Source organism: Trichosurus vulpecula, chromosome 4 (genome assembly GCF_011100635.1).
Source record: "Trichosurus vulpecula isolate mTriVul1 chromosome 4, mTriVul1.pri, whole genome shotgun sequence".
In the NCBI taxonomy this organism is placed as follows: domain Eukaryota; kingdom Metazoa; phylum Chordata; class Mammalia; order Diprotodontia; family Phalangeridae; genus Trichosurus; species Trichosurus vulpecula.
The window spans coordinates 71,361,066-71,649,423 of record NC_050576.1 but is presented as its reverse complement, the minus strand read 5'-3'; the positions used below and the strand labels follow the sequence as shown (position 1 = coordinate 71,649,423).

At 40.1% G+C, this 288,358-nt stretch overlaps 1 protein-coding gene across 1 annotated transcript; it reads right to left on the bottom strand.

The window, feature by feature from the left end:
• Positions 1–64,480: 64,480 nt before the first annotated feature.
• BRINP2 (BMP/retinoic acid inducible neural specific 2) lies at positions 64,481–211,523 on the bottom strand. The gene is made up of 8 exons (XM_036753322.1): positions 210,738–211,523; positions 135,808–136,157; positions 99,773–99,963; positions 96,239–96,444; positions 73,317–73,422; positions 68,418–68,654; positions 67,549–67,771; positions 64,481–65,881 (listed from the first exon to the last, which is right to left on the bottom strand). The coding sequence occupies exons 2-8, from the start codon at positions 136,083–136,085 to the stop codon at positions 64,765–64,767; spliced, it is 2,358 nt and encodes a 785-aa protein (XP_036609217.1). The 5' UTR covers positions 136,086–136,157; positions 210,738–211,523; the 3' UTR covers positions 64,481–64,764.
• Positions 211,524–288,358: the final 76,835 nt, after the last annotated feature.

Here is a 288,358-nt window from a genome sequence, read left to right as displayed (position 1 = left end):
TCTTTAGCATAGCAAAATCAGTTTACACATCTTTATGGAATCATCAGATTTAGAGCTTTGTAGTCCAACCTCCTCATTTTACAGAGGAAGAGATTTCGACCCAAGGGACAGAAGTGATTCACCCAAACTCACATAGATAGTAACTGAATGTGCATTTGGTCATATGGCATTGTGTGCCATATTAAAGTATAATATAATATGGACTCTGTCACATAATATACAAAGAATTTAACAAATGAGACATTTTAACAACACAGTTTGTGTGTTGTGGGTGGACAGTTTGCATCTTAAACATGCACAGTATTCTTTATGAAGCACACATTTTGGCTAAGCAAAATGTATGCATCAGTACTCCTCCCCCTTGGATTTTTTTTCCACACTGTTAGCACCTACAGAATAGCTATTTGACAGGAAACTAACAGTACACAGTTTGAAACTTTCTTTAATTTCCACTGCTTTCCACCAATTGGATCTACCTTTAATTGGATTCTGATGAAAACTAGCCATTATCATTATTATCTTTTTTAAAAAATTTTGGCAGTTTGCTCTATTTCCAAGTAACTAGCTGAATCCCTGTATGTTCCCCTAAGGAACTTGTTACATAATCCAAGCAAAGCCAGGCTTTTTAGCTCAGAGGACTCTAGTTTCATTGGAAGGAAGGACATAAGAGCTTATTAAAAGAGAGAGTGAGTGGTAAGACAGCAATAGGAATGTCACATGTTAAAGCATCATTTTTTTTGTCTGTATGAGGAAGAGAGGGGAAAAAAAACTCTCTTTGCCTGAAAACATTAGATGAAAGACTGATTGCCTGTGTGAGGGGGGAAGAAAGGAGTATGGACACAGTGGAGATGATAAGAGCCATGGAATCATTTCAGGGAAGAGCATCTATAGAGGGAAGAGAAGAAAGTGGGTGGGTGGATCACTCTGAGCGGGAGTATCAGTGAAGGGGTGTGTGAATGTGTTGTCTCAGAGGATTTGTAAATCTGAGAGCAGCTGTATTAGTTAGTGTTGCAAGGAGGTGGGTAGCTGTCAGGGAGTGAGCTCCTAAGAGAGACTGCAACTGAAGAAGGGAGGGTGGCATGTGGGTTTCACAGGTAGGTGCTGGAAGGGAAAGAAAGTGGAGGGACAGGGGCAATGGGAAGGGATTAATAGCTTTTTGTCTGTTTCTGTAACCTGACCATAAACACAGTTTCCCCATTAGGCTTTTTAATGGGCCATTGAGGTTGAAGTATGTGGCTCTGTGCCCTGTCAGGAGTGATGATATTGAGGCAGACAGCCCTGGGGCTCTGCTTCCCCCCTGCAGTTCATCATGTCTGAATTAAAAACGGAATTGTTTGGACAAGCCTGTTAAGTGAATGTTTTTTCAGCATTAGGGCAAGATCTTAAGGAGCTCCCATTAGACTGAAGCAGCATCTAAGCACCTCAGGCAGCGCTGGGGAAAGGAAATTCATATACCAAAATGCATATAGCATCTTCCTCTGTTTCTTTTCTTTCCTGCATCCAGAAATGGACTGAGGCATTTGGCCAAACTCCTCTCCCCATGGCCATCTCTTAAGTCGCCTTGCTTACAGAAAGCTTTTGCAGTCTTCCAGATACTATGATAGGGTCTTCTTCCAGCCTGGTTGGGGTGTAACTGGATCTCACATTACATCACTAGGTTAAGGACCTATGATTTTGATTTAATGTCTGTAATTTACCAGCTGCCACAAGAGGCAGCATAAGTTATAGGTCATAGAGAGCTAGCCTTAGATTCAGGAAATCCTGGGTTCAAATATTGTCTCAAAGCTCTATGAACCTGTGCTTTACCATGCAGCAATTCCACATCCTTTCTAGCCTAGAAACTAAGGGGCAGGTGATGATAGTATCAGGGAAGTGAGTCTCCCTACTGAGATTTCCTTGCATCAATGAAATCTTGTCTGTTCTAAAATTTTAAAAATAAAACTATAATTATAGTGGCTTAGTTTTGACCACAGAGCCAGTAAGTGTAACGGCCATTTAACCTTGGGTCTCTCTGATTTCAAGTCCAGCATTCTATCCACCAAGCAATACTATAGGAATTTTTATAATCTAGTAAAGGTAAAATATATATAAAGACAGAGAGAGGTACGACATATACACATATGTATGTATTTATACAGGGGAAGCTAAGAGATACAGTGGATAGCACCCCAGGCCTGTAGTCTGGAAGATCTGAGCTCAAATTTGGCCTTAGACACTTTCTAGCTGTGTGACGATGGGCAAGTCACTAAACCTTATTTGCCTCAGTTTCCTCATCTGTAAAATGAGCTGGAGAAGGAAATGGCAAACTACTCCAGTATCTTTGCCAAGAAAACTCCAAAATGGGATTATGAAGAATTGACACAACTGAAACAACTGAACAGCAATGAATACATACATTATGGATTATTTTGCGAAGCACTTCCATAAAGACAAGTATTATAAACCCCATTTTACAGAGGAGAAAACTGAACCTCAGAGAAGTTAATTAAATTGTTTGTAATGGCAATCACTCACATTTATACAGTGCTTTTACTATGCAGATAACGTACAAAAGATTGAATGACTTGCTAGTGTCAGAGGTGAGAATTGTACCCAGGTCTTCTGACAACCAAACCTTTTATTCAGACTACACCAGGTTTCCCTAGTCTCTGTAAAGAAAATATTATGTCTTAAATGTTGTACAAATCTATGGATGTTTTGAGGGTGAAGGAAGAAAGATATTTAATGAAAAGTTATAGAGAAAGAATAGGAGTCACCACACATTTACTAATCACATCCCGTAAGTCATGTGTCTTTTCTGTTGTCATATACCCTAGCGCAGGTGTTCATAATTTTTTGTCATGGATGCCTTTAGAAGACTGGTGAAGTTTATATATCTCTTCTCAAAATAGTGTTTAAATGCATAAAATAAAATAAATAGGATTTTAAAGGAAACCAATTGTATTGTTTTTTTTTTTCCAATCCAAATTCACAGACCACCCCCCTGAAATCTATGATCGTGGATCCCAAGTTAAGAACCTGTGACCCAGAGGTACACTTTCCCCCTTAGTGAATGAGGGTTGGGAGGAAGCTAAGGAGAAACAGATGAATGTATATGGAACACTTAAGAACAAACTGCTCTGTCTGAGAAAAAGGCGGGGTCCCTGATAGAGGGAAATTATTTCTGTGGCCAAAAGCATTCTTGGGCCCTACCCGCTCCATTAACTCTGCAAAGGGAGGGCTTCAGTTGCTGCCAGTGCAGGTGTGAACACTCAAGTCATCACTTTGGAAAGTGGGCCCTGGAGGGCAGAGCTGCCAGCTGCCCAGTGATGGGCCCTGACTCTTTCCAAGTCCAGCCGTGCCCAACCCAGCCTTCCCCGACCCATTCCCCTTTCCTGGCAGTGATCACTGCCTTTCTCCCCTCTTACCCTCCCCCTTTCTGCATCTCCTTTTTAGTTTCCCATGTAAATTGCTTGTAACAAGCCTCATAAAGTTTCATCGTGCTTGCTGGGAGTGTGGACAGACTTGAATGAAATGAGCTCATGTTTCTGGCAAAGGTACATGGGGGTTAATGCGAGTCAGGGAGGGAGCTGTCCGGACAGTTTCAGGAATGGAACATATTTAACAACCTTCATGCTTAGAAAGTGTCAGGAAAGTGAAGACTGACCTAGATGGGTGTATATTAACCTCAGCTCCCAGCCCCCACCATCTGTGATTTCTTCTGATCCTTTAATTTTCAGAAATCCAAACCTTTCTCTCTTATCCTCTCCCTAGTCAAGTATTTGACACTTGGATCATCACCAAGTGAACATTTATCCATTTTCTCTTATCCCTTCCTCTTATGATCAACCTGAAGTTTCATTATTTCACCCTGTTCTGTCATTCTCCCTTACAATCATTCAGTAAATTCCTTTAATCTGTCACCCATACAATAACAGCTTTTTATATAGGTGGCGCATTTAGGTCTGAACCTATGATTTCATCAGTGTAGTGAACTATCTGAACTCAGACAGATTGGCAACATCTGTAACTCTCCCATGACGTAGCTTCCTGAAGATTTGCTTACACCATTGAAAGGCAGACTTGCCCAGAATCCCACAGCTCATATGTATCAAAGGCCAGACATGAACCTGGGTCTTCCCGACTTCAAGCTCAGTCCTTTCTCCATTACATCATGCTACCCTTCCATTTAGCAATAGTAATAACTCAGAAAGGCAACATGAAATAGAAAACTGACCTCGAAGACAGAAAGATGTGGAGTCAAGTCCTTCTTCTAAAACATGTTGTTTGTCCTTCTTTTTGAAGAAGACCAATGGCATCATGGAGTCTTAACTCTAGTGTAAATTGGATTTAAGTGAGGGAGATCTGCACAAAATTGTCAGCCTCACTTTCTCTTCCAGAGTCATTGGAGTCCAGTGGCAAGATAAAAGTCAGTATTATTGGTGATGGCCCAGGATGAAGTGAGTGAATGACCTTGGCATCTTTGATGTCTGACCAAGCACTAAGCATTCCTCAGAGCCTGCTTCAGCCACCTTCATGGCCATTCTTCTAGGGGAAGTCTTCATATGCTTGGGGTGGACTTCCTTTTACCTCACCACTAGGTTTGAGGCCTGTTGCTTACCCTCAAGCTGATTTAGCTTGTCTGCCAAAATGGTTTTATCTAAGTAGAGTTGCTGTGCATGCTACAGCTTCTTGGAAACACAGGTGAGAGTTGGGTGACAGGTGGACACCAAAGGTGGATGAGTAGCCCTGAAAAGGGCATAGTAAGCCCTCACACCAGAGGTGCTCATTTTCTCTGAATACCCCATACACCATTCTGACTGTGTGACCATGGGTACTGGGTGTGTCACTTCGTCTCTTAGTGCCACAGGCAACTCACTAAAAATAGAAATTATTGAGAAGGTATGCCTTTGCATTGGTAATATGTTTCCTTATTCAGAGTAATACATACCAATGAAATCGTAGAACTCATATTTATATCAGACTTTAAGGTTTTCAAAACACTTTCCTTCCACCAATCCTGTGAAGTCAAAAGCCTACAAATATTAGCATCATCCCTATTTTTGAGATAAGAAAACCATCTCAATAGGATTAAGTGATTTGCTCAAGGTCTCTTCCTGCTACAGTATCCAAAGGAGCATATATCGCTTGTAGTGTGTATGTATGTGTGTATGTATACAAACACACATATGTATGTACATACATCATATATAAATACACACATATTTTCTCTTAATTTGCATTCTTTTATTTGAACCTATCTTCAACCAGTTCACAAGATAAAGCTCCTCACCCCTCTCCCAAATAAGTTCTGGCACTAATCTTGCTGAATTCCCAGGGAAACTCTAAGAGTCTCCTTGACCTCTATTTTTTGAGGGGCAGGGAGAGATGGAAGGGGAGCTTTATAGCTCTGACAATTTCTAACCAAAGAAAAAGCATTAAAGTAGAAGACAAAAATACTTTTCAGATTATATAATTCGCATATTAACCCTTCCTAATGTGAATATTTTGTTTATTAAAAGGCAGAAAAAGAATATTTGTGAGAGAAAGATAGAGAAAATCAGTCAGAAGAAAAACAACATTCTGAGAACCTAAAAAGCATGGTCTTCAGGGGGGAAAAATTAAGGTGGTTGCAGTGAATTGTTTCCTAGTAGCTAATTTAAATATACTTCTTCTCAGGTCTTTGGAGTTTATTTTTGGGAAGCTCTAAATGAAAGAATTTGGGACTATGGGGAAATTGGATATTAACTATTCATGTTATGTCTGTCAGAAATGTGGATTTTTTGTATCTTAACCTAAGCTAGAGGTGGGTTACTACATAATAAATGGTCCCAATTTTAGGCAGGAGAAATAATGAGAAGCCATGGCTTGAAAAGCCAGAAGTAAAGCCACCAACAACAACAACAACGAAAGCCAAGACATCAGAAGTCAGAATATAGAACACCAAGGTCAGTACAGCTAAGGAACTGGCAGAAGCAGAATCCAGCTGACTAGAAACACATTGGCTCTGTAGTTGATGAGGGGAGCTGATCTGCTTAGAAGAGAGTCCTGATGCTGGAAGCTGAATGGAAAAAAAACAAATAAACAAAAATACAAACCAAAAAAAATGGGAACCCTTTGCTCTGTAGAGAACTAGCTGGAGAAAAACTGGCATGGGCTCAGAATCTACTGATGTGAATAGTATGTCCCTTCCCCCATCTCAGAGCAGTCCTTGGGAATCATTGAGTGAGAGGTGGCGATATAGCTTCTCCCTCTTGGAAACCACTCTGGTTAAGGTGACCAAGCCAGCCCTAGCCCAGAGAAAGAGGGAGAGTAAGGGTTGGTGCCATGATAGATACACATGTAAATAAGATGATTACTTATTTTACCCTACCCACATCACTTTTCCATATTTGCCTAACAGTTTTCTTTTGCAAAACAAATGGCCTTCACAGAAGTGAGCAACTTGGAATACATCATAAAATATTTGGAGTGACTATTTAAAAAAAAAAAAAGTTTCAGGGAGAGAAATACCAGAACCAGAAAAATCTGGGTTTAGTTTCTAACTTTGACACATACTTGTTGTGCAACTGTACTAGTAACTTAACTTAGTGCCAACAACTTGATGAGGTTCAAAAGTTGTAAGTGTAGACTTAACACTACTCAATGCTAGTGCCTTCCCTCTGTTGATTATCTCCAATTGATCCTGCACATATCTCATTTTTGCATCGTTTCCATGTTTTCTCCCCCATTAGACTGTGAGCTCCTTGAAAGCAGAGGCTGTCTTTTGCCTTCAGATCTCCAGCACTTAGCATAAAATCTGGCCTTATAGTAAGTGCTTCATAAATGTTTGCTGACTGACTGTCCACTTGAATTAGTAGGAGTTCTCTCACTAGAAATTCCCTGCTTAGATGAAATTACAGGTCCATTAAAAATTTTTTTTAAATAAAACAAATCAATGAGAGGCTTAAAGATATTACAGAACTTTGAGGATATTTATAGCTAGCATATTTAGACTGCTCATTATTGCCATCACTACTGTTTTTAATTCTTGAGTCAACGCACAAAAATGAAATGAAATGAAATGAAATAAACCTAGACAACAAAACAAAGTGAATAAAGCCATGCTGATCTGATCTTGATTTGGCAACAGTTATTCCATTGTACCTTTTGAAAAAGAAAGAAACAAACAAAAAATTCACTTAAAAACATTTTTCAGTGGTCACTGGAGGGCCTAGTTGCATCACACTCTGGCTTTATGACTCACATTTTCTAAAAGGTAGACAGGAAAACCAAGATAGAATCATGCATCCCATTGTGGCAGTAATAATGATGTTCACTGTATTGGAGGCTATAATGTACTTTAGTGACCTGGAAGTCATGCCTGGGCACATAATAATACCCATCAGATGATGAGATGTTGGTATGCAGATCCTTAAGAATGTCAATGTTACAATTAATGAATGAGTTGGAGGTAGTTGTAGTGCTACCCGTGGAGTCCATAGCTTAAAAAGGTGATTGGAAGAGCTTTTGTACACCTGAACCTCTTACTACAAATGAGGATAATTTGACCACTAGGGAGTTCTGGAAAAAATGGACACAGTACATAGCTTTTTGCAGGCAACATGGTACAGGGGAAAGCATTCAGCATTTGGAGTCCGAGGACTGAATTTGAATCTTTGTTCTACCACTTACTGACTTAGTGACGTTGGAGAAGTCATTTTACCTGCCTGGGATTCAGTAACCTCATCCGTAAAATGAGAGGGTTGAATTCACAGACCTCCAGATACCCTAACAGCTCCAAAAGGTTTGTCCAATGCTCCTTGATCTTACTGCACAATTTCCTTCTCATTTGTGGTAGTGAATTTGTAGTCTCTGTTAGTGAGGAACTTCATGAGGCAGTCTGTAACATCATGACTAGTTTGATCCAGATGGAGGATGGCAAGAGAAAAGAACTGCATCTTCTATTTCTTCTGTGGTAGGTGCATAGTAGGTGATCAAAATATAGCTGTTGAGCTTAAGTGAATTGGTTTTCTTCTTGGTTGAAGGCTAGGATGCTATCCTGCTAAGTCAGCTCAAATGTAGATTGCAATATCCATCAGTCAACAAGTACATTTTAATGTGTCCAGCACTACACTAGACACTGAGGATACAAGGGAAAAGAATGAAACAATCCCTACTAGCAAGAGACTTGCATTGTAATAGAGAAGGATAGCATGGCTGCCCATTCACCAACTATCTCACAGTTAAGACTGAGGCTAGAATGTACATTTATCCCTTTTTATTCTTCTTCATCCCTACCCTTCCTGTATCATTTCTCATAAAACTACAGTGAAGTTCCTTTCCTTTTATCCTCTTCTTTTGTCATCTACTTTCTTTTCCATTCTTTTCCACTCCTTTCCACAGCCTACCCATTGTTTGCTAGAAACATTATGAATTTTCAATTTTTCAAACTTCTTCGCACTTCTGTGATGACATACTTCCCAAAGCCCTTTCTCTTCCTTTAATAAATGGGACAAGTCAATGTTGGTTGACTCAGGAATTAAAAACTGTAATGATGGCAATGATAAGCTGTCTAAATATGCTAGCTATAAATATCCTCAAAGTTCTGTAATACGTCTTTAAACCACTCATTATTGAACCTTTACTTTCCTTGATCTTCCCAATATTTTCCAGTCTTTTGAAGAGGGATAGATCCAATTTGATCCCTCCTCTGCTCAAGAAACTCTGATAGTTCCCCCTTGAGCCTAGGAGAAAATACAAATTCCTGTTTGTCATTCAAAGCCCTTAACAACCTGCTTCCAGCCTACCTTTCCAAGTTCATGGTGTAACATTGTGCTTTGTTTGTTTTTCTGGAAGTGGGTCTCCCTATCTCACCCAGTCTGGAAGTGCAGTAGCCATTCAGGGGCCTGATCCAATTGATAACTGGCATGGCAGTTTTTTTTTTCCATGCTCCTTTTCCTACCTGATTTCTTTCATGCTTCCTTAGGTAGCTTGGTATCCACCCCACCCCCACCCCCCCACTCCTGGGGACTCATATTGATGCCAGACATAGGATAACAGATTGGCTTTACCACTACAGCTTGGAACAGCAATCCACCAGCCTCAGTCTCCCCTGCAGGAGAGATGACAGACTTTGGCCACTAGCCCCAGCCAACATTCTCCTTCCATCCAAACTGACCTACCTGCTGATGTTCATATGTGTCATTCTATCTCTTGCCTCTGTCCGTTCATACAGACTGCCTGCCCCTCATGCCTGAGTTGCATTCTCTCCTTACTTCTGCCTCATAGAATACCTAGCTTCTTTCAAAGATCGACTCAGGGGATACTTCCTAGGGAGCCTATGACTGAATACATAAATTAAAAAACATTTAAAAAGGACTAATTATGTTCTGGGGATTATACCAAATACTAGAGACGTAAATATCAAAGAGAAAGACTCCTTGCCCTCAAGGAGCGTGGCAGTATCGACAACAACAGCAACGTTAGCTAGCATTTCTATAGCTCTGCAAAGAATTTGCAAATATTGTTTTACTCTCACAACAACCCTGGGTGGAAATCACTATTATTATGCCCATTTTACAGAAGAAAAAACTGGGGCAGACAGAACTTAGGTGACTTGTTCAGGGTTACAAAGCACCAGAGGCTAGATTTGAACTCAATTCTTCCTTACTCCATGTCTGGATTCTATCCATTGTGCTACCTAACTGACTATAGCTTACATTTAATAGTGGGAGACAATACACTTAGAGAAGTGGTGACCTTGCAGCAGCAGGGGAGCATGGCAAGAAAGTGAAACATGTCCTCATCTCCCTAGGTCCTAGTGCCCTCTGCCCTGGATATTACCTTGTATCTACTTTTCATATATTTTATGTCTAATTTTTTGTGTGTATTTCACCCCAAATAGAATGGAAACTGCTTGAGGACAAGGGCTGTTTCATTTCTATATTTGTATCCCCACTCCTTAGCCCAGTCTTTGGCACACTTAATGAATGCTTGTTGAATGAAAGGATGAATCTGTAGGTAGTTTTTTTTTGTTTGTTTTGTTTTGTTTTTACTCTTCTAGTAGAGGTTCAAACCAATTACTTTCCTCATGATGCCAATTCTAATGTTTGTTGGAATTCCTATTAGGAAGGGACCTCAGTAACCCAATTTCTCTCTCTCTCTCTCTCTCTCTCTCTCTCTGTCTTTCTGTCTGTCTCTGTTTGTCTCTCTGTTTGCCTCTTTGTCCGTCTGTGTGTGTGTGTGTGTGTGTGTGTGTGTGTGCATGTGCATGTAAATCTAGGGCTTGGGATGGGAAGAGTAGTCTTGCTAATGGCCAAGTCAGGTCCTTACAAAAACTGCGGGGGATCCTTGCTTTAGTGACCCAATCAGCAACCAGGGACTGATGCATTCCTGGACTTTATAAAAGGTAATAGCTATCTGGTACTGAAGACTTTAAAAGTAAGATGCAGATTGAAGAAAAGTTTAGCCTTCTCTTGCTATTTAACATTTAGGGTAAAAGTGTGGGTGGCTTCAAAAACAACTCCCACAGCCCCAGTTCCTTTTTTAGGACGATACCACCATATCTTTTGCCATCATTCACTATGGATTTGGGTTTAGGGAGCTCCTTTTCCCACCTAGCTGTGCTTTCCTGAAATAAAAAAGAATAATTAATGGTTTCCAGTTGGGTGCTGTGTGGTCTCAGAGAGCTACTGCTATGTCTGCACCAGCCTAACGATGCCACTGACATCCATTAATCATTAGGACTTCCTCAAGAATTCAAGGAAACCTGCTATCCCAAAGGCACCAATTATGTCTGCTTAATATTGATGCAATGTATATTGAAGAGCAGTTGAGATTAGATCATGTCCCCTTCTTTTGACACCCTAACCAAGCTATTGCTCAGTGGCTCCACTTAACCCCAACATACACACACACACACACACACACACACACACACACACACACTCTCACAGTGAATCCCCTTGTTAGTAGGATGCATACAGGCATAACCCTGTGACCATGTTCAGAGAGATCTCATTGGCCATTAAAAAAAGAAAGAAAACCATCAAAATGGCCAGGGTAATTCTGTGGGTCTCATTTGCTGAAGTACTTGACTTTTCTGATCTAAATGAATTCTCTTCAAAATTCCTGCTGGGAAGTCTAGGTCACCTTCTCAAATCTTACTGTTCTTACTTCTGCTTCTCATTTTTTTTATGAGAGAACTATTGAAGAACTTGTCAATCTGGTAGCATGCATGCTATGCTAATTGGTACTAAGCAGAGTTGTGAGACTGATTGAGGTGGTAGGCTTTAATTGCAAAGGAAAGAATATAGTGGAAATTTAATCATACTAATGTAGTCTGTACTATAGAACCTAGCACATATAGACATATATTATGTATGTATACGTCTATACTCACTTGTAATGTATTTCAATACACATACACATAAATGTGCATATATGTACAAATATGTACTTATAGCATACATAAAAGTACATGTGTATGCATGCATATATAAGTATATACACACAGATAGATTTGTCTGTGCATATGTGCATAAAATCACAGGCTTTAGCAAATGAGAATTGTACTGAAGAGAAATATAGACCCAAGAATACAGTTGAGAGACTTAATTTGGAGAAAAGCTGTTCCCAGAGAAGAGATGAATGAGGATTCCATAAGGAGAAAAAGGACATTCTGGCCCAACAGTTTTAGAGTTACCTTGGCCACATGTGTTCCCCGCATGTGTGGCTCACTACTGTGGTAGTCTAATTCTCTGTCCACACGAGATTCCCAGGGATATTGTGTATCATGGACAATGAGGGGGAACATAGAAGATTTCTTGTGCCCCAGGTTTGGGGGATAAGGAATGTTTTGTAAACTACTTTTTTAAATATCCCATTTTAGTAAATGTTTTTGCTTTGTGCACATGGTGCCTTTTTTTTGACTAACAACAAATTCATGAGTGAGAGTTTGTGAAGTTTTAGACATGTGGCCCCATGGGTTACCCTAAAACCTGAAAATAATTCTTCTGAGTACTCAAACTGCAAAACTACAAATGCCAATTTGGGGAGATAGCTGATGGTGTGTTCTTTGTATACATAGCTCTGTGTGTATGTGTATATGTATATGTGTGCATAGATATGTATACAGATGGACATTACACATATATGTAAATGTGCATGCATTTGTATGTATACACATCCACACATAGATACAACTATGTATACATACATGTGAATACACATACTTCCACCATTTTTTTGTCCTCTAGTTGATTCATGTAATTCCCTCATCAGCTGCATGGTAAACTTGGGTTTTCTGTTTCTCTTTACAATGCCAAACATTTCATAAATGGTGATTTATGAAACCTGCTGCAGATGTTGGTCTTACCCTCACTAAAGCTCTTCAGGAACAGACTATATGAGTACATGCTAGGGATGTTGTAGAGGGCAATCTTTTCTAGGTACGGGTTGGACTAGATGGACACTGAAGTCTATTCTAACTCTGAGATCCTTTGACTCTGAGCTATGATCAGTGCTCAAACAAGAAGAAAGTGAGGAATAGCAGGTTCTTCACTCATCAATGTGGGAAGCGGTATTTAATTATGCCTTAATGCTTATTTAGTGCTTTTACATTTTTTTCAAAGCATTTTCACATAGATTATCTCTTTTTACTGCCACAACAACCCACCCACAGTTAGGTAGGATAGGTATTATTGTTAAAAATAGGGCATTTAACTGATAGGAAAGAGAAAACCTAGGGAGCATAAGTCACAAAATGAGTTAGAGACTGATCCCAGGCTAAAACAGAAGCCCTTAATTACTAGTCCAGGGTTCTTTCTACTACATCATTATTTAAATGAATCAGTTGACATTTGAGGTCATAAAGGGTCATTCTTTATCAGTTCCTCCCACTCTTCTATGCTTAGGAAGGATTCAACCCAAACTATTCCAGATTAAATTGTAAAACCTCCAAGAAAGAATCCTCCATTACCTCCCCAGCCCATTTTCTTTAACAGATCAAGTTTTCAGCAAGTTCTTCCTTGCACTTTATTCAAATCCCTCATTATTCTATTCAGTTAGACTGTTTCTTATTCTACCTTAACCCAAAAAAATCCCACAACAATACCTCATCCCCATCAGTCCATGGTATAAACCTTTCTGTAATTAAAAACCCACATTATAGATATGCTTAAGTTGAGCTAGTTCCATGGAATAGGGCCCAAAGCAGAACAGAGAAAGAAGTCTATATGCACATTTTTCCAGCATGACTAACTTTGAATGAAAATGACTAAAGTCTCAAGTTTATTTGATGTAAGAGTAGGAGCATGCATACATCTTCAATTTCTTGATGTTGTCCTACATTTTTCAGAAGCTAACATTAAAGTTATGAATCACATAAACAGCACTGTAATAATTTTCAAAATCAGCAATCATAAAGAAAGCCAATTTACAGAAATCAGTGGAAATGAGCTTGACTTATTTTATTCATCAGTCAAGATTTACAGTTGTCCGTTACCATGAGAGAGATATTGGTTAGACACGCTCGCATTTCTTCAGTGTCCTATAATCTTTCTCACATCTTACAGTCAAGAAAGGGAAGTACCCTTTTGAATTGTTTTGGGAACCCCCAAAACAAGCAACTTGTGCCCGGTACCTGAAAGGTAGCTTTAGTTGTGGTTTACATAGAAGGGGATTCTTATGAATGCTGGAGTATCCAGTGAACATTGAAGTGACCTTGGCTAAGTTCCTTCTTTTCTCTAGGCCTCAATTTTCTTCTCTGTAAAAGGAGGGGTATTGGACTCTGGTCTAAGGTTCCTTCCAGCTCTGACTCTATGATATTGTGATACCCTAAAAGAGCTCTCAGGAGTTCTGATGAAATAAGGTGAAGGATGTAAACACCTGTCCACATGATAGAGACGTAAAGACAAGAAGATTCTTCCCTAGTTCAATTGTTTATCTTCATTTTCTCCTTAACATTTCTCTAACATTTTAGGGTAATTTGATACCCACCTTCTTTGTGAATCTATGCTACTAACATGTTCTACCAGAATTGGTCAATGTTTGCCAATTCAATACAATTTAATTCAAAACATTCACTGATCACCTTGTAGGTACAAATCACTGAGCTAGGCACTGGGGGAGGAACCAGCTTAATGCAGGGAAAGAGCATTAGATTTGGACTCCAAAGATATGAGTTTGAACCCCAACTCTTCCACTTACTGCCTGTGTAAAATAGGGCAAGTCCCTTCAGTTTTCTGGGCCTCAATTTCTTCACATCTCCAAAATAATCAACTTGTACTAGATGACCATCTTACTCCATTCCAGGTCTAAAACTATGAAACTATGATCCTGAGTGCATTAGTGACACCAACAAAATTTTATGTGAGGATTCTCTTGATATTTCTACCCCACCAGATCATTTGAGTTGTAAAACTTTAGCCCGGGATGGGACTTTCAAAGTCCTATAGATGAACCCTTTCATTCTATAAATGAGTCTCAGAGAGGTGACATAATAGGACACAGTTAGTGGCAAAGCTGGAACTAAAATCCAGATCTCCTGCTTCGAGGTACAACGGTTACTTTTTTGGGGTTTTTTGTTTCTTTTGGGGATTTTTTGTTTTTTTTTACTAAAACTGCTGAGGAAAATCTAGGTATGGCCTAGAACTCAGAGACGTCCAAGTCCACACTATGCAGCATGAGGCTTGCAAAAATCTCCAGCAAACCAGATTAAAATGTAATTGGGAAATGTTTGATAAAAAATACAATAAACCAGAGGTAATATTAATTTGTGGTTTTCTAAGTCACTGTGTCACCAACAAGGATGTATTTCTATTTGAGTTTGGCACTGCTGATGTAGGTGATTTCAAAGATCCCTTCTAGCTCTAAATCAGGGGTTCTTAACCATTTTTGTGACCTCTTTGGCCATCAGATGAAGCCTGTGAGCCCCATCCATGAATAATATTTTTAAGTACATTAAATAAAATGCATAGGATTACAAAGGAAAACAATTATATTAAAATATAAGTACCTATTTATTTATCTATATAGAGCTACATCTACATTTTTATCTATTTCTGAATCTATTTCTATCTATAGCTATATCTGCACACACACACACATACACACACAGCATTAAGAACCTGTGCTCTAAGTCCTATAATATTGCATCATTTTTAACCCAGTCGATTGGTAAGTTCTAAGTTCTGCTTTCAGTTAAAGTAGTACTATGTTGCATTTAGTTTTTTCTTCTTTCTTGTTTTGTGTTATATGAAAGGGCAAGGTTGTTCAAGGAGTACTAGCACCTCTGATATGAGGGTTTGCTGAGCCCTCTTTAGGGCTGCTCACCCATCTTTGGCTTCTACTTGGCATTCAATTCTGTAGCATGTACAGCAGCCATACCCAGGTAAAACTGACTGGCTAAAAAAGCAGACAGGCTTAACCTTTGGGGAGAGATAGAAAAGGAAAGGGAAAAGGAGAGAGAGAGGGAGAGGGAGAGGGAGAGGGAGAGGGAGAGAGGGATGGGGTTTTAGGGTAACCAACAAGTTTCCAACCCATCAGTGAGTTAGGGGGATGTCTACCGCAAGCCTATGACAACTTTCCCAGGTAGAATGGGCAGCTGAGAAAAATTTGTTCTGAAACAGGTGCTGTGGAGCACTTAGAGTTTGGTCAGAAATCAAAGACACCAAGGATCATCCACTGCATTCCAGGCCATCACCAGTTGTCCAGACTTAGATCTTGCCCCTGGACTTCAATGACTCAGGGAGAAAGAGTGAGGCTGACAATTGTGCTGTTCTGCCTCACTTAAATCCAATTCACACGTGGTTGAAGACATTACCCTGTGATGTCAATGGTTATCTTTGAAAACAAAAGACAAACAACAATAATATGTGAAAAGGAAATGTGGCAAAAAAAAAGTGGCTATGGAGTCAGAGAACCTGTGTTCAAGCCCCAATCTTTTTGATTACTACCTATACAGACTTGGGTAATTCATTTAAATTCACAGGGGCTTAGCATCCTCATCTCTAAAATGAGGGGGTTAGACTATATGGCCTCTGAGATTCTTTTCAACGTGAGATCTATGGTCCTATGATTTTAATGCAAAAATAAATCACGCACACACACACACACACACACACACACACACACACAGAGCATGCCAGAAGAAAGGGCCTAGTTGGCAGACTCCTCTATCCCTTTGTCACCAGACACTTCCATGAACCAGGTGTGTGCTGCAAACAGAAATGCAGAAAGAGTAGAGCTATAGGTGTTGACATTAACACAATGGATTGGCACAAAGGGTAAGGGCCCATCAGCAGGAAATATGTCCAGGCGTGGTGTTTTATGACCCATGCACTTCACTATTCCCATCATTGGCCAAATTGAACTGGAAAGACCTCTCTGAATTACATCCTAAATGTCACACATAAAGAGCTTCTCTGTTCCTGAAATATTATTTCCTTGTTCAAGGCTATGAGCTGCCAATAAAGAGAATCTGCAAAGAAAACAATAGCAACCCATGACTGGGAAAGGCTTCAATACAACTCCTTCCTTTGGCCCACTGGATGAGGGGAGTGGGAACAGATGAGCTGGACATCACCAGGCACTCTCCCTGACAGCCAAATCAGCAAACGCAGCTTTCAGATGCCTGGGCCCACCATGGAATTTTGGCCCAGGACTGCATGTATCTATTACCGTCACAGAGTCAGGCAGACAAAGACCCTCAGGGAAATGATGAAAGACAGAGGTCTGTGAACAGCTCCACTGTGTGGAGGCTCAGGCAGAGGATCTTTGCACAGGCCAGGAGCAGCCTGAGAGTCCCCAGCCCAGAACTGCTATGTCCAACTGGCCTCCCAGAGGCACTCAGCCTGCAGCGATGACGCATAGATTTCTATCTAGCTGGCTGAAGTCTTCTGTTGTTTCTTTGACCTAGCTGTTATGTCTCTACTGTGGTAAAAGCTTGGGGTCAGCGAAAACACACCAGACTTGGAGCTGGAAAGCCGGATTGGAATCCTTGTCCTGCTGCCTCCAAGTTTGTGTGATCTTAAGCAAATCACTTCATTTTTCTTAGCTTCAATTTCTTTATCAGTCAAGAAGGAGAGTGGGTGGAGAGGGTAGATTGGATGTGCCTTCCAGATCAAACACGCTGTGATAATTGAGTATTGGTTTTGATTTACTTAGAACAAAGTATTAATTTCAACAAACACCAATTATGTACAGAACACTGTGCTAGAAGCTAAGGGAGACACAACGCCTTTAAGACAGAGGTTTTGTCCCCACAGAGCTCACAGTTGGCCTGGGCAAGAGCTGCTATTCCATCCTCAGCAAGAGAATTTATTCAAAGCAGATTAATCTAAAGTCATTTTCCCTAGTTCCTTGCATTGTTAATTTATGAAGTTTCATTTTTTATCAAAGTATTCCCAGAGGCAGTGTGGAAGAAAAGATACTAGGCTAGGAATTAGGACACCTGTGGTCCTATTCCCAATTCTTCTTCTTGATAACTGCCTGGAGCCATGTCAGTCAATTCACTTCTCTGGGCCTCAATTTGTCCATCTATACAATGTGGAAAGCTTGGCTGGATCACCACAAAGTTACCTTCTAGCTCCAAAATGCTGGGTTTCATAATACTTCAAAGATCTGTAATGTTATTAAAGCAGATATTTCTATTCAAGGAATATAATTCTTCTTTGAGAGTTGCTATAGCTAAAAAAATTTTAAAACCTTATGGCCAGCTTGGATGATATATTTTTTTCTGAATTTATGTAAATTGTTTCTTCATTAATAGCTACACGTCTACCACTTAGCCTCCTAAGGGGATGCTGTCTAACTTAGAAGGACCTATTGGATCTTATACTTCAATTCCACAGACTTTGAAAACCCAGGGTCATTTCTATGCCGTGGTTAAAGAGTTAGACGTTATTAAGTTAGGTATATAACTATAATTAGGTATAAACACGGAGAAACCACTATTGGATCAAGTCGCAGAATAAATAGACAAGGGGTAGAAGGGCTATCCCAAACAATAACTTTACAAAATGTAGAAGAGCTTGTTTGGCTTTGCTATTCCACTTTTTTTCAATTTCTGGTCTGCCCTTCTCCCTTTGTAGCCTACTCATCCCTCCTATCCTTTGCCCATTACCTCACTGCTGTCATTCAGGTGCCTGGGACTCCCATCAAATATTACCCATTGTATAGACTTGCTCCTCCTATGATGTTTCTGAACTTTACTTCTTCCCACTACCTTGCATTTCTGACACTGAGATTCCCATCCACCTTCTTCAGAAAAGGAAGAGACCAAATAGAGATTCAGGTTGGAAAAGTCAAAATAGCTTCTATGGAAGCAGTGGGACTTCAGCTAACTCTCACAGAATAGTAGCCTTTAAATGTTTAGACAATCTAGGGGAAGAAATTTACCATCAGAGAAAACACCAGAGCAAGGTCAAAAATGTGGGCTTTGATGCCATGCATTGTACACCATGAAATAAGAACGGACGGTCAAACATAATCTACTCTTTCAAAGAACTTATATTGCAGAAGTTGAGCAAGATTGTTTATGTAAATTTACAAGTATTTAACAGAGGGATACAAGAATACTTAGAATATTTGATATGATAATAGCTGTCCATAGGCAGAGTACTTTAACTTCAATCCAGGAAAAGTATGAGAATACATATGTACATATCAATCTATATATCTGTATATGTGTATATCCCATGTCTTCTCTTCTCCAAGCTAAACATCTCCAGTTCCTTCCACCATTCCTGATGTAGCATGTTCTTAAGCATCCTCACCCACCCTCCATGTCCTATTCTGAATATCCTGTCCTTAACAATGTTCTTCCTCAGTCAATCTTATAGAGGCTGTGAGGGAAAAAAAACATATTAAAACACTATTGGTAGCACTGTGATTTGGCCCATCCATTCTAGAAAGCAATTGATAGTTGAAAAAGAATGTGATTAAAATGTTCATATCCTCTGACATAGAGATCTGACTTGTAGGCAAACTTCCCAAAGAAATCAAAGACAGAAAGGTCTTATGACACCAAAGTATATATTGTAATTTTTGTGGAATTAAACAAAGCAGATACCCACTGGATCATAGCCACAAGACAATTCCAGTCTTAATTCTAGAATGCAGATTTTTTTACTTGAAAAGCAATGCTCTTTCTATCATACCCTGCTGTTTTCCCAAACACTTCTCAGTTCTCTACCCATGTGGACTTTTTACCATAGGTAATAGTTCTCAGAGCCTACTCCGAAAAACTTATGCTAGATGATATGAAAGCTGATCCCAGTAGGCTGTTGCAAAGTGAAGCCCCAACATTAATTTGGTGCTATGTTAAATTAACCATTTTTATGAACATTAGAGAAAAAGCCTTTAGGGGAGCTGTATCGTATTCCATGAGCCCAGTTCTGTATCATCAGGCTGTCAAGATAGTGGCTTTTTTCCCTTCCCCAGTTAATTATTTTATGATTCTGTTCTACTGAATGAATTAGGTAGGGATGATCTCAATAACATGACTGTTCATTGCATTTTCCCTTTCTAGAGGAATTCAACCTAAATTTGGTTCAGAGTGGCGATACATTAGAAGAGAAAGCTTGGTTCTCTTTTGGGATTTAAAGTTTGTCTCTCATTACTTGGGAATCCCCTTCACTTGCTTCTTCAACCAAGAAATGCAGTATGGGGGTGCCAAAATCCATAGGATTGTAGGATTATAGGTTTAGGGCTGGACCTTGGAGATTACCTCATCTGCTCCCTTCATTTTACAAAGAAAAGAGAATTTCCAGCCTGAAGCCAGTTCTTCTTTTTTTCTTTCATTTTTAATCTGTCTTATGGTAGCTAGTTAGAACAATGGATAAAATGCTAAATCTAAAATCAGAAAGATCTGAATTCAAATTTGGCCTCAGACACGAAATAGTTATGTTAACCTGAGCAAGTCACTTAACCCTGTTTGCCTCAGTTTCCTCATCTGTAAAATGAGCTTGGAAAAGAAATGGAAAACCACTCCAGTATTTTGCTAAAAAAAAATCCCAAATGGGGTCATGAAGAGTCAGACACAATTGAAATGACTAAACAACAGTGATTGTGTTCTATAGTCAATAACTAATACTTGTATTTTCTAATTCATGGCTTACTTTCTAACAACAATTCTATGAGGTAGCTAGAGTTAGTACTATTATCTTCAGTGAAAAGTGAATTAGATTTATAGTCATAAAAATGAAAGTCAAATGCCACTTCTGTCATTTACTACCTGTGGGCAAGTCACATCTTTTCTGGGGTTTAGTTTTCTCACCTGTAAAATGAGGGGTGATGTCTAAGTTCAGTAAATCTGTCATCCATTTTACAAATGAGATAACCAAGGTTAACCGAAATTAAGCAAATTACCCATAAACATAAAACTAGTAAGTGAAAGTCCCAGGAGCATACGTACTCTCTATGAACAGAGATTGTTTTATTTTTTTATTTTAGATCCCAGTGCCAAATACATCGTAGATACCACAACAGACCTTTGTTGTTTTTGAATTGAATTTGCTGAAGTTCTAGAATTTGAACTCAGGTCTTCTTACTCAGAGTTCTCTTCTCTTTCACTTATACAATGATGCTATAAAATCAGATGCCTTAATTAAGCCCATTTCCTATTTACTACCCTATTTGTTTGTCAGCTAACCCCATTTATCAGCCAACTTCAAAAGGAGTGGTGCTGTCTCCTATATCATGCTTCATCTTGATGAAATATTCCTTTCTTATTCCAGAAACAGAATCCTAGTTCCCATTACCCATATATGTTCCAGCCAGTCTTCAACTGTCCCACACTCTACGTATTTTCCCTAACTTTGGTTTCTCTGTCTACAGAGGAATGGGGTGTTATAGTCTCTCATTCTTCCCCCACCCAACCATTCACTCTAACATACCTCTTAAAGATGAAAGAATGTTGTAACAAATAGTGCCAATCTTTTCTTTAAGCAATCAATCACCTTTGCACACCTTCCTTGGCAGGGAAAAGGGAAATGCTTTTTAAATGAACAAAAGGGACAACTTTTTCTTGTGGTTCAGTGGTGTACTCATTTTCTATTTCACTCTCATGTGTGGATAAAGCATGAAATCTTCTGTGACAAATTGGGTTTTATCCAAATCTTGGGAGTTGAACGCATAAATTGCCTGTTTATCAAATTTTTGTATGGTGAAAAACTTGAAGGAATTTTAATATGCTAGATGATTAAATCAAAATCTCCAAAGAAAGCCAAAGGGTAAGTGATAGGCTGAATGTAAAACCAAACATGGTAAGGGCAAAAGCAAAATCGTAGTTGTGGGTTTGAAAAGTCAACACACCAGTACAGACTGTGGGACACATAATTGGTAAAAGTACATGGGCAAATGACCTAGGGACCACAGTAGATGCAAACTCAGTGGTCCACAACAGTGTAACATAGCATCTCCAGTTTACCTGAACAGAAGTAAAGTGGCCAGAACAAGAGTGGTCAGAGTCCTGCTGTATTCTGACCTAATACAACCAAAATGGAGAATCATTCAGTTCTTGGAGCCACATTTTGGAAAATGTATTATCTGGCTGGAGTGCAGCTGAGGAAAGGATAGTGAGAGGGTCATGGAACTATAAACCCTGTGATGCGGCCAAGGCATACACTGCTCGGACAAGAGGAGACTTATGTGGGATGTGATGACTATCTTCAAGTATCTTAAGGGTACTCATTAGAAAGAGAAATAAGATTTGTACTCAATACCATAAGAAATCACTTGGATGGATGAATGGAAGTAATGGAGAGGTAGATTTGGGTTTAAAGTAGTGAAGAACTCACTAACATTTAGTCAGTCAATCATGAGTTAATAGATACTTATTAAGCACCTACAACATGACAAGTACCATGCGAAGAGCTATGCTTGGAGCTATCCAAAGGTAGAATTTGTTACTTTGGGAAGAAATAAGCTCCTCATTCCTGGAGGTCTTGAAGCAAAGGCTGAATGAAAACTTGTCAGGAAATTTATAGAGGAGATTCCTGTTCAGCTATTTGTTGATTACTAAATGAATTCTGAGATCCCTTCCAACTCAGAGATTTTTATAATTCTTTCCTGAATATGGAGATCTAGGATTTGTTCACAAATTTTCCATTCCTAGAATATACCAAAGGGTCTACTAACATTGGAAAGATCTCTTCCAAAAGGAAAAAAAAGAAAAGCTTAGCTTTTATCTCTTTTAAATCTCTTTTTATCTTTTCTTTGTTGTTCTTTTCCCCTCCCAATTTCAGATTTCATTCGATCTTACTCCCTCAGCAGGCTCTTTCTGCCAGTCTGTCCATTTTTCTCTACTCCTTTTTCATTCTCTTATTTTTTTGGTTTGAGGCAGCTTCTCTCTTTTCAATTTCTGCTGATTCTTCTTGCTTCTCAAATGCTATCCAAGAGTCCTCATAAGCTAAGAACATTTCTAGACTGGACACTGTACACAATCACAGGTCTTGAAAATTATAAGTTAAGTGACCCTCCCCAACATGTCCAGAACATTTCTTTACAAATGAGCTCCTTTTCCATCTTCTAGTCCTTGCAGCACATTGCATTCAAGCAAGCATGGCTTTGGTTGATAAGAACCTTCATTACCCTCTTAGAGACAATAATAATAATGAAAAATCCAAACAACCACAAGAATGCTCTAACGTATCTAACATGAACAGCAGGGGAATGTGCCTGACTGCCAATTAACAAGGAATCAAGTCTAATTTCCCACCTGCATGGTACTTCTGAACCTGTCAGAGAAAGAGAAACCAGTCAGCCATTGTCCCGACATTTGTCTTCTTGGGAACAGCCTTCTTAAAGTAACTCAAAATAGCATTCATTAAAGTAAAAAATACAATCCTATCTCAGCCTCCAATGCTCTCAGCTTTGGTGCAAAAGAATCCCATTCCTTTCAAAAGGTCAGAGTCTCTGACAATCTGAAACCAAGCACTTGGGTTTGAGATAAGGGCATAATTTCAGAAGAAAAAAAAAACCAGATGGATCAAGGTATTCAGCTCCTAACAAGGCAGGGAGAGTGGTAAGGACTTGACCTGGGGTTTTACTGGCATAGGGAACTTCCATATGGAAACCTCCTTCCACCTGTGCAGATTGACGTCTTCTCTGCAAGTTACAGTCTTAGAAAGTTGGCTAGAACACTGAAGATATAGTGACTTGGCTAGGGTTATCTAGCTCGTGTCACAAGCAGGACTTGAGCTCAGATCGTCCTGACTCCAAGACTAGCTTTCTATCCAAAATGTCACACTGCCTCTTGCTAACAATATCTAGCAACATAACAGCATAAATAATGTTTTATCCAAAACTTTGGGAATGGAAGAATGACTCTCTGATCTTAGTGAAGTCTATGAATATAAACCCAATATTCTTGCTTGCCCTTTTATCATCACGGTCTCCAGATTCATCATTGATATGAAAGAAGCTCCCTTCCCTTACAAGGTTTCTGGAATAGTATCCAAACCCATATCTGCTATTAGCAGAGAGGGCCAGGTTAAAACTTCACTCTCCTTTCATAATATGTGGCATCTGCTATCATGTCCTAGAAAATAATTTGGATGTTGAGTGCTTGAGAAAATATTCTTTTCCTTGGATATTTGCCTGCAATTAGAAGATGTTGCCACCAGGTAGTGATGTTGCATTATTTATGGATATGCTTTAGCTAATGTAGGTCTGTTTTGCTTAAGATTCTTTGATGTAATTTTATCAGTATGAATATTCCTGGTAGAAGATCTATATAAGCCTTTTTTAAACTTCATTTAGGATAGAAAACATTATATCCATTTATTATAAGGCATCAAGATCAAGATTTTAAGGGATACAAAATCTAAGGTGTAATCAAGTGCATTTCCCCTGAATCCTAAACTGAACCAGCACAACTTAAACCAACTCTGACTTTATTCATTATAGCACATATATATTTGGCACAATTAGAATTACCCTTTATAACTCACTTTGAATGCTATGTTGGAAATTAATGCCTTTGGGGGAATGGCATATGGCTCCATAACTTTGAAGTAGTTTGGCATCAAGAACTCCCCTCAGAATTTTTCTTCAGCTGCCAGTGGATTCTCTCTTTTCCTGTCCACAAGGGGTCTATCCATCCTGTTTGTTGCAGACTTCCATGTGTTCTTTGCCTCCCACACTACCAAAACAAGTAATAGGGAGAAGCTGTCATACAACAATGTGGACCTACTGGGAGGGAGTTGAGAATGGAGTTAGTGATCTCCTTGGCTAAGAAGCTTCCAAATAACAGAAGCTTTTTCTTTCCCTACAAGACTGCCTCTATATCTTTACTTGCATTGCCTCTTTCTTAAGAAATGTTTCAAGGTTACCTCCCCACTTCTTCCTGATCAATACTTTATTTGCAAACAATGATTTTCTTCTGCTTAGGTTGCCCCTAGCAACGGCTTTAGCTCACACATAATCAGACACACCTTCTTTCCCTTAAGAGTTGTTTTCTAAAAGGGTCTGTGCCTCTTCCCACAGAACGTTTTAAAACAACATTTATAAACTGGAAACTTAACATGGTTTTTGAACAGAGATCTTTCTTAAGTGGTTTCATCACAAAGAGCCAAAGATGCATGGATGGAAGGAAAGTAATTCACCACGGGCACTCAATAATGTTTGTTGCTTTGATTTGATTTTAGTACTCTGGCTACCTTAATTTACCCACCTACCCATCTGTGACACAGGCAGGGTAACATTTTGACACCCACAAGAGGTTAGGGGTAAAGTGATGAGAAGAATTAAGGAATTTCAAGAAAAGGACAAGGTAAATAGAAGTGTTTTTCTTGTTAGGAATTTTCCTTAGCAATATTGACCCACTGAACTTAGTGGTTTCAGAATTTCAGAGGTGATTAGGGTATAATTATTACCATATCAGCAGTTTCAGATAGATTTATCAGAAGATATCTCACAAGTACATGACTCTGTGATTAGGACAAAACATTTGAAAACCCAACACAAAGTTTAGAAATTGTGGCCAGACATGTAATTGTGGAAAACGTTGAGCCTTCACCATAACCTATGCCACTCAATTATAGGTTGATGCTTGGGTATAGGTATGGTTTCATCAGTGTGGTTAGTTTTTCCACCAATACATATATTCAACTCCTTCATTCCTTCTCCATTTCAATAAGCATATCACTTTTTCTTTCCTTCCTTGCGCCCTGGCTTGTTTCCTTCCTTCCTTCCTTCCTTCCTTCCTTCCTTCCTTCCTTCCTTCCTTCCTTCCTTCTTTTCCTCCTAGTACAGATACCCAAGGTATAGCTCACTGCAGCTTAAACTCCACAACTAACATCATCAACCTTGACTGCAGTGGGGATTACAGGCATGTGCCACCACTTCCAGTTTAGATACATCTTTTTATAAATTGGAGGACTTACTCTATGGGCTGGAGGGTTTCCTCTGTTTTTCTTTTAATATCTTAGTAATAAAAGTATGGTACTCAGGGTGACAGTCTCCATCAAAATAAGACCATTCCTCTTACTTTTGCAGCTAGTCTTCAATCACTTAATAAGCATTTATTAAGTACCTACTAAGTGCAAAGAACTGCTTTGGACACTGGAGAGACATAGATATAAAAAAATAGCATCTGCCTTCAAGGAGCTTATCTTATGGGAGGAATGGGAGAAAGAAAAACATGTATATAGAAAGGAAGAAAATAATCATTTATCAAGTGTCTATTATGTGCTAGGAACCATGCTAAGCACTTTACAAATGTTACCTCATTTGATCCTCACAACAACCTTGGGAGGAAGGTGTTGTTATTAGGACATTTTACAGTTGAGAAAACTGAGGCAAACAGAGGTTGTGACTTGCCCAAGGTCAAAGAACTAGTAAGTATATGAGGTGGAATTGAACTCAGGTTTTCCTGACTTCAGGATCAACACTCAATCCACTGTGTCACCTGATTGCACAGATTAATCTGTAAAAAGATAGCTTTATATCACCTTTGCCCCAACATTCCCAAAACCTAGGCTCATGAAATTGAGGTTCAAACTTTTAAAATATCTTTAGTTTGGATGGTTTTACCTCTACTCTAAGTATACTTCATAAAATCTCTGAATATAGCTCATGGCTAGGTCTTCACTCTCATCTTCATCTCAGCTCCCTTACAAGCACTAAAGGTAATAAGTATAGCTACTTGGTACAGGACATCCTTTAATATTTTCCACAGAAATGTTATGGTCTCAAAGTAAAGCATAAATATAGACAATACAAAAATGTTCATAATAGCCCACAAACAATCAGCATAATTCTTCTTTTCTGATGAATCACATTTTTTCCATATTGTCCTTTCAGGGATTAAACCATGTGATTTGAACTCACCTTGGAAGGTTACTGAACTTAAGGCAGTCAGTAGGGTGCCACTCTAACATCCTGTTCATTCCATTTCCTACAAGGTCTTATGTAGTCCTCTGTGATATATTTTACAACACTCTCCAAATACTACCCAGCAGCTGACTGTGCTATGAAAAGTTAAGCTTTGTTAAAAAGTAAAGAATATCAGATCTGGAGTCAAGACTCTGAGTTCAAATCGTAACTCTACTACTTAAAACCTCTATGATTTTAGATGGTTGACTTCCTCTCTCTTTTTCTAACTTCATCTGAAAAAAAATTATGTAGTTGGACTAAATGACCTTTAAGGTCCTTTCTCAATAGAACTTAGCCAAGTATGGAAAAGTTTACCACCAGGCAACCATCAGATAATTACTTTTTTCAGTAATAATGCATGAAATGGAATACAATATGAAATGGTCCTCTTTGCCTCTTCTACTTCCATGCCAATGGTAACAGTGAAAACTGAATAGAATTTGCTGAAAAGCAAAAGTTTTGAGATAATTGCAAATATTAATTTAACTGCTAGTACTCATCAAAGCACTTAACTTATAAAATAAATACATTACAGAGTGAGTATAATTTCTGGCATTTTAAATGTATATTTATAGAAAATAGTATTTAATATAATCCCTTGTGCTCCCCTGACTTTTGCATTGTAGACAGCTTTTCACCTGCTTATCTCTAGCTTTAGCTCTATGAGCTCAGCTAGAGAATAAGTTTACATTAAAAAAATTGTGAACCCCCCACTGTAGTTATAGAAGCAATCTGGTCCTATATAAAGCCAGTACCCTGTGTTGGTGGTACAAACTCCTTGAGCCTCAAAAAAGGCACAAGAAAATTCATCAGGGAACCCCGTTTTGTTCCCTGGGCAATAGAAAATGCTGAGTTCACTGAATTGGTAGGTGGGAAGAAAATAGAAAACTATTTCCATAAGATATGTTCACATCATAGTTCAATATACTAGGATCACCACTGATAAATAAATGTTCTATATTTACTACTTGAAATACAAAACAAAACACAATAGCCCTGTTCAGTTCCATTTGGTCTTCACATAGGTAGAAGGAGGAATGCTGATAGAGGAAGCATTCATTCATTCACAAAAGGAAGGCCTTATATTTCATATTAGTTAGAGAATTACCGAGATGCACCACTGGATTATCTTTCAATTAACAGATGACCTCTTGGGTGATACTCAGCTGGGTTGGATGGAAAATTCCACATAAAGTTATCCCCTGAAGTAGCTACTTCTGGTTATGAAATGGAGAGAGTAGAATTCCCTAAGGCATTTATTGTAGGTCTTCTCATTCTAGAGGATTACTCTTACTTTTCTTAACTCTTCTCTCCCCAATTTCACCAAAGAAATCCATTTATTTAAATTAGTAATGATGATGATTGTTTTGGAACTAAAAAGCCATTCCCTATTTCCCTCCTCCCAATTCCTTGCCCATCTACCCAGACTCTTCCCCTTGCCTCCTTCCTGGCCTTCTCAAGTAGTACCATTCTTTGCCCATTTTGTTCCAGTAACATGAGATTTAGGCATATATGGAAATTTTAACAAAGTGTGAGAGAATCAAATCAAAGAGAGTATGAATTTGGAGGAAGATGGGGGAGCACAATGGTCCCTGCTAAAAACAAAATGTAGAGTCATTTAAATTAGCAAGTATTTATTAAACCTATATGTCATGTACCATACTAAATGTACCTGAATTCTATAGGCATTGCCTTTAAATATAAATATTTTCAATGAAGCCATAAAGGAAAATGCCCAGGCTATGGAAAGAGCTACAGATGGCCAGATGGGCAGAGGTGTGAGCAGATGACTCTTAGGGATCAGAGTGATTTACTACTTGGCACAGAACAAAGTAAAGGGAGTCTAGAAACAGGTGAAAATGTGGAAGAAGTCCATCCTGGACATTTGGCAATGCCCGTGAAAATCTAAGGAAGTGGCCCAGGGAAGGATGAGCTCAGAGGATGGTTCGTAGTTCAGTTTGGCTAGACTAGAAACAAGGAAGAAAGAGAGTGGTTTGAACAAAAGAAGTGGCATGGCTTAAAACATTAAATAGGATTCTGACCAAAAGCCAAAGAAATTGAGTTCAAATGGCCTCAGAACTAACCTGAACCATTTGCTATAACCTAAGCTGATCTCACAATTTGAAACACTAATTTGTGAGAAACTCTTAAAGGTGCAAAACATGTACTCTGAATTCTTTCACACTTTGATAAAATTTCAATGTGTGCCTAAATCTTATATTACTGGACCAAAGTGGGCAAAGGGTGATAACTGCTAGAGAATTCTAGGAAGGAGACAGGGCCAAAAGCTTGAAGTGAGAGTGGGATGATGAAGAAGAGGATGGAGGGAGGAAATGGCTTTTGAGTTCCAAAAGATGTCAATGACTTGTCCAAGATCACACGGATAGCAAGTGTTTGAGGGGGAAGATACTAAGTGTCTGAGGTAAACTCCAAGCCCAGTGTTCTCTTCACTGGATCATGTTCTCTCTCTAGATGAGACGACCTGTTCTTTTCTCATTACTCCTAATACTTCCATTCTTTCCCTGTAGCTCTTTTTCTAGGAGTTGGCCAGAGAGGAATCCTAGAAAGATTAAAGTGAAGAGTTTTTCCCCCAAAAATAGGCTGTTTGGTGTTATTTATAAGGTAGAATGTCCTGTTTATTTTAATATTTATTGTTGATTCCTCTAGGGTCTATTACAAGCCAACTCACCAACCCCAGCATTTATGGCTTGAGAAGCCACAGATTAGCTCTCTGAGTACCAACAAGCTCAAAGACTGGCTGAAGTTGCATTTTCAGTTTGGGCAAGGAAGGGCTATTTCTACTCTAACTAAATCATGAACTGCCTATATTAGTACAGTTAAAAGTGATCATTTGGATCAATATAAGGAAAAGACTTTCTAAGAATTAGTGTCCCCAAAATAAAATTATTTGCCTGAGGACATTGGTCTTTCATCACTAGAGAAGATGGATGAATATTTGCTATTAATTTATTCAGAGGATTCATGTATTGGATAGAGGGTTAGGCTAGATGCAGGCTAAGGTCCCTTCCATCTCTGATTCTGTGATACAGTATTAATCCCTGGTCACTGCCACTTGCATAGGACAATTTTAGTTCTATTCATGCTTATATGAGACATTAGATATCTTTGCGAATCAAGCACCCAATCATGAGGATCATAGTTAATACTGATGCTATATTATTTAAATATGAATATATAACTACCAACCTTCTGAGTCGAATCTATTTGCTTTAAGGTGAGTTTAAATAGTGAAGATGGATTTGCCCCGATCCACCCACACTCTCTCCTCTAGTTCTCAAACTCATGAAATATCTGGCCCCATGCCAAATTCACCTTAGGAAGAAGCTAAGTTTGAACTTAAACTTAAGCTCATTCACACCACTTTCCTACCAGCTAAAGTGTCATCTAGGGAGATAAAAATTCCACAATTAAAGTTAGAATCAATAAGAATTTATTATGTGACTACTATGTGATAAATACTGGCAGCTTCTGGTGATACAGATACAAAAACCAGCCCTGTCCTCAAGGAGCTGTCATGCTAGTGAAGGAGATATAAAATACAGAAGGAAGTTTAAAAAATAGTAATACAAATTTCAAGAGCAAGAGAATATTAATGACTAGAAGGATTAGGAAAATTCCTATGTATGAGATAACCCTTGAGCTCTACTTTGAAGGAAGCTAAGGATTTTATGAGTCAAAGGGAAGGGGAGCTTTCCCAATATAGGGAGCCAGTTATGCAAAGGCATGGAGGCATTAGACATAATAGCATGTAATGAAACATCAACTTGTCTAGTTTGCAACAGGTATCAAGTGAAAAAGAGTGAAATTGAAGCAATATAGAATGTGAACCATTACTTTCACCTTTGGCTCCATACCCAAGGACAGACCTAATAGTATTGACCCAGATATTTTAGATTTGATAGTTTATTCCTTGAGTTGTATATTTAGCTTCTTAGACATAATAAATACAGTAGCATCAGATTAAAGTGAACCTAGTGATCATTAAACTCTCTTGCCAGGGAAATAGAATTAGCATCCTGAATTGTTTTTATGAATTGCAATGGGCAATTGTAATCCCTGCTCCATATGGCTACAGATACATCTGTGTATCGAAAAGTTCATTCCCTATCAGATGGTCCCATTTTGGGTCAGTGATGATTGCCAGAGACAATGTGAAGAGGTGGGTAAACCCCAAAAGATTCCACGAGATTGGGGTTGTCTTCCTACAAATTGTGTGCCCATATGAACTGTCCAACTTCAACACATTTGGCCTTACATCTGAGCAAGCACAGATTTTCTTAATTGGTATTTTGGTATTTATGCTTCTTGCCTTGGCGAGAGCCCCAGGAAGACAGAAACAATGGTGGGGTGGGAATAAATGTTTCACAAAAAGGTTAGCTGGATTGTTTTCCCCTTTCCAAATGCTGAAGTGAATTCTTTTATTTGCACTGGTTTATCTGTTCCCAGCTGTCCCAAGTCTGAGGAGCTGTCCACAAAGCTGCTGGGTGCCTGAGCCAGAGCAGTGGAGGGGGCTACTTTCCTCAAGTTTACCAACTGACACCCCTTCATCTCTGCTTCCCTGTCAACTCCCTGAATACTTTTACTCTTCTTTAGCAATCTGTGGGCATATGCCTATGAGGTTGCCAAAGGTGGAGCTGCCAGCTAATTGCTTCTTATTCTTCCTTTTCAGACTTAAGCACTCCGACCTTCTTCTTTTTATTCAATAAGAGAAAAGCCATAACAACAGTGCAAATGCCCTACCAAAGTCTATTGGCCTCATAGATTCACCTGCTAATCTTCTCTAGAAAGCAGACCCATGGATTCCAGATGAAGAACTGCTTGGTTTTTAGCACGAGGTCCCCCCTTGGAAAAAGGAGTCTATTTACAAGCAAATAAGGTGCATACCATTTTTTCTGTCTTTTAATGAGACTTTTGTGGAAGACTTTGGAGATAAAAATCTGGCTTTACCACACTTTAAATTCATAGTCCTATTCTTCTTTTAAAAAAAGTATTTAGATAATATGGGACAACTAGGTGGCTTAGTGAATAAGGCACCTGGCTGGAGTCAGAAAAAAACTATGTTCCAATCCAGCCTCAGACACTTTCTAGCTATGTGACCCTAGGCAAGTCACTTAACCACTGTTTGCTCAGCTTCCTTATGTGCAAAGTGGAGATAATAATAGCACCTACCTCCCAGGGTTGTGGTGAGAAGCAAATGATATCATAATTAGAAAATGCTTAGCATAATACCTGTCACATAGTAAGTTCTATATGAATATTAAGCATAATAAGTATTATTTCCATGTTCAGTAAAGACAGTAAGTCTGCTTCCCTCAGTTTATCCACCCTTTGATTCCTCAACAAGAGGAAATAATTTCAGTGATAGACACGGAAAGTCTTTGTCCCACCTTTGTCCCATGCCTAATTCCTGGATGACCTTGAGCCAGTAACTTAATCTTATCAGTTCTCAGTTTTCTCCTTTGTATAATATGGAAATTGAACTACGTGGTCTCTGAGATAAATTGTAGTCCTACAACTATGATTCTATAATCTTCATGAAATGATAATAAAATCTAGCCACTTGGATGTACCTTTTGCTATACCTGTCAATCCTTCCCAACAAGAGTATACAGTACCGTATTTCCCCATGTATAAGACACACCCTTTTTCAAAAAATTTGGTGTCTAAAAACTGGGTGTGTCTTATACAGGGGTCATAGATTTTTTTACTTTCATTTCACGCTTTTTCACACTTGTCTTTGTGCTCATTGTTTCACATTTGTTACTGGTATATATTAGGTTACGTTTCACCATGTTCTGCCCAGAAATGGCTCAGAAAAGATTTTCGTACAGTGCTGAATTCAAGTTAAAAGTGATCCAGTTTGCAAAAGTGAATGGAAATCATGCTGCTGAATGTAAGTTTGGTCCTCCTTCAACTGAGAAAACAATCCAAGACAGGCTATGGGAAGAAGAAACCCTACTGGAAATGCCACGGCAGAAGAAGGCCATGAGAGGCAAGTCAGCAAAGTGGCCTGATTTAGGGAATTGAAGATATGGATTGAAGAGCAAAGGGCAATTGGAATTCCTGTGTCCACAAAGATGGTTCGGTATGAAGCAAGAAGAATTGCTGATGAAAAAGAAGTTACTGATTTCAAAGGAGGACACAACTGGTGCTTCAGGTTCATGAAATGGAATGGACTAAGCATGTGTACATGCACCAGACTTTCCCAAAAGACACCTGAAAACTATGAGCAGAAGGTCCTTGAATTCATCATATTATTGTATGAATTTTATGATGAATAAAACTTGAGTTCAATAACTTTACATACTACATTTTTTTTCCAAATTTCGGGCCCCAAAATTAAGGTGTATCTTATACATGGAGAAATATGGTATTTCCCAGATCTTCTGACTTTTTTTTACCATGCCATCTCTGTTTTTCATTTTTTTCTTTTTTAATACATTTTTCCCAATTACTTGCAAAACCTATCTTGAACAATCATTTTAAAAAAAAGTTCCAAATTCTCTCCTTCCCTTCCCTCTCTCCACCTTAAGAAGGCAAGCAATTTGATACAAGTTATACATGTGCAGTCATGCAAAACATATCTTCATGTTAGCCATGTTGCAAAAAAGAACACAGACAAAAATCCTAGAAAAATAAAGTTAAAAAAAAGTATGCTCCACTCTGCATTCATACCCTATCATTTCATTCTCTGCAAATAGATAGCACTTTTCATCGTAAGTCCTTTGGAATTGTCTTAGATCATCATATTGCTGAGAATAACTAAAGCATTCACAGTTGATCATCATACTATATTGCTGTTATTGTGTACAATGTTCTCTTGGTTATGCTCACTTTACTTTGCATCAATTCATGTAAGTCTGTTGCTGTTTTTCCAAAGGCATCCTGTTTGTCATATCTTATGGTACAACAGTATCCTATTATGATCATATGTCATAACTTTTTATCCATTTCCCATTGGATGGGTGTCCACTTAATTTCCAATTCTTTGCTACTACAAAGAGACCTAGTAGTGATATTGCTGGCTCCAAGAGTATGCACAATTTTATAGGCCTTTGGATATAGTTCCAAATTACTCTCTAGAACAGTTGGATCTGTTCAAACTCCACCAACAGTACCTTAGTGTCCCAATTTTCTAACATCTCCTCCAACATTTGTCATTTTCCTTTTCTGTCATATTAGCCAATCTGATAGATGTGATGTGGTAGTTCAGAGTCATTTTAATTTGCATTTCTCTAATCAATAGTGATTAAGAGCATTTTCCCACATAACTATAGATAATTTTGATTTCATCTGAAAACTGCCTGCTCATATCCTTTGACCATTTATCAATTGGGGAATGACTTGTATTCTTACAAATTTGACTCAATTCTCTATATATTTGAGAAATACGGTTTTTATCAGAGTAAGGTAAGACAGATTTTGATACACATCTGAATTGGTATGCTCTGGTCTTTGAGTGACCACAAACCCTCTTTTCTGTCTTGGAACTGTGCCTAGGTCCCTGCTTTCCTATGACTGCATGCTTTATTATGCTATTGCTCCTCTTTGTACTAGGGGGTGCAACTGGGAACCACATATGAGCAATGCAACAGAATCTTTCTCCCAGTGCCAGTAAAGGACGATTTGTAGCCTTTTTCTGATCAGTTGTCTGACCCCTGTATAGTCTGTGAGGTGAGAGCTCTGGAAGCCATCGAAAATTCAGTCACCCCTAATGCCTACTGCTGACTTGTTCTCTACTCTCACTCCAGTGAGACAGGTCTTTCCTGCCAACCTTCTAAGTTGTGTTGGGCTGGAAAATTGTTTCACCTTGACCTTTTTTTGGTTACCCACTCCAGAATTCATTTTGAGGAATTATTTTAATATTGTTTGGAGGGGAATTTCAGAAAGCTCAGACAAGTCCCTGCATTACTATGCCATCTTGGCTCTGCCAGCAATGTACCTTATTTCTAATTGTCCATTCTTAATTTTTTTAAAGAGAAGGCAAGAAAGGAGGAAAGAAAGAAGGAAAACATTTTATATACATTTCAGAAATTAGGTGACTCCTTTCCCTCTCCCCATCTCTCCCCATTTCTCTCACTCTCTCCCTGCTGGACCATCTCTAGTTGTCCTGATCTATGTCTGGCCGCTGGACCCAGATGGCTGTGGAGGAGAAAGTGAGGCTGGTGACTTTACATGTCCCTCATTCGCTCAAATCCAATTCAATTGCAAGTCATATCATCATCTCCCTGATGTCATAGTCTTGTTCGAGAATGAAGGACAAACCACACACAACCATCAAGGATTGTCTGGATATCATTACATTATGTGGTAACAAACTGGCTGATATCCACATCGTGGTCTGTAGGCCAATGCTGGAGAGGGAGGCTTGAGAGATTACTTGCAGGATTTGACAATTGTTACAACAAGGTCTTTCCATTCTGATGGAGGTGGGGGGAGCAGGGACCCTCATGTCTGTCAATGTATTATGCACTAAAACAACTCAAGAAGACTGAAGGGGACTGGACATTTTATATAAAAGGGAGAGTCTTACTCAGGTGCTTCTCCTTGGATTTCCACCTCTGAGATCACAGGTAGGGAGATGCCAATCATGAAGGTTGCATGGGAAAAGGAATTCCTAGCGTTGAAGCTTCCTAGCATATTCAAGAAAAGGAAAGGGACATCTAGTTTCCAATCCCCTCATTTTAAAGATAAGGAAACTGAGACCCTAGAGGTGAAGGGACTTGCCCAAGGTCACATTGGGAGTAAGGAGCAAAAATGGGGCTTGAACACATTTATTCTTATTGTGAGTCAGATCTTTCCACTAAAAATAATTTCACCTATTTCTATTTCAAAATACCAGCTCACGTCTAAAGTGTCCCAGGTGAAAAAATTAACATTTTAAAAATATTTCCACAGAAGTAAATTTCAAAACCTTTCTTGCTCTGTATTTCCAGGGTGTGGTTCAGAGAATCAGTAATTTGGGAAATATGAAGTATACTAATTAAAATTAGAGATTGACTATGGGCTCAGTTCACACAGATATATTAACCCTTTTGAGGTTTCATCATCATGATCCAAAAGTTGGAAAAGAGTCTTTTTCATGAAATAAAAAAGAAAGAGACAGTGTGGCTTGAATGGTGGTAGAGTTAGTTTCGTTCAATGTAGGTTGAATGGCTACCAAAAAAAAAATTTGTTAACAGATTAATATCAAAGTGGAAAGAGATCACTGGTGTACTCTCCCAGGAATCTGTCCTCAATCCTGTGTTGTTCAACATTCATATTGAATGGTTCAATTGGTTTAAAGTCAACTGGGAAGAAGGCCTCTAATAGAATCCCCCAGGTCCTTAGTTCTGTGTTGTTTAGCATTATTTTAATCAATGCCTTAGATAAAGATAAAGCTGTCATTGTTCTTCAATATTACCAATGACAAAGATAGAGAGAATAACAAATTAGATAGGAGAATTAAGGTCCAAAAGGATCACATACACTAGCATGATGGCCCTAATCAAATAAGATGAAATTTATTAGAAATAAGATTAAAGTCTAATGCTTGGATTCAACGTATAGGATGGTGAAGAGGTGACTAGACAATAGTTTATATGCAAAAGAATTGGAGGTTTTACAGAACTGCAAACTCAATATGAATATGGAATAACAGCTAAAGGGAAAAAATAGCATGACTATAGATTCCTTTAATAGAGGTATGATGTCCTAAATAAACTTGGTGATGGTTCCAGTGTATTCTGCTCTTCTCAGATCACATCTGGAACATTATGTTCAGTTCAAATCAATATATTTCAGGAGGGATAGTTACTTTACATCCAGAGGTGGATCACCAGGATGATCTGAGGACTAAGACGATATACATATATCAAGCAATGAATTATTGCCTTCCTTTCCCTCCATTCTTTTTCCATTTGAGGAAGTAGGATAAATTAAGTGTCACCTTCAAGAGGCATACAAGCTAGGACTGGATAGGTGGGACTGGAATCTGTGGAGACACAGATGAAAGCCAGAGTTGAGGGAAAGAGCAGGACGCAGAAGAAACTAGTAGATATTTTTGCCCTCATCTTTCACAGGGGAGATGGTATCCAAAGATTCAAGGTCTCTATAGAAACCCAAGAGAAAGAAAGAGTAAGAGAGAGAGAGAGAGAGAGAGAGAGAGAGAGAGACAGAGAGACAGAGAAATATATATGTATATATATATATATATAGAGAGAGAGAGAGAGAGAGACAGACAGACAGACAGACAGAGACAGAGACAGAGAGAGACAGAGAAATATATATGTATATATATATATATATATATAGAGAGAGAGAGAGAGAGAGAGAGAGAGAGAGAGAGAGAGAACAAGAGAGAGAGAGAGAGAGAGAGAGACAGACAGACAGACAGAGACAGAGACAGAGAAATATATGTATATATATGTATATATATATATATATATATATATATATATATATATATATATATATAGAGAGAGAGAGAGAGAGAGAGAGAGAGAGAGAGAGAGAAATCAAAACTGGACACTATCCCCTTGTGTTGTAAGAAGGAGCCAAGGCAAGATTATTGGGAAGTCACTCCACCAGAAGTGACACTATTTACTTACTGTATCTTTTTTTGGAACTAATATTTGTTCCAACTTGGCTATTTTGTTTGACTCCTTTTAATAAATCTTTCCTCTATGATATAGTAAACTACATACCTGAAAATGGTGAGTCAATCTGTGTGTACTAGGAGTTACTATGCATACAATTTTCCGGGTCTCCAGGGTGGGGGCTATGAGCCACAAAAGTGAAAAAAGCCCACAAAGTCATGAGAGACTCCCTGATAAATGGATTACACAAGGATAAGTTGAAGGTTCTAGAAATATTTGGCTTGGACAAGAAGATACCTGAGGGTAGCAGGATCACTGCCTTCAAATATTTGAAGAATTGTCATGTGGAAGAGAAACAGGAATTGTTCAACCTGGTCCTCCCAAAGACAAATAAGGTAGAAATTTGAAAGGCAAATTTTCTATCCCTCAGCACCAAATTACTCTTCATTAAGTGAAAATATCTTGAATGTACAGAACTTATGTCTACAACAATTTTTTCTAACAATCAGAGCTGTACAAAAGTGTAATGGACTGCCTTGTGAGATTGTGGGTTCTCCATCACTGGAGGCTTTAAAGCCTTGTCCTGTTGCTTGTTGGGGATGTTTTAGAGAGAATTGCTCTTCAGGTATGGGTTATTCAAGATGACCTTTGATGTTCCTTCTAGATCTGACATTCTATGATTCTTGTTCCCTCTGGTTTATACATGCACTCAGCAATTACTTCTAAGGGAGAGATGACAGTTATTCTTTCCTGAACTAGTGACTCCCTATGTGCCACAGAATCATAGATATAAAATAATGGAAAGGACTTCAAAAGTTCATCTGATCTAGTCCCCTGATCTTTGGTAGGGAAAATATTATCCTGTGCCTGAGGCAATGAGACACAGAGAGGTCATGTAACTTCCCCAACATCACACAGCTAGGAAATGTTAATGACAGGATGAGAACCCCAGGTCTTCCTGTCTCCCAGTCTCAGTGCTCTTCTCCTCAGACAAAAATACAGGATTCTATTCTTACTGGGATTTGAGGTGATAGGTAATGGTGAAGAGACAAAGATTTTTTCTGCAGTGTTCTTGATTCCTAGGCAATTTGGAATTTGGAGGACAGTCTTATAGATAAGCAATACAAACAAAAAATAAAAATATAAAAAAGAACGGAGCTGAAAAATACTGAGATGGTGGATGGATAAAGGTTTCACTAATTCTGATTTACCTGTGTTGGGTAGAATTTGGGCTAATTCTCCCCTCTCAAGATAGAACAGAAAAACAGTGGGTTCTACACAATGACAGCCCTCCTTTCCCAAACAAGCCTTTGCAGGCTCTGTCTTCTATCTGGCTTTTGAACACAGAAACTGTTCAGCACGAGGCAGCAGCCTCTGTGGTTCACTGGCTAATGCCGTCTCTTTAAGCACCTCTAAAAGCTGGTTACAAAGCTGAAATCACAACAGCTTTGCAGCAGCTTTGTTTCCTACCTCCCCATCCCCCCATGCTGGACTTCATGGTAGAATGGCATGTTACCTTTCTTCACTGTGCTCACCCTCGTTTGGGAATTTTCACAAATCAATGACCACTTAAAAAAACTATTTCCTAGGCAACAGCATGAGAGATGTATATGGGTCAGAGATGGGCCTTAAAACCCAGGTCATGGGACAAAGATTCTGGAGCCTGCCTTCTATAGAATAATAATGCCATGGAAACTGAGAGTTCGAAAGGACATTAAAGATATTTAATCCAAGAATTCTTAACTTGGGGTTCGTGAACTTGTGTATGTATGTGTGTATACATATAGATATAGAAGTCATACACACATACATACGCTCACCTTCCCTCCCCCATATATGTCTGGGTATATAACTAATATATTTGTGCATTTATATATATATATATATATATATAATTGGTTTATTTATAAACTCATGGATTTTATTTTAGGCATAAAAACATTATCCTGAAAAAGGATAGGCTTCGTCAGACTGCCAAAAGTATCCATGACACCAAAAAGGTTAAGAACTCTTGACCTAGTCCTAGTCCATCCTTCACTATACAAACACTTGTTTTACAAATGAAGAAAAAAACTGAGGAACAGAAAAAAGTGATAAAGACCAAGATTCCACATGCAGTAAATAGTATAGATGTGGATGGGTGGAACTCAATTTTTCTGAATCTTAGTCTTTCTTTCCCACAGAACCTTAGATTTTCCTGAAGCATCTGGGTCATTGTTCTGTGTCTCAATATGAAATGGGTGTCTGCTTAGGCCCACTAGTGAGCAGGTTTGGATTTTTCTTGGTTAGAGAGCACAGAACTAAGAACAATAGGCTGAAGGCTGAAAAATTAGATTTCAGGTTTTTTAATACAAGGGAAAACTCATTAACAATTAAATGTATCCAAGAACCTGGAAAGCAATATCCCTATATGACTACAACTATGTAAACAGAAAGAAGAATAAAATAATGAAAACTCAATGTGCTAAGTTTATAATGTCCAAGCTTGGTCTCAATGAAGAGGGATGAGAATGAACGTCCCTTCTTTGTAGGACTGGGGAAATATGGATGTAAAACATTACATACCAATTAAGCAAATAAGCATTTATTAAGTACCTATTTGGTGCCAGCTACTTCACCAGGTACTGAATATAATGTATTGATTAATTTTCCTGAACTGTTTTCCCCCTGCATGCATATACCTGCATGCATGCATACATACATACACATACATGCATATGTGTGTGTGTGTATTTTAAAATAAGAGACACCTTTATGGAATGGGAGGAGAAAAGTTCTACTGGGAAAAGTAGGTCATGCAAAAATAATATGAATACAATTTTTTAAAAAAAATTGTTACCCCTCCCAAAGGAGAAAACAAACATTAAAACAACTGAAGTCATATAAGTGGCGAACGGAACTGCCTTGGGAAATAGTGGATTACTCCTCTCTGGAGTTCATCAAAGGCTGATAGGCCTCCAAACTTGTGAATTTACAACACAAATTGAACTGGGTATTGTTGTGACTTGGTAGTATCTGAAGTCCTTTCAACTCTAATTCTGTGAACCATATTTGTGGCTGTTGATTTTTTAAATATTTTAACTAAATATTATGAAATTGAGCTCTGTTAGAGAATTTGTGATAATTCAAGGTGAACAATATCTGATGTTTACCTTTATGGTTCTGAAGAATTTGCTAAGGAAATTAATACTATAACAAGTTTACTCAGGAGGGGTATGGTGTAGAAGTAAAAGATGGTTTAGGAGTCAAGAATTCCTGGCTTCATCAGTAACTTCCTGGGTGATGCTGGGCTCATCACTTCTCCTAGGCTTCCATTTCCTCATCTGGAAAATTAAATGTTGCACTGGGTGATTTCTTTTGTTCTAACTCCTGTGTGCTAACTCTCTAAGATTCTATAAATCTATCTATTTATGAAACTGGAAACTAGCAGCATAAATGAATTAAGAGAATAAGCTAGTTTTAAACAGTTAAGTACATTAATTGTTCAAATGCAAATAGATCTTGCTAATTACAAATGAAACTTTTCTAGTTATTAAAGCAGACACATTCTCTCCCTCTCTCTCCTCCCTTCCTCAATTAATTATCATGTACATGAAAAGCAATAAAATAAAATAAAAATTATTCAGTACTTACAACTGAGTAAAAATAAGAGTCCAAACCAGGAAATCTGGATTAGATTAAGTGCAGGGGCATGATGGAGGGATCTCAAACTTGTACTAGAGAGCCTATTGTTAAATTTTCAATCTGAACATTGACACCTTAGAAATTGGCAAATGTCATAAATCAAGGCTTGATTTATTGTTTTTTTAATTATCTAGGTTTAAGAATGAAGAAAATTTTAATAATTCAGAATAAACATAAAAGTGCTTCCTGAATATATTTTTCCCTCTGAAAGTCAGTGGTTAAACATTTATGAGCACGTAATAATTGTGTATGACCTTGGTTAAATTACTGAACTTCTCCAAGACTCTGTTTATTCATCTATGAAATGGTGATAACAATACCAGTACCATTCACCCATTTCACAGAAGTGTTAGGAAGTGTTAGAAGTGTTAGGAAGCACTCCAAAATCTGTAAAGAGTTATATAAAATTAAGGTTTTTGTTGTTGTTGTTATTCTGACTTTAAACTCTAAAGTGTCTAACTCTGACTCTTCTTCCCTTCCCCTGATTCTTAGTCTGAATTAAAAAGATTTTTTTTACTCTATCTGCCAAACTTTCAACAAGATGCCAGACCTACAGATCTGACACTTATAAGTATGAGTGATAAAAGACATTGACATATTTCCTAGAAAAGAGGATAGAGCAAAGTCACTAGACCTCTTCAGTAAGTTCAGTGTCAGCTGCCAGGGCCACCCTTCCATAGTAACTGGAGTGGAAGGATATGCCTTATTGTGTCTGCAGTTCTGATTTATTTTAAGCCTAGAAAATGGGGTGGGGTGAAGACACGGGGAAGAAGGAGACAGATGAATGGTTAATGGAGGCTGAAGTGGCAGATTGAGAGAAAATGAAAACACAACAGACAGGCAGATAGATTGATAGATTAGACCACAGGATGTAAATTGGCTAGTTTATCTATCCTGTTTAAAGTCTCTCTTTCTTAACTAGCCATCTATTTATCTATCTGCCTAAAGCACAGCCTGATAAGGGAGCAGACAGATAATATGAACAGGATGGATTAGCAGCAAGTTTCAGTGGTTTCGTGGCATCTTTCCTCCTCGAGAAAAGCTATTGGGGATTGGTGGGTGCCTTGGGAGATCTGGACAATGGACAACATTAATAACCCAGGGGGCTTCTTCTACTCCTTCTTCATCAGTGATGATACTTATAATTAATGAAAGCAAGCAGAGGATCAGAGCATCTCTGAACTGGTCGCACTCCCTTCTTCTGAGTCCATCCTCTAAACAATAAGCAGGTGTTTCTATGTGTGCTTCGGCACTCAGGCAGTGGACAGCTGCCAATCTGGAGAGTGAACTAAGAGAGCAAGGCTTTGCACTCGTATATATTTTGATCCCAACGACTTGCTTTAAATTCTGGTCATGCTGCCAGACCTGCAACAACAATGGAGAAAAAGAAAGGGGAAGAAGGAAAGGGAAAAAATCACAAAAAACCCCAAAATACAAAAACAAGCCTAACTAGCCCTCTGACTGCTCCTGAAAGCTGTCAGCTGTCAGGTCTCCTTAACTGACAGCAGTGTCTCCAGAGCCCCTGGAGCCTCTCAGGAGGGGTATGGGGGCAGGGCAGGACAGGCTAACTCAGTCATTCCTCCCTCCTCCCCAACTCCCTGGCCTGTCAGTGAGATGACTGAGCTAATCATCCAGCCTGATGCCTCAGAAGGAGGAGGTGGGAGAAGTGTTTATTCTTTAATTCTTCTTCATCCAGAGTAAGAGAAAGCCACAGAGTGGAATGCCAGCAAACCTCTGGCACTGTTTGATGGAGAACAGATTGGAGCTATCTTCTTCCCAGAAGATCAGAACTCCCTGTGGATTGGGGTGGAGTAGGATACATGGAGAATAAGAGGTTGGAAGAGGTGTAAATGGATGCTATTTCAGAGCAAACCATTGGGCTGGACAAAGTGATCTTGTTATACAGCACCCCTTCACCCACTCACCCTTGCACATTGGGTCATGAGAGGCTACTTATCCCCTCAGAGTTCCAGAGGTAACCATGAAGGTCATAGATTTCAAGAACTATCACTCATGGGCCCCCATCTGGTGTACTTCCCTCAGTATCAATTAACAAGTTGACATCAATTAGCTTTTAAAAAATAATATTTATCAAGAAGATATAGGAAGGAGAGAAGTACTCTCCCCAAGATCCCCATCAATGTGGGAAGTACAGTATCCTCTAGTGGAGAGCGGGTTCAAGCTTAAAGTAGCTACTACAAAACATTATCCTTCAACTTGATATATACTCTCTTTCTTGCAAACATACAAAGTTCCTGGGGAAAAATGGATTCAAATTTAAAGCACAAATGTAATAAGGTATAAATTTAGGGAACACATGAGAATGAGGGACACCTTAGACTCCTTGCTCTGGGAGTCTTTTTCATACTTCTTGGCGTCCCCACCAAATTTGCTTTAGGTCATGGCATGGATGAAGAACAAATCATTCTTTTGCCCAGTTGGACTTGCATTGTACTTTATCTTATCTGAAAAACCTAACCATTGCTAGTCTGTGCCAATCAATTTATTCTTCAGTCCTGGCCCTTTCCTGGATTTAGCTTCTTTTGCTACCACCTCTGCTAATCTTTGCTATTGATTATATTTGCTGAGAGGTCTTTTGATGTCTCTTCCAAGCACTTGACATTCATAAGTTTCATTGCATCTCTGGACACTTATTCACCTAAGACCAGGAAAGAATAAGCACAAAAGAGATAGTAGAAACAGAGACGCCATGCGTTCGCAAAAATATGGCAACTGAATATGAAATAAATCTCGTTGTTCCTTTCCTACTGGGAAGTTCACAGCAGTTTTCAAAAGCCACCAGAGAAAAGAGTGAGAAATTATCTGATTCAGCCTTTTCAATGTATACTCAGTTCTGACTCAACAGCCAATTAAAAGACTGACAATAGCATGACAAAAGCATGACAATGGGAAGTAGAGGATATTTGTGCAAGTGGAGTTTGGGGTCCTCCATTATATATACCCAGAAGTAGGCTTATCAAGTCTCTACCTCTAGGACTGGAATCAGACAGGGGCCATTTTGACTACTCCAAGGAAGGGACCCTCCACCATTAAAGTGATTAATTTAGTACTCTTGGATCCAGCTTTCATTAACCCCTTATACTTTATCTCTGTTTATTTCAGTATTTTAATTTTGGACTCCTATGCCTTGATAGCCAGCATACACCTCCTAGTTTTGGAGATTTTATTTCTGTTCTCTTCCTCAATTCAATACTTACTAAACACTTATTGTAAGAAAGTCACTTATTGTTGGGAACATAAAGATCAAAAAAATCAACTCAAGCATTTATTAAGCACTTAGTCCACACCAGAACCTATGTGAAGTGCTAAGAATAGAAAGTAAAAACAAACTAAACCAATAACAACAACAAAAATGGTCTTTGCCCCAAAGGAGATCAAAGTCTGATGCGGGCTTGGGGGGGGGGGGTAACATTAGAACATCTAAGTACAAACAACCCACCTACAGGTTAAACAGGAGATAATCTCAGAGGGAAGGCACTACTCTCAATTAGAGCTAGAATATTACTCCAACATGGCTTCCCTCCACATCTTGTTCTGAGTCTAGAGATTGCCTCTCTCACCATCCCTACAGCTATCTCCTATTTATCTCCATTTTAACAGTTAGCCTTTGGCTGGTTGATGTTGATTGATGAAATAAAAGTTTCAAGACTTCTTATCATTTTTCTTGCCCTACTATGGATGAACTCCATTTTGTTAATATAAAAAAGTGGCCAGAAGTGAACACAACCCTTCAGACATCACCTGACAGCACAGAATACAACACAAATATTGCCTCTGTCTTCTTGGACAGGTATTTGATTCTAATACTGTGAAGATCTGTAATTTCATAGATGGGTTCTCCATCCCTTGACACGGATGCTCTTTACAATTTAGTAGATGGTCTTTAAAAGTTGCTATGGATTAAAAAATATCATCACTAGCCAATCATGTGATATGGCCTCTGTCCTTGGATGACTCCATCACTAGGCTTGTACTGAAAGTTTTTCCAGCATGATATGAACTGCTTAACTTGTCATTTATATTTCTGTTAATGCATCTCAAAATTAGATGAGCATTTTTGGTAGCCAAGTCATATGAGTGACTCATATTGCATGCATAACTGGACATTTATCCCCATTAAATTTCATCTAATCAGATTCAGGTCTTCATCCCAGGCTGTCAAGATATTTTTGGATCCCAGTTCTGTCATCTAACATCTTATATTTTGTCAATGTCATATCCTACCTATACAGGTCAATTCAATACTTACTAAACATTTACTATAAGAAAGCCACTAGGTGTTGGGAATAGGAGATGAAAAAAATCCACTCAAGCACTTATTAAGCACTTAGTCCACACCAGGTCCTGTGTGAAGTGCTGAGGATAGAAAGTAAAACCAAACCAAACCTATAACAACAACAAAAATGGTCTTTGCCCCAAAGGAGATCAAAGTCTGTTTGGGGAGGGGGGTAACATTAGAACAACTAAGTACAAACAACCCACCTACAGGTTAGATAGGAGATAATCTCAGAGGGGAGGCACAAAGATTGATGAAGATTGTACAAGGTAGGATTTAACTGAAACTTGAAGGAAGCTAACAAAACCATAAGGTAGAGATGAGGAGGAGAGAATTCCACGCATGGGAGACAGACAGTAAAAACTGCCTAGAGTCAGGAGATGGAGCAGGGGTGGAGAACCTGCAGCCTCAAGGCCACATGTGGCTGTCTAGGTCCTCAAGTGTGACCTTTGACTTAATCTAAACTGATTTGTTCTATGAAATTTGGATTCAGTCAAAGAGGCACACATGAGGTCCTAGAGGGCCACATGTTGCCTTGAAGCTTCAGGTTCCCCACCCTTGAGATGGAGCACCACATGCAAGAAACCAGTGTCACTGTATTCTAGCAGATATGGTTGGGAGTTCAGAGTAGGAAGACTGCAAAGGTAGCAAGGGGCCAGGTTATGAGGGGCTTTCAGTGCCAAACAGAAAAAATTATATTGGATCCTAGAAAAAACAGGAAGTCACTGAGATGGCTTGAATTGGAGGAATGACATGGTCAGACCTGTGCTTTAGGAAGATCATGTTAATGAATGAATAGAGGATGAACTGAGGTGGGGAGACTTGAGGTAGGCACACTCAGCAGCAGCTATTACAGTAGTTCAGGTATGAGGTAATGAGGGCTGGCACCAGAGTTGTGTCAATGTCCAAAAAAAGCAGGGAGTGTCTACAAGAGACATTGTAAAGGTAGACACATTAACTGGCAACTGATCCCTTATGGAGTGTAAGAGGGAGTGAGGAGTCAAGGATAACAATGGGGTTGTGAACCCAGGAGACCGGGATGGTTGTGGTACCCTGAAAAGGCCTAAGAAAAGTATGTAGTCATGAAGAAATCATTGGCACCCTTAGAAGGAACATTTTTATTAGACATGTGTGTAGCTTGACCGTAATATGTTGTAGAGTAAGTGTGAAGAAATTCTAGACGGTGAGAACAGGTGACTTTTCAAGGATATTGGTGGTAAAAATGAAAGGAGATTTGTGACAATAACTTGATAAGTCAAGTGAAGTTTTCTAAGTATCAGGGAATTTGTAGGCAGCAAGGAAGGAATCAGTAGAATAGAAGAGATCAAGGAGGAGAGAGAGAAGGGAATGAACAATGGGGGCAACCTAATAGAGGAGACAAAAGGGGATGATATGAAAGCTCAAGTGTGAGAACTGACCTCATCAAGCAAGGACACCTTTTCCTTAGAGTTCAGAGTAAAGAAGGAGAGTGTAGATGAAAGTGCACAGAGGTTTTCCTGGAACAAGGAAAATAAGGCAATTTATAATGAATGGCCTCAATTTTCTCAGTATACTTTCAAGTGAGGTCATCCGTTCTGAGTAGAAAAGGGGTCTTCCAGGACCTATAGAAATACTCTTCCCCTGTCCCTCACAAGCAGGTGTCTCTTCTCCAAAGTCCTGTAGGCTCAGAGGCTCATTTATATCTCCTCTCCAATCAGGACAATACCCCCTGACTACCTCTTCCCGGCCTGGAATCTTTGGGTGATCATCCTACTCCCTCAGATGTCCTTCTCATCTCCTGCCTTCCACTGCAACAAGTGAAACAGGTTATTCCAATTATTCAGTTCTCCTTCAAATATCCAGAAAAGAAAGGGCAGCAGTAGATTCTGCTCTCCCTAGTGCTACCTTGTGTCTGATTCAGAGTCATATAGGCCCCATCTCTCCATTGTTTTCCTAAGAATATCATTTGGGACTTTATCCAATGCCTTGTTGTATACTCTGTTGGTGACGTTCACTTAATTGGCCAACCCAATAACTCTGTAAAAATTAATTGAGTTTGCTTTGGCATGCTTTGTTACCCATGGTCCAGGTAGATCCCTTTCAGAGTGGGGGGTGAAGCAAAATTTCTCCTGTGAGAGGCTTGACTCCAATGGGAGCAGATAGGCTCTTACTTTGGCACTTTATACCCCTACTTTGGAATGGAATTCTAGGTAAAAGTTTCAAATACAATTTAGGTATGACTCATGTCTAGTATTTCATCAAAAAGGATTAACAGGGTTCCTTTAGAAAAAAATGCTCAATGTACAAAAGAGCTGACAAGCATAGGGACAACTTCTGACTTCTCCCACTATAAAAGCATTGCTTAAACCATGAGAGGCCCATTGTTTTTGTTCTTTAGTCAATTAGTCATGTCTGACTCTTCATGACCCCATTTGGGGTTTTCTTGGCAAAGATACAGGAGTGCTTTGCCATTCCCTTCTTCTGCTCACTTTATAGATAAGGAAACTGAAGAAACAGAGTTAAGTGACTTGCCCAATATCACATAGCTAGTAAATGTCTGAGGCTGAATTTGGTCTTCTTGACTCCAGGCTCGGCCCTCTATCCACTGTGCCTCCTAGTTGCCCCTAAATATACATTAATTAATACTAAAACAGAGTTAAGTGACTTGCTCAGAGTCACACAGCTAGTAAATGTCTGAGGTCAGATTTGAACTCAGGCCTTCCTTAGGCTGTCCTCTCTGCCATCTAGCTGCCCCTTGGCATATAACAGGTGCTTAATAAATGCTTGTTCTCTTTCTAATCTTCTGTGACATAATACCCAGTCACCCCACATAGAAGGACCAATCAGGGCTTATTGTATAATCTCAGCAAAGTAAGGAGCTTATCCCTCAACAAAAGGCCAAAATATGGATTGGTCCCCATAGAGCAGGATATGTACTCCACAGGTTGTCCACTAGTTCATAGCAATTGAACTTTCCTTTTTTTTAAAGTGCTCTGAATTCTTCTGTTTAAGTAATTTCCTAAAATAGCCCCAGAAATTGATGGAAATCTACTTTCCTTCTCTTTTTGAAACTTCAGATAACATTTCTCTGTTCCAAGACCTAAGATTCCTCTTTAACTCTCCATAAGCCCTGCTGTCTCTGCAGCCACATAGGTGAGCTCTTTCATTACCCTGGGCTGGAACTGGATGCCTTTGGGACATTGAGATGCTCCTTTAGCCATCTGACTACAGAAACACAGGTTCACATTGCAATAGTAAGCAAGTACCCTACCTCATTCTCTCTTCACTTTAATTTTACATATCTAGAGTGGTAATATTCACACCTGCCTCCTATCATCCTGACTTCAGAGACTAATGATCTAATGCTTGTAGAACACATTGGAAGGAAGACCACTGATTAAACACTAGAATGGATATCACTGTCACTGCTGGGACTGACTTTGCCTTTTTCCCTGGGTGGAGGCTCCAATATGTAGGATGTGAGTATTTTGAGATACCTAGGTATTTGGTGCCCTCATTAGTCATAGCTTCCCTCCCATGCATGTGTCATTTTATAAATAAAACGTATTATATCCACAATGTCAGCTTGATTTCCTGGAACTACATTTTTGGGAACATTTTTGTGAATTGAAATAGCATCATGTCCTGTCCCCAAACCCCCAAAAATACACACACATACACACACACACTTTACTACTCAAAAATATAAATGCAATTACTTGAAATATTGTCTACCTGATATTTCAGCTCATAACCAATACTTTCCCAAAGGCTCACTCTTCTAGGAAGCTGTTGGGAACTGAAGATTGGTGGGAATACTTGGGATGGATTGTTTCCTATTCTTAACATAATCCCGGAGCAGCTAGGTGTCACAGTGAGTAGAGCACCGGCCCTGGAGTCAGGAGGACCTGAGTTCAAAATCTGACCTCATGTACTTGACACACTTACTAGCTGTGTGACCTTGGGCAAGTCACTTAATCCCAGTTGCCCTGCCTTCCCCCCTCCAAAAAAAAAAGATAATCCCACTAGATCATAGAACGATAGTTCTAAAGGACTCTCTGAAGCCACCTAATTTGATTCTTTCATGTTAGAGAAGAGAACCCTTAATGGGACTGTTGAATAGGCATTCCACCTTCACTCTGCACTGCGCTGTCCAAACAAATCCCTCAGAATTCATTTCTTTCGGAAAGTCAGACCTGGGCTTGTGGTCATCCTCCTGTCAGTGGTCACCATCACCACCAAGAAGTACTGTGGTAGCTGTCAGGACCTCTTTCCACAGTGCATCTTGTACCAACTGGAGGACTCAGAAATTCCCAAACCCTCAAGCTCAAAAAGCTATTTAAAAAGATACAAATATCTATCCCATGAACATTGTTTGGTTACCTATACTCAGGCAAAGAAAAAGCTACCTGGGCCTTGGGACTCTGACCCAGGCCTACCCAGAGTAGCATCTGATCTAGTGGCTTTGAGTGAACTGTTGCTATTTATGCCAGCATCAAGGAGGGTGTCCCACTTTCACCCTTCATTGGTCATTCCCGAAAGAGACTCTGAAGCCACAAATTCAGCAAAGTGGAAAGAGAGAGACAGAGATAGAAAGACAGGAAGGCAGAGACAGAGACAAAGAAAGACAGAGATAGAGAGGAAGCATGTTTCTACTGAAACAGCACTTCCTATCCATTCCACCCTCATGGGGTGTGAGTGGGGAATCAAGAGACCATCCAGCCTTTTCTTCAGTTTTCTGTTTTCTGTGTCATCACGAAGTGCCATGTCCTTCAACTCTAAGACTAAACATATGTAGCCCCCTGGAAGCAGCCCAAATTCTTACAGATCAGGGTTGGAGGAAGGAAACTCAATTGTTTGCCCCCTCCTCCTTTTATTACAGTTGGTGGAAGCCTCCTTAGTAGAAGCCAAATTAACATTCCACTTAGAAGAGATTAGGCTTAATTCAACACTACCCAGTGCTTCACACACAGACCCTGTTGGCATTAAAATTTCATTGGATAACAACATCTCTGCCAGTGCCATGGAACCTACTTCATTGTCATCTCTCTCTTACTATTGCCACTGCAAACATGGAGCCGGCTGGTTGATGGGGGTAGGGAGTGAGAGAGTGGGGGAGGGGGAGAGAAGACTGTGAAGTTAGCTCAGAAGAGGCAGCAAAGGCACTCTGGGCAGCGGCTACTGTATCAGCTGCTGAGAATTGGCAACTGCTCCAGATGATTGAGAACTGAACAGCTTAATTGGGGAAGCCAGGAAATCATGAAGTACCAGCCTGGCATGGTAAAGTACAAGAATGCTTTCTCAGAGCCCTGGGTTCTCTGCTTTAGGCTCCCCTGCCTGTTCTCTCCTTGGGAGCCCCAGGAATGTCCTTAGCCAGCTCCCCTGTTTGCTGACGAGCTTTTTTTTCCTTCTATGGTGTCTATGAATATCAGCACAGAAGGAAGATCTAGTTAGGCAGATAATATAACCCTATGCTAAGACAGGAGGATTAGAGGGCAGAGATGTATATCTTTACTCCATGTAAATTTAATGCAAAGTGTCCCAAGAACCCTGGGCCCACACCGCATCTTTCATGATGTTTAAATTATTTCTAGTTTTAAAGGTAGCTAGGTGGTGTAATGGGTAAAGGGCTGGCCTCAGTAGTTAGGAAGACTTGAGTTCTAATCCTGCATCCAACTCTTACTAGCTGTGTGGTCTTGGGAAAAGAACAATTTTTCTGTACCTCAGTTTCTCTATATGTAAAGTGGATATAATAATAACGCTTACCTATCAGGGTTGTTGGAAGGATAAATTGAGATAACATTATTATAGCAATATTAATAGCTACATGTGTTAACTATTATTATTTTGAGGTATTATTTTGAATGCTCTAGCTTCTCAAGGGGGTCCTGTGGCAACAGGAAGTCTTATCTCTAACTCCTCAAGCAACCAGCTGCAGGCAGTGTAAAGATTCAAGCCCTAGGAACTTCTCTGATTGACACCTCATTGCCATTGGCACAAACAGCAGCTCCTAATAGCTAATGGGGCCATGTTGCTCCTGGCCTCTGGAGACCAAAGCAAGTAGCCACTAGCCACCTTACTTCTAAAAAGGCCTTTGATGGCCTGAAACAAAAAGTTACTGAGTCTGTCTTGACCTGGAGGTGAGAGAGCAAGAGACCTTCAAGAGAAACCTTTAAAGAGCGATGTCCTAGGTTGAGTTTTTTCCCCCTAATCTGGAACTTCATTGGTCCAAACAAATACAGATCTCATCAACTGTTCCAGAGTTTAGTCCAATAGCATTTTCTGGGGCCCCTGAGAGAATAAATGATTTGCTTATTGTCACATGGCCAATGTGAGCCAGAAGTAGGATGTGAACTCGGGTCTTCTAGATTCCAGGGCCAAGTCTGTATCCATTGCTTTACCTCTCATCCTGGGGTCAAGGAGTGTTTATTCATCAGAGCAGTGATGAGATCAAAGAGAAGATAATGTCATCTCAATTTATTCCCTGGTTCTCTCTTTCAGAGGCCATTCTTTCAGTTTCCAGAGTAGAAGTACGATTATTCCATGTGCTAATCTTTCCAGCTTTAACTGAGACCTGCCTCCAATCAAGACTGCTTTGTAAGTTCCTACTGTACACAAAGTAATGGACTAAGTAGTGGGAGTACAAAGAGACAAAAGTCCTGGTCTTCTAGGAGCTTATGTTCTACTAAGGGTATATGGCATGTAAATAGAGGGTCAATCATCTAGAATTTATTAAGTGCTTACTATATGTTAGGGCTAGGTACTGCACTAAGCTCGGGGGATATAAAGAAAGGCATAATAATATAAAAAAAGAGAGTACGACCAATTAAGGGGATGGGGGATATCTTCCTGTAGGAAGTGGCACATGAATTAGGCCTTCGAATGAAGGAAGGAAAGAAAACATATTTGCCAAGTACGTACTATGTGAAGTTGCCATCAAATATCCTCCACCTGATTGAACACTACTCATTCTTTCAGATCCAGCTTAAGGCCCATTTTTTCCATGAATTTCCTGCCAATCCACAGAGACCTCCTTCTCTGTATTTCTATGGCACTTGAGGCTTGGACCCATAATTTGGTCTTTATTATAAGCTGCCTGGTATAGCTAGTAATCTTCTTTATGCTTATATGCCTTACTTTCTCATCTTGATTGTAAATTCCTGAAGGGCAGGGGTCATTTTTACATGTCTTTTGTATACAGAATGGCAATCTTGGCTCACACAAATCTACTATCTAAAGGCCACAAGGATTCTACTTCAATCAGTGATGGAGAATTTCTGAAATCCACATCCTTATCAGAGACACAACTATGAAGTGGCTGGTATCCATAATGTGTAAAAGACTTGTTTGAGACAAGTGATATTTAAGAGAGTCAGTCTAATGGACTTTTTATTTACCTATTTCTCTAAATTCTCATCTATTCTTGCATTCAGTTTTGGTCTTTGGTAAGTAGTTTCTTGGACCATGTTATCTCAGCCCTCCTACAGAAAATGCATTCAGTAACTTATGTTCTAATATTATTTAGTCCATTTTTATAGAGTCAGTCATTCAAAACACAGCTTAGGGGGTACATCCTGCATGAAGACTTCCCTGATTCCCCAACCCATCACCACTCTTTTCCTAGTGAAATTGCTTTGTATTTATTTCGTACCTACAACAATCAGATCATAGACTTCAAATCTGAAGGCATGTTGGAGTCCATCTAGTCCAAGATTTCATTTTACCTTTGGGGAAACTGAGGCCCAGGAAGGTTAAATGTCTTGCTCCAATTCACACAGATATTAAGCATTGGAGACAGGATTTGAACCCAGGTTTTCTGATTTGAGCCAGTGATATTTTTTCATCATACCATACTACACCCACCCAGTAGGTTTATAAGATCTTTGAGGAGAGGAAATATTTTATTTTTGTCTTTCTATCCCAAGTGTCTAGTATAGTGTTTTGTACATAGCAGGTGCTTAATATATGTTCATGGGATTGAATTGAATATAAGAAACAAGATCTGATTTCCATGTAAATAGTTGAAGTCTGTGTCAAGTTATGCGATACCCCTAATGCTAGAACCCATGAAATCAGTTCTTCTTTTAATTCAGTGCAGAAAAATATTTATCTCTACAGGAAAAAAGGAATAAGCTTTCTTTTTGACAGACAATGAAAACAAGATAACCCTATATTATTCCTTGCCTCCTTCTCTTTGCCTTAGCTTTTAGGAAATGCAGACATAAATTCAGTATCTAAGGGCTTTTGTGAACTTATCTCAGGTGCCTGGTAACATCTATTAATCTGCTCCTCTCAATAGATCTTTCTAAGGGTTTTATTTTTCATTGCCCTATTTTACAGTTCATTTGATTTTAAAAGTGGCCTCAAAGCCTTTTTGGAAGCGGGATCCTAAATCCATACAATATTTCTTTTGTAGCCCACAGTTCCAAACATAGGACTCAATAAATAGCTTTTGACTGACTGAGTAAGCTCTCTGTTCCTTGGAAGAACCGCTATACATAAATTCATGGTGTTCTTTTTATGAATGATGCAAAGGTGATAATAAAACAGGATAAAGACCTGCAAAAGAGATGAAAGAAGTCAAAAAGAAGGAGAAAAAAAATCAAAGAGATTAGGTGAGATAGATGGGGGGTGGGAGGGGTGTGAGCCATTCACCTACAAATAGGTTATTTTGGCAGAGCCTTAGCAGTTTGTTAGGCCAAGACTTCTGGGTGCTTTGAAATAACTGATGTGGATTTAATCATTTTGTTTGATGGATGTTGGCTGCTGTAGAGTGACAGTTTGCTGTCCTGCTTCTGAACAGATTTATTCTGATAGACTTGGAGGGAAGACCTTTTTCAGCCAGTGTGATTCAGCTAATGTCTGAGCATGCTTAACTGGAATTGTGCATTTATAAACAAATTGACTCAAGACACTGAGAATTTTCATTTAGTTAAGTGTGGTTTTTTTCTTTTTTAATTCTCTGTGTCTGTTTCTCTCTCTCTCTCTCTCTCTCTCTCTCTCTCTGTCTCTCTCTCTCTCTCTCTCCCTCTGTCTCTCTCTCTCTCTTCCTGTGTGTGTGTGTGTGTGTGTGTGTGTGTGTGTGTGTGTGTGTTTCTGTTTCAGGGTCTGAATTTCCTTTTTTTTTCTTCCTGTCATTGCTTTCTCTCTATCTCTTTCTTTCTTTTTTTGTTTTTTCCTTCCTTCCTCTTTATTCTCTTTCTTCCTTTCTTTTTTCTTACTCTTTCTCTCCATTCTTTCTTTCCTTCTTTTCTTTCTCTCCCTGTCATTCATTTCTCTCCTTCTTTCAATTCATCTTTTCCTTCTTTGTCTTTCTTTTTCTTCCTTCCTCTCCTCTCTCCTTTCCTCCCTCCTTCCCTCCCTTCTTTCCTTTCTTTCCTTTCAAGTACCTTAGGGAGTTACTTGCCATGCAAGCAATAACTGCCTTGGGGTGACTTGTGCTTCTTGAAAGGGTATTCAGATTTTGCTTCCTCACTCTAGATGAAATCCTCTCCAGGCTTTCCTTGTCCCTGGTGGCAACCTGCTTAACATCAGCCACCCAAAGTCTTTCCTATACCCTTCAAATTTAGTGTCATTTTTTCCCAAGTATATAAATGAATTGTTACATATCTTGCTACCATGAGAAGTTCTGGTAATTAAAGAGAAGCTATTCCTCTGCAGGTATAGGCTGAATCCCCAAGAAGGTCAGTTAACCATTTTATATGTAAACTTTGTCTATCTAATGACATCACAAACTCCTTGAATTAGTCCATCCCTGACTATAACAGTTCAGTGAGGTATTGTATAAATGAAGGGCGTCTAGGCAGAAGATGATATAGCAAGTTCAGGAACCAGTTAGTAGTCCACCATTGCTTAAATGAAAAGGAATGAAAGGAAATAAGGAGAAAGGTATCTGAAAAGACAAGCCAAGGACAGTTTGTGGAGAACCTTAAATAGTGAGTGGAAGAGTTCATTTTCCTTTGCAGAGGCAAGAGGAAGTCACTGCAGGTTTTTGAGGTAGAAAATACCATAGCCAAATCCATGTCTTGAAAAGATTATTTTGTCCATTATGTGAAGGCTAGACAGGAAGATGAAAGACTGGAGGTTGGGATTCCTACTAGGAGACTTTTACAATCATTCAGTCAAGTGGTGATGAATGCCTGAAATGAAGTAGGGTAGCAATCCTGTGAATGGAAAGGAAAGAGAGCGAAAAGATGTTGTGGAAAGAGAATTGGTCACCTATTTGTATCTGTAGATAATATGTTAGAGATGATAGATAGATAGACAGATGACATTTAATAAGTTTGTACTATGTGCCAGGCACTTTGCAAAGCAATAGGGTTTTAAAAAAGGAGGGATGACTCTAAAGTTTTTTAACTTGTGCAACTGGAAAGATGGTGGGCTCTAAAAAGAAATAGAAAAATTTAAACAAAGAACATGTTTAGGTAAGGAAGATGATGGGTTCCATTTTGGGGATATTGAGATGAAGAAATCAATAGGACATCAAAGCAAAGACTTTCAGCAAGTAGTTGGCAATGTAGGATTGTAGTTCGGGAAAGAAATCACGGCTGTGTAAGCTAGAAAAATGAATATATAGGAACTGATGAGTTCACCAAGACAGAAAATGAGTAGTAGGAATCCACTAAGACTCTGTCCTGGGACCTTATTTCATCTTTCTCTATATTATCTCATGTGGTGAGCATTAACTCCCATGAATCTGATTAAAATTGCAATGCAGATAATTCTCAGACTTATTTATTTATTCCTAATCACTATCTAGACCTCCAGTATCACATCACCAACTAACTACTGGGTGTCTCAACCTGGGTCCCATAAACATCTCAAAGTCAACGTATCTGACACAGAATTCATTATTTTGCTTCTCCCCTCTTCTGAATTTTGTTGAACTTACCAGTGGTGGTAGATGGGCACTACCACCCTCCTAGTCACTCAAAGTCACAATCTAGATGTCAACCTCAACTCCTTATTCACACTCACCCCCACATATCTAGTGTGTTGCCAACTTCTCTTTTTTTTAACCTTTGCAACATCTTTGGACATATCCCCTTCTTTTCTCTGACATAGGTTCCCTTCTGAGGGAGGCCACAACACCTCATGCCTGAACTACGGCAATAGACTACTGGTTGATTTTTCAATGCCTTAAGTCTCTCACACTCCAGGCCATTTTCCACTCAGGTGATCTTTCTAAATTGAAAGTTGTCCCATACCACCCTCCTACTCAATAAACTCCAGTGGCTCCCTATTACCACTAAGATCAAATATAAAATCCTTGTTTGGCTTTTAAAACCCTTCATGACTTGGCCCCTTTCTACCTTTCCAAAATTCTTACATTATTATATAATCTAGGGACGTTGTCCTTCTTGCTACTTCTTATACATGACATTCTATCTCCTTTTCACTGGCTGTCTTCTGTATCTAGAATATTCTCCATTTTCACTTCTGCTTTCTGGCTCCCCCGACTTTATTCAAGACTAAGCTTAAATCCCATTTTTTGTAAGGAGGCTATTTCTGGGCTCCCTACTACTACTTCCTTCCCTCTGACATTGCTTCCAATTTACACTCTCTATATATTTTATATTTATGAAGTTGTTTGCTGCTGTCTCTACCATTAGAATGTGAACTCCTTGAGGGAAGAGAACATGGTTGTGCTATTCTTTGTATCCCTAGGACTTAGCATAGTACCTGGTACATAGTAAGTGCTTAATAAATGCTTTCTGACTGATTCAGTGAACCCATAAAGAGACTGAGTAGGAACTTTCTGGTTGGCAGAGAATGAGGAGGCAGCAACTGTCATGGAAGCCAAAGGAAGAGAGAGTATCTAGGAAACACAAGGGGCTAATTGGGTCAAAATCTGCCCAAAAAATAAGGTGAATGTGTACTGAGATAAATTCTTTTGATATGGCAGCTAAAACACTTTTGTTAACCTTTGAGAGGTCAGTTCCAGTAGAATAGTAAGGCTGGTAGGAAACTGGAAGAATTTAGGAAGTTAGTGGATGCAGAGGAAGTTGAGGCAGCCAATGTAGATTATTTTCAGTTTAGCAATGAAAGGAAGGAGAAGCATATGGTAATACTTTTAGGGAATGGTAAAGCCAAATTAAGGTTTGAATATGTTTGTAGATAACTGTCCTAGAGGATAGTTGAGAGGAGAGAATCAAGGGCACAACGGCAGTTGGTCAGGTTTGGCAAGGAGATAGACCACTTGTATTCCTTCTAGATGAGAGATCAAATAAGAAGGGGTAGTGGAGAGTGGGAGTAGACCTCTTCCTTCTCCAGGCTCAGCATAGTAAGGAACACGAAAGAAAAAAGAGCCCAGAAGATGATTTCAAGGGATGAAGCTTTGTTAGGGGGTCAGATTTTCCTGACTGTCAAAGATGTAGAATATGAGAGGAAGAGGAAGGTAAAGGAGAGCTAACAAAGTAGGAGTTTCAAAGCCAAAGTTATCACTCCAAGTAAGTATGAACAAGTAAGAAATAAGAGGCAGCTATCAGTAGTCCCTTTCCTTCCTTCTTGCATCTTATCCTGATATACTCCTAAGGTTGGTCTTTTTCCCTTAGGGTTTTTCTCTCAGCTGTCAACTAATCTGCTAAAGTCAGAGAATCATGGAATCTCAGAGCTAGAAGGAAAATTAGAATTCATGTAATTCAACTCATATTTCTACTGTAACCCTTTCACCTCTAAAGTATCTATAAGAAGTAGTCATCCAGACCTACATTGAAGACCACAAGTGAGGGGGAATCTTACTAGTAAGTGCAACAGCCCGTTACACTTGTCAAGAGCTCCAAGTGTTAAGAAGGATTCCCCCCTCAATATACATGCATGCGTTTGAATTGGATCTTTGATTTCATTAATGTAGGGAACTTCTGGCAGGCAAACTCCCTCTGACAATACAGGCATCTGTCCTACAATCTAAGAGTCTTAGGAATTTGTGTGAAACACTAAAAAATTAACTGATTTTTCTCAGGATCATGTGGCCAGCTTGTCAGAATCAGGACTTAAAGCAGGGATTTTGTGATTTGAAGGCTAGCTGTCTACTGTGACATCTTATAACATGCAGAGGCACACACATGCACTGAGTGTACAGCTAAACATTCTTGATTGTTTTAACCAATCCCCTTGTGGCATGGTTTCTGGTATCTTCACCATCCTGTTTGCCCCACTTCTGGACTGATTCCAGCTTGTCAATTTCCTTTTAAAATATGGTGCCTAGAACTGAAAACAATTACAAGTGTCATCCTGTTGACCAGAGCAGAGTACAGTAGGATGATAAATTTCCGCATTCTGGATGCTATGTTTCAGTATAAGATCTCATTAGCTTAGTTTTGGTTGCCATGCCATTCTGTTTACTCAGATTGAGTTTTCAACCTCCTAAAACACCCAGGTCTTTTTCACATCCATGACTGATTAGCCATATTCTCCTCATTCTGTCCTTGTGCAATTGATTCATTTTAATAAAATAAATCAACTGTACAAGTTTATATTTATTCATAATTTACTTCACCTTATTAGACCTGGCCTATTGTCCTGGCCTGATGAGATCTTTTTGGATACAGAATCTGTCAGCCAGCTGACAGTTCTCTCTGTACAAGTTCCATGTCTCACATAAATTTGAAAAAAGAATTCCTTTGTTAATAAGGGTTCAAATTTATATAATGCTTTAAGATTTACAAAGTATGTTACCACCAACCAAAAACTCTGAAAGGTAGGCAGGGAACAATCATTCCCATTTTACAGATGAGGAAACTGAGAAACAATTTTCACATGATCATATGACTAGTGTTGGAAAATAAATCGAATTCAGTTGTCCTGATTCAGAATGATGCTATTTGGGAATTGGAAAGGAGCTCAACAGTTATCTGGTCCAATGAAGAAAGAATCCCCATTATCATGTACCAAAATAGTGATTGCCTGACCTCTGCTTGAAGATGTCTAAGGAAGGGGATCACCACTTCTTGAGGTAGCTCATTCCACTTGGGGCAGCTCTAATTGTTAGAAAGTATTGCTGACATCAAACCTAAATTTGTCATTTTGGGTCCAGATAGCACGCATCTAATCCAAATCTGCTCCAAGTTTAGACCCTTTCCACTGTAAGACACTGTTTGAGGGTCATTATTAAAAATGACTTTGTCGAAGGGACAGGGTCATGGGAGAAAATTCATTAAAGGGGGATAGGTTAGGAAGGAGCAAAACATAGTTAATCTTTCACAACATGAGTATTGTGGAAGGGTTTTACATAATGATTCGCATGTGGCCTATGTTGAATTGCTTGCCTTCTTAGGGAGGGTGGGTGGGAAGGGAAGAGGGGAGAGAATTTGGAACTCAAAGTTTGAAAAACAGACTTTCAAAAACAACAACAACAAAAAAAAGTTTTTGCATGCAACTAGGAAATAAGATACACAGGCAATGGGGCATAGAAATTTATCTTGCCCTACAAGAGAAGAAGGGAAAGGGGGATGGGAGGGGAGTGGGGTGACAGATGGAAGGGCTGACTGGGGAACAGGGCAACCAGAATATATGCCATCTTGGAGTGGGGGAGGGTAGAAATGGGGAAAAAATTTGTAATTCAAACTTTTGTGAAAATCAATGCTGAAAATTAAATATATTAAATAAATTTAAAAAAATTGACAATAGCACGTCAAAACAAGGCAAAACAAAAAACAAAAAAAATGACTTTGTCTTCAAATAATTGATTTAAAAAATGCCAATCAATCAGAAGCAAGAACATCCTCATGGCACTTCACTAGAGTACTATCACCCCCTCCCCATCTTGACATCAATCCTTTAAAGAAAACTTTTTGGATCTGGTCACTGAGCCAGGCTGTGGTTTCATCCATCCCACAAATCTTCATTTTTCCTCAATGCTATAGTGGTCCCTCCTTTCTCTCAGTGAAAAGGCAGGCAACTCTATGTTCAGAATGTTGTATACACACCACATCAATGCTTTTGCTTAACTGTTTTCTTTTTTACCTTTGAAGGAGGTTTCAAGTGTAAGGTAGGGGTGTGGGTATAATGATGGTGGGAGAGGTATAGTAAGATCCCTAAACAATTAAGATATTTAAAAAAGGCATCAGAAAAACAAGTATAGAGTGAAAGGCATTGTCAAAATTTTTGATGAAATCTAGGTTTATACGAATGTCTGGCATTTCCCTCACCCATCAGAATAAGGTTCCTAACAAAAGGGCAAATGAGGCTAGTGGAGCACACCTTTGCCTCTGTGTAGCTAATGGAGTATCACCTTCCTGGGATTTTTGCAATTTAATAGGGAGATATTGACAGAAGTCTTCGAGACTGGAGGAATCAAGGGGTAGGGACAGGTAATAATTTGATATTTGGAAGCAAGGGGATATGTCCTACACTCTCTGAAGTCACACCATGCAGGCAAGTTTATTCTAGCTACTCATAATGCCCACACAAATTCATTCTTATGCTGATGAGAAAAGGTCAGGGTCTGGACTTGAGCTTAACATGAGGATACAAAGCCCTGATATCACCTTCATTTGGGGGATTGGCTATTGATGTATGAGTGAGCTTGCTCAAGATAGCATTATATTATTAGTATTAAGCCTTAGAGGTATTATTTAGTCTTAGAGGTATTAATCTAGTGCATTAGTACAGATTAGCATATGATGTATTATTTCTTTGGGGTTATAATTAAGGCTTGCATTTCTGACGATTATTACCCAAAGTGTGTTAGTGGCTGAAGGGACATTTGGCTCCTAATTCCAATTCATGATAAGCTTGCCAACACCATTATTAACCTGTTGACAATTCCATACTTACAATCATGTCCTGGAAAAGGCTGTTGACATCCCCTAATGCAAATTCTGATGACTCCAGTTGCAACTATGTACTCCTCTGACATGTGACTTCTCAAGTTAGCTAGCTGTGAAATTCCACTATGATTTCAAGGTTGTAATATTGATTTACACAGGTCTCTAGTGTCTCTCTGGGGCTACTCTTATTTGCTCTTCTTCTTAGAATTTATTTTGCTTCCTAATGTGACCCAAACAATTCTACTACTTAGCTCCAAATAGAAGGCTGGCTTATGTAATGCTTGCTGACTCTGATACTCACTAGGTGTGTCAGCCTGTGCGAGTCACTTAACCTAAATGCACCTTAGTCCCTAGGAGTCACTGGATTTGGAGACTAAAGATTTCAGTTTAGTTACTGGTTCTTCAACTTAGTAACTGCATGACTTTGAGCAAGTCGCTAAAACTCACTTTCTTGGCCTCAGTTCCTCATGACCTCCAAAATCCCTTCTATTAAGGCATACCTGATGCTATGATCCAGGCTCAGCTACACCTGAGGCATCTAAAGTGCCCAGTAGATAGAGCCCTGGGCCCAGAGTCAGGAAGACCTTAATTCAAATTCAGCCTCTGACACCAGTGAACTAGCTGGGAGGCCCTGGGCTAGTTTCCTCAATTGTGAAATGAGCATAATAAAGGCACCTACTTCACAGAGTTGTTGAGAGGATCCAGTGAGATCAGATTCACAGTTCACTTAGCACAGTGCCTGGGATATAATAGGTGCCATATAAATGCTAGCTATTATTATTAACATTATTATTGTTGTTCCAGGCCCAGGTAAAGTCTCTCTAGGCTTCTCTAATCTGAAGGGTCTGGACTAGAGGCCGTCTAAGGCTACTTGCAGCTCTAAATCACTCATTATTATAGGATCTGTGTTAACAGAGGGAATTTGTATGCAAGGAGTATTCTATGCTGAAGAAAATATGGCTGCTTCAAGAAGTACCAGAGGAATGCCTCAAAACTGAACACTGTATCGGTCACTGTGCTAAGCATTGGGTAAGAGCAATTAATAATAAAACAGCCTATTGTCAACATGGAGCTGATATCTGAGAAGCCTTCAGGATTGCTTGAATGGAGGTGACAAACCTCAGCTTTCATAATCTAACAGCTGAACGAGCAAAGAGCCAGGCTGTGGGTGTCCCTTAAGCATGTCTGGGTATTATTAAAACCTCTTATACCACGAGCTTCTTGCTAGACCACCCAAGTTAAGAAGGCCAAGCCTGGGGAGTTCTCAAGATCTGTCTTATAAGGAAGTCAAGAGGCCACACTCTTTCCCCAAACTGGATCATTTATTTAGAACCAAGTAGCTGTAATTCCTCATCATTCTAGGTACATAAAATTGTGGGGATTTTAAGAGAGGACCAGAGCGGGGAGATTGCCCTCATTTGGGAGTGGAGGGGAAGAGACATGGTGCCAGTGGAAGAAGTCCAGATTTTAGAGTTGGAGGGCCTGAGTTCAAATCCTGACTCTTCCATACTTAGCACTCATGTAACCTTAGGCAAAAGACACTTGGCCACTCTGGGCTTCAGTTTCCTCATGTATAAAGTGAGGTTGGATTAGATGATTTCTGTGTTCCTATTGAGTACCAATTCATGATTCAATGATCCTTTGGTCTAACTCAGTTTCCACCTAAATAAATATATCAATCTGTTTTACTGAGACTCCAGTTTTGACAGTAATGCTCAGTCAGTCTGGTGAGGCTCCCCTTCCCAGAATGCTCATGGTGCTACGGCAGGTAGCTGAGTCTCCTACCTGAGACCCTGATGCCTTTAATTGGTGTTAAAGTCTCTCTCTATCTGTCCACTCACACAAGATGAAGACATGCATGTCAAAGCTGTAAAATTGCACTTTTCACACTCATGTCATACTTCTCAAGTACCCTTTATCAAACAACAAAAGTATTTTCTCTTTCCAACGGAGCCACCTTCTCCTCTGCTAGCACCAGACTCTAACTTAACTCCGCAGTCCTGGCTCAGTACATGATAAGTGTTGGCCTCATCTCTGCAGGTGAGGAAAGAGACGTGGAGAATTTCCAAAGTTAGGGAGCAACAGAACCGGAGACAGCAGCTTGAATTGCTATATGTTGTTGATCATGAGACCAGGCCATCACTCAGTATTCCTGACCCAGAAGGGTTCAATGGGAGCTTTGAAGGCAGCAGTGCCCTGGGCCACTTACCTCACAAAAATTCTGGGTCGTGATTTAATATAATAAAACAGGAAGCTAGAGCATGACAGTAATCTTTGAACAGGCTTGAATAGAGCTGACTGGCTTCCCACTGTCTCCTGATTCCAGTTATACCAGCTGTGATGTACCATAGGTGGTGAATGAAATACTTGGTATTTATGTGGTGCTCTCTCCTGAACAGGATCAGGGTTGTCATGCCTACGAATTGTACTGGGAACATGTAGAGAACAGAAAAAACCTAACGTACCTAGGGATCGGCTAGGCGACATTTGCCATTCTAATCTCCAGGTGGGAAATTATGCATCCCTCTCCATGTCAAAAGTAAAAGTTTGCTTTCAGATTCTTTTTTTTTTTAAACAGGAAAATGGGTAGTGAAAAAAGATGGTCTTAGAGGGACTGCTCCCTGGATTTTGTCCAGTTTCCCCCGGGGAGTAATTCAATCCCACGGAAATAAAAGGATGTTGGATGATACCCAAGAGGCCATTGGCAGCAGAGTCAAAGAAAGATTTCCTACTTTGCTTGCCCTTCACCTAGCTACTAGCCAAAACACAAGAACTCTTCTGCCTCTCTGAAGCAAGAATCAGCTAAACTGACCTACTGTGTATACATGTTTATGTGGGGACAGATTGAGTCTAATCCTAGAACAAAGACCATGTGGTGAGAGAAAGGGCTAATGGAGAGCTTATATTTTCCCTTAATCAGTGCCTACCACATAGCAGGAGCTAATAAATACCTATTAATGACTTTTTATCATTCATAAGCATGCCTGCAATTTGCACACACACACCCCTCTTAACACATACATATGTGCACACGTGCCTAGAACACACCAAGATGTCTTGCAATGCCACAGGTACAAGCAGGACTCCATACCAGGCAAGTCATTCAGTCACAGCACACCAACATGTTCACAGTAACAAACAAAAATCTAGCCAACCCAGAGAAAGACACTCTTTTTTTTCTCTTTTCTCTTGTTTTTTCCTCAAAAAGGCATTTCTTAAAAATATATTAAACCAGGTAAATTTTACTCAGATGTCACTTGGCTGGAGCAAATTAACAAAAGAAAAATCATAAAATAAATATATTTTTGGTTAAAAAGAAAACAAAGAAAGATGTCCCTATACACTGAATATCTGTTACTAACTCGACAGTACTGCTTCCAGGGAATAAGTCCAGTTAGATGGAAGAGATGCATAGGGATGATGTGAGGAGTGTGGAGCCCTGGAATTGTGGGTGGGACAGAGAGAGAGGAGGGGGTCAAAGGGAGGCTGAGGAATAGGGATGATGAGGAGAAGCAACAAATACAATCTCTGTCTGTTTCTTTCTCAAGGGTTTCCCAAGGCGATGGGTTCTGAGGGAAAAGGCAGTGTTGTGAGGGCACAGCAGAGGAAGAATACAAAAACTGAAAAACCAAAATGGGGAACACAAAACCACTACATTGTTAGAAACATCTGATTAAAAAGAATACAAAAGTGACTCCTTGGAGGGGGAGGCCCAATGCTCAACCCTGCTTTTTTCTCTCTTTCCTTTGAATGGCAAGAATCACTTTTAAAGATTTCTGTAGTGTGTTTTTTTTTGAGAAGGTTTTTTTTTTTTTTAATCTCTTCTCTTATCAACTGTTCTCATGTCAGAAATCACTGATTTCACCAATCAGATTCTGCTTTGTTTTAGTCTCCCAGTGAGGGAGATAATGTATGTAGATGTTTATGCTTCTGTGTGCCCACATCTGTATCCATCATTGCTCCCTAGCATGTGACTTGATCCATGCCTCCAGGTCTCATTTGCTCAAATGCACACGATTGGCACTAAGGTAAGGCCCTTTAGACAGTCTTGGCTCCCCCTGCTTCCCGGCTCCGGGGCATCACCAGGGCCCCCATGTTAGCTGCAGAGTTTGCCAGTCTCGTACTCCACAGGGTTTGGCAGTTTGGCGTTGAACGCCCTCAGGGAGGACTGAATCCTGCCCACTTCATTGTTGGCCAGCTTGAGCCGATGCCGGAGCAAGCAGGAGAAGAGGTCGAGCCGGACCTTTCCGGGGGGAGAAAGCTGGTTCACTCGGTCCCTGATCTCAATGAGCTGCAAGAGGGCAGAGTCCTGGGAGCCTTGAGTGTATGGGTAATCCAGCTGGAGGATTAAGTCCCGGATAGCATCAGGGTCAAAGGGCATGCTATAGCCAAAGACCTGCAGGCTGTTGATTTTCATGTAGCCGAGATTCTTGGAAGGGTCGGACATCTCAAGGGGCTCATAGTAAAGTGTCTCATTAGAATTGTCATCCAGGGACTTGATTCGGCTCCTCAGGTAGACATGGACAGTCTCAAAAAAGGTCTTCCACTTGTTACCCAGGGTGAGTGTCCAGTTTTGGCACTGGGCTGACGCCTCCACATTAGTCCTTTCCCAGTCTGGAAAATCCCCTTCATTCACAGGCATGAACCAGCTCTCTGAATGGCTGCCCCCAAAGGGGTTGACATAGATGGCCATGGCGGGCTCCAGGGTACTGTTCTTGGTGAGACAGATCTGGAGAGACAGGGCCAGCATCACATGAACTAGCCCTGGCTTGTACTTGTTGCTTTTTAGAGTCAGAAGCATGCGCTTTCTCCACGAGGGGTCAAACCAGCTGCCTAGACGCATGTCGTTGCTGATGAAGATGGAGTGTACCTCAATGCGGCTATCCCGTTTCTGAAGCAGGTACTTAAGTTCCAGGTCCTGCAGATCTGTCTCCAGACCTAGGTAATTCTCCAGAGACTCTGCCACCTCTGGCCGGCACAACCCCTGGGTCAGCACATAGCCATCATTGCAACTGCCACAGCGGGTGCTGTTGTCCGGTGCACAGACAGCGCAGGCTGGCCCATCACCCAAGGCACACGGGATGGGCCCCTGGCAGGAGGACTGGTCATAGGGACAGGTGCAGCTGTGGCTCTGCTCCAAGAAAGTGCCAGGGACAGTGCTTTCTGCACAGTATAGGAAGGACTGGATCCGGTTCCACCAATAGGATAAGGGTCTGGAGGGAGAAAACAAGAGGGAAGTTTTAGAGTCAAGGTCAAATACACAGACACGTCTTTCTTAGGCTCACATGGAAGGGTTAATAGGAGGAAAGAAGAGAGCAAATATGCACCCTATAACGATGGCTGAGAAAAGAGGACTCTGGAATGGAGAATGCCCTTGGAGGCCCATGCAAGACAAAACAGTCTGGCCCACCTTGCTCAGTCTCTGCAGTGTGAGCACCAAGGAAATGTGAATGTATCCTGGTACTGGGAGTATTTGCATGACCCTTTTTACCATATTTTTACTCTGGCTCTAAAATCCACAGAGGCTCCCTTGAATTCAGACTCACTTCTTTACAGCTGTTAATAAGCTCTCCATCAAATGATTCTGCTGACCCATGCGATCTCACCGTTTATTCCTTGCTATCGTGGCCCCCTTCTCCGCAGGAAGGCTCACTGACTTTTTGGGCCCTCACCTGCCATTAAACACCTTCCTCACCTCACAGCCTGGAAGGCTTTCCCGTCTCTCATCCACAGATCCATGCCCATCACTTTCTGTCTCTGGCTTCCTTTGTCGTGGCTTTGCCCCCTGGTGTCCACAAATAGTTTTTGTTCTTTGCTATCTTTCCCTTGTGAGAGATGCAGCATGGTTTATTGGCTAGAGAGCCAGCCTGAAAACCAGGAAGACCTGGGTTCCAGTCCTATCTCTGACTCACACTAGATGAGTGATCCTGGATAGGTCACTTAACCTCGCTGCTTTAAGTAACTCTCTAAGACTATAGGATACAGAGAAGGGGCTGATCTGCATCAGTAGAGGGAGTTCCTTTAGCTATAAGTCACCTATGCCAATGAAAAGTAAAGGGAAAGGAATAAGCATTTATATAGCACCTACTGTGTGTCAGGAGCTGGGCTAAGCACTCTATTATGACCTCAAGAGGTAGGTGCTATTTAATATATAATATAATATAATATGATCTAATATAATATAATATTTCTGCATTTTACAGTTGAGTAAATAGAGGTTAAGTGACTTGCCCAGGGTCATATAGCTAGTATCTGAAACCAGACTTGAACTCAGGTCTTCCTGACTCCAGGCCACACACTCTATTCACTACCTCAGCTAGCATGTCCCTAATCCCCTAATTTGTTCAGGATTTTTTCCTATATGTTTAGTTAGTCTTTCCAGTGAAATGAAAAGTGCCTTGAAAGACTACTTTAATTACTTCTGGAGGTATCTTCTAATGTCCCCAGCATAGTGATGACCTGGAATATAATACATGCTGCATAAATACATACTTTAAATTTTTTATCATAAACTTTATCCATCATGAACATTTGCATATGCAAAGAACAAAAGGAGAAATGTATACAAAATTGTGGGCTTCTATCCCTTAGCTTGTTTTCATTAAAAAGTGTATGTTAAAATGAACACAGTAGTAACAAAATTGCCCCTTTCATGTTTCTCCCCTTCTGAACTTCCTTTTATTTATAAATATCTGTTGGATCAATGAATGACATCAGCCACACAGCTTAGTCTCCCCTCCCCACTTTTCTTCTCACAGAGACCAGGTACACCAGTCACTCTTGTTCTTATCAATATGGACAGGGCCATTCGCCCAGGTCATAAAAGGGGAGCTTCGAGCTCTGTCCTTGTCTGGCTGAGTGATCCAGCCAGGCAGCTCACCTTTCCTTGGGCAGCCAGAATCGAGGCTGTCTGGGGCAGCGTTTGCAAAGGTTAAAGAGGCGGCGGATGACCCGATGGGTCTTCTTGGACAGCAGTTTCAGGGTGGTCCCCAGCTGCTGGTAACGGTGCTGGAGGCTCGAGTCCATGGCCCAGAACTGGGAGATAGCCGTTGAGTTCAGGAAGCGGTCCTCTGGAAGTCTCTTCAGCAGGGCCTGGAATTCCTCTGTGGGGAGAAACCAAATGGCTTAATATCATCAGAGGGAGAGGAAAAGAAAATAAGTATTTCTAAGGCACAGCTTGGGAACCATACAGGCCTCCTCTCTGGAAGTATCCCCATAAACATATGCTGCATCTTATGGAATACCACAGAAAGGATTTCTGTCTTATGGCAGAAAGGAAAGAACACTTGATTTGGCTCAGACGTTCTGGGTTCAAATATCATTCCATTTACTTATTAGCCAGGTTATTTACCCTCTCAATCTCATTTTCCGCAATTGTAAAATGAACGTATGGAACCAGATACTTTTTCCTGAAAATAATGTGATAACCTACCTGGGGGCGGGGGGGGGGGCAAGTTGAACAGCCTCTGTATAGTCCCTTCTACCTATAAATGTTCTATTTCCTATCTTCACTTGGGTCTCCTGGCAAGGCTTTTCTCTCGGGGTCTCTTGGCAAGCTCTTAGCCTTTATTTCTGACAGAACCACTCAAAGGGTCTGCTCCTTTCGGTTGGCTGGGCCCAGAACCGGAGAAAGGATGAGGGGAAGGAAAGCAAGGTGAGTGCAGGCCTCAAGGCTCCCTTTCCTAGCTGGTCTGGGCCATGGTGGCCAGGTAAACAACTGGGGGTGGGGGAATCTGTCAGGTATCTCACCTGACTCCTCAAACTGCCTATTGTGAGTAGCCCAGGTGTCCTGAATCTGGAGCAGGCTCTCTTCCATGGCCTGGATGTCTGGTTCCGGGCAGTTGCACTCTGGGAAGCTGGGTCCACACTCGCACCAGCAGTCATTCTCCCGGCAGATGAGCTCTCCTTCGGAACTGCAGGTGATGTAGCTGAGAGCAGCTGCCACAAAGCGCTCTCTGAGGTACTCAGGCAGCAGCACCTGTAGGCCTGAGGCAAAAAACCTATCAGGGGAGAGGGACTGACTCCACAAACAAAGGCCTGACCCAAAGTCAAAGAGAAAGAGTCAGCTTCCAGTCAGATTCCCAGAAAAGAGGCATTGAAGAACCTTGAAGATTATCCAGCCCAGGGGTTCTTCACCTTTGTGTGTGTCATGGAGCCCTTGAGTCACCTGGGGAAGCTATGGATCACTTCTCAGAACTATGTTTGTAAATGCACAAAATAAAATATACAGGATTATAAAGGAAGCCAATTCTACCAAAATACAATTATGGAAATTTAAAACAACAAGGACAAGAAAGTTCCAGGACCCTGGCTTACGAACCTCAGCTTCTGCCCAGGAAATGGAGGCCTGGGAAGATAGAGAGATTTGTCTAAGACCATGCTGCTTGTAAGACGCAAGAGACCTGAGTGTGTGTGTGTGTGTGTCTGTATGTACATATGGGCATATGTATGCATACACACGTGGACACACACATGCATTTATAATATGTATGCATCTATAGTATTGTGCATGTATGTAGTGTGTATATGTGTATATATGCGATGTACATTTTATATGTACTGTGTGTATTTATAATGTGTATGGATAGCATGTGTATATGTGATGTACATGTGTGTATGTAAATATAGTATTGTATTGTGTACATGTAATGTATGTGTGCATGTATAGCATGTGTATGTATATAACACGTGCATGTGCATTATATATAGTACTGTGTATATATAAAGTGTGGATATATATCTATATAATGCATGCATATAGTATGTATGTGTATATACACATAACGTATGTGTGTGTAGTATGTACATTTAACGTGTGTTATAGATAGTACTGTGTAGATATAATGTGTTAGTGTGTGTGTCCACATATAAAGTATGTCTATGTACATATGATGTATATGTGTATATACCTATAATGTATTATAATATATACGTATATATAGTGTGCGTGTGTGTATATATATGTACGTAAATGCCTGCTGTAAACATTAGCATGCTATGTAAATGTGAACTATTAAGATTTTTATTATCTCTGCCACTAACTTAGCTGTGTCACTTTGAGGGAGAACCTTAACCTTTCTGAGTCTCGTTTCCATCACTGAATGAAGACGACAGACTCAGATGTGGAAAGGGACTAAAAGGCCCATTTAGTCCAGCTTTCTCCTTTTAGAGACAAGGACACTGAGACTTATGAAGATTAAATGACTTGACTTGGGTTACACAGCAAATAAATGTGGCAGGTGAGCTTAGAACCCAAGTCTTCTGACTCTAAATCCAGCACTCTTTGTGCTGAGCCAGGAGTTAGAAAGACCTGAGTTCATATTTAGCTTCAAACACTTACTAGCTGTGTGATCCCAGGCATGTCACTTAAACTCTGTTTGCCTCAGTTACCTCAAATATAAAATGAGGATAATAATGGCACACACTTGCTAGCATTGCCGTGAGGGTCAAATGAAATAGTATGTGTAAAGTGCTTGCCCAGTGCAGTACCTGGCACAGGTTACGTTACCATATACATGCTTATTCCTTTCCCTTTCTCCTACATCAGGGGTTCTTAACCTGAGGTCCATGAATGTTTGTTTTCCCAAATAGTATTCTTAAAGCTATTTTAATTAGATTCTTTTGTGATCCTATGTATTGTAGTTCATGCATTTAAAAACATCAATCTGAGATGGGGTCTATAGGTTGCACCAAACTGCCAAAGGAGTCTAGAACCCAAAAATGGTAGAATCTCTGCTCTGCATAAGTTTCCCAAGGTCTCTCCCCGATCTGATATTTTATGATTCTGAGCTCCGTCCTGGAATCTCCAAGGTTGCTTTCAGTCCATGATACCAACGAGCCTGGCCACTGCACACAGACAGTAAACCCAAGGGCTCCGTCTCACTGAGCTAGTAGAGAGTGAGGGAGTACCTCTGTCCCCATGTCAGGTAGGGGAGCATCTGGATATTCAGTAGAGAACATCATAGCTCCAAAGCTTAGTCAATTCCCTTGCATTTGACACAAGAAGGAACTAGTGCTCATAAGCACTCACCCAAACTGAAGTACAGAGATGTCCAGCAGTCAAAGGAATTCGTGGAAAGAGCATGGGATGTCTAGTTTTCCATCAGCATTTAGAGGATGGAAATGGGAAGAGGTCTTTAGATAAATAAAGAGTTTAAGATCTACAGGAAGAGACTTGTGGTTGGACAGTGCTTTCTTGGTCTCTCTCTTTGAACCTAACCTTAGCCTTCCCCTATTTAACTAAGCTTGGCAACAAAAATCCTCTTCCTTCTTTCTTTCCTTCCTTCCTTTCTTCCTTCCTTCCTTCATTCTTTCCTTCCTTCCTTCATTCTTTCCTTCCTTCCTTCTTTCTTTCTTTCCTTCCTTTCTTTATTCTGTCCTTCCTTCCTTCATTCTTTCTTTCCTTCCTCCCTTCCTTCCTTTTCTTCCTTCTTTCCTTCCTTCCTTACTTCTTTCCTTCATTCTTTACTTCCTTCATTCTTTCCTTCCTTCCTCCCTCCCTTCCTTCCTTCCTTCCTTCCTTCATTCATTCTTTCCTTCCTTCCTTCATTCTTTCCTTTCTTCCTTCATTCTTTCCTTCTTTCCTTTATTCTTTCCTTCCTTCCTTCTTTCCTTCCTTCATTCATTCTTTCCTTCCTTTCTTCCTTCATTCTTTCCTTCCTCTCTCCCTTCCTTCCTTCCTGCCTGTGTTCCTTCCTTCCTTCTTTCCTTCCTTCCTTCCTTCCTTCTTTCCTTCCTTCATTCATTCTTTCCTTCCTTTCTTCCTTCATTCTTTCCTTCCTCTCTCCCTTCCTTCCTTCCTGCCTGCTTTCCTTCCTTCCTTCCTTCTTTCCTTCCTTCTTATCCTGTACTTTTCCCCAGCAAAGTATGGATTCCTCTGGCTCAGTTCCTCCAGATTCTTATATTCCCAGAACTTCCCATGGCTATGGCATACATAAACTGAGGGAACAAGGCCAGAGAGGCAGAGTTGGTCCCACAGTCTTGGCTTACAGCATAAAGCATCCTGAAAGTTGGAGTTGATGCATTCTTGTACTTAGACACCTGTGTCACATCCTCATGCTGCTCCCAACCCTCCCCTTCTAGGCTGCCTGCCACCGGTTTGTCCCTGAAGAGGGCCCCCACCTCATATACACTGGTTCCCTACCTTCTCCTAACCCCTCCCCACCTTCATGTTTTCTCCCCCTCCTGATGGGAACCTTCTCCACAGCTATAGCAGAGGTGCCATGAGCGTGAGTGATGGGCTAGAAATTAAATGGCATTAACTATTCTAAACCAACCACTAGACGTTTTGAACTTCACCCGTCACTAATTCCCAGACACACAGAGTAGCCCATCCAGGGACCTAAGCAAGGATGGATGATAACTGCATTAGTTAGCACCAGGGAATAGATGTTCTTTATTTCTTAAGACAAAAAAAAATTTTTTTTAAAAATCTGACTCCCATGGTAGTAGTAGGTGGCTTCTGGCTCAGATTGGTTGGTATTTGTAACAATAGATCCTGGGTGAAGGTTATTGATTTTATAATGTAGAGACAATAATATCTTAAACACAGTCCAATTCAGTTAAGCCCCAAGAAAAATGAACTTTTCCCCCTGCCAAACAGCTCTGTCTATATCAATTTGCATAGCCTTGGTCCAAAGGATGTCAGAGGGAAATGGAGTACAAGGGTGGGGTAACTCCTCTTATCTTCCAGTCTCCAGACCTAATGCAATTTTCTTCTAATTTCCCTCCTCCTTTTTGCTTATTAGCCTCCAATCAAGGCTCCTTCCCCTATTCCCTTCCCCTATCTTTTCCTTCCCCTTTGCCTTTCTCTGGTCCCCTACCATTCCCCACCTTCTTGCCCTTCAGCTTCCCCTTCCCTTCCCCACTACTCTTCTCCTCCCCCTTCTCCTTCCTCTTCCCCATCCCCTTCCTCTCCCTTTATTCTTCCCCTTTTCCTCCCTGTTTCTCTTTCTCTCCCCTTACCCTCCCTTCCTCTCTCCTTGCCCTCCCCCTTCCTTTTCCTCCCCTCCCCTTCTTTTTCCTCAGGATTATCCTAGATCTGTCCCTTCTTCTCTGTGTGACCTAGACCAAGTCCCTTTACCTCTCTCCAAACTCTTAACCTGTGAAACGAGGGATTTGAATTAGATGGTCTCCACGGTCCCTTTTATCTCTACACCTACAATCCTGGCATCTTTAAGTTTCCTTCTATCTCAAAAACCTTGTGTACCTTTTGTAGAATGCTGGTTATCAATGTTCTCTTCACTACAGACAATGTGCGGGCAAACTATAGAAGAGCTCTGTCTTTGAGAGGATTTGAACAGATCCAGGGACTTGGGAAGTAGGCAAGCCATCTCAATATTCTTCCTTAAGGAGGAAAAGGAAATGAAGAATTCTGCCTCAGACATTTACCATTTGGATCAATTTCCTTACCTATGAAATGAGAAAGCTGGACTCCATTGTCTCTGAGGGCCTTTCCAGCTCTAAACCCAAGCATTGATGATACACTGTCCAGAGAAAATGTATTGGTTTTGGCAGAATGAAATGAGTGCATTTTCTGTTTGTTAATTTTTTTTTGGTTTGTTTCTGCTTTCTTCCCCCATTTCTTGCTTGAGCAGCAGGTTCCAGACATTGCTACGACTGTGGAAAGATGGGGAAAAGACTTCTTACCTAGTAACTGAACTTTGTTTTCTGGACTCTGCACCAGGACTGAGCTGACAGAATCCAGGTTATCATAGTTACTGCAGCCCAGAGGGCCTGTCCTTGTCTCTGTGACCTGGAGAAGCAAGCAGAGAGGCGGGTTTTCAGTCAATAGGCATCATTTTCCTTTAGGACTCACCAATGAAGTCATCCAAATATGCTTTGGTAACGCACCATTGACTGCCCCAAAGGAAGTCAAGTTAGGGCAAGTCAATGAGCATTTATTAAGCACTTACTAGGTACCAGATACCATGGGCCTACCAAGGAAGGTAAAAGTAGTCCCTGCCCTCACCAATCTCAGAGACTAATGGGGGAGATAACACATAAGCAACTAGGCAAATACAAAATATATACAGAATAGATAGAAATAATCTCACAAAGAGGGCACTAGCAGCAGGGGGCATCAGAAAATAATGACAGCAAGAATTATTATACTAGTAATAATAATAGCAATAGCATGTGTACAATCCTTTAAGGTTGGCAAAGGGCTTTACATATGTTATCTCATTTGATTCTCAAATAGGAGCTGTCATTATCCCCAATTTACATATGAGGAAACCCAGACAGAAATATTAAGTGACTCAGCCAGGGTTATATAGCCAGTAAATATCTGAGGCAGGTTGTGAACTCAGATCTTTGTTGCTTCAACTCCTGAGTTCTGTTCCATCTACTGTGCCACCCTGCTGCATCTAGGAGAAGACCCCTACAGGAAATGGTCTTGAAGTTTAGTCATGAAGGAAGTCAGGAAAGCTAAGAGGTGGTGGTGGGGAGGAAGAGGATTCCAGGGATAAGGGAGAGTCAGTACAATGTCTTCTTCATAGGGACTGTGGTCAATTTTCCTTCCTCCCTATTTTAAGACAGAAGCAGGGTATAGTATACAATCGACTAAGAAGAGTTATGCCCCATGGTGCCTGAATTTCATTTGGGAGCCCAAAGGAATCCTGAAGCTCTTTGAAGAAGAGCTGATAAGGGCTAGGTAAGGGAGGAAAAAAAAGAACAATGAAAGCATGTGCCAGCTAACAAGAGTGAGTGAAATCTCTAAGCAGAAGAACCATGGGCAATCTTTGATGCCACCTCTAGCTCTCCCTCTGTCCTCCTCCCCATAGGAAGATTAAAAAGCCTCTGGATACACAAGGGCAGGCCAGATCCACACTGTAGGATGCTGGCAGACAAGTCATGCTGTAGTCAATTCATGTGGAATTGACAGACTTTGGGGATCCCTCAGGAAGCAAAACACTAGAGGAATTTGAATTATGAGTAGTATTATTAGTATTAAAGATTTAAGTCCCACCTCAGCCCTGAGAAGTCTGCAGAGAAAAGCAGCCATGGGCTTTACTGAATATTTTAATAAGTATATTAAATATACATAAACTCTTATAGCCACATACTATTCTAGAGCACTACGGAACCTCTTTAAAATATTACAGAGCTGGCCCATCAGTTTTCCCATGATGTTTAAAGTACAAGTTGAGTAATATGTAGCTTTAACTGAACTGAAACTATTATGCACTAAGAATGATGGGCCATGGCTCAGGATTTTAAACTTCTTTGCCAAGATTCTCTCAATTAACAAGTATTTATTTGGCATCTATTGTATGGCACTTTGCTAGATTTTTTTGGAGGGGGAGGGAAAGGGAACAAAAGAGGCATAAGGCACATTCCATGTGATTGAAGAGGTTACAGTCTCCTCTTCTATTGGGTGAATGGGGTTGGGGATAAAGCCTACCCTGACACATGAAATATTCCACTAAGTTATATGCTATTGGTTATGGAAGGAATACTGGGGCACAGGATAGCTGAAGAGTGTTTTTAGGAAGGATCAGTTTTAGGCTGGGTCTCGAAGGAGAGATGGGATGGATAGAATGGGAAAAAAGGAGAGGAAAGGACATTTCAGGAATGAAACAAACAAGGCAGTAAAGTAAAAAATGAGTCTGTGTGCAATGGTAATCAGGGCAGGATTTTTCGCTGTTCTCTTTTGGGATGCTAAGGCAACCAAGTGACTTTGATGAGTCTGGCCTTTGTTTGAATGGGGCAGGTAAAGTGGGATCTTTTGTCTTGGAATGCTTCTCAGCACTGGGGCAGTTGAGAGTCATTGATTTGTATATGATATGGTGCTTTCCCACACCCTGGTTTCCTATACCTTGGATGGTGAGCCTTGAGCCCCCAGGGCCTTGAGCAGAGTAAATGTGTTGGGAGGTTAGCATTTCACTTTTGGGGGTACACTCATTGAAAAAATGATGAGACTCTGGGAAAGCCATTGAAACAGCACCCCCCCCGCCCCGGTTTTGTAACCCAGATGTAGGTGCTTCTCTGGTAACTATGAACTGTGATTTGATCAGACAAGGTCTATCTGTTGATGTTTGTAATTTCTGTTTGTATTTGCCCTGGAGTTCAGGGGGCTGATCTTTTCCACCTGAACTAAGCGAATGATATATGTATGTTTGATTAAACTGGGATTGTTAACCCTTTAACGTTGCTTTGCTTAGAAAAGCAGATCAATGAATCTGTGCTAGCAGCCTTCTGTGCACTCTTGTTGTTGCTCTTACACAGTCACAGTAGGTGCTATCAACAGTATTGTTACACTGTGGAAGATAATTGATGGAGAGATCAGTCTGACTCAAATACTGAAGGCATATTACTAATTTTCTGTGAAGTGGGATCTAAGGATGATTATCCCCATATTTGTGATGTATTTCATTATCTTTTGTTTTCACTTCAGCTAGATTTTCATCTGCATCCCTCCTTCTTTTACCTCCAAGATAGCTATCCTTTATAGCAAATAATTTTATAAAAAGAAAAGAGAAAGAGGAAGAGGAAAAATCAATAAAACTGATTAATACATGAGAAAACGTTGACATATGCAATGTTTCACACCCATGGACCCCCACCTCTGAAAAAGAGATGGAGGAGTCATCTTCTCATATATCTTCTTTGGGACCAAGCTTGTTCTCTGCAATTTTGCAAACTTGTTTCAATTGTTTATGGTTACTTTTTTCCATTTACTTTGTCGTTGTCATAAGCATATCTTTTTCCTAGATGGGTTTCCTCACATTGCATCAGCTCATTTAAGTCTTTCTACAATCCTCTACAGTCACCACGTTAATTATTTCTTATAGAACAATAATATGCCATTACATTCGTGAATTCTAATTTGTTTAGATATTTTCTAATTTATGGTTATCCCTGTTTAGTGGGTGAGAAATGAGGCACCAAGAACTTTACCTAGTGGATTTACAAATATCTTTTCCTCTTAGAAGTCAGTTGAGATAGCCTTATCACAAGCAGTGTCAGGCTAGAACATTGGCTCACAATTTTTCTCTCCACCCTAACTCCTACCACATTACTAGAGAACTTCAACATATAGATTGATGTTTCTTCAAAACCCAACTTTTCCAGCTCCTCAATCTATTCACCTACCATGACCTAATCCTCCACTGTTCCTCTGTGATACACAGAGATATTTATACCCAGAGATATGCGGCCTTTTAGAGCCAATTGTTAAATTTTCTATGTGAGTATTTAAACTTTAGACATTGGCAAACTCTACAAGTCAGGGCTTGATTTATTATTTTGGTAAATATCTATACTTTAAAAAGTGATGGATAAAATAGCAATCATGCAAATTAAACTTAAAAGTGTATCAAAGCACATTTTTTTCTGGAGAGCAGGTTGTTTAAATATTTACCAGCACACTACTGGACACCTTTGATTTCATTACTCCCAAGTTTTCCATTGCCATAAATAAGAACTCAGAAGTTCCTCTGTCTAATCATGATCTACTATCATTCTCTCTCTTCCTATTCCTTATTCATTTGAAACATATTAAAGCTCATACTCTTCCTTTTCCAATCTCCATTCCTTAGTGAAACAGTTCAATTCTTCACTCTCATCTTCTCACAATTCTCTCTCTCTCTCTCTCTCTCTCTCTCTCTCTCTCTCTCTCTCTCTCTCTCTCTCTCCCTCCCTCCCCTCCCTCTTTCCTTCCCTCCTTCCCTCTCTTTATTTTCTCTCTCCCTCTCTTAACATCTCTCCTGCTTCAATAAACCTCTACCCTCAATTACTCTTACCATCTGCTTCCCTCTCTCCTATTCACATGCTGCTCAATGGAGCTTGAACAAGTCTTGCAACCATGTGGACTAAACCCACTACAAATTTATGTTCTTTAATTTCACATAGGTCTTTACTACACAGCAGAGCAATCTTACTACTCCTCTCTAATTGATTGTCTTTCTCATTTTCTGAAATGGCTCTTCATTCTTCTCTTCATTCTTTCCCCCACTCTCTGGGCTGAGGTTCTCACTTTATACTATACCCACCCCAAACAAAAAATCCAGGCTATTCATACAAACTTTCATTCCTCTTCCATCAAACTGATGACACACCCTCCTGATCTCATAACCTCTTGACATCATTCTTCATGTTTCAGATTGAGAATCATTGAGACCAGTCCTCTAATAATTTAATTTCAATAATGGAACAAAATGCAATACTTATAGGTCATTCGACATTTAACAAAGAGAGATTTACATGGCTATAAAATGAGGATATTTAGCAAGGCTAAGCATTGAGGACACCTTGAGTTAATTTTGCTGAGCAAAGGTCCCTTGCCTGACATACCTATTTTGATCCATCATCCAAGTATCAGAGATAGCAGCTGACGCTTCTGGCTGTTTTTTACTCAGGTGATGGGGAAGATATGTGAGCAATCTGAGCCTTTAGTTCCCTGAACTAAATAATGATCTCAATACCTTTTAAGGAAAAAACTAACCTAACTTGCATGGGGGGTAAGAATGGGGGCAGGGAGAGAGCTTTTGTCATACCCCAACACTTTCTCCTTTACATTAGTATCCACTAAAAGAGTACTGCTTTTCCTAACCAATATCAACTCCTCCACATACACCTTTGAGCCTGTTCCCTCATGTCTTCTCCAGCAGATTTCCCTCACTATAATCCCCCCACTCTCTAATCGTCAATTTCTCTCTCTTATTTTTTCTCAATGTACATTTTTCCTGTAGTCTACAGAACTCTCCAATCTCCCTGGTCCTGAAGGGAGAAAAAAAATAAAAACAAACAAAAAAACTTTACTAGGTCCTACCATCCTCTTTAACCATCAACTTATATTTCTCTTGCCTTTCTCAGTCAAACACCTTCAAAAAACTATCTACATCCAATGCCTCCACTTCTTTTTTTTCATATTCTCTCCTTAACCCCCTGCAATGTGACTGACTTCACTCAGCTGAAATGTTTCTAAAGTTACCAACAATTTCCTAATCACCAAATTTAATAGCCTTTTCTCAGTCCTAAGCTTCTTTGACTTCTGTGCTACATTTGACACTGTCCACATGTATCCTCCTAGATACATGCGCTTCTTCCCTCTGGCTTCTCTGGGCACTGCTTTCCTCTGATTATCCACCTTAGAGTCTAACTGCTTTTTTCTCCTATGTTGATTAATCATTCATATCATGCCCACTAATTGTGGATATACCCAAAGGCTCTGTCTTGGGCCCTCTTCTCTTTTCTCTCTACATTTTCTAAAGTGATGACCATATCAACTCTCATGGGTTCAATCATTATAGCTATGCAGATGCCTCAGAAATCTGGCCTTAGTCTTTCTCCCAAGTTTTCTTCCCACATTGCCAAGCACGTATTGAACATGTCAAACTAAATGTCTCAGAGATGGCTCAAACTCCACATGTCCAAACAGAACTCACCACCTTTCTCCAAAAATCTCACCCCTATTCCAAACTTCCCTGTTATTATCTGGGACATGACTATCCATTTAGTCATCCAGACTAATAACCTTGGTGTTATCCTGACTCCTTATTTCCTCCCACTCTACTTATCTGACCTATTGCAAAATCTGGTCATTTGTATCCTAACAATGTCTCTAGCAAACATCCCCTCCTCTTTTCTCACCATGCTGGTTCAGGATCTCATCATCGCTTGCCCACTGTAGTAGTCTCCTATTTGGTCCTCCTGCCTCAGATTTCCATCCCTTTTAACTCATTCTCTTTAGAGCCGCCAAAGTGATTTTGCTAAAGTGCAAATGTGATCAGGTCACTACCTCCCCACTCCCCCACCATCACCTCAAATAACACCAATAATACCAATACACATTGCCTCCAGGATCAATTCAATTTCCTGTGTGTGGCATTTAATGCTATTCATAGTCTGACCCCATCTTACTCTTACACTGTACTCCCTCCCTCTCATTTTGTGACCCTGCCACAATGTATGGTGTTTTACACACAACACCCCATATCCAGTATCTGTGTCTTTACACTGGCTATCTTCTATACCCACAATGTACTCCTCTCTCATACCTGTTAGAAGCCCTGATCATCATTGACTATTCACTCTCTCTCAAATCAATGGTTAGTCCTAGCATTAAAACCTTTGAAACATCTCTCATATGCTCTCCCTTCTACCTTCTGACACTGCCACCACCCTGGTGTGGGCTCTCACCACCTCACACAAGGACAATTGCATTAATCTGCAAGTGGGTCTCCCTGTGCCAAGCCTCTTTCCATTCTAGTCCAGTCTAGTACTCAGCTGCCAAATCTATCTTCCTAAAGTACAAGTCTGACCATGTTTTACACACACACACACACACACACACACACACACACACACACACACACACCAACTTTACCAACTCCAGTGACTCCCTATTGCCTCCAAGATCAAATCAAAAATCCTCTGGCTTATAAAGCTCTTAATTACCTGGCATTAATTTCCTAGCTTTCCAGTCCTCTTAAACCTTACACCACTCCCTCCTCTGATATACTCTATGCTCCAGTGACATTTGCCACTTCCTGGATGTTTCTCAACATGACATGCCATCTTCCAGCTCCAAACATTTTCACTGATCATCTCTCATGCCAGAAACTCTCTCTCTCTTCATTTTTATCCTCTAGCTTCCCTGATTTCTTTCAGGTCTCAATTAAAGTCTCACATTCTGCAAGAAGACTTTCCCAATCCCTCCTTCCTTCTGTTGATTTTCTCTATTTCATCCCAAATATTTCTTGGTTACACCTAGTTATTGCATGTGGTCTCTTCCATTCAGACCAAGCTCCTTGAGAGCAGGGACTGGCTTTTGCCCTTTTTGGTTGTTTCTCCAGGACTTAGCACAGGACCTGGCACATAGACAATGCTTCATAAATGATCATTGACTAGTTTCCTTTAAGATTCAATTCAAAATATATTTTAATTTTCTAATAGAGTGAGAAGAAACAAGTGTCATTTCAGAGCCTTTATGGCTAAAGGGGGTATTGAGGGAGTTAAACGAATAAAAAGACCTGGCAGTTCATGAGGGAAGGGGTGGGGCGGAAATTGTTCTCTTTTGAGGATTTTATGAGCAGAAAGAGAAAGAAAGATAAAAGGAAGAAAATAGTAATATAGAAAGAAGGGGATAAAATAGATATTTCTCATAACTGGGGTGCTTGTGAAGAATATATAAATATTGGAGGAGCGTGGGGACTTCGGAATAGATGAACCTGACCCTTGTATGAAATGGACTAAGGAAGGAAACAAGCATTTATTAAGCATCTGCTGCATGCCAATCACTGTGCTAAGGTCTTCACAGTTATTATTTCATTTGATCCTCATAATAACCATGGCACTATTAATAATCCCATTTAACAGTTGAGGAAACTGAGGCAGATGTTAAGTGACTTGTCCAGGATCACATAACTAGTAAATGCATGAGTCCATATTTTAACTCAGCTATTCTTAACTTCAGGCCCTATCCTCTGTAATAGTAACTGACTCTAGACAAAGGAGAGAAAGCAGAACACACACACATACACACACACTTACATATACACACACTGGTTTGGTGTAAAATATATCAAACCCATCAGTGACACAAGCCAGGATCGGGATGGGGTGGAGGTCAATTGGAGGATAATATTAGTGAGGAGATAGTCACAAACACAATAATCTTCCTCATGCTGAAGGGGATTGAGGAATTTGGAAAGAACTAGAATCTAAGAGACTGTGTTATTTTTCCCCTGAGGAAACTGGAGAATGGCTAAACAGATTGAGGTACATTGATATAATGGAATATCAGTGAGCCATAAGTAATGACGAAACAGACAGTTTCAGAGAATCCTGGGTAGTATGAACTCACTGGAATTATCTCCCTTTGTTTTCAGAATTTTATTCTTAAGCACCTCCTGTCTCTCCCGGGCTGACTCCCCATGTAGTACTTCAATGCACAGGACCCTACCTATCATCTTCCTTCTGAGCTCTTTGAATAAGCTTTCCTAACATCTAAGGTACACTTCAGATGTGCCCAGATTTCCTGTTATCACAAACTCTAGAAGAAAGTCATTACTCCCTCCCAGGATTCTCATCATTCTCACCCCAGGAACCAGTCCTTCCTGTTAGTGAGAATCATATCCAGAACAGAATATCCCCTTTTTGGCTTCCCCAGCTTTGGAAGGATGGAATTATCATTAAATTATGCCAAGAAATCTTTAGCCATTTGCTTATGGCAGTCAGAGAGACCTCCAGTAGGTGTCTGGATAATTGAAGGCTTCTACCACCACTCTATCTTGCCACTGGTACCAGGCTTGTGATGCTTCTCACACTTTTCATCTATTTCCTATTTCTGTCTAGTTGGTCTGTATTATTTTCTAAAAGACAAAATTGCTTTTGTATCTTCTCCCATTGACATTTACCTAAATATTCTATGTCATCTTGCTTCCTCTTGTTTCTTAATTTCCTTGCTAGACTATAACTTTTATATATCATATTACTCTCTTCTATCCATATTATTTCTCTTGAATTAGGTGGAACCACCCAGGGCCATGGTCCAGTTGTTTGTTTCATTCCACCAATTCTTAGTGATACCTATGAAGTCAAATTTGCCTCTTTGTGTCAGGACCTCTAGTTACTTTTGTTTGTTGTCTAAAGCTTGGCTATTTGTATATACATATTTGAAGCCATGGGTCTTCCCACTAGTTCCTTTTATAGATTTCATCTCTTGTGGTCTTCTGAGTGTAACCATTCCTCCCTCCTTGAAGTTTTTCTCTTAAGTGGTTCTCCCTGCCATCCTTTCAGGGGGTCTGTGAAGTCAAAACTATTTTCAAAGTAATACTAAGATATTCTAATATGCTAAATATTAATAGATTTAACTCCCATAAACGAAAGCTCTTTGGTGAGGGCTCCTCAATAATTAAGTATAAAGGTGTCCTGAGGTCACAAAGTTTGACTTAAGGTATCTAAATTAAGGGAGCAGGGATGTGTTGGCAAATGTTTAACAACCAGATCTGGGGTCAGAGGAGTATATACAGGAAACACTTTTAAATTTAATTTGCATTATTAAGATTTTCTCCATAATTTTTAAAGAACAGACAATTCGGAACATTAAATCAAACCCTGATTTGCAGTGCTGGCCAATTTCTTTGGTGTAAATGTTCACCCTTAAAATTTAACAATTAGCTCTTAAAATCTTGCTTTCTCACACTCTGGACATAAACAAGTAAACTTCTCCTTCCCCTATTCTTTTTTTTTAGCATAAATCCTTTTTATATATACAGGTTGCTTTCCTGCAACATAAGGTTCATCATAACAGGCATTGTTTCATCTTGTCTTTGTTAAAATTTTATTTGATTTTTCCTTTATGTTTGCATAAGTCAAAGATTCTGAAGTTGCCTCCAGCGATCATAGCCATAGAAAAAGAAGAATCAATCAATATTTCTTGAATACCTACTGTGTGCTTGGCCCTGTGCTAAGTGCTGGGCATGCAAAAACACAATCCCTGCCCTCAAGAAGCTTACAATCTAATAGAAGAGACAGAAATGCAAACAAATATATACAAAACAAGCTATTATTTAGGATAGATAGGAAATAATTAATAGACAGAAGGCACTAGAACTAGGGCAGTTAGGTGACACAGTGGATAGATTGCCACCCCTGGAGTATGAAGGACCTGAGTTCAAATCTAGCCTCAGACACTTACTAGCTTTTTGACCTTGGGCAAATCACTTAATCCTGTTGGGGTTTAAAGGAAGCCAGTGAGGTCAGTAGGTGGATCACAGAAGAAAAAGAAGTTTCTCAGGAATGGTAGACAGCCTGAAGCAGAGAAATAGTGTTTCACACATAGAACAACCAAGAGGCCAGTATCACTGGATCAAAGAATTCATGTTGGGGAGAGAAGACTAGAAAAGTAGGAGGGGGCTTCATTATGGCTTTCAATGCCAAACAAAGCATTATATATTTTATCTTGGAGGTAATAAGGACATCCTGGAGATTATTGAGGAGGGGATGATTGTGACATGCTTCAACTTGGGCTTCAGGAAAATCACATTAGTGGCTGAATAGAGGATAGATTGGAGTGGGGAGAGACTGGAGACAGATAGACCCACCAGCAGGCTATTCCACTAATCCAGGTGTGAGGTGATAAAGATCGGCACTAGAGTGCTGGAAATGTGAGGGGAACAAAGGAAGCATATTCAATAAATATTACCAAAGTGGAATCGATTGGTCTTGGCAACAGATGGATATATGGGATGGGAAATGCCAGGGAGTCCAGGATGGGTAAGTGGGAGGGTGTTATTGCCTTTTACAATAATAGGGAATGTAGGAGTGGAAGGAGATGTAGGGGTAAAGATAGAGTTCTGTTGTGGACATATTGAGTTTAAGATGTCTATGGGACAACGTAGTTCAAGAACAATTGTGTTACTGGATCTGAGGGCCTGGAAAACCAAGCGCCAGGGCTGAATGGTGGTAGTTACCAAATGGCATCACCCTATCATGAGACAGGAATTTTGGGCTTCATTAGCTTAAAACTTTCCTATGGAAGATATCTAAGATATTTGCTGGGAATGATGGATTCTTGTTACATTCAGTATTCTTTAGACATCTCTAAAGTTCTCCTTCCGATTGCTCTGGATTTCATGCCCGTCTTTATTCAAGTTCTAAGTAGAACTTGAGACATTAATTAGATGATATCGTTATCAAAAAGTCTTAATGGTAGGAACACTGGATTTGGAGTCAGACAACCTGGATTTGGATCTCATCTTTGACCCTTTTTGTCTATGTGACCTTGGGGAAGTTTCAAATCTACTCTGCCATAAAATGGAGATAGGTACTATTATATTTTCAGTACCTACATCATAGGATTACTGTGAAGAAAGCACTTTGTAAATCTCAAATCATTTGGCAAATCTGTTACCATTATGCTAACAAAGTACAAAGGTATTTTAAGTTTACATTATTTTATGCAGTATAGGAACTTGGTGGAGAATGGGGAAGAAAACAGAATGTGACCCCTACCATTCAGTTCGCATTTGGCAGGATCTCAACCAGGGCCCTGGGGGTAGGAGGGAAAGCCATTAAGGTCCCAAGCCAGCAGATCTTTCAATTTCTCATTTCATCAGAGACTGTGTTCCATGGAGAAATGAGACAGCTGCTTCAACCCCAGCTCAGAAGTTCTAGATCATAAGCTCTGTTCCAGCATGAAGCATCTGACAGGACAGGGCAGGTAAGAGAAATGGGGAATCACCGTAGGGAAGTCCAGTGGCGGCCCCATTAAAGCAAGGTACCAAGGCTTTGCAAAGTAGGAAAAAAGGCAGAGGAGCGTCCCCTTGTTAGTATTCAAGTGCAAGCTTACATAAGTGGGCTGACCTTGAAACTGACATGTGATCAAACATTTGACTTTTGGGGAGAGCTGGGCAATTGGGTAACAAAGAGTTGAGCCTATGACTTTTTATGCAAAAGCAATGGAAGAAAGAGGCTGCAGATAAAGTGGCAAAAAGAGTGTCTGTAACAGCACAAACCCACACACTCAAAGGGAACCTCTGATAGGCTTTCAGGAAGGGAAAATAATTGTGTGCTAATTGGTCTGTTGACAGAGAGAGTCCTGCCTTCCTGCCTTCTGAAAGCCCAGATGAATCTCGCCTTCATTAGCAAGTCCAATTTTCCATAAATAACGGGAGCCTGCAAAACCTCACTCTAGCCGCCCTGCTTTCCTCTTCTCTACCCTTCCCCCATGTACTCCCCTTTCCTCTCCCTTCCTAGGGGGCCCCTGTCAAAGCAAGAGCCAGAGAGAAATGGGTTTCTAATTACAAACATTAGGGCTGGGGAGAGATGCCTGGGTGAAGGTGGGTGTGCTAAAACAAGCACAAATTGAATCTTATCTCTGCTGTAGTGCAAAATTCAGACAGGTCATTTTTAAGGACACTCTTGGGAGAAGAGGGAATACCAGAACTCTCCCCTCACTATCATGCTCTGCCCATAAGATTTAGGGCAGCTCCTCTCTCGTCAGTTCAGGTGGATCTTAAATCTCCCCTTCCTTTCCTCCATCCAGGCCTCCATCCTCCGCCTAAGCAGATGACTGAACAGAAGATGTTCTACAGGTAGGGAACAGAGCGTGCCCTGCCTCCCTTCCCAGTCCTTCCATCTTTATGAACTGCACGGTTCTTTATATACTGTACAACACTCTAAAGAAGCTACTAAGGGAATGACAGGAAGGAAAACGAGTAAGTAAACTTGTACCTGTTTAGAGAGGCGAGAGGAAAAGTGGAAATTCTCTTCCCCCAGCCTTTCCTTTAGGAGTGAGGAGGGCTAGCAGATTTCCACACTCCTACTCCCTCTCTAAAGAATACCTCTAGGCCTGTGCAGATGGAAAGCTCTCTCTGTTGGTCACTGGGAAGGTGTGATCAGTTGAGAGAGAGAGAGAGAGAGAGAGAGAGAGAGAGAGAGAAACAGAGAGAGAGACAGAGAGAGAGACAGAGAGAGAAAGAGAGAAACAGAGACAGAGACAGAGAGAGACAGGGACAGAGAGACAGAGAGAGGGACAGAGAGAGACAGAGACAGAGACAGAGAGAGAGAGACAGAGACAGAGACAGAGAGACAGAGAGAGACAGAAAGAGAAGGAGAACTGCTGAGCAGTGTCAGCACAAGAGTAGACATTGGCAGGGATGGAGGTAAGGTGATATATTCAGAGGTGCTCAGAATATCGGATTGTGCTACAAGGTCAAGTTGGAAATTCCAAAACATTAGCTAGCTGATAGCTAGTGATTTGAAAGCATAGACAAAAATTTCAAAGACTTTCTGGTAGGACATCTTTGGAAGCTGGAGCTAAAATTGTAGGTCAAACACATCCACATGTCAATTTGGAGAGGGAGAAATAGTATGATTCTCTCACTCCAAAGTCTAGCTTTGTAACCTTGCATAAATGATTTTTCTTCTTTTGACTTAAAATTCTTCAACTGTCAAATAATGGGGTGGATCTAATGGCTTCCCAGCTTGTAGATTATACAATTCTATAATGCCAAATCTATGTAACAAATCCATTCAAGCTTGTAGGTATTTTAGCTTCATCATGGTCTTGGGAGCTGGGAAGATAACTCCACTATCCAAGGTGCCCTTATTTTGAGGAAACGGTGCTGGCGAGATGGAACTGAACTCAAAATAGACTCAGAACTCCAAGCTACCCTTTGGGTTCAAAATTTTCTTCCAGTGTTTCAAAAGATCGCAAGATCAATAATGTGAAATTAAAAGGAATCATTTAGTCCAATGCCTCTTGCTTTATGGATAAAAGAAACTGAGGCCCACTGAGGTAAAGTCACTTGTTCAAGATTACATGGGAAGTAAGGAATCAAAGTATGTCCTCTCAACACCATAAGTTTTACTTTGAACATCTGGTTGTACCTTTCCCTTTGGGCCATCTTTCACTAAGATCCCTTGGGGTAACTTGATAACTATACATAGCTAACCTAGAGGAATACTGGGAGAGGAAATGGACATTTTTTAAAGGAAGTGTAAGGTGGTTCATTGAGCCTTAAGACTCAGTGGAAGGTGCTGATATGAGCAGATAACATCTTCTAGATGCTGGGGGGGAGAGAAGGTAAATGGGATGAACTGACCATTAATGCAATGTAGTCGCCATGAGTGAAATGTAGAAACTCATTTGAAGTACAAGAAGGGAAAATTCCCACAGCATCCCAGAAAATAACCTCAAGAGGAGAGGGCTTGGGTTGTGGGATATGACTGTATGCAAAGGCATCTAAAGAATCAAGGCAATCTAACCTACAGCTTTTTTTTCTGAGTTATACAGTCTATTTTTCTGAGACAACAGCGTAATAGAGGTGGTTCCCTGGATAGGATGGCAAGTGCCATCATCTGGAGGGTGGAGGAACTGCAAATGTAAAAGAAGTGAGCTATGGATGCATAGCTATCGAGAACAATGCAGCAGTGCTGCGAGTTGAATTACAGGAAGGTAGAGAATAAAGAACAACAGGAAGGAGGAAGAAGTGATGCCTAACGAGAGCTGCCAGGAGTAAGGAAGTAACAATAGACAGAAAGGGATCACCAACATACCCGGGGGAAGTCCATATCCCTTCCCCCCAGCCCTTGCTGAAGCATAATTCATAGTAGTATTACAAGTCACAAAAACTATACAGGTCTCTCTCTGGAGGACAAGTCACTCAACTAGGCTCAGATAAGAGTCCCTCCTCTGTGCACAAATACATTCATATGATTTTTGCCTTGTGGGGGAAAAAAAGAATCAAAACAGGATCTGAACCCAGGTCTGACTCCAGAGTTAGTGCTTTTCCCACTGTGTTTTGCTGACCATTTATTTCATCAGTGTAACTGCTTCTTACATCAATATAGAATCATGACCTTTTCCTGCTTTGGTAGATTATCTCATGAATTATTATGGCCCACCAAAATCCATCATCTGATGGCCTAGTCTCTGGTTGATGATGGACCTGTCACCCTTACATAATTTAGTCCTTGGATGATAGACACAGTGTTTTCCAGTTTAGTAGGAATACCAAAATTCTCTCTGTGCCTCTCTCTGTCTGTCTCTGTGTCTGTTTCTGTCTCTCTGTCTCTGTCTCTCTGTCTCTGTCTTTCTGTCTTTGTCTCTTTGTCTCTCTCTTTCTCTCTCTCTCTCTCTCCCTCCCTCCCTCCCTCCCTCTCTCTCTCTCTTTCTGTCTCTCCCTCCCTCTCTCTCTCTCTCCCTCTCTCTTCCTCTCTGTGTCTCAGTATCTCTCTCACTGTTGCCTTATGTCACTGTCTGTCTCTTATGTCTATCTGTGCGTGTGTCTGTTTGTCTGCCTTTGTCTCTGTTTTTTCCCCAATTTGGATGCGCCAATGAAGTTCATATAGACAGAATAGTGGCCAACAAGGTCACACAATGCTAAATTGTGAAATGATGGATTCTTCACTAATTCCCACACTTAGGGAGCAGAGAAGTAAAGCAGAACCCATAAAAAGAGAAATATAATTTGGGAAAGGGGATCATGTCAGTGTCATTTCTTGGTGAGCTTTATCCTTACTCATCCCTTTTGAGGAATAAATAGTTATTTGATAATTGTCGCCAATATACATCCTTCCTTTATTCTTTATTGTATTCTAGCAGTTGGAAGCTCCCAAATACTTACCAGGGAATGTAACACATTGCCATACAGCATAGCATGCTGGGTAAGCCCCCAGCCCTGGTCACAGCTAGACTGCTAAGATTCCTGAAGTTTGCTGTTGTCTTTGTTCCAGTAATAGAACCCAATAGGGAAAAGATTCTATACGAATTAAAAAGCTACCACTCCAGGCTCCAATGTACCACAATCTCCCAGTTCCCACATTCTCAACAGCTTAACATCTGGTAAACACAATGATAACAACAAAAAAAAAACCACTTCAAATTTTTCAAATAATTGCTTTATTCTATTTTTAGTTAGTCATTTCCTCTATCTGAAAAATAAATCTGTGGTACATCCTATTGAAATGCAAAATCCATTCCTTTTATTTTTCATTTAGTTCCATCAGATTGTTCCATAATCATTCCCTCTCTCCTTAATCTTCAGTCCCTCTCTTCTACATACTAGTTCCTTCTCAGATACCTACAAATATCCCCAACTCTTCTGCATTCTTAAAAAATGTTGTCTAGAGACCCTACCATTCATTCAAGCTAGCGTCCTTCATCTCTCATCCTCCATCCACAACTAGGTATGTAAATTCATAAATTTTAGATCCAGGCCCACATCACCAAGTATTTGTTGGGTATTTCCAATTGGATATACAATGGACATCATAAATTCAATATATCCTCATTATCTCTCACTACTAAATCCATCCCTCTTCTGTTGAAGGGATCGTTAATTTTTTAGTATTAGTCATGTTGCAAAAAAAAAGCAATAAAAATAAAGCAAAAAAATGCTTCAATCTGCATTCAGAGCTCATCAGTTCTTTCTTTCGATGGAGGTAGATTGCATTTTTCATTATAAGTCCTTCAGAATTGTCTTTGATCATTGTAATGCTGAGAATAGCTCACTCATTCACAATTAATCATTTTACAATATTGCTGTTACTGTGTACAATGTTCTCCTGGTTCTGCTCACTTTACTTTGTATCAGTTCACAAAAGTCTTTCCAGGTTTTTTTTTTGCTGAAAGCATCCTGCTCGTCATTTCTTATAGCACAGTAGTATTCCATCAATATCATATACCACAACTTGTTCAGCCACTCCCCAATTGATGGGCATCTGTAGCCAGAATGGACTTTGTTTACTTTGAATCACTCAGCTTGCCTCGTTGAGCTTCCCTGGACGCTGGGGCTTGCTCTTCCGGGGCAGGAGGCCCAGCGACCATGCCAGGGATCGGAGAGCTTCCTGTGTGATGAGTCGTGGGGCTGGCTGAGGGGAGGTGTGTTAACGTGGTCTACGCTAGGGGGAGGGGCCAAGTCAAGAACCAATCGGCCCTGGTTGTTCAGGCGGCACTTGATGATGTCAAAAACTCTATAAGAGGGGAGAGGACAGCTTGAAGATCCTCCTTTCCTTTTCCAGTTGGAGCCAGAGACGCCTACAGCCGAAGCTGAGCTGCCTGTAGCAGAGCTGACTAGAGGCTAGTGGGTAATCTTCTTACCGTAGAGGGGAAGCATGTATACGATTTTGCCTTATACCATCTCGCTTCTCTGTGGCTTCCTGGTTACCCTTGTAAGGCGGACTTATTGGACCTGGAAGCTTTTGATGAAAATATCAAAATGGGGATGCTGGTTTGTGGGCTTGTTATTGTGGAGTGTAAATACATGCTTTAGTTCTCCTGCCTTCTGCCTAGAGAATTCCTTATATTCTGCGGTTCTGGACCTTTTAGGCACATATGAGATTCTCTTTGAAATCATAAATTCTGCCTTCCTAATATAGCATCCCCTCAATTTCTAATTCTTTACCACCACATAAAGAGCTACTACAAATATTTTTGTACATACAGGACCTTTTCCTTTTTCTTTGCTCTCTCTGGGATACAGAAAGAGTAGATGTATTACTGGGTCAAACAGAATGCAGCATTTTATAGCTTTTGGGGCATAGTTCAAAATTGCTCTCTAGACTGGTTGATCCATTCACAACTCCACCAATACTGCATTAGTGTTCCAATTCTTCCACATCCCCTCCAACATTTATCATTATTCTTTTCTGTTAGATTAGCCAATCTGATAGGCATAAGGTGGTATCTCAGAGTTGTTTTAATTTGCATTTCTCTAGTCAGCAGTGATTTAGAGTATTTTTTTCTTATGTCTATAAATAGCTTTGATTTTTCCTTCTGAAAACTGCCTGTTCATATCCTTAGACCATTTATTGATTAGTGAATGTCTTGCATGCCTATAAATTTGCCTCAGTTCTTTATATATTTAAGAAATGAGGCCTTTATCAGAGAAATTTGTAAAACCAAAATTCCTCCAATTTGCCACTTTCTTTCTAATCTTAGCTGTGTTTGTTTTGTTTGAACAAAACTTTTAAATGTAATGTAATCAAAATTATCAATTTTATACCCTGTATGGCTTTCTATCTCTTGTTTGGTCATAAATCCTTCCCTTATCCATATATTTTACAGATAAAAGAGATTTTTCATGCTCTCATAATTTGCTTATGGTATCACACCTTATGTCTAAATCATGTACCCATTTTGACCTTATCTTCGGTGTGACATGTTGGTCTAAAACCTAGTTTCTGCTAAACTGCTTTCCAGTTTTCCCAGCAATTTTTGTCAAGTAGTGAGTTCATGTCCCAAAAGAATGAATCTTTGGGTCTATCCAAAATAGATTATGATGGTCATTTACCACGGAATATTGGGTACCCAATCCATTTCACTGACAAGTGGATTCTTTTAGTTTCTATTTTACCCTCCGGTTCTAGGATATCAGTGCAGTTTTCTATGGCAATTTCTTGGAGTATATTTTGGTTCTTTCTTTGACCATGGCTTTCAGGTTATCCAATGATTGTTAAATGATCTCTCTTCAATCTATTTACTGTATATTTTCCAGGTCAGTTCTTTTTTCCAATAAGATATTTCACATATTTTTCTAATTTTTTTTTTCCATTTTTTAACATCATTTTGTTGTTTCTTAATTTCTCATAGAGTTATTCACTTCCACTTGCCCAATTTTAATTTTTAAGGAATTATTTTCTTCAGTGAGCTTTTATACCATTTTCCATTTGTTCAATTCTATTTTTAATGAGTTCTTTCCTTTAGTGAATTTTTGTGCCTTTTTTCCATTTCACCAATTTTGCTTTTTAAGGAGTTATTTTCAGTGGATTTATTTTTAACTCTTTTACCATTTGGCCAAGTCTATTTTAAAGATGTTTTTTCAGTAATTTTTTGTTTGCCTCTTTTACAGATTTTTTTCAGTAGTTTTTTGTTTGCCTCTATTTTCATAATTTTCTTGCATCATTCTCATTTCTCTTCCCAATTCTTCCTCTATTCCTCTTAACTGATCTTTAAAATCCCTTTAGCGCTATCCCAAGAATTCTTCTTGGGCTTATGTCCAATTTGCATTTTTCTTTGAGGCTTTGCTTGTATCTGTTTTGACATCACTGTCTTCTGAGCTTGCCTTAATCTTCCCTGTCATCATAGTAACTTTTAATTGTCACAGTTTTTTGTCATTGTTTTCTCATTTTCCAGCTTGTTTCTTGACTTTTAATTTCATGTTAAAATCAAAATCTGCTCCTGGGGTAGAGGGGGGGGGAGGCACTGTCCTAAGCCTCAGGCTGTTCATGCTGCTGTTTTAAGAGCTAATTCTAGGGTTCTATAAGTTTTTGGCACTTCCAAGTGGTCTGCTCTAAGGAGAGGTGTGGTCATTGCTCTTCTGGCTTGTGTTCTAGTCTTTACCCAGGAAAGGACTTTGTTTCCCTACACTTTTACTACAAATGCTAGGACTACTCTTAGCCCTGAAACTGTGACCAGGTCCCCTGTTCTCTTTTAGCCACAAACACTAGCACTCCTTTCTGCCTTACAACTGAGACTAGGGCCTCTACTCCCCTGGTAGCAAACACAGGCACTCTTCCTCACTCTGGAAATGTGAGCAGGGACCCTATTCCCCTGCGGCCACAAGTGCTAGTGCTTCTCTTCACCCTGGAACCGCAACCCAGAGCTGCATACTGGCAATTTTAACTGGGTCCTCCATCCAGTGCCAGTAAAGAGTGCAGTGTAATCTCTCTTTGACCAGTTGTTAGACTCCCTTGCCCTCAGTGGGTCGAGAGCTCCTGAAGCTGATGCTGCCACTGTTGTAGCTTCCTCCAAAGACTACAGATGGTATTGCCTCTGTGTGCACTGCAGTGTAGTCCAACCATCACCCTGGTATCACAGACTTTTCCTCCTGACCTCCTAAGTTCCCTTAGACTGGAAAAATTTCTCACCCTGACCTTTTGTTGGCTCTGCCACTCTGGAATTAATCTAAGGCATTATTTTAAAGTTATTTGGAGGAGAATATTGGATGAGTTCAGCTGAGTTACTGCCTGTACTCCACCATCTTGGGGCCATTGAATGTAAGGCTTTTTGGTGGGAAAAACCATTTTAATTGTCTTTTTATGCCACATATTTTGCGCATAATAAGCACTTGATAAATGTCTGTTGCATTGAATTTGAAAAAAAATATTGTTGTTTCTTTCTTTCTCCATAATACCTCTCTCATCCACCTCCTACTCTTCAGTCAAACAACCACCATACTGGTTGAAACATCTCTAACCTAGATTATTGCAATAGCCTTCTGATTCATCCTCTTGCCTTAAGACTCTTAGCCTTCAATTTAATCTTCCACACAGAAGCCAAAGTGATTTTACTAAAGCACAAGTCTAACCAGATCACTTCCCTTTTAAATAAACTCTATTAGTTTCCTATTACCTATAGAAATAAATATTTAAAAAATTATGTTTAGCATTTAAAGTCGTTGGATGCAACCAAGATTAGAAGGAAAGCAGAAATCTGGGAAACAATTTTATAGCCAGTGTTTCAGATAAAGGCCTCATTTCTCCAATATATAGAGAACTGAGGCAAATTTATAAGAATACAAGTCATTCCCCAATTGATAAATGGTAAAAGAATATGAACAAGCAGTTTTAAGATAAAAAAAATAAAACTATCTATAGTCATATGAAAAAATGCTCTAAATCACTATTAATTAGAGAAATGCAACTTAAAACAACTATAAGGTACCACTTCACACCTATCAGATTGGCTATGACAAAAAATGAAAATGATCAATGTTGGAGGGTGTGTGGAAGGATTGGAACACTAATGCTCTGTTGGTGAAGTTGTGAACTGATACAACCATTCTAGAGAGCAATTTGGAACTATGCCCAAAGGGCTATAAAACTGTGCATACCAATGAGATCATATAGAAGGGAAAAGGACCTGCATGTACAAAAATATTTATAGCAGTTTTCTGGTGGCAAAGAATTGGAAATATATCATCAGTGACTGAATAAGCTGTGTTACATGAATGGAATGGAATACTATTGTGCTATAAGAAATAATGAGCAAGCAGATTTCAGGGAAAAAAAAGAAACTTGGGAAAACTTACATGAATTACTGCTGAAAGAAGTGAGCAGAACCAGTAGAACATTGCATACAGTAATAACAACATGGTGCAATGATCAGCTATGATAGACTTGGCTCTTCTCCACAATAGGATGATCCAAGACAGTACCAAAAGATGCATGATAGAAAATGCTATCTACACGCACAGGAAGAATTATGGAGTCTGAATGCAGATTGAAGCAAACTCTTTTCACTTTTTTTTCTTTTTCACTGTTTTTCCCTTTTGTTCTGATTCTTCGTTCACAACATGATGAATGTAGAAATATGATTAATATAATCGTACATGTATAACATATCAGATTGCTTGCTGTTTTGGGGGTGGGGTGGGGAGAGAGTGAGGGAGAAAAATTCGGAGCTCAAAAATCTTATAAAACTGAATGATGAAAACAATCTTTACATGTAATTGGAAAATAAAATACTATTAAGTGGGGAAAAGCATAAAGCCCTTTGAGATTTGTCCCCAGACTACCTTTCCAATCTTATGGCAATTACTCTCATTCTCCAACACAAAAGTACTTCCAAGCTGGCCTCTTAGTATTCCTCATACCTGGCACTCCATCTCCCATTTCTATGTTTTTACATACTGGCTGTCCTCCATGCCACGAATGCATACCCTTCTCATCTCCCCCCTCTTAGAATCTCTAGTTTCTTTCCACATTCAGCTCGAATGCTATCTTCTACATGAAACCTTTTCTAATTCCCTCAGCTGCTAGTGTCTGTCCAAACCCCAATTATCTTGTATCAAATTTTGAATATAATTGTTTACGTACATGTTTTCTCCCTGGCCAGATTATAATCTTGTTTCAAGGGGCTATTTCACTTTTTTTAAACAGGGCCTGCTACATAGTAGGTGCTTAATAAATGCTTGATGTTTAATTTGGATATTTTCACCTAGCAATATCACTATTAGGCATATATTGCAAAGAGAACAAAGAAAGGGAAAGGGCCCATATGGACAAAATATTTTAGCAATAATTTCTGTAGCAGTAAAGAACTGAAAGTAAGGGCTAAAAAACTATGGTTGATGAAATTGAATATGGCAATATAAAAATAACAAATGAAGAACTTAGAGAACTTTGGGAAAACTTGCATGAACGAATACAAAGTGAAATAATAAGAACCAGGGGAGAACAATCTACATAATGACCATAATAATACGAAGGACAACTCTGAAAGACTTCAGAACTTTGAACGACATGACAAAGTATGACTTCAGAAGGATGATGAGGGAGCATGCCTCCTTCCTCTTGGCTTAGAATTGGCAAACTAGAGGAACAGACAGTCATTTTATTTTCAAATACGACCATTGGATTTATTTGTTTTGCTTGACTGTATTTTTAAAGGGGAGGACTTCAATGAGTGGGAGAGATGAGTTAGTGGGAAGTGATAGAGATGGCTGGAAGAATGGAAGGCAAGAAGGAGAACACATCAATAAAACATAAAAGAAAACGCACCAAAGAGAAATTTAGAAGATGATACAAACCAATGAGGCAATTTTGCTATTATCTTGTCATTTTTTTTTTGCAGGGGGGAAGCCCAGGCAATTGGGGTTAAGTGATTTGCCCAAGGTCACACAGCTACTAAGTGTGTCAAGGTTCTGAGGCCAGATCTGAACTCAGGTCCTCCCAACTCCAGGGCTGGTACTCTACTCACTGCGCCACCTAGCTGCCCCCAACCTTGTTAAATTTAACATACACTTTCAAAAACAGACTATACAAAAAAAACTCATGGTTTGATATATACTCCACTTTTTTGTTCATATATTAGAATATTTGCATTTTGTTGACAATTACTAAGTTAATAATAGAAAAGAAAAAATATAATTAAAAAACATAAACGGAGGACCTTGAGTGTTAAATTAAGATGTTTGGATTTTACTTGGTAGGAAATTGGGAACCATTGAAGTTTTAGAGCAAGGAGTAACATGATCAAAAGAGCATTTTGAAGTTGGCTTTGGGAATCCTTCAGCTAGGGCTTCCTTTAGAAACTGGTCTTTCCTCTCTTCTTTATCAGCCCAGTGGATCTTGTAGTTCCCTCTTCCCCATGGACTCTATATCCCCAGATTTACCTTGATGGCAGCTGTTGCTATCTGGATGTGGTGGAGACGGCGGAGTGTGCTTTCTCTGTCAATGAAGTAGGAGGCTGCCAGCTGGTGTAGGGTCTCCAGGGACACAGCTGAACTGTTCCCACTTCTCCCAGCCCCAGTGGCTTCACTTGCATCTGTTTTTCGGCTCAGTTTCCTCTTGTCCACAAAAATAGTCAATGACTCTTCACCTGTATAAACAACCACAGTTCATTAGTTTGAACTTCGTTCCCTTCCATATTCCATGTACCAGTAAAAAAATACCCCCTCCCTGCTCCCTGTTCAGGGCGATCTGAACTGGATAAGTTCCTGTGTTACTACCTACCATTAATCCTCAATTAGAATCTGATAATAGGGTGCTAAGGGGTGACACATTTAACATTCAGGAATTAACAGATCACTCCCAGTGAGGTGGAGTTGTCACATAGACACAACCTGAGTGACGGTGAATTTACCAGGAAAGCCGCCTTTCTCCTGCCCCTTCTCTTAACCCAAAACGGAAATGTTAGATTCAAAGCCAGGTTCCCTTGCTGAGGGGTTCCCTTGGCCCTTAAGATGAGTATATGTATTATAAAATGCCAAAGGATATCCTGGAAACTGATCTTAGCTAAATGTTGTCCCTGATTCCAGAAGGATGTTCTCTGTCCTTTTATCTCACCATCTTCCATAGTGCTTAAAATAAACTATTAACTTGGACTAGGTACTTGGCTTCTCAGTTTTGTCATCTAATATAATTGGAGAGTTGGTCCAAACCAACTTCTTTAAGGTCCACTCTGACAAAATTTATCAACCAATTCAGATCTTAGTGGCTATTATCTTTTGACCCTCCAGGATTCTACTGCCTTTCTTTTCTTTTTTTTTTAAATTACTTTAAAAAATTTTGTTAATATTTTATTTTTCCCTAGTTATATGTAAAAATAATTTTTAACATTTGTTTTTTAAAACTTTAAGTTCCAAATTCTCTCCCTTCTTCCTTTCCAACTCCACTTCGTTGAATAAGGAAGCAATCTGATATAGGTTATACATGAGTCCTCATGTAAAACATTTCCATTTTAGTCATATTGGGAAAGAAAAGAGACCAAAAAAAATCTCAAGAAAAGTAAAGTAAAAAAGAGTATGCTTCAATCTGTGTTCAGACGTCGTCAGTTCTTTGTCTGGGGATGGATAGCACTTTTCATCCTAAGTCCTTCAGAATTGTCTTGGATCATTTTATTGCTGAGAATAGCTAAGTCATTCACATTTCATCATCTTACAATGGTCCTCTTACTTTGTGCACTCTACTGCTTTTCTTAAGGAACTCTGCGCCCAGTTCTTTACCTAAGATTTACCCTTATATTAAGGTACTTCAACATAGAGCACCCTACCTTCCCAGTCCCTCAACCTACTGCTCTGCTCTCCCTCAGATATATCTGGGAACAGTCACATCTTTGATCTTACCATCACCAACAAGCTTCCCCTACCATGATGAATAACTCTGACATCCCACTTTCCAGTCAACATCTGCTATCATTTCATTTCTGGAAAATTGGGGTAATAATAGCCCCCCTCTCCCAGAATTGCTTTGAAGATACAATGAATTAATATTTGTAAATCACTCTGTAAACCTTAAGGTACCAACCACATAAATACTAGCTGCTGTTGCTTAGCATCATCATCGCCGTCATCATCTCTTTGTGGGCCTTATTTCTCTTAAACATAATTTTCATCCTTATTATGAACTCTAGTGGCTCCACCCTTGAGTCATGCAAGCCTTCAGGGCTCTTCCAGGCCTTTGCTCTGATTATACCTTTTCCCCTTCTCAATCTCAAACTTTTTAATGAATTAACCAGTTCGACTCTACTACTCTCTTTTCTAAAAAAATCTTTTGTTCTCTTATATTATCACTGCTTCTAGCTTACCCAAACCCAACCCTAGATTAATATCACCACCTATCCTCTGACTAGAGTGTAAGCTCTTTGAGGACAAGGATTGCATCATTTTTGCCTTTGCCTCATCCACCACCTAGCAAGCAGTGTCTGGCACATTTCAAGTGTGTAATAAATGCTTGCTGATTGTCTGATTGACTAATTTCTAGGATCCATTCCAGCTGCAGCAATACATGAATCTGTGTATTAGCCAGGTCCAGGTAATGTTCTCAACATCCCGCCTCAGTGATGTGTCTAATTGATTGAGTTTTCCTCCTAGGCATATAGAATTTTAGAGTACCAGCTCCCTTCCTTTGGTTTTCTGACTTTAGCTTCCCAAGAGCTCATTCTCAGGGTATTATTTGTAGGACTTCAAGTGATACCTTTACAGCACAGTCCCAGGTGAGACAGCAGTTTTGTCCTTGGGCATTCAAGTAAGGTATCTATATATTTCCCCCATGATACTTCCTTCTCCCATAGGAAGCCTACAAGCTCAGAAGCTTGAATCTTTTGACCCCAAATGCATCCGTCATGTAGAGACATGACTGGATTCCTTGGGGAGTCCTTTCCTGAGTTTTCAGCCTCAAAGCCCAAGGCAATAACAAATGTTCTCTTTCTTTCTGGGGGAGGTGTGGATGCCACCTCTACTGAGATCCTGGCTCTAGCCATTTGGGAAAACATAGATCCCAGGGCCCCAGGTGCCTGAGGGCCATAAGGATCTGATTGCCATTCCTTACTAAGCCTGATGCTGCAAACACAACAAAGGATTGCTTTCTCTGTTGCTAGGAAATTATCCAAACCTGCAGAAAGTAGGAGACAAGGGACTGACAGGCCATCCTTACAAAACTCACCTGAGAGAAAAATGTCAGCTCCCCCTGCTGTCAGAGGCCTTAGAGTAATTTAGAACAAAGGTTCTTTATTCTTATTAATTATTATTATTATCATTGTGGTTGTCATATTTATATCATGGTAGCCTAGCAAAGCCTATGGTCCCTTTATCAGAAAAATATGGTTAAATGCATAAAATAAAATACATTGAATTATAAAGGACGATAATACAAATACAAATAAAATTATATTGAAATGAAAAATATATTTTTTAAACAAGTTAAAGAAAAGGAAGGAAACAAGCATTTATTAAGTGCCTGCTATATGCCAAGAGCTTTACAAATATTATCTTATTTGATCCTTAAGACAACCCTGAGAGGTAGATGTTATTATTGTCTACAGGGTACATACTAAACCAGAGGTTAAATGACTTGCCCAGGGTCATACAACTAGTAAGTGTCTTACTATACCACTCCCAGATTAAGAAGTCTTGATTTCAAATTTCACTAGTTTTGATCCTTACCTATCACCGATCCCTCTACCTCTTCTCTATTTTCTTAGCATATATCTCCCAAACATCCTCACACATGTATAAATGTTCTCCCAAGGTGATCTTGCACTAATTTTTTTTTCCTTAAGAGAAATTAGAAAATCTTGTTTGAGTCAGTGTGGTTGAATTCAGTCTATATTTTTAAGAAGGAAAAGGGATGACTAGAGATAATCTCACATGCTTATAAAATCCTTTAAACTGTGACCTGTAAATCAATCAGTGAGACTGCTTACTCACCTCCAAGAGTTGCAGAGAGTAAGAAATGAGTGCCATACTTTTTGATGAGGTTTTCTGTAATCTGTTGTAGGCTGGGCCTCCGTCCCAGGAGGCGGATATTCCGGATGAATTCAGGGGCTAGGGGTAATGGTAAGCTGAAAAAGTCCTTTCTTTCCAAAGCCAAGTTATTCACCTTCCATCGGGCAAACTCTCTGGAAGAAGTGTTAAAGGGAACAAGTCGTAAGTTCAAGTCAAGAAAGAAGATGAGGCAGAGTAGCCAATAGGCAAGATTCCGAAGTCAAAAAAATTTGTCTTCAGCATCTTTCCCTTCCTTCCCCTTGTCAGTACATCTCTCCCAGACCCAGACACCCACAGCCCCTTCTGACAGTGCAAGCGACTCATTTGCCTTTCTTAAAGTCATTAAAAGCTGTTCTTCGGGACTTCCCAGGGGTGGAGTCAAGATGGCAGAGTACAGAAAGCTCTCAGCTGAGCTCTTCCAACATCCACTCCACCCCCAAACAACTTTAAAATAACACCTCAAATCAAATTTTGGAGTGGCAGAGCCAACAAAAGCTCAGAGCGAGACATATTTCTAGTCTAACATAACGCAGGAGGTTGGAAGGAGAGATTTGTGACAGGGGAAAAGAGGCTGACGCAGTGCCCACATGCATGAAACACCAGTGGTGGAGCTAGGTGATGGTGACAGAAGTAGCAGCAGTTTTGGGAGGTCTCAAGCCAGAGATAGCAACTTGTAGAAAGAGACTACAAGGGACCCCTGCACTAACACCAGATAGAATACTAAATGACAAATAGGATGATTTCAGAAAAGCCTCGGAAGAATTATATGATGTAAGTAGAACCAGAACAACATCACATACTGTAACAGCAATATTGTATGATCAACTGTGAATGACTTAACTATTCTCAGCAATACAATGATCTAAGACAATTCTGAAGGACTTATGATGATGACAAATGCTATCCACCTCCAGAGACGGAACTGATGAGCTCTGAATGCAGGTTGAAGTATATTTTTCTTTACTTTATTTGTGTTGTTTTATTTTGTTTGTGTTTTCTTTTGCAACATGGCTAATATGGAAACATGCTTTGTTATGACTTCACATGGGTAATTAATATCATATTGTTTGCCCTCTCAAAGAAGAAAGAAGGGGTGGGAGAGAGGGAAAGAATTTGAAAGTCAAAATTTTTAAACATACTATTAAAATTTACATGTAATTGGGAAATATTTAATATTTTTTAAGAAGCTATTCTTAGCTAGCTGTTGCATGAGAAAGGATCATCTACTATGGATTCATACTAAAATGTAAGTGACTGATGCACTTAATGGGCTGTCTCTTACCAGGCATATTTCTACTTTAACAGATGACAATGCTATAACCAAAAGACTTGAAACTCCTAGAATTTCAAATATCAGCCTAAAAATCAGCAATCGAGATATTTCTGGAGAGGGGTAGGTAGGTTCATCTACTCCTAAGGCCAGTCTTAACAAAAAATGTCCATAGTTTGATGTTCTCTTTATCTATCTCTCCCATTCCCATTCTTCCTATCCTCACAGGGCTAGACCACATGGGATATACTTTGAGAGACATTGTATCATTATCAGGGACATAGAAAGTAGTCCTTTACATGTGGAATGCTCTCCCTCCTCTACTCCAACTATTGACCTCCCTGGCTTCCTTTAAATCCCAACTAAAATCCCACCTTCTACAGGAAGCCTTTCCCATCCTAACTTAATTCCTCCACTGCTTTCTCTCTGTTAATTACTTCCTATTTATCTTATGTACAGCTTGCATAGTATATATTTGTTTGCATGTTGTCCTATTATTAGACTGTAAGCTCCTTGAGGGCAAAAACTGTCTTTTGCCTCTTTTTATATCCCAGTGCTTAGCATGGTGCTTAGCACATAGCAGGCACTTAGAAAATGTTTATTGTATTGCATTGCACTGCATTGTATTGTAGATGGTATACTAGCCAACCCACTCCACAGGTAAGGTGGGACTCTCCCTCTCTAGGACTGATTCTCTCTGTTAGGGAGAAGTCACTTTCCAAAGCCTCAAGGGTGTGAACAACATAGAAATCCTGCTATTCATCTTCCAACAAGAGAACTCTCTAAGGGGAAAAAGTATCCACAAAATCCATCCTACTATGCTTCTCATCTGTGTGACCTTAAAGATCACATCATCTTCCTTACCTCAGTTTCCTCATGTATAAAATGAGAGAATTGGACTATGTAGCTTCTGAGATTCCCTTCAGTCTCCATATATGAGATCTCATGATCTGAGGAGCTAAGCTAGCAGCGTATTGATGAAAGAGAAACAAGCCAAATACCACCATTTTAGGTTCTGGAATTCTCTCTGCCTAATTCTGGAGACCTAAGATAGAAAAGAGGGGCACATGCTGAATGTTGCCAGGGAAAACAAGGGAAAATGGGTGGAATAATAATATGTGACTCCTATGGAAATCTTTTGCTATTTCCACTGTGTGGCTTTATTTATCTAAGCAGGCAAGTTCATAATAATATATTATCAGTTCCTTCCTTTGTGTAGGAAATGCTAAACTTTAATTAAACTACAGAATGTTTGTCAAAAGAGCTTTCTCTCAAAATCACTTCACAGAGCAAAGAGTGGCTGTTTTGTTCTAGGTGTCTGAGTGGGAGAGAGGATTCTCTCAGTTCCTGGAGGTGTATTATGATGGTCAGAATTACAGAACTGTGTGACCGGATAGTACTAGCAAGACCACCCAACCAAGCCCTCTTCATTTAGGAATGATTATCCTGAACCCATCATGAACTGAGTTACTGTTTTATTCTATGCCAAAGACATGGATTTCCTCCACCTACCTGTAACCCATTATGGTAATGAATGTCCCACACTCCTTTTGTACAGATATTCTCTCATTTTAATAAAACTCAACATTATAGAATTAACTAGAAATTCTGGGGCCTGGGGCAGGTAATAGGAGTGCCCCTAGGACAAGCAGCAGGAAAAGGACTCTCAAACTAATTTTATAATTCAGGAAGTGAAAATAATGTTAGAAGTAATTAAGGCAAAATCAATTTAAAGTGGAGAATTATTTGCCAGGGTAGTTTTTACATGGCTGAAAGACTGTTAAATTTTTATTCTCTCTAAATTTCAATGTCATAGGGTAAAGCTCCATATATTCCACCATTGTTAAAGTTCTGTCCAATATATGAAAGTCTAACATTATTCTAATTATAAAAAATTCTATAATTTACAAAAGGATTTGCTTCCTGAAAATAGTACCTCACCAACCCCTTTAAAGTGGCTATTTACAAATCATCCCCTACTTGACAGGAAGGATGACCAGGAACAATCAGAGAAATGAAATAGCCATGACTTACTAAAGATCAAAGAGAAGATAATTAATCCCTGAAATTATCATTTTAAGTCAATGGAAAAATGAGATATGATATACAAAATTTTGCTTTTCATCTTTAACTGTTTAAGGATATATCACTGGTGTAAGACAAGATGTATCTGACTGTATACAATCTGGATCCCAGCCCTGTAATGACTATATTTTACAAGAAAATCTATTAATGAACAAGCGTTTATTAAATACCCACAGTATGCTAAGTGCTAAGGAAATAAAGACAAAAATGAAACAGTGCCTGCCCTCAAGGGGATTACAGTTTATAGGAGAAGATGACATGTATGCATACAAAGAACAGACATAAAAGATATAAAGTAACCTACAGGGTGGGGAAACATTTGGCAGCTGGGGGAAGCAGGAAAGCACTTAGGTAGGAAGAGGTGTTTGAGTTGAGGCCTGAAGACCAGAGATGCCAAGAGGCAGAGGTGAAGAGGGACTGAATTCCAGGCATGAGGGACAACCAGTGTAAAGGGCACAGGAGATGGAGTTCCATGTAAGGAGCAGTAAAGAGGCCAGGAGGGCTGGACCATAGGGGCATGGAAGGGAATTTTGTGTAATGAGGCAAGTAAAAGTAAGATGGAGACAGGAAGTGGGGAGCTTTAAATGACAAAAGAGTTTTTATTTGGTCCAGAGGTGATAGGGAGGCTTTGAAGTTTATTGAGCAGGGCAGTGACAGGGTCAGACCTGAATTTTAGGAAAACCACCCTGGAAGTCAGGTGGAGGATGATTTGGAATCAGGAGACATTTGATTCAGGGAGAACTATTAGGATGTTATTTTAAGAGCCTCATGATGAGGATCTGAACTAGACTTGTGTAAGTAGAAAGCAGGGAATATATTTGAGAAATGTTGTGGAGATAGAAATGTCAAAAATTGGCAACTGACTTGAATGAGTGGGGTAAGGGAGAATGAGAAGTTGTGTGTGTTGCCTCTGCATTGGCTGCTCCAGTGCTTGGAATGTTCTTCCTTCTCACATCCTCCTCAGGGAATCGTTCTCTTCCTTCAAGAAGAAGCTTACGTATCAACTTTTGATTCCCACAATCTCTTCTGTCACCCCTAACTACACTGTGTTAAACTTTTTGGTATTCATCCACATTTATCATCTACTTACTTTATAAATGTACTTGTGTCTTTCCCCCTCCCCCCCCCCAATAGAGTGTAAGTTCCTTGAGAGTAGGGATTGATTTATTCTTTGCATTTGTAACTCTGTGCCTTGCTTAGGGTCTGATATACAGTAGGTGCTTAATAAATGCTTGTTGACTGTCTGATTGACTGATACCAATGTTGTGAACCTGTGTAGTTGGAAGAATGGCAGTGGCCTCAATAGTAACCTGAAAGTTAGGAAAAGGATTAGATTGGGGGACGGGAGGGTGTAAAAGATAATGAGCTTTGTTTTAGACATGTTAATTTTCAGATGGCTATAAAATATGCAATTCAAAATAGACAATAGGGTGTTCGTGTTATGGAACTGGAGCTCAAGAGACTCAGATATCTCTCAGATTCAGATATATAATCAGTATACATGGTGTTCCTAAAGTCTGGACACATAGGCGAAAAATGCGTATTTTCAATAAATGAAATGAATGAAATTTTCAACAACATTTTATTTAATTGGAATATTAACAAATAACATCTTCAATATGATTTCCATCATTTCTGATGCAAAGGTTGCTGTGCTTTGTAAGATTCATGTGAACCCTATGCAATAACTCCACATTGACGTCAATTTTCCTATGTGTCCAGACTTTAGGGACAGCCTGTAGATCTGGGAGTAATCTAGATAGAGATGATAACTGAACCCCATGGGAGAAGATGAGGTCACTAAGGAGAAAGAAAACAGAAGAGGGATGAGGTAGCAAGTCAGATTGCAAATGCTTTAGATGATTCTGAAAGGTGAGGAGGTGAAGGCATATAGTATAGACATCTTTTTCAAGGAGTGAAATAGGTATCCTGTCTTTTGTGAAAAACAAAAAAAGAAACAGTTTTGATTTCACCCCTTTTCCTCTTTTGTAACAAATTCTCTCTCTAACCTTCAATCCCTCCCTATCTACTAACTCCTTTCCTGCTGCCTTGTGTGTATGTATTTTTCTTTTGTTCTTGAAGAGGACCATGACATCAGGGAAATGATGACATGACTTGCCGTTGACTTTGATTTGAAGGAGGGAGGGCTATGCAAGGTCACCAGCCTCACTTTCTCCTCCAGAGCCATCTGGGTCCAGTGGCATGATATTCATCAAGACAACTAGAAATAGCCCAGGATGCATTGGGAGATTCTGGCCCTTTTTGGCTAAGGTCTCTTCAAGTTCTCACTTTGAATGAAGTAATGCCCATTCAGTGAAAAGGCCTCTTTGAGAAATTAATCAAGGTGGCTAACATGACAAAAATAGAAAAATAATAAATGCTGTAGAAGATGTGGGAAAATTGGAACACTGTTACATTGTTGGTGGAGTTGTGAACAGATCCAGCCATTCTGGAGAGCAATTTGGAATGATGCCCAAAGGGCTATAAAAATATGCATACCCTTTGACCCAGCAATACCACTTCTAGGGCTGTATCCCAAAGACATCACAGAAGTAGAAAAGAGTCCCATAGGTACAAAAATATTTATAGCAGCTCTTTTTGTGGTGGCAAAGAATTGTAAATGAAGTGGATGCCCATCAATTGGGGAATGGCAAAACAAGTTGTGGTATATGAATGTAATGGAATACTATTGTGCTATAAGAAATGGGGAAGATATGGACTTTATAATAACCTGGAAAGACCTACATATCTGATACTAAGTGAAGGGAGCAGAACCAGGAGAACGTTGTACACAACCACAATCATATTGCTTTTGTGATGACTAACTTTGATAGACTTGGCTCTTCTTAACAATACAAGGTTCAAGACAGCTCCAAAGGACTCATGATGGAGAGAGCTATCTATATCCACAGAAAGAACTACAGAGTCTGAATGCAGATTGAACATACTATGTGCTCTTTATTTTCTTTTTTTTTCTTTTTTCTTTTGGTTTTATTTTATCTTTCTCATGATTCATTCCATTGGTCATAATTCTTCTTTACAACTTGACTATTATGTAAATAAGTTTAATGTGAAGGTATATGTAGAACACATATCGGATTCCATACTGTTTTTGTGGGGAGGGGGAAGAGGAGGGAGGGGAAGAAAATTTGGAACTCAAAAACTTGTGGAACCGAGTGCTATACACTAAAAATAAAAAATCTAATAAATTTTTTTTAAAAAGTATTGTGTTATTAAAAGTGGCCTCCTGAAGAGGACAACACTTAACCAAAAGGCATGATACTGGTGGAGTTTGGGGCCTTTGGCATGTGTCGTGGGGAGGAGAAGGGGCTTTTCTGCTCTCCTTTAATCACATCACATAATGAGGTCTTACTCCATTTTTGCAGAAGGCAGGGCATGTAGGTCAATTCGTTTCATATTTAGGGGAAAGAATCTCTCTTCAGCGGCTTTTGATTATATGTGAATCTGCAAATCTATTATGTAAACTTGCTGTGTCTTTTAAAAATACAATAAAATTACTGTGTAAAAAAAAAGCTAATCAAGGAATGGCCCCTTTAATGAAAACTCAAAAAAGAAAAGTCAAACTGGGAGGGGAAGACCCTCAGGGTTCCTGGCCAAAAGAGAAACAGTTACTATATAATATTTATATTCACTCCAGGCTAGGAGGGCAAGGACCTATGGTCCAATCTATGAGCTCCAGAATGAGTTGGGTTTAAGGTTTGGTTTACTGCTGCCTACAAACACTCACAAGTCACACCCACCTAAAATAAAAAAATAAATCCTTCCCTAGATCTTACCACCCTTAGGATCGATCCTATATCTCTTTTTCCACTTCTCAGACAAACTCCTTGAAAAAGACCCTCTATGCTTCCACTTTCACTTTCCCACTTTCTTCTAAATTTTCTGCAATGTGGCTTCCAACTTCATCACCCTCTCTCCAAAGTTCCTAGGGTTCTCTCAATCGCCAAATCTAACAGACTCATCTACGTTTGCATCCTTGCTGACCTCTCTGCAGCATCAGACACCCCTGAATCTTCTTCTTTGGAATATTCTCTCCTCCCTTGTTTTAGTGTCATCGTTCTCCTCCCTGTCTGACTGCTCCATCTCAATTTCCTTTCTTGGATCATCTTACACACTCATTAAAGGTATCTACACACCAAGACTAAATCCTAAATCCTTTTCTCTTTAACCTCTCATTTGGTGACATCTCCACCTTCTATGAATTCAATTATCATCTCTACGAAGATGACTTCCAGGTCTCTGTGCTCAGTCCTAATCTCTTTCCTGAGCTCCATTCCCACTCACAGAAGGTTTAGTAAATATTTCAAACTCTCCCAGAAACTTCAAACTTTACATATCCCAAAACAATGCTCATTACTTTTCCTTCCAAAGCCCACCCCTCTTCCAGCCTTCGCCAATATTCTGCACTCTACCCTATTCTCTCAGTCACCCAGATTCAAAACCTCTCTATCATAAATTCCTTACTCTCACTGAACCCACATATCTAATCACATGCCAAGGCTTGTCATTTGTTTCTCTATAACATTTCAAAATTTACAAAGCCACTCACCCGTTCAGCCCTCATCCCCTCTCACCGAGACTATTATGACAGCCTCCTAACTGGTGTCCTTGCTTGCTATAAGTCTCTCCCCATTCCATTCTATTCCATCCTCCACATTGCTGTCTGAATTATTTCCCTAAAGTATAGGTCTTACCGCATCATTCTGCTACTCAATAAAGTCCAGTGACTCCCTGTTACCTTTGGGATTAAGTATGAACTCATACATTAGGAATTTAAAGATCTTCACAACCCAATCCTATTCTAATTTTCTAGTCTTCTTATACATGACTCCCCTCTCCATACTCTGTTGTCACTCTATACTCTAATTCCTAATTGCTGTTCTCCACACGTGACCCTCCCTCTCATGTATCTGTATGTTTGCCTTGGTTGTCTCCCTAATCTTTAATATACCCCTTCTCACTTCTGCCTGCCTCATGGAATTTTTCCAAATTCAGGTCAAGTGTTACCTGTGATGTGAAATCTTTCCTATTCACCCCAGCTGTTAGTGCCCTTCCTCTTCAAACTGCCCTCTATCATATGTGTGTGTGTGTGTGTGTGTGTGTATTCTTTTCTCTACTAAAATATAAGCACCCTGAGGGCAGGGACTCTTTCCTATTTGTCTTTTTATTCCAAGCACTTAGTGCAATGCCTCAAACATGATGGGTACTTAATAATACTTATTGATCAGTTGATTGAAACTTGATCAGGGAATATAAAGTGGGCAGTGCCAACTCCCATGGCCCAGCTCACATTTATACTGGGCCTGGCAACCTGTCTAACACTTGCCATGGATTAGAGTGCTATCAGAAAGGTCAGGACACAGGGGACCAGTGTAAGCCATTACCAGTTTCATTAAGAATCCTAAATCATACTCTTATTATCATAAGCACCTGGAATTTTAGGGCTGGAAGACCTTAAAGGTCACATCATTCAGGCCATTAATTTATTAGGAGACAGACCCAGAGAGAGAAATCTATTTGTCTATGGTGAGATGGCACACTAGTGGTACAGTGATGCCATGAATAGAGTTCTGCACATGGAATCTGGGAGACCTGCATTCAAATCGGGCTTCTGATGCTTATTTCCTGTGTGACCACAGGCATATTACTTCACTGCTCTGGGTCTCCATTTCCTCATTTGTAAAATGATGAGGCCTGGACATGATGGGTCCCAAGTTCCTTTCTGGTACTAGATGTATGCTCCGTCATCTGGCCACAAGAGGGCCAAAAGTACCAACTCCTGAGACTATTGTGAGGGTCAACTTAGATCATCTATGTAAAGCACTTTGCAACTTTAAAAGGCCTATATCAATGTCAATTATTGTTAGTGGACAAGTTGTAACAAGATGGCAGGTCGGCTGCCTCCCAGGCTCAGAGCTCATTGCTATACCAAGCTGTTTTTCATTACCCTCTGTTGAGGCTTAATGGTAGGTATGTTTGATCATATTTTAATTCCTTAAAAATGCTACATATGGTAACTATAAACAAGCATACTTGATTAATCCAGGTGCCTGATCCAACGGATAAACACACATTTCCTTTATTTCCAAAGAACTTGACAGCATTTACACCACTCTGCCATCCTGCTGGGTTAAGGGGTCATGACTATTCCCATTTTCTGAAATTCAGACATTTTCAAGGCAGGGTAGGATGTAAGTGGCAAACTCAGAATTCAAACTCTCATGCTCAGATTATTCCACCTCCCTGATTAAACTGTAAATCAGAAGGAAGAAAACCTAAACTAAAGAAATAAGTTAAGAAATGATGATGCAATAGGAAGTCTAACTTCCTCTCCCTCCCTCTCCTCCTCTTCTTCCTCCTCCTCCTTCTTCTTCTTCCATAGAACCAGAAAGTTCAATCATCTTTTTTTGTAATTGAAGTCAGAAAGGGCTGGAAGTCAGGAGGAGTCAGTGGAGGAGATATGAAGAATATAACACATTAGGCATATACTCTGGCAAAAATTCAGAAATTAAGAAGCTATATTGGAAACAAAGCAATAAATATGTTGGGAAATTATTTTTGGTTGCCTGCTTGTAATTCAATGGGTATCTATTAAGAGTGGTGTGTGTGTGTGTACGTGTGTGTGTGTGTGTATGTGTGTATGTGTGTATGTATACAAGGCATTGTGCTAAGAGTTGAGGTAGAAACATAAAAATGGAACAACACGTGCCTTCATGAAACATCCTATCCAAGACTACATAACCACTTTATTTTCTTTATTTTTCTTTATACTTCTTTACATTTTATTTATATACCTATGTTGTTATTTATATATTTAGTTTAATTCATATTTCCTCCCTCCCTCCCTCTCTCTTTCCTTCTTGTAGCTTTTTAGCATGAGTTAAAATGAAGGGGGAAATGTTGGTGAATAAAACTTTCCACCAGTAAATTGTGATACTATCTTCTCTAAAGTTACTAACTCAATTCTCTTCAACCAGACCTGTAACTAGAAACTTCTGTACCTGGGAAGTGGCATGTGAGGAAGTGAGAAAGAAGGGGTATGAGAAATGATGAAATACTCAAAGGATGCTTTAAGCAAATCTTAAATTTTTGGCGTGAGATAAAGTCCCAGTCAATGAACCCTAATTACATACTCTGACAACATTTACAAACCTCAGAGAAGTGTCCCCAGTCATCTTAAGATAGTCAAAGAATGAAATATTTACTTCTCATTCATTAATTCAGTAGACATCAAGGAGATTTCTATTTCTTTATTTTTTCAGGTAGTCAAGAAAAAAAAGCTTTGGGGGCGGGGCGGTATTGGGTTGTGAAATTGTTTTGCTTCAATTAAGACTTCAGACCAAAATCCCTCCATTTCAATTTAGATGTCTTGCCCAAATTCTTCCTCATTGTGCTCCCTATGTTCATAGGGAACAGCTTGAGAAAGCAAATGTTTCTAATCTTAGTCTAGCCACAGAGAAAAGTGCCTATGTAACTCTAGAGAGCACTAAACAGGAGTTTCATGGGTAAATCCGAAGAGTAAAGAGATCTCTGCCTAGACTTCCCAGGCTACAGTTTGTTATTCTAGCATCCTGCTGGGCTGCTTCAGTATCACATTCAAGCCAACTTCAGGGGTTTAATTACCACTCTGTCTCTTTTCCATATAATCCAAAAATATTCTGGATTCTTTAAAGTAGGTTACAGTTACTTACTTTTATGCTTAAGGGGGGTTAACAGTAATTTACTTTTATGCTTCAGGGACACAAAATAATCTCCCCCCCATCCAAGATTTTGTTACTGTTATTGTTCAGTGGGGTCTGATTCTTCATGACCCCATTTGGGGTTTTCTTGGCAAAGATACTGGAGTAGTTTGCCATTTCCTTCTCCAGCTCATTTTACAAATGAGGAAACTGAGGCAAAATGAGTTAAGTGACTTGCCCATGGTCACACAGCAAGTAAGCATCTGAGGTTAGTTTTGAACTCAGGTTTTCCTAACTCCAAGACCCAGTGCTTTATCCACTGCACCACCTAGCTGCTCCCACCCAAGATTTAGTAAGGCACTGTGCTGATCCTGAGGGACATAAAGACAGCATGAAAACAATCTCTGCTTTCAGGAAGCCCTTCTGCGGAGTCTGGTATCTACATGATACCACATGTAAACAGTCGAGCATATTCTTGATTATTTGAGGATGGAAAGACCATTAATCAGTAGGAAAACTGGGAAAGCCTTTCTTTAAGATAGGGCACCTAAGCTGAGGCTTGAAGGAATCTAAGAATCCCAAGATATGGAGGTAAGGAGGGAAGAGTGTTCCAGGCATGGGACACAGCCCATGGGAGATGGAATGCTGAGTGTGGGGAACAGCAAGAAAACCAGTTTGGTAATGAGTATAGGAAGGGGGATGAATAGGAAATAAACCTGGGAAGGTAGACTAGAGCCAGACTGAGAGATTCAAATGAGCAGAGAGTCAAGAGAGTTCTGGGACATTAGCCAGTAAATATTATTACCCCCACTATCTAATACACTATTCTCTGCATGTCCTATGCATTACACAGCAACAATAACAACTCACATTTAATTGACATTGAATGCTTACAAAGTGTTTTTTTTTTTCAGACAACCCTATTATTACCTCCAATTTATAAATGAGGAAACAAAGACTAGGTGCCTTGGCAAAGTCGACCCTCTAGTAGGATCCTGAAGTGGGGTTCAAACTCAGGTGTCTAGACTCCAAGTACAATGCTAATATGTTAATTCTAGTGTAGATAGAGCAAACCAGCTTCCTTTTGAACTAATAGGCTTAGTTTTTTTGTTTGTTTTTCTACATGACCAGAAAAGACCAGACTTTTACCTTGGGTATGGACCCAAGGATTTTCTCAGAAATGAGAGCAGTTCACCAGGACCAGCTACCATGGCGGGAATATTGGATATCCATGATTAACTGGACTTGGCATGAGGAACCTAGGTTCAAATCTTATCTCCTATACCACTTTGGGCCTCAGTTTCCTCATCTGAAGGGGTTAGACTTGGTAGCTTCTATTTCCTTTCCAATTCTAAATCTATGCTCCTATGATTTCGAGGCTATGCTAATCTAACAGCATAAGGAATATGAGTGATTCCCTGGGAACTGGCCAGCCTCATCTCCTGGGCTGGAAGCAAAGGGATCCCAGCTGATAAAGCAAAACAGTTTAGGAAACGAAGTGCTGGTAATTAGAGAAGTGTAAATGCAGGCTGTGCAGTGCCTCCCCTCCCTCATGCCTTTAGGTCATTTAGCTGCCTACTTTAATGACACCAGCCACCCTGCACGGGACCAGCAGGAATGGACCCCCTTCTGCTTTACACAAGGTCAAAAAGAGATCTGCCAGCAAGGTTCCCCCTTGCAGGAATGTTACGGCTACTGATGATGAAAGAGGCAGCGAGGGCACAGCTGGATCTTCTGATCCCAAGTGAGGTTTCCGTCGGCCAAGGTTGAGATTGCCACTTTTGGGCTTGCTGGTAAACTGAAAACCTTTGATCTGGCCAGTCACCTACAGTAATTATCTAGGAAACCCACCTCCCAGCCTTGAAAGAAAATCTTTTCTTTCCTTCTTTTTTCAAATCCAGCCTTATTTTAAACCCTTTATTTAAAATTATAGAAGGAAGAGACTGTAAGAGAACATCTAGTCCAACCGTTTCATTTTATTTTTTAATTAACATTCTTTTTTTTTCTCCCTTCCACCTCCTTCATTCCATGGGTGTGGGGGGAATCTTTTTTGGGGGGAGGAGGAACAAATCTTTGTAATAAAGGAGCATAGGCAAGCAAAACAAATCCCTACGTTGACTGTGTCCAAATACATGAGTTTCATTCTTCCTATTGGTCCATCATCTCTCTGTCAAGAGACAACATACCCCTCATTTTACAGGTGAGACAAGTGAGGCTCAGAGAGCTTAAGTGACTTGCCTATGGGCACACAAGTAGTAAGTAACACAACTAGATTTGAGCTCGTATTCTCTGAGTCCAAATCCAGCATTGTGATGGGGACCTAGACTGGATTTCAGAGGCCACCCAGTCCAACCTCCTCATTTTTACATTTGGGGTCACAAAGGTAGAAGCAGGATCTGAACCCAGTCCTTTGGGTCCAAAGATAACACTCTTGCCTAAGGTCTTCCTCCATTTATAAATAGAATATCAGCTTCATAATTCCTAGAGTTGCTAAGCTGAGGAAAAGCACTAAGGAGTGTGACTTGTGATTTATTTATTTTAAGATAAATCTAATTTTCTTCCACCTCTTTGCTAGGCATTCACGCTCCTTTTCAGGATCACTATCATTTTGTCCCTTTGGGATATTAGGATTTTTAAAAGATTTTTTCCCCTAAATCTTAACTCTATGTCCACTGGTGGTACAGTGGATAGAACTAGAAGACCTGAGTTTAAATATGACCCCAGGCATTCACTAGCTGTGTGACCCTGAGCAAGTCACTTAACCTTGATTGCCTCCCCACCCCAGAAAAAAAAGAAAAGAAAAAGATCTTTAATCCTTAAAGAGGTAGACAGAGCTGCTATTTTTGAAACAGCTGCTAGTGATGGTAGCAGCTGGAGGAAAAACTGTAGCCAATCTTTTGGAGGGGGTGATACATTGATGGGTTCATGGGTAGGAATGGTGGACATCTGAAGATAAAGATTAACAACTTCAGTGTTAAAATGATCGTTTGGCTTAAGTTCAGCAATTTGGTTTTTTTTTTCTTATTCCCCAGGACTTTTGATTGTCATTGCCAATGCAGAAGGTGGATCAGGAGAATGCAGGCAAATTAAATATAGAGATCTAGGTCCTCAGAGGAACTTCTAATCCAATCCCCTCACTTTATAGATGAGGATGCTAAAGCCAGAGAGGTTAAGTAGCATGCCACGATCACAGACTAATGGAACCTGATTAGGTTAAAGCCAATGCTCTATACAATGCCATCAGATGCCCCAGCTGCTAGTGCTCCCTTACCTCCTTTAACTACACATGGACATGTTGGCTCCCTAAATAATAAGGTCTTCTTGAGGGCTAGGACTATTCTCTTTTGTCTTTATATCCCCAGTACCTAGGACAGCACCTGGTAAACAGTAGGCACTTAATAACTGCCAAATGATTGACTGAATTGATTTCCCAAATCCCACCTGTCTCTTGTTGATTTTAACAATGAAGATGATGATGACTTCCCTAATGATAGCATTTATGTGGCACTTTTAGTTTTGCAAAGCAGATGTATCATTTTACCCTTACAACAATCCTGGGAGGAAGGCACTATTATTATTTTTGTTTTACAGATGAGTAAACTGAGGCAGAGGGAGATTAAATGACTTTCCTGGAGTCATAGAGCTACGTTTTAATGCAGGTCTTCCTGACTCCATCTACTGTACCACCCCAGCTGCCTTCAGATAGCCCTCTCTTTCTCAGGACAGGCCTTTCCATGAAGAGAACTCGGTCATAATGCCTGCTCAGTTGATATAGGACTTGCCAAATCAAACACAGGGTCACTGAAATACACCTTTCTTTAGGGGAGCTCAAAGTATACTGCAGAAATAATTTCTTCCATCTTCTCCAGGCCTGTTGATGCTCCCAAATATCTGACAAGATGTCACATTGGGCTCTTGCCACTTTAAGTGGGGAAACTGATCCCCAGAGATGTGGAGTGTTTTGGCAGAAAGGCCAAGTTCCTGGCCTCTTGGCCTTCAGCAGAGGCTCTGTCCATTCAGCTAAACCTTTGCTGCTTTCTGGGTCAGAAAGTTGTGTCTTTGCTTCAGAGGGAGACTGGAGTATTTTTGTTGTTGTTGAGGGAATCAGATAACTCTGGCCATGAATAAGTCTAATGAGGAAATAGGATACCGATGGAAAGCCTGTCATTTGTCTCAGTGACACAATGAAGGCGGGGGTTTCCTTCATAGTACTTGAATATCTTAGAGAAAAAAAATAGATATCATTTGTCATCTTGTGGGTTGGCCTCTAGCCCAACTGAGTACTTTTATAATGTTCTTAGCCAATAGAACTGCTCCTGCTTTGGACAGCAAGGAGTCATTAATCTGAACTCTAAAAGTGAAAAATAAAACCCAGAATACCTTGTATTGGCGTAATGTTGTGAATTTGTAAAGTATTTTCCCATTTCCTTTCAGTTTATCCATGTAGTACAGGGGAAGGAAGCACTGAGTACTTGGGTTTAAATCCTTCCTTGGATGTTTACTACTAGGTGACCTTGAACAAGTCACTAAACCTGGCTAGGTCTCAGTTTCCTCATCTGTAATATGAAATAGTTGAACAAGATGGCCTTTGAGGTCCCTTCCAGGTCTAGATTTGGGATCCATGCAAGAATCAATGAATAAGGACTTATAATGTGCCAGAAACCATGTTTGACACTGGGGACACACACACACACACACACACACACACACATACACACACACATGCAAAAGCAAATATAACCTGAGAAAATAGAAAAGCAAGGATTAATGAGGTACTAGGTAGTACAATACATAGAAAGTTGAACCTTGAGTCTAGAAGAGCTGAGTTCAAATCCTGCTTCCAACACTTGCTAACTGTATCACTCTGGGCAAGGCATTCAGCCACTATCTGCCTCAGTTTGATCATCCGGAAAATGGGGATAACCATACCACCTACCTCCAGGATTGTTGTGAACATAAAATAAGATAATACATGCAAAGAACTTTGAAAACCTTAAAGTGCTATCTAAATGTTAGCTATTATTATCATCACTCCAATTATTTTGCATTTGAAAAAAATATAGATGTAGAAACGTGGACTCAGAGAATTTAAGTAACCTTAGATCTATTTCTATGGTGGATATGGGACTCATAATTATGAATATTTACATAGCTTTCTAGAGTTTGAAAAGCATTTTATATATACTATATCATTTGAGCCCCATAACAACCCAGAGAGGAAGGAATCATAAATGTTAATATCCCTGTTTCACAGATGAAGAAATTGATTGGAGCTCAAAAAAGTTAGGTGACTTTCCCAGGTTCACACAGATAAGGAGTCTTAGAGGAGAGATTTGAAGCTGGCTCCAACTCAGCCAACTCCATCCATTATGATGCCTCCTAAACCCAATCTTGGCTAGGACTTGGCATTGCCTTATGGGTATGTTTAATCCCTGTAATTGTAGTGCTGTTGATGCTGAGCACATCATACCACTTTCAGGTGATTCTCTCCTCTGTGATAACACCCCAGCCCATTTTTTGCACAGGAAAACTTTATCCCTAGAAGGAGATCCTGATGGGTGGGCTGTGAGGTCACTTGGCCAAGAAAATATCTCCAGAAAGAGGAAATCTTTCAGACAAAAATGAATTCAACTTCATTTCTTCCAAACCCTATCTTCTAAGTAAGCCCCCTGGATAGCCTGAAAAGCCTGGCAAGGAGGTAATTTAAAAGCCCACTCTGTTCTCAAACAACGGCTGGTAAACAATGATTGGCCAATTTCATTCTAATCTTCCCAATTTTGCTCTAATTAAAATCAAGCTGCAGCTTTCAAACAGCTTAATTAAAGCTGATTGGGAGAAATGAAGAAGGGGGGGTAGGAACAAAAGGGGAGGGGTGGGAAATAACTGTTTGGTGAGTCCTCAGGGGTGACTCTAAGATAGCAGTGGGGGTTGTGTTTTCTTTAGTGTCCATGTGAAATGCAAGATCCATATTGAATGTCTGGTAGACAATCACTGCAGTGCAGCTAAGGGGCCAGAAGAAACCAAGCAACCAACTGCGAGACTTGGGCTTTGTTAGAATAGCAATCCCAGCTCTGGTCCCCATTATATTCAGATACAGAGAAACTGGTCTCTCCATCATCATCATTCAGCCCTAAAATGATTATCTAGTCCACCATTATAACATTACAAACCACTCCGTGTTCCTGCCTTTAAGAGCTTGTTTTTTCCCTAGATCCCTAGAAAACAACCTAGACTGATAAAAATTCCCACCCTTTGTGCTTCTACCTTCATAAAATAATAATTTCTGATTATTTACTAATTAACAAACCAACAATCATTTATTAAGGGCCCACTGTATGTCAGGCACCACACTGCTGGATCCTGGAGATGGATAAAAACCCGTTAGTCCCTGCTCTCAATAAGCTTACAGTGAGGACAACATGTGGATAAACATACACAAAATGCAGATAAAACTTTGAGGGGGAAGGGAGAGGTATTAGCAGATGTGGGGAGTAGGAAGGGTTGCATATAGCAGGTGCTTGATCTAAGTCTTGAAGGAAACCAGGAGTCTAAGAGAACCAAGTCCAAGTGACGCCCAAGGGAGGGAGTAGGTGTGGTCTAGGCATGGGAGAAAGCAGAAGAGAAAGAAATTGAATTTTAAAAACAATATATGTAATTTCAAATTCATGGAATAAAACGAACATTTCCATAGCACAGGATAATTTAAAAAAAGATGATTGCACATGAAACTGCAAATGGTGGTAAGGAGTAATAAACAGGCCAATATGGCTGAACCACAGAGTGTAAGAAGTAGAAGTAAAGTGCGAACTCTAGAAGGGTAAGAAGGCTGGAATAAGGTAGAAGAGCGATAAATGAAAAACAGGAGGTTAATTGGGTGCCTCTGGCATTTATTGAGTAGGAGAATGACATGGTCACACCTGAACTATTAAGACCCAAGGTTGCAGACCTACACCTACAAGTGGTATCAGAAGCCATTTAGTTCTAATTGTTCGTTTTAAAGATGAGAAAATTGAGGCCCAGGGAGTTTAAATGACTTGTTCATGGTCATCGAGGGAATATGCATCAAAGGTAGCATTTGAACCCAAGTCCTCTGACTCTATAACCAGTGTTCTTTCTACTGTACCATGCTTCCTCCTCCCAGAACCTGCGAACTATTCTTCTCTTAATGGAATGCAAAATTAGATTAACTTTTCTTTTTAAACCAACTGTGTCACACTGCGAGCTCATGTCATGCTTATGACCAACCTCCTTTCACTCTACCCCAATCTTTTTTTACTCCAAATGTTGGCAGTAGCTAGATGGTGGATAGGACACTGTCCTGTAGTCAGGAAGACAGGTGTTCAAATTCTCTCTCACACACATACTAGCAAGTAAGTCACTTAACCTCTGTCTGCCTCAGTTTTCCCTGATATAAAAATAGGGATAATAATAACACCTATTTCACAAGTAGTCATAAGGATGAAATGAGCTGATATTTATAAAGGGTTAGCATAATGCCTGACATATAATAGGTACTCAAAAATGCTTATTCCTTCCTTCTTCTCTTCTCTCTAAATGTACAGTGGATTTTTGGGGACCTAAATGGACAGTTTGCATTTATCCCCATCCAATTACATTTTGTTCATTTGGACTCAGTTTTACCTCATCCAGATAACTTTAGCATTCACCATGGTAGCTGTCTTTTTAGGCTTTGTGTCATTTCCATTTCTTTTTTCGATAGACCCTTTGGTCTATCTTCTTTACATAACATTGCCAACTTTTCATTGGCTACCTGGTCGGACAATTCCAATGTTTTTTTTTAAAGACTCATTTTACCTTCTCTCTACAGCAGTTGTTGGTAGGGTACTAACTTTGGTGACTTTTGGTCTATAGGTTTCACAACTTTTAGAGCTAAATAAGAAATAATTTTAGAAGAAGTTCCATTACCCTGCCTTTTCTGTTAACTTTACAAGCTGCATCGCATAGAGCTGGTAACTGGCTCATTTGTGACCTCATCTGCAAATAAAATGAATATGTTGGTCAATCCAGTACTGTAGTGGGAGGGGGAAATAAAATGATGATTTTGGTTAAGGTCACGAATATCCTGATATTATAGCAAAAATCCTTTGATGAAAAAGATCTACAGAATAATATAGTTGGAAATATCCGCAGAAATTATCAGAGGCCATCTACTACAATCCATAGGGGAAGGGGGTGTAGACCTGGGATTTCCTTGGTGTTGTTGGTTATGCTTGGATGAGGAAATTTCCTCTACCAATGCAGCATGGCACCTTCTCTTCAAATTCTAGTCATAGATTCAGCCAAGGTACTTCAGTGACTTGCTTAAGGTCATGCTATGTGCCAGAGGAAGAATTTATACTCATATCTTCCTGATTGCAAAGCCGATTCTCTACCTCCCATACCACCATGTCTCTTGGTACAAACCATGAACAGAAATCTCCAGTACAACATACCCAACAAACAGGCACCCATACTTTGCTTGAGGACCCCTAGATGCCAAGCAGAATAAATCATTTCTCTTTCATATAATAATCCTTCAAATGCATAGGGAAGACTGGCAGCTAGTATGACTCATCTCTCCACTCCAACACATAAATCTTCTCTGGGTTGAGCACCCCTAGTTCATTCAACCAATGCTCAGGGAATCTACTCAAGGACCATCAACATCCTGATTGGTTTCTCTTCTCTGGATATTCTCCTAGAATTTTCCTGTACTCACTCATGCAGCATGATTTGTTTATGAGATCTGATTGGTAGATCTGAATAGCAAAGCCAAGTATTTCTACTTTTATTACATCAGAATAAAGATCTGAGTAACTGAGGGAAAAGCAGAGTTTTACCACATAGAAATAGGGACAGTACCTGCGGTTTTATTGATAAAGGGAACTCTTGCATAGGAAACCCTAGCAATTCAGGTTGGAATATTCTTTGTAACTTAGAGCTTAGAGAGAGTGACTTACCCAGGGTCATACAGGACCTGAACCAAGTGTTTCTAGCTTTGAAGCTTGATTTTTACACCTTTACCAGTCTGTCTCTTTCTTCTGCATAGACATGACTAATTCTACCACAGGTCCAGTACACGTCTCTAGCTAAATCATGACTTCTCTTGTAAGACAAATCTTCAGGACCAGATGAATGAAATGGATGAGGGAAAGTACCAGCTAATGAAAAAAATGATCCATGACAAGAAGAAGAAGAATAAACACACTTTACATTTTTATTGATTTTATATCACATTCGATTCTGCATGTTCCACCTTCTATAGAACTAAATTTTTCTTCCTACAAACATGTTGCCTATGGCTGATCATATGTACAATGTTCCATACCCATAGTCCCCCAACTCTGCAATGAAGGGAAGGAGGAATAGCTTACATTTCTGAAGCTCTTTAAAAACCTTTTTCCTGATATCTAGTGTATCACTAATCTCATTTTATGCTTGAGAAAACTGAGGCTCAAAGAAATAGCATAATTAGCCCATAGTCATGGAACTGGTATATACCAGAGCTCAAATGTGAGCCTAGGTCTCCCAGCTCTCTCCTTCAGTGTTCTCTTTCTATGCTATACTACCTTTGAACTTTGGGTGATTATAGAAAACAGGAGAGAGAATATTTGCAGAAGACTAGAGATAAGCAAATATTATCCATATTTATATAATAAAGTAGATAAGGTCAGTTTTGCAAACTATAGGCCATTGAGCTTTATGTCAGTCAATCTCAGTCAACATTCAATTGATTATTAAACAGATGATGTGTGAACGTAGAAAAAGAAATGTGATTTCTAAGTGCCAGCACGGATTCGCTTAAACAAAAAATGTTTCTCATTTACTGGGTAAAAGGAATGTCAAACATATATCAGGTGAATGTTGATTCATGTCAATCTAGAGAGAAGTCACTAGGACAAAGCAAGAGGCCTCTAGACTTCAGATCCTTGGATCATGGGTCTAGCTCTGCCATCTAGGCCAACCCCTTCATTTGGTTTATGAGAAAACTAAGGCCCATGAAGGTGAAATGATGTGTCCAAGGTCAAACAAAGAGCTATTATTATGAGTATGTGAACTCAAGGCCTCTTCCTTCAGAGCCAATATTCTTTCTACTCCGGTTCAATAGTAAAAAAAATTAAAAAAAATCAGTGACTTAGATGCATACATAGATGGCATACTTATAAATCTGTGGATGAGTCAGAGATAGGAGAGACTGTTAGTATGCTGAGTGACAGAACCCATTTTTTTAATATTCTGACAATTGGAAGGTTGAGATGAAACTCCTAAGGTGAAAGGTAATGGGAATAAATGTGTGTTTGTGTATAAGCATATGTTTGTATGTGTGAGTATACACAAATGTATGTATACATAAATATATGTGTTGAATATTTTCTATGTATGCCATATGTAACAAATATAATGTATAATATGCATAATTCATATTGCAGTATATGTAGATATAGTATATATTATTGCAGTTGATTTAATATTACATATATTTATATATATATGTAACATGTGTGCATGTGTGTATACATATATAGATACAAATATGCATATGTGTATGTATTGTGTGTGTATATATAGATATGTGTATACATATATGTGTATATATTTATATGTGTGTATAAATCTATATATATAAATATACACATATCACCTTCAATAATACCATCAGGTAGAGACCTGGACTGCTTAATAGTAATTCATGTGAAAAACACCCAAGGGTTTTGGTTGACTAAATAGTCAATGAGTCATCAGTGTGTCTTAGCTGCCAAAGAAAAAAAATCCTAATGCAATTTTAAGCTCTATTAACAGAAGTGTAATGTCCAGAACACAAAATGTTAGATATAGTCCCACATGATTCTGTGATGGTTGGACAGCATGTGGAATACCAAGTTTAGCCCTCAGTGCATATTTTATTTTGTTGTTTATTGAGGCCTTTTGTTTTTACATCACATTCATTTCTACATCTATATCTCTCTCCACTTCACCGACTCACAGTCATGCTATTTAACCAAGATTTAAAAAGAAAGGAGAAATTAAAAAGCCATCCAGCCAAAGCCAGAGCAATCCACACATCAGCTCTGCCAGAGTCCATTATTCCATGCATTTATAGCCCCCCTGTCTCACCTTCGTAATGTAGAGAGGTAGATTTTAACTCTTCTTTTCCCAGTGGGTGTCACATTTTGAAGGGAACATTGATAAACTATAGCATATTTAGTAGCAGAGGGTACCAAGGACAGTGAAGAAGCTCAGTGGCTCAGTGGACAGAGTGCTGGGCCTGAACTTGAGTTGAAATCAAGCCCCAGACATTCACTAGGTAAGTCTCTTAACCTCTGTTTGCTTAATTCATTGGAGAAGGAAATGGCAAACCACTCTAGCATCTTTGCCAAGAAAACCCCCATACAAGGTCAAGAAGAGTCAGACATAACTCAACAACAACCTAGGATGGTAAAACAAAAACAGGAAAACTTCAAAACTATGTCGGAACCAGGATAACTGAAATTACCGGGGATATCCAGCTTACAAAATGGAAGACTAGTGGAACACATGAGTTATGTCTTCATTTATTTGACGAGTTATTTTTGAGAAGACATTTTACATAGCTCCAGAAAGCAAAAAAATAAAACCAATGGGAAGTCATGGGGAGACATTTTAACACAAAAGAAAGAATGTTGTAACAATTAGAACGGTTTGGGTTTTTTTTTTTTAATGGTGTGAGCTATTTTGTGAAACAGTGATCTCACCGTCACTGGAAGTGTTCAAGCAGATACTAGATAATTACCTGCCAGATATATTATACAGGGTATTCCTACAATGGTTGGATTGGATGATCATTAAGACTTCTTTCAGCTCCAAGATTCTCTGATTCTCTCTCCTCTTGCATTCTCGTACAGAATAGCCTTATCACCCCTGATATTGTTGACCCTGATATCGACTTAGAACTGAGTTCCAGAATTGGTCTATCACTTGCTTCTGCCAATTTGTCCCTGGTCTGTCCTTTTCCAAACCAAGTGTCTGTGGTCCTTTGTTTATACACCATACTTGTAAGGCACATCCTAATTGCCTATTAACCCCTGAAGTCCTTCTCTCTCTCTTCATAGCCCAATTTCTCCTTGAAATCTTCTCTCCCATTCCACCCACCAATCCTAACTCTAGGTGAACATGATCTTTCTCTCCTTAAACTAACCATGAACCTTTTTATTGATATCTTCTTCATATTTGATCAGATTCTCCTCAGCATCATTCTGTACACCGTACCATTAACTCTACTATATTATAAATGCCATGAAGGTAGGATTTATGCCATATCTCCAGTGGCTAACTGTGTTGGCAACCAAAAATGGGCTCCTTAGCACTTAGTCAACAAGTGCCCTTGACTAGTTTGGCTTTTTCCCCTGAACTGAATGCTGTTTGTATGTTGGACTGGAGTAATCTTGCCGGCCCCTTCACCTTGCTTCCCTTGCTTAAGCTGATCGAAAGAACCTGTGCTTTCCCGGTCAACCCCTTCACCTTGCTTAAGGAGATTGAAAGAACCTGTGCTTTCCCCGGCGTACCTTACACCCCCCCCCCCCCCCAGAAGCCGGATGGTTAAAAGCAGCTTCCGTTGGAGCCAGAGGCTGCTATAGCTACAGCCACAGCCGAAGCTGAAGCAGGAGCTGCCAGTAGCAGAGCTGACCTACGGGAGGAAGCTGAACAAGGACTTGAGGCCAGTGGGTAATCTTTTTACCATAGAGGGGAAGCATGTATATGATTTTGCTGTACACCATCATGCTTCTCTGTGGCCTCCTGGTTACTCTTGTGAGGCGTACTTATTGGGCCTGGAAGCTTTTGATCAATATATCAAAACGGGGATGTTGGTTCATGGGTTGGTTACTGTGGAGCCTAAATATATGCTTTGATTCTTCTGCCTCCTACTTTGAGAGTTTCTTATATCCGGCGGTTCCGAACCTTTCAGACATGTATATGATCCTCTTTGAGATTATAAACTCCGCCCTCCTAATACACTAACTCAATACCATATCCATGGCAGGTGTTAATAAATGTTTGTTGCATTGAATTAGGTTGATTTGGATTCTAGTCTCAGCCATCCGACCCACTTGGGATTTGCAGGCATTAGAGGACACAGAGTAATGTTGCATTCATGCCTACTGAAGGCAAGTAAAATGGCCTGTAGACACATGAAATCATTGGATTTATAGATGGAGAGGCCCTCAGAGTTTAATTAGTCCAAATTCCCTCATTTTACAGAAAAGGAAACTGAGGCCTAAGGAAGTGAAGCAATAGGTTCAAGGTCACATGGGGAATAAAAGGAGCAGGACTGGGATTTGAATATTGATCCCCTGTTGCCAAATGCAATACTTTTTCTAAGTAGGATTCCAAAACAATAAAGCCTGTGTACACAATTACTAGGTCTGTGATCAATCCTCCCTCCTTCCCTCCACCACCCCCTCCCCCTGCCCCAGTCAATATCTCCTTTAGGATTGAAACTTAACCACAGACAGCACTAGCAGTGCCCAGGGGTGGTTTCACTCTCTTAAGTTTACCCCAGTTACTAGTAAACCAACACTGTCGCCTATGTGGAATGATCATTAGCTATCTCTATGCCCCGATGGATCTAGGAGATCTCATTCCCACAGGTTCTCTCTTCCTGTCCCTTCTTCGTCACTGGCAGATCCCACAGGGAACGCCGGCACTTGTGGAACATAAAGTGGAGTATGGATGTGAAAAGAAGAAAAAAAAATGGTGATTCTCATGGGATCCTGGCTTCACAACAATGAGCTCAGTGCACCCCTGGTACCAGCCGCCTCACCTCATTGCCAGCCAGGGCCTCTCTCTGGGCTGAGCTGGAGGGTAGGAGGGTTGGCGAGGTGGAGTACTCTGGCATTCTTGTTCACCATGCCTGAAGTTGTGTTTATTCTTTAGGAAGGCCAGTAGGCAGATTTCAAGCCGGAAGTTTCTAATGCCCCACTCCCCTATACTTAGCATTTATTTTATTTCAACAATAATAATAAGCTAGTATCTATATAATGCTTTAAAATTTGCAAGTCACTTTATATATCTTATCTAATTTGACACTGTGAGGGATGTGATACAGTAGATTATTTCTACCGTACAAATGAGGAAAATGAAGCAGATGTTAAGTGAATTGCCCTAAGTCAATAACTAGTGCCTGTGGTAGTGTTGAGCTTGGGTCATTCCTGACTCCAAGGGGGGCACTTCCTAATATATGTGTGTATGTTGTATCCCCTGATAGAACCTGCCCTTAAGAAGCTTGCATCCTCTTTCACTTTAGTCTTTGTAGTCTCAAGGCCTGGAACACAGAAGGGGCTTAACAAATGCTTATTAATTGATCAACTTCTTACCTGCTCTAAGACTCAGTTTCCTTATCTGTAAAATGAGGACATTGAACTAGATTGCCTCTAAGGCTATTTTTTTCAGCTCTAAAAATCAATGATCCTGTCAGCTTAGGTCAAGTTTTCTTGGGTGGACTTGCTGGTGATCCCTAAATTCATGAGGTGGGTCTTGTAATCAGTGATTCCCAAAACTTCAAGGAAGTGACAAAGGGTTGCAGAAGTGGAATGAGCCCATCTTCTTTCCATCTCAGATATCCCTTTAATTTTCAACTGATGTTGAGAGAGACCCAGTAAGGGAATGGGTTCACCAAAGGTTGCAGAGGTGGCAGAAGTGTCTAAGGGAGAATGAACAATATATTTTGAAAGGAGACAGGGAGAATGCACAATGAGAAAATGAGTGTGTTCCTAACTGGCAAATCCAGGTCTCAAGAGTAAAGAGGCCAAAAATTCCTTGTAATGGTCTTCATGGGCCATGGTGAGAAGCTCTCTCCCCTCCAGACACACGCTGCTCACAGCAGCAGTTCATTCAAATAAAATTAATTATTTTCTGAAGCAAAAATTAATCCTATATCTCTCTGCCTGGCTGACTTTTGATCTCTCCACCAAATCTCATCTGAAAACAAAACCGCTCCTTCCTTCATCTCTCCACCCTCTTGGGCCCCTTCTTCCTTCATGACACGTTCTTTCCTTTTTCTTAGTTTTAACTCCATGGATTAATTTTTACACTGTTGAGAGGCCATGTGGGGTCATGGATCACGTGCTAGGTTTGAAGTCAGGAAAGACTTCAGCTGGGAGTTTCAGCTCCTGACACTTTTGGTTTTTTTGTTACAATAACAGTAACAAATTGCTCAGTCATTTCAGTCATGTCCAACTCTTTGTGGGCCCCAGATGTGCAACCACAAGCACGTCTCTTAATCTCGCCAAGCTTCTGTTTCCTATCTATAAAATGAAGATCCTGACATCTGCCATCCTTACCTCACAGGGTTATTGGGATGAACAAACAAGATAATGTATATAAATCACAATGCCAACTTTTAAGTGCTAGATGAGTATCAGGTATTACTATTATTGAAATAAGCTAAAACTTCTAACAAGAAAAAGAGAGGAGAGATTGTGCATTGTAGACACAGCAACTGACCACAGCAATGCAGAGAGACCGTCCACCTAGGTACGGCAGGTTTGGAAGGATGGAAATCCCAACCAATCCTGCTGACAGAAGTCACAGATCTTTTCAAGTACTGACATATTAAATGAGCTATATCACATGGGGAGCCTGGGACTGGAAGCACAGTAGTTGATTTCCACCTCAGTAGAAAAGAACTATGTAAATATACCCAAGTATTAGTTAAACCCCTATAATTTTTTCTGGCAATATTATATTGTTTTATGATTACATACATATATATGTATCTATGTACACATGTATACACACAGTTACACCTATATATACATTTGTCTGTGTGTGTATATACATATACATATATTTGTATGTATTATATATGCATGTATGCATATTCTCCTTAACTAGATCTTAAAGTCACAGAGGAACGAGGGACCCTGTCTTCTACTCCCCTTGCGTCCAGCCACATTGCCTTGCACAGAGCTCTGAATATAAGAGGTGCGCCATAAATGCTTCTTGACAGACTGAATGTAAGGAAATTATATAAATCAGAGTTGCACTGCATTATAGCTTTCAGACATTAGTAATGAGGTGACAAGTAGAGTCTTAAAACAATTCGTGAGAGATAGGTGCATACATGTATTACAGATTTTTTTTTTGCCAGATAGAGATCCAAAAATGTTATTTCACCTATTCATAGAATTCCCCATGTAGAAATTCTTTCTTCTGAGACACATTAATAACTTGCCTGTAACTTACAGCCTTGGAGAGTTGTCTAGGGACACTGATAAGTTAAGAGATTTGCCTAGGGTTATCAAGTCAATAGCTGTCAAGGGTGATGCCTGATCCTTCGAACCTTCTTTTGACTTTATTCTGTCCAGACCCCCAATTCCCTGTATTCACTGCCTCACCAAAAATGTGAAAAATTATGTATAATCATCTTTTGAAACAGTGTAATATCTAGGAGGCACAGTGGATAGAGCGCTGGGCCTGGAGTCAGGAAGACTCATCTTCCTGAGTTTCTGGCCTCAGACACTCAGTAGCTGTGTGACCCTGGGCAAGTCACTTAACCCCATTTGCCTCAGTTTCCTCAATATAAAATGGGGATCATAATAGCACCTACCTCCCAAAGTTGTTGTGAGGATCAAATGTAATAGTTGACAAGCACTTAGCAGAGAGCTTGGAACCCTATATAAATGCCAGCTATCATTATTATTACTAATGTTTTCAGAAAAGAATAAATCTAGATTGCAATAATATCATACAAATCTCACTATAACCTTGTTCTCAACATCCATACTGTATCTCTGTCTTGGAGTAGAGGCTGCTTTATATATAAAGTGTTTGGGGACAATTTGATAACTAAACCCTCAATTCAATTTAATACTTATTCTTTAAGCGCCCAGTATGTGTCAGGCCCAATTCTAGGGATACAAAGTTAAAAATGATAATGGTCCATGCCCTCAAGGAGCTTATGGTGTCTTAAGGGTTCCTTACAGATTGAATTCATGATAGGTTCACATCATATGTAAGTCTATTCTATAACAAAGTAGGTTATAGAGGTAAGAGGCATCATGCTATAATGCATTGAACCTTGGCCCTGGAGTCAGGAAGACCTGTATTCAAAGTTGACATATAACACGCACTAGATATGTGGCCTTGGGTAAAATTCAGTTTTCTCATCTATAAAGTGGAGACAATAATATCCATAGTACCTACCTCCCATGAATGTCGTAAGGCTCAAACGAGACAATCTACGTAAAACCCTTTGCAAATTGTAAACCACAATATAAACGTCAGTTGTTAATACTGTAGTTATAAACTAGGACTTCTTTATGCTCAGCTAAATAGTGAACTGAATTCATGGTTGTACTATGTGCTACATATTTTTATGCCACCCCACTATCAGCACCCTCAGGAAATACTGCCTGGGCTCAGGGTTAGAAGCTTAACCTCACCATGTATCCTCCAGGTATTGCTTTCGTTTAAGCCATTACCATAAAAGCAATGGATATCTCTAGTGGAGTTAAGGTAGGCTTCAATGGAAAATTTACCAAGGTAGATAGATGAAAGCAGTCAGGTGTTCTGGCTAGTCATGTAGACTTTCAGCTCTATGCCCCATATACTGGAACTTAGTTAAATAAGGGATTCCTGGAGTTTTTCATTATGGTTCTGCTTGCATCCCCTGGGCTTTGTACATAGCTCCTTTCTTTCCGTTCCAATCAATGCCTCCTTTGCCAAGCCCCAGACCCAGAGCACAAGCCAATACATATCTCATAGCTGGGCAGCTTTACTAGTCTCAAAGTCATATAATTCTGCCCCAAGATGAGTTAAGCTTCTTCCTTCCTTCCCCCATGTAACCAAACTGTAATCGCTTCACCATCCTTCACAGTATCCTCCTAGCAGAATAATGCCTGCCCTCCCTCTCCCCACCTCCCTCTCCCTCTTCTCTTCTCTCTCTCTCTCTCTCTCTGTCTCTGTCTCTCTCTCCCCTCCTCTTCCCCCCTCTCTGTGTCTGTATCTTTGTGTCTGTCTCTCTGCCTCCTCTACCCCGTGTCTATGTCTGTCTGTCTGTCTCTGTGTCTCACTGTCTTTCTCTCTCTCTTTGTCTCTCTGTCTCTGTCTGTCTGTCTCTCTCCAACAGATGCAATGAACACCTAGGAAATCACTGGGATTTATTCTGGAAGATTTAAATGGCTTTTCATATTTATGTGGATTGTGATCTCTAATTGGAAATGGTGCCTTTCTCTCAGGGTAAGCTGTTTATCCCCAGAAAGCATTTGTTCGCGGGTGAGTTGTGGCCCAGATTTTAAATCAGCTGTGAGGTTCCTCCTTCTGTGATGCTTTCTATCTCCCCGTCTGCTTCCTCATCTTTCCCACTCCCAGGGGCACCCCTCAGGCTTCTTCGGAGCCCTCTAGCCTTCTCTGCCTTCAAATTTTCTCCTCAGTAACCTCATCTTTTCCCACGACTTCATCAGCTTGTGCATCAGCATCTCCTAGGGCTACCCTTCCACCTCTAACCTCTCTCTTGTGTCTACAGCATCCTCTCCTAAGTCTCCTCAACAACTGAATTCCACTGGGGGCAGAATCCTTCCCCCTTAAGTCCTCTCTACTCCCCTGCCCTGACAGCCCTTGTTCCCCTCTCTAGCTCCCTGACACTCAGCATTATCAAGTCCTTGACTTAGCTTTTTCCTCTCTTCCCTCCCATCCAGGCTCCTGCAATATCTTAACTTGCTTCCTAGTATATCTCCAGACATTCCTCTTTCTTAAGGAATACACCAATTCTTGCTTTCTCTTGGCCTTGATGACAAGATTTCCAAAGGCAATGTGGAAAGGTAGAAGTAGTCCTGGATTGAGTCAAAGACTCTTGGTTAAAGATCTCCCATTATCCAGTCTGTGTGACTGGACTAGCAACCTCTATTTCCTCATTTGTAAAAGGAGGGGTTTTTAATTGTGATGTTTAAAATGTTGGAGAGACATAATTTTGCCGTATTTAGTCATTTTATTAAAAATTCTAGCATTTTTAATAAAAGGTCAGAAACTCTCTTGAATGCCAAAGGTAATTATGACAGTGGGTTCATGGCAGTAGTGAAATTCATCTGGTTCACACCGGTTGGGTAGAACCAGTACCTAATTTTAGGCTGAGTTTGGCAAACGGATTGTTAGCGGGGATGAAGCCTACAAACTGCTTGTTAGTGGGGGCAGCACCTGGGATCGGTTCAGTGGATTACAGGTTATTAGGTTGTTAATTCATTTGAATCCCACCACTGGTTCATGGCTCATACGCCCTTGGAAGAGGGGTGTTCATGAGGGTGGAAATCAGCTGTGATTGGTTAACAATTAATGAGAGGTGGACTTTATAAAGAGAAGTGAGCTTATTCCAAAGAGGGGCTGAGAGTGACATCCTGTCACTCTTGGATAGAGAGACAATCCTTATACCCAGCCTTGGGCAATCTAGACAAAGAATCTAGATCCCTCACCTAAGCCCCAGCTAGTTGGGTGGAGTAGCAATACCCAGAATGAGGAAAATGTTAATCCTATCTTCCATTAGCCCCATCCTAGAAAGACTGGACTGGACAAGGACATAGAACACAGGGTGGGGGTCGGGGGGGGGGAAGCTGGGGTCTTCCCAATTTTAATAATTGGCTATTAATATGAGAAAGTAATCATCATTTCTCTCAAAACTAAATGACCTCTAGCATCCTTTCTGGCTCTGCATCTATGACCCAAGGTCAGCATCTTTCCCTATACTCTCTAATTCCAAATGTTCTTGACCAATAACCTTTCTTACTCAAAACCAGTTACATTCATAACCCGTCTTCCTCATGGTTTTTAGTTTCTATGCTTTTTGTTTGCTTCTCCCTGACTGCAGCCTTACCTGGATTGTTCTGTCCTATTTTTGTGATTCTTTTCCTGTTACAGCCTTTTTTCCCATAAAGACTTCTAGCTCACCTACAAATACTTCTTTTTCAGAAAGAGACAGAAAGGGAGGCAGTGATGACTTGGGGTCAGTTCCTTGGACTGACTAAGCACTAACCTTGCCTTTGTCTCAACTGCAATATTATATCTATCATTCTATATGGTTTCAGCCTCTTCCCATCTCTAAATTTTAATTTATTCTTTCCTAGTTTTAAGTGTTTCATCATAGTGGGCTGGATTTTTCCCCCTCTCATGATTGTCTCTCTATTAAAACCTTAATAAAAAAAGAAATTAAAAAAAAAGACTGCTCATTACTTTGATTTGTAGCAAAGGGAGAATGGAACATTACAGCCAGAGTGTTTCGAGAAACCATATTTACATTTGCATCAGCTCAATTTAGGTGCCTGATTAGGTTGCGTGTTATGATGAAGATGCACTTACCAGTTGAAGGGAAGTGTCATGGTCTGGAGTAACGAGCACCAGACTGCAAGTCGGGAGACCTGAACACTATTTCTGGCTGCAGCTCTGGACGGTTCTCTGACCTTGAAGAAAAGTCCACTTTAATTTTCTGGCCCTTGGTTTTTCTGTCTGCTCCATAAGGCTTCTTTTGTGAGATTCCAGTCAATCAGCAATGGTTTCTTGAGGTTCTGCCATGAGCAGAGTAGCCTACTAGGTGTTGGGGCAGATGGTGGAAATAAGAACCTATGTGACCCCTTCAAAAAGAAGAATGTGCTGTGTAACCAGGAGATGAGTTCATGTCTCTGAAGGCTGCTGAATTCTTAGATCAGAGGGTTAGGGATTTAAGGGTATTTGTGAGAGGTTGGTAGGTACAAATTTGAAAATTTGCTATAAAATTGAGCCAAGAAACCCAAGACCACTCAGATAAGCAGACTTAACCGAAGGACCTGTTGATATCAAGGTCCACATCCTAATGAAGTGAATTCCATTCTATCCCAGGAAATGGAGACAGTGAATCAGGGACACATCAGCTGCTCCTGAAGCATTTGTAATGAGAAGGCCAGTTCCTTTTAGTAAACAGCAACTTTAATGGACAAGAATGGGAACTGTAGCAGGCTAATATACTGGCATCCCTCCTTTTCCTTCTAGTAGCTTCTCGGAGCTGTGACAGGTGATAGGTCTGCTCCAGAGAGGGAGCGAACATTCTAAAGATATAGCTTTACCATTTGTGGAGAACTGAGTCTGGGGACTGGGTAGAATTTAAATGCTAAATCTTAGTCTGGATGGACTCACCCAGTCCAGCCTTTCGTGAGCAGTGGTACAAAAAGGGGGCAAGTACTTGGGAATAGGGATGCTGAAACACATACATGCATTTAGGGTTTAGAGTGAAAAATACATACACGTGTATGTGTATACATACATAATGTCTATGCATTTATGTGTGTATATCAACATGATTAATTGGTTTTTTGCTTGATTATCCACATTTTTTTTTTCTAGCAAAGGTGGGTAAGAGGGAGAAAAGGTGTATTTCTGTTCACTGTAAAATTCAAAAATAAATCAGAGGGAAGGGAAGGGAAATAGGAAAGGGAAAAGGAAGGAGAGAGAAGGGTATCATGGAGGAGTCCCTTTCTATGACTGAATATAAGATTTAAACAGGAATTTTACCATAGATTTCTTTTAAAAATACTTTGTGCCTAGCACATGATGGGGCCCAGTAACACCAATAGCATATTAGCTTTACCAGTCTCGGGTAAGCACAAAGGTACAAGGCAGACACATTGGCTAGTAAGCACCAGTTCTCACCATCCTCCACATCTTGTCACTGTTAATAGCCAAAGGTTGTCTCATGGCTTTAAAGTTCCTGTGCTTCTAAACAGAAATCAGGGGCACTTGGGGCTTTGTTTTCAAAACTCTTGAAGCTTCCTGCAGTTCACTGAACAACAAGTGTTGTTTTTTTTTTTTTCAATCAGTGAGGAAGGAAGGCTGGGTTCGCTCTTATATTGTGTGTGAGTGGCCACCAAGTGTCTGAATTTCATCTGCACAGTCCAGTTGAATTACTTTTTCCCCGCACTGTTGTGTGAAATCAAGGCAGGGCATGTGGTACATTTTTGGGGGGGCTGGGAGGGGATTCTATAATCCAATAGATGAGAGGCTCATCTGCCCTGGGGTAGCCAGCTCTGCCAAGGCCCAAACATGACATCATAAAGTGCTTTCTGATGTATTCCACTCTGTCTCATTTATGAGATTTGACAACAGGCTTTCTGTGATAAAAGGGGCCAAACTAGGGGCTGATTCTACAGTATTTTAATGTTCGTTTCGGAGTGGTTTTTAGTCCACACCAAGTAACTCAATTCCAGAATTGAGCCAAACACCCAAATGACTGTGTTAGGTAGAAACAGACCTAAGTAGGAACTAAAACAAAACAAATAAGTATTTGCTGGGAGAGTACTCAAACAGCTTCGGTGGTTACCAAGAGTCACACTGGTTTCCTTAAGGATGGAAATTTCAACGCCCAGAATACTTTTGGGGCAGCACTACATGAACGTTACCTTTTCTATCTTTGAATGGCTTTTTGCCCTACCTCCATATCAGACTGCTGTTGTTCTGTCAGAAGAAGGAGGCAAGGCTTTTTAGATTCTTCACTCTATAGTGACTGACTCCAGATGCACAACATGGTACTGGGAGAACTTGTCACTTTAAACGATCCAAAAGCTGTTACTATCTGATAGATGGGTTAAGTGTACACATGCTATTATGGACCATTCCCCAAGGCCAGCTCCAAGCTACCACCTCATAACCAGGCTACCAGACATGAGAACTGCCGGAAAGGCTGTGTGGGTGGGTCAGGGCAGCAGAAGGACGACGTTCCACTGCAGAGAAAAGGGGAACCAAATGGTGGGGATGGGAAGTCCTGTCACATACTCCAGCTCTTGCTTTGCTAATTGTCTTACACAGTAAATGCGTTTCTGAAAGGCTGAATATGAGTGGAGAATTGTGCGGTCACAGCTTATTTTTAAATGCATATTTAAATGCATAAATTTTTGAATCATGGCTTATTTTTAAATGCAATCAAAGAGGCTCATAGAAAGAAATTCTATGATGAACATGGTGAATCTTTCAGTTAAGGGAAGAGTCTTATAAAACAGTATTGTTCACTGCTATATCTTTTGGATTTGGAGAGGAAAATTAAGAGTTTCATGTATCTAGCTAACTAAAAGTGGGAGAGGGGATTTTGCTATACTGTTTAGATGCTTGCTTATTCTATTTTCCTTGTATAAAATAGGAAGGCCTAGATGTCTTTGAAGGGAATTTGGACTTTAGATTGGGTAGAATTTAAATAATGAATCAACCACTTCAGTTAATCCCTATCCCCATCCAGGGTAGCCTTTTAGAGGAGAAGATATAAAGTAGGAGTGGGTACCTGAGAACAGAGGGCATCTATGTGGTACAGTAAATAGAGAGCAAGGCCTGAAGTCTGAAACACTCATCTTCCTGAGTTCAAATCCGGCCTCAGGCACTTACTAGCTATGTGACCTTGGACAAGTCACTTAACCCTGTTTGCTTCAGTTCCTCATCTGTAAAATGAGCTGGAGAAGGAAATGGTAAACCACTCCAAAATCTCTGCCAAGAAAACCCCAAATGAGGTTATGAAGAGTCAGACACGACTGAAACAACTGTACAACCACCTGGGAACAGGGATATTGAAATTCATAAAATGAGCAAAACTCCTCCATGACTGAATCAACCATTTAATCAAGACACATGTATTAAGCACCTACTATATGCCAAGCATTATGCTAGGTTGTGGGCTGAATGGGATTTTGGAGCACTAGAAGCAAGGCATGCATACAGACTACAAACATGGAGATCTTAGCAAACTTGCCTCTCTGTACCTCTGACCTATTTGGGTATCAGCCAAACACATATCTAGCTTTCTCTCTTAATGTGGTATGAGAGTGGGCATTCTAAGCAACTGATGAGTGGCCCCCTATGCCAAGTATCTGGCAACCATTTTAAAAAGTTTGCTTTGAAATATTCTTGTGCTACATACTTCTGTCCTCAGCTCGAGGCTGGTGACCTTCCACAGCCCTCCTTTACTCAAATCAAAGTCAACTACAAGTCATGTCATCATTTCCCTGATGCCATGGTACTCTTCGAAAACGAAGGACAAACACAACAACAACAACAAGTCTTTGTGTTAACTAAAACAACTTATGCAGATGTTTTAAAGTCATTGAAAATCTCCCAAGATAATTTAGGGAAAGGGGAGGGAGGGAGATAAGGTGAAGGAGTCATGAGGGGAGAGAGGAGGAGAGAGGGAGGAAGAGAGAGAGAGAGAGAGTTCAAGGGAAGACGTATGCATTGTCTATATATTTTGAAGTACCCTGAATAGTGCTATGGCACATCTGGTCAGGACCTGGGTGTGGACAAGCATTGGTCCAGTCATCCCAGGAACATGTGACTACAAAAGAAGAGCCAGGCAGATCTCATATTTGACCTTCAGCTCTGATGTTCTTAGAGATCAGTGGTAGAGAAGAAAACTGCTAACTGCCAAAAAGAGCAACTTTGTCAGGGGGGAGGACAGGTGCCCTTCTGTCCCCTGCAGAGCTCGGCTGGGTCTCTGAAACAGGAGGTGGGGCTGCCCTTCTCCTCATTTGCATACGTAAGTGATTACCACTCATAAAAAGATTCAACCCATTAGTTAAAACCTGGCCCCCGCATTTGACTCTGACCTCCTGCTGCATCCTGGGCTACACGCTGACTCCATGCTGACTCCATACCGCATGATTTGTCTTCAGTTTATAAGCAGCACAGCCTATAAATAGAAACTCTTTTGCCAAGTTCCCCAGGAGACATCAGCAGGTTTTTTTTTTCTTTTAAACAAAACACACAAAAATATGGTGGGTATATTCTCCCTGACTCATGTTCGCCCCTGCTTTCACCTCTCGCTTACTCTGAGGGTATTCAGGACCAGGGCTTGGCCAACTTTTGCTGTAGGTCTGGGCCATGGGTTATAGAAGTGCTAGCCCATGTCAGGTAGTCAATGATGCTGAGTTCTATTGGATAAAGACTTCTCTCACCTGTAAATCCTGTACCTGGTGGTGAAACCTTGACGGTACCGTTCCATGAAATCAGCATACTCCTGGGCACGGTGAAATGGGCCCCGGTCAGTGAGTAACCAATCCAGCGGGGGCTGACCAGCCAAAGGGGCATGTTGCTCAGGGGCCACAATAGCAGCAGCAGCAGCAGCAAGGGCAGTGGTGGCACAGATCCAGCTGGGAAGACATAGTGCCAGCAGCGTCACCCATGGGGTCGCTAGCCGAAGCCCTTTAAACCGAACGCCGCACTGCCACCTCATGCTTCTCCTGGGCGGTTGGCTTCTTCATTCTCTCGCCACAATCTCCCCGTCAGCACTGCTCCTCCAGGGCCCCTGGAATTAGAAGGATACAGACAGGTGATGTCAGTGCGGTGACCCTTCCTTTAGTCTGTATGGCCATCACCACATTCCCCACCACCTATAGGTAATCAAGTGAAACGGTAAATTTGCCTGAGTCCACTTTGGCAGCCCCTTTCCTGACTCATTATCATTTTTAAAATATTAACTTTCACTATGAGTTATATTTTTAAATATTTTCCACATGGGGAAATTGAGGCAAAAATGGTAAAAGGCAATACTGACTTCACATTAATTAACTATATGAACATGGACAAATCATCCTTCTCTCTAAGGACTAATAGTTAGGAAGACCTTGGCTCAAAAGTGCCTAGCACATAGTAAATGGTTGAGGAACTTACCAATTCACCAAGGACAACAATTTCAGATGTTCTGAGTATGGCCCAAACTCTAAATAAATCCCATGAGCCAAACCCAGGAGGTGTGAGATGCCAATATCTGGGAGCCAGATGCAACCTCCCCCAACATATTTCAGGATATAAGGGATAGTTTTAGATTCAGGTAAAAAATGGGATAGTGTCTAGGAAGCAACAAACATGAGACTGGACAGACGTTGGGCGATGGTGGAGGGTAGAAGGGCCTGGTGTGCTATGGTTCATGGGGTCATGAAGAGTCTGACAGGACTGAACAACTGAAAAACGACAAAAGGTGGGAATGCAGTCACCTGGGCACTGGGAAAGCCTGTTTCAGTATCCGAACTTCTACCAATTGCAAATCATTCCTTTGAGGTTCACACATTTAAAATAAACATTTTAAAATGTAAACCTATTAGAAGAATTACCATATTAAAATGCTGCCTTAGTTTGAATTAGTTTATTGGATGCTTTCCTACTAATAGGTGGCTGGAATTCATCGAGAGAACGGGAGTTCTTGAATACAAATTATTTTGATTTACTTGTTGACTTATATAACCATGGAAGGAATTTGGCCAGTCATATATTGGTTATTAGGGTGGGATAGAAGGCTAACTAATCAGAAGAACAAGAGGAAGGCTTCTGGCATGTTGGCTTGATCATATATGGAGGGTTTTTTTGAAAAATTCAGTGCCTCCTCCATGGAGCTTTTGCTGACACCCTAAGTTGCTGACACCCTAAGAACTCTTGCCCTCAATTTTCTTTGTATTATACATGTCTACGTACTTGTATTCCGCCAGTAAAAAGCAGGCTTCTTGAGGGCAGCAATTTCATTCCTTCCCAGATTGCACTCTAGAACAGGGCTTCTTAAACTTTTTCCTCTCACGACCCCTTGAGCAGTTCTTAAACTGTGGGTTTAAGAAGTGCTGCTGGGGCAGCTAGGTGGTGCAGTGAGTAGAGCACTTGGCCCTGGAGTCAGGAGGATCTGAGTTCAAATGTGGCCTCAGACACTTGACACGCTTACTAGCTATGTGACCTTAGGCAAGTCACTTAACCCCAATTGCCCTGCCTTCTCCCCTCCAAAAAAAAAAAAAAGAAGAAGGCTGCCTAGGCAAGCCATGTCTTCATTTTTCTCCAGGTTGTACCCCAGACTTTTTCTGCCATTCCCCACAACTCCCAGTGTGGGGTACCTACCCCATTTTCATTTTCCCTTCATGCACTGACTTCTTCCATTAGAATATAACCTACCTGATGGCAGGTGCTGTCTTTCTGTTTGCATTTTGTTCTCTGTGATTAGAGCAGTTCTCGACACACAGCAATTCCTTAATAAATGCTTGTTGACTATTTCATGTTGGTCATTGTATCCCCAGCGCCCAGCACGGTGCTTGGCATAGAATACCAACTGAATAAATATTTATTGAATTGAATTGGATTAGATTGTGAAGCAAAAGGTTGAGAAGGTAGAGAAAGACTGCATTGCTAAAGGGTAAGCCTATGCTGATGAAACCACCAATCTACCAAAATGCACTAAAGAACCCATCTATCAAGGATTTTGGAAGGAGAAAAAAGTCATAGGTCAGAGTGTTTTAATGAAGTTTTGGGGAAGAAACAGGTTATATAAAACTTAATGGAATCATATAATTATTTCTAAGTAATGATATTTATTCAACAACATACTGAATGGAGGAAGACCAGTGTCAGGATCAAATGGTTTTGATTGTTAAGCTAAATTCGCTGAGCACAGCAAGAATACTGCATTTGGAGCTGACTGCTCCTCAGAAGGAGAAGGAAAAAAAAAAAAGGAAAAAAGAAACTGGCCTTGGAATAATATATTTTCCACTTCATCAGTTCTTCTCTGGAGCTGAAGACAGTTTGACTAAAAATCTCTTCATAAGACAGATAAGTTTCAAATCTATTTTAAAAGTTTCTGTAAAAACCTATCACTAGGAGAAAAGGACCATCTGTACAAAAATGTTTATAGTGACATTATTTGTGATAACAAAAAACTAGAAACAAACTGTGTGCCCAAGAACTGGGCGATGACTACACTTACAGCGCAGGGATAGAATGGAGACACTGCATTCCATTACGGCTGTAAGGAAGGATGGAAATGGAACATTCCCGTGCATATAGGAAGACCTAGGGGAAATGAGAACAAGTGAAGAAAGCAGTGCCAAAAGAAAAATATATAAGATGGCTCCAAGTATAGAAGTACTTGAAAATATGTGCAATATAGATGTATATATGTGTGTATATATTATATATGTATATATGTGTGTGCATGTATATATTTACATATGTGTATGTATATGTATACATACATGTATATATACATATGTATACATGTTTATGTGTATGTATATATGTATGTATATATACACATACATATGTGTGTATATATATATATGCGACAAAAGAAGGAATTCTGTTTCTACAGAATTAAAACTGCTCTCAGCTTTGAATGATAACAGGATGTAAGTCAGACGTGACTAGTTCTAATCAGAGCTGTGACCTAGCAGAACTATGCTTCTGATCAAGTAAAAGGTCAGAAACTTGCACGCATGCTTAATGAGCTGTTTAATATTATCCAACACACCCCCAAGGCAGAGAAAGTTAATTTAAATGCATGTGCAATTTGTGATGAGGGAGGGGGAACATATCAAGGAGGAGAACATGAAGTGGGCAGTTCAGGAGGTTGCATCTAGCCAATGGAGAGCAAAGGGGGAAATCTGAATTGGGAACTGGGCATAAATAATTTTGGATTTGTCTGAGCAAGTGTGCTCCATTAAGGAGTTACCCATTCACAAGGAATCTTAAATAAGTGTAAAATAAAATGAGAACTTTCCTGGGTTTACAATGAGTATTTTCTTTCTAGAGCAAGCACATTTCTCACACATATACACAGGTAAATGTTTTAATTGAACTAGATTGAACTGAAGTGAATTAAACAGTTGAGCAGGCAACACACATATATGTGTGTATACACATACATGTATATCCACAATATACAAGTAAAACCAATGTGAATAGCTACAAAACTCTGGTTAAATAGAACAGTCAATGTTGGTACCATACTGTCCATTTTAAAGGCAGATTCCTACTTTCTGTTAATATTTTCCACTTCAGGAAACTGAGGCATAAAATAGTAAAAGACAATACTTGCTTCATATTAATTAACTATGTGAACATGGACAATCATCCTTCCCTCTAGGGACCAATAGTTAGGATGACCTTGGCTCAAGCCTCCATAGTACCTAGCACATAGCAAATAGCTGAGGAAGTTACCAACTCACCAAGGATGACAATTTCAGATATTCTGGGCATGGCCTAGTCTCTAAATAAATCACAGGTATTTTGTAAGACTTTATTGGGGCATTTGTTAGGAAGTGTAACTCGTGTAGAAACAAAATGTCTTAATAACCTTCCCCACCCCCTAAGCAATTGTTAAAACTTATTTCTTTTCCTTTTTAAAAAGAGCATATCTGGGGGTTGAAGGGCATAGAACTCAGGTTTTATGTGATTGCTTATTTCCACTTATTCTCAGCAAGTCTTCATGCTGTTTGTTCCTTTGGTGAACCTTTCGCTTTATGAGGCTGAAGAAATTGTGTGTAAATGTTAATCTCTTTATGATATATGCATACAGTTAACAAACAGAGCTGAACAATTAGCACCTGTAGGGACTGGGCCTTTCTTTACATTTCTAGTCCCCAAACTGATGGTTTCATTAAGTGAACTTTTTTGTGCCTAGGTGTAGTTAGCACAATGAAAAAGGTTGGCTGACCTTGGTTTCTTGAATAGAAATGCTAAACATAAGAAATTCAAAGTCACCCGAGGAATTTCAATTTCTAATGGCAACTAATGACCTTAATCAAGGCTGCACCTCTTTACTCTAACAAATGAGCAATTAACTTGGTAACAGGAGGGTAAATAAAATCATAATTAATGAATTTGTCTGGGAGATGAATTTATTAGTGGCATTTGATCTTCACTGATGATCTATGTGATATTAAGTTTTACTGCCACAACTTTGTAGATGCAGGTACTGAGGCACAAAAAGAGTCCTCTGTAGCCATGCATGGGGGTAGCTAGGTGGTACAATGGATAGAGCATTAAGCCTTCAGTCAGGAAGACTTGAGTTCAAATCTGGCCTCAGACATTTACTAGTTGTGTGACTCTGGGCAAGTCACCTAACCCTGTTTGTCTCAGTTTCTTCATCTGTAAAAATTAGTTGGAAAAGGAAATGGCAAACTATTCCAATATCTTTGCCAAGAAAAACCTCAAATTGGGTCACAAGGAGTTGGATACAGCTGAAAAAAGGGCTAAACCACAGCACAAGAAGCCATTCAAGAAGTTTGTGCCCTTATTTTACACTTTAGAGTCACAAAGACGACTGTCTGGAGGAGAATTTATCCAAGTGGTGGATTTTCTTTAGGCCACGTTAGGCTTTTGCTTCTCTAGGCTTCTGTTTTTGCTTAGATCAGGACTGGAATAAATGAATGAAAGAATGAATGAAAAAGCAGTTCCATAGCTTGCTCTGTGCCAAATGCTATGCTAAACACTGGAAATGTAAATAGAGAAGCAAACACAATCTTTCTTTTAAGGAATTTACATTTTAATGGGGGAGATGTGATGCCAATCAGTGATTAAAGATCTTTCCTGCTCATTCAATAGGCCTCAGGTGGGGCTAGTTAAGGGAAGCTTGATTAGAGGTTTGTTTGCAGGCAGGCCCACACCCTTTACTTACTAGGAGCTAAGCTCCAGGCCTACACCCTTTCACTGATTGGGTATGAAGCCCTTGGGCCCTAAAAAGAGTATATATACCCAGAAGGTAGCCATAGAAATCAGAATTCAGCCCAAGAAGAAGGAGTAAAAACTCTGAGTTGACAGAACTGCAGAGAGAGTGCAGAGTGGAGAACGGAAACCAGGGAGCTTTGGAGACCAGAGAACTGAGGAAGAAGAGAAAGCAGGCAAGCAGACTGATGGGATTCGTGAGTGTTTACAGGAAGGCCGCAGCAGGGAGGAAGGTTACAGGATGACTTGGTTCCTTGCCGCAATATTGTGTTATAATTTCCTTGTTGTTGCATTGAGGTAGACTTACTCTTTTTGAAATACAATTACTGCTATGTCGGGTTGGAGTTGTTGGTCTTGGGGTTAGATCCTCTGGTGTCTAAATCAATGTTATACTTCCTCTGACTTCTACCCAGAGAATCTCTTATACTTTGCAATTCTAAACTATGCAAGTATGTTCATGGTTGTCTTTGAGGTCATAGATCTTGCCTATACTGATGGAGGAGACCATACACATAGGCAGTCAAGGAGGATCATCTTGGTTCATAAAGTCATAGTGAAGGCAAATAGGGTGGCAAAGAATAAAGTATCCAAAGGGAAAAAAAAATAAGTCCACTAAGAAAGCTGGATAATTGAACTTTAGGTCCAGAAAAAAGCAACAACTACTGCCAATATACCTTGGAAGGGCAGCAGTCTTTTTCCCATGGATAGAGTCTAGGCAGTTAATCCATAAAAGCCAGGAGGAAGAGGACTTCTTTATGATTATTAGAGGGTTGGCCCTCTAAACAGCTCTTGGAGAGAGCCAGGTGGGACCTCTAAAGTGGTAAAGAGGAGAGTTTGCTGCTTCTGGGTGGTTTTCCCTCCCTGTGTATCCATGTGTTTTCCTTTTCATTTTGCACGTGCCTGGGAATTCTGATGGGTCGAGGCATGATGTTGAGCTGTCACTGTCTTAGGTATGAAAACAGGTTTTGGTGATGATACATCAGTTTGATAAGGTCCGCACTGGTTAACTATTTGACATCTTCTGAATTGTTCTCGTCCTAATATTTTGCATGTACCTGAGTCAGAAGTCACAGGAACCTAGAGCAATGATTGGGGGGTGGGGAGCAGGGTGCAGTGGCGAGGTGGGAAGTGAGGTAGGGAAAAAGCAGCAGGAGGAGGAGAAGAAAATAGGAGGAGAAAGAGAGAGGAGAAGAGAAACAGGTGAGTGAGAATGAGTGGCAACCTACTTGGAATTTTTGAGAGCCAAATTGTAGAGTTTTTGATAAGGGGGGAAAGGGAAAGATTAACAATTCATTCAGGAGGATCATAGTCATGGAAGATCAGTTTATTCATTTTCAGAACAGAGAAAAAGAAAAGTCCTAATGCCCAAGAAGTGAGGCAGTATGCTTCTCTGAGAAGTGTTAAGATGTTGTCTGCTGCCACAGGGAGCACTTAACATGTGCCATGCACCAAGCGACTCACTAGGGAGATAAAGAGAAATAAAAACAGAATTGCTGCCTTCAAAGAGATCACATTCTAATGGAGGAGAAACATGCAAACAACTTTGTAGATACTTGATATATACCTAGAAGGAGGAAGATACCCTCAGAGGGAAGGCACTAGCCATGGTGGGGGAATCCAAAGAACTCTTCCAAAAGGTTGGATAGGAGTTGAGTCTTGGAAGGAAGCCAGGGATGCCAGGAGGCAGAGATAAGGGAGAGCATTGTAGACATGGGGCACGTCAGTGAAAAAAAATATGGAGTTGGGAGGTGGAATGTTGTATCCAAGGAACAAGAAGGCCACTGCCATTGGGTTCTAGAGCATATAGAGGGGAGCAAAGTGTAAAGAAGACTGGAAAGGTAGGAGGGGCCAGGCTGCGAAGGGTTTTGAGTGCCAAAGAGATCCTGGATGCAATAGGAAGCCACTAGAATTTATTGAGAGGGCTGTGTGTGTGTGTGTGTGTGTGTGTGTGTGTGTGTGTGTGTGTCTATTGGGAATGTCAGATCAAGTGTGAAGATTCAAGGAGAGTTCAGGTGGGTTTCTAGAGCCTGTACCTGTTCAGTGCCTGACTCTTAGAGTTCTGGTGATGATCAAATGAGATATTTGTAAAGCACTTAATTCAATGTCTGATAGATAGTAGGTGCTTAATAAATGCTTGTTTTCTTCCCTCCCTTTCCCTTATCCTTTGTGTAATAGCTGTGTTCCACCGGATATGACTATGGAAGAACCACATGTCATTATGGGTTCTCAGAGACAAACACCATAGAAATAAAAATAGCAACAACCAGTATCATCAATATCAACATTATTTATTTGGAACTTTAAGATTTTTCAAAATTTATACACACACACACGTATATATGTATGTACATATACATATGTGTGTATACATATGCATATATATAATTTTGAATTATATATATATATATATGTATATATATAATCTTATTTTGTTTTCATAACCACCCTGTGAAGTGGGTGTCATTATTAATTTCCATTTTATAGATGAGGAAACTCTATCTGAGAAGCTACATAATTTGTTGAGAGGCAGGATCTAAACTCAGGTCTTCCTATCTTCAAGTCCAACACTATCCATTATACCACTCAGATGCCTCAGGCAAGCCAAGAAGGGATCAATCAACCTGTAAATAGATGGATTTCAACCAGCAGGGTCAGCTAGATTGCGACTGGTCTTCTTTGATTCCTGTTGAGGTCTTCCCCTCCTCCCTCATGTCATACCTAGTTTAGCATTCCTGGCCTTCAATGATCATCAGGATTTAAGGAGGATGACTTCCACTAACAAGCTGTGTGGTCCTGAACAAGTCACAATGTCTTCAAGCCTCCATTTCTACATCTCTAAAAATGAGGCAAGATCATCTATAAGATATCTTTGCTGTTGCTCCGTTGTTCACTCATGTCCAGCTCTTCCTTATAGCTCCACAAAGTTGTGAGATGCAGCTTGGTTTGATCATGGAATACTGGGGTTGAGATGAAAAGGCTTGGGTCTGAATCTTGGCAGATTAGTGACTTTGAGCACTTCATTTTACCATCTGGGCCTCAGTTTCTTCATCAGAAAAATGAGGAAGCTGGACTAGGTGAGCTTGAAAGTCTCTCGATAGTTCTAATATCTGATCAATCTATGAATGTAATTCAGAACTCAGGTAGAGATGGGGATGGTATATGTAAGCAAAAGGGGCAAGAAAGTCTTTAAAAAGTAGTTTCTGTGGTCTGACAGCACTTAGCACATTATGCCTTGTACTATGTTGTTAATTTCCTTAAGTTAACCCTTTAGTCTGTTACTTCTTTGAGGGCAAGGAATGTGTCCTATTCATCTTTAAAGCCCTCAGAGTGCTAAGGACAGATCTTTACAGACAACAGACTTGTGTATCAATTGAATGAACAAATGAATGAAGGGTGGCAGAAAAGAGTTATAAACCATAATTCATATACGCTGAAGCAGTGACATTTAATAAAATGATCAGGCAGTGACATTAAATACGTTCTCAAGCCATTTTTGAGTGATTAACCGGGCAGCTTTATTGAGGGGGTGTTTCCTTAATTAAATTGGAGGGTGGCAATGCAGTTCTGGATGTGCAGTTCCCCCTTGCCATCAAAAACATTTTCATGGGAAAGCCCCGTTTTCATTAAGGAGGGAGCACTAAAGAGAGAAGGTGGGTGGATTGGGGGCTGGGAGAGAAGAATGCAGTAGGAATTGGGTGTGACCCTGAATATGTGGCCTGCAGTGGAGGTGGAGGGCATTTATAATCCCTTTTGTTTCACTGATTTTCAATCTTCTGAATCCTCTCTGGCTGATGTTGTCAGCCTTGGCTCAGAGGGATTGTAATGTTCATTTTCACACTATTCATTTTCCCTGGGCTTTGGAGCATCTAACTTCTTCAGTAGACTATTACTGTCAGGTTAAGGCAGGGGGGACATCTGACACTTCAGAAAGCAATTAATGAACTAGACCCCAAATCACCCACAAGTATCCAGGTCGCACCATTTTTAGAGACCTCTTCAATAATTCCCCAACTGCCAAAAAAGGATGAGTCTTAAAATAGAATGGATTCATGGGTCTCTATACTTTAACAATGACTACCACCACCACTACTCCTCCACCTCCACTATTACTATATTAACTACTAATGATGGGGATGGGCTCTGAACCTCTAAAAGGAAAAGACCTTGTCCTTGGGACAGGACCCCAGAAAGGAAAAGCCTCTGGACTTTCCCACTGGCCCAGTCCTTGCCATTCCCCTGAAGCATCATCCATCCCAGTAATCCCTTCAACTGTCTTTTCATATACTTTGTTACCTCTGACCCAGCCCAACCTTCATTGTAGGTTACCTCCACATCACCCCAAGCTATTAGCCACTCCTAGATCACATCCAGATCTCCCCATAGTCTTTCTGTGTAAAAGGTCCATCTTGTCCCCCATTCCTTAAGAATCTGGCCACTTGTCAATACAAGGATCACAAATGCTCAGAATCTTAAAATCTGCCCATCTCTATTGGCCATAAAATAAACCTTGTCTCTGACTGAAAGAAGGCTTGAGTTGAATTCTTTTGAGGCAGAACCCATGCTTTTTGCCCTTGAATTTTGGGGTTCCCACCACCCTTAGACTGCAACACTACCACTATTACTACTACTATTACCATCACTATTACTACTAGTACTTCTACCACTATCTAATACTATTACTAGTACTAGCTGCTGCTGCTGCTACCATTGCTACTGCTACGACTATTACAACTAATGCTGACATAAATTTGTGAAGTCCTTGACACATGTTATGTCATCTGAGCTTCACAACAAATTGTGTGCTAAATGCCACAGGTATGGTTATCCCTGTTTTAAAGATGAGAAAAACCTAAATTCAAAGAGTCAAAACAAAAGAATACAAGCACCTAATATGTTATTTAACCTAGTGAGTAACATAAAATGAATATGATGCAGTCTCTCTGCCATCAACAGGCTTATGATCTCTCTGAGATCATAATACACATATTATGAGATGTCAATACACATGGAAAAATCCAAAGACATCATGTTACAGGTAGATATAACATGTATATAGTACAAAATTGTGTGGCATTGACTTTAAGTGGCTAAACCTTCTTTGACAGCTTCTCATAGCCAGTTACAAGATAGGATGAACAAAGAAGATTGGATCTGGGGTCAGAGGACCAGGGTTCAAATCCCAATTCTCCTCTTGACTACCTGTGTAATCTTTTATAAGTCAATTCAGTGCTTGAGGCTATGGATACCTCACCTAAGCATTCAAACTAGATGATCTCTCTAAGGCCCCTTTCAGATGAAAATTGTATCCTCCCATCCTATAAATTTTTCCTTTATATCTAACCTTAAATTTTCTTGCTGCAAATTGAAGTTCATTTTCTTTTGCTTCACCATCAGTGGAGAAAGAAAGAACAGCTGGCTCCTGGAACAAGAGACTTAGTTATTAATATGTGTTCCATATTGATGCCTTTCAGGATTTAGGCTCAACCATTCTCTTGGCTTGAGAGAAAGTGATGAGGAAAGACACCAACACAGAACAACAAAAACATCCAGTTCTCAGCACCATCCCGTCTCCCACATTCTAGTATCTAGATTGTCTATGTAATTAATATATGTCAGCCTTGGGGAAGAAAAAGAGCGTGAGGCTGCAGGAACACAAGAGCCCCTTCCCCACCTCACCCAGACTGCATTGTCATTCTTAGTTTATCTTTTCTTAAGTTTGCTTGTTCAGTTATCCCTATATACAACCTCAGCATCATCTCATCCCCCTTTATTGCCCCCAATATCTGATATATTCCTAAGATTTGTCCATCCGCATCCACAAAATCAAGCACATACATCTCCTCACACTTACCCGACTCTTTAAAATGCTTTCATCCCTCTAGCCTGCAGTGTTGTAATAACAATCTCATGAGTATATTTCCAGCATTTCCCCTTTGCTCAAATTTCTTCCACATAGGTGCCAGAGCTTCCTAAAACCCAGGATGATCACGTCACTCCCCTATTCAAAGAGCTTCACTGGCTCCCTCTTGCCTTTAAAATAAAATACAAATGCCTCTATTTGGAATTTAAGAATCTCTACAATCTTAATTACATCCTACATTTCTAGACTGACTGCCCATTAATCCCCATTATGCGCTCTATGGATCCAGACAAACTGGCCTACTTTGTGTTTCTTGTAAATGACATTCCACCTTCTTCCTCCATGCCTTTGCATGGAAGTTATCCCTCATCATCTCCATGTCTTAGATTTCTTAGCTCCATTCAAGTTTCATTTTAAATACCATCCCCTACAAGGGACCATTTCTAATTTCCTCAGTTCTTAATATGTCCCCTCCCTTGAAATTTGGTTTTGTAGTCTACATGACTACAAAAATGCAATCAGAAAGTACAACAAAAAAATCTAAATACTGTTTAATTTCAGTGAACAAGTACTGTCACAGGGAAAAGATGAGAGTATGCATCTGTCTCCTTCTGAAGAGGTGGGGGACAAAGGATGTGAAACATTTCACTGTCTCACTGATCAACTGCCTCAGTTGGTTTATGAATTGGCTGATTCTGCCAAATTGCTTTTTTTCTTCTCTTTCTTTTAAATTGTTTGTTATAAGGGAAGGTGGGCTAGGTGGCAGGCAGGAGATGGAAGAGGTAACTATCTGCATATTTAGAAATGAAGGTGACATAAGAACAAAATACTAATTTTTTTATTTTTTATTTTTTTATTTTTGGGGGGGCAGGGCAATTGGGGTTAAGTTACTTGACCAAGGTCACACAGCTAATACATGTGTCAAGTGTCTGAGACCAGATTTGAACTAAGGTCCTACTGACTCCAGGGCTGGTGCTCTACTCACTGCGCCACCTAGCTGCCCAAAATGCTAATTTTTTAAAAAAGAAAATTGATATCATAAAGACCAAGTCAAAATCTTCAATGAAAGTACACAGGGATAGAAACTTGCTTTCTATCCATTATCTCCACAACTATGAAATTAACTTTCGTCAATTACCACTGTCATCACGTCAGATCCCTTGCTCAAGAAACCATGGTTGATCAGAATAAATCTTAACTCCTTCACCTTGAATCCTAAATCTCTATCTATCCTTAACTCTTCCACCTCATGTATTGCCCATACAAAGAAGGACAGAACTTCAGAGCAAAAAGGGAGCCATCACAGACATCATCTATTTCAATTCCCAGCATGTTTCATATGAAGAAATGAGGTTCAGGCTAGAATGACTTGTCCAAGGGAACATAGCTAGGTAATGACAGAACCAGGAGTAGAATCCAAGCTGATAACTTCTAAGGAGGTGCCTCTATCATATTAAGCACTTCTCTAACATGACCCCTCTGCTCCAAGCAGATTGCCTCCTGTAAATAACTTGTCTCATTGTTGCCCTGCACCTTTTTTGAGGATCTTTGTCCTGCTTCCTAACTTTCTGTCATTCCTTGTTGATCACTTTCTTTCTGACATAGCTCTTAGGTTCCCTTCCTCTCAAGAAGCCTTTCCTTGCTAAACTCACTCTTTATTGATCACTAGTCACTTTGCATTCCATCAGCACTTGAGGACACACATTGTCCTAGATTACTTTCATTTGCTCATGTCCTCTAAATCTTTTAGGCATGGATGTTTTGTTTCCTTGTGAATTGTAAGCAAACAGAAAATGGAGACTATATCTACCATATCACCATTTGTGTAATAGGTGCTTAATAAATGCTAAATGTCATAAAATTAATAGCAAATTAACATAAGTGTGGGGTAGTGTTGAGGTGGTGGTGGTGGTCGTGGTTGTGGTAGATTCAATATAATTCAATTCAACCAGTATTTCTTAAGCATGTACTACAGCAATAGCATTCTGCTATGCACAGCACCCTAATTAGCCTTTAGTGATACAAAGACAAAAATGAAGTGATCTCTATCTTCAAAGATGCTCACATTTTACTTGGGAGGAACAACATGTACATGAATAAATACATTCTCTCCTTCTCTCCCTATCTCCTTCTCCCTTTCTCCCTTTCTGTTATTTCTCTCCCTCCCCGCTTCCATCCTCTTTCTCCCTTTTTCAAGGAGGCAATTCTATGATCATCAGTGGGGGCTCATGAGCATTAAGAGTGCAAACTTACAAAGTATTTTGAAGGTTGAGTAGTTGTTCACTGGAGCAATTTGAGAATTATGGCAAGTAGCACCTGGAGCACTATGGATGTAATCTGAAACAGAGTAGACTGTACAGCCTGTTCTCTCATGTCCACAATGTTCCCACTCACACTGATGGAGCATTGAAGTAAAAAGATAGACTGCTGGAATTAGAATAAGAAAGAGCTGGGTTCAAGGCCCTTCTAACCCTATTAGAAATATTAATCTGGGCAAGTCACTTAATCGGTCTTAAACAGAGACTCAGTTTCCTTATTTTTGGAATGGGGATTAAGAATATCTATAATAATTTCCAGGTTTGTATAAGGCTGAAGTAAGATGTAGAGAAGGGACTGACTCTCTCAATCAGGAGTCCCCCAACTGAATGATAAAATAAAAGTGCCCGAGTTGAGTCATTACTTATGTAGAAATTTTGAAAAAGTTAAGGCTGAGGACTAGGAAAGGCAATGAACTTCACACTAGAGACAAGTAGCTTTAAAGGCTTTTCTCTACTCACTTATTGATATAGCATACAGGAGGGGCTGAGAATTTTAAAATGAGGGACTGGAAATGGATGAGTCAGTCAAGAAAGGATGCTATGGAAGAACTCAGATCTTGAGGATGCTATCAATTCTCAAAAACTTCTTGCAGCAAGGTGGAGGGGGGTTCTTCTCTCTCCCCACTCCCCCATTGGTAATAGTATCTTGTATCAAAAACATATGGGCATGGGAGGCATGTACTTGCTTGCAGCCTGGAAGGATGATCCAAGAACATGGCTTTCTAAACCCCAATTTTCTTTGGAAGGGTTTGGAAGAGAGAGAGTTCAGCGCCTGAATTGGTGATGTTCCTGATGCACCAAGGGGGCAGAAGTAGGAAAGCTACCAGTTTACGTAAAGGTTGTTAAAGGTTGTGATTCTCTTTGAAGGATAATAGGAGTGTCCTAAACAAGGACTTCAGCTGAACCAGGAGTTGGAAATGGAAGAGACTACATACAGATCCAGCAAAGACATCGATGAAGAAAAGCTCAGAGAGACATCATGAGAAAACGGAGGCATCTTACACTGCCAGAGGTGCAAGCTACAGCCTCATGTGGGAAGCCCACATGTGCACAATAATAATAGATAGCGTGTACATAGCACCTACTATGTGCTAAGCATCTTACAAATATGATCTCATTTGAGCCTCACAATGCCCCTGGAGGTAGGTACTATTATTCCCATTTTACAGTGGAAAAATTTGAGGCAAACAGAGGTTAAGTGACTTGTCCATAGTCACAAAGCTAGTTAAGTGTCAGAGGTTAGATTTGAATTCAGGTCTTCCTAACTCCAGGCCTAGTTCTCTATCCACTGTGCCACTTAACTGTCTGATCTCTATGCTTGCTCATTCTACCTTTGGATGACATGTATATTTGCAGTAGAATATGGTCTAGGTTTATGGGTGGATGTTCTAATGTAATTTCTCTTGCTATACTATTACACTAAATGCCTTTACTCTTAGCAAATTGTATCCTCTGACTGTAGAAAGATGAATAACAAGTATCAGTGGGGGCTCATGAGCATTAAGAGTACAAACTCACATAGTACCTTGAACATGGAGTAGCTCTCCATGAGGGAAACCTGAGATTTGGGGCGGCTAGCCCCTGGAACACTACAGAGATAATCCTTGTTAAAGCACACGACAGACTTAAATGTGCTACAGAAATATATTTTCAAAGAAATCAATAGTATTAAATATAATATGAATGACATGGGAAAACAGTGGGAATATTCACTTATTTGAAAGATATTTATAGAACTATGAATGTTCAGGGAAATTAGAAACACTATGAATGTTCTGAAAGGAGAATAAGACACAATTCCTTCCATTGAAAAACTTATAGAATACAGGAATGACACAAATATGTACACAAATAACTACAACATAAAGAAAAAAAATATGACAGTTCTACAAGGGAAGAAGTCTTGGATCGAGAGGAATGAATGAGATTCAAATCCTAGGTCTGAAACTTAATACTTATGGAACTTTAGGTAAGTCACAAACATCTCTGGGCCTCTCTCTTTCTTTGTAAAATGGAGTCACTAGATTGAAAGCTCTAAGTGTCCCTTCCAGTTCAAAATCTATGATCTATGATCCTTATAACTTAACTGTGCTTTAGAATATCAGAGCAGGTGGACATCTCTTCTGGTTGGTGCTGGGAATAGGGAAAAGGAAAGGCTTCAAGGAGTAATCATTTGAGGTGGGTCTTAAAGGATGTGTATGAAGTAACAGTAAGGGCCAAAAAAAAAAAAGTAAAGGTATTCCAAGTGAATGGCCAGATGTAAACAGATGAATGAGGAGGAAGAGTAAGGTAGGTGTTGGACAAGCAGTGAACAGTCTGGTTTAGAGGAAGCATAGAATTTGTGAGGGGGAATATTATAAGGTAAGACCAGAGAGGCAGGCTGAAGCAAGATCATACAGAGCCTTAAATGCCAGGCTTAAGAGTTTGGACTTTTTATATAGCTGAAGATTTTGTTTTAATTCCCCATTTGTCTTGTATATACTTAAATACTCACCTCAGATAGGTGAGGTTTCACCTCATTCTGCCCCAGAACCAGGCCACTGCTCTACTTGCCATCCACTTCCAAACCTACCTCATACCTCCTCTCCCTTTCTTGGCCCTTTTTGCCTTATCTTGCCCCAGAGGAAGGGAGAAAGGAATACATATTTGTATAACATTTACTGTGTTCCAAGTAATGTCAAGCATTTTGCAAATATTATCTCATTTGGTCAATACAACAACCCTGTGAGATAGGTGCTATAATTATCCCCATTTTACAGTTGAGGAAACAGAGGCAAACAGATGTTAAGTGACTTGCCCAGGGTCACACAGCTAGTAAGTATCTGAGGCCAGATCTGAACTTGGGCATTATGGATTCCAAGGCTACTATGCCACTTAGTTGTCTCATTAGAATGTAAGGTCCTTGAGGGTAGATACTATCTTGCTTATATTTATAGCCTCAGCACTCAGTATAGTGCATATAATATATTAAGCTTTTATTAATACTTAAAAAATTCATTCATTACATATTTACATGCTGCCTTCCCTCAATAGAATATAAGATCCCTGAGGGCAGGGACTGTCTCATTATTTTCTTTATAAGCCTGAAGTCTGATCACACAGTATGCCCTTTAAAAATGCTAATGACTGATTGCTAGACAGGGAAATTATATGACCACATTTATGCTTTTGGGGATGATTAACATCATAAAAGCAAATGGACTGGCAGGAGAGAGACTGCAGGTCAGGAGACTGGTAAGAAAGTTAACACAATAGTTTTGGTGAGAAGTAGTGAGAACCTGAACAAGATTCATGGTGATCAGATGGAAAGACTAACGTTTTAAATATTAGGGATCTATTTTTATAGCATACAAAAAGCGTTCCTTTCAAATCATGTGGAGAGAAAAAGGAAATCACAAAAAAAATCCCTAAACCTTGGGAAGTTCCCCCATCACAACTGCAGGCTGAGGCCTACCAAAACCACTCCATTCAGCCCTGCAGTCTTCACTTTTTACTCTGGGCCCTCTGCCAGACCCTGCCTTTGGACTTGAACCTTGACTTGTATGCTCTGCCCAGCTTGGGCCTCAGCTGGCACCAGAATTCATCAACTCCCAAGCTATGCCCCAGAGCAAGGAGCTGCTGAGATATTATAGATGAGGCTGTGACTGGCAAACACATTGTTTCTGGAACTGTGTTTGTAAATACATGAGTTGCCCGACAGCTTGTAGGATTAAATATAGAAGCGACAGTAGAAATTCTCTCTAAAATAAAGTATATGTTGCTCAATGAATGTTAATGAGTGTACTGAGGAAGAATGATCACCCTTTATTACAACATAGTTTAAGGCAAGGAACCTTTTCTTAATCAGGAGCCACTTTTGCTGCTTTCTTCCAATCTTACGATCACCCCCAGAGGAGGAGTCCATTGGGAAGGATACTAATAGTGTAGGTCAAGAATGATTGGGGAGAGCATGTCGTGGTGGTAACAGTCAGTTTGTTATTCAACCAATTAAGACATTTAAATATACTGGTAGATTAAAATCAAGCTGTGGGAGAGTCCTGATCTAAGGGGCAGAGAGCAGGAATGAGAATAAAGAAACCTAGCCTGTGATGCTCACTCTAATGTTTATTTGCAGTATAATCTTGGGAAAAAATAACTTAACTTCTCTATGACTCTTTTTCTCATCTTTGAAATAGGGACAATCCCTCTTCCCATTGTGCTGCATCCACTCTGAAGGGGGGTTATAAAACTATTACTGACATAATAAATTTCCAAGTGTACTCTGTGGTCCAGGACCAGATTTACATATACAGTTGTTAAAACCTGGGGGCTAATCCCAAGAGGGTCATTTCCTCTCTTTGGTTCATTGCCCCTCTTTGGAATTACTTCAAGGAGACTGCCAAACATACTCAGGATATGGCTTGTGTTTAAGTTTCCCCAGGGTGGATAAAAAGGGTACCTAGGTGTAAGGCAAATCAGTAAGTGAAAGATCTTTCCCACCCATTGAATAGGCCTCAGGTGGGGCCAACAAAGGGAGGCCTGATAAGAGGCTGGCCCACACCCTGTCACTAACTAGGTGTGAAGCACCAGGCCTACACCCTTTTGCTAGTTAAGTAGAGGTGGGTGTGAAGCCCTCAGGGCCCTAAGGGGAGTTGCTAAGACCAGAGCTAATTCTAGTCAATCAGATGCCTGCTAGGGCTGTATAAAAAGTGACCCCAGAACTGAGAGTGGCGGGATTCAGAAGCAGACATCAAGAGGACATTGAGGCAGCAAAAGCTAGAGAAATCAGAATTCAGCCCAAAGAGAAGGAGCAGAAACTCAGAGTCTACAGAGCTGCAGAAGAGAGTGCTGAGTAGAGAGTTAGGATCTGGGAGCAATTGTTTACAGAAAGGCCCTGGTGGGAGGGGAAGGGTACAGGATGACTTGGCCCCTTGCTATAATATTGTGTCATAATTTCCTTGTTGCTTATTGGTGGGCTTATTGGCTTTGGAATATTATTGCTACTATACCATAACACCAGGTCTAGCATAAGCATTCAGGGTAATGATGGGGTGCTTGAGTGATTGTGCTTGAACCCTAATTCTAATAGCCTCTGTTTGGGTGCCTGTGCCTGAACCCTAATTCAAAAACCACATCCAGTTCTAAAATCACATCTCTCCCTAGCCTCCAAATACTGTCTCTCTAGCTCAAGGGCAGCATGCCCCAGCAACACACTTATGTCTACTCCTTTCACAGTAGGCAGCTATGATTGACTCCCTGTGTACTGATAATTGACTGTGCACTGAATCATGACAATATTCACTACTTACTGACCTTACTAATATGTATCCTAGATATAGTCAAATGTACACTCTCTTACATTTATTTTGTCTAACAAGAGATTTGATGAAAGCCACCTAGCTATCCCCAGTCAGCTCTGACCAATAGTTAACTTAGTGACATTTCACAGTCAAAACCACACCTCCTCCTAGCCTCCCCTTAGGCTATTTCCCAGTGAAAACTGGGTAATACGCCTGCCTAGTAGATACAAAAAGTGCATGTTCCTTTAAGAACTGACCACCCCTTGACCACTCCCTAATCCCATCTCAAAACACCTAATTGACATGTGTCACCCCTAAATCTCTTATTATAAAAGCTCTCCCTGCACCCCTCTAAGTAAAGCGTAATAAATCTTTGCCACCTTGACTTACAGAATGCTTGAGATCGTGAATTCATTCCAGGCGGCCCAACACTCTCCAGTACTCTGGTCCTTGAGGGGTACTTCCCCTCAACCAGGAGCTCCAGTCCTGGGAACTTCAGATTTGGGATTCCTGAATCCCTGTTTTTTTCCCCCCTCAACAGTAATACATACAAATTGGTTATAGGATAGCCTTTATTTCAACTCACAGGAAAACTCAAAAGACACAAAAGATTCACACGAGTCATTAATCAGATATGGAAACACATAAAACACTCAATTAGCCTATCAGCTCCCCTAAGAATTAAGCGAAAGTTGGGGTTTCTCTGGGGGCAATTCTTTGGAATTCTGGCAATTCTTTGGAATTCTAATGAGTGCCTTTTTGCTACAAGGACTCCTCAATACCATAGTGGTTTAGACTCCCTCAGAGGATAAATATATTTGGAGGACTATTGAACAAGTAATCTCCTTCCTATAGGACCTGTATTATAAGAGTCACTAATGGCAATATGGAAGTAATAAGGTACACCTCTGTTGCCTCCTTATACCCCATGACTTGACTTTCTTTTTTTGCCTTTAGTGGTCTTGTTGGCAATCTGCTTACTTTACCCACAAACATGATGTTGAGGAGATCTAGAAAGCAGGTACCCAAACTCTCAAGTTTAAGAACTCTCAAACATGAAGCAATTCCCAAACAGGGTGCTGCCTAGGAAATATTCCGTCTTTGGGCAGAAGGCTAGATTCTGGGACCACATTGCTTAGAAAATTCAGAATCCTCTCTCTTCTGCACAGGAGTTTGGAGTTTATGAGCACTGACTATGATCTACTCTCTTAGGCAGAATAAGCACATATCTCCCTTGGTAATATGCTTTGGTAGGAACTCTATCACCATCTGTGTCTTAGACTGAGTGAATTTACTATCAAGTCTCTGGTCTCTTATTTGTGCTCAAAAAAGAAAAAAAAATGGCAGAAGGTAGACATGAACTTTAAGTACAGGACATGTCCTGTCAGACCACTGAGTGCATGAGCTTGCCTTGTGCTTTGACTACAAGTTACCACTGTGCACTTCTTCAGGGATAGGGGAAAGGGAAAATATCCTTTATCTATCCCTTGCTATAATTCTGAAGAAGGACAAGGGAAAAGGTGAAGAGGGACTCCTACAGAGAGATAATGACCTGATCTGTTAGATTGCTTTCATAGACCACAGAGCTCCAGTAAGTCTTTCTTTCTGAGCTTGGGAAGTTAATCATTACTTATTCCCTCTGTCTTTTTAGCAAAGGGCCCAGGAACGTATCTATGTTGTTCCATAGAGAGATGACTTTCTGATGTATCCAAAGAGTCACACTTTATAACCTCATCAAGTTGACTGAGAAACTTACCAGATTGATCAGGGACTGCTCTGTTTAACCTCCTTTGAACAAAATATTTTGAGTTTTTTTCAAAGAGGGACAATTTTCAAAGGCTGGGCACTAGAATCTTCCCAATGCTCTTCTCAGTGGAATTTTATTAACTGACATTTGAAAGCATCTGTCAATATGTTAAGGATCTATGATTTTCCAGGTGGGGGTCCTCCACAAAAATGGGGGCAGTCCACAAGCAATGTATAACTTAATAGGTAAGTCTTAGAGATACTTAAAGCTTAAGGAAGATTAAATGTCTTGTCACAGAATGGTCACAGAACTAATAAGTATCAGAGGTAGGAGAGATTTGAACCGAAGTCTTTCTTGATTCCAATTCAGCACACAGCCCCTTATACTTCATTGCCACATACATCCTTATAATACAATGATAACATTTGTAATGGGCACCTTGAAACACTGAAAAATTCTGAAATGCCTTCTGAATCATTAAAGATCAAATTCTGCTCAAATAATTTTACTATATTTCATTTTATTCTAAATTTCCAAAAACTGGTAATCCATATATCTTGTTTTCTATGGCCAAATTATTCAACAGCAACATTCAGTAATCTGGAATGCTACATTTCACAGTCATTCTGGACAATATTGAGTTTACTGTATAAAGATTTTCTAAGCTTTTGAGTCAACACGTTCTAACCTAGCCTGAGAAGTCACCTTGGAGGTAAGAAGGACTAACTCTTTCCTAGGGCACAACCTATTCCTTGTATCCTATTTGTCAGGATTGGAAGGATAGAGTACAAATAAAACTCTAAGTTAGTATGGCATTCAATAATCCTGTTGTTAGACTGCCTTGGCTTACTCTATTCAAGAAAATAAACAAAAACCATGTGTGGTTGAGAAGCAACATGTCCTTTTGGCATTACTGCAACAGGTACAAAGATTCAGAGTGGGCAGAAATAAAATAATTAGAGATCATGACTTATAGCCTCTCAACTGTAATTTGTAGAGAGGGACCCTGTAACTCCTAAATTCAGAATTCTAAAAGTAAATACATGAGCCAATATCATCTCTTGTAGAGGTGTCAGACAGCCCATGATACTCCTAAGTGTAGTCAAACCAGATTAAATTGAGAAATATTTAACAAAATTAAGAAAAATATGATAAAAGAGATATTACATTTTTAAACTAAGTCAATATATGGCCCTTAGGGATCCTTATGCACAGTTTAGCGGATCCCATTTCTATTTGAATTCGACACCACTGATTACCAAATTAGTGGCACTGAGGTCATAAGACATAAGGTAAGCTCTTCTCCAGATTTCTCTGCTATTGGGCAACTCAACCAAATTAGTACCATGATTGTTCCACTCATAATGAGAGTAAATACATATACTACCATTTTTGTTCCCTCCTTACCCCTCACTGGTTTGAGTTTTTATAAGACTTTAAGATTTGCAAATCATTTTAAATAGATTATTTCACTCAATCTTCACAAAAGCCTTGCATGGTAGGTTCTATCACTGTCTCCATTTTACAGATGAAGATACTGAGATTAAGAGGTTAAATGTGTTGTCTAGGGTCACACAGTAAGTGTCTGCAGTGGGATTTAAACCCAGGTTTTCCTGAAGCCAAGTCCAGTGTGCAATTGGTTAAGATGAATGGCAGTGGAGAATCTTGAACTCCTCTAACTACAGGATTAGAAATAAGTTTCTAGAATTAAGAATGCTAATTTGCTTTTATCTCTCCCTAATTCATATGGGTTTGCACAGATCCTGAATCTTAGCTACTTTCATTGTTTGGAATCTAGCTTTAGCCACAAAATCAGTTCAGCTGGTTGGACCAGGAAACATGGAATGTTTGAGCAAAAATGGGCCTTGGAGATCATCTCCTCCAACCAACCAGGTCACTACTCTCCACTCTTTGGCAAGTGCTCAGTTCTTCCACTTGGTTGCTCTACTTGTAAGAAGGGGCTAGGTTTCAGCCTAAGCTAACGGAAACAATTCATCACACTCATTCAAAAGAGCTCATTCATCCACCAGCTATCACCGGACCCTGTAATCCCATCTGTTCTGCCAAGTTTCAAAGGATTGTGTTTAGTCAGCCCTGAGCTGGAAAGCCTCCAGGGATAGTCCAGGCTATTCCCTGGACTTGGTTTGGGGTCATCAGTGGAAGCATACTTTCCCACCTCATGCCACAGCAAGATGGGGTTTTTTAATGATACATAAGGATGATGGTTCTTTCCTGACCTTTTGAGAAGACTTGGAAAGACATTTTGTACGTACTATCAGTGCCTGAATTCTGCAATCACCTAATTAGGTCAGTGATTTCCATACACACATATGTATTTGTATAATACACACACATGTATATTTGTGTATACATATATATGCATGTATATATGAAATGTATATATAGGTATGTATATATATATAAAATATAAGAATCAGATTCTCACACATATGAAAATTTTCTATTTTGCATATATACAACACACATATATGTATATGTTCATACACATACACGTACACACATACCTCTGTTGTCTCACAACCCCATCACTGTCTTTCTCACAACATGCAAATCGTACTCTTGACAATGCACAAAACCAAATGAAAGGAGAGAACACCTCAATGACCTCTATAATATGGTCCTCCTGTCTAACCTTATAGTAATGGTGGTTTTGAGCCCAAACCTTCAAGGTTACCTGAAGTGACTTCTCAGCACAAAAATATGCCTAACTACAAGACAAACTAAGAATCTAGTGGAAGGTGTTGGGGAGCAGATGGTCAGGAGTGTTTTTTACATAAATTCATTCCATTGGAAGGTATTTCTAGAAGCTAAACAATTAAAGGCAGTTAGTAGCCCTGCAGTCATTTCACAATATTAAACCCATTTTGATATCCTGAAATGATATTTCTCATTCTGCTAGAATAGATTTCGATATCGAGAATACCCATCCTCCCTACCTTTGCTTCTTAAGACCATCTAGTTTTCCTTCAAGAATCAGCCCAATTTTTACCTTCCTCATGAAACCTTTCATTATCTCCCCAAGCTACTAATGCCTTCTGCCTCCAAAAAATAAATAAATAAATCATCTTATATAAACAGAATGTAGCACTTGGAGGGTAGCAACTCTTTCACATTTATCTGTGTATCTCTATCACAGTCCCTGAAAATTTTCAGTGTTTAATAAATGTTTGTTAATTGATTGAATTGTACTCATTTCAAAAGAATAGCAAAACTGCCCTGCCTGATATTAATCAATTACATATACGGGGCACCCAATCATTAATTCTCATTAATTATAAAACTAGCTGGGAATAAGACTAGGTGATATCTTGAGCTATCCCTACCATCTTGAAAAGATGATTCTCTAATTCAAATATCATCTCAGGAGGAGAGGGGGAGCTCATTGACAATGACAGAGATTGGCCCTTGATTTTCTTCCTGGCGCTTTTAAGATTTTTGCCCAATTCATCAACTTTACCCATTTTTCAGTATCTATTGGCTCCTTCTCCTCTACTTACAAACATGATTAAGATTCTCTCATGCTAAAAATGCCTCTTTCTTTGGCCATTTCCACCCCTTCAAGCTGCTATGCTATATATCTCTTCACTTTGGCTGCTATTAATCCTCTAAAAAGAATACATACACACACATATGTAAATATATGCATCTACACCCACACTCCTTGCCCTTCCTCTCCACTCATTTATTCTTCAGTCCCCTGAATTCTGACCTCTGTTCCCACTGCTAGCTTCATACTGCCTTCTACAAAGTCACCAGTGACTTGCTCATTTCTAGATTACATGACTTCTCATTCTTTATTTTCTTTATCCTCTCTTCAACAGATTGCTGTTGTTTGTTGTTGTCTATCCTTCATTCTCAAAGAGGACCAATGATGTCACAAGAATGGTGTCTTTATTTGCATATGAACTGGATTTAAGTGAGGCAGAGCTACACAAAGTCATCAGACTCACTCTCTTCTCCAGAGTCATTAGACTCCAGTGGCAAGACATAAGTCAGGTGGACTGCTGAAGGCCCCTCTCTGTGACATATGACAATGTTGACCACCCCTCCTTCTGGACACACTCTGAACTTCTGATTTCTATACAAATTCGTTCCCTTTTGACCTCTCTCTAATTCAGCTATTATAATAACTTACTGAGAAATCTACCTGCCTTCACTTTGTCCCATCTCTACTCTATCCTTCATGTGGCTCTCAATGTAATCTTCCTAATGCATAGTTCTAATCACATCACTCCCTTACCTAAATGCCTTCAGTAGTTTCCAATTGTCTTTAATAAAATACAAACTCCTTGGCCTGGCATTCAGGGCTCTTTTAACTTTAATTCATGTTTTTTTTTTTTATCAAGTATTTGTTAAACTCTGTCTATATATATATCTCCAGGTGCCCTGTAGGAGCAGAACGATGCGCTTGAGCTGAATCATGAAAGGAGTACAATTCTGTATGGTGGAGTGGAGAAAGGATTAAAGGCAGAGGAGACAGAAAATGGAACGGCCTGTACAAGGAAGAGCAAGTAGGCCAGTTGAGATGGTATCTAGCACATGTAAAGCATAGTAGACTAAATTGAGGATGATAATTCAACAGCACCAACAAAATCTATCAATAAATATTAAGGGGACTGAGGAAAGGGATAGGGGGGAATGTGAGAAAGAAATTTAGATTTTTTTAAGGTAACTAGGCAAGAGTTAAAATAAGAGGCAGTATATTCCAATATTTACTGGGCTTGGACCCAGGAAATACTCATATCTGAATTCACTTCCTGGTTATGTGACTTCAAAAAAGTCATGTTATAGTTCCAAGCTTCAATGCTCCCATCTGTAAAACTGGGATAATAATACTTGCAATACCACATTCTCTGGGTTGCTTTGAAGAGACTGTTTTGTACATCTTAAAGTGATATGTAAATGTTATTATTATAGGAAAACAAAAAGATGAATTAAAAAGAATGAGAAGAATAAATTTCTCTGATGTATCATTAAGAAAATTGTAAATACTGACAGAAAGAGTAAGGGGGGGGGGGCAGTTAGGTGGCGCAGTGAGTAGAGCACCAGCCCTGAAGTCAGGAGGACCTGAGTTCAAATCTGACCTCAGACACTTGACACACTTACTAGCTGTGTGACCTTGGGCAAGTCATTTAACCCCAATTGCCTTGCCTTCCTCCCTGCAAAAAAAAAAAAAAGGAGTAAAAGGGGAATATAGAGGGAATGTGATTGCCTTGAAAGGGAAAGAAAGAGCTGGTAAAGAAGATGTTGTCATCTCCCACTTGGAAGAGAAGTAGGGAATTATGGGTGAGGAATGGTATATACAGTCAGACATGGCCAGCTTATTAATTGGTCTTGGTTAACTCTTTTTTTCAACAAAGAATGTGTGTATGTATATACATACATTATCCATACATATGCACATATATATGTATATATAATATTTACTTACTTGTATGCATGTATTCTTTGCTACTCAAAGGCAGAGTCTGTTTCCTTTTTGTACTTGTATTCCCAGCACATGGTTTAGTGCCTTGCAGGTAGCTGACTATGTGTGCACATACACGTACATGTGTATGACACCGGTATGCATACATGTATATACATGTATGTATGTAAATGTACACATAAATGGTTGTCTATATTATAAGTGGTTCGCCTATACATATGTGCATATGTGAATATGAATGTTTTCTGGTTCATTTATATATATATATATGTATATGTATATACACAGAGTAGTAAAAAAGTGATTACAAGAACGATTTTTTAAAACATATTACCGTGGGTAGGTTCATGGCAGGAGAGATGGTGGGAAATGCCTAATGTTAAAAAATAAGTGTCTATACACACATAAATGGGTACAGATGCATATATGTCTAATATATCTGTGTGTGTGTAGACATGAACGGAGAAGAAGAGAGAGACAGAGACAAAGACAGAGAATACGAATCATGTCATAGTGGATAGCGTCAAAGCCAGGGAGATCTGGGTTCAAGTTCTATCATGGAAACAAATAGGTTATTGTGACCCTGAGTAAGTCAATTCATTTCTGAGTGCTCTACACAGCTCTTTAAGATTGTAAGTTGCAGAAAAGGTGCCAACCTGCCTTGGCATAGGGAGTTTCCTGACCTCAATGTTCCCTATACAAATGAAGTCACGGATCCAGTCCATATTGCCATGCTTATGTTAAAGGATGTTGGACGACCTTCCAGGTTGTCGCAGAGGCCCCAGATGGTCTGGTTGCTTTCATGATGAGGAAGGTGGGACTGAGAGAGACCAGAGGTCACCCAACATTTCTATGTGAGAGATGTTTTTAAGTCAGATGTTTATAATTCACAGATTGCATTTGAGAATGTGCTGACACATAGATTAAAGCTAGAAGAAACCAGAAGCATTAAAATAAGATCAACTACTTATTTATCATCCTTTTTTTCATATATGTTAGAACCAGGCAGACTTTTGTAATAGTTCAAAGGTTCCAAGGTCTGTATCTGACGTGGACTGACTCTCTTTCTCTCTCTCTCTCTCTCTCTCTCTCTCTCTCTCTCTCTCTCACTCTCTCTCTCTCTCTCTCTCTCTCTCTCTCTCTGTTTTTCTGTCTCTCCCTTTCTCTCTCTCCCTCTCCCCCCTCCCTTTCTCTCTCTCTCCCTCTCCCCCCTCCCTTTCTCTCTCTCTCCCTCTCCCCCCCTCCCTTTCTCTCTCTCTCTCCCTCTCTCTCCTTCTTTCTCTCTCTCTCCCTCTCCCCCTTCTCTTTCTCTCTCCCTCTCCCCCTTCTCTTCTTTCCTTCTTTCCTTCTTTCTTTCTTTCTTTCTTTCTTTCTTTGTCTCCTCCTCCTCCTCTTCCTCCTCCTTCCCCTCCTCCTGCTCCTTCTCTCTCTCTCTCTCTCTCTCTCTCTCTCTCTCTCTCTCTCTCTCTCTCACAGACACACACACACAGACACACACACACACAGCCTTCACATATGGAGAGTCTTTTCAGAAAATCTCTGGGTTTTTGGTTTTTTACCAAGCTGGTGCTCTAGGAAACATCCATCTTCATCTATAGAACTTGTTTGCAGCGGGGACACAAAGGCCCATTAATAAATCAATAAGCCTTTAGAAGAGGGGAGTTGGGGGGTATAATTCAGCCCTCAGAAATCCTGTGGTAGAGCAGGAGGAGTCTAAAAATAGGCTTTTGAATAGCAGGGCACCACTACCCCTGACACTTTATAGCTTCCTGCTCATAAACAGGAGCAGCAGATTTCAACCATGAGACCATTAGCTGAAATCTTCCTCTCCCGCTGTCTTTGGAGCTTTTTCTAGCTCTCTGTACACCCTATGTATACTCTCTGGCTCCCGGATCCTTTGTTTCCTCTTCTTTTTCCTTCTCACTCACCACGTCTCTTCATTGTTCTTTGCATCAGTCTTCATTCCTGGCTTTCTGTGGGTCTCTGAATACCTGTCTCCAAAGGCCATTTCCCCCCCACATCTACTTATGTCAAAATGATAAGTTTGACCTGTAGATACAGAGTACTTACAGGTCTACAAAATGCCAACTTCACAATAACAACAACCCTGGGAAGTAAGTAGTGTAAGCACTATTATCCCCAATTTATAAGAGGAAATTGAGGCTTAAAGACAAATACATGTGGCCCAATTTCCTGCCACAATGTACCAGCGCCAGGACTTGAGCCTGGGTTTTCTGATTCTAAGAGCAGCGCTCCAAGGAATACCTTGGATTTCACATCTGAGGACCTGGATTAAAATCCTGACTCTGCTACTATGTCAACTTGGGCAAATGACAACTTCTCTAGGACTTTGCTTTCTTCTCTGTAAACTAAGGGCATGTTAGATTTTCTCTGACTTTCTGCTAGGTTTCAGTGCTATGATCTCTGCACTACACTGTCTTTCTTAGATGTAGCTGTGAACAAGAGGAATCTCTAAATTCCATATCAGTCACAGGTATATTTTATAAAACAAATATAATATCCATGACGCCTTTTAATAAATCTCATAATTTTCTCTGACTTTCTGCTAGGTTTCAGTGCTATGATCTCTGCACTACACTGTCTTTCTTAGATGTAGCTGTGAACAAGAGGAATCTCTAAATTCCATATCAGTCACAGGTATATTTTATAAAACAAATATAATATCCATGACGCCTTTTAATAAATCTCATAATTTTTGTACAATCAGTGCATACTATTTAAATGAAAGCAGTTTTCTTAAATAAACTGTGTATGCCAAGACATGCCACTTTCAGTGATTCACAACACCATCAGTCAACCAACAAGCTTCTATTTAAATCTTACTATAGTCTAGGCACTGTGCTAAGGATTGGGGATAAAAAGACAAAAGATAAATAGTCCTTTACCCTCAAAATGCTTATATTCGAACAGAACTAACATTATATATATATATATATATATATATATATATATATATATACACACACATACATACATACATATGTATATATATATACACACACATACATACATACATATGTGTATATATATACATATAGTAACATACAAAACATAAGGATAGGGACAGGATTTCTGATTTCATTGGCCTAGAATCTTTCAGGTGAAGAAAATCCCTCTATCAATGCACATATATTTGTTGTTGTTCGGTCATTCCAGTCTTGTCTGACTCTCTGTGACCCCATTTGGAGTTTTCTTGGCAAAGATATTGAAGTGGTTTGTACATAGGTAGCTTCTTTGAAAGTTATAGTCTTCGATGCCCATGCAAGCCAAATGCAAAGTTAATACCATGTATCCTTGGAGGCCAAGTACCCATAGTTGGGTGGCCTACAAAAGAACAGCAACTTTCAGCCTATGACTTAATATCTACATAATAGTATCATATTACAGTATCAGTTTTCCTGATGTATCACTTTATCTTGGTCTAGGACTCCCGTCTTCTCCTGAACTTAGAGCAATCAGGAATACGTCACGGATAGGGGTGTGGTGTTAGTCAACAAACATTTATTAAAACAAAAGTACGTATCAGGAACTTTACTAAGAACTAGGGGTGCAAGAAAAGGCAAAAACAAAATCCCTGCTTCCAAGAAGCTTACACTCTAAAATGGTAGACAACACACACACACAGATATATATTTACACATATGGATATCTATCTATCCATCCATCTATATCTGTGTGTGTACTCAAATACGTATACACACATACACAGTGTAAGCAGCCTAGCAATTAGGGAGACAGAGAAGGGTGTCCTGCGGAAGTTGGGATTTCAGCTGAGTCTTCAGGGAAGCCAGTAAAGACAGAAAGTCAGGTTGACAAAGGGAGAGCATTCTGGGCATGGGGTACAGCTGGTGCAGAGGCCTTGGGATACGAAGTGTTCTGTGTGTGCACATGTGGGCAGATATACTTTAACACTGCTTATATTACCTACCATAGGGGTTTATAAAAGTTTCAGAGCTATATCACTGTGATGTTTGTTACTATTCAGAAATGAGTCTTTTTTTTTAAAAAAAAAAAAAAGACCCAGCACCCAACACGTGAGCCTGTCTTCTTTAGGAGCCTGTTTTCTCTCACAACTGGCCTGAGTTCTCCCACAGAACCATTTCTCTCGCACTTCCCATTCTGGCTGGCCCTTAGCTCTCTGTATCCAACTGGCTTCCCTCCTAGAGTGTTGTTTCTCAGTTTTGACATTTCTAGAGCTTTACCCCAGCTTACCCTCTGGCTTGGCATTTTCCAAACACGGGTTGAAGCTCCCTGAATTCCACTTTTGCTTTGTTCTTGGTTCTGATGCCTGTCCCTCTGCACCTGGAGGAAGGTCTGTTTATTACCATTGAAACTGACTCAACCATATCCAGGGCTAGGAGGGTAGGGGGAAAATTACTCTGATTTAGGCCAGGTTAATCCTTTATATCCTGCAAACTCATGATGGGGCACGGTGTCAGGTACCCAGCTATCTACTCCCCACACAACTGCAGAATGTCAAGGACCCTTATAGATTTCTGATGCCAACTTTGCAATGTTTTGGAGTCTCATAGATGTCACTAAAATGTTCTTAGATACTTATTTTCAAGGCAAGCATTTCAGTATCTTTTCCCTTCTCCCACCTCAATCAGCACAATTGCTAAGCCAGGCCAATGGTTTCCCAGTATCTATATAAGGTCTGGAGAATTGGTCTTCCGCATTGAACTCTGGGTGTCCCAGGAGTATCCAGAGCTTTGAGGCAGGTGTCAAATAATCAGTTTCATTGATTCATTCAATTAATAAGCATTAATGGACTCTTTATTAATGTCCATGAGCATTTAAGTGTTTATGATGTTCCCAGCACCGTACTAAGTGCATAAAGAAAGGTCAAAACACTCTCCCTGCCCCACATTTTAATAGGGGAGAAAACATATCAATAATCTTGTAGATACCACATATGTACATAGTAGATGGGAGATCAGCTCAGAGAATAGGGAGTGCGCGTGGGGTCAGGAAACATTTCCTGCAGAAGGGAGGATTTGAGCTGAGCCTTAAAGGAAACCTGGATGAAGAGATGGGGGAGCAGAACGTTCCCGGATTAGCAAGCAGCTAGTGAAAATGCATGGAGGCAGGAAGAGATTCTTCTTCATAGACAGATTGGACTAGGTAGTCTTTGAGCAGTCATTTCAGAGGCACCTCGCTCTTCAGCCAAAGATACTGGAGTGTTTTGTCATTTCCTTCTCCGGCACACTCTACAGAAGAGGAAACTGAGGCAAATAGGGTTAAGTGACTTGCCCAGGGTCACACAGCCAGTAAGTGTCTGAGGCCAGATTTGAACTGAGGTCCTCCCGACTCCAGGCCCACAGCGCCACCTAGCAGCTAACATGATTTCTGTACAATTCTTGGCTTGACGTCACAAAGATTTGGTTTCAAACGCTACATCTATCTCATACTAGTTGTGTTACACGGGAAAGTAACTTAGCTTTTCTGAGGCTCAGTTTCATCATCTCTCATTGGGGATTAAAATATCTTGGTTTCTAGAGGCATAGATTTTGTATGTAAACCACTCTGCAAACTTTCGAAATAGAATACAGAAGTGCCGGGGAAGCTGGGTGGTATGGTGGATAGAATGCCGGGCCTAGAGTCAGGAAGACTTCAGTTCAAATCTGGCCTCAGACACTTACCGGCTGTGTGACCCTGGGAAAGTCACCTAACCTTGCTTGCCTCAGTTTCTTCCTCTTCAAAATGAGCTGGAGAAGGAAATGACAAACCACTTCAGTAGCTTTGCCAAGAAAACCTAAAATGGGGTCACAAAGAGTTGGACACGACTGAAATAACTCAGTAACAACAACAAATATCAGTGCCAGCTATTACTGTCTGGGGATATGCAAAGAAGTATAAAATAACCCTGCCCTCAAATGAAAACCAGTGACCTACTTTTGGCCCTCTGGAGAGCAATGAAGTGGCGTATCACTACCCCATCTTTTACATCTCTTAAAAAAAAAGACCAAAAGAAAAGAAATCCCTCTATGCAACTCTCTCTGGCTTCTCTTTAGCTGAAATTGCTTGGGGGCCTATTGTTCCAACGATTCCTTCCTGTTCTAAAGCAGTGGTCCTGGATTTATTTCAAAGAAGGACAATAGAATACACCTGCAGAATTCAACCAGTTAGACTAAACGGGTGGAGAGAGGCTGTCAAAGAGCTGGCCTTCTAAGACCAAGGAAGGAAGGCTTCCTACTCAGGTTTCTATATATTTTTACATACTAGTAGTTACATGCTCTCTATTTTTCTGTTGTTTTTCCCCCTACCATTTTCTAAAAATCCTACTGTGTCCTAGCCCTTTCGGCAGATCAGTGATAAAAACCTATTTTGACAGCAATCCCTTCTGTTCTCTAATAAAATTCACAAATAAAATAAAAATCACAGGCTCAGGGGATAAATTTACAAAAAACTTGAGGTAGAAAAAGAGACCCAGAGGACAGACACTGGTTCTCCCATCTCCACTGAGGAATTAAACTGTAGTCTGAAGGAATTACAGGGTTAGCTATTTAAGGGAAAATGTTCTTGCTTTTCTTTTGGATTTTAACCTTTGGGCCACTAAAATGTGGGGATGAGTTTCTGAAAGGTCTGGTGTTTTTCTGAAGATCAAAAAATTTTGTCATCCTCTGACAGCTGAAGATTGATGATGGGGACAGATTTTTATGATTGGATTCAAACCGCCTACCTGGTGAATAGAATGAATAGTTGGATTTGGAGTTTGGAAGGTCTGGGTTTGATTCCTACCTCAGGTACTTAATAGGCAGTGGCCCTCGGCAAGCTATTAACTGTCTTTGAAGCACAGCTTCCTTACATGTAAAAGGTGGATAATCATTGCTATAGCATTTGCTTCAAGGTTATGAGCAGAAAAAAAAAAAAAAAACAAAAAAACCTGATAACTAGGCAAGGTGCTTTGCAAACTCTAAAGAGCAATATTGGAGGTATACCAAAAGTCTTAGTACAATTTCAAGTTAATAAAGTCTAAAACTACACTAAGACTTTTAAGATACCCTACATAAATGTCATTTATTAATATTATCATTACTATAAATAATATCCATTATTATTCCTTAAATTTTTGTTTTTATTTATATAAAATCAGCATACATATTGGTCTGGACAAAGAGGTGCATAATATGACTTGGAGCTGATTTCTACAAGCAGGTCTAAGAAAGGGAAGCTTTCAGATTATTGGAGGACATGACCTTGCTAGGCTCCTTGCAGCTCTGGGTTAGCAAAACAGTGTAAATTCACCACATCATTATGAACAGTGTTTTTGGTTGTACCAGTTAGCTCTCTCCCGAAAGTGCCAAAGAGAAACCATTCACAGCCAAAATTGTAAACTTAAAGCATCACAATTCTGCAAATACCCTCATTGATTTTCTTCTAATTTGGCCCCAACTTCTATCTCCAGGAGGATTAATATTCTGCCCAGTCTGAAAGTTTATGCTTTCAGCAGCTTTGGGAAATAAGGGTATACTAAAGGTCAAAGTACTTTCCTCTCCTTGTGGGGAAAAATAGGTAATTTTCCCCCTCCTGGGAAAAAAAAAAAAGGTCAAAATCCTCAAAGGAGATTTTTCTCTGATATCACTGTGTCAATGAGAGCTGACTTCTCTTTGAGCTGGGCGGGGCTGGTGCTAGGGAGCAAAGCTATAAGAGTGAAAGAGATGATTAGTCAAAATGCCTTTAATGCTCAAACCACTGAGTGTGTGTGTATATGTGAAGAGGGAGGGAGAGGGGAAAAGGGAGAGGGAGAAAGAGGGGAGGGAGAAAGATTACATGATTCCATGCCACACACAGGGAAGGACATAGGGAACACTGACATGATCATAGATTTTAAGCTAAAAGAAACTTTAGAGGCTATCCAGTCCAGCTCCCTAATTTTATAGAGAGGGCTGTAAATGAAGGGGATCCACAGGAAGCCCCTAGACCAAATTCTACCATTAGTCCTCCATTCCTTTGGGTTAAGGTGTTGTCGCCTATATTTGTGGGGGTAACACATCGAGCCATAGTGCGAATTAGTTTATCAGATTTTTGTATCAAAAGGATACCTAACAAACAAGTATAAATAAACGAGGATTCGCTTCTGTGCATCCAAAGGCTCCCAACTACTTCATTTCACTTGGTTATACATCGGTCTTGGCTAATAGAAATCTACTCTCATAAGGTTTTACTAAAAGGGTGGACAGAATGAAGGCAGAGGAGGCTCAGATGAATGGATGCCACTATTTGAACAGAACAGGAGTGAGATAAACGATTATTAATAACCAATGATCTGAGGAGATCCAAAGTTTCCCCCTTTTTCTAAAGTCCTGATTTTAAAGAGTTCAGTCTCTTGAAGGACATGGCTGATAATGAGATTGGACTTTCTTGTTCAGACCCCACCCAAGTGGGGCAGCCATTTTGTTCTGCTCTGGCTTGGGTGGGGCATAACCTCTTTGAATATACTATCCAAGGCTGGAATGAACTTAAGCGGATGACATAATCAAAGTTCAGGTCTAGCCCCTCATTGTAATGTTCATTCTCTCATTAATTGTTAACCAATCAGAATTGATTACCATCCTTCTGAACACTCTTCTTCCAAAAGGACATAAGAGCCATGTCCCCTCTGCCATGATTGTCTTTGGTCTAAGAGAGAGGCCAAATGACCATCTTTTTATTAATAGATGTGCTGGCTTTATTAATAAAATTATGTCTCTTGAAACCTTTTTAATGGCCACAGGCAACAAAAATGGAGGAGCAGAAGCATACCCTGCCCATGACACACACATATCCATACACACACACACACACACACACACACACACCCATTTAAGCATATAATGGATAAAGCTTATTCCATAAATACAAATTTTTAGGGAAATGGCAAAACCTATTATGTATATGTAGAATTGTCTATTGTTGTTGAGTGTGGCATTGTCTATTATTACTAAAATGCCACTTTTCCTATACACACACATCTTTATGTTCTGTAGATGTATGACCTAAAGCAATTTAATTCAATAAATTTTCACTGAGAGTTAGTCTGGCATGGAGGAGACAGACAATAAGACTTGAGTTTAAGCATTGTCTCTGATGCATAATGGCTAGATACCATGGGGAAGTGACTTAACATTATTGCAGTGTCCCAGGCAATTCACTCACTCTTTGTAAATGACAGATGAGTTGCTGAATGGATCAGTGGACGGAGTTTTGACATTGGGAGTTTCTTGCACAGATAAAATCACAAGCTCCAGAAACAGTCCTTACTGTGTACAAATCACTGAGGAGGATACGAAGGTATTTAAATGTGAGAGATCTGAGAATTCCAAAGGTCCTCAGAGACCAACTAGTCCAATCCATTCAATAACAAGAATCCTACCTGACTAAAAGTTGTTCAGTCTTTGCTGAAAGATCTCCCAAAAGGGGAAGCCCTCTCCTCCAAGGCCAGCATATCAATCCACTTTTGAATAGCTCTAACTTTTAGGAAGTTTTTCCCTACACTTAACTTTACATTTACTTTGTGACTTTAAGTTCAATAAGCATTTATTAATCACCTACAAGTCCAAGGCACTATGCTTGGAGTTGGTTATACAAAGACAGACTTGAAAGTGCCTCAGCTGGGTTCCGTTCAACTAAGAAATTAAAATATATGAACAGAGTAAATGCAAATAAGTAAATACGAGACAATTTGAGGAGGGAAATAGCAGTAACTAGGGGGAATCAGGAAAGCTTTATCATAAAAGGGCACTGGATGAGTGTCATTTTCTTTGTGAAATGAGAAAGTTGACTAGATTATCTCATAAGCACTTTTCCAGCACTGACGTTCTATGAATCTTAAAACAGGATTTTGCTGTCTACTGGAACTGTCAGGCACCCAACAATACATATCACTGTCTGTCACATGAGTATCTCTCCACTACCCTCCACCCTCACGAAGGATTTGCTGACTCACTGGTAGAATATATGCATTTGGGTCATGGTCTGTATTCTGTATTCAAGGCACTCTAGTGGCTTAGCCAGAATATGAAGAAGGATATGTTTTCTTTTTCCTTTCCATGTTACTAGAGACAGATAAATAAAGATTTTATTAAATTGCCCAACAAGAGAGAAACCAAAAATTTCATGCAATTATATGGTTCCTAAAAGTTCTCCTAATTGAATCACCACAGGCCTATTGGGCATTCCAGGCCACACACCCTATAATTCCATTAGCATTACCTCCATGGATCATATAAATGACATTAACATAAGGCTGATATTTGCTTTCAATAAGATAACACAGATGATTTTTGCTTAATTGTCTCTCTAATCTCTACCCTTCCCAGCCCAGGAAATGGTTTATAATTACCCAAAGCCTGTTATTTATTATTGCTGATTAAAACCACTTTTAAAAATTTGACATCGGTACAAGGTGCATTTTGGCATCCCTTCCTCTGACTCTCTGCTTCTGGCCCATTCCAATTTGCATGACCAATGCTTTTATTACAAAGGGTTAGGAGTGAGCACTCCTCAGGGAACGAGGCAACACCTTGCCACTGGTACTGATGAATATGGAGGTCAGAAAGCATAACTAGAAATCATAAAACCTTAGAGTTGAAAGGTATCTTGGAGATCATCCAGTTCTGTCTGTACCTGAAGCACAAATCCTCTTGACAGCACCCCTGACAAGGGCTTCTCTATCTAGTGTCTGCTGGAAGACCTCCAGACCTCACCCTTATTGAGGCGGCCCATTCCACTTGTAGACAATCTAACTGCTATGATTTCTGTTTCCTTGTATTGACTTTAAGTCTCTCTCCCTATAACTTCTATCCATTGATTCTAGCTCTACTTAATGGTACAAAAGAAAACAGGTATTATCCTCTTTGACATCACCAACTCTTCTAGTATTTGAAAAAACAGTTTTAATCCCCTCCCCTTAAATTTCTCTTCTTCGAGGCTAAAAATACCTATTTCCCAGAAATAGAGAATCTCAAAATTGAAACAGACTCCAGTACAATCTTGTCAACACTAAATAAAATTCTCCTCTAGAAGGTTGTTGAGAAATAGATCATAAAATAAAAGGACAATAAAGCTTTAGTTGGAAGAGACAACAGTGGAAGTACAACCCTCTCATTTCACAGGCAGAGAAAGGAGAGCCAATGAAGGTTCAGCAACTTGCCTGAAGTCCAATGGATAGTAAGATCAAAGGTGGTATTTGAACCTGGGTCCTCTGATGCCACTTAACATTTTTTAAAGAAATTTTCTGTTTCTCCTTCCAATGATGGGGAGCCCACTGCCTCACTAGGCAGGCCATTTCCCTTTTTGACAGCTATAATTATTATAAAGTTTTCCTTATTTACATCTGCATTACATCTATATCTCTGTAACTTCCACCATTGTTCCTCATTCAACACAGAGCTAAGCAAAACAGAGCAAATCCCAATTTCACATGACACCTTTTCAAATAACTGAAGACAGCTATAGAGTTCCCTCAAAGCCTTCTCTTCTCCAGGATAAACACCAGATCTGGCCCAGGCTTGCTTTATCATTTTGGTTTGCCATATTGCACTTTTCACTCATTATATTTGTGGTCTTCTAAAACCCTCAGATCATTTTCTCAGAAAAAAAAGCACTCAAGTCATGCCTTTCCCATCTTTCATTTCTGAAAATGATTTTTTTTAACAAAAGCATAAGACTTTGAACTTATCCATAATAAATTTCATTTTATTTCGTTTGGCCCAGTGTTCTCTCTTGTCCAGATCTTTCTGTATCCTAGTTCCACCATCTAATGTCCAAGTCACTCTTCTTGGTCAGGTACTTTTGTCTTCCTCCTCCCACTTTCTCAGCTTTGTTTTTTTGTGTTGTCTTCCCCTGCTAGAATGGAAGCTCCTCGAGGGAGAGATACTTCTTTTTGTTTAGTCCTTTTTCACTCTCTCCAACTCTTTGTGACTCCTTTTGGGGTTTTCTAGGGAAAGGCACTAGAGTGGTTTGCTATTTCTTTCTCCAGCTCATTGTACATATGAGGAAACTGAGGCAAACAGGGTTAAGTGACTTGTCCAGGGTCACAGTAAATGTCTGAAGTCATATTTGAATTCAGGGAGATGAATCTCCCTGATTCTAGGCCCAGCACTTTATCCACTGTACCACCTAGCTGCCCTGCTTGGCAAATAGTAAGCATTTACCAAATGCTTTTAAATTTACTGATTAACTGGCACACTAATCAATTTAAAAAAATCCATTCTGCAATTTTCCTAAGACTTGAAGTCAAGTACACTGGCCTATGTTTTACAAATTCCATTATCTTCTCTTTCTCTTGAAAACTAGGAATCTGACCTTCAGTCCTGAGGAATCTCTTCTATTCTCCACCATATTTCAGAGAGCTCACCCATCATGACCACAAAATCATATTACATTCCTTTAACCTTTGTCTCCTACGGATGGTCTACAGTACTGTCACTATACTAGACACAGAACCACAGGATTTAGAATAAGAAGTATGGTTTCAGCCCATCCTGCTTACTTTACAGATAAGGAAATCGAAAAACCCAGAAAGGTTCAGTGATCTGCTAGGAAGGGGAAGGACTGGAATTTGAACTGAGTTGCTTTGACTTCAAAATGAAGGTTCTTTCCACTTCATCATGTTGCATCCTCTGATGAGCCCTGGTTTGTCACCAAGAATTGGACACAATGTCACAGATGTGGCTGAGCAGGCAGAATATAGTGGAAATCTCATTTTTCTCATCTTAGACACTATGCATGTATGAATGCAGCCTGAGATCTTATTAGCTTTTGGGCTGCGACTGAGGCCTCATACAGAGCTTGTAGTACACTAAATCCCCCAGGTCTTTTTAATATGAACTGTTTTCCAGCCACATCTCACCTCCCCTGTACTTCCATAGTTGTTGCAGGCCTTTACATTCATTTCTATTAAATTTTATTTTATTAGATTTGATCCATCATTCCTGATATGCTCACTCCCCAATTGGTCTTCCAACATATTAGCTATCCCTCTCAGCTGCCTTCATCCAAATGCAGAAGAAAGAGAACAGTCATTGGGTCCAGTTTTAGGTCATTTATACTTTTTTTTAAAAAATTACTTGAGTACATGCTACATTTTCTCCTGTAGAAGATAAACTCCTTGTTAGCAGAGGATGGCATCTTTTTTTTTTTTTGTATCCCTAGTACTTATATAGTACTCTGCATAGGTTAATAAATACTTATAATAGTTATATATATATGTGTGTATATATATACATTTTAATAATGTAAGCATAAAACATGGTACATTTATTCTATATTACATATGATCTATGATATATAATATACGATACATAAGCATTATACTACAATGAGCATTTATACAATGAATATGTTATATTTACATATTATACCATATAGAATATTTATATATAATAATTTATAATTAGTTTATATAAAATTAGTTTATATATAATTTATATATATGTATATATATATATATATATATATATATATATATATATATATATGTATATATATATATATATATATATATATATATATATATATATATATATATATATTATGGGGGCAACTAGGTGCCACAATGGTTAGAGCACTGGGCTTGGAATCAGGAAGACTCATCTACCTGAGTTCAAAACTGCCCCCAGATACTTCCTAGTTATGTGACCCTGGGCAAGTCACTTAACCCTGTTTGCCTCAGTTTCCTCATCTGTAAAATGAGCTGGAGAAGGAAATGGCAAACCACTCCAGTATCTCTGCCAACAAAACCCTAAATGGGGTCATGAAGAGCTGAATGCAACTGAAACTATCAAAAAATAACAAATAAGCGTTATAATGCTTATAAAAGCTTAAGAAATGCTTACAATATAGAATAGAATGAGTTCTGTCCCCACCTAACTGCTCTATGTTGCAGTCTCTATTTCTCCATCTTATTCACAAGTTTATTTTGAGAACGGATGTGAAATGCCCTGTTGAAATGTAGATATACCGTGTCTATGGCTTTTCTCTGCCTTACCTGTCTATTTACTCTGTCAAAAAAAAAGACATTAGGTTAATTGCTTTTAATGTACCCTTGTGGGTCCTTAGTGGTCACTGCCTCCATTTCTGGGTACTCATAAATCACTCCTTGAATAATCTGTGGAAATCACTAAATGAAATCTCATATATACTGGGTTTTAGACTTCTGACATTATTCTTACGTAGGGCCTTTCTACTCTTTTATATCTATCCTCATTTACTTGTACTCACTTCCATCTCTTATATCTATCCCTTTAAAATCTGAGCTCTTTAATGAGCTCCCTGTACAGCCATTCTAGTCTCTACAAACCTTCCATACTTTCTTCCTTGTTGAAATGAAGTGTGATAGGGTCGTCGGGATTTCATTTTTGAGAGTCTCCCATGCTTCGTCCAATATCCTCTTGTTAGGAGCCTGCCTTTTTAGCCATCTGTGACCAGCATCTAATGCCCAGTTACCTTCCAGGTGTTATTACCTCTTGACCTTGAACTTCCTGAGTCAGGTTCTTTGGTGTCTAGCCCCTGGTAGAATAAGAGATCTTTAAAAAAATGTTTTAAATATCAAATTTGCCTAGAGGGGGCTGGGGCCTCTGTAACCCTGGGTAAATAGTCACAGAGGGACCTCCCTAAAGTTAGAACCAGAGATCGATGAAACAAAATTGTTGTGGGTGTGGGTGTGAAAATATGGTGAATCCATGACTTTGGCTATGTCCTGGTCTTCTGTGCTTGTGGTTGGCTTGGGGCTGAGGTGGCTGACTCATCTAATCAAGATGGGGCTTGGAGACATTCAAATCAACTGCACTTACAGGAGAAGTGGGAGCATGGGAGTGTTTGTTTCCCTCATTAGAACATGCAGTTATTTCAGCTTGGTGTAATGAATAGAGATCCAGCCTTGAATGAGGCCATGAAGACCTGGATTCATGTCCTGTCTTTGATACCTACTGGCTGTGCGACTGTGGGAAAGTCACTTAAACTCTCAATGCTCTAGGCAACTTTCTAAGATGAAGTTGCAGAGGAGGTGTCATCCAAAGTTGGTAGAGGGAGTTTCCTTACCTGGAAGTTCTCTAAATTAATGAAATCACAAATCCAGTCTCAGTTCCAATTTAATGTCACAGATATGGAGGTATCACCTCTCATTGACCATGGAACTATACAATTCCCAGGTCCTCTATTCCCTCACTTCCCACGTATTCACGGACTAGCCCAAACGATCATAGCGACAAAGATTTAGAGATGGAAGTCAACTTAACAGATCATTTAGCCCAACCCCTTCATTGTATAGATGAGGAAGTTAGGGCTCAGAGAGTTGAAGTGACTTGCCTAATTATACTTAGGCAGTATGAATGGGGTGGTGAATGGTGATGATTTATTGCTGTTTGTTATTAGAATGTAAGCTTCTTGAGGGCAAGGGCTGTTTCACTTCTATTTTTGTGTTTCCAGTGCTTACTTAGCACCATGCCCGACACAAGTTAGTGCTTAATAGATGCTTGTTGATTGACAGTAAGTAGCCCAGGATTCTAAACCAGGTTTTTCTACTCCACATCTAGCACCACTCCTAGAACATAATCCTGAGTCCTTTGTAGAGTTTCCTGTAAAAGAACCTAATGATTCATCCCCAATTTTACTTCTAGGGAGTCTATTTTATTTGTGAACAAAAAAGAATAACATGGAGCTGTTGAGCCCTAAACACAATCGTGAGGGTAGACTGGTCCTCTTTGTCCCTCAGCTATCTATTAGACCAGTTACAGCAAGTAGTCATCCCCCCAGCACCTCTGGAAATTGGCCCTTTGTGGCATTACCAACCTCATTTGACTCAGTGGTGGTGACAAGAGAGAAATGCTTCAAGATTAATCAGGAACAATCCCATTACTTCAGGATGATGCCTCTCAGATGAACACCTCCATTTTTAAAAAAGACTAGATCTCCCTATCTCACTCAGGATGGAAGTACAGTGGTCACTCACCAGCCCAGTCCCATCACTGATCCACACAGCTTTAACCTGCTCTGATTCCACTAAGTTGGTTTACTCCTCTTCAGGTAGCCCCACCCCCCTCTCCAGAGTCCACCATATTGGTGCTGGACCTAATGTGGAACTCAGTCAGCTTTAGCCCTACTACAGCTCAGAACTTCTGAGCCCAAGCAATTGCCCAGTCCCAGCCTCCTTGGTGTAAGGGATGATGGGCATCCCTACATCCTTCCAAAAATTCCAGAATTCTGTGTGGGGTAGCCATCTACCTGAATAACATGGGCTTTTCCCCCATGTTTGGCAACTTGTTAAAATGGGAATAAGCCAGAGAAGGCTACCCAATAGACCCTACAAAGACAAAGGCTATTCTACAATGCAGCATACCCACAACAATCCCATGTTCATCATAACAGGGTTATGCCTGTTACTTTATCTTAGAGTTATTGGCCTTGACCACACCACCCAGTTACTTGATTCAAATAACTGAAGACATCTCAGTAAACCACTGCTACAGATGCTTTTTATGGAAAACTTTTGGTTCTCTGTCTCTCTTTCATATAACACATCAAACTCGGTTCCCCCAGGCTGGGTCACAATTCTGATCTACATTGTTCATTGGTTTATGGGTGAATATCTACCTGTCTGCAACCTACCCATCTATCACCCAATGGCCAGACAGAATACTTCGGCTGGACACAGGAGAAGCTGCCCTTCCTACCACCAACATGCAGAAGCAGGTTAGAGTAGTTGGTTCAAATAAGCTTTGGCTTTCATCTGGAGATTAATTTATTCATGCTTTCCTTGTGTCTCAACATTACAACTAATTAAAGGTTCATAATAAACAAATGGCTAGCAGTGGGCTATAATAATACTGGCACATTTAGGAATATTGCCCCCATTTAGATATTCTAGTAGAATGTAAGGTAAGGTAGGGACTCTTTCATTTGGTTCTTTGTTTCTTTAGCCAATAATGCCACCCTTGCCCATGGCAAAAACTTAATAAGTGCTAGCAGAATTGAACTGAGGGGCAATAGGAACCTAGCATTTTATTCTTTCTCCCTAAATTGCTTCTATTTTTAAGTAGAAGGTGTGACCTAGCAGAGCCTTAGGAAGATTAAAAGTTAAAGGGTGAGGCCTTTTTTCTGGCACTGAAGATGTCTTTGTACACGAGACGTTTCTTTTGGTATTTTTTTTTCTGGCATTGATGATTTTATTTAACCTATGATCTCAACTTGCACTGGGTTTTCATTGGTTCTCTGACACAATGAGGATAAATGATTGAATCGTGTTTGATCATACTCCCTTACACTTGGCTTTTAAAAGAGTTAGCAGATACCAAGATAGACATGGAAAGAATCAGAGCTCAGATAGACAGAGAGAAACTTTGAGGATATTACAGGGATTTGGTTCCCTGGAAGGAAACCTGTGTAGTCATGTAACCCATGACCCATCAAGAAAATTATGTGCATCAGATAGCCACATGGTCCCAAGAAAGGATGTCCTAGATATGCAAGGGTTTGGAGGTAGAGGTGGAGAAGCTAAGAGTTCTTAGACTGAACCAAGAGTCATAGAAATGCAAACCAACACCAATGGTTGAGTAATAAGAGTACTTTGACAAGCCCAAATTCTTGAACTTCTCTCCAAGAAAGAAAAGGAATTTTCGAATCAAAGGGAGGAGTTCTGCAGCTAAGAAGGAGCTGCAGCTAAGGGACAACAAAGGGCAGAGCTACAAGATGAAAGAGCAAACTGAATCTTACCCTTCAAGAGTATTGTCGGTTATATGGACTATGAAGACCTGGGGGAGGATGGGTTGGTTTTCTATTGACCCTATGTGCTTTCTTCTTTAATGGAGGCCACAACCCGGGTCATACTATACATCCAGGGGACACCATAGATCCTTAGAAAAGTGGGGCATACCAGAAGGAAGAATTATTGGACTCTCCAGCAATCCTGAGTCCTCTTGACTACCAGGAAGGTGTGAAGGTAGTATTATAGAACTACAGGGGACCATATAGGCCCCTAAGAAGGCAGGGATCACAGAGGTATAAAAGTCAATTCTTTAATGAACAGAGTACTTCTTCCTTGCAAGAGATGCCAGCTCTAACGTAGCACCATAAGATGGAAGGGATATCTGTGTCCTGGGGATATACAGCCCTCATCAAAGAGGAAAAGGGAATTGTTTTGACTATACTGGCTACAGTGCAAGTCCTCTGAAATTTTTGTTGGATTGAAAAAGCCTGTCCCATTTCTGATGTATAGTTAGCTAGAGGGCTTTCATGGGAACTGAAGACCTTTGACTTCCTCTGTAGAGACCTGGGCACAAACCAAATGCCGATATTTCCAGGGGAAACTTGGGTCAGAGCATTTGCCAAAGATAGTATTTGTGAAAGACAGTCCCCAAGATCAAATTCATACCATGTTAAGCCAAGAGCTTTGGTTTTCAGCCATGGATTACATCTGAGTGTTACATTATTTCTGGATGCCCATCAGTAAAAAACCCATGCATACTGCTCTGGTCTAGCAACAGCCAGCAACTACTTCTAAAAGTCCAAGCTCAAAATTATCGGGCAGAGCCGAGTATAATTTTTCCCTCTCCTCAGAAACCAATTTAGGTACAGTTATAAAAAATTATAGAAAGAAAAATATCTAAGAGACAAAGTCTTCACAACATATCCCTTTAAATCTCCTGCATTTCCTGAAAATCATTTCCCTAACAGAATCATCCCCTGATGATTAATAGATCCATTGACCAACTGCAGAAGCAGGCAGAAATCACGTAACTGGGGGCATGACTGTATGGGAAACCCAGGTTCTGGGGATCCAACTGAAATGTAGCAGAATCATGTGTGTAACCTTTCTGAACTCAAGGAGCTTCAAAAGAGAAGGCCAGCTTACTACTCTGGGTGGCTAATTTTTACAGTTGAAGAGTTGCAAAGTGGGAAAGAGAGGTTTGTGCGAGACACTTTCCTTGCTTTCATGGTGAAGCAATTATCTGGTTAAATACTCAACTGTGAACCGTGATGCCAAAATTAACGATAGTTTCATATTACTGTGATTATCTTGTTAATTGATCGCACATGATTGCTATCTTCAGCTCTGCCTAAAGAAAATGTAATATAGCCTATAGTATAAGATTTTAAAAAACCTATCTGAAACCCTTGGTTAAAGTAAGGCATATGATGAGCAATGTATAGTGTGTGATACATTTTTAAAAATCGAATATAGGGAACAGACCTGAACTTTGAAAGGAAGCCAAGGCTTTTCTCACTGTTGGATAATCTCTAGTTTCAGTCAGCATCTGGAGAGCTACAGATTTTGGTAGTGCTAGTTCTTCCCCATCCCCAAGCAGACCCAGACAATTACATACACGTGTTTGCATGTGTCCATGTACACACACATGAAAGAAAATGACATATAAATCATAGGAACCAAATATGGGAAAGTCTCATTAGGCCATCAAGCCCCAGATCCCCGGTGGCTAAGATAAGATTGCTCCCACCTGCATATTCTCTAGAGTTTTATCTAGTTCAGGTTTCAAAAGTCTTCAGCAGTGCATTTCCCCAAGGGTTAGTCCTGGTGAAACAGAGCTGTGCTATTAGAAAATCTTCTCTGATGCTCAATCTAAAATGGTGCTCCCTTAATTTCTCCCCATTATTTGTGGTTTTCCAGAACTGTTCTCTTATATCCACAATCACAAGAAAAAAATACCCTCTGAGTACTGGGGAAGTAGTTCTATTGCTACCCCAAATGCTGCCATCTTGGTGCATGGCATCAGATTGTCCCTGAATTCAGGAGATGCCTTGTCAAAGGCCATGTTTGGTGGCTATTTTGAAAGGGGAAGGTTTTGGAAGAATAAACGGAGTTTCCAGGTGTGGGAATTTGTATACAACGAAAATAATATTGAAAACTCTTGATCTAAAGCTGTTCTCTGGCAGGTAGAGCAGGGCCATCTCACTGACTGAGATCTTCCTTGGGCTTGGTGATTAGTAAGAGATTAGATCAGTCCTGCTTGTTCCCAGAGAACAGAACTAGAAACAGCAAGTGCAAAGTGCAGAAAGGCAAATTGCAGCTTCATAAAACAGCAAAACTCTCAAATCTATGGAATGGTGGAAAGGTGGAATAGGCTACCTCAAATGTAGTAGATTCTCCCTCACATAAAAGTTTTTCATTTCTTTTTTTTTATTTAAGGAAAGGCTCAAATGGCCACATGTCAGGGGCATTCAAATGGAGCCTCTCCATCCAATATGACTCAAGAGAGATGGCTTCTGTTATACCAGGGGTGGGGAACCTGCAGCCTCAAGGCCACATGTGGCCCTCTTGGTCCTCAAGTGCATCCCTTTGACCGAATCCAAACTTCACTGAACAAATCCTGTTAATAAAAGGATTTGTTTTATATAAAACAAATTTTCTTTTCTTTTTTATATAGAAAAAATTTGTTTTATATAGAACAAATCCCCTTAATAAACGGATTTGTTCTGTGAGGTTTGGATTCGGTCGAAGCGCCACACTTAAGGACCAAGAGGGCCATATGTGGCCTCTAGGCTGCAGGTTCCCCACCCCTGTCCTACATTCTCCAGACTCTAAGACTGTTATTTAGGAAAGTTCTACAGGTGTTTGGGACTCTTTAAACCACTGGCTTTGAATAAGCCAAGCAAATGGAATGCTACCCTTAGAGAGTTTGCATTTATATAAAACTTTAAGTCTTTCAAATGCTTTACATGCATTACCTTGTTTTATTCCCACAACTACTCTGTAAATTAGGTGCTATTTTTCAAATGAGAAAACTGAGTTCGAAAGAGGAAACCTGACTTGCCCAGGGTTACACAGCTAGTGAATGTCAAAAATAGGATTTGAACTCAGGTCTTCAGGATTCCAAATCTGATACTCTATCCCACCTAGATCCCCACTTAAACTCTGAGAGTTTGGTTTGATAGTAAAGAAAAGAGAGAGCAGTTCATGTGGTCTTCCCGAAAGAGGAATCAGTAACCTTTTTTCTTGCCTGGGCCCCCACTAAAGGAAAGAAGAGAGGAAGGAGAACATGGAGTTTGCCAACCTTGACAGATGGTGTGTGGGAAGCTTTGGGGCTGGGAAAAGAAAGATTTTTGCTGGCTGACAAAGAACAAGAGAAAGAGATGGGAAAGAAGTGTGACACAAGCAAAAAACAAAAGTTAAACTTGAGATACACATGGAAGAGGAGGAGACAGAAGGATAGGAAATCACCAAGGGAACAGATGGGAAGAAAATGGACTTGAAAGGACTTTCTTTTCTTTTATTTTCCTTCTTTCCTTTTATTTTTTTAAAAAAAGCAGAACTCCACTATAACAAGAAAGGAAGAAATGAATTGCTTAATAAAGTCAGCCTTCCATGTTCTCAGCGGATTTGCCTACCTTCTGGCCTGAAGCATTCATGGAAACCTCAGACACCTCAGTCAATGTACCACCCTGGTCCTACCACCCCCTTGTTCTTGTTAGGCATCAAGACACTTTAGCAGTGAAATCTTCCCCCAACCCAACTAGATTGGGGTCAGACTGGCAGCTCAACAAAGCATCTGAAGCATTCTGCCCTAGCCTCTCAGTTCTTGCAAGGCCTCATTCCCTGAGAATTGGATCTGGGAGAGACACACAATAGGATGTGATGGAATTTCTGCTTGGTTGAACCTTACAGATTCACCACCTGTTAGAAGGCTCTGAGGACCACCCCACATCTTGGCAGAGTGCATACTGATGGCATGCTTAGCTGCCCCATATTCTCTACCTCTGTCTTCTCACACTAACCAATAAAGCTTGTCTAAATAATTTATGCACATTACTTATTTTTTAATGGTTCTGTGCACAGAGTTTGCCTTTGGACTCTAAAGATAGACACCTTTCTTTTATCAGGGCTTCTGGGAAATGGCAGTCACATAATGTGCTACTCAGGCGGGTTACATCCTTCCGTAAACCCACCCCAATGTAGTGTACCCTGTCTAAAATAATGATCAAGGTTGAGCAGTCACCAATTTGAGTTACTTTTACATTGACAAGGTTTCTTGAGGCAAAGAATCAAAAGACTTTTTTGGAACCAGGGAAGGCAAGTATGTGTTTAAATGGAACAGAGAGATAATGTCTAGCTATTCAGGGCTATAAACCCCAAAGGCAATCTACCACAAACAGAGTTGGCTGCATCTACTAGACAAGGAAGCTGAAAAGGATAATGCATCTTACTAATACGTTCCTATAATGTCTCCCTAAAACACTGTAGAACAGGATTTTGCATGGTACCAGGCACATAGTAGGTGTTTAATAAATGCTTTTTAAATTGAATAACAAAAAGTGAAAATCAAGCTTTTATTCAGTGACTACCATGTACCAAGCTCTAGGCACGAGACATGGAAATACAAAACTCAAAGACAGCTTGTCCTCAGGAAGTTTACACTGTATAGGAGAAGAGTATATGTACACACACACACACACACACACACACACACACACACACATACTAAATACCATGTACTTGTCCACACTGGGTGCCACCCTTGTGGCAAACTTTGTAGAGAATATGGACAAGACTCAAACAGGATGAGTAGGCATGGATGGACTACAATTTGTTTCCTTAGAGGGTACTCAAGAATTGATGATATCACAGATCTATCTGAATAACTTGAGTACAAGAGATTGTTTGTCCTTTGTTCTCAAAGAGGACCTTGAAATTAAGGAGGTGATGGATGCCATGACCTCAGCAAGTGAATTGGATTTAAGTGAGGTAGGGCTGTGCAAAGTCAACCAGGCTCATTCTCTCCTCCAGAACCATCTGGGTCCAGTAGCAAGATATAGATCAGGACAACTAGAGAAGGCCTAGGATGCAGTGGAAAACCTTGGACTTTTTTTCTGAATACAAGAGAACATGGGAGCAGAAGGAAAGAGGACTTAGAAGCTGAGAGTGGAGAAAAGGTGGCAAGAAATTAGGAATAGAGTGATGTAGAATGTGGCACTTGAGCTAAACTTGGAAATAAATTAGGGGCAAATCTGTCTAGTATCCCATCCAAAGACATCTGGCTATTAGAGTATCAAAAGACTCTTGTTATGAAGGTGCCTCACATCAAAGTCAGCTCCGTGACTGAGGTGGGAAGGCCTGTGGTGTTTCCAGGTTCTAGTGTATCTTTTACTTTAGAGACCTTATAACATTATCTTAATGATTATGTGGTTTAGATTTATTTGGAAGCAAATCAACTAAAACTACTTGTCTCTTTCAATTAAGCTCATGATATATGCATTTTCTACTTTTCATTAAGATATTTTAATTTTTAAATCTTGGGAAGATATTCTAGATGTAAATTCTGCCTCACTTCTTGGCCTTCTACAGCATGGTCCTTCTAACACTCCAAGACCTCCATTAAGGAAAGATGAATAGAGATCACTGAAGGAGATGAGAGACACATAGAAAATGAGGACAAGAACCAGGAGAGAATTATGTCGAGGAATCAGAGTTCCCTATGAAAGAGTCAAAAAAGCAAATGGTGGTGATGAGGGCCAAATGATGCATAAACTTCAAAAAGAACAGAGACCAAGAAAAGGCTATTGGCTCCAGAAATGAGGGATTTATTGATGACATCTGTGAATATAGTTTCAGTCTAGAGTCATAGTACCTGGTGCTGCCCTCATGGAGCCTGCAGTCTATTTGTGGAGAGTATAAAAATCAAGTAACTATGTTCAAAGCAATTCTGAGCAAGAAGTCGAGATGCCGCTCTGAAATGTTAGATGCAACTTAAGACAACAATTAGGAAGGCAGGGTTCCGATGACAGTGAGACTCTTATAGGATCTAGCGGTCAAGAGAGGCTTGTGAAAGAAATGAGATTTGTCTGGGCCTTGGTAAAACTTCCCACCACCCTATGCACTCCAGACAGAAAAGCGAGTGAACAATGAATCTGGGTGAAAGTTGATACTCCACAGTGTAAGAGAAACACAGTCAGCAACTGCATACTGAATTTCCTTCCTTGGCCCTGGCTCTCCTCCTCATGGATGTGTAAGCCCCAGTCTTTGTGTCTTGGAAAAAAGAAGTGGTAGAGGGGAAAAATGCCTTGTTCTTAGAGGTTCAGAGAACAGTAATTCTGCCAGTTGATACATTCAGCTCAGACTGAAACAATCATCCACTGGGTATCCCCCTTATCACATAACAAAAGGGCTCTGAGAGTCAAAAGGAATGCATCCATGAAGGGAGAGATCTTGACAGAGCAGGAGAAAATGAGGACAGAGATACATCGTTATGTTTTGGTGATAGGTGACAGATAGTGGGCCAGCCAGGTGGCAAGGACCATAAGCATTTTCTTTTAGAGGAAGGGCACTCTATGAGGAGCAGAAAGAAGGGGTGGCTGCTCAGTTATGGACACAAGCAGGAAACAAACCTGGACAATGTGGATGCCAAGACTGGGGATAGGAGGGGAGCAGCCCTTTCAAATTTCACTCTAATGTATCTACTCTTACCTTCTCCTCGGCTCTTTCTGACCACAGATTCCATCCTTTCTGTCCTTAGACACTGGGTGATTGGTTTTTGAAGTAGGGCTACTTTTATAATCCTCTTAATGATGAGGCCATTCTTCAGATTTCTGGGCCTTAGCTTCCTCATTTGCAAAAGAACCAAGTGCTACTGGAAAAACTCCAAAATAGTTTGTGAAGTCATGGGACTCTCTGTTGATTCAACAATGTGTTTTAAGTGTTTCCTACGTGCATAGCACTGAATGAGATAGAAAGTTCTGATAAGACTTGGTCCCTGCTGTCACAGAGACTGCATTTAGTTGGGAGATAAGATTCCAACACAGAAAGCATGACACTGAACATGACACGATCCATTTATTAGGAAGTTACAAAACAGAGAGTGCTGAGAGATCTAAGGGGCAAAGCTGTTACTGACTAGGAGGAGTCAATGGATGCTTGGTGGAGCAGGTGTTTCTTTGGGGCTATAAAGGATAAGTATGAATTTAGCAGGCAAACCAGGGCAAGAGGGCAGACATTACAGACTTAGGGAACAGGATGAGAAAAGGCATGGAGACATAGAAGCCTGGGGCATGTTTGTGGCACAGAGAACGGTCCAGTTTGAAATAGAAAGGAATAAATTTTAGCCCACTAAGGCTGGAAATAGAGGGTATTATCAGACTGAACTCCAGAGAGAGGAACGTGAGTGTTACCCAGTACGTAATAGAGAATGAAGGAAAGAAGATTTCTGAAAAGAAAAGTAACAGCTGCAGACTTTCACTTAAGAAAGATCATTCTTGGCAGTGTTTTAAAGGATAGATTGGACTAGAGGTAAAATGGGAAATAACTGTTAGGAGATTAAACCATTAGTCTGAGCAGGTGGTAACAAGGGCCTATATTTGGGTTCTGAGTGGAAATAGAGACAAGGGACAGATGGATATTGTCATGTTATATTGAATTATGTAATTCACATCACATTATACTATTTTATGTTATATACATATATACACATATATATTATACTGGGTAATATAACACATGGGTATCCCTTTATTAGACAGTAAAAGGGCTCAAAGAATCCAAAGGAATGAAGACATGGGTGTGCTAAGTTTGGGGAAGATGGAATTCGGAGAAGGGAAACAAAAAGTGAGGGAGAAGGAAAAATTAATGATAACCCCAAGATTATCAAAAAAAGTACAGGAAAGAAGACCACTAGATTTGGGTTGATATACTACCTCTGTCACTTATTGTCTGTATGACCATGGATAAGTCCCTTTACCTGTCTGGGCCTCAGTTTCCCTCATCTGTAAAATCAGGGGGTGGAACTAGATGACTTCTATGATCTCTTCCAATTATAATTCTATGATCTCATGATTAAGAACATGAGAGAGTGGGCAAAGGGTGGTGCCACAGACAGTAACAGTAAAATCAGATGGAGAAACAGATTTTAAGGAGAAAGAAAATATGCTTAGGTTTGGGCCTGGTTGGATCTGTAAAGACATCTGACCCTTCAGGATAATACAATGGCACTGGTCCTTTCTGAAAAGATGTGGGACTCATTAACCCTGAAAGCCTGAGTGGGTACAGTATACAATTTAACTTCCATAATACTGCTACAGGCATCTAGGTGGCACAGTGGATAGAGCACAGGGCTTGGCATCAGGAAGACTCATCTTACTGAGTTCAAATTGGGCCTTAGTCATTTACAAGTGTGTGACCCTGGCAAGTCACAAAACCCTGTTTGCCTCAGTTCTTCATCTGTAAAATGGGATGGGGAAGGAAACGGCAAGCCACACCAATACCTTTGCCAAGAAAACCCCAAATGGGGTCATGAAGAGTTGGACATGAAGAAAATGACTGAACAACAAAAATACTGCTACAGCTAATATTCTTACAAGTACATCAAAGTTATATAACTTCTTATGACTTGGTCAGACTGGGATATTATCATAGGAAAACAAAGCTAGGTGACCCATTAGAAGAGCTGGGATGACCTATGACAGGTGACGGTTTAGGAGGTGCATCGTGAGGAAGCTTCGGGATGTTTCTAAGCTGCTATCTATTGGGCTTCCATTAGATTGTAAGCTCCTCCATTAGATTATAAACTCCTTGAGAAAAAAAAAAAACTTTTTTCTCTTTTTGTATCCCCAACACTTAGCGCAGTGCCTAGCACATAGTAGGTACTTAACAAATATTTACTGATTGGTTGAAGAATTGTAAACTTGACCTAGGAAAGAGAAAGCCTTATGCTTCGTGTAAAGGTTTCACGTTACAGGTGTATGTAGACTAGATAACCATCAAGTTTCCCCCCAGCTCTGAGGCTGCATGATGATGATGACGATAATGATGGCTAAAATTTACATAGTACTTACCATTTGCCAGAAGTTGTGTCAGGCACTTTACCAATATTATCTCACTTGATCCTCAAACACCCTGGGAGGTAGGTGTTATTATTTATTATTATCTCCATTTCACAGATGAGGAAACTGAGACAAACTGAGGTGAAGAGACTTGCCCAGGATCACACAGTTAGTAAGTTTCCCTGAAGACTCAGGACTTCCTGGCTCCAGATCCAGTGCTTTATCCACTGTCAGCTGGCTACTGGATACCATGATGACACTATGAAATCCAGTGAATGCTGCTATCTTTCTCTCTCCATAAGACCCCATATCCATCTCAACATATCAGGATCACATAGATTCTATTCGTGGTCCCCTTACTCCAGTATCATTAACAAAGCTGAACATTCCCAGTGAGTTCTTCCTCTAAGAAGTATTGATGAAGAAACTGATATACTCACAGATTCATTCAATAAAAATTACGGTACTGACAACAAATCACAGTGGAGACTCTGATCTCACCCAAGTTTATCGATGATGAAACTGAAGCCCAGAAGTGGTTAAATGACTCGTCCAAGACAACACTGATAGCAAGTGGGATTTAAATCCATGTTTGCTGCCTTGAAATCCACTCCTTTCCCTACTATACCATGCTGCCTCTCAAGGGCTAAGGTCCGGTCTAGTTATTTATCCTGGGCCCCTTATGGTCTCACAATATAATAAAAAGACCCTACAGCTTAGAATCAGACGACCTACATTTGAGTTGCACATTTAACATATACTAATGATATGACGATGGACAAGTGATAACCTCAGTTTTCTCACCTATAAAATGGGGATAATAACTTTGCTCCTGACTTTACAGGAATAATAGAAAGTGTTTTATTAGGCAAAGTACTTTATGAAATCCCAGCTATCACAACTACTATTGATAATAGTAAATAATAATAATAATAAACCAGTTCTTCTCTGGCTTAAACAGTAATCAGCAGACATTTATTAAGCACATGTAACATACAAGGTACTGGAGATACAAAGGTACTATAAAATGGTCCCCACCTTCAAGAAGCTCAGTCTATAAGGGGGAGACACAGCATGTACACACAAATAAATAAAGCTGAAGAAAAATAGAAGAGGAAAAGATCCGTAACAACAGAGAGCTTCACTGAGGAGCTGGCACCTAAGCTGACCCTTAAAAGATGACAAGAATTCTTGGAGACAGAGATAAGGAAGAAGTGAATTTTAGTCATGGGAGGCAGATACGCAAAAGCCATCAGAAGAGATTCAGTGTCAGGTTAAGAGCAATCTGGTTTACCCGGAATGTAGAGGCATGATGTGGAAGAAGGCGGGGAAGGTAAGTCAGACTCAGACCAGAAAGAACCTTATGTGACAGACTGAGAAAGAGAATGCATTTTATCCTAAAAACAATAGGTTAGCCAATGAAAGTTTATTAATATTGGAGTGACATGATCACACCTATGCTTTAGTAAGATTATTTTGGCAGCTGGAGGATAGATAAATCATTATGGAGAGAGCCTGGAAGCAAGAAGACCAATTGCAAGGCTGGTACAGTCATATTAGAAGGGGATGAGGAAGGACAGAAAAGGAGAAAAGTGCTTGGGAGCGCATTGAAAGGGACAGATTGGAGGAAGTCGCATTATACAAAATTTGGTAGTTGGTTGAATGTAGAAGGTGAAGGACAAAGCAGAGTCCAAGACGTCTCCAAGATAATGAGGCTGGGAACTAAAAGGATGGGACCACCTTTGACAGAAATAGGTAAGTTTTCAGGAGGAACAAGCTTAGGGGGAAAGGTGATGAGTTCCATTTGTGACATGCTGAGCAGCAGATACCAGTGTGGTATTAGAGATTAGAGCTGGAGGTAAAGATTTGGGAATCATCTGGACAGAGGTGATAAGCAAATCCTTAGGACAGATAAGATAACAAAGAGAGAAAGTGTAGAGTCAGATGAGAAAAGAACCCAGGACCCTGAAGTGGAGGGCACTGCCTGCTAAGGAGGCAGAAGACAGATGATAATGGAACAAAAGTGCCTGAGGAGTCATCAGACAGGGAGGAGGAGAACGAGGAGATTGCAATGTCACAAAAGCCAAGGGAGAAGAGATTAACTATGGAAGAGAATGTTGTCAGCAGCCCCAAAAGTTACAGGAAGAACTTTGTTTTGTTGTTTTTTACCAGACAGGTATCATCGATTTGGAAAGCTCAAAGTGAGGAACATTCTCTCTAACAGGGCAGATGGACACCTTTTCTGAAGTGTGTATGTTAGGGAGAGCTGTCTGGGTCCCTGAGAGATGAAAGCACTTGGTGAGTCACACAGCCAGTATGTGTCAGTGACAGGACTCCAACAGTGGTCTTCGTGACTCCCAGGCCAACATTCTATTTCATCCTAATGGCACACTACTTTCATCCTAGGGGTAAAGGTTGTTTATTCATCAGAACAGTGATGTGTTCTGATTTATGGCCAGCTCTCCATCACATTAGAAACTCTGATCTCACCTAAGTTTCTTGATGATGACTTGTTTATTGATGGTGACAAATTTATTGAGACTGCCTCTCCAGAGTGAATTATGATTGAGAAAAAGCCACTGGATTAAGCAATTAAGATATCACTGTTAACCTTAGAGAGAGAAGTCTCAGTTGAGTGCTAGGTTTGGATTAAGACAAAATTAGAAATTGGGAATTGAGTAGAGGATAATGAAGTGGAAGCAATGAGTATAGGGTCCTTTGTGGTGAAAAGAAGAGAGAAGATATATAGGATGGTAGCTTGAGGGAATGGAAGGATGAAATGAAGGGTTTTTAAGGATGAAATAGTCATCTTCTGATAAAGCAGGACCCAATGGAGTTGTTGAGGACTTGGGAGATAAAAACAAAAAGGCGAAAACTCCATATATCATTTCCTTAAGAACAATGACAAATATTTATCCCCTCCCCTCCAATCACCCATTATTTTTTAAAGAGATAATGTCCATTCCATAGATGACCAAAAATGAAAATAAAGTAAAAAATTTGCAATACCTCTCCTTAGCTCTAGTACACAGTTACTGGCAGGGCAGCCATTGCTTTCAACATTTTAGAGATGGAAGAATCCTTAAAAGATGTTATTTGGTTGAAGACTTTCATTTTACAGATGAAGAAACAAAGACCCGGAAAACTGTTAAATGGCCTGTCCATGACCACACAGATAGTAAACAGCTAAGCCAAGATTTTGAGCAAGCTCTTTCCATTGTACCTTCCACCGTATATGCCTTCATAGTTTTGCTTGAGGGTTGGGCCTGGGCACCGAAACCAGGAGCAATGAGAACATCGACTATTTGCTGGCTACCTGAAAGTAACCCCCTTGTGCCTCCAAGTTGGAAAATGATCTGTATGAGGTTCTGTGGCATCCTCGGATAAGCCAGAAGTAGAGAGACAAATGAAAGGGAGCTCAGTAGTAGACGGTGAGAAGGGAAATTCAATAGCTAGATGAATTATGGGAAGGAAAAAAAAATCCAACCTTGCTGACTGTTCAGTTTAAGGTGAGAAATAACAGGATTAGAATGTCAAATTGCTGAGTCCTGCGGACCTGAAACATAAACCTTTTCCAAGCTGCTCTGCTTCCCACTCCTCCTACCCCTCCCAAAGGCACTAATTAAATCTAGACTGGAAATAAAATAAAAGAAATAAAATAACAAAATGGAGGTGCTGCTTTTGAACCAAGCAGGTCATGTGCTGTCAGTCTGCAAGCAAGCTCAATGCTCGGCCTACTTAAACCCATCGTCAGAAGCTCCAGGGCAGGGACAGGGGCAAACATCAGGCTAAAATGGATTTCACGTCTCTTCTGAACTTTCCATAGCCTCTTACTGAATGTCAAACCTTTGAATTCTCACCCTCTTTGCCCCCAAAGAGGGTCAGCAGCACACAGTGGAAACTCTCTTAACAAGGATTCTTAAACAGCTTTTGCCATTCTAAGGATTCCACAGCTCCCTGAAAAGATATCCTTAGTCTTAAAAAGGACTATGTATGTTTCCAATTAGATGTAGTTAGGTGGTACAGTGGATCAGGTGCCTGACCTGGAGTCGAAAAGACCCAAGTTCAAATTTGGACGCATCCTTGATCAGGTCCCTGCTGCATGGCATTTAACCTCCGCCGGCCTCAATTTCCTCAATTGTCAAATGAATAGCATAATAGCACCCACCTCACAGGGCTGCTCTGGGGATAAAATGAGATAATGTTTATAGATCGCTTTGCCAACCTTAAAGTGCTATATAAGTGCTAGCTGTTCCTGTTGTTGATATGGTTGCTGCAGCTGTTGTGGTTCCAAAGTAGAGAACATGGAAACCCAAAGAGGGTTAGGAGTGTTTTCGAGGCAACTTGGAGCCGGAGTGACTCCAGGGCTATTCCTCACATCAACTCAGAGCTCTTTCAGCTGTTTATCACTTACAAAATAAAGGCATGTTCTTTGAAACTGGTCACTTTCAGTCTCCTTCCCTTCCACACTGGGCAAAGCTTCCTAGGTGGATGAGTTCTATAAAATTCAGATATCTGTCTTCTATGCACTGAACTCAAGGCTTTAACAGTCAATCATAATAAAGTCCAAATCCAGCAAACATCTGTTAAGCACCTATTAGGTGCAAAGAACTAGTGATACAAAGACAAAATGAAAAACATATCTTGCCCTCAAGGAGCTTTAATTCTACTGGAGGAATACTATATATATACACATATACATATACATATAATACACATACACATATATGTGTGTGTATATATGCATATATATGTGTGTGTATATGTATATATGTGTGTATATATGTATATATACATATATATGTATAAATATGTATGTATGTATATATTATAATGTTCTTTATTTTTAAATCTTATTTTATTTTTTTAATTTATAGAATAAAACAAGCATTTTCCAACACGGTATAATAAAAATATGATTGTATATGAAACTGCAAATCTATTATGTACAACTTGCTTTTCCTTTTAAATATATAATAAAGTTATCATGTAAATTTCTTACAGCATATTTTTAAAGTTATTTATGTAAACACTTATCATTTATCCCTCCCACTGTCTCCACCATCATCACTGAACAGTTTTTTAAAATCCTCACGAGAAACATGAATAGTCCAGGAAAACAAATTGTCACGTTGGCCACATCCAAGAATGCAAGTCCTGTTCTGGATTTTAAGCCGATCACCTTTCTGGCAGGAGGTGGGTGGTGTGATTCATCATCAGTCCTCTGGACTCCTCGCTTATTAATCAGAGTTCTAAAGTCTTTCAAACTTGTTTTTCCTTTATGATGTTGCTATCATTATGTAAATTATTCTCCCAGCTCTGTTCAATTCACTCTGCATCAGATCACAGAGGTCTTCCCAATTTCCTTTGAAATGGCACATTTCATCGTTTCTTATTATTCAATAATGTTACATTATATTCATTTACAAAAATTTGTTTAGTCGTTAACCAATAGGTGGGCACCCTCTTAGTTTCCAGGTTGGATTCTAGATAAAGAGCTGCTATAAATATTTTTGTACATGTTAGTCCTTTTCTTCTTTTTTTGATCTTTTTGGGGTACAGACCTAGTAGTGGTCCAGTTGGGTCTCACAGTTTATTTAATTTTGGGGTATAGTTCCAAACTGATTTACAGAATGACAATATGAATTCCCAACTCTACCAACAAAGCCCTAGGGTTTGTTGTTAGCCCATCTTGGTCTGTCATCTTTGTTAATCTGATGGGTATGAGGTAGACAGAACTTCATAACTGCCTTAATTTGCATTTCTCTAATTAATAATTTGGATAAGTTTTCATAGGCCATTGATAGTTTAGATATCTTCCTTTGAAAACTATTTATGTAAATATATATATGTATATATATATGTATATATATATATATATATATATATATATATATATGTATATATATATATGTATATAAATTTCCAGAAGGGCAGCTAGGTGGCACAGTAGATAGAGTGCCAGGCCTGAAGCCAGGAAGACATCTTTTTGAGTTTGAATCTGGTCGTAGACACTTATTGGCTGTGTGACCCTGAGCAAGTCACTTAATGCCGTATGCCTCAGTTTCCTCATCTGTAAAATGGGGACACACTGGAGAAGGAACTGGCAAACCACTCTAGAATCTTTGCCGAGAAAACCTTAAATGGAATCATGAAGAAACAACTGAACAACAATAAATTTGCAGAGAGTGAAGGAGAGAGTACTAACACCTACAGGGATGAAGAGAAAGGTTTCCAAATGGAGATAGCAAAGGAAAGGAGCGTGGAAGGAATCTAGGAAGTGTAAGAAGCAGAGGTCATGAAGAAGTGCATGCCAGGCTTGGGGATCAGCCTGTGCAAAATCACATTGGTGAGAGATAGACTGCAAGGTTTGGGGAAAACAAATAGAGGCCATGTTGGCTGGTACTTTGAAGGCATGAAAGGGAGTAAATGTACCATACATTTGGGAAGGGAGGCAGCAACCACATTTTTAAAGGCTTTAAATTTCTTTTTCTTAAAAGGTTCCAAATTGCTATACCCACCTGGGGTACATTTCCCCAACCTTGTGTGTTAGGATTATTGACATTAAACTGGAATTGATCTCCCAGGTCATCTATTCCAATTCCCTCATTTTACAAATCAGGAAACTGAGACCCAGAGACTTGAATCCAGGTCCTTGGACTCCAAAATATAAGAGTCTTTTCCACTGATCTATGTCATATAACTAAAGGTATGATCTGAAATCTTGGGAGAGTCCCACTTACCTGAAGGCCTATATAATCCCTGCTGCTCTGAACCATTCTGCTATGTTTGCATAAGCAAAATCTCTCATTACAATATGTGCATATGGCCTGTGTCAATTCTTTCAAAATAAGCCCATTTTCCTTCATATAAAGATGGATTTTTAAAAATCATAATCCATGTGGTACATAGCACAAACAGGCAGTTTTCTTGTGTTTTTTCCCCTTTTCTCATAGCACAAACAGGCAGTTTTCTTGTGTTTTTTTCCCCTTTTCTCCAAATTAAGTCTCTGTAAGGCACTGCCAATCCCATTTCACACGCAGTATTTGTGAAATGCATTTCAAGAAGCCAACCAAATATAATATCTCATCTAATGCCTGTCACCTGGCAAGAAGTCCACTGTCTTTACTGAAACAACCAATTCTAGACCAATTACTCACACATACTTTCAAATGCTGTCATTTCTGGTGGCCACACACAGAAAAAGCTTAAGTTAGGGTAAGGCAGAAGTGTCACAGGTGGAAGAATTAGGAAGTTGAAAGAACCAGAGTGCAGACACCCAAAATTGATGTAAGACTCTAAGTCCCAGCACCTGGGTGAGAGCATCATTAGTGTCAAACACAGCCCACAGCTGGGCAGTGTCTCGAATTGCATTCCAAATCCTCCTCCCTCAAACAACCACAATGCTTATGTGAGAAAGAATGTCCCAGTGGCACATATCATTGAAAATTCTGGGGCTTTAAATTGTAAAGGGGAGTCCTTCGCAATACTGTGCTTGGGTTCTAATATTTACACTTATACTCTACTACTTCTGTCCCTAAAAATGTCGTTGAAACTATGCATCCACGTGTTAGATGGAATAAACACTATGACTTGAGGGTCTCGAAGGAAGGGAGTTAGGTCCCTTTCCTCTTGCTCCTTCCCTTAATACATTCACTTAAACCCATCTCTCCACTGGCTATTAAGTGTGGCTGAAATGTCCAGGTAAAATTAATTCCTTTGGTTTAAACATGGAAGGATCATTGGACTTGGAGGTAGAAAGGACCTTTGAGATCAATTCTTGTTAAATTGAAATGAATCCAATCAAGCCTAGCCTAATCAGTTTAGAGATGAGGAAAGTGAGACCAAGAAAAGTTAGATGACTTGCCTACAGTCACATAGGTGGTAGACTGATGGGAGGTCTACAAAGAATGAGCTTCTAAGTCAAAGCCCCTGATTCTAGAGTCTTCTGGGAAGGGCATCACACTCTCATTATCAGCCACCAATACCTTAGCCATGCTTTAGTTAACAAAGATCAGAGGTCTAACAAAATAAAAAAGAGAAAATGTAAACTGTAAAAGAGGAAAGAAGGAATGATGGGCATGTTTTCCTACAAGAGTAGGCATCTCTGAGAGTCCACAGCCTTGATACCTAGGCAGAATGAGGAAGAAGAGAGAGACAAGGAAGAAAAGTAGAGCTGAGAAGGAAAATATACAATCTTGCTCAAGACAGAATTTAGTTGAGACTATAGCATAAGCCTCCCTTTTCAATCCAGCCTCACCTGTAGCCTTCATCTCTCCCTTTTGGCCTCCTCCCAGTTCCCAACAATCACACACAGAGATTATAAAGATAACTGTGGAAGATCCATAGGAGAGAGTGAGAGATGGCTTTGATGAAAGACAAATGAGGGTGCTCATTACCACTACACACTCATACATAAAGAGTACCTCTAAGCTTGAGGTTACAGATGCTGCAGTAAAGAACTCCAGCGTTCCAAGCTAGCCTAGAGAGAGCCATTTTCACAAAGGTGCTCACTCTAGCCCCCAAGCATCTTCCTCTCTGGAATCTGGCCTTCTGGTCCATAGACAGGTGTGTTGTAACAAAGTCATCTGCCTCTAGAGGTCTCTAGTGTATAGAGGTTTTTCCGGCCTCCCTAACAAAGATGCTGCAGCTGCTTTATCAGCTTTGTAACTCAGTCCCTCAAAGAGAGAGGGAGAGGGAAAAAGGGAGAGGGAGAGGCAGAGAGAGGAGGAGGGAGGGAGAGAGAGAGAGACAGAGAGAGAGAAAGACAGAGAGAGACAGAGAGAGGAAGAGGAAGAGGAGGCAGGGAGCCTAAAATGGACCTATCACCTCCCCAAATCCTGCTCATCCACCTGCTCTGATACCGACATCTTATTTATAGTATGTTAAATGGCTGAATAAAGGAGTGAAGAGAGGGAGCCATTAACCACCCTCGCAATCCTAACTGATGTGCTTCAGCACTTCTGTTCCTCAAGGGGATTCCAAGGACTTCCCTCTCTCCTCTCCATCCAACTAACTCCATCTCAAGACTGTCACACTAGAGCGGGGAAGGATGGGTGCAGGGCTCACCGAGGCTACCCTAGAAGGGTCAGTGGGCTTCCTCTCCTCACTTCCTAGAAGCTAGCTAATTGAGCCAATAACTGAGGCCTCTCTAGCCCAGTGCTTCAGATTCAGGATTCCCCATTCCCAGTGTTGGGTCCTGTTACCACTGGTGGCAAGGACCTAAGTTTGAGGGCCTGGGGGGAGAGGAAAGGAGAAAGGAGCTGGGATTTTGGAGAAAGCAGCATCTGCAGTTCTGCCATGCAAGTGGCTCAAACACCTGGGAGGAAACTTTTTTTTGAGACAAATGCTGGACGAGGACAATTTTTTGCTGAGGGTAAACGTGTCCAAATACAGTTTTTCCATTGCATCACTGCTGAGTAACGCAGCCCAAAACCAGCAGCTATGATGATGAGGTAAAGAAAAAAGCAATTTAAGCTATTCTCATCCTACAGTGAGTTTCATCTCCATTTCTATGCTTTTACATAAGCTTCATCCCATGCAGGAGACTCACTCCCTTCCTCCTCCCCTCAAGGTCTTCTGATGCCTGGCTCTGGTCAAAGCTCACCTCATATGCCACCTCCTACATGAGGCCTTTCCTGATTCCTCTAGTCGGTAGTCAACTCACTTAGTTTTTATTGACTTTAAATATATTTTGTATTTAGTTAATGCATATGCCCCAATAGAATGTAAGTTCCTTAAGGCCGGGGTCTGTTTTATTTTATGTTTCTTTACCCCAAGTGCTTATCATAGTACCTGAAACATAGCTTAATAAATTGTTTACTGGATGAATGAATGAATGAATGAAAATGGGTTCACGTTTAGTTTATATATCAAATTGCATTTAAAGATGCCGAGGGGTCTTAGTTTAAAAGGAATCCTGTTGTGAATTCTCATATAAACAAAACAAAGTAAAAATTCCTTTGACTCTAATTATATGTTATTTTATGTGTAAAATAAAGGGATTTAGACAGGGTGACTGACCTCAGAGGTCCCTTCCATTTATAAGGCTGTTATCTATTTTATTAGGCAGGTCTCCTAAGATCAAGGAAATTCCGTACTCTTCTTTTTCATCACTTGGCCGAAACAGTCTACCTGGGTGGGCTTTGTGGTCAGTGACTCCAGTGTTTCCCACTGCTTTTCCTCCCTTCTACTCCACTCCAGAGACATTCAGATGTGGCCTCCCATATTAGTTTTCTTCTCTTTATTGCAGCTCCCTACTCTAAGCTTTTCAGGGACTTGGGAAGTTTTTGATTCATTGAAGGGAGACAGATCATTTTCAGCATATGCTGATGACAACCACCCATCAACCTCTCATCAAAAGGATCACTGGACAAAGCCTGGTTGACTTTCAAGTAAGTGGCAAGGTGAAGAGTGCCTCTATATTTTGCTAAAGAACCTAGGATTTGCAAAGCACAGGGCAGTATATTAGACACTATACTATTCAACTTGGAGTCAGGAAAGATCTAGTTTAGAATGATGCCTCCGACCCAGCTTAGCTGTGTGACCATGGGCAAGTCACATAACCTCTATAAATCTTGGTTTCTTTATATGTAACATGGGAAGAACAGTACACACAGTACCAGGACTATAGTGTACAGCAAATGAAACAATGTATGTCAAAGTGTCTTAGCAACCCTTAAAGGACTCTATAAATGTCAACAATTTTTTATCACATCTATAATTTCATTCATGTAGGGAAATTTGCATGAGGAAACCAATAAAGATCAGCATCTGCTCAATAAATTATAGTCTTAGATGTTTAAGTTCTTAAAACTAAGACCTCTTGGTACCTTTAAAATGCAATTGATTTATAAACTAAATATGAATGCATTTTTCATTCATTCATTCATTCAATAAATAAATAGTTTATTAAGTCAGGTGCTGGGGACTATGGTAGGCACCTGGGATATAGAAACATAAAATAAAACAGGCCCTGGCCTCAAGAAACTTACATTCCATTGCACACATATAACTAAACACAAACTATATTCAAAGTCAATAAAAATTAAGTGGGTTGGCTACCAACAGGAATGGGGAAAGGCCTTACGTGGGAGGCAGCAGGTGGCACATGAGGTAAGCCTTGACTCAGGCATCAGAAGATTTTGAGGGGAGGAGGAAGGGAGTACTTCTCAGGCATGGGATGTAGCTTATGTAAAAGCAGAGAGAGGGAGAGAGAGAGACAGACAGAGAGAGAGAGAAAAGGGGGGTGGGGTACTCACTGCAGGATGAGAATGGCCTAAATTGAATAGCTTGTTCTACTAAGAGGTTCAGTGACTATCCCAAAATCACAAAGCCATCAGGTTACAGAAATAAAACCTGAACTCAGGTTACCCTGTCTCCAGAGCCTGTTCTCTACCCACTACAGCAGAAGGCCTTTCTAACTATTATTAAGAAATGAAAAATGGCATAATCTCTATCTTCAAGGGCCTTATGATCTAGCAGGGCGTTAAGATTGCATGAAACTGGGGTTAGAACCTAAAAAGTACATTAAAGAGGTAAAATTGAGAAAGTTAAGAGGTTGGGGAAAAAGTGAAAATGCTTGGTGAGGGGAGAAAATGAGGAAAAGCTTCATGGTGGTAACAGCAAGGCTGTAAAGCATCAAAGGAGGTGGGGGATCCATTCTAGACACAGGAAACAAATAGCCCGTATAAATGCAATTCCGGATTTCATTTAAAACTACCCCTCCCAGCCCATTTATGTACATTTTACTCCTTGCAAGAGGTGAGAGTGTCCTATGGGGAAAACAAAACAAAACCACAGGATTTGGAATCAGGAGACCTGATTGCCATCCTGGCTTTATCACTTCCCAGTCTGTGACCCAGGGAAGGTACTTAAGCATTTCTGGGTTTGTTTCCTCATCTGTAAAATGAGGAAGTTGGACTAAACGATCTCTAAGATTCCTTCCAGTTCTCTGTCTATACTCCCATAATCCACGGAATTAGATTAGGCCATCCGTCTGCTTGCTCCATTCCAGATCTAAAATTCTATGATTTTATGCTTATGCTTGGTAGCCTTCTGGTTATATTTAGGATGCTTTACTTCTCTCAAGTATCTCAGCATCACATTGTTTGTAGGAAAGAGTTTAAAGTGGGATGGATGGCAAAGCAGGTATGGGGATGTTGGGCTCACAGCCTTGTGGGAATTGGCCAGATGAAGATGGATCAGGTTCCAAAGAGGCCCTCGAGGGCACTCAGTTTTAATATTATTAAACTTTTATGCAACACCCACAATGTGACAGGTATATGAGAGTGATAGAGACAGATTAAGGGAGAGGGTGATGCAATGTGAGCTTCCAACAAAATTGTGACATCTGTCTTCATTTTCCCCTCGTTCTATAACTTCCTCCCATTTTGCAGAGACCCCCACCTGTATTCTCCAACAGACAACCTGTGCTGTGTACCCATACTGTATTATCCACTGCCTTGGATTCTTGTGGTGACAACCTGGAGCCTATGCTCCAGGGCAGCAATCCATGCTTATTTTCTCTATGACCCCTTCTTCCATGAGTACTTACTAACTTGTCTTGTGTGTCATTCCCTCAATGTATAAACACACTGATTTCTATTAAGGAACTAATAAATGTGGCCAATGTTAACTTCTTTCCTACCCCTCTATCATCACCCCCATATTTGCATTTTATCAGGGTCCTTCCAAAGTCAACACGAGGTGGAGTGGATTTTTGTTGGGTAGATTTCTTGGTACCCCTCAAATTAAAGGGCACTAAAGCCTAATACCTTTGGGATCAAGTAATAGGCTCAATTATAATAAGGGTCTTGACAATCATGAACAAAGTGTTTCTTTCTTCGAGGTCCCCAAGGATTTTCTTAGATTCAGGTGTCCCTCTTGACCAAAAAAGCCCCCACAAACCTTGGATTCAGTTGCAATATATGTTGGTTATTACCTTACTACAAGAAAGGGCTCCCAGATTCTAAGATGTAGACAAACTTAAAAGCAATGACCATATTTGATGAATTATCATTCAACAAGTTTAGCTTAGATTTACTCTGTGTTAATTCATGAGTATCCTAAGTGTGGTTTTGATTATTCAAAATGAAGCCAATTGTACTGTATAGTTAATGTACTGCTACAAAAATTATTCTAGTCCAAAGACTGACCTGAGATTTTTTTTCTTGTGACACCTCAATGACCTACACTGGGAGACATAGGATTGTAGCCAATAGAGTTATTGTTGGGGTTTATTTAGTCTCTGCACACCCAGGGACACCAAAAACTGTTGTGTTTTCATGATATGTTGTGGTGGAACCATCTCAAAGAATTCAGAGTCAGACCACCTCTAATCCAAGTATAGGCATTTATTGAGATTGATGCCTCTCATGAGTTCCAAGAGGAACCAGCAACTTCAGAGAAAGCAAGATGGGTTTTTGTAGGGTAAAGATGCAATTACATAACAGAAATTATGAACAGTAAAAGGCAGGTGGGGTTTGTTAAGAGATTAGGTAATAGGGGAGGGGTCCCTTCTATGGTTCGGTGATTAAACATTCTGGTCATTCTGCCCTCTAATTGGCTAGCTACTGTGGACCCGTCTTGTCAAGATAGACAGTTAAGTATTGTGGTCCTGTCTTGGGTTAAATGGATGATGTGATTGTGGTTGAGTACAAGGACACACCTGTTCAGACATGTGAATTGTATCTAAGGGTAGTGGTTAGCTAGGGGCAGTGGCTATATTGGGTCTGGGGGCCTGACTGTTTAGATTGTGTAGTTAAATAAGGATGTGACTGCTGTTCAGTGGGGCCCATAAGGAAATTAGAATATTGGAGCTGAGGGCAGCTTTATTAGGATTCCATCATTATGGCCTCAGAAGTAAAGAAGAAATGAGTTCCTATCTCCTGCCCTTGACATTTATCAGCTTGGAGACTGTTGGCAAATTATATTGTCACTTAGTCTATTTGAGTCTAAATTTCTTCAACTGTAAAATGGGGGTGATATTAATGTCTATTGTACCTAGGTGCTATAGGCTGTTAGAATGGTTATATGAGAATAGCTGTAAAATTCCTTATCAACTTCCAAATACTATCAACATGTGTATTTGATGATGATGATGATGATGATGTATAAGCTAAGTAGTCTGGTCACCTAATTCAAGGTCATTCCCAACATGCAGTCTGTATATATGATGCATGAATTTGTGTGCCTACATTCAAATTGTGCCTAAATAGGTTATAACAGAAAATTCTACTTTTAGTCACTTTAGCCACTTGCCAAAGGGTCTTTATTGGCTTCTGCACCCTTGGACCTCTCATAGAAGGGAGAAATTGCCTCCTGGCACTAGTATGTAATGAATTGTTTGCTCTTCCTGAAAGAGATATGCAGTATTGACCAGAGCTCAGTATGTAGCATTCAGCAGCTGTGTCTCACCCTGGTGAGCTTTACTCTTTTCAGAACACAAGTTAAGAAGTGAGAACCTTCATTCTTTAGCACCACAACGCACTTATGATTGTGTCTTATCCCCAATGCTACAAAAAAAAAACTTTGCCAAAGAGCAGTGGTTTTCCTTAGTTATTCACATTTTATCCACTTCTTATCTACTCTAGAAGACAAATGTTCAAGTGAAAATGGAGGGAACATTCTAGGTGAAACATTCACACCTGGCTTCAAGAATTGTCATACTTTGAAGTGCAACTCCCAACCCGCCCCCCCATTCTCTTGGTAACTTTCATTTTCAAACTGAAGGTCACAAAGATCACGAGGAAGAAACTAGGTTTCCTTAGGCCTTTCCTGATTAATCCCGAAGTTAGAAGCTTCCCTCTACACCCCTAGTGAAACATCCTTTGCATTTATAGAATGTGTCAAAAGCGTTACTGTAGTTTTACTCTTTAATAGCTTAAACTACACCAACACTTTTGGTTACACCCTTTGTCTAGAATGTTTACCTTAAATATATATATATATATATATATATATGTATATAATATATATTTATATATGTGTGTGTAGTAGAATGTCTCTGCATACATACTATAAAACAGTAAATACAATGTATAATATATAATGAAGGAGAGAGAGAGCCATGAAAGGAGGGAGGGGGAGGGAGGGGGAGAGAGAGAGAGAGAAAGAGAGAGAGAGGGAGAGAGAGAGAGAGAGAGAGAGAGAGAGAGAGAGAGAGAGAGAGAGAGGCTCCATCATAAACACACACTCTGAAGGCAGGGATGATACACACACACACACACACACATACACACACACACATACACACACACACTCTATGAGGCAGGGGATTTTTTATTTTTTTGTTTATTTTTATATCTTGGGTACCCAGTATAAATCCTGACACATAATGGCAACTTATCCAATGCTTCTTGTTTGGCTGAGCGATATAGTGAGCAACAGGAAACAAGGGTGGAGTTGACTGAGTACTGGATCTACCTCTTTAGTGACTTTGGGTCAGTCACTTAAATCTTGGGCCTCAGTCATCTCATCAGTCAAATGTGGAGGATGAGCCTAGATGGCTCTTAAGGTTTCTACCTCCAAATCTATAATCAAATAAGTTTATTCTCCAACACCCATTAATGCTTCTTGAGACTTCAAGTGACCCTGTCAAAGACACAATTTTCAATTCTAGCTTCAAGCCATGCCAGAAAGGTTAGTCATCTAAAGTATCTCAGTCTCCTTCACTCTTAGTTTCAGGAGAATGAAACTGCCCAAGTTTCCACACATCATAGATTTCTGAACTTTCTAGCCTCCATTGTTCAGTACTATCTTTTGTCTTTTATGTAATCACCATTCTGTAGGAACTAGAGCTTGAAACTAGAAGATGGCAGGGCACCTGTCTTCTCCCACACAACTTAGTGGTTCATCGATCACTTCACATGAATGGACAAGCACACCAATCTTAATCTCACTGTTGGTTCTACTTTGGACTCTCTGGACCTCACCACCATGCCTCAGCTGCATTCTCATCCTCGAAGTCCTGGAACATCCCTCCACCTCAAGTTCCTCTTCTGCCGTTGGTAAGTTGCTTCCCAGATCTCCACGTGGAGAAGGGGCTCTGAGCAGCCTTCCTGCGTGCTTCTCTATGGGCTTCTTCTTACTCTCTGGAATTCGCCACCATAACCCTTCCTATTGGGCTCTCTTGTGTGTTGTCTTCCCCCATTAGATTACAAGCTCCTTGGGGGCAAGAGACTGTCTTTCTCTTGCCTGACTTCATATTCCCAGTGCTTAGCACATAGTAACTTCTTAATAAACGCTTATCGACTGACAACTGTCCATAAATCCTTTAATGGTAGAGGAAACATTCAAGGGAAACTGAAGGATTGAGTGATGAAAATTCCAAGCCATGACATTGTAAGACTCAACCTCAAATACAGTAATGTGATTATTTAAATATATTAGAAAAACATCCAGAGCCCTTCACACACTCCCCATTGATATTACAGTATTCTTTCCTCAAACTTCCTAAAGCAATCTGCTCCTTTGTCCCCTCACCACGCTTGACATTGAATTACACTTAGCTGTGTATATTTCATATCCTCTCCTCCTCTTTCCTCCCCTCCATATAGAATACAAGCCCCTCTAAGGCAGGTAGAGCAGATAGATGGCACAGTGGATAGAATACCAGGCCTGGAGTCAGGAAGACCCAGATTCAAATCCGACCTTAGGCACCTACTACCTTTGTGACCCTCGACAAGTCACTTCACCCTGTTTGCCTCAGCAGGCTCATCTGTAAAATGAGCTGCAGAAGGAAATGGCGACTCCAGTATCTTTGCCAAGAAATCCCCAATTAGGGTCACAGAGAGTCAAACATGACTGAAAATGACTGAACAACAAGGGTAAGAAGTAACAGAGCTACCATTCCAAATCAGTCCATTGGCTTCTACACTAGGGCTAGTGCTTGATGGTCAGCAGCTACCCCTCAACTACCAATGTCAAACCAGCTGCCTGTGTCACATCTTCCATCAACTACTGAGTGAAGGAGTTGAAAAGAACGGCTTAGTCATCAAGAGCCTAACTGAACAAAGAGAAAGCTGAAGTTTCTCACCTCTGTGGCTAAATAAAAAGCAGGGGCTTCCCAGCCTTGGCAGGGAAGGGGCATTAGAAGACAGTAGGGTCTAGCGAGGGTTCACAGTAAAATGTTAAGTAACCCATGAGTACCTGCCTCCAGGAAAGTGAGTAGGGATGAGAAAGCAAAATGGAATGGGGCTTTGTGGACACGGGGTTTTTCTCCATATGAAGAAACTTACAACCTATGTGACTTTGGACCAGTTGTATATCTCATGAATATTCATACTGTCTACAAGCCCCCACTCCATATTGGAAGGGGGCACCCAAGGAATCAGAGACACAGTGCAAAGGGAATATTCAGTGCCAGAAATCAAATAAGGAGTAATGTTGAGAAAGTGATGGTTTTTCAGCCCTCTCAAAGCATGACCTTTCCTTCAACAGATAACGTCTACTTGTCATAGGTCTGCAGTTGACCAGATAAGAGGAAGGCCGGATTTTACCTCCACTGTGTGTTTTCACGGCCCTTGGCTATTCCTCAGAGCTGCCCCTCATACTAGGAATGTTTTTTTTTTTTTATCCTCTCTACATTAGCTAGAGAAAGGCCTGAATCACAGTACCTAGTAGTAAGGCTGCTGGCAATACAGCACAACCTCCCCCCACCCCCACCTCCACCCCATTCTCTCTCTACTCCAGTGTGATTTCAACAGCAAATGTTTTATTAAAAAGGAAAAGAAGGAAGGGAGGTAAGAGGTTATGCACACAGACACGCTCAAGAATTTTAAGACTGAAAACTCCTCAGTGCTAAAAAACTCAGAGCTTTGGCATTCTACTGAGTTTAAAGGCATACTGGGAAGGAAATATTTCAGGGAAACTGAGACCCACTCCAAAAAGTCTACAGATTCAATTAGATAAGATGGCTTATGAGGATGTCTTTAAAATCTAGGTGGTCCCTTTTCAGTTGATAACAACTCCCATGCCATTCCCTAACGTGAAATGGCAAATTCATCTGAATTTCATCAGGATTTTTGTTAGTTTGTTTGCCATTACACATGGGCCGTGGACTGGAAGAAGTGGAAAAGGTCAAAGTTCAGTATGCCTCTAGAGCAAGGGGACACTCTTAATTTGCATGTGTGTCCCTTTAGCAGTATAGTGAAGTCAATGGATCTCTTCTTGGAATGAATATTTTAAAATGTATAATATAAAATATAGAGGGTTACAAAGGAAACCAATTATAATCCTGCTATGGATAATAGTTAGCATTTATAGAGCGCTTTACAGTTTACAAAGTGTGCCACAAATATTAACTCATTTAATCCTCACACTGACCTGGGGAGGTAGGTGCTATTATTACCTCCATTTTACAGATGAGGAAACTGAGGCTGTTATAATGAAATATAGTTTAAAAAAATTAAAAGAGCCCCTGCTCTAATTTATTTTATCCAGGCCTTGGGACTGCTTCCTCCAGGCTGACTATTACTGAAATTTAGTTGCTACTTTATTGTCAGGAACCAAAGGGTAGGAGATGGGTTGGGAGGGACAGAACTTTCCAACTATTCCGGAGACATATGATCTCCTCTTCATTACCAATTACAGCTACTTTTCCCCTTATTATATATTCCTCAGTCCAAATCCTAATTATTCTACAATATAAATTATAGAATATATAAATCTCTCTCTCTCTCTCTCTCTCTCTCTCTCTCTCTCTCTCTCTCACACACACACACACACACACACACACGTGTGTGTGTGTGTGTGTGTGTGTGTGTGTAAATCTATAAATCCCTAAATCAGAGCCTGTCTCTTCCTCATATCTGCCCTGGATCTCCCCACCTCCACCCCACTAACTGAAAGTGATGTCTATCTTTTCTCAAGTCATGTTTATTGTCAATCCAGTATAGTCCAGTAGCAACTCTGGTATGGCTTAGAATTTACACTGTTATCACTACTTAGCTTCTTTGTTTTACAGTTTTCCCCAACTGTAAGCTCCCAGAAGGTAAGCAAGGGACTCCATCTTTGTAAGTTTCATAGCACCAAGCAAGTATTTGTGGGTTTCATTAGCTCTCCAACATAACCTTGTGTTCAGTTACCTCCAATCCCAGTTAAAAACAGAGCAGCTGAATCAAAATAAGATCACCAAAAAATGAGCTATGCATTAAAAGGAATGATGACAAAAAGGCAGCATGGTCCGGCATGGGCGAGGGAGTTATGAGACCCCGACTGGAGCTTCTCATTTTGCTAAAGATTGGCCGTGTATAACCTGGGAAAAGTCGTTTAACCTTTCTGTGCCTCTCTTTGCCAACCCCCCTCCCAAGTTGTAAGGAGGAGACTTAATATGAGCTCTAGCTCTACCTCACAGGATAATCAAAGATAAATGAGACAATAAGCTTGTGTGAGGATTAATTAGATGAGCTCTGTGAAGTACTCTCAGCTCTTTGAGAAAGATGCCATCATACAATTTATATAGGGCTGTTATTATTTAAAAGAAATAGTTGAATCATCAAAAGCAAAGATCACAGTGTATGTGTGTGTGTGTGTGTGTGTGTGTGTGTGTGTGTGTGTGTGTGTCTGTGTGTGTGTGTGTAGGGGGGAGGAGTGGATCAGGGCAGAAAGGGATGTCATGAGAACAAGACAGAGTACCTCCATCCTAAGCATCTTAAGTCAGCCGAAAGTGCCCATGCAGGTGTCTAACTCCCTCGAGATTGTCTCTTGTTTGTGAGCTGGGGAGTGATTTTGGAGCACTCCCTCCGAAGGGCACTTTTTTATGTGCCTGGTCCCACAGGGATTGTCTGTGCCTGGGGAGAGGTTATCAGGAAAAGGGAGATGACGCAGGGCTGGTTCTGGCCCTATATATTCTTTACCCTCTGACCATACTCTGTAAACAACCTGTTGGGAAGCCAGATGAGGGCCTCCTGAAGGGGTCTCCAGGGTAGGGAACTGGAGGGTCACCAGCGCCCCAGTCAGACAGTCCGAAACCCTGTGAGTGAAGGTTCAGGACTCTCCCCTCTGTAGCCTTTCCTCTCCTCCGCCACCCGGATTCCATGCCTGTCTTGCCTGTCTTTGCTGGCCACATTTTCAGCACCCATCACTTCATTCTTCAAAACACCCCCATCTCAATTCTGGAGAGGGGAGACTGTTCAGAGACTACTGAGACTTCCCCACTGCTGTAGCTATTGGGTATCAAGCCGTCAGACTTTCTGGAGCAAGCTGACCTCCACTGGGAAAAAATCCACGTTCCCGAATCTGCTTCCCTCCTCCCCAACATTTCACAGCAACCATTCCCTGCCCCCTTGCCCTCTCTCTCCATTGCCACTCTGTAAGGCAGCAAAGCGTGTGCTCTGCTGCACAACAGAAAGCAATTATGGGTATTGATAGGATTTCAGGACCATCCTGGTAGAATTGCCCAGTTCTGCACCTGATGCTACAAGACAACTTATTCAGGTTGAGAGAGAACTCAGAAAGCTTCTGGCTTAAATAAATAGCAAACATGCAACAGCAACCCCTCAAGGAGGGCCATCTCCAGCTTCTGATCTAAAAGAACTTACTTAAGCATCACTCACCCAGCTTCTGACGTCATCAGACTGGAACCCCTTCCCCCATTTCTCTTTCCCCTTTCAAGGAAATTCTACAAACTACTACCCAGCTGCTGGGTTGGTCACTACTGGCATCGTATGCCCTCAGGTAGTATGTTCAAGGAGTGGACACACTTGGATGTGCACATATGTGGAGAAGCACAGCTGCAGAAGCATTGGACTCCCCAATACACCTTCTCTCTTCCTTATTGGTTTATGCTGACATAACACTGTCCCCGATACAGAAGGCCCTGAGTACACAGTTACAAGGGCAGCCTTTGATAATTACTACCTTAAAAAAATCATTTGTTAATTTCCAGGGCACCTGGCTCCCTGGGCTAGGGATAACACACACAGAGTTCTTTACAGAGGGGTCTGTTCAAGCATGTTAATAGTGCATTAGCTTGATTGTTAGTTAATATTTGGCTTAAGTCTATATACTCTGGATAAACATATACCACACAGAGGGCTGACTGGAGAGGAGAACTCCTCTGGGCTCACAAGTTCATGTTCTCACTGAACAATTCAGTCATCTCTGGCTAGCCCTGCGTACTGCCCAAGCACATTCTGGAGCCAGCATGCTCTTTCTATACACAGCACTTTGTGTATGTATGCATTCAGCTCTGTGCCCAGGTGACCATGCATGAAAGTAACATGCAAATAAATATATGCAGATCATTACAAGAATGAAGGGAGCTGCTAGGTCTTAGAATGAATACAGTATTTCTTTCAGAACAGCAGAGCTGCCTGCCCATAGTCTCTGGTGCTTTGCCTGGTTTAACTCAATCAGTGGGACTTCCACCACCACCCCTGGGGAGAAGAATTGCTCTCTAATAAGGTTCCCTCTTCAGATTGTTTTCTCTGGCTTATGAGTGTGGAAGAGAGTAAGGGAGGCAGAGGGAGGGAGGCATAGCCAGACACTATACAGACATACTAGGTAGCTATATGAACCGTAGGAATGGAGATCGCATGTGTCCAGCCTGTGTTCTATTTATCCCATGTAAAGAATACCATGGACCAAGAACAGGCAAATAGACCTAGTCATCCCCCACGATTACCCAGTAAGATGGGATTCACCGAAGCTAATGAGAGTTGTTCTAACTTTGAAGACTTACCCCAGGCAATAATAACAGGTCAGGAAGGATGCCCAGGGATCTGGCTGCCATGGAGCAGCAGCGGTAAAAGGACTAGATCTAGTTCAAACCAGGAAGCCTTCAGCCCGGCTCAGAACAGGACAGGAAAAAGCTAAGAGACCAAGAAGCACGGAATTATCCTCCCCGGGTGCAACTGCTTGCAGATGCCCAAAGGAGCTTGCTTCCAGGGAGCAATCTGCCCCTTTATCAGTCCACATACACACATGTAACCAAGCTTCCCCAGCAAAACAACACCGGAAAACCATGAGATGCAATACCCGCTTAGTTACCTTGAATCCTTGCAAGAGTCTTCCTTGCTGTATCAGCTGCTCCCAAACCCCACAGCGTCTGAGAGGAGATTCCTAACAGATTCCAGGGTTTTTTCAGCACCGACCACATCTCTGGTGGCAGCTTTCCAAAGTTTTTATTTCATGATTTCACGTGCTTCCCCCCCCCCTCCCCATATTTGGAGGGAATGCGAATGCCTTCCTTTCAGAATGTGAGAGAGCACGGACACCCCTTCCAAATTCTGTCTTCCCTTTGCTGCTGGTGCTGCTATACCTCTCGCCTGCTCTCTTCCAGCCGAACACCAAGAACTCTGGTAGCCCAGAGCATGGTTAAGGAGTGCTTCTGGACTGGATCGGAAGGGTGAAGCCCAGACGAAGGAGGCAAGGGCAGCACAGAGCCAGCCCCTTGGGGAGTTCCAGGTCCCTCCGCAGAGGAGAAATCCAGGACCTTGCCTTCTTTTCCAACTCTAAAAAGACACACACTCCCTCTCCTCCCAATCGGTGCTTATCACTTGGGGAAAGGCAAGTCCACAGTCTTCAGTCGAGATCATGCCGCTAGCTGATTTGCTCCTGCCTTCTCTACACAGAGCAGGTGCACCCACATAGGTGGGTAGCTAGTAGAGAGGTCCCCCCGGCTTGAGGCACCACTAAACGATGAACCGGTTCTTCTCAGCGATTTGAGCCCAAGGCTGCCTGTAGCCCCGTGTTCCCATGCTCTGACTCGGTCTCTGTACCTAAGCAGTGTCACCTGCAGACTCGGGCACCAGATGAGTGTCTTAAGATAACAATGCTGCCCTGCCTGCCTCCCTCTCTCTTCCTTATGCACGGAGGGTGGCAGCCAATGAGATCCGTGGTCATACTCCCTCCAGGTGCCTATTGGCTAGCCAGCCTTGCAGGAGGGAGGGCTCTGGATTTTACCGGCTGTCTCTTTTGGGTAGCTAGTAGGCTGGGGTAAGAGCTCGGTTAACCCTCCCAGATTTGTAGCAGGGACTGTCCAGTGTGGTGGAAAAAGTGGTGGACAGATGCCTGACTCGGGGTTGGGGTGGTGTAGGGAGCTTGAGGCAAAAGAGGTGGAGTCTAAAAAAGAAGCAATTCAATGTGCTCCAATCTTCTTAAGAGTTACAGTAACGCCTTGGCCACACTTCTGTTGTCCTTAACTTGAACTCCTGCAGGCAGAGGTCCGTTTATGACTTAGAGGGTGGAGATGGGCCATGCAATTACTTTTCTCTTTTTTTTTCTCCTCTTGCTCCTAAAATATCTAAATATATTTACCGCAGAAATAAGGCCAAAGATAAAAGACATTTATTTCAAAACACTGGCAAAAAAAGACACTACAATGAGTAGGGAGAAATAAAAGAGGAGAGTCAAAGGGCTCAGGGAGATGAAGGAGTTACAAAGCCTAGCAGCCGACTCAGAAATTTGGATGGACAAAAGTAAGGCAAAGGCAGCTCTCAAATCAGTGAGGAAAAGCAAATGAAGAGAAGGGATCTGAGGGTGCTGGGTTATTCATCTTCATCCCAGGGACAGATTAGGAAGGGAACACACACACACACACACACACACACACACACACACACACACACCCCAAATCACCTCTTGCTTTGAATGGGGAAATGTTTCCACTCTGTTAGTTTCCTTCGTATTTATGCGATGGGGGTGGGGTGGGGGAGGGGACGTGAATCCTGCTCTCATTTTTTGTTTTTAAAGGCACACTGGAGAAATCCGAACAGCAGCCGCCTTGTTTCTCCAAAGCAGGTGCTGCTGCTGAGCCTGCGAATTTAGATAGAGAGGAGAAGAGGGGGAAAAGGAAAGTGTGAGGAAAGAATATTAATTGTAACCAGGAAAGGCTAAATTATGAAGAATTTTCACCACATAAGGAGGCTGCAAAATAGAAGAATGTGGTCCCTACCTTGCATATTGTGCTGTGAACAAGGGGGAAAGGGGAAGGTGGTCCTTGAAGAGGAAGCTTATCTAACAGAGGATGAACCATGGAGATGAGCTTAGAGGATGTAGAGTGCATGTTGTGGAAGAGGGAATTCACTTTTATTCCCTGAAGAGCCTACTTTCATTTCTCCATATATCTGAGTCACTCCTCAGAACCCTCTAAAAAGGGAGAGAGTACTCTCAATTTAGTTTTCTTTAACAAGTCAACATCAGAGGTTATTCTTCAGGGGACTTAGGGAAAAAAAAAGAGGATTACAAATTTTAGGGAATATCAGGGTGAATAAAAAGGTTCTGAGAAGTCAGATGTTTCAAATGAATGAGAGACAACGGGAAATTCTGTCTCACATGTATAAAGCTTCTTACCTGCACTCAAGTCTTATCACAAAGCCCTATCTCTCCCAGTGTGAGACAATTGCTGCTTTCACTCCCATCTTCTCCCCAACAAACTAACCCATGGTAGTCTTAGAGTATCAGGGGAATGGTTTGGTAGGTAGCTTTCTGGTAATTCAATAAGGACCCACCAAAGAAATGGGAGCTTCCCAGCTTCTATTTTTCTCTAGACAGTGTGCGCTGCTGCACTGTAGCATTTTCAGCATAGGACAGGGCTCAGAGCCTGTACCTGGAGTCAGAAGGCCTGAGTTCAAATTCTGATTTTGCCGATTTCTGCCTATGGGAATTTCTGAGTCTGTTTCCTCATTTATAAAACGAGAGAGTTGCACTACCTGACTGGTGAGATCCTCTTCAGTTCTAAATCTATATTCCCTTTGCATAAACCTTGTACTGACTTGTCTATATATGTATTATTTCTGTCGATTGAATTTATAAGCTCCCAGAATACAAGGACTATTTCATTTTTGTCTTTACATCTTCAGCACCTAGTAGGTTCCTTGTACATCTAGGCATGCAATAAATATTTAATTGAATTGATCTTAAAGTGGAGGATGCTGGGTGTTAAAGTAGATAAAATGCCAGGCTTGGAGCGTGGAAGATCTGAATTAAAATCTGGCCTTAAACATTTACTAGCCGTGAGACCCTGGGCAAGTCATTTTATGTCTGTTTACCTCAGTTTTCCTCATCTGCAAAACGGGGATAATAATGGCGCCAACCTCCCAGGGTTTTTGTGAAGATCAAATGATATACTAATTGTAAATTGCTTCGCACAGTAACACATAGTGAACGCTGTATAGTTATCATAATCATCGCCATCATCATTATCAAGTCTTTCTTAGTCATCTCCACTACAGCAGAGGGAGCAGATCCTGGAATCAGAGGACAGAGGTTCAAATTCAACTTCTGATATCTATATGACCTGGAAAAATCACTGAATCTGCAAATATCTCAGCATCTTTCTCTATAAAATGAAGGGGTTAGAAATAGACTCTGGGATACCTTCTCAATTCAAGGATCTAACAAAAATGAAATTCCCTGAGTCATTATGTAGTCAATAGCTAATGATAGAGATCATAGATCTCTGGTGTCAACATATTATTGAGTATCTGATAAAGAAAGTCTAGTGGTGATACTGAAAGTGACTAGGGACTTGGAAGGAGGAATGAAATAGACTACTGACCTCAATTAAGAGAAAAATCATAGTCACAGGAAACGGGGATTTGGGAATAACAACCAAGCACCTGAATACAGGAAAATGTATTTTCATATGCCTGGAGCTGAAATCCCCTTTACCTATCATGTTATAGACCATTTTTTGTGTGTGTGGTAGACATTACAGGATAAACTTGCTGGTAATCACCATGAATAGGTCACCTGTTCTTCCAAAAACGTGTATTTATTACAAATTCTTTATTCTAAAAACTGTTCCAGTGTTGTAGAGTCAATCAATAAAATATTGATACATGTTTATTAAGCACATAGTATGTGCCAGACACTGTGCTAAGTGCTGGGGATACAAAAAAAGGGAAAAGACAATCTCTGCTCTCAAGGAGCTCACAGTCTAATCTGGAGGAAATTATATGCAAACAGCTAGGTAAAATAAGATCTATTCAGGATAAATTGGATATAATCAGCAAAGGAAGGACACCAGAATTTTATACAAAGGATACAAAGTCAAGTAAAATCAACAAGCATTTATTAAACAGATACTATGTGCCAAGCACTGTGCTAAGCACTGGACTACAATTAGAAGTTAAAAGACAGACAGTCCCTGCCTTCAAGGAGCTTATATTCCAATGGGGGATATGAAGAGCAGTAGTCTGCTCTTAGTAACCTTCGATTCTTTTTGAAGTAATGTGACCTAGGTTCATGAAATGTTAAATAAAAACTTTATGCATATGACTAAATGCTGGAAGAGTGGTTCAGTCTACAGACGCCACAGGAATTTAAAGATACAGCACACTGTCGTTGGGGGAAGATTTCATGGAGAGTTTGAGATATGATCTGAGCTTTGAAGATAGGTGCCACCTGAATGGGAAGAGATAGTACTGGAGAGGTTGTTGTGTGCAATGAAACAAGCACCGGATTGGAGGCCCAAGGACCTTGACTCAAATCCTAGCCTAAGAGCTGCACCACTGGGGACCTAACTAGAACTGGCCAATTGGGCAACACAGCTTGCTCTCTCTCTCTCTCTCTCTCTCTCTCTCTCTCTCTCTCTCTCTCTCTTTCCTTCCTTCCTTTCCCTCTGTCCACATAGGGTATCAAACCCTTACCTGCAAGTGCTCTGCCCTAGGGAATGTAAATTTTGATCACTGAAACTTTGAAATATATCTCAGGGTTTACCAGCTACAATTTTTATTTAAGGACCATGCCTTGAACCCAAATCACTCTGGCTTACATTGATTGGTCAACAATAGATCCCAGACCAAGCCCCACTTGTCATTGTTTGGGCCCTGATTGGCTCAGAGTGAATGTAAATTACAATTGTTTCTTTTGACCAGAAACCCTCATGGACTTCCCCTCCCAGACTGATGTACATGTGCGTATGTGGGTCTGTTTGTGTGTGTATATGCACACACACACGTGTGTATATGTATATATATATATATATATATATATATTTAAACTAGGTAAACAGACCATTCTCTTTTCTTTCAGTCTCATTTCTTACCTAGCCTTAATCATGGAATGGGTTTTGCCTCAGTCTAACTGATACCTGTTAAAGACCTTAGCTTAAAAAGGGCAAGGTCCCCCACTGCATCTTGGGCCATCTCCAGGATCCTAATCTATATCTGGTCACTGGACCCGGATGGCTCCAGAGGACAGAGTGAGGCTGGTGACCTTGCACAGCCCTCCTTAAATCCAATTCACTTGCATGTCATGGCATCACCTCCCTGATGTCAGGATCCTCTTCGAGAATGAAGGACAAAGAACAACAGGCCCTGCCAACTACTAACTGCATGATTATGAATAGAACATGTAAGTTTCCTGGGTTTCAGTTTCCTCCTCTGTAAAACGAGTAAGCATTAAATGACATCTGAGGTTCCTTCCAGCAGTAAATCTATGATTATAAAAAGAGAAGAGAGTTCAGACACCTGCCCAAACACTAAGGGCATAGTGCTTTAAAGTATGTAAAGGGAGTCCTTTATGTAAATTATTTCCCTTATATAAATTATTGAGCTTCTCAACAACCACAGGAGGGAGGTATTACAAGTATCATTAGCTCCATTTTACAGATAAAGAAACTAAGGCACAGAACAGTTATGTGACTTCCTTATCATCATACATCAAGTAAACATAAGAAGTGGGATTCATGCACCTGATTCTCCTGGCTCCAGGTTTGGTCCTGTTTTGACAAGTCAATAGAAAGGAAGAGTAGTTGCATTGGAAGGAGTAAAATGAATCAGGTTGTAAGCAGTCATACGATTGCTTCCATATAGAACTTTAATGTTTATAAAGTATTCTCCTCCCAACAGCCCAGTGAAATAGAAAAACATTTTTCCAACCAGGAAATTGGAGATCTGAATAAGTAGGGTACGTGATTTGTCCAAAGTTATGGTATGGCAGTTCTGATATTCAAGAAATGTTAGAAGTGGGACTCAGCTTCTACTTTCTGACTCTAAATCTGGTGCTGTGCAGGGCGTACCTGGACATGCGGGATTGGAATTCAAAAGAGAAGGAAGAACTGGAGATGTGAGAGGTATCCATATAGAAGGAATGGCTGAGGTCTGTCTTTCTTTCTCTCTTTCCTTTCTTTCTCTCTTTCCTTCCTTCCTTTCTTTCTCTCTTTCTCTTTCTTTCTCTCTTTCTTTTTTCTTTCTCCTTCCTTCCTTTCCTTCCTTCCTTTCCTTCCTTCCTTCTCTTTCTTTCTTTCTTTCTTTCTTTCTTTCTTTCTTTTTTTCTTTCATCTTTCACAAAACCTTAAGCCCAGTTCGCTCTGGAGCTCATAGTTTGGACCACAATAGGTCCCTGCCCAAGATCCACTTAGTGGCTGTATTTTGGGCCCTCCTCACTTAGTGTGAATGTCAATGGTACCTGTTCCTCTTTGAAATAGCAACCCTGACAGTCTTCACCTCCCAGCTTTATTTTTTTTTCTAATTAAAGGGGCCATCCCTTGACTCACTTCTTAAAGATCCCTATTCACTGAATGGGTGTTACCTGAAGAGGCCTTAGCCTAAAATGGCCAGGGTCTCCTATTGCATCCTGAGCCATCTCCAGTTGTCCTGATGAATATCTGATCACTGGATCCAGATGGCTCTGGAAGAGAAAGTGAGGCTGGTGACCTTGCACAGCCCTCCTTCTCTCTTTGAAAACAAAGGACAAAAACAACAACAATGGTTGAGGTTACTTCATCTGTCTTCTTTCACTCATTTTCAAAAAATTGGGCAGAGTTAGCCTAATGATTTGACTACAGTATTAATTCCTTTCCCCCAACCCCACCCCCAAATCCTCCATTTCATCATGATAGAAGGTTCTTTGTTTCCCATAATCCTCCCCATCCCCATTCCAAACAGGACCATATTCAGTTCTAGGAATCAAGTGACCTCAAAATGGTATGGTATTTTTTTTTTCTTAGAGAGGGTAAGGCAGGGCAATTGGGGCTAAGTGACCTGCCCAAGGTCACAGAGCTAGTAAATGTGTCAAGTGTCTGAGGCTGGATTTGAACTCAGTTCCTCCTGACTCCGGGGCCAGTGCTCTACTCACTGCACCACCTTGCTGCCCTGGTATCTTCCTTTTTTACTAGTCCCTTTTATTCACCAACATATGTATAAAGACTCCAGGTAACAAGTGATTGTAACTTGGCATGGCTATCTATGTGAAAGCCAGCCTTGGAGTTAGGAAGACCTTGATTCAGTTCCTTTTGACAGTTAAGAACTCTTTGACCAAAGGCCAGCCACTTAATCCTTCAGTGCCACAAGGCAATTCTTTATCAAAGAGTGAACAGAGGTTTCCACGTTGGGCATTCCCTACACTTATGAAATCAGAAGATATAGACCACAGGGGAAAATTCCCACAATAACAACAACATTCTATACAGCCTCTCTGTTACCCAAAGTAACTGGAAAATGGCAAATAAATGAAGCAGAAAGATAATTCCTCCCAAAATTGATGGTTGGCTTTGGGGAAGTTCTTTGGAGTTTCCTTGGAGAAGTCTAAGGCACTTCAGAAAAATTATTGATGGGATACCAACCTATGGGAGTGTGTGCACATATATAACATCTCTACAGATTAGCTTTTGTACATTTCAGCTGTTTGGAAAGAAATGTTTTATGTTGTTGTTGTTAGAAGAATAAAAATGGATATCTGAAACGTTGTCTTGTTCAAAGTTATACAGAGACCCAGGGCTTAGCTCTGGTAAATACCTTGATGTCCTAGTTTATTATCTTGCTGTTAGACTATCTATCAATCAATAAAATTTATTCAGTACCTAATATGTGCCAGGCACTGTGCTAAATTCTGGGGATACACAAAGAGGCAAAAGACAAATGACCTCAAGAAACTCATACTCTAATAGGAAAGACAACAAACAAGCATATTCATATCTATATCCATATACAAGATGAATAAGAAATATTTAATGGAGGGAGGGGTTGGAGAAGCCTTCTTGTAAAAGTTAGAATTTTAAAGGAAGCCAGGGAACTGAGTAGGTAGAGTTAGGGAGGGATAACATTCCAGGCATGGGTGACAGACGGAGAAAATGCCCAGAGCTATGAGACAGAGTGTTTTACTCATGGAACAGCAGGAGGTCAGTGTTACTAGATCAAAGTGTATGGGTTGGGGAGTAAGATGTAAGAAGCCTAGAAAGGGAAGAGGGGGGATTATGAAGTGCTTTGAATGCCAAACAGAGCACTTTATATTTGGTCCTGGCCAAACAGAGCATTTTATATTTTCTCCTGGAGAGAACAGAAAGCTAGTGGTATTAATTGAGTAAAGGAGAGACATAATCATACTGTGTTTTAGGAAAATCACTTTGGTGGCTGAATGGAGGATAGATAGGAGCAGACAGTGATGTGACGTGGGCAGACCCACCAGCAGGCTATTGGAATAGTCCAGGTGTGAGGTGATGAAGGCCTTCACCAGAGTGGTGGCAGTGTCAGAGGAGAAAAGAAATGGTACAAAGTGATATCGACAGGCCTTGGCAACAGATTCTGGATATAGGAGGTCAGAGGGGATGACAACTAAGTTGGGAGCCTGAGAGATGGAGAAGATAGTTGTACTCTGTACAGAATAGGGAAAGGGGAAGTGGGGCAGGTTAGGGGGAAAGGTAATGAGCTCTGTCTTGGACATGTTGAGTTTAGGATGTCTACTGGACAATCAGTTCAAGATGTCAGAAAGGCAGTTGGAGATGTGAGACTGGAGATTAAAAAAGAAGTTGCAGCAGGAGAGGTAGATTTAAGAATTGTCAGCATAGAGATGATAATTAAGTCCAGGAGCTGATGAGATCACTAAGTAGCAGAGAAGAAGAAGAGAAGAAGATCCAGGACAGGATTCTGCAGGACACCTATGATTAGAGGGCATGACCTGGGAAGACTGGAAAGGAACAGTCACATAAGAGGAGAAGCAGGGAAGAGTGGTGTCCCAAAAACCTAGAGAAGAGAGTATCAAAGAGAAGACAGTGGTCAACAGTGTCAGTGGCTATAGAGAGGTCACACAGAATGAAGACTGAGAAAAGGTCACTGGATTTGGCAATTGAAACCCTTGGTCACTTGGAAAGAGCAGTTTCAGTTGAATAAAGCTGGAAGCCAGGGGCGAGAGGTTAAGAGGAGAGTGAGAGGAGAGAAAGTGGAGGCACCTATTTTAGACAGCTTTCTCAAGGAATGTAGCCCCAAAGGGCTGAAGAAATATAAGATGATATTGGGAATAGTAAGAACAAAGGAGGGGTTTTTCCCTAGGATGGAGGAGACATAGACATGTTTGTAAGCAATAGGAAACAAAACAGTAGACAAGGAGAGAGATTGAAAATATATGGTAAAGAGAGGATGCTGGTGGGAGCAATCTGTTGGAGGACATAAAAAGGAATCAATTGGTAGATCATGCGGTGGAGTTAGCCTTGGTAAGGAGCAAGGCCATCCCATCATGTGGCAGAGGTGTGAAGGAAGAGATAATGGCAGAAGGCATATGAGTGATATGAAATGAGGCGAGGGAGCTCATGGTGAATAGCCTCAACTTTTCATGTAAAATATGAGGCAAGGTGAGTTCCTTGAAGGCAATATTTTTTCCCTTTTTTGATTGTTTGTGTCACCAGCACTTAGTACAGTGCCTAGTATATCGTGGGCACTTAATAAATACTGGTTGACTGACTATGTATTGAAACAAGTGGCCCAGCATTCTAGGATTACATCATCATATTACATATCGAAGCTAGAAGGAACCTTCAGTTGTCATTTTAAATACTGAGGCCCAGGGTGTTTAAGTGACTTGGCTAAGGTAACACAGCTAATAAATGGCCGACCCTGATATTGAACCAGAGACCATCTCCAAATTCAATGTTCTTTTCATTACACCATGACTGGCTTTGTCCAACAGACCTTTGAGGCCATGATTGTGGTATTATCCTTTGCCTCCTTCTCTCCCTGCAGATTCTGCCAAGTTTGCTCACTGGTAGTCTTGTGGGTTATAGCACTTGGCCAACTCAGAGGGAAATTTAAAGATGTTTCTGACATCTGCTCTTTCTAAGGTTGATTTTTTTTTCTGTACCCCCCAACTTGTTATCACTGTTGCCAATATCACCAGACCATATAGAACTTCTGCCAAGATAAAAGTCTTATTTTTTTTTACTTGACCTACCTGAATTATTTCTTCTGGCATTCAATCTAATCCAACAAACATCTTTCTATTTCCCATCAGCAGCTCTGTAGAACATCAAGCCAGAAATTCCTGGGATAAGCTGATCACCTGAAATCTCAACTCCATCATGCAGACTGACTCAGTTTTGGGATACTCCATGAATCTTCAACCCCTTCATTTGCCTCTCCCCTCTGATTGGAGTGAAGCAGTAAACTCCCAATGCCTTCTGTTGTAGAAGCCTCAGAACTCTGAAGATAACTCAGTGTTTTCCATTAGCAGCTCTGCTTGGCTTCCACTCCAAGGAAGAGAGCTCCTCTTGGTTTCTGCCCTCGTTCCCTTCCTGTTTTGTGTTCTTTTCCCCATTACATTATAAGATCATTGAAGGCAGAACTGTCTTTTTCTTATTTGAATCGCCCATTCTTAGTGCAGTACCTGGCACACAGTAGGCATTTAGTAAGCACTTAATGAGCTAAATTGAGTCATAGAGTGCAATTTCTTTTATGGTAACAGTAAGTTAGTAAAGTTAATAACCAACTCCCTCCTCTCCTATTGGTAGTTCGTTGGAGAATACATTTTCCTACTATCCACACACACAAAAAAGGTCCCCTAAAGAGATCCCACCTAGTCTCCAGTATTAAATATTCAGTCAACAATGGGATATTTGTAAGATAAACAGTACTTGCCCATGGCGCAATATGAAAACTAAATGAAATATGTCTCTGATAAAATGTGGATGGAATGGCTTTCAAAATACGAGACCTGCTGTGGAAAAGATACATAGTGGTTCAAGTTCCTGAGAGACTGAGTGACACTTATCCTCTGGGGAACTGAGTGTATAGGGAGCTGCATTACCTAAGTGTTTGGGGGCACTTTTGCTAGTGATTGACTACAGCTTAGATGAAATTTCACTTCAACGTTAGATGCTGGCATATTCCTCAACATGTTTAAAACATTTTATTATGTCTGTCATTCTTTTGAAAAAGGGAAGCTACCTAACATTAATGGAAATTAATCTCATGTGGATGATTTTCCCCCTAAAACACTTGCTAAATATCCTATGCCTGTCATTATAAAGAGTTACTATGCAAACACACACACACACACATACAACTAGACACGTTCAAATATTTCTTTCTGATCTATTATTAGAGGGTTGGAAACTTTACTTTTTGCTCCTTTTTTCCTCTCAGATTTTTTAAATTATTATTCTCTATTGCACATTCGCCAACCTTAAGGTATCTATACTTCTTTTCCCGTAAAGAATATTACTTCTGGCACCTATACCATACCAAACAATCGCCTGAGTATATAGATTCCCTCAAAAAAAATTGGAAACAGAGTTGAGGTAGGCAGACCTGGAGGGTCTAGTATTTTGCATCACATATTAAGGCTTTTCTTGAGTGCTTGGATAATAGACACAGCGCCCTCCAAAATTCCTTTAAAATGCTTTCCCAAACAATGTTAAACACAGCCTCATTCTCCTCTTCTTCACCCCCCACCCTCCAGTAACCAAATCCAACTGTTGGAGCAGAAATGACAAGAATGGGTAGTTAGTGATAGGAGGAGTGTTTAGACACCAAAATAAACTGGAGAGGGTCATCATAAATTATATCCAGGGTTCATTTCAAAAGTGTCCTTTAAGGAATGTGTGTGTGTACGTGTGTGTGTGTGTGTGTGTGTGTGTGTGTGTGTGTGTGCTTGCGCTCTTAGCCTCCACCTAGTCCACTGAGCCATCTGAATGATGCCAGGGGAAGATTTTGCATTGCAAAGTCTGATTGGAAAAAAAAAAAGCACCAATTCAGGTAGTTAATAGCGGAGTGGGTGCGAGAGCTGGGGAGATGCGAAGGAGAAGGAGCAGCCCAAGACGCTAGCTCGGGGGCTGACCTGATTCTCTGAAATCCTTAGCTCGCTTTCCTTTTCCTCCCGCCTGCCTTCCCCCTTTCGGGTCTTGCTGTCCCCCAGTGCCTTCCTTTTTAGTGCTCGCAGCCCTGAAAACAAAGAGATCCGTCTCTGGGTGCATCGGGGCTCAGGCAGAGAGTGCACTGCACCCGGGAGGGAGGCAAGCTGCTGCTCCCCAGCCCCTGGACCAAGGCTTTCCCCGCTCGGGGTCCACATCTCCTCCCAAACCCCCACCCTCCTCCCCTCCCTCCCTCTCTCCCTCCCTTCCCTTCCCTTCCGTTCCTCCCCCACCATCTCAGCGCTGGGAGGAAGGCGGACGGGGCTCAAGATGGCTTTAGCCCGGCTCTGCGCCCTGCTCGCCTGCTGCTGGATGCCGGCGGCGGTGCTGGCGACCGCCGCCGCCGCGGCCGCCGCGGCCGCAGGAGGAGGAGGAGACGGGGACCCATCCAAGGAGCTGGAGTGCAAGCTGAAAAGCATCACGGTGTCGGCGCTGCCCTTCCTGCGGGAGAACGACCTCAGCATCATGCACAGCCCCTCGGCCTCCGAGCCCAAGCTCCTGTTCTCGGTGCGCAATGACTTCCCCGGGGAAATGGTGGTGGTGGACGACCTGGAGAACACAGAGCTCCCCTACTTCGTGCTGGGTGAGTCCCTGGGGAGGCCCCCTCCTCCCTCAGCCCCCACTCTCGCTCCATACATACATACACACACAGGCACACACATACACACACAGGCACACACATACACACACAGACACACAGAAACACGCACACACACACCCACTCGCTCGCTTGCTGCGACCCCCCCCCCCATTGCTACCTTCCTAGATCCGCCCTGCCACCCGTCTTCTCCACACCCATATGCAACACAGAATCTCCTGTACAAGAGCTTTCCCTACCTCCAACCAGAACACTGTTTCCCCACAATAACAGCTCCTTCTGCCCCCACCTGCACCTCTTCTCCCCAAAGGACACGTACTCGGAGTCTTCATATAGCCAACTCCAAACACTGTGACCTCCCTGTGTAGCTAGCTAAAGGCAAGGCATTTCCTGTATGCCCCTGGAGTCAGAACACCCACAGCAGTAATGCCCCTTTCCCCCCACTCCCTAGCTACCATATTCTCTACACCACCCTCCATCAACTCACACTTGCACGCAATTTTTGAGTGCGTCCCAAACCTTGCAGTTCTTCTTCACTTTAGCAAGAATCTACAGGCCAAACTCAACCAGACAGGAATACTCTTTGCTTTGCTTGTCCCTTTATGGCCATGTGACTGCCAGCAGCCTTGCCTCCATTCACTCAGCTGTAGCTTTCTTTATCATGGTTTTCCATTTGAACCTCCACTTCTGGATGTCCAGTGTGCATCATAGACAGGAACATACACCTGACCCATCCAACCATATTCTGCTGATGACTACCTCTTCACACACCTTCAAACCCCTAAGTTACAGCAATAATTCATTCAAATAAGCTTATCTTCTTTGTCTCACACTATTCAACATAGGCATAAATCTCAGCTTTCCTGTGTGCCAAAAGCACCTAAATGAGGAGGAGAATGAAATATTGATTTTATACTCATTCTTTCTCCTGATGATCATATTTCTACCACCCCACCCCGCACACACAGCCACCAAAACTCACCCCTATACAAGGGCACTACAACAGTAGTTCTTTAACCTCTTTCCCAGCATCCTTTGCACTGTACAGACTTCAACAATATTTGCAACATTGTTGGACCATTTTGCAAAGGGTCACACAAAAACAGATTCCTTCTTGTGTGACTCATTCAACTAAAGTGACTACAGCTTTGCCTGTCTCCTCATCAGGCCCACACACCTGTCATTCATCCCCCCACTAGGCAATATCCTGTCATTTACCAATTCAAGTGAAAATTCCAATAATGTAGTATCACCATTTGTATTAAACCTAAGAAGAATCCAGACTCCATCCCCATGTAAGCCCCCAACTCACAGCAAACAATAAATATCCCACAGACTGCTGCTCCAATTGCATTAGCCCCCCCGCCAGCCAAAGTTCAGCTTGTATGAACATCCCTCTTAGTTGGCCCAGTGTAAGCAGTGAGGCACGTTGTATGCTTCTTAGCACCTCCCACTCCCACTCCTGTCTCCAAAGGCACCTTTATTTCCAAAATGGCAAATCACATTCATGAAAACCATATGGAATATGGAGGAGTAAAACTTTTATTTCCTGGATGAAAGATAGTGATCTCATAAATTGCCCAGTCTTTTGAAAAGTTGAGGTTTCAAGCTTCGAGGTTCAGTATGGTGGGGGCCAATTTGGCCCAACCAAATTCTTTACTACATTGTTTGGTTGTAATGGGGAAAAAGTTGGGTTATATCTTGCGATGGAAACCTTGTAGCTTCATCTGTCTTTGGACCCGGCCTGTTCTGTTAAAGTGCTGAGTTGCTGGAGTAATTAAATGGACATTTGTGACTCTGGCAATGGCATGATGAGGTGCAGGTGTATCAGTTCATTATATTATATGGCATGTGGTGGAAGGACTGGGGGAGCAATGATGTGTGTGCAAAGTGTCTGCTCTTGGCTGGGCACTTTAGTGTTGACTGTGCATGAACTAGGCCTTGGACATTATGTGAAAGGAAGGAGCCAGGTGCAGAATTCTTGCTCCTGAATCCCAAAGCCAAAGCTGAAGGCTGTGAACTGCTAACTAGGATCTCTAGTATATAGCGAAAGGTCAGGTGCAAGAAGATGGGCTCTCTCAACTCTGTACAATGCTGCTCACTGTGGAGGCATGATGGGGTAGCTATGGTAACCTGTAGCCTCCTCGCCTTTATACCCCCACTCTTTTACTTCAAGAGCAGTTATATTTGTTAGCAAACACTCATTTCCTTTTCTCTTTCCTGAAAGTCAATAATATGCCTTCACATGGATGGACATGTCAACATCCATCATGCTGGGTTTGATATTTTGCACAGGGCATAAGTCATCATGTGTGGTGGGAATGTGTTAATTTGAAAATTTAGACCCTTTCACCCTAGCAAATACCAGAGGGGCAAGAAGGGCGATGTATTGCTTTATTTTGAAGAATTGCCTGCCAGAACCATTGGTCTTTGGTTATGTTTCTACAAGCACTAGGAGAATCTGACTCAAACAGTAAGTATTTATTGAATGCCCACTTTCTGATAATATTGTGCTAGGTTCTCTGGCATATATAGAGGATAAAGCACGTGTACCCGTTCTTGAGGGGCTGGGACAGACAGGATTGACAAATGAAGAAAGAGAATGATCCAAGGCCAGCAGATTCCTCTTCAACACTTCAAAACATCTGGAATTTTGTCTTAGGTGTGGGTACCCTACTCCACCACCACAAATCACAAGCCCTCCATATCTGGTTAAATAGTTTTCATGAGTTGCTATGGTCAAAAATCTTAATTCCATTCAATAAGCATTCATTAAATGCCAGATGTATGCTTGGTTGTATATCTTTGTTGTCCTTGCCTGTTAGATTGTGAGCTCCTAGAGATCAGGGACTGTCTTCCTTCTTTTTGTCCCTAGTGCTTAGCATAGGGTCTGGCACACAGTAGGTGCTTAATAAATGCTTAATGATTATTGATCAAGCAATATAAGGACAAAAAAAGTCTCTGCTTCAAGAAATTTCCCTCTGAGATTACTTCTGATTTACCTTTTATATACATCTTGTTTTTACATCGTTGTTTGTGTACCCTCCCTCCACCCCATCTCATCCTTCCCATTCACATCGAATCTGAGTTCCTTGAGGACAGGGATTGGTCTCTCTCTCTCTATTTTTAGCATGTAACAAAAGCTTAGTTCAAGCTAATTACTGATAGATTGATTAATTGAACTAAGGGGAGTAGGAAAGGCTTCCCATAAGAGATTGTGCCTAAACTGATCTTTGAAAGAAGCTAAGGATTCTGGGGAGTGGATGTGAGGAAGGAATGCATTTCCCATATGGGGCAACACTAGTGGAAAGGCACAAAGAAGAGTGATGGAAGGCTGAGTTTGCTGAGTAGCAAAAAGTCAGGCCGGGCCCATTGGGATGGAACCTTGATTGAGTGAAAGACAATGATAATTTTGTGATCCATTGGTAAGGAATTGATGAGCTTTATTTTTTTTAACTCAGTTAGCAAAGCAGGCAGGAAACCAAATCCCTCCCATCTATAGTGAGTCTTTCCAGCATGGTGCTTGCCATACTCAAATTTGAGTACTATGATCTCCTAAAGTCGTAGCCGTACCACTATAAGAAGTGGACTAGAACTTTAAGGGAGAAAGTCTGTAAGTGTCCAGTTATATGGTATAGAATAGATATATACGAGAAGATCACAGAAGAAAGATATTAGTAAGGCAAGAGTAGGTAAGGAAGGAAGTTTTCCTAAAAAGTGAGATTTTTAAAAAAATCTTTTAAAAATGTTTATTTCTAGTTTTCAGCATTCACTTTTATAAGATTTTGAGGTCTAAATTTTCCTTCTCCCTCTTCTCCTCCCTCCCGAAGATGGCAAGAAATCTGATATAGGCTATATGTGTACGATCATATTAAACGTATTTGCACATTAGTCATGTTGTGAAAGAAGAATCAGAACAAAAGGGGAAAACCACAAAAAAAAAAACAACAAAAAAGAGAAAATAGTATGCTTCATTCTGCATTTAGACTCCACACTTTTTCTGGATGTGGATAGCATCATGAGTCTTGGAATTGTCTCAGATTATTGCTTTACTGAGAAGAGTTAAGTCCATCACAGTTGATCATCATCACATAATGTTGTCATTACTGCGTACGGTGTTCCCCTGGTTCTGCCTACTTCACTCAGCATCAGTTTGTGTAAGTCCTTCCAGGTTTTTCTGAAATCCGCTTGCTCATCATTTCTTATAGACAATAGTGTTCAATTATATCAGTATACCACAACTTGTTCAGTCATTCCCCTGATACAGACCTAGTAGTGGTATTGCTGGATCAAAGGGATGCAGCAGAAAAAGTGAGACTTGACATGGGTCTTAGAGAATGAGTGAAGAAAGGGGAAATTAAGATGGCAGCTAGCTTGTGTGCTAGATAGAGATCTGCACTTGGGGTCAGGAAGACCTGAGTCTAAATACAGCTCCAGGCAATAGTTAACTCTGTGACCCTGGGTAAGATACTTAATGGCTGTCTGCCTCAGTTTCCTCATCTGTAAAATGGAGATAATCTATCTCCCAGGATTGTTATGAGAATAAAATGAGATGATTGTAAATCACTTTGCAAACCTTAAACTCTCCATAAAGCTAGCTATTATTATTAAACTGGAGGGAACTGCCCAAGGGAAGATTATGGATAGGTGTAAATAGAAGCATGAGGTATATGTGGGGATACTGAGGAAACTGACCAGGCTATAGGTAAGAGTTCATAATTACCTAGGTTGAGGAGGGGGTCAGGCTAAATAGTTCAAACTTGGATATGGTAGACAATAGAGATGCATTGAAGGGTTTTTTGCCTGGGCTCACAGCATCCTCTGTGAAACATTCACCAGATCATTCTTGGTCTAGTTTCCTGGGTGAGCCCTAGATCTGATCCTGACTTCTAGGGTGAAAAACATCCTTCTGTTTGTTTTCTTGTTCATATTTGGAGAAAAATGACTGTTTATAAAAGGCCTGATGTGAGAACTTAGGTTAAACAGTGATTAGTGATCACTCAAAAGGAATTTGGGTTGAAGGAAACTTTCTTGTTCTCTTTCTGCTAAACCAATGCTTCCTATACATATCTTTGAGGTGTTTTGTTGTTATTTATTTTTGTTTTTTACTATTTCACCACTCTCCCTAATTATTTTCAAGAGGCATTAGAAAAATATCAAGAAATTCTCAATACAAAGGTAATTGTGCTTTGCTTTGCTTTTTAAGAAGGTATCAGAGTAGGTTTAAAAAAATCAGACATGCAAATCAAAGCTGTTGCAATCTTAAGAATTTGTAAAATTAATTTTTTTTTAATTTCGGCTCTAGATCCACATTTATGTTGTCAGACAGAGTATTTATTAAGTGCTTAATATGTGCCAGACTCTGTGATTAGTGCTAGAGATACAATTACGAGCACAAAAAATAATTCCTACCTTTAAGGAGCTTATATTCTAATTGGAGAAGACAGTATGTAAAGGGGAGCTGAAAAGGTGGCCAAGGGTAGGAAGAGAAAGCTGGAGAGTTGGGCGCAGAGTGAAACAAAGCATGTGATGTAAGGTTGGAAGTTTCACTTGGAGTATGAGTCTTCAGTTCCCTCTCCCAATATTAGGATAGTTTAAAATCAATTCTAAGTCATGGCTTCTTTTTTTTTTTTTGTAAGAGAGGAATCACTCAGTTTCAGATGCATTACCTGAGCTATTCTAGCATATCCTGGATGAGAATATTTTCTTTCAAAATGCAGTACTATTGCATATACAAGTCAATTAGAGGTCATTCAAAAGAAACACCCAGAGAGGTAGCATGGTGTAGCACATCCGGAGCCATCCTTAGTGTCAGAGGAAATTGATGGATGCTGACCTAGATGAGTAAAGGGTGTGTCATCATCAGGAGTACCTTTGTGGACCCCACCCCCAACTTCCCTTTGTACTCCACCCTGCCAGTGTTGAAAACTTGCAAAACTGTTGTTCAGGTTCGAAGATATGATAATACAGCATATGAGTGAAGGTAAATTTGATTTTGAATTTTGTCAGGTTTTGTGTAAGTCATTAAATACCATTTATCATTAGTGAGTCACTCAACTAGAAGTGATTCCTATGTGCTAAGCACCAAGGATAAAAAGAAAGGCAAAAAACAGTCCCTGTCCTCAAGGAGCTCACAGGAGACAACATTCAAACATCTATGTGCAAACAAGACATAAACAGGGGGGATAGACAGAGTGAAAGAACCAAGATTAAAGAGGACTAGGAGAGAGTTCTTACAGAAAATGGAACTTTAACTAGGTCTGAAATTAGAGGATCGTTGATCAAGACCTAGAATCTCTGATGCCATGTGCCATAGCCCTTACATTTTACAGGACACAGAACTGAGGCCCAGAGAGGTTAAATGATTTTTTCTGAGATCACAAAGGTGATAAAAGAGCTGGAATTTGAACTCAGGTCCCATGAATTCTACATGCTAAAATCAGCACTCTGTCCCCAGTACCATATTGCCTCTTCCATGGCTTCTAGGGATAGTGAACTGAACTGATAGTGAAGTGAACTGATACTGAACCTGTAATTTCATTAATATAAGGAACTACCACATGAGGAAATTCTCTCTACCAATTCAGGTCACCACCTTCTCTCTAACATTTTGCCTTAGAGAATTGCCTAGAGTATTTGAAGGTTGAGTACTTTGTCATTGGTCACATAGCCAGTAGGTGCCAGGAGCAGGACTTGATGCAGGGTCCTCCTGGCTTTTAAGGCCAGTTTGCTACGTGCTATGCCACACTGCCGCAGTGTGACACAGGACGCTTGAGCCCAGGTCTTAGGACTCCAGAGCCAGCATTTATTTTTCATTGCCTCATGCTGGGCATGGCTTCTGTTGGGCCTTAAAATAAATTTTTACAAATTTTTAAAACAGTCTCCTGATTTTTCACTATTGTTCCCATTAGAGTCCTGAGGAATTCATTTTTATGGGCAGAGTTGCTGGCGTATGCAACAGATGTTTTTGGAACTCAGAGAATAAAAAGACTGCTGCGTGATGGAGTGGCCAGAGAAGGCTTTATTGAGAAGATGAGTAGACTGGCTTTTGAGGATGGGTAGGAATTGAATAGGCAAATAGGATTTTTCCCTAGGGTCCTATATACTTCAAGTATCACCATTCTAGGAGGGTGTGGGTGCTCCCTCCAGTGATGAAGATTGCAACCCCTCTATAATGTAATAGATAGACCTTGGGAGATACCATGGCAAATAATAATAACATTACCATTGCCATCACCATCATCATTACTATTAACACCACCACCACCACCACCATCATCATCACCATCATCATCCCTATCACCATCACCGTTACCATCACCATCACCATCACCACCATCATCATTATGCTGTGGCTATTCTGGTGATGAGCCTCTCCAAATCTGTCTAGGCTAGTCCCTGGATCACAAACTTTCAGTCTATCATTGGGCCTATACCTGAAATCTTCCAAACCTGGTAGAACCTGCCAGAACTTGTGCTCTATAGTCACAGACTTTGTGAACATGGGGTCAATCCCAGCTTCATACAATGATAACATGATTTATAGGAGTAAAACTTTAGTGACATAGGGTTGTGAAACAGACCATAGCAATCCCTCCAAATAGCAACAAATCTCCGGATACTTATCTAATCAGCTGCTTGTCTCTTTATCATGTTGTTATATCCTAGTGACATTTTAGTGACAATGCCAAAAGAAAAACAATGGAGAACTGGTGAAAGAACTCCACCTTTGGGATGGTGTAAAGATTTGGCAGAGGTAGTGTTTGTAATAGTGTCTGGCTTATCTGGTGTCTAAGACTAAGGAAACTTTCTGACCCAGTATGAGAGAGCATAACATAGGGGTTAGATACAGCTCAGCTGAACTTGGATTCAGGAAGACTTGAGTTAGGTCCTAACCCAGTGTGGGCTTGGGCAAGCCACTTCACCTATTGGAACCTCAGTTTCCTCATCTGTAAAGTGAAGGAGTTGGATTAAATTGCTTCTGAGGTCCTCTCTTGCTCTATATCTGTGATCCTATGATGCTTCAATGACGTGATTCTTGGTCACTAAGCAATACCTATCTGTCAGAGATTTGTATGCCCCCTCAACCTTACACTCAGTATTTCCTGGTGATTTCTATCCTTCCCCTAGTGCAGATGGTAGAATATGATTAAGTGGTGCTTACATGGAAATCAAAGGCTCCTACTCCTGGCACAACAGTAAAATGAAATATCCCTGGCCTTCTAGGTGTTTACATTCTATGAGGCGGACAACATGTATTCAAATATGCATATACATATTTGTGTAAACATCCACCCACTCATCCCTTATTTTATAGGTGAGGAAACTGAGACAAAGGCAGAGTCAATGACTTGTCCAAAATCACATAGCTAATAAATATATGAGGTAGGATTTGAATCCAGGTCATTCTGACTTTCCATCGCCTTATCCATTGAACTCTGAGTAATGGGAATGGGGATGGGGAATTAGCAGGACAGAGGGACTATCGAGCATGATCTTCCTTAATGTATAAATAAAATCAATACAAGTTTATGTTTTTTGGGGGGGCAAGGTACACTAGTATCTAGGCCTAGGATCAGGAAGTCTTTGATTAGAAGATGTCACATGAATACAGCTATGAAAGAAACAAAGGATTTTAAGAGGTGAAAGTGGAATGAGATTGAATTCCAGGCATAAGGAGGAGGGACTGAAAAAATGCAGAGTTGGGAGATGCAGATCAATTCACTCTTTATTAGGCCCCTGCTGTGTGCAAGGAGCTCTGTTAGGTGTTGGGGATGCAAGGATGAGAGAGAGAGAGAGACAGAGACAGAGAGAGAGAGAGAGAGAGAGAGAGAGAGAGAGAGAGAGAGACAGAGAGAGAGAGAGAGAGAGAGAGAGGGAGAGAGAGAGAGAGAGAGAGAGAGAGAGGGAGAGAGAGGGAGAGAGAGAAGAGAAGAGTAGAAAAAGAAAAATAAAGGAAGTAAGGAAGTTACATTCTGCTAGAAGGTAAAATATTGGTTGCAACCTTAAGGTAGGATGCATATCAGTTACTGGAACACATTCTCATGTCTTTATACTCTTTATGATTGAAACAATTGATATTTACATTTTTCTTTTACAGAGCTTTTCACATATTAGGAGCGTAGTACATATTTTTTAATTGAATTGATTGAAAAAGAAGGAAAAATAATTAGCTGTCAGAGATTTTGTAAAGCTTAATAATATCTTTCACATTTCCAAAATTCTTCCTCAAAATCCTTATTTGGTTTGGATTCCTGGCATTGATAAAAGAGTGTTTTGTTGAGTGTTTGTACGTGTGTGTGTTTTCTAAGACAAACTGAGGTAAAAGGCGGACATTTCCTTTTCTTTCAATGTCTTGTTGCTACCTAGTAGGAATCTAGTTTTGTTTTTTATAGGAAAAAATAAAACCAGAAAATCTAAGATTAGTTAGGGCTAGTTACTTAGAGTATCCCCAAAAGGTTTCCTCTATGTCTTTATACTCTTTATGATTGAAACAATTGATATTTGATATTTGTGGGAAACCTTTTGGGGATACTCTATGAAGTCTTCATTTTTTCTTTCCTTAACCAAGGGTGATATTGTGAGTGCTCCCAAAAGAATCTATCTTTCCCTTTCTAGAGGTCCATCCCTCTTATTTTACAGATGAGGAAACTGAGGCAAAGGCAGGGTCAATGACTTGTCCAAGTCATATAGTTATCCAGGTTGTCCTAACTGTCCAATGCCCCACTCACTCAACTCTCAGCAATGGCAGTAGGAATGAGGGCTTAGCAGGAATTAGTAGGATAGTATGACTGTGGAGCCTGATCTCTCAATCTTTTCCAAAATGTAAACATGTAGTCATCAAATATTACCACATAACTTTAGTCCTTCTACGATATTTGATTGGGGTGGGAATGAAGCAGAAATCCACCTAAACGATCCTGCACTGAGTGATGTCCATGGTGCTGATTTAACCTTCCCAGCTTGGGCAGGCAGCAAAGAGGAGAGCAAGCAAAAGGCTTCAGCCAAGATTCTCCTTTGTGGGTGGAGCATCAAAATAATTGTGCTTATTACAAGCCAAGATCGAGAACTTGTCATATTTACTGTGGAGCTAAGAGAATCAGAAGGAAAAGGCAATGTCTGAACAAAAATGTTTATTGAAGGTTTAAAAAAAGTATACATCTTATTTCATAATCTTCACAATGGCTTTGTGAAAGTATTATTTTTTTTTCCATTTTACAAATGAGAAAACTGAGATTCAAATAGTTTTGGCGCCTTGCTCATGGCCATACAGTTAAAAAGCTTCAGAATTTGGATAGTTGCACTATTTATCTTAAAGAGTTATGATGAAAGTATTTTATAAATGCTGAAGTGCTATCTAATTACATATGCCAGTTGCTATTATTAATAATTATATCAATAAACTATAAAACACTACATAAATGTTTGCTATTGTAATGATTAATCAACAAATATGTACCAAGGGTCTGCCCTGTATTAGGTCCTTAAAATGATAAAGATGATGATGGTGGTGATGATGATGATGGAAAGAGGGATATTTTTGATAGTCCTCAATGATAGGCAGGCTTTCAATTACGAGAATGTAGAAGGAAGGCAATCCTCATAGCAGGAATGGTTACATGTTAATCTGCCCCCTTAGTAATTCTAATTATCTAGGGACACTGATAACTATAAAGCTTATGTGACTGGGGAAGGAGAGATTTCCCTAAAAGTTGGCCAAAGGAATGCCTATCTTTATATAATCTTGCTCCTCTTATTTTAACAGCAAAATATCACTGCAGAGAAGGAAAATTATGCAAGTAAATGTGCTATTTGGTTTTTGAGTACTGGAGATATTAAAAATGATGAACTAGAATTCAGCAGAGATTCATTATTTTAGAGCCATAGTTTTCCATGCTTTTAATTCAGGACTCCCCCAAGGCTTCTTTGACTCTTGGTTTTGACTCCTTTGCCCTACAGTTCTCTTTTGTAAAGCAATACAAGTTAGGAAATAGACACCCTCAACATTTTCATTCATTCCATGGTTAATTCTCGTTGAATTCCAGAGAGCTTCAAGTCTGTTTTTCTTAGCCATTTTGAAGCCACGATTGAGTTTAAATCCTGTCTCACACATTTGCTAGCTGTGTGTCTCTGGGCAAATCACTTAAGCTCTTTTGGTCAGTTTTTTTCATCTGCCAAAGGAGATAATAACATTACCTACCTTCCAGGATGTTCGGAGGATCAAATGGGATAGTGTGTTATGTCCTTGGAAAATCTTAAAGCACTATGGAACCACAAGTGATCATTATTGTTATTTTTAATAGTAGCAGTAATAGTATTAGTAGTAGAAGCAGTAGTAGTAGTAATAGTAGTAGTGGTTGTAGTAGTAGTGGTACTATGGTAGTGCTGCTGGTCCCCACTACCTCCTTTCTAATGCCCATGTTTTTTATAGTTGTGCCACTGGCCATTCTGTGCCACTCAGCACACTGTCCTCATCTTTACCCCATGCATGCTCTATGCAGAGCTTACTGTTTTGAATTGGGGGTTCTCTCAGAGACTACGGAGCCATCCCAGGGACTCTGAGAACACTGAGCATTCTAAGGCATTCTAAGACAGTTTTCAGCTCTCAGCATATGAGTAAATTCCCTCACATACCTGGGAAAACTCACACCTGCACAGATCTTCCATTTGGGCAGTCAGACAGATCAACAGATGGGCAGATCTAGTAACAATAGATGCCTGTCTCCAGTGAAACAGGCCCCAATGTGTTGCAGAATTTTTCAGCCTTCCAAGCCATTGAGAACCAAAGATAGTGACTATTTATTCCTCCAGAGTCCTTAAGAATCCTTCATCTTAACTGTATGTAATATATTCTGATGGATGGAACAAGTCTTCATTCTTAAAAGAAGCAGCATGGTGTGATGGGACACACTCTGGATCTGACACTAGAGGAGTGTGTTTGAATTTCAGCCCTGCCTGAAATTACTACCTGAGTGACCCTGAGTAAGATACTTGACCATTTGCCCTCTTTATACCTCAATTCCCTCATATGTTAAGTAGAGGGATTAATTTAGGTGAATGCTAAGGTTCCTTGAAGCTCTAATTTCTGATCCTCTGAAGATAATCATTTGTTTCAATATTTCATTAATATTTGGTAAATGAAATGTTAAAGAGCAATTACAAAGGAAGTCATATTGATGTTCATGGTGGAGCTAAGTTGCATAAGGCTGTTGAATTAGTCTTCAGAAGAGGAAGGGAGAGAGTGAGAGCAGACACTGACTCAGAATAAAAGACTGAAGACAGAGCAGAGTTTTTTTCCAAGTTCCACATTGCCAGGCTAGATATCTGTTTGGAACTGTTTAGTTGTCTGTGAATACCTGAGAAACTTGGAAGAACTTTACCTTGGATGCATCATGGAATAATTTTGGGAACTGATGGTCTATAAATACCTTCATTGAGCATTATTATAGCATGACCTTGTGAAGTTTGCTATGGGAAATCCATATCAAGAATTATAGGTGGCACCCTCGTACAGTGGAGAGGGCAGTGGCACTGAAGGCAGAGGACCTGGATTCAAATCCTTCCTCTGATACTTATTACCTGTGTGACCGTGGGGAAGTCACTTAGCTTCCATGGACATCAGCTACCTCATCTTTAAAATGAAACAGTTAGGCTTCTGAGGTCCATCCATTCCAGCTATCTCTCTGTGATCCAGTGGGCTTTCATTTATTAGCTCGGTGGCTCAGTGCATAGAGCACCAGACTTGGAGTTAGGCAGATTTGAGTTTAAATTCTGTCTCAGACATTTTAGCTGGTGTTTTCTCTGGTGATAATCAGATGACAAGTCCCAAAATACACACACATACACACACACACGGCTCATCCCTTGGCTTTCAGTTCAAGTTTCCTAAACCTTTTGGATCACCTCAGAACTGCACATGAGGATTGCAGTCTGCAGTTCATAATGCTGTTGTGGCCCATGTTGGTGAATCTGGACCTGATTCATACTCTTGAACACAGAGATTGAGAAGAATTACATTTGTCCAACCTCAGAAATATTTATAGCTTCTGCTTCTGGAGTCTGTGTTAAAACTCTGCATGTAAATTACTGCCCGATTCCAAGGTGGGATTCCCCATAGTGCTATCCAGAGAGATGATAGATAGAGATGGAGATGGAGATAGAGATAGAGAAAGAAAGAAAGAAAAGAAATAAAGAAAGGAAGGAAGGAAGGAAGAAGGAAAGAAAGGAAGGAAGGGAGGAAGGAAGAAAGGAAGAAAGGAAGAAGGGAAGAAAGGAAGAAAAAAAAGAGATAAAGTCTATCTACCTTTAGATAGATATACATATTTATATCTATATAACAACATTTTTGCTCCTGCTTGCTGCTCCCTTCCTTGTCTGGGCTAGAGTTGATACAGCTGATGTAGGGTCAGTCTTTCCCTCCTTTTTTCCATCTCCCTTTCTGTTCCTCCTGCCTTGCTTCTCTGTCCTCTTCACCAAGTTCTTCCACAGTACTGGTTAGCTAATTCTTTTTCCTGCAAATTAAATGAACCTTCTATTTACACTAGTGGGCAGTAGTTTCTGAGTCCAGAGGCTTGCTGGGTAACCATTTTGGGCTCTTTCTGGAGCAGTTGCAATATTAGCACACAGGTTCTAACTCTATAGAAATTAAATTGTCTTTTCATGAAGGGATGTTCTACAGTTGCAGGGGGATGTTCTACATGGGATGGACTTTTTAGATCAGCCATTGTGCTCACAGTATTGAGCATAGAATAGTTCTGGGAGACATGCCATTGCTGTCATTCATGGTGGAACTGGAAGTGCTGTTAATATAAGAAACTCTAATACCTTTGGTCACTTCAGACCTCCTCACAGAGAGATCAAGAATAAAGAAGAGGTCCTGGGGTTGGATGAGAAGACATCTGGGAGATTGTGTGACTTTGAGCTTTTAGAGGAGGCTTGGAGAAAAGGTACTTCTTATATCTAAAGCCAGTTATCACCTTAACTGAGACCTGGAAAAGTGAGATGATTTGCCTATATCTTCATCCTAATCTATTGAATGAACTGTTTATATACCATTAGTAATGAATTCTGATTTCTACAATATAAGACTTGGATAAATACTAGAACAGGGGCCCTTAATCTTTTTGTGTCATAGATACCTTTGGCCATATGGTAATGGATGCTTTCTCAGAATCATGTTTTTAAATGTAAAGAATAAATAAAAAAAACAAACAAATGAATGAATGAATGAATGAATGAATAGATAAATAAATGAATTTGATTACAAAGGAAACCAATTATATTGAAATACAGTTATAAAAACATTTTTAAAAATAAAGGTTCGTGGACACTACAAAGGTCAACAAATTGGCAAGGTAGTCTAGGTTTACAGAAAGAAATATGTCATCTACATTGAACGTGTGCAACGAGAAAAAGCTAATGGCACGACTGTCCATGTGGGAATTCACCGTAGTTAGGTAATTATCACCAGACTAAAACTGGACAAAGATCACAAAAAGATTCTTGAACGTAAAGCCAAATCCTGACAAGTTGGAAAGGAGAAGGGCAAATATAAAGAAGAAACCATTGAAAAGATACAAGAATAAAATGGTCTGTTGTACAGTTGTAATTAAAAATGAAAATTAAAAAAATAAATTCATAGAACCCACGTTAAGAACCTGTGTATTAGACAAATTATTTAATATCCAAGACCATAAGCCAATTTTGGCTGCTTGTTGTGCTCAAAGCCAGATTGTATAGACCTTTTTCCTTGATTCAGACAAATATATAACTGGATCAATAAGTCTTCATAAAGGAAAATGCAGCTTTATAGTAAGTAGTAGTTATGAAACAAGATTAATATTATAAACTAAAAACAAACATGAAATTAGAGCTTGAGACCACTAGAGTATATAATGTTCCCAAGAGCAGTTTCTCAGACACTTTTAGTTTCTTAGTTATCTGTGGAATTCCCATGACACATATAGTGTGCATATATCCCAATGACAGTCTGTTGCTGCACATTCCCAGACTCAGGCATCCTGCTTTAGGAGCTATTTTCTAGTTCTTTGAAATGGTAAAAGGTAAATGGTAACTTTAACCATCAGATACTAGAAACACCTCTGGAGGATCTCAGGATCTCATTTGGTAAAGATTTGGAGAAAACATGATGAACCTATGTAGGAACACAGGTCTTAGGACTTTCTGTGTATGTTCACATTTAAAATAACGACTAGAATGACAGACCTGTGTCATCACTGTTCATTCCTTTGCCTTCTCATGTTTAGTTGGCTAATGATGGCGATGTCTAGAATGTCTTTTTTTACATGCTCAGAGCAAATTCAACTTCATCCTTCTACTATTACTATCTTGATGAATGATTTTAGAGGCAGTGGTGAGAGTTAATGTTCTTCATAAGGTTGGACACTGACAACAACTTGGAATGTTCAGACCAGAGGGAGGTTTGAGAGGGAAATGTAAATTATCTGGTTAATGGATTTTTCCCAATATAAATGCAAAATCTGCTTTCATTTGCAGGTCACCATGTAAATCACCTCGTCTCCTGGCAGTTTTACATTCTCTCAGGTACTTTGCAAAGGTGATTACTAGGAACTCTGGAGCAATGTAGCTATTTCAGAAGGTTGGATTGCCATGTGGTGTATGTTGAAGTCTGGGAGTCCTCTTGGTTTTAAATCTAGAAGAAAATTCTCTGAATATATGAATTCAGCTTCAACTGAATCCTCAGGAGATAATACAACTTTAAATCATTTGCAGATCATGGAATTCAGCCAACATCTTAGCTACTTTTTCTCCTCTTGTCTGCTTGTCTCACCTCCCTTCTCTTATTCTCATCACATGGTATAGTAATTAGTGAGTGAAAATTTGGTGAGAGAGAGGCCATATGGGTATTAAATTATGATTCCTGAAATTCTATTGGAATCATTAAATCTTAGAGTCATAGAACTTTAGAGATGGAATGCACCGTAGCGTCCATATAGAATCTGATCCTTCCATCCTACAGCTGAGGTCCAGAAAACAAAAGTGTCTCACCCAATATTACAGAATCACAGGTTATCCGAGTTCAAAGGGATCTCAGAGGCTATCCAGCTATTTGTACATGACTAATAAGTGGAAGAACATAATGCAAGTAGTGTTTGGAGAAAACTGACCTTGTGATGATGTCCAAGATGAATAGGGGATGTGAGGAGGGAAAGAACCTGGAGGCAGGGAAACTGATTGGGAGGTTGCTGTAGTAGTCTAAAGTGAGAGATACTAAGGACTTGGAGTAGGGTAGCAATGGAGGGAATGGAGAAGGATTGCATGGGAGAGACACTGAGCATGCAGGATCACAAGTATTCAGCAAATAATGAAATGTTGGTTGAAAACTGTTTTAGAAGGAAGGCTGAAGAGCTGAAAGAGGCTTCAATGTTGTGGTTCAGTCATTTCAGTAGTGTTCAACTGCTTGTGACCATATTTTGGGATTTTCTTGGCAAAGATACTGGAGTAGTTTGCCATTTACCTCTCCAGCTTATTTTACAGATGAAGAAATTGAGAGAAAAAGGATTAAGTAACTTGCCCAGTGTCACACAGCTAATAAGGGTCTAAGGCCAGATTTGAACTTCGTGGTCTTCTTGATCCCAGGCTTTGCACTCTATTCACTGTGGCACGTAGCTCTAGCTGACTCTAAAGAGACTTTAAAAGTAATCTTGTCCTTCAAGCCCCCTGCTCCCCCCCTTTTTTTTTTACAAATGAGGAATCTGATGCCTCTATGGGTTCAGCAACTTGCTCCAGATCATAGAGGTAAGGTGGTCAAGCAAGGACTCAAACCCAGGTCTTTTGACTTCAAATCTAGTGCTTCTAGTGCTTATTCTATTGTATCAGAAGATTTTGAATGGTGACTGGTAGATTTGTGGTGTCATTAGGAAAACCTCAGAAGTCAGAAGGCATAGGTTTGTGGGGAAACATGATGAGTTTAGTCTAGGTAACTTTCTCTGTGAATTATTGTTCTAACAATTCAAATCCTTCTAACAGTACTATTGTCAATCTCAGAGTTCTTCTTGACCACAAGGATATCATAAGATACTTAAATTTCAGGTGAGTCACTTCCAATAGCTTTTTCCTGAATACTAATATCTTAGCAATATTAAAAAAAGAAATGAAGTTATTCATTCATTTTAGTGAATTTATCTTACCACCTTAGATCACTACATTCCTTCTTAGGTTACTTATGAATAATCTATTGAGTGGATATTTCCCAAACTTGCCAGGATCTGACAAGCCTACCTGGAAAGGCCAAGGAATAGAGTCCCCAAAAGATATTTTGTTGCTGAAGCTGTTGGTTTTCTTGCCTAGCTAGTAGTTTTGATTTAAATAAGAGTCATCCTTCTTAGAAAATCAAACTCAGAGCAGCTGACTGCCTGGGGTTCTTACTTTTATTATTTTTATATACAAAGTCATGATCCTGAGAAAACTTTATTTGTTGAGTGCATCCTGTGTGTAGATCATCATTCTAACTTTGAAAGCAGTTTCTCTTTGATTTTCTTTATTTTCTTGAATATTTTCCTCTCACCTCTCAGCTTTCTTTTCTACAAAGATGTCTTCTCTAGTATTTTCCTGGAGTGAATCAGCCCTCCAAAACCTAACAGCAACTAGGTGAGATTCCCTGTTTCTGAAACACGCACACGCGTGCGCGTGCGCGCGCACACACACACACACACACACGCACACACACACACACACACGCACGCGCACACACATGCATTTTAGCTAACTTGACCTTGTGCATCTCCCCACATGAGATATATTTTTTAATTTGTCATTTATTCTATTCCCTGGGTTTGCTTATTGTTCAACAATTGCTGGGTACATTAGAAAGCATAATTAAAATACATACATGCGCAGTTTTTGATCACTGATCCACATGCCAGCCACCTTGTCTAGGTTCTGCAAACTCTCTTGCAATATGTAATTATTATTTTAGTACCATAAAACTGTAATAACCTTGGAATAAATAGGACCAGTGAGAGTAGGTCAGGGTTCTTATTGTAGTTACTAGGGCCCCGGTTCATTATATAATGATCTATGCACTCCCTTGTGGCTGATGTATCATTGGTAGAAATTCATATAGCCCTGTGGATGCATGATCTGCACCTAATAAATTGGGTCATATATCGAAACTAAGTTGGCTGGGGGGAGCCACTATGTATTACATAGGCTACAAGGTCGTGCTAACCACAGACAGTGATACCAGACTGGTGAGGCAGGATGGCTCAAGGGAAGTGCTTTGGGCAGAGGTCTGAGACTACATTGGCTACCATTTTTCCACTGGGTCATTTGCTCAGACAAGATAACCTTACTTATCTGAACCTTGCTTTTCCCATTTGTGAGATGGGAAAAATGAATTTAATATGTGCAAATAATTCTTGTCAATACCCTTCTACTTAAAAATGTTTTATTGATTTTTTTATCTCATAGTCATTTTTTGGACATTCCTCCTCTTCCCATTCCTTTGTCACAATGAAAGACAATTAAGCAAAACCAACTAACACAGTGGCCACATGTGTTGGCAACCAAAAATGGGCTCCTTAGCACTTAGTCAACTTATGATTATAAACTCTGCCCTCCTAATACACCACATCTGACAGTATATGTAACATTCTGAACCTGGAAACCCCCACCTCTCTGCCTAAAGGAATGAGGTTCATTTCATCTTCTGTTCTCCAGGAACAAAATCAGACACTATAATTATTCAGATTTGGGTTTCCTTTTACTGCTCTTTTCATTTTAATTATTGTGCATATTTTTCTGGTTCTGGTGAATTTACTCTGCATTAATTCATATATCTTCCCAAGTTTCTCTAAATTGTTCATAATCATGCTTCTTCAAAATCCAGTAATGTTTCAGTACATTTTAATAATATAATTTATTCAGCCATTCCTCAAACAATGGGTATCTGCCTCAAGTCCTTTAATTTGTACCACAAAAAGTTACTGCTTGAATATTTTGCTGTTTGTGACACCTCCATGTCTGAAAACCTGTAATCTTTATCAAAAAGATGATAGGATAATACTTCATAAGATAAGGTGATACTACAAAAGCCTCAGCCACTTAATATTTGTGTGACCCTCCTCAAGTCGTTTAATGTATTTCAGCCTCAGTTTCCTCATCTGTAAAATCTGGAAAAACAAAACAAAATAAAGAACCACCACTGCATAGAATAGTTATAAAGCACTTGGCAAATGTTACAACTTTATATCTAGCTTCTGCACAGTGTCCCTAGCCTTAAAGGCAGGCACCTTGTACCGGATTTGTCTGTGCCTTTGACCTGAGATTTAGGGTCTGTAAGGTGGTAAAGGTCAGTGCTGCCTCTACCCCCCTAAGCGATTAGATGAGGGGGTCTTATGAGCTGAATTGACCTAGTCCTGGAGGCATGGCTCATGCTATTACTCTTCACTAACATGTGCATAGTGCTCTGATGTATACGAAGTACTTTTATCACATTATCTGGTCATAGGAATGAAGAAGAGCTTGTTGGGGGTGAGGAGAGAAGGCTGTCAAGTAGACAGACACATATCCTCTCTGGAGAGAGGCCCAGGACAGCATGAAGTTCTGGGCTACCCATAACTCTCAGTTCATCTCAGGGACCTTCCACCTACAAGTGCCACACATTGCCCCTGGCATTGCTTGGGTGATAGCATTTCTCTTCTCTGTTTGTTGATTGATGTAGGTGCTCAAAGGTGGCCTTTTGATTTTCCCAGCCACAGACTGGGGGAGGCAGAGCAGAGAAGCAATATGAGCAGTTATTTAAACAACAGCAGCCACAAAAAAAGGGGGAAAAAGGAAAAATAATGCACACAACAAACCCACGAACCAACAACAAAGCACAAAAGGGATGGCCTTGTTTGGGGGATGTTCCTGTCATTCAGTGGTTAGTGGGGTTTGGTTTGTTTACCAGTTTATTATCTACTTTATATGCTGAGTTTAAGTATCTCTGGGCTGCATATCAGGAAAATAAAAATATTCCTAATTGGGAGGCTATTTAGCTCAGAGAATACCCTCCAGGGGACTAATAGAAGTGTCTTGGCCACTTAATGTAGTGACCTGGGAGGGTCTGGGAAACATTCCTTTGGGAAGCACTTTCTCCTGAGCCTGTGAGGAGCCTGTTTTCAAGAACAGAGAAGCAGCATTTAAGATTTAGCTCTTCTTTCTTTGTTCTGTCATTGGACAAGGCACTTTCTCCTTTTGCATATCAGCTTCCCATCTGTTAAATGGGGATAATGATCCTTGCTGTCATATTCATCTTGTTCATGCACTGATTTCATTACCATACTCCCTTTCTGAAAAACACTCACAATCTTCTCAACAGTAGGACCTGTGCCGGGGCTGTTGTCTAAACTTAAAATTAAGGTTAAATTCAACCCCTTAACTTGTCATTCAAAGCCTTTCATAATTTGGCTTACCCTACGAATTCAGATCCATCTATCCATCCAGGAAACACTGATTGAGCATCTCCTCTGTGCTACATGCTGAGGGGATAGAATGATGGAGAAGACAGTGCCCTTGCCCTGTAGCCTAATGTTGCTCTTGTTCAGTCCTTTTCAGTTGTGCCCAACTCTTCATGACCCCATTTGGGGATTTCTTGGCAAAGATACGAAAGTGATATGCCTTTTCCTTTTCCAGCTCATTTTACACATGAGGAAATCGAAGGATCAGACAGCTAGTAAGTGTCTGAGGCCAGATTTGAACTCATGAACTGATTCCAGGGCCACCACTCTATGCACCATGCCACTCAACTGCCCCTAGCCTAACAGAAGACATAAAACATATACACACATAACTAATAAAAAATTGCATTGAACTGCATAGTGCTTACAAAGGAGATGCAAATTGTTATGAAAATTCCAAGAAGGTACAGAAAGCTGGCTGGAGTGATCATGGAAGACATCATAGATGAAGTAGAATTTTAGCTATGTTTTCAAGTATAGCTGAGATGTCAAGCAGCGATTTGGTGAGGGAAGGGTATGAGGTGGGGTAGGATCATTCCAGAAGTAGGGAATGATATGAATGAGGGCAGGAAAGTACAGACTATGTTAAGGAATAGCAAATAGTTGATTTGTGAGTAGCATATGTTACAAGGAGTGGATAAGGATAGATAGATAGCCTGGAACTATCTATTTAAAAATGAGATCTGGGGGAAAAACAAACAAAACAAAACAAAAAATAAACTTTCCTACTTCAAGATATTAGGTTTAAAAAGGAGTGCAGAGGTGGAAAAAAAAGAATCTTCACCAGGAGCAATGGATAACACAGAAAATTTCACTCAAGATAGGTAGAAAACCTCCCCAGAGAATTAAGATGAACAAGCAAGCATCAGGTCTCTGTGGTCCAGGCTGTTGACAGTTGGTGTGGGTTGTTAAGAGCAGCTTCAAAGCATATAGATTGATGATTCTGGGAGATTGACAAAAGAAATTAAAATGGATAAAATTCAAAAATAGTAAGCGTCCACTAAGAAAAGTCCTATATCAGGACTGAGACATTTGGTCCTATCTTCCATAGGCCTAAAAATGATTGTTGAAGCCCTTGAATTCCAGGCTTTTATTTGATAGCTAGTAGAGAGTCAGCGAAGGTTTCTGAGTAGTGGAATGGTTTGATGAGAGCTGTTGTTATTGTCCAGTTATTCAGTCGCGTTTGACGCTATGTGACCCCATGGACAAAGTCTTGTTTGCTATTTCCTTCTTCAGTGTATCCCCATTTTATAGATGAGTAATTGAGACAGAGAGAGGTTAAATGACTTGCCTAAGGTCACACAGCTAGTTAAGAGTCTGAAACCAAATTAAATTCAGATCCAAGGTACTCTCAGCTACCCAGATAAGAGACATATATGATAATTAATTTGGCAGCCATTTAGAGGATGGATTAGGGATAGAGACAGGAGGTGGGACAATTGGTAAATTCCCAAAGGCAAGGATTAGTACTGTTTGTTTTTTCTGTCTCTCCCAGCACTTAGCACCGTATACAGAATAGGCTCTCAATAAACAAATAAATTGGTCTTAATTTAATGGATAAACAATTGTGGTTATTGCAGCTATACAGATGTAAAATGAGGGCTTTCTTTCTGACCTGTAATTTCATTGGTATAAAGAATCTCAGGTGGGGAAAGTCCCTCTACCAAGGAAGGAAGACAATTTACAGTCTGAGAATTGCCTAGGCACACTGACGGATTAAGTGACTTGCCCAGGATCATGTAGCCAAAGTCCAAAAGGCTCTCAATCTATATAGAGCCACAGTATATCTAATGAGGGCAGAGATTTTAAGCAAAATCATTCCCCTCACTTTCAGTCAAACTCACTCCAGCTCTTTGTTCCCATTGCTCAGGGGCCTTCCGTGATCTACTTTAGATTCCTTTCTCCCTCACCTTCAGGCATCCAGATTTTAGCCTTTCTTCTTTCTCCAGCCACAAATGATCTCTTTTCTTCATTCTTTCAACATTATATATTTGTATGCAGGCATGTATGTATGTGTGTGAGTGTGTGTGTATGTGTGTATATATATATATATATATATATATATATATATATATGGTATGGAGGTGTATATATGTGTGTAATATACATACATATAATTTATACAAATATACAGACACAATACACATAGACACATACATACCTACACACGCATATTCATAGTCACATACAGATATACATATAAGTACATACATGTGTCTATACATAAGTGTGTACCAATTATTCTGACATATGTATATAAATGTACACATGTGTATATGTACACATACATATATACACGTGTGTTGTGTGTATATACACATATACATGCATATACATATATACATGTACATATACACACATATACATACACATATATTTATATATAGTATGTGGATAGATAGATAGATAGATAGATAGATAGATAGCATGTTGGTGCGTCTTGTTTGAAACTGGAGTTTAAGCTCCTGGAGTTCAGAGATACCATCTTACATCTATTTATGTCTCCCAGGGGGCCACACAGCACACACGATGCTGTGTAAAAAGCAGATCTCATCAAATACTGGTTGAATGAATGAATAAAATAGCATTTAGAGGCAGGTAGGATGCACTATGGATAGAGTACTGGAATCAAGAAGATGTGAGTTCAACTTGTGCCTCAGACACTTACTAGCTGTGTGACCCTGGGCAAGTTACTTAACCTTTGTTTGTCTCAGTTTCCTCAACTGTAAAACGAGGCCACATCTCAGGGCTGTTGTAAAAATTACATGAGATAATGTTTGTGAACTAACTAGCATACTGCTTGGCACATAGTAGGTGCTTAACAAATGCTTCCTTTCTTCTTTCCACCTAAATTTCAAGTCTTGCTATTCATTAAAGAAATATTTATGAAGTACTGAACAAGTCATTGTGTAAGGTGTTAAGCTTACAAAGACAGCACTGACACAAGCCCTGACCTCAGATAAGTTATAGTCTAATGGAGGCGGGTGGGGGTGGGGGATTACTATAACAAAGGGAGAAGGAGATAAGTCAAAAGGAAAGGCCCAGACAAAATGCTTTTAGAAGAGAGAGAATACGTGATTAACCACTGCTATTTGAGACCAAGAGACTTTAACCTGTACCTGTGGACAGACTCCCCTGAAGGATCTCATTTGCCTTGTTTCCTCTTATTTCCCAACTTATCCCCTATTTGTCTTGCCACCTTGCTTTTTGTTCTTCTAAGCTCCATCCTTTCTTCCTCAAAATGACAAGTCTTCTTCATAAAAACAGGTCCTCAGAGCCCATTTCCTTTATTCAGTCTCTCCTGACCACATGGATTAATGAATCTTCCACTAATAGAGAATATTTTTTAAAGATGGAATTCATTTTATAAAGAAGGAAGAAACCACGCAAGTGTGCATGAAGTCTGGCTGCCTGCATTCCTCAACATGACAAAAGAAAACAAATGCTTCTGGGCATAGATTCATTTGCCCAGATTTTTTTTAAATTAGTTGGTCTATGATTTCATTTCTGTAGTGCTCTCCTGGTAAAGAAATTCCCCTGTTAAAGCAAAACAGCACCTAGGCAACTCCCTACCTTAAACACCTGCCCTAGGTCAGTGGGAGCTTAAGCAAACTACCCAGGGTGTGCCTCAGAGACGGGACTTGTACCTATGTCTTTCTGAATCTGTGGCCATCTCTCAATCCAGTGTGACACTGTTTTTCCTCGGCATTGCTTCAGGTCATAGAAAGCTGACCTGGGACCGAAAGGTGGTCTTCCAAGTTTCTCTTGTCCCAAGCTTCCTATTATAGTGTATCTTTAGCCTTTGTATGGTCATCCCTCTTCTTAACTCAGGCACATGGCATTGACCTAGAGTCTCAAGGTTTCCTTCCCTCCAAACAGAAGTTTCTGACATCATCCTTTCTGCTTGTTGATTGACCTATTGTTAATATGCATGAGTTTATGACAGCACTTACCTCAACCCCTATTCGCATTTTAAGGCTTTTAGCTCTAATTCTGGAATTAATGTTTTTATTTCCCCCTCATTAAAAGGGATTTCAGGCACCAGAAAGCCGGCTGAGGATTTTTTGTTCCTTTGCTTGCTTTGGGGGCGTGTTTTTCTTGGGGTCAGATGGGCTCCTCATAGCGTAATAGGCTTAATATCAGATTGGTCTCATGAAGGCAAACCTGGTTTGAACTTTTTTAGAAGGGAGCCTCTCTCCTCCTTCAGATGATCATCTACTGGAAGGATAGGGAGTTGGCTTCAGAGGCTAGAATCCTGTGCCTGGAAACTCCTGAGTACAGAAGAGTCTGTATCTACTTTTTTCAAGACTTGGAGCTCATTCTGATGTATCACAATCCCTGCTGAAGGTCCCCTACCTCTCTAAATATAGATGCTGTTCCCCTTCCCCCACCTCTTCTAAAAGCATCTATTCCCCACCCCCCCTTAACATTAGCCCAATCGTTTCCCCCATCCCCCTCTACCCCCAGCTTCCCAGATGCATGTTTTGTGATTTCTTGAGGCATTTGAACATTATTTTAGTTAGTATTTAGTGATCTTTTCATATTGTAATTCCCCCCTTTTTTGACATTTTGCAACCTATCCTTCTGCCTCCTACATTATTTCTATCTTGGGTAATGAAATTTTTTACAAAGAAGCATGTTGTTTGAAATCATCTTTGTTAGTGAGGGTTTTGCTGAAATGGAAAAAGAAGCAGCCACTTTCCTCTGTCCACCATGAAACTCCATTGACTTCTCTACAATTTCCATTTATCTGGACATGATGCCATGAAGGAAATCAACCAGTGAAAAATCATGTATTCAGTGCCTAATGTGCTGGGACGGGACATAAGGGGGACATAAATAAATAAATAAATTACACACATATACATATACATACACACATGCATACATATATGACAGTCCCTCCCCTCAAGGTGCATACATTCTCCTGGAAAGTGACAGCAATGTTATAAAATAAAGAGCTTAAAAGTCAGTTTTTTAAAAAAATTATGCTAGATAATAAAGCTGTTGACACTGTCTTCAAAAAACTTACCCTAGATATCTTTGAAAAAGCTATAACTCATAAGGTGGCTTCTAATAATTGCCCGAGCAGATAAAAGAAGGCAATTCTAGACAGAGAAGAGAATGAAGAACCACACAGAAGCAAGAATGGGCATGGTCTGTTCCAGAGACAATGAGGAAGCCAAATGGTCTCAGAATAGATGGTTCAGGTAAGGGTATTGTTACTGAGCGAAGAGAGTCATAACACATGCAATAGATATAGATATAGATCCAGATATAGATAGATATATGTGCATATATGTACACATGTTTATACTTATATGCACACATACATGTGTACCTCTTTCTCTCTGTATATACACATACACATGCAGTTTATTTGTAAATATATTTGCTCAGTATGGGTCCTGATTTCTTTAGGGATTTAAAAATCCAATTCTACCAGATTCCTTAGAATTATTTTTTTTATAATTGTCCACTCCATCACTGTCAGAAAATTTTGGGGGGGAATGTTTTAGGGCTAAGAACTAGCACAGTGTTGCACACCAAAGTAGTTCACAGAATTTAGAGTTGGAAAGGACCTTGGTAGCCAATCCATAACTGAGAAAGATTCATCTGCAACATATCTGATTATTCATCACCCAATCTTGGTTTAAACACCTTCAATAACAGGAAACCCATGCTTCCTAAAAGAACCCATTTCCTAATGGTTAGGGAGGTTTTCCTGATAGAAAAAAAATTAAATTAGCTTCTTTGCTCTTCTCCCAATTCAGCTCCTAATTCTGCCCTTGGGGGCCAAACAGAATGATGGAGTTAAGCAGGATGGTACAGTGGAAAGACCTCTCAACCTGAAGTCACAGGATCTGGGTTTGAATATGCCACTGGTCACTTCTGTGACTTCAAGCAAGTCACTTCACTACATTGAGCCAGTTTCCTTATATTTAAAATGAGGTTGGCCCGGATGACCTCTAAGCTTCCCTTCTAGCTCCAGTCATATGTTCTTATGATAATTCTTTTCCCACATGACTGCCTTATATTTCTTCAAGACAGTTATTATGTTACCCTTGAATTTTCCCTTCTCTAGGCTAGTTTCTTCAGCTATTCTTCACATGGAGATTGACAGAGGCAACTAGCTAGGTAGCACAGTGGATATAGAGAATGGGACCCGGAGTCAGGAAGGCCTAAATTCAAATCCACTTACTAGCTATGTGACCCTGAGTGAGTCACTGAATTTCTCTGTGTCTTGGCTTCCTCATCTGAAAGATGGAGATAATAATAATAATACCTACCTCCCAAAGTTGTTATGAGAATAAAATGGAGAATATTTGTAAAGCATTGTGTAAACCTTGAAGCTCTACTTAAATGCTAACTATTATCAGGTACCAACTTGAGCCTTTCACCAGATGAAGGCTGACTTGAGGAACTGGGATTGTGTAGCCTGGAGAATATCAGAAGTGCTTTTTGGTGAATAGACTGATTGAATGAACAATGCATGTGTAGGTGTAAGTGATATGCTCTTAAGACAAGTGAGTGACAGACAGGCTGTTCTGTGGCTTGGTAATCAAACCTTAACACACTTCAGTCTTTCTAAACGTATGCCTAAATCTCTGGATTAGAAGTCCTCTTTACAAGTACACTAAGACTTTCCATTCATGGATATTGCAGACACTGACTCTATAGACTTGTTTGGGAGAGCCTAACCACTGCACTAAAGTTAAAACCTCAAGGCAGTACAGAATGATCCAGGACGATCAGTCCTCAGAGGGCTCTAGCTTCTGGCTAGCAGCCATGGAAATAGGAAGGATGGTATCTGAGGCAGTTTTAGGAATACCGAGTGTGAGAACCTTGGGGAAGGTGGAGCAAAGCAGCTTCTATTTTGTGGGACCCTTCTGTGGTTTATCCTGGTTCTGGTTCTGGTTCTGTAGCGATAACTAGTGGGACCTGGAAATTATCGAATCTTAAAGTAGGAAAGTACCTTAGGGAGCATCTAGTTGAATCCTCTGATTCTGTAGATCACAAATCTAGATTTAGAAGGGACTTAAGAGGACATCTAGTCCAATCCCCTCTTTTGCATGTAAGGAAACTGAGGCCCAGAGAGGTGAAATGACTAGCTGAAGGTCTCACAGTGTCAGAAGCGCTCATTTATTGGAGTCTTTGACTATAGAATGGGTGTCCTCTCCATTGTGTTACACTGCCTCTTGCTGGAGCAGGACGTGGAAAACCCCTCTGTTATCTTTGCCAAGAAAACCCTGAATGGGGTCACAAAGAGTTGGGACACAACTGAAAAATTACTGAACAACAAAACCATGGCCTCTTGAGATAACCTATCATAAAATGTTATAAAGGAAGATAATTTTTTTTAATTTAAATTTATATTTGGTTTTCAGCATTGATTTTCACAACAGTTTGAATTACAAATTTTCTCCCCATTTCTACCCTCCCCCCACCCACTCCAAGATGGCATATATTCTGGCTGCCCTATTCCCCAGTCAGCCCTCCCCTCTATCACCCCCCTCCCCTCTCATCCCCTTTTCCCTTCCTTTCTTGTAGGGCAAGATAAATTTCTACGCCCCATTGCCTGTGTATCTTATTTTTTAGTTGCATGCCAAAACTTTTTTTTTTGAACATCTGATTTTAAAACTTTGAGTTCCAAATTCTCTCCCCTCTTCCCTTCCCACCCACCCTCCCTAAGAAGTCGAGCAATTCAACCTAGGCCACACATGTATCATTATGTATAACACTTCCACAATACTCATGTTGTGAAAGGCTAACTACATTTTGCTCCTTCCCAACCCATCCCGCTTTATTGAATTTTCTCCCTTGACCCTGTCCCCTTTCCAAAGTGTTTGCTTTGATTACCTCCACCCCCATCTGCCCTCCCCTCCATCATCCCCCCCCTTTTATTTTTTTTATCTTCCTCCCTCTTCTTTCCTGTGGGGTAAGATACCCAACTGAGTATGTACGGTATTCCCCCTCAAGCCAAATCTGATGAGAGCAAGGTTCACTCATTCCCCCCTCACCTGCACTCTCCCCTCCTCCCACAGAACTGCTTCCTCTTGCCACCTTTATGCAAGATAATCCACCCCATTCTATCTCTCCCTATCTCCCTCTCTCAATATGTTGCTCTCTCATCCCTTAATTTCATTTTATTTCTTTTAGATATCTTCCCGTCATCTTCAACTCACCCTGTGTCTGCTCTCTCTCTTTTACATATATATATATAAACACACACATATATATATACACACATACATACACATACATACATATACACATAGATATATACATACATACACATTCACTTATATATATACATAAACATATATATATATGTATATATATACACATGCATATTCTCTTCAACTACCCTAACACTGAGGTCTCATGAATCATACACATCATCTTTCCATGTAGGAAGGAAGATAATTTTTAAACTGTAGGGCAATCAACTTGACTTTGGGTCCTGCCAAAATTCTAGAACATATTACTAAAGGGGTGGTTAGTGAGCATCTAGAAAGAGGAACAGTTATTACTAAGAGCCAGCATGACTTCACCAAGAACAGTTCATGCGAAACCACTACCATTTCATTCTTTGACTAGGTTACTAAATTAGAAGATGAGGGGAATGTTGAAGATACAGTTTACCAATTTTTAAAAAAAGCATTTGGTAAAGTCTTTTGCTCTCCCTATGTATGTGATAGAAAGTTGTGGTTTAGGCGATTCACACACACACACACACACACACACACACACACACACACAATTTTATTCAGAAATAGTTGAAAGGCTAGATCTAAGGTGTAGACACTGTTTTGATATCATCTTGAAAAAAAGATGACAATGGAGTGTCCTAGGGATCTGTTTACCATTTTTTGTCAATGACTTGGATACATGCATAGTTGGCCAAAGCTAGGAGAAATAACCAATGCATTGGATGGTAGAGTTGTGACCAAAAAGATCTTGATGGGCTAGAACTTTGGTTTGACTCTAATTAGGATAAAAATAATAGAGTAAAAAATAAAAAATAATAGAGGTAAAATAAAAACAATAGAGCTAAAAAGAAGCAGACCTCACTACTACACGATGGAAGTATGAATAGACAGCAATTTCTCTGAAAAAAAAGATTTATGGATTTCAATGGACTGCAATCTCTGAGGCAACAACAGGTAAGGAAGCTAATATAATCTTTGGCATCATCAAGAGATGTGTAATGGTTAGAACTGGAGAAATGATAGTTCTATTGTACTAGGTCTGGTTAGATAATATCTGGAACATTGAGTCAGATGTGGGAGCTACAGATTAGGAAGGATGCTAATAAACTGGAGAAGGCCAGAAGAGGGCAACCAAGATGGTGCGTGACTTTATGCCGTATTAGAATTGATTGTAAGAACTAGGGATGTTTCATTGAAAGAAGAAAAGAAGAAACATGATAGCTCTTTTCAAGTATTTAAAACTGTCAGGTGGAAGCAGGATCAGCATTTTATCCCTTGACCTCAGAGGGAAGAAATTGGAGATATAAGCTTGATATAAAGTAAGACTGCCTGACAATTAGGGCTGACCAATGGTGGGCTCCCTTAGGAGATAGCAGGTTCCCTTTCCTTAAGAGTCTCTAATCCAAAGTTACCTCATCACCTTTTTAAGTGATTTTTGTGATGGTCAAGGCTGGACTAAATCCAGGTTCTAAATCCATTTATCCTATGATTCACTTGTCATTTCAAGGCAGCTAGGGGCCATAGTAGATAGCCTTTTGGACTAGGAGTCAGGAAGACATTAGTTTGAATCCTACCTGAGAAACTTGATAACTATGTGACTATGGACAAGTCATTTAAATTCTCAGTACCTCATTTTCTTCATCTGTAAACTGAGGAAAGTTGTCCTGAATGGCCCCTAAACTCCCTTCCATCTCTGAATCTATGACCCTGGGGTCCCAGTTTTCCCCCCAGAGCTGTACAACCCATAGACAAATCCTTTTTTTCTCTCTTGGCTTCAATTTTTCCATTGGAATATTTTGACTCAATGTTCTCTGACTTTTTTACAATTCAAAAGGTCTACAATGCTTCTGCACTTCACCATTTAACGATATAGAAGCTTTACATTTAACTTGGAAATTTAAAAAAAAGTACCTGTTCAGAGAGATGCAATATATGGGATCATAAGTTGAGCTAGAAGGACCTTAGTCCAGCTACATCTTTTTATAGATGAAGAAAATAAGGCTAATGGAAGTCAGTGATTTGCCCAGAATCACAACTATTAACTATCTGAGCGAGAATTTGAATTCGTGTCATCATGGCTCCAACTCAAGCACTCTACCCACTCTTCCCAACGGAACACAGCTAGTTAGTGGTGAAAGTGGGATTAGTGCCAAAGTATCCTGATTATGAATCCAGTATTCATTTTGTTAGAATGGAAAGTAATTATTTCTTAATTGTGCCCCAGACTGCCTCTGCCATTTTGTCTTTTCCTCACCCAACTGTTACAGCCTTTTTTCTACTCTCTCTAGAGAAGGCAGAAAATGAATTAGGAGGAATATGGGACAAAACAAGCAAACAGACAGCAGAATGTTAGGGCAGGGATGGAATGGGGGTGGATAGGGCAAAGAGCAGTCTTGATCAGTTGTGAGCATGAAGCTCATAGATAAATATAGTTACTTGAGGTAAGCTGCATCCATGGTCAGAGATGAATCTCAGGATCCATCTTGCTTGCCCAAGGCCATTTCTGGTAGAGAATATTTAAGGAAATATGGTATCCTGAGATACTTAGGAATAGAAATGAGATAGTAAAATAAAAGCTGTTTCCTGTAGCAATAAGCATCTTGACCTGCCTCTCCTGATATGACTCTTAGGATCCCAGGATGTGAATTTCAATTAATATTGCATGGGGGAAGGAGGGTTGAGTGGGTGAGTGCAGAGCATGTAAGAGAGACCTATTGTTCCGTTCATTTGGACTTCTTCATTATTCATCTACTGTAATGCCTTTCTTGGCATCAGGATGCTTTTTAGACCCTTGTTGTAACTAACAAAAGTATTTAGTATTGGATGTCCCTCTCTTTGAAACACCAGAGGCATTGCCCAAACTCATTCTGAAGTTATGATTCGTTCTCCTCTGAGAGGCCAGGTTCTATGGCTTACCTGTTCTCTGTGCCTTCTTCCTAACTGTTCCCTGCATTCAATGTAATGAGCAAGGAACTTATATTTAAACATTTAAAAAATCAATGTCATAAGCCACAGTGTTTCCACAGTTCTTCCTTTACAAAGCTTTAGAGACCTCATGTGATTTATCTTTTTGGTATGCTTGTGAGATGGGAGGCAAGCGGGTTTTCTTGTATCTTTTGAACAAAGGTTTATTGGTTGCCTAAATGTGGCTGAACGTAGCAGGTAATAATAATCATAATGGAAAAGATGTATGGAAAGACAAGGTTGTCGGGAGGTTTGAATGAGGTGATATGTATAAATCATTTGATAAACCTTAAATCCCCATGCAAATTGGGTTATTGGTATTGTTACTTTTTTTTACTTTGATCCACAACTTCACTGGCACGAGTACTCTCTGTGCCGTAGCAGAGCACAACCTTTTTATGCCTCATTTCATAAAATGTATGCTTTCTTCAGGAATCCTAAAATCTGTAATTTCTCCTCTGTGAGTACTCCCTCCACAGAGGTAGATTGCAGCTCTCCTATGCCTTAGGAGACATTTTTTTGGGGAAAGGGTGAGTTGTCTCAAGTAAAACAGTCACCACACTGTAGCCAATATGAAGATGGACTTTTCTGAACTTAGGTAGGCTGACCCTAAGGTGAGGATCATAAAATCCATGACTAGGCCCATGTGGGAAACTCTCCTGGTTTCACCAGACTCACCAGAGGCTGTGTTCAACATGGCATAGCCCCTGAGAATTTCGGATCACCTTAGAGGTGTGATAAGGAAAAAGAAGCAGGGTTTTAGCTGAGGGACACCTGCTATGTATTCAAAGAAATTCTCCTTAGAGGATATACCCAGTCTGTTGGGAATCTCCCTCTTTTCCCTCTCTTTTTCTGATGAGGGTAATGGTGTCTCACTCAGTCTATCCTCACCCACTCTCCCTTTTAAATTGACCCATCTTCTCTTCTACTCATTCATATCCTTGATGATATCTTTCATTCTACTTCTTGTATACAAATCATAAATGTTGGTATATTTGCACCCCCATGTATCTTTTCATTGGACTCTGAGGTAGGTATGTGTAATTTTAATTCTTCTGAAATCATAGCATTCCATAATTTACAGCCTTCAACCAATTTGGATTAAGAGAATACTTGAACAGAAGGAGAAAGCAAGGGCAGGTGATTGAGGTTGAATACTAAAAGATAGTATTGGCCTTTAAGAACAACGTCAGGCTGTTATGCTAAATAGTTAGGAAAACAGGCTAAAAACTCAGGTTGAAATAAAGTTAATAACTAATATTAGAAAAGGCAAGGATTTTCAAAACTCTGTAAATGGGAATAAAAAATAATAGCTGATACCGGATTGATATTTAATCTGGTACTTTAAATTATCTAATTTTCATATAATGTGGAGGCGAAGTAGATTTCGCAGGAATAATCTCCAGTTATCCGGATGGAGAAATTGAGGTTCTGAGCTGTTGAGTGATTTATTCATAGTCACTAATCCAATAAGCTTCAGAGGCAAGATTCAAATCCAGGCCCTTTCTAACTAAAGGTTCATTCTACATTCATTGTACAATACCTTACTTTGCCCTTAATTGGGAAGAGGCAAAGGGTGAGATTTTTGCTTGAGATGGATGAAACATTGATAATGGACCACGGAAAGAAGGCAGTGATCGGTTCTGATATGCTTCTGTTTTCTCTGTCAGCAAAAATTATCTTTGGCCTGGGAAGAGAGAAAATGAAATGGGTTAAAAGGAAATTGAAACTTTGAATAAATTATGGAGAATGGGAGACATGCCTCAGTAGGAGATGAGCAAATATTGGTTTTTATCTGAATAAATTTATTTATTTTTATGTGCATTTATAATCTCTCTTTCCTATTATTCCCCCTACCCCACTGAACAAAAAAAAACAATGAAAAAACCCTCTTCATAAACATATATTATCTAGTAAAATAAATTCTCATAATGACCATGCCTACGTATATATTTGTGTTCCTGCATTTTAATTCATCACCACTCTGGCAGGAGGTGAGTGGCCTATTTCATCTTTAGCCTTCTGGACATGTTTAATTGTTTTATTGGACAGGGTTCTAAAGGCTTTCAAAGTTCTTTTTCTCTATAATGTTGTTGTCATTGTTTAAAACGTTCTAGTTTTTATTCCTTTGCTCTACATCAGTTCATTAGAGGTCTTAAGGGCAAAAATTATTCCAGTTTTTGAAAAAGGGCAAGGAGAATTCTTAAAATTACTGGCTAACCTTGACTTTTAATTCCTGGCAATATTGTGTAACACATTATTAACCAATTGTTTTGTGATCACTTGGAAAGGGAGGTACTAATCACAACCAGCCAACATGGGTTCATTAAGAACAAGTCATGCCAGAATAAATCTCATTAAGTTTTCTGATGGGACTACTGGACTGATAGGTCAGCAGAATGCCACTGACATTTGGACTTAGTTTCTCCATAATTTTTCCAACTATCACTGATTGTGGTTGAGTTCTTTTAGTAATCTGGGAAGTAGTTCATTGCGGTAGGATGACTGAAACTCATTGAGAGCCTCTAGACACACTTTTTTTATGCCCTCATTTATCTTCGGTTCTAATTTCCTGTTAACCCAGGAAATCCACTTCAATTAAGTAACCGTTATCCTAAGTCGGTTTGGAGTGGTGAATGCTTGTGATCCTAACTCGAGGATGTTGGAGAAGAAATTTTTACTTGCTTATACTAGGTGATTTCTGAGCTGCCTCCCAAATTTGAGATTCTGTATAGAATTTTTTCATTCATTAGTGACTAGTTTGGGATCATAGATCTTGAGTTGGAAGAGACATTTAATACAGTGCTTCTATTGGCAAGCACTGTCCAGTTCCCCAAATACAATACAGCCTAAACATTATCCTATTCAGTTCTTGAGCTAGCTCATTATCTGTCTTGATCTTATCATAGCTCTAAAGCTGGAAAGAACATCAGAGACAATATACAGACCAATTTCCTCATTTTACCAATGACAAAACTGATGCCCAGGGAGGTTAAGCAAGTCACCCAAGGGAACACATGCAGTAAATATTAGAGGTAGGATTTGAGCAGAGATCCTCTGATTTCAGGGACGGTACTTTGTCCAGTGTGCCATACTGCCTCCATATGTTTTTCTCGTCCATGTTACACAGATTGAGGGAATAATTTGACAGGCTGCTTGTTGAGCTCTATATCACAGTCTTGGCAACATGAAGTTTTCATCCACTTTGTTTTTCTAGTGTGGGTAGTTGGTCCAGCCTCTTTTGCATTACTATGAATTTTAATGAAGCATAGTGTTATTCCAGAGTATGATGTAATTTGTGAAATGTAGACTATGAATAGATTTTTTTATCCCAATAAAAATGAAGTAATATTCCCTGTATGCTCAATTTTTCATTACTCCTAAATCCGGTAGAATTAAAGACAAGAACCCCAGGGGTAGAAGACGAATGTGTCATAACAAGATCAGAAGTGCAGGCACTGATTAGAATTATGGGATGGAAAGTGACAAAATAATGACTAGTAGAGAGAAGGCCAGCCCGATGCCGCTGTGCTTGTCTAGTGGTACATTTCAGGAACAAGGAGACATCAGTCAGTAAAATTAAAATGTAACCAATTTAGAATAGATAAAAGGAAATTCTTATATTTGCAATCAATTACTAATCTGTGGGTCTCAGCACTGCTTGGGAGCAAGGAGGTTGGCAATAGAGTATGACCTAGTGAAATATTAATGAAGCTTCAGAGGAGCAAGTAGATGGGGGATTCACGAAGCAGAGAATCTTACCTCTATCTCTACAACCAGTTTGTGCAATTTATGGTGAAGCAAGTCATCCGGTTTTGCCTCAATTTTCCTATCTCAGGAATAGAGATAAACCAGCCCTTCCAAGTGCCTGCCTGCCTGTTCTCTCATTCTATCTGAAACCGTGACTGTTTGGGGAAAAACAGAACAGTCTACATTATTAATTACAATATGAGTGTGAGGTCTTATTTTCTTATAGTATTGGAGTGAGAGGATTTGATGGTAACAGTCTCTTCTCTCTGTAGAGGCATAGCCCCTGAGCAGGATTTACCTTGATTTCAAGCCAAGGTAACTTGGACTTCCACTGTTCAAATGTAGGTGGATTTATTAACATGAAGTACATCATGCTCTTGGGCCCTCAAAAATTCAGACTCTGGGTCAAATCCAGAGCTTTGAGTCCTCCTTATAAGAAGAAAAAAGGTTTTTCTGGATGTCTCGGATGCATAGCTGAGGCAATTAAAATAACAGGAGGACCAGTACCTCTGGTGTGTGGGCTTGCTGAGTCCTTTTCAGGGCCACTCATCCACCTTTCCTGTCCAACTGTCACCCCACTCTCACCTGTGCTCCAAGAGGCTCTAGCATGTGCAGCAGTCACACCCTGGCAAACTGTCTCAGCAGGTGGGTTAAATCAGGTTGAGGGGAACCTACAGCCTCAAACCCATCAGTGACTTCAGGGAGGCGGTGTCTACCCTAAACAAATGAAGCCTTCCCCCAGCAGAATGGGCAGATGAAAACAATTTGTTCCAAAGGCCATGAAGGTGGATGAAGCAGGCTATGAAGTACTTAGAGCTTGGTCAGATATTGAAGATTCCAAGATAATCCACTGCATTCCAGGTTGTCGCCAGTCATCCTGACTTTTGTCTTGCCACTGGACTTTGATGACACTGGAAAAGAGAGTGAGGCGGATGACCTTGTACAACTCTGACTCACTTGAATCCAGTTCACATATGAATCAAGACACCACCCCATGATATCATTGGTTCTCTTTGAAAATGAAGGATAAGCAATAATAGGACTAAATGTCTTGAGCTGGAAGAAACCTCAAAGGTAATGGAGTTGAATCCCTCACCCCATTTTAACAATGAGAAACTTGAAATCAAAAGAGGTTAAGAGACTTCCCGAAGTCACAAAAGTAATGAGTGTTAGAGGTGAAAGTGTCAAAAAAGTGAGATGAATTATTAGCTAATAAGGGACAAAGCCAGGATTTGAGCCAGAGGCCTCCAACTCCTGAGTCATATGAAAGGATGATAATAAAACACTGGGATAGCTAGGTGGCACAATGGATAGAGCACCGGCCCTGGAGTCAGAAGCACCTAAGTTCAAATCCACACTCCTAACTGGGTGACCCTGGGCATGTCATTTAAACCCAATTGCCTCCAAAAGAAAAAAAAAGGAAAATAAGACACCAAAGGATGGTGTACAGATGAATAATATGCCTCCTTGGAGTATTAGATGTACTATTAAAACACAAATTAGTGGAGTAGATAGAATCTTGACTTGGAATAAGACCTAGGTGCAAATTGGACCTTGCCTTCTACCTCCTACCTCCCACCCCCTTTTAACTCCCCTTTATGTATTGTCTTCCTTCATTTGAATGTAAGCTTCTCCAGGGCAAGGACTCTTCCTTTTTGTTTGTATTTGTATTCCTAGAACCAAGCACAGTACCTTCTACATAGTAAGCAATTCATAAGTTGTCTGTATATTCATCCATCCACCTATGTATCTATCTATCTTTGTCTGTCTGTATATCTTTCGGTCTGCACATGGGCAAGTCACTTTACCCTAGCTCCAGTTTCTCATCTGAAAAATTTGGTGTGTTGTTCAGTCATGTCTGACTCATCATGACCCTATTTGGGGGTTTTCTTGGCAAAAATACTAGAGTGGTTTGCCATTTCCTTCTCCAGTTCATTTTGCAGATGAAGAAACTGAAGCAAACAGGGTTAAGTGACTCGCCTAGGGTCACACAGCTAGTAAGTGTCTGAGGCCATATTTGGACTCAGGAAGAGGAGTCTTTCTGATTCCAGGCCCAGAGCTCTATCCACTGTGGTGCCACCTAGCTGCCCCATCTGTAAATTAGGGCTTGTAATAATTCTAGCACCTACCTTTCTTTAACCTTCAAGGCTATTGTGATATAAAGATGAGATGATTAATTGATCGACAAAGTTTTGTTAAGATAATATTATATGAAGTGCTTTGCAAACATTGGAGGGACATATAGATGTCATGTGATTATTTTCTTTATTGTTTCATTGTTTGCTTTTTATTAACTAACTACAAAAGCACATTCTGTTCTGAGAAAATATGAATCTAGTCAAATTGGGTAAATCGGTGGCAATTGACAATCTTCCCTCACTTTTTATCCTTTGTACACGCATGAACATGTATATCATCTATACCCAGACACATTTGTGTTTAACAGTGTATGTAATATTAGCTCTCTGGAGGACACTATTACCATTGGTGATTTCAGAATACCTCACCAGGCCCCCCCAGTTTGCTAGGCAGTGCTGAAAAATTAAAATCCATGGTACCTGCTTGCATGAATGTAGCTTCATTTTGTTCTGTTTCCCTGGGAGGGCCTTTAGCATCCAATCCCAGATGGGCTACAGCTGTCCCCCAGCTTGTGCTCAGACACTGGCAGAATTGGGAATCATTGCTTTGAGATTCTAGTTTTTGACATTCAGCTGAGATAAACATCTTAATGACAAACTCAGAAGCTGTGATACATTTTCTGATTCCCTGGTGGGTGGAGCATAGGAGATCGTGGTGCAGGGAGGGAAGACAAAGATACCTAGTTTTACAATAGAGTGAGAATGGGGGAAATGCAAAGTGATGAATCCTCCATGAAGACTTCTTACAGAATCATAGAATTCATAGCTGAAAGGAATTGTAAAGATCATCTTTATTTTTAGGCTGTATTTATAGAAAGAAGAGGATCGAAAAAAAAATGGATAGTACTCCTGCTCTGGTATTGGGTTTTGATAATGAATTATAGAGAGAAGGAAAATCTGTTTGACTCTTTTTTGGTATTTTTTGCTTGTGACTAGGAGAATGATCTTTGGATTAGAAAGGAAGGAATGGGAGAAAATCTTTACAACCAGTATCTCTGATAAAGGCCTCATATCTAAAATATATAGGGAACTGAGCCAAATTTATAGGAATACAAATCATTCCCCAGTTGAGAAATTGTCAAAGGATACGAACAGGCAGTTTTCGGAAGATATTAAAGATATCTACAGTCATATGAAAAAAAATGCTCTAGATCACTATTGATTAGGGAAATGCAAATCAAAACAACTTTTAGGTACCACATCTCTCCTGTCAGATTGGCTAAAATGAAAAAAAAAAACAGGAAAATGATAAATGCTGGAGAGGATGTGAGAAAATTGGAACATTGTTACATTGTTGGTGAAGTTGTAAACTGATCCAGCCATTCTGGAGAGCAATTTGGAACTATGCCCAAAGGGCTATAAAAACGTTCATACCCTTTGACCCAGCAATACCACTTCTAGGGCTGTATCCCAAAGAGATCACACAAGGGGGAAAGGGACCTGTAGGTACAAGGTAGCAAAGAACTGGAAATTAAGGAGATGGCCATCAATTGGGGAATGGCTAAACAAGTTGTGATATATGAATGAAATGGAATACTATTTTGCTATAAGAAATGGGGAACATATGGACTTCATAATAACCATAATAACCTTCAATAATAACCATAATAACTACATGGTCTGATGCTGAGTGAGGGGAGCGGAACCAGGAGAACATTGTACACAACCACAGACATATTGCTTCTGTGATGACTTTGATAGGCTTGGCTCTTCTCAGCAATACAAGGTTCAAAGACAACTAAGAATTACAGAGTCTGAATGCAGATCGAGGCAAAGTATTTGCTCTCTCTCTTTTTTGTCTTATTTTTTGGTTTTGTTTCTTCTTTCTCATGATTCATTCCATTGGTTATAATTCTTCTTTACAACTTAACTATTATTTAAATAAGTTTAATGGGAAAGTATATGTAGAATGTATATTGGATTCCAAGCCATCTTGGGGGGAGGGGAGGGAGGAGTGGAAAATTTGGAACTCAAAACTTGTGGAACTGGGTGTTGTAAACTAAAAATAAAAATTTTATTTAATAAAAAAAGAAAAGGAATGGAAATGGCTAAATAGCATTGACTCTCATAATAAATAAGGACATAGAAAAGAGGGTATTTCACTGCCATAGAGGAGTTCTCATCTCAGAAAGCCTGGAAGAACTGTATCCCAAAGTGCTCAGAGATATTGCAGATGTGATTTCTAAGCCATTGTTAGTGCTTTTTTTTTTGAAAAAATTGTAGAGAAGAAGAGAGAGGGCACTGCAGGACTAAAAAGGGCAGATGTCTCTATTTTGAGAGAGAGAGAGAGAGAGAGAGAGAGAGAGAGAGGAGGGGAAGAGAGAGAGAGAGAGAGAGAGAGAGAGAGAGAGAGAGAGAGAGAGGAGGGGGAGAGAGAGAGAGAGAGAGAGAGAGAGAGAGAGAGAGAGAGAGAGAAAAAGAAGAAAAAGAAGAAGAAGAAGAGGAGGAGGAGGAGGAGGAGGAGGAGGAGGAGGAGGAGGAGGAGGAGAAAGAGAAGAGTTGGATGTGTAAAATATAGGCTACTGAATTTTGACTTTGATACCTGAAAAAAAAATTGTCAAAGGGGTGGTTTGAGAATAATTTGATTGAATGTAACAGGAAGAGCTCACAAAGAGCCAGCATAGTTTCAACAAGAATAGAATATTCCAAGCTAAACTTTTTTGATAGGGCTTCCAGATTGGTAGATCAAAGCAGTAGTGCAGAAACGTAGTTTACCTAGATAGTATGAAAACGGTCTATGGAGTTGCCCATTCCATTCTTATGGACAAGATGGAGTCACTTGAGCTAAGCATTGCCTCATTAGGTAGATTAATTCAGAAGTGGTTGAAAGGTCATAACCAAGGTGTAGGTGGCCTTTTGACTGAGTCCAGGTTTTGCAGAACAGATCTTTTTATTAAGGGGATTTGTTCTGCGAAGCTTGGATTCAGTCAAAGGGTCACATTTAAGGACCTAGAGGTCCACACGTGGCCTTGAGGCTGCAGGTCCCCTACCACTAGAGTAATCATCGATGGGTTGATGTCTATTGGAAGGGCTCTAATGGACCTTTTCAAGGGATCTGTGCCTAGCACTATACTTTTTAATTGTTTTTTAATCAAGTAGTTGCATAAAGGCTTAGGTGGAATTCTTTTCAAGTTACAAAGTAGCTAAGAAAGACAGGAAACATATCGGATGATAGGATTCAAAAAATTCTTGAACTTTGAAGGCTAGATCCTTGAGCTAGATCCCTTAAGAAAAAAAAATTAATAGAGATAATGTCATAGTTGAGTTAAAAAAGGTACATTTTGGAGAGGCACCAGGGCATGGGGAATCTGGACTTGGATTCAGGAAGACATTGATTCCAGTGGAAGCAAGGTGAGTCACTTAACCTGTCCATGTTACCTCTTTGTGCTGCAGTTTCCTCACTTGTAAAAGGGGTTTGGACTATATTTCACACTGTATACCAAGATAAGGTCAAAATGGATATGTGATTTAGTTGTAAAGGGTGATGCCATAAGCAAATTAAGGGAAAATGAAAATTAAAACAACTCTGTGTTACCACCTCACACCTATCAGATTGCCTAATAAGACAGAAAAAGAAAATGAGAAATGTTGGAGGGGTTATGGAAAACTGGTACACTAATGCATTGTCGGTGGAGTTTTGAATTGTTCCAACCATTCTGGAGAGCAATTTGGAACTATGCCCAAAGGGCTACAAGACTCTGCATATCCCTTGAACCAACAATATACCTTTACTATGGCTGTATCCTCCCATTTTTTTTAAGAGAAAAGGACCTATTTGTACAAAAGTATTTAGAGCAACTCTTTGCAGTGTCAAAGAACTGGAAACTGAGGGGATGCCCATCAGTTGGGGAATGGCTGAACAAGTTGTGGTATATTATTGTGATGGAATACTATTGTGCTATTAGAAATGATGAGCTAGATTGTTTCAGAAAAACCTGGAAAGATTTACATGAACTGATGCAAAGTGAAATGTGTAGAACCAGGAGAGCAGTTTACACAGTAATACCAATATTGTACCATGACCAACTGTGAATGACTTACTTATTCTCAGCAATACAATGATCTAAAATTCCAAAGGATTTATGATGAAAAATTGTATCTACCTCCAGAGAAAGAACTGATAAGTATGAATGCAGATTGAATCATACTTTTTAAAAAGCTTACTTTGTTTTCCTTGTTTGTTTTGTTCATTTGGTCTATGTTTTATTTTGTAAACATGGCTAACAAAAATATATTTTGTATAATTGCATGTGTATAATCTATATCAAATTGCTTGCCTTCTCAAGGAAGGGGGAGGGAAGAAAGGGAGAGAATTTGGAACTTTAAAAAAAAACAAATGTTAAAAATTGTTTTTACCTGTAACTGGAAAAATATAAACATTTTCACAAAAAGGTGGTTTGATTTAATTGCTTCTAAATTTCCTTGCAGCTTTAAATCTATGATTCTCTGGTTCATAGGTGTAAGATGAGGTAGTTGGTAATAAAAGTTTGCCCCAAAATAGATCTCGGAGTTTCTGTGAATTACAGTCCTAATATGAGTGAACAGCGTGATGTGGAAGTTAAAACATTAATGCAATCATAGGTTAGATTAAGAGAGGTATAGTGTCTAGAACTGTTGTCCTAGGTGATAGTCTTATTCAGTACTGGTCACACCATTTCTGGAGTATTGTGTTCATTTTTGGGTGCCATATTTTAATAAAGAAAATGATAAGCTGGAGAGTGTTCAGAAGGGATCAGGAGGGTGGAAGACCTAGAAATGATGTAACCCAGTGACTAGTTGAGGGAATTAGAGACATTTAGCCTGGAGCAAAGGCCTAGGAGGGACATGATAACTATCTTTAAATATTTTGAGGCTTCTCATGTGAAAGAGATTAGATCTGTTTTATACTAGGATAAGGAGCAATGGACAGAAGTTGCTGAAAGACAGATTGAAATGTGGTAGAAAATGTTGTTTTCAGTTGTGTCTGACTCTTCATGACCCCATTTGGGGTTTTCTTGGCACAGATACTGGAGTAGTTTGCCATATCCTTTTCCAGCTCATTTTACAGATGAGGAAACTGAGGCAGACAGGGTTAAGGGACTTACCCGGTGTCACATAGATAGTATCTGAGGCTGGATTTGAACTCTTGTCTTGCTGATTCCAGGTCCAGTGCTCAATCCGCTACTTAACCTGGCTGAGCTTTGGCAAAACTTCTTAAATTGCCTCCAGATAGATGTGTACTCACTCAATAGATGTCAGGAGAAATCTGGAAGATGTAGAGGGGAATTATGTTCAGGTATAGGGATTGCTAGTCTCTGAGGTACTCTGTTCTAGTACAACCCCTTCATTTTTCAGAGATGGATTGTAAAGCCTAGAAAGGTCAAGTGCCTTGCCCAGTATCCCACAGCTGGGGACAACTGGTTCTAGGTTCCTTGACTGCACATCTTGTGACCTTCCCACCATGCCTGCTGCTTACCTGTTCTTGACTCAGTGACTGGTAAAGGCAGAAAGAAGATACAACTGAATAGTGGTTGTCTTGTAGGGTTCCATGACTTATGCAAAAAAGGACTACACGGTCGTAGGTCTGGAGCTAGAAGGGGGCCTGGGAGATCATCTAATCTAACTCCTTTACCAATGAGGAAACCAAGGTCCAGGGAGGCTAAAAGACTTGCCCAAGGTCACACAGCTAGTAAATTTCAGAAGTGAAAGTGTCAGAAGGGTGAGCTGGATTATTAAGAAATTAAACAAGTAACTGATTTTTATCTAAGCAACTCCACAGGGAAGAGGAGGATGGGGACCCAGAGAGTAATGTCATTTATTACTAGAGAGGGGCATGGGGGAAAAAGAATTTCTTTTTAATTGATTCATAAGAAGTGAAACATGTCGAATATCAACAAAAAATCCAGTGGAGGTGCTTGGAGCTCATAGTGAAGGATCTTTCAGGGAAATTGAAAACTGAAGATTTCTGCTTCCCAAAGAAATGAAGACCAGCCACAGATGTGCACAAGAGAGAATGCTGGATATCATAAGCTAATGGTAACCATGGCGGCCTCCTCTGACAAGGGAATATCTGCTACTTTAACAGGGTAAGGGGCTGACTCCAAGCTCTTTCAAGATCAGGGTGACACTAATCCCTGATTTAATTAGCCTTGACAGTGAATGACTGGCCTTAACAAGTTGGGTCGCCTAATTAGCTGCATCTGGGAGGTAGCTGCTTTACCTTAAGGGTGTGGCCTCCACTGGGACCAACTCTAGAGGGTACAAACCACCAATTCTCAGCTCCCTGACCTGACTGCAAGTGACAGGGAGGAGTCAGACTGCCTGCTGAGTCACAGCTACTGTGTGGGGAGATGACACAGACCATTAACCTGGACCTAAAACATCCTGAAAGCAAAACTGTTGGGCAAAAGCAGTTTTAACAATGCCTACTTCTGGTGGACACAGTGCTCCATCTCCCACCTAGTGAACTTCTGGGGAACAATAGGCCATTTTTCTCTCTTCCTAATTGGAAATCTCCATATGGATGGACCTGGTCAGTCTACTAAAATGCCTCAGTCCATCATCATACATAGAGAGAAGAAATTAAACAGAACAAGTATATACTTGGAATGTTTGGGAAAATGATTGATGATGACGATGTTAAAAACTGACATATGGTACACTAAGGTTTGCAAGAGTCCTTTTCATCATCTCATTTGAGCTTCACCATGACCTGTGAGGTAGCCACCGTTGGTATCATCCGTATTCTACAGATAAGAAAACTGGATGTCAGAGAAAAATTATTTGCCCATAGTCATATTTATTGTTGTTCAGTTGTGGCTAACTCTTTGTGACCCCATTTGGGATTTTCTTGGCAAGGATACTGGAGTTATTTACCATTTCTCTTTGCAGCTCATTTTACATATGAGGAAACTGAGGCAAACAGACTTAAGTGACTTGCCCAGGGTCACACAACTAGTAAGTGTCTCAGGCCAAATTTGAATGCATGAAGATGAGTCTTCCTAACTTCAGGCTCTATCTACTGCACCATGTAGCTCCCTGCCCCAACCCCCAGTTTTACTCTGTCTTGCTAAAATTTTGAAGTTCAGAAAAACTTCAAAGACTAGGACTTTGATTCTTCAAAATTAGAGCCTTCAAAATTCAGGAATTTTTACTTACTCTAAGTCTCACTCTGGTTGTAGCTTCCAGATTCTCCTCTCTGACCACATGGTGCCCTTTAATGGATGACACCATAAACTCTGTCTCCTTTTTAGGCCATAGGCGAGTTAAGTGCTTGGCTATCTGCCTTCTAAAGATTCCTTCCATGGGATTCAACAGTTCGTTTTATTTTCAACAATTACTTTTTAAGCTAAGTGAAAGATACATGTCTATCTCTGTCTCTCTTCCTGTCACTATTTATAGCCATCTAATTTCATATATTCCCAGAATACATTCTGTGATTAAGCCAAACTGACCTATTGCCCTTGAAACTTGCCTTGTCTTCTACATCTACCCTGATTTTGCAAGGCTGTCTTCCATGCCTGGAATGCACTCCTTAACTTACTTCAAGGCTTAATTTGGGTGTCTCCTCTTGAGGGAAGCCCTTCTTGATTCACCTCAATGTTAAGGGGAGACAGAGGGAGGGAGGGAGGGGGTGAGACAGAGAGAGAGAGAGACAGAGACAGAGACAGAGACAGAGAGAGAGAGAGAGAGAGAGAGAGACAGAGACAGAGACAGAGAGAATTTTTGATTATCTAGATTAATGGAAAGGATAATCTAAAATTAGCTGGCGTTCCAAAATACACACCACACATACACACACACACACATACACACACACACACATTTGACTTCAGAATTCATTTTATGGTTTGAAGTTTGTTTAAATCAAATTTACTTTTCTAATTATGTTTTGCTAAGGCAAATATTAAAATTGATTTGCATTCCCTAAGCTCAATGCTTTGCACCCAGTAGGCTCCCAGTAAATGCTGTTGATTGACTGACTGGCACCTGCTGGGCAGTGGGGAACAGCTGCCAAGAGTATGCTGTGTCAAGAGGAAGTCAACCTGGGGTTAAAAGTTGGATAGGGATAATCCATAAAGCAGATAATCCTTCCTGTGCATAAAAAATGACCAGCCTTTGTTGGCAAGAAGCTAAAAATTTTCTTACTGTCTTGTGGAGAAGGGATGACAATACTTTGTTTTCTGGTTTCCTGTTGTGAACTTGTTTCAGAGTTGTATCCATCACATTTTCCTTCATTGAAAAAGAGAGAATTAACATGGACATCATCCTTGTTAAGTTCCAGGTGCTTGAACTGGAGTCATACAATCCCTTGTGCAATCAGCTGAAACCGAAATAGATGACAGCCTTTCCTCCAACACCCACCAATTACTTTGCACAGAGTAGGCATTTGGTAAATGTTTGTTGAATTAAACTGAATAAAAATTGCCTACCAGGGCATTAAAGTTCTGGTAAGGTAATAGTTGTAGAAAAAGTGTCAATTACTTGGAAGGAAGGTCTCCATTTGTCAATGCAAAGTACCCTCATAAAACTGCCAAGAATAGTTGTGGCTAAAGCAAATATTTTTATCTTTAATCATATGCAGATAGAATGTTCTAGACCTGGAAAATTGGACATAGATCAACCACCAGAACTGGATGCCACCCACCCAAGAGGTCTGAAGGAACACTACTATGAAATTGTGGAACCATTAACCAAAATGCAGAACTTTTTTTTCTCTAAATGATTGCTTTGCCTGAGGACTAGTGGATTGACAATATGAATCCCATGTGTAAGAGGGCTAGAGAGGCGACTCTGGGATTTGCAGCCCAGTGAGTCTTGCTTCCATAACAGGCAAAATGATAGCATCTGTCAAAAAGGATACGGGTAGATAAGCACATCTACCCTATTGGGGAAAGGCAATGCCAGGACAAAATATTTTGTGAGACCTAAGCAAGGCTTGAAAACTACATCCATCTTCCCATTCACTTCCCATTCCCATTTTATTTCCTAAAAGAGAATTTTAATTCATATTAGAGGTATAGGAGGAGCAAGATAACAAAATCATAGTTATGAAAAAGCATACATAATGTCCATTATGAACACGTAGAAAGGACACATCCTCCTTGGGAACTGTATCTCCCACAAGACTGAACAGATCATAGAGGTGATGATGCTTCTACGGTGCAGACAGTTTTTGGATAGGAATATTTTCATCTATCCTCGTAGAAGGCTGATGGCAAACTCTTGTGAGAGAGGTGGAATGCAGGAAGATTAAAACAAGGGGCTTGAAAAGAGAGAACAGAAAAATGAAACCAGAGCCAGGTGGCTGCCCCAGGTGACTGTGCTATTACTAAATGGATTTTCTCTTCTGGTGCTTGGGAACAATGGTTATAAGCATCTTTCTATTTATTGTTCCCATCTTGAGAAGTCATGTTTGTGAGGCTTCACAGATTATACAACGTTCGCACAGATTCTAGCCCCCCTAGGTTTGATAAATGGGCAAGGTGATTACACATCTTAACCCTTGGCTTGGATTGTCACAACATGTGGATATAGCAGCAAGGCAGGAAGTGCAGAGAGAGTAGATTTGCAAAACTTTTTTTTATTCTCCATTCAGCTAGGTTAAATTGATGGTTAGATAGGTTGGTATGGGAAGTAGAGACTAAGGACCTACATTCTCTGGAAATTCAGGAGGTTTTTGGAAATGGCCAGCAAAATTATTCACTGCTTGATTCTTATTTCTTTGTATCTGTCTTGTATTCTTTTTTAGGGAGACACTATTTTCCCCTTCATTGTTAATATATAATTGATTCTTGATGGTTGGGGTAGGATGAGAGAAAAAAAGGAGACTTGGCTTTAGGGCATTGGCTAAATAGACAATACATCCCAAAGTGTGCTAGGAACCTGAATGTAGCATCACTACATTTTGAATAGTTCATTCAGAGATTTAAAAAAAAAATTATTCTGTGGATTTTTTCTCCTATGGTGTGGTTTTGAGTAATGGGTCAGGATTGGACTATTTGCTGTAACAGTGGAAAGGCACATTGAACATTTCCTAGTTTTTGTATATCTTTTTCTAGGACACAAGGTTTGCAGACACAATTAAAATACAATAATGATTCTCATATAACTTTTCTTGTTTTAATAACTATTTTAAATCATGTGACCTCATACATCTAGACCTGAAAGGGACTATAGAGGTCATCTAATCCAACCCTCTCATATTACAGATAAGTAAAATGAGGTCTGTAGAGGTCACACTGGTAGTAAATATCTGAGCTGGGACTTGAACTCAGGTCTTATAAATCCCAGTTCACTCTTTTTAAAATGACATCACAAAACAAGTCTGTCATAAGAGCTAAATTTTATGACCTTAATATGCATTTTAAAAAACATCATGTGAAATAATTTCGAACTCAAAACTTAACAAAAAGAATGTTAACAATTGTTTTTACATGTAACTGGAGGAATATATGTATATATATACATATGTATGTTTTAAATCATGTGAAATATTTTTCTTTATGTCTTTCTTTGAATTGCTTTATCAATGGTTGCCTGCTCCATCTTCTCCCATCTCTATCCTTAGTTCCACCTCTAAGGAAAAGCCAAATATGAATTCTCTAAGAACAAATTAGAACTCATTTATCTAGAGCTTTTGGAAGGCCTGTGAACAAGAAAATGAGTGGAAATAATTTATTAAGACTTTCAAAAAGCCTTTGAAAAGATCCCGCTGTTTTGTTTTTTTTAAGGTTACTATGGAATTGGTAATGCAGTGAAATATTTTCTCATAGCCAGAGAGTTGGCTTAGAGACAGAAAAGAAAGGGAAGGGATAAAATGGACAATTCTTTGGTTAGATAGAATTAAGAGTAGAGTCCCCTAGGAAATGGTAGGACAAGAATCATTTAGCATTTTTATAAATTATCTGGAAGAATATACAACCAAATCTCAAGTTTTTATAGAGGACAAAAAAGGCAGCATTGGGATGGTAGCCGGAGCAATGCACTTGAGCTTGATTCTGGCTTCCACTCTGCTCTGATACTTACTAGCCATATCACCATGGGCAAGTTATTCAACAGTGGTTTTTGAGGAAACCTTCTTCACAGGTCTATTGCAAAGAAAGTGTTTGATAATCCTTAATGTGTTACAAAGATGTCCGTTATTATTATCTTCCTATTTCTAAGTCATCCAACATATATCACCGTCAGATTAATCTTCCCAATGCATAGGTCTATTTATGTCACTCCATTGCTCCAAAATCTGGCCTATATTCTGCAGCTCACACACATAAAAATCATTTTCTACCTCCATGACTTTGCACTGAATAACCCTCATTCCTGGAATGCGCCCTCTCTTCAGTTCTGTCTCTTGCAATCTATTGTGTACTTCAAGACTAAGTTGAACTGGAGAGCAATTTGGAACAATGCTTAAAGGGTTATAAAAATGTGTATACCTTTTGACTCAGCAATATCACTTTTAGGGTATCCCAAAGGAGATCAGACAAATGAGGAAAGGACCCACAGGTACAAAAATACTTATAGCAGCTCTTTTTGTGATGGCAAAGAATTGGAAATTGAGGAGATATCCATCAATTGGGGAATGGCTGAACAAGTTGTGGTATAGGAATGTGATGAAATACAGTTGTCCTACAAGAAATGATGAGTGGGCAGACTTTAGAAAAACCTGGAAAGACTTACGTGAACTGATGCTGAGTGAAATGAGCAGAACCAGGAGAACATTGTACACAGTTACAGCCACATTGTGCGATGGCTAACTGATAGACTTAACTCTTCTAAGACAACTCCGAAAGGTTCATGATGGAAAATACTATCCACAGCCAGAGAAAGAATTAGTCTGAATGTAGATCAAAGCATACTATTTGTGCTCTCTGTCTCTGTCTCTGTCTCTCTCTGTCTCTCTCTGTCTCTCTCTCTCTCTCTCACTCGTTTTGTTTCTTCTTTCTCGTAGTTCATCCCATTGGTTTTCATTCTTCTTTATAACATGACTAATGTGAAAATATGTTTAACATGAATGTATACGTAGAGCCTATATAAAATTGCATGCTGTCTTGGGGAGAGGGGAGGGATGGGAGGCAGAGAAAATTTAAAACTCAAAAGCTTGTGGAATTGAATGTTGAAAACTAAAAATAAATAAATTTATTTTTTTTTTAAAGAGACTAAGATCAAGTATTACCTTTTTGATACTTTCCTGGTCCCCTCAGCATCTAGTGCTTTCCTCCTCAAGATTACCTTGTATATATTTTGTATGCACATATATATGGACATGTTAAACTCCTCTCTTGGAATCTAATCTCTCCTTGAGGGAAGGGACTATCTACATTGCCTTGTTTTTGTATCCAAAGCTCCTGGCACTGGAATAGATGCTTGTTTGCTTTTTTAATTAATCAGTAAAATTCAAATAATCTGGTTCTAAGTTATTCCACAATACTGCCCCTTACGAATTTTATATATGCCCCAGTTAAACCAGATTACTTGCTGTTTCTCATTCCCAGAAATATCCTATTTTCTTCCATGTCTTTCCTCATATATATTTTAACCTCTGATAGCCTTCCCATTTCTGCCTTTTGAAATCCTATCCATTCTTCAGCCTAAAACATGTATTCCTTCTTAAGTCTTCCAAGATTTCTCACAGTTGGAATTGATGTGTCCTGCCTTAGCTCTCATAGTATTTTATTTGTATTGCTTAAGGCAGTAAGTCAGTCGGTCACCCAGCATTTATTTAGTGCTTACTGTGCTAAGGCTGTGGCTACAAATAAAGGCAAAAGAGTGTCCCTGCTCTTAATAAACCCCCACTTTAGTGTGTGTGGGGGGGAGGAGATTAAGACTTATCATAATTTTTTTGGATTTTATATTATAATCACCTCTTAGATACTTGCCTCAATTTCCTCATTAGAATATAAGTTCCCTGAAAACGGTAACTGTCTTATTTGTTCTGTATCCCTTTCATTAATCCCTTACACATAGTAGGTACTCAATAAATGTTGAGTGAATGGGTTCATTTTGGAAAGATAAAGGCTGGGATTAGAGCTTGTAAAAATCATTAAGTGAAAGTGTAGGGAGGCTGTATGTTTGTTTCTCTGAATCCTGGAATTTAATTCTAGGACAGAAGTATGTTGAGAGGGAATGATGGTGCCTAAGAACTTTGGAAATGTTGGATTGGAAGGACTTAGTGTTGTATTTCTTGGATTTAAAAAAATCAGTTCAATTTATTTTGAAATACAAAGTCATAAATGAAACAATTCTTGCTTTCAAGCAGCTCACGTTCTAGAGGAGAGGAAGGGGGAAACAGTATATGGGCCAATAGAAAATGGTGCTTTATAAATGTCTTTCGCTTTGTTTATTGATGAATTTAGGAAATTTTCTCAGAGAAATCATGTTGCCTTTAGTGTGCTTCTGAATTGCTAATTAATTTGTGGAATTATGAAATAAGGGAGGCACATCTGGTTCTTTGGGTAGTCTCCTTAAGTAGGTGGAATGGCAACTCATCTGATATTTTTATGTTCATTTAAAAGCACAAATATGTTAGTATATGCCATATGCTTAACAGCTATTTCATCTGTCAATCAACAGTCATTTAATTATCACCCACTGTGTTCCAAATACCCTGCTAGGAGTTGGAGATACAAATGCAAAGAATAAAATAATCCCTACCCTCAAGGAGCTCACATTCTGATTGGGGATTTGGAGAGAATGGCTACAGTCTCAAAATGTCTTGGATATTTTGACTCTTAACATGCCATTACCTTAAATTCAACAGCCCCGGCCCAGAAGTCATTGTTTTTACGCCAGTCTATTTTCCTCTTCCTATCCTCTGGCAGTACCACTGCTTTCTTACTTGTCTAGCCCCCAAACCTTTGCCATTTCCCTTTCCTTCATCCTTTATATTTAGTTATTAAATTTTGTGAAATCTTCCTTTCAAATATCTCCTCTTTTCTCATTATTTCTCTCATTCCCCTGTAGGACCTTATCATGTCAAAGTCAGATTACTACCACAAATCCTGATCTCCAAATCCTGTAGTCTCTTCCTTCTCCAATCTAAACTGCACCCAATTACCACATTCATCTTTGGCAAGCTCTGGTTTCATCATGCCATCCCTTCCCTCAAAAAGAAAAAAAAAACACCCTAATGTTTTAGGCTTCAGTTCAGTTTGATTCCAGGAAAAAATAAATTATTAAACAACTAATGTGTGTGGAGTTTAGCGTAGGTTCTGGGAGATGTACAAAGTTTAGATGAGACGTAATCTCTGCCTTCATATTATATAGTCTCCCCTGGGCGTGCGACATAGAATATATGATTAATGCATTAACAAGGTTATATCAAAAGGCTATGTGTTTACAAAAAAAAAAGAAAGAAAAAGGATTGAGGGGATAAGAGAAGGCTTTATACAGAAGAGATGACATAATTTACAATCCACACTGCCTATCCAACTTCATTTTACACAAATCCCCAGCATGAATTCATGTCAAACTTATTGTTCTCATTTCTATAAAGATGTGGCCTGCCCTCCCCCTACTGAATTTTTTTGCTCGTAGTTTCCTGGGATTCGTATCTCTCTGCCAAACCTCCCTTTTGCCTGTGCAAATCTTACCTAGCCTTCAAGGTTCAATTAGGAACCCATCTCCTTTATGAAACCATGCACTATCACCATAGACCTCATTGATTTCCCCTTGCTCTGAAATCCTATAGCATTTATTATCTCTACTGAGCAATTTAACACTTAATTATATGCTGTCTTGCATTGTTTGCTAATTGTTTCATGTGTATTGGCTTGTCTCCCCAACTAGATTACCCAAGGATAATGTCTCATATTTTTCTTGTGTTCCCTTACAACCCAAGGACAGTGCTAGGTGCTCAGTTAATGTGTTGGATGATCGATTCGCTCAATTGGACGTGAATATTTAAACAATCAGGCCATCATTGCTCTGAATTTAGCAGAGCTCCTTCCCTTGTAAGTGGAAGTGGAAATACATTCTGGTTACTTTGGGACATATAAGTATTCTGAAATTTAAGCTTAATTTTGTGGTGATGCTCTCCATTTAATGGCAGGAAGCCCATTTTCTTGCCATTAAATACCTCTTCTTGATGCCTTGATATGGTGTCCAGGGACCCAGGGCTCTTAAATGCCTTGGCATGGAAGCAGTGGCTCAATGGTCCTACTAAAGGAGGAAGTGTTTGAGTGTGAGTGGGACCACGCCCTGTTTGAAGGCTAGCCAACCTAGTCCAAAGAGATTTGTTATCAGAAGACTGGTTTTTTGCTTGTTTGCTTTGTCCATAGTAGCTCATGAAGACTCACAAATTGTAAAATACTCAGTACAATGCCAAAGGAATAGTTGTGAACTATATTTGTTGAGGAAGTACCCACATTGGATTCCTGATGTATCCCACCTTACATATTTAGTGTGGCATGAGTGGAATTTGAATCTCACCATACACTTACTAGCTGGGTGACCCTAGAGAAGGCATTCAACCTCTTTTAAAAAATAATTATTTTTAGTCTGAATTCAGCAGATACCCAATAAAATGAGCATTTCCATATACATGGTAGAACAGAGAGGACTGGACATGAAACTCCAGGTCTCTTACATAAAGCTGGCTTTTCCTTTTAAGTATAAGATAAACTTGTGGCTTTCTAAGCTATCCCATTCACCTAGCCTTCTTTGTCTTAGACACATAAACTTTCTCAAACTCAGTTTATTCATATATAAAATGAAGATAATAATAGCTCCAATCTCACAAGGCAGTTAGGATCAAATGAGATAATACAGGATGTCTCAAAAGACTTTGGGGACAGCCAACATAAGTAGAGTAATTTACAAATCTATCTGTTTTCTTTACATAGATATTAGCTAGTAATGTTATTATTTACTAGTTATTATTATTATTATTTTACTGGCTATATTACCCTGGGCAAGGTCATTTAAACTTGCTCAGCCTCAGTTTTCTCATCTGCAAAAGAGGACAATAATAGTACCTATTGAACATTGTTTCTGGTAAGGATCAATTGAGATTTGATCTCATTTCAAATCAAACTATATGTAAAGATTTAGAACTATACATATATGTATATATGTGTGTATATCTGTATATATATATGCATGTATATGTGCATGTGTGTATATATGTGCATGCATGTATATATGTATATGTGTGTCTATATCTATCTATGTATCTATCTTTCTTTATCTATGGCAGAGCTAGGTGGCACAGTGGATAGAGTGCTAGCTCTGGCATCAGGAGGACCTAAGCTAGCTGCATGATCCTGGGCAAGTCATTTAAGCCTGTTTGCCTCAGTTTCCTCAGCTGTAAAATGAGCTGGAGAAGGAGATGGTAAGCTATTCTAGTATCTTTGCCAAGAAAACCCCAAATGGGATCATGGTGAATTGGACATGACTCAACAACTAATACACATATGTGTGTATGTATGTAGATATGTATGTATGTATGTATGATATATACTCACTCCCCCACATACTTCTACACATGTATAATTGTATTTATTTAACTATATATTTAGTTTTATAGGTGTCAGCTGTTATTTATTAGTATGACTATAATTATTGAGATATAACCCCTTCCTGCTCTTTCTCTATTATTAATAAATCTTGCTGAATCTGTAATACTTCCTAATAAAGGGCCTTGAAACTTCTAAGCTGATGAGAAGGATGTTTGTAGTGTATCCAGTTTGGTATGGGGAATTTTCTCTATCTTGTCTAGGTAGTAGCTTTTGTGATGGCTGGTGGCAGGGCGCTTATGGGAATATATAAGATGTAAATCTGCCTTTACTCTGTTTTATCACATTCATCAAATCTGGGTTTATATGGAATATCTTCCAAATAAAGTTTAACAGCTCTTTCAAATGATCTTGCCGTTTGCAATTTGTTCATGGATACCCAGCTGACTTCTTCTCTCTTCTCCCTTGGAGACTTTTTTAAAGACATATTGACAGATGGGAAGGTTGCAATCTTAGATTATCTCAGTGATATATACCTGTTCATTGAAGGGACATCCACATCTTAGCAAGGGCAGATGTACCAAGCAAGAATTCCTAGACTTCCCGAAAGAATATCTGTAGTTCTAGCTATACCACATTGGGGCATTTGTAGGAGAGGACACTTCCCATTTCAAGATTCTGGGGCCCCAAATAGCAACCCTCCCCCTCCTTCCATACACAGTTACTTATAAGAAGAGAGACAGCATGGTGTTGACTTAGAATTGAAGGACCTAGATTCCAGCCTTGGTTCTGAAACTAGCTATCTGATCTTGCGTTACTTTAAACTCTCTGAGACTTAGTTTCCTCATCTGTAAAATGAGACAGAGACATTGTCACTCCTTACTACACAGGATCCTACAGAGAATGATTTGTCAATTGTAAAGCACCAAATTAACATTGGTTATTGGGAGGAATGCCTTATAACTATTCCTGTGTAGTGTAGAATTCCTCCATGCAAGCTTCGCTGGGACATTTCTGGAAAAGAAGAGACATAAGCTAGTGAAAGTCCTTTGATAATCAGCTGTCCAACGGATGTGCTTTTTTTCAGGGCCAAGAAAACTTAAAATTAAATGTGCTTAAAGTAGAAGCTTTTTTTTTTTAAGTTTTCTGGCCTTGAGAGAAATTACTTTCATTTGATGATGAACTGAAATGACAAAAGTAACAGTTTTAATGAAATCTGGGAGGACTCGTATGAACTGATGCAGAGCGAAGTGAGTAGAACCAGGAGAACAACTGATACTATAACACTGTCAAAACAAATAACTTTCAAAGACTTAATATCTTGGATCAATACAATGACCAACCATGATTCAAGATGATTTATGATAAAAAATGTCACTTGCCTCCTAACAGAGAAGTGATGAACTCAAGATGCAGAATGATATATATGTTTTTGAACATGAACAATGTAGGACTTTGTTTTGCTTGATTAAACATATTGATTACAAGGGTTTGTTTTTCTTTTTTCTTTATTCTCCCTAGTGAGGAGGGGTAATGGGAGCAGGAAGGAGAGAAAGTAAATGCTTGTTGATTTTTTAAAAATGAATTAAAAAATATACTGGTCACACCTGAACTAGATAAGAATATCTCATAGATGTGCTTTCTTTCCTTCTCTCTGTTCCTTTTCTCTTTACCCTTTTACTAGCCAGCCATTTTAAAAAGCTGCATTGCCTCTTCCCTTCTTCCCATGCTACCAAATTCACAAGTTCATCTGAAGGACCTTCAGTAGGTTTTGTTATGACAAATACTAGAAAATACCATCCATGGTTAAAGTGAAATCAGCAAACAAATAAAGATTTGACACCGTAGGACTTGAAATGGAAAAAAAATAAATAAATAATGAGACAAACCTGTATATGAAATAGACTTGTGAAAACTCTGAACTCCAAGAGGACAAATCTGATTACCATGATCAGGATATTGGCTCCCTGCCTTTACCACAGGCCGGATTTTCCTTGAAGAGGAGGCTTTTGAGTCTAGTTTTATGTGTCTGTGTCACATATATGAAAGTTGACCATATGCTCCCATGATTCCTTATGTATGTCTCCCTTCATAGACATTATTTGCACCTACTGTTTCTTCCACCAAGAATGTCCAACTTGTCTTTGTCCTGTAGCTCTTCCAAAGCCACTAAGTCATCTTCTTGAGAATAAAAATGGTTTCATTCTTTGTATTTGTATCACATGTGCCCAGCCCAGAGCCAGACACAGAGGTGGTGTTTAATAAATGTCAGTTGTTGACATTTCAATTTGTTGTTTAATGGAGGCCAGATTACTTAGTCTTCCAATATAACCTCATCTGTGTTCATTCCTCTGCCTTGTACGCTTAATGTTACTACAAGGAGTTGGAGCAAATAAACTGGGGATCAGGAAGGTAACAGGTGCTGCCAATGAATTTGACAAGGGTATCACTCTTGTTCTCTCCTTGAGGGTACCTATAAGCCCAGAGCCCCTAGGATTCTAGGCCTGTGATTATCAATTGGTCTTTGTATTGGAGAGCTATGATTGTTGAGTTGGGGTGGGAATGAAAAAAGGGAGGAAGAACAAGGAAGCCATTGAAATCTCTGTATGGTTGAATAATACCATCCTAGAAGGAAAGTCTGATTATTTCTTTTCTTTTCCAGTGAGTCTGAGTTCCCAGGTATTTTATATGTCTATGTATGTGTTCAACCATGTCTGACTTTTCATGACCCCATTTGGGGTTTCCTTGGCAAAGATACTGGAGTGGTTTGCCATTGCCTTTTCCAGATCATTTTACAGATGAAGAAACCAAGGCAAACAGTGTTAAAGCTTTTGCCCAGGGTCACACAGCTAGTGTCTGAGGCCAGATTAGAACCCAGGTCCTCTGGATTCCAGGCCTGACACTCTTCCACTGTAGCACCTAGATGCCTCATTATGTATCTTTATTAAGGATCTTTTGGAATTGGCTGTACTACAAGCTTCTAGAGACATTAAGGCAGAGAATACTCTGAATGGCTTGAAGCGTTGATCATACTGAATCATGAGGTCCATGGAGGCTCTGTGTTTGATGACACCTTCAGAGGTCTTCCCAATTTTTCCAGAGGTTACTCTGCCCAGAAGTTCATAGGTTCATCGATATACATCTGTAAGGAACGTTAGAGATCACCTATTCTAGTCCCCTCATTTTACAGATCAGGAAACTGAGACCCAGAGATGTTTAGTGACTTGTTAATGCCAAATAATAGCAAATGGCAATGGAAAGATTTGAGCTTCCTTCACAAAAAATATAAAAATCTAGCACTCTTTCCTCTATACTGTGAAATACTCTGTCTCTGATGGCATGGGACTCTGGTATTTCTCTGCTTAGGTACTCAGTTTATAACATGTTGTTTTGAATTCTTATTGCCTTACAAATTGATATGTTGGCAGCTTGGTGGTTCAGTGGATAGAGCACTAGGTCTGAAGTCAAGAAGATGTGAGTTCAAATCCATCCTTGGACATTTACTAGCTGTGTGAACTTCAGTAAATCATTCGACTTCCATTTGCCTCTGTTTCCTCATCTGTAAAAAGGAGCTAATAATAGCCTCTACCTGCAAGGTGGTTGTGGGATCGAATGAGATAAGATTTGTAAAGTCCTTTGACAAGCTTAAAGCACTATATAAATTCTGACTGTTACTATTACTGTCGTTATTATTAGTTCATCATGTGGATGTGTCCCTAGCTACAAAAACTCCTAAAGAAAAGAAGTCAGTTCTTTGGTAACCTCTCTGACTTCCTGTCTCTTCTCACTATCTAAAAAAATTCTCTTCCCCCAGTAGGTGCTCAGTGAAAGCTTTCCATTGATTAGGACTGGCTGTATATTCATCATATGTGCCCCATTGTGTTGCCAAAGCAACACCAGCTACCTGTGACCTCACAGCAGGAGGAAGCACCTCAGGAGGGTCACCGGGCCTCATTAACTCAGTACCTTGCCGTATGGAGCTACTTTATCATCTCCCTGCCACCCCCCTTTCCTTCATACGGCAGAAATAATAGCTAGTCCATGAAAGAACTACTTTTAGCCTGGGAGAATGAGTTGAGTTCTCAAAGAGTAGAGGGTGACAAGGATTTGCCCTAAGCCTGAATTCCCAGATAATAGCCTAAGAACTGAACAGGCTGTGAAGTTTGTCAACTTCAGTGATCACTTCTTTGAGAGAGAATGATCCCTGGAGGCTCCCTGGCCATCTTCTTTGCACTAGTATTCATTTTAAAGAAGGAATGTACATCTGGAAACATCCTGGTTGATAAGTAACTGTGCTCCACCCTATACTCATTGGGGGTCGAATCCTATTGATTCTACCTTGACAATGGTTCTTCTATTTGTCCCCTTCTTTTCGCAAAAACTACTACCACCTACGTTATTGCAGAACTTTATCACCTTTCATCTGGACTAGTAAATCAGTTACTAATTAGTCTCCCTCTTTTCTGTCTCTTCTTTCTATAATCCCTCCTAAATGCATAATTATCTTCCTAATATATAGATTTGACTATCACATCCCTGCTCAAAAGCATCACCAGGCTCTCTGTGCAGCTTCTGCTTGGAATTAAAATCCACTTCTAAATACTACCTTAACCTACCTTTCTAACCTTATACCACACCACCCCCTTCACTCACTCTGTATTCCAGACTCTTATGTATTTGTCTTCCCTGCCTGGAACATGCACAACTACCTTCTTCCAAGACATGGAGAAAGGAGGTTCCAAACCATACAGGTAGGCTCATCAGGCAAAGTGTATCCTCCTTACTTCTTCATATTTAAGTAACCAAGTAAAGTGAGAGGTAACTTTGGCTGCATTTGAACATAAACTTCTCACTATCAACCTCCCCCATCTCTGTGTTTTTCACAAATAAGAGTGGCAAGCAATTACTAACAATTTAGAAACTCTCAAATCTTTCCACTTCAAACCCATAAAAGTATCATGTCTCTTTATTCTCCTCCTTGTTCAGGGATCACCTCTTCCAGGAAGCTTTTTCTGTCTCAATTTTTTATGACTCATTGTTTCTGTATCTTCTTTGTCCCTTCCAATTCTACTTCCTATCATACCTCTCTGTATACACATTATATGTGTCTATTAGATTATAAGATCCTTGAGGGTCGGAGACCTCATTTTCTATCTCTGTAGCAGCTTAGCAAAAGATGATGAATTGGGAAATTGCATCTTTGGACAAGGTCCTGCAGACATCATGATTCTGCTGTTTTGCTTCCCTTTGTTTTTTTTTTTAATGAATATTGTGACTGCAATTTGCTGTGCAAATTAGGGGTGACCTTTAGGTGTTGAGAAATTGCCTGTTCTTCCCGTTGGTTCTTGGAATGAAGCCATCGTCTGTGCCCGAGCAGCACAAACATTTTGAAGGTGTTCTGCACGTATAATCTGTGCCATCATTGATGAATTCTGTTCTGCACACGTTGTCTCTCATTATCTCTTTTCATGCTTCATCTCTGAAACCTTAATACAATGTGGACATCTGTGTTTTCCTGACCTTGATTGTAACCATTCATGTTGCGGTGTCCTAATGGATTTTTGTTTTGTTTTGTTTTTTGATTTTTGCGGGGAATGAATGAGGGAGGCCTGATTCTACTTTAAGATCTTTGAAGTGCAGAGGCTTTGGGGCCTTTAAATTGGTGGATATCACTTGTTTGTTTGTGCATGTGGACGCTAGATGCCCTTGGTGGGCGAGGCTACACAGGAGAAGCTTACATTTAAATTTAGTCTGAGTCACCTATAAGCAGGTTCCTAAAGGTGAGAAAGGTAAGGAGGGATCTTTAGCAGTTTGAACTTGGCTCTATCACCAGTGACCTCCTTTCTCAGTGACTTGTCAGAAGCTTGAAAAGCTTACAAAGTGGTTTTTTTTTATTGTCAATTTTTTTTCATCTTCTAAATGAATGACTCCCATCGCTTTCCTCAAAAGAATACTATGAATCTAGTGAGGTAGGAGGTGGCATTTAGCAGAATAACTTGCATGTAGTAGGCACCTAATAAGTGTTTATTGGCTGACCGTGCCGGCCTAGAGCATAGGATCACAGATTTAGAGCAACAAAAGGAACTTTCAGGTCATCGGGGCCAACCCTTCTCATTTTACAGATGTAGAATACAAGAAGCCAAATGACTTTCCCAGGGTCTTACAGATAGAAAGCCTGTCCTGCTCCACACTCTCGTGGATCAATCCTTCTATATGTACCAAAACTGTTGGCAGGAATACAGTTTTAAAGAATGTTTACTGAAATGAGATTATTCATCACCAAACAAACTGAGGGGCTGATGAGTCAGTGCTGCTGGTATTGAAGCTTTAGGACTGAGAAAAGAACAAAATATTTATTGGTATGGGCTTGTGTATTTCTCCTTAAACATCTTCATCTATAAAGTGAGTGAGTGTGTAGTGAACTCTCTAAAGAATTTTTGAGCCTATTTTTAAAAGTGGTTTTAGTTTCAGAAGCATATTTTTTCTTTCATATTATCTGGAAAAAATAGCAATGGCTAGATTGTAAACTCCTTGTGGGGAAGAGCCATGAATGAATGCATGGATGAATGAATCAAAGTAATGCTTTTAGCTTTCAGTGTTCAGTGTATATCTGGGGAAACTGGGAGAATTTCTTTAAGAAGTGTGGGTGGGAGTGGGGTGAGAGCCTCTTCACCGTTGCCAGGTTACTTTTTTCAAAAAGCATAGAAAATTAGAATCTGAATTTTGTAAGTAAGGATCATTCATCTCTCCCTGCCTTTTTTTGCCCTATAGCCTGGCACAGATAACCTTTCCTTCTTTGTCAAGGACATTGGCTTGTCTGTACTACAACGGCATCCTAGACAGGTAATTAATCGTTTTTTATTGTTCTCCCCATCTATGTATTTTTAAAAATTTCACCTACTCATGTTAAGAAAAGGGAGAGATAGTGGTCTGTAACCACAGTGTAGACACCTGGGAGGTGGTAGCAAATGATCTGGATTTGGGGTCAAAGGACATGAGACAGAATCTTAGCTCTACTATCTGACTTTGACCTCTGAATGCCTCAGTTTCCCCATCTGTAAAAATGTGGATGTTTGGATTAGATACCTGGTAAGGTCTCTTACAGCTCCACATCTGTGATCTCTGCTCACATGAAGGATAGTTATGTTGATTAGTAGGGACAATATTATTGCATAGGTGTTTTTGACATTCTGATCACCATAGGTCCCATGCTTGTTTCACTCCCTCCCCAATGTGACGAGCTCGCTTGAACCTCTGGGTCACTCTAGCAGAGCTCCTCATGTTCCAAAGGTCAGAGGATAGGGGAACGTTTATTTTTTTTTCCTTCCTGGCTCTCTTGCTGTGATCAACCCCTCAAGGGCTTCAGCACATCAGCCAGAGGGGAAGAGAGCTATGGGAAGGCTCAGGACCCTTGTCAGGGTAGAGCTTTGGCTCTCCGCCACCTGGAGCAGTCGTCAGGCTCAGTGAGCTGTCTGTGTTCAGCCCGGAGGTCCTCAGATATTGCTGCTAATCAGGTTGACAGGAAGCAAAGGCATTTACACTCCCTAGGTTCCTTTTCAGGCAGCATTACGCTCCCGATTCGCCAAGAACAGGCCTGTGTCACCTCTCATCCATGTCTTCCCCTGCTTTTACTTCTATTGCCATTCTCCTTAACGTTCCAAATTCCTTCAATGTCTTGGTAACAGAAGAGGGTCAGCCTGCTGCTCCCTTGTCCCAACTCACTCAACAAAAACCATTTTGTCGTGATGAAAATAGGATTCGGCAGGTGCCAATAGGGCCCTCATCGATTTCTTTTTTAACCCATTATCCTCAAAATACTTCAGGTAGAGATAGGACTTCCTCCCCTTAGGATTTATACTTTCTGCATCTGCCAAGAAAAAAGGCCCTGCCCACTGGAACACTAAATGTGTTGGAAGGTTGTCTCATTTTATTTCATCTGCTGTTGTCCCAGTGGGTAGCTCTCTCCTGCCATCATTCAGTTGAGTTCAGTTCAGCTAACATCAGGGAACTTCTCAGTTTGGGGTCAAAAGGACCTGAGTTGAAGTCTGTTCTGTGCCACTTACTACCTGTGTGGCCTTGGACCAGTCACTTACTCAACTCTTCCAGGCTCCAGTTCTTGTTGCTGTTTTCCCCTAGAAAATGAAAAAAAAATGGAACAAGATGCCTCTGAAGATTTTTAAATTTCAAAATCTGTGATCCTACTTGTGACCTGCTGAGAGGGTTAGCATACACTCAAAATGGCTTTTTACCAGACAACCAGAGGATACTTAGCTGAAATAAAAAGATATTTAGCCAAACCGCAAAGCAAACTGAATGAGAAAAAGAGCTTCCCCTGTGCATTTGTATTACCAATATGGAAGGATATGCATGTGTACACATGTGATAGGGGAACATGCACAGTGGACACATGTACATAGAGAATCCCTGCTACTAGAGGTAATGTATGAAGGACTCTGAAACTCATACCCCAAGCTCCAAAACCACTGTTGTCCTCTGATCATGTCTTTACTGCCTTCTGCTGCTGTCTGTTGGTCAACGTACAACCTATACCCATGGCTACCTAATACGGATCCAGATGCCTTCAGAGCCAATATTCCAGGACTTCATTAGGAATGTGGAGATCGATCCTCATTGGCACGGATAACTTGTGTTTGGATAGGTCTGGTAGAGTAGTGGGTAAGGACAGAAGTCTCACAGGGTTTATAAGGGATGAATTATGTCCAAGGTACCATAGATATATGAGACAACTTATTCCTTTTGGGGATACTCATTTACTACCTCTTGAGTTTGAAGAGTAACTGTCCTTATTATCAAAAGATGCCGCACTTACTATACCTACAATATTTTTCCTCCATCTAGTTCCATGGAGATGATTTTACATATCCTTCTGTATCAACAATCCAGTTAGCAGCTTCTGTGGGGGTGTAAGATCCACCAACAACCAGCACCCAGAAAGCTGCCAACACAGATCCTTTTGATCTGCTTTATTTAAGGAAAGCAACGTTAAGGGGTTAACAATCTTACTTTAATCCAGCATACAAATAACATCCACCTAGTTCAGGGGAACAAGCCAGGACCTTGGATTACAGACCAAATGCAATTTGTAGTTATCAACATCTGGGTATACAGCCAGGGATCTCATTATAACAGCTGGCCCAGAGTCGTGCACCACTCCTGCTGTGGCTCAGAGCTCCAAGCGAGAATGTTAACCTTTGTGCTCATATATCCTGTTCAGGGCCGGAGGGCCCTGACCTCACCCAGGCTGGGCATGGAGAAGTTCCCCACTCCCAATATCACACCAGATACAAATCAATGGCTCCCAATTGTCTCAGTGCTGAGAAATACAAAAACATTCCACTTTATTTGTCCCATTCAAACAAAGGTCAGAATTATTAAAGGTCAACAGCAAAAAGTCCCACCTTAATTACTATTACACCTTCCCAAGCATTGCCCAATTGAATTCTAAAGATGGAATACTATTTTTGTCTCTGGGCATCTTAAATTTGTGCATATAGGCCTTCTGCACATCATGCCTTAGGTTTGGAATAGAAGTAAAACTACACAATAGAAAGTTTCCTACCCTGAGAAATCTGGAGAATTTCAGCTGGAAAATCTATAGATGACTCAGGGTTCTGCCCGCAGCTGTTAAGCAGATGTTGTTTCAGATCTGCCCAATTAGTGAAGGCCTCTTTGCAGTAGCTGGACTTGATACCTGGGTTCATCCCATAGAATTCCGTTAGTCAAGAGGGAAAAGTTGGTGCAAACGTATTTTGCAAGCAGCAGTTTAACCACATGACCTCAAAGAAAGCCTTTCTGATAGACAAAAGGCTGGCTAAACCTCATCTCAGCAGGATGCTCTCATTTTTCCCTAATTTCATGTGTGGGAGTCCTGTGGATATTACCTTATAATACTATGCCTATTGGACTCATTTCTAAATGAGGTAGTGGTGGAATCCTGAAAGCCAGGAGAATTTAGTGACTTGAGGATTGACATTAAGGAAGTTAAAAAAAAGATTTTGTTTTAAATTTTTATTGTTGCTTTTTGTTTTTGCTCCATAACTATTTCTTCTTAATGGCCCTACCCATATTGAACCCCTCCTACTCTAAATAATGAAGGAAAAAATTGGAACAAGCCAAACAACCCAAAGATATAGTCCAACACTGTCTATTGCCTTCATATCCATGGTCCCCATCTCTGTACTAAGAGGAAAAAGGTGTTGTTTCTCTCTATGAGGGAGACTGTTCATTACAATTGATGAGAGTTCAGCTGTTTTTGTTGTTGTTATCATTCACATCATTGTGGTTGTGTATATTGTTTCTTTGGTTCAGTTTTGTTCACTATGCATGAGCTCATGCAAGTCAAAAGAAGGCGTTTCCAATGTGATTGTACAAATGCATTTTGGTCAGTGTTTTGCTTTGGATTGTAATCTCTGTATTAATCCACACCAAGAAAACTTTTTGGAATGGTAGAGATGAGTGGACATTCATGTTGAGAAAGGGCAATGATGATATTCTGTCCAGTGGGAATTGAAGAGCTAGTCAGCAAACTCAAGTTAAAATTAATGCTGGGCTATGAAATATGTGTTATTATGTACTAGTCCAATGGTTATTACTTGTCAGGGCATATGAGATGATTTAAGGCTGGTGGTTCTTAACCTGAAGTCCATGAACTTAAAAAAATTAATAACAGTGCTTCAATATAATTGGTTTCCTTCAAAATCTTATATATTTTGTCTTATGCATTGAAATATTATTCTGAAAAGAATTTTTTTCCCTGAGAAAGAATAAAACTATAATTCTGAAAAGAATTATTCTAGGTTTCAACAGACTGACAGAGGGATCCATGACATACAAAAAGATAAAGAACCTCTCATTTAAGATGCCACAGTACCAGTTTATCACTGACCTAGAAAATGCTTCTCAGGGTTTCTCATAGAGAACTGCATCATGACTTCTCCATGGCACA

Coding starts and splice junctions, on each gene's coding strand:
- BRINP2 (XM_036753322.1), bottom strand. CDS start 136,085: ATGAGGTGGCAGTGCGGCGTTCGGTTTAAAGGGCTTCGGCTAGCGACC. Junction 96,445..99,772: donor ACTCTCTGCAACTCTTGGAG/GTGAGTAAGCAG, acceptor TTGTTTATACAG/GTGAAGAGTCATTGACTATT. Junction 73,423..96,238: donor TAGCAACAGCTGCCATCAAG/GTAAATCTGGGG, acceptor TTGCTTCTCCAG/GTCACAGAGACAAGGACAGG.